The sequence below is a fragment of the Amblyomma maculatum genome, chromosome 1 (assembly GCF_055883805.1).
Source record: "Amblyomma maculatum isolate TAMU_Amacu chromosome 1, ASM5588380v1, whole genome shotgun sequence".
NCBI classification, from domain to species: Eukaryota; Metazoa; Arthropoda; class Arachnida; order Ixodida; family Ixodidae; genus Amblyomma; species Amblyomma maculatum.
In genome coordinates, this window is record NC_139344.1 from 126,834,227 (window position 1) to 127,086,726 (window position 252,500).

The 252,500-nt window shown below is 47.0% G+C and overlaps 2 protein-coding genes and 1 long non-coding RNA gene across 3 annotated transcripts; 2 read left to right on the forward strand and 1 right to left on the reverse strand.

Moving 5' to 3' along the window:
• Nucleotides 1-82,252: 82,252 nt before the first annotated feature.
• On the forward strand, nt 82,253-100,868 carry LOC146203883 (uncharacterized). Its single transcript, XM_084588956.1, has 2 exons — nt 82,253-82,729; nt 95,687-100,868. Exons 1-2 carry the CDS (start codon nt 82,688-82,690, stop codon nt 97,535-97,537), a joined length of 1,893 nt encoding a protein of 630 aa, XP_084445082.1. The 5' UTR covers nt 82,253-82,687; the 3' UTR covers nt 97,538-100,868.
• Nucleotides 100,869-109,931: 9,063 nt separating this feature from the next.
• tkv (serine/threonine receptor kinase thickveins) lies at nt 109,932-221,442 on the reverse strand. Its single transcript, XM_084588957.1, has 11 exons — nt 221,315-221,442; nt 213,372-213,556; nt 210,091-210,202; nt 207,217-207,331; nt 202,083-202,227; nt 199,347-199,539; nt 187,925-188,116; nt 178,930-179,035; nt 170,886-171,061; nt 164,517-164,647; nt 109,932-112,019 (listed from the first exon to the last, which is right to left on the reverse strand). Exons 1-11 carry the CDS (start codon nt 221,418-221,420, stop codon nt 111,870-111,872), a joined length of 1,611 nt encoding a protein of 536 aa, XP_084445083.1. The 5' UTR covers nt 221,421-221,442; the 3' UTR covers nt 109,932-111,869.
• On the forward strand, nt 125,103-155,457 carry LOC146203885 (uncharacterized). The gene is made up of 3 exons (XR_014703925.1): nt 125,103-125,612; nt 154,295-154,393; nt 155,202-155,457. It is a non-coding gene; the product is annotated as an uncharacterized LOC146203885 (long non-coding RNA).
• Nucleotides 221,443-252,500: the final 31,058 nt, after the last annotated feature.

The following is a 252,500-nucleotide window of genomic DNA, read 5'->3' on the forward strand; positions in this document are numbered from 1 at the left end:
GCGACTCGGACTATGAAGGACGCCGTAGTGGAGGGCTGCGGAAATGTCGACCAACTAGGGTTCTTTAAAGTGCAACTGACATCGCACAGCACACGGGCGCCATTTCTCTGCCGCCGAAAAGCGGCCGCCGCAGTCGGGATTCGATCCCGCTTTTTCGGGCACAGCGGTCGAGCGCCCTAACCATTGCGCCACCCCGGCATCCACTTGGCATCCACTTGCATGAAATAGAAATTTGTGAAAACGCTGAAGCGATCCCTGAGTGGGGATTGCTAGCTTTGACGACTGATGAAATTCTTCGCGATTCTCAACATTCACGTCAGGCGGACCGAGTGAGAACTATATGCAATATTAGCGCTTAACCTCCGGTCACCAGTCATACATCGAGCGAAATCGCTTATCTGGAGCACGAAAACATGGATGCAAATAAAAAAAAAAAGGCATATTTGCACCTACTTTATTAGGAGGAAATTCCGCTTGTCCATAATTTTCGGTCGTATACGTACCTTCTCAAACTGTATCGCAGTCATCTATATGTAGATACACGCTGTACCATCTATGTCTCAAGGAACCAGACAACTGGGTTTGTATCTCAGCCGTAATAGTGGAGTCTTTACGGCACCCAAAAACCAAAAGGTCTCGAAAGGTAAGGACTAAGGTTCTATTCCTGTTACACGGATTTAGAGCCCGAGCGCCATAAGTGCTCCGCTCTGCGGCTCAGGAATGTATAAACTCCGTTGTTTGGTTACTTTCGGTAAAGATGCACACGCACAACATTGTCAAGACCAACAGCCGGCTTTTCCAAAGAGGAGGTACAAATCTTCATCCCGCGAGGAAGGCCTAACGATGAGACAAATTAATGGGAACCTCGGCGTCATTGCACTGAATGAATTAAGCGCCTTCCTTGATCGGTTGCGCTGCCTCGTTGCAGACCTCGAGCCAACTTGTGGCGGAGATAAGGACCCTCTAAACATGCCCTAGTAAAACTGGTCCTTTAAGTTGCGTCCTGTGCAGACGCATCACGGAACGCGGAACCAGTAGCGTATTCATAAAAAGAAAATAATAAATGAATACCAGACTGGATATTTCATTCTTCGTCTCTTTTTCTTTTATTACACTCACACCTTCTGGCGGCGGCCTCATTTAAAGGCTGCGCGACTGCATGCGGCAAGAATCCGACTTCGTAAGGTAAAGAACTTGGTGACTTTCTGCGCGCCGGGTTCGTTCACTTATCTTCTTAAGGGGGTGTATTAACCAGTATAGATTTATAGTGGTCAGCATAGTGCGGCATGCATCAAAGCAAAACTGTAACATAAGAAGACTGCAAGACTTTTTAAATGTATCAGTCGTGAGTATATTGCCCCGTGGTGATAAGAGACAAAAGAGAATGGAGTGGCGTGACGTTGAAATTAGCTCTTTAATGAACCCAGCTTACCCCCCATGCCGCCGCCGGGGTGGCGCAGTGTTTAGGGCGTTCGCCTATTGTACCTAAGGATGCGGGATCGAATTGAGTTGAGTTGAGTTGTTGTATGCTACAGGTGGGATTAGCCTTGCTTATTCTGCCGGCGATTGCTCCACCGTAGCGTCACTTATGTGTTAAGAAAAAGTCCTAATATCTGTGAAATCTGCCCCACTATGCGCACAGTCACTTATAACAGCACATATTCCACTCCAGCAGTCACCATCTATGCACATATTTACTCACAGTATAACATAGTCCCCTCCAGAAGTCCCCATCTATGCACACATTCACTTACAGTAAAACACAGTCCATTCCAGCTGCCACCATCTACATACACACTCACTCACAGTATAACATAGTCCACTCTAGAAGTCACCGTTTACGCACACATTCTCACAGTAGAACATAGTCCATCCCAGCTGTCATCATCTAGAGTCAAGATCGGTGTCCTGCAGAAATTGTAAAAGAAGGCATGAAGCCTCCCTTCTGTATGTCTGGTTTCCACTCTGGTAGACAATGGCCTGAAGTGCACTGTGAAGGGCTCCTATCTTCTTGAAGGAAGCGAGCATCATACACCTTTCCGCGTTGTACTCTGGACAGCACATACAATTTATTTATTTATTTATTTATTTATTTATTTATTTATTTATTTATTTATTTATTTATTTATTTATTTATTTATTTATTTATTTATTTATTTATTTATTTATTTATTTATTTATTTATTTATTTATTTATTTATTTATTTATTTATTTATTTATTTATTTATTTATTTATTTATTTATTTATTTATTTATTTATTTATTAAATACTGCCAACTGCCTCTTGGCAGTCAGAGCAGGAGTGGTTACAATTTTCTTGAAACCGTGCCGAGTTGCATTTTAACGGCAGAAAAACAGAGCATACGGTTGACATGCAAAATGCACAGAAAGGAAACACAAAGTTCGAAAGGCGAGGAAAAATTAAGCATCGTTACAAGGAAATACTTGCTATCACAAATAAGGTGTTACGGCCTTTACAAAAGATTCAACGGATGACGCATCAATAGCTTCGCAAGGTAAGGCGTTTCACTCGGCAATAGTTCTGGGAAAGAAAGAAAAGCGGTAAGTATTGTTCTTCACTTGCGGCATTACAATTGTCTTACTGTGATTTCCCCTCGTTTTTCTGTATTCATTAAATTGCATGTAAGTGTAAAAAAAAAATTGTTGTGGCTCAACTTGGTTCAGCCCGGGGAATTGCGAAAGCAAATGGTCCTGCTTATACATAGGCCAACCAGTTAAGCTAAACATTCAAGCTACGCCTAGTTGAGACAAGCGTAGCCAAGCGGTATTGCTTTCGCAATTCCCCAGGCTTAACCAAGTTGCGCCAAAGCAAACTTGGTCCAATGTACGCGCTCCTTCTCGAGACGTTTCTCTCGTTCTTCTGAAGTTTCTTGAGCGCGTCGCAACCGCTTAGTTTCAATCCAACGTTCAGCACTAGAAAGACTTGAGTCCTCACTAGCGTTAAGTGCACTCATTAAACTGATTTCAGACACCGTAGAGTTAGAGCGCGTTCGACGAGCTGCATCTTGTGCCTGGCGTTTAGAAAGCCATTGTTCCCGTTCTTGAGCAGTTTCCGCAGCCCTTCGTCTCTTCCTGGCCTCGCATTGGAGAGCAGTGTTCTCCTTCTGGTCGATGGCATGGCCAAGCGCGGAGCGCGTCCACCGCCGTGTTCTCCGACGAGCCGAGCTGGGGCCCCTTTTCTCTGCAGCTGGTATGACGTCACTTCGCTTAAGGTCAAACGTGTCCACCGTCGTGTTATGCGAAGGGCTTGAAAATGCGCGTATTGCTTTCGCAACAAAATTGATTCTAACATGTTTGTTGATAATATTGTACATCATTTGTAGACGGTGTAATTTACGGCGCATTTCTAGCGTTGGGAGCCCAGCTCGTATTCTAAGGTCCGTGACAGGTACAACTCTATTGTAAGCGTTGTAGATGAATCTTGGTCCTTTCTTTTGCACCCCTTCAATTTGACTTATGTTTTTCTTGGTGTGAGGTAGTCGAGTAATGGCCTGGCCAGCGTTGTGAAGACTGAAAGTTTTGTTACACTGGTGCAAGGCTTCATACGGTGCTCTAGTAGCCAAAGCTTTTTCAGTGACGCCAAAACAACATAATCAACATGTGCGTTGCACGTTAACTTTGAGTCAATTATAACGACTAGGTATTTAAAACTGTCAACCTGCCTACATCCACATTATTAATTTTGTAGATATGTAATAACGGTTTTTCTTTCTTGTTGCCATCATATGAGCACATTTTGAGGCATTCAGGTTCATGCGCCATGAGTTGCACCAGTGGCTAAGTGCCGAAAGATAATCATACAGGGCAGCCTAATCGTGCACTGATTCAATGTTCTGGTACACAATGCATTCATCAACAAAGAACCGACATTGTACAGAGGAATTCAAAGACAGATCATTTATATAAATTAAAAAAAGAAGAGGGCCAAGGACAGATCCTTCCGGTACTCCGGATATTACAGGGGCAGGTGAAGAATTCGAGTTTCCTCATAGACATACTGGTTTTGGTCTGATAAATCCAGAAAAAGTATATTGATTTGGCTACCCCCGTCCAAAGCAGCAATAAGATCATTGGTTGTGTGTAGCAGTTGTGTAACCGTGGACAGGCCACGCCGAAAGCCGTACTGTTCCTCAGAAAAGAAATTATTATTCGCCAGAAAGCTACTTATGTGCTTAAAAATTACTTGTTTCGTCACCTTGCTAGCAGTGCATAGGAGCGAAATAGGCCTTGTTACGACCAAGCATCCGCATTTGCGCGCTCTATTGTTCGCCTGTGGGCATGGATAAGTGCTGTGAATATGTGGTGATGGTCCAATGGCTCTAAGTGAGCCTGTTTCCAGGAATCCTGTTTTGTAAGCCTGTTTTGCTTTGTGGACACTCTGCAAATGCCAAATTGACCCTGCCAAGAGAACGTCTGGAAAAACACAAAGAAACGTCCCCCTGCGGGAAATGCAGGAAGTGCTTTCTTTCTTTTGTTCACCCTTCCAGTCGATAAGCCCTATCGTCCAGTGAGGAATGCCTACTTTCCAAAGGAGACGACAGAGTGACATGTCCGCTGACGTGCAGGACAAGAAAGGAGCATGAGGCATACAGCCATTAAGTGATTTCCCAGGAATGCAGGAAAGATTTGCAATTGTCGAAAACGGACAATGCTGGGAGCGGATGCGGCGCCACGTGCACTCGGGTTTCTGAGAAGTAAAACCACTTGTCAGAACCAGCCTGTGGTTTCTTTGCTGAAGAATAGAAATGTACCTCCTCTCCTCGCCGTTCCCAAGCTTTTCCCGCCAACAAGTGATCACGCCCAACGAATGAATGCCGGACCAGTCAGTGCTTCAGACCATCAGTGCAGTGATGTGTTCGATTGGATGCCGATACCTGAGGGGCGTGCCCTGGATTTGGTTGGTCAGCATCTTCAGAGAGGGGCTGGACATAGGGGGTTTTAAGGACGCTGCAGAGCACGAAATGCGCTCTGGGCCCTGGGTAAACGGCTCATCCAGTCGCTTCTCGCTATGAACTCTTAACGCTTGCCATTTTGCTGATGTACCCTTCTTTTTCGTGTAAATAATCTTGTAAATAAGTTTCTCAAAGTGCCATTAAACCTGCTTGTACATATTTCACCAACTTCGAAGATTCAATCCTACTTCAACCCCGAGTCTCTGCACGCTACCAAGTGAAGGCCGGGACGACGTAGCCCCAGCGTCACAACAACTGGTGACCAGCGTTGGGATCTGAATCTACAAGCCACAACATCTGATGACTGGAGGTGGGATCTGGATCTACAAGCTACAACATCTGGTGATTCGAGGTGGATCAGAATCTACAAGCCACATCTTGTGATCGGAGGTGGCATCTCAAGCAACAAGCAGGCGCAACAATCGGCCAACAAGAGAGCAGCTCGGAACATCGATCGCATGTGTGGGTGAGTGCTTGGCTTTTCTTCTGATGTGGACCAGGTTCTAGAACAGGGTTAGATTTTAGAACTGGTAAAAAGTGTTGAAACGCCTTTAGGTTTGGTAGTTTGCACTGTTGTTTTGGAAGTAGCCGACACTCGGAGCGATCATGGACCTACAAAAGCTGCAGAAACCGGAACTGTTGCAATTGTGTGAGGAATTGGGAATTGATACAAGAGGTTTGGCACGAAAACCTTTGATTATAAAGGCAATCACAGATTTGGGAGCCGATGATGAGGAGCTCAGTGAAGCATGGAACCTCATCGCCCAAAAAAAGGAGGAGCAGCTCAGACAGCAGAAAGAGCGGGAAAAAGAGGAAAAGAGGCGTGAGCGTGAACTTGAGAGGGAAAAAGAGGAAAGGGAGCGCGAACGTCAGAGGGAAAAAGAGGAAAGGGAGCGCGAACGTCAGAGGGAAAAAGAGGAAAGGGAGCGTGAACTTGAGAGGGAAAAAGAGGAAAGGGAGCACGAACGTGAGAAGCTTGAAAGAGAAGCAAAAAAGCTGGACCAAGAAATTGAGCTCCGGAAATTAGAACTAGAGTTGAGCAAGAGGTCGGGCGATTGTCCCCAGCTAGCGGTACCTCTTCTCAACAAGGAGGCAGATTTCAAGATGTCAAAGTACATGCAGCCATATGTGATATCAGGGGATATCGGTCTGTATCTGGCTAACTTTGAGCGAACTTGCGAAAAACTGTCCTTCCAGCGAGACACTTGGTCTCAGAGATTATTGACGGTTCTGCCCTGCGAGGCAGCGGAGGTTGTCGCGCGGCTAAGCAAGGAGGACGCGGACAACTACGAGAAGGTCAAAGCTTGCCTTCTGAGAAAGTATAGGCTTAGCGCCGAGGCGTTCAGACAACGTTTTCGGAACGCTACTAAGTCCAGGGACGAGAGTTACCCTGAATTCCTGTACAATTTAAGAGTTAATTTGGGCGAGTGGCTAAAGAGCACTGATTCCTACAGTGAGAGGGATGCTGTAGTCGAGCGAATTCTTTTGGAGCAGTTTTATAACTGCCTCCCAGAAAAAGAAAGAAATTGGTTACAGGACCGAGGCGACATTAAGTCGGCAACTGAAGCTGCCGAACTCATTGAGGACTATGCTTCGCGCCGACAATTCAGCAACCCAGTAGTGGTTCGGCCCCGCAATTCCAAGTCGAGTGTAAATAACCGTCAGAAAAGGCACTTAGCTAGATTTGCAAACGAAGAAAGGAAGGCTTCTTCAGGCAAACGCCCTAGAAAGGACGGTAGTGAGAAAGGTGGGGAAGTGACCAACGCGCAGAACACAAAGAATAAGCTTGAGGCTAGGAAGCCGCTCACATGCTTTAGGTGTAATGAGCAGGGTCACATTGCCGTCAACTGCCGGAAAGAAAAGATTGCTTTCTCGTATGTCAGTGACTGCGATGAAAATATGCAGCTTTTAGAACCCTACCTGCATGACCTAGTAGTCAACGGGAAGCCTTGCAAGGTACTGCGCGATTCGGCCGCAACGATGGATGTTGTCCATCCGGCGTATGTGTCGCCTTCCGACTATACAGGACAGTGTGCGTGGATCCGCCAGGTAGTGGAGGAACAGAGTGTGTGCTTGCCAATCGCGAACGTGGTCATCGAGGGCCCTTTCGGCGAGTTAACAACCGAGGCTGCCGTTTCAGAAAAGCTGCCTAAGTGCTATCCGTATTTGTTTTCCAACAAATCGGACATGCTACTGCGAAAGAGGGGCATCCTTTTCGGAGACAGTGTTGTGCAAGCATTAACACGTTCAAAGGCGCGAGAACTAGCTACACTGCTCATACCAGAAAATTCCACAGCGGAGGAAACGGCAGTTAAAACAGTGGTCTATGTGGAAGATAGCGGGTCAGAAAACTTTGAGAGCGAGGCATCTCAAATAAGTCAACTTGAAAGTGAATTTGATGAGACGCGGAATGAGGACGTTCTTGAGAATAACCTCTTGCCGCCAGTGTCTAGTAATCTCACGAGACTTTTAAGTGGAACCCGAGAGGACTTAACTATGGAGCAAGCCAATGATCCCAAGAATAAGCTCGAAGTACAGTGGGAAGGACCTGCTGAAGTCGTTGCAAAGCTTTCTGACACTAACTACGCAGTGAAAATCCCCGATAGGCGTAAAGCAGTGCGCATTTATCATTGCAATCTTATGAAGCCCTATGAGCAGAGGGAAACCATGGTAAATCTAACGTTAAACCTTCCTGAGGAGATTGGGGATAACTTGAGTTGCCTCAGCGGAAAAGGAAGCAACGCTCAGGAGCTTCACAAAAAGACGGAGCAGAGAGGAGAACTAAAGAAATCCCAGCTGTCCGATCTGGGCGAAATAATAACAGAGTTTGAGGCCTGCTTCGTGGACAGGCCAGGCAGGACTGATTTGACTGAGCACGATATTGAGCTGACTTCAGACGTGCCAGTGCGATCAAGGTGCTATCGATTCTCTCCAAGGCAAAGAGAAATTCTGGATAGGGAAGTAATTCGCATGCTGGAATTGGGAGTAATAAAACCCTCAGAAAGCGATTATGCTTCGCCTATGATCTTGGTAGAAGCTCCAGGTAAAGACCCTAGGCCTGTGGTAGACTACCGAAAGCTAAATTCTCTCACCAGGGATCAAGTGTATCCTATTCCGAATATTGAGGAGAGAGTAGAACAGGTCAGTAGAGCGGCATATGTGACTACGCTGGACCTTACTCGAGGATACTGGCAAGTACCGCTCACTGAACGCGCCAGCAGATACGCGGCTTTCGTCACTCCGACGGGCAGCTACCAGCCAACAATGATGAGTTTCGGGCTCAAAAATGCTCCATTTTGTTTTTCCCGACTCATGGATAGGGTTTTAAAGGGGTGTGAAACATTCGCAGTGCCTTACTTAGATGACATTGCGGTTTTTTCCGACTCATGGGCGGACCATATGGTACATCTAAGAGCTGTACTGAGCCTTTTGCGTCAAGCTGGACTAACCGTAAAGGCCGAGAAATGTTGCCTGGCAAGGGCGACCGTGGACTACTTGGGTCACAATGTAGGTCAAGGTTTCAGGAAACCCAGCGAGATTAAGATTTCTGCGGTAGCAGACTACCCGCGGCCGAGCACGAAGACGGAAATTCGAGCATTCCTGGGTCTGACTGGGTACTACAATCACTACATCCCTAACTATTCAGCTTTGGCTAGCCCTCTGACCGACGCTCTCCGCAAGACAGAACCGACAAATGTAGTCTGGGACGAACAAAAGGAAGCCTCCTTCGTAAACCTGAAGGCTGTGCTGATTAGCCGTCCGGTATTGCGAGCTCCAGACTATGGCCGAGAATTCACGGTCCAGTGTGATGCCAGTGATCGAAGGTTAGGTGCTGTTCTCTGCCAGAGAGATGACGACGGTAATGAGCACCCCGTGCTCTACTTGAGCAGAAAACTGAGTACTAGAGAGAGGGCTTATTGCGCGTCAGAGAAAGAATGCGCTTGCATTGTATGGGCCATTCAAAGATTGCAGTGCTATCTTGGAGGGGCCAAATTCACCGTAGAGACGGACCATTGTCCCCTGGCTTGGCTGCAAACTGCGACATCGAAGAACAGTCGCCTTCTTAGGTGGAGCTTGATTTTACAGCAGTACAATTTTGAAATAAGATACAAAAAGGGGAAGTTAAATGGGAATGCGGACGCGCTTAGCCGCTCTTTCTAAGCGGTCCGAGATGTTCCTCACCATGTATCCAAATTGATAATCAGGTTTTTTTTTTTTTTCGTGCGCTTGTATATGTGTGGCTATGTAAAGCAGCACGTTTGGTTTTCTAGGAATACGTGGGTCCTGAACGTCTTGAGAGTGGGCTTTTCTCGAACAACAATGGCAGTTTTCTTTTAACCTGGTCTCTTCAGACGGGAGCCGAGTGCTTGCTTCGACATGTGGTTGAGTTTCAGACAGCTCGAGCAATTTGGCCTACAACAATCAAGACAACGCGACAAGCAACAGCGAGCTTCAAGCGTTCACGTGCAGGCCATTAAGTCGTCTCTTCATGCAGCAGCTGGGACTGCTGCCCTCCGAGACTCTTCTGGCGGGGGAGGAGGCTGTTACGACCAAGCATCCGCATTTGCGCGCTCTATTGTTCGCCTGTGGGCATGGATAAGTGCTGTGAATATGTGGTGATGGTCCAATGGCTCTAAGTGAGCCTGTTTCCAGGAATCCTGTTTTGTAAGCCTGTTTTGCTTTGTGGACACTCTGCAAATGCCAAATTGACCCTGCCAAGAGAACGTCTGGAAAAACACAAAGAAACGTCCCCCTGCGGGAAATGCAGGAAGTGCTTTCTTTCTTTTGTTCACCCTTCCAGTCGATAAGCCCTATCGTCCAGTGAGGAATGCCTACTTTCCAAAGGAGACGACAGAGTGACATGTCCGCTGACGTGCAGGACAAGAAAGGAGCATGACGCATACAGCCATTAAGTGATTTCCCAGGAATGCAGGAAAGATTTGCAATTGTCGAAAACGGACAATGCTGGGAGCGGATGCGGCGCCACGTGCACTCGGGTTTCTGAGAAGTAAAACCACTTGTCAGAACCAGCCTGTGGTTTCTTTGCTGAAGAATAGAAATGTACCTCCTCTCCTCGCCGTTCCCAAGCTTTTCCCGCCAACAAGTGATCACGCCCAACGAATGAATGCCGGACCAGTCAGTGCTTCAGACCATCAGTGCAGTGATGTGTTCGATTGGATGCCGATACCTGAGGGGCGTGCCCTGGATTTGGTTGGTCAGCATCTTCAGAGAGGGGCTGGACATAGGGGGTTTTAAGGACGCTGCAGAGCACGAAATGCGCTCTGGGCCCTGGGTAAACGGCTCATCCAGTCGCTTCTCGCTATGAACTCTTAACGCTTGCCATTTTGCTGATGTACCCTTCTTTTTCGTGTAAATAATCTTGTAAATAAGTTTCTCAAAGTGCCATTAAACCTGCTTGTACATATTTCACCAACTTCGAAGATTCAATCCTACTTCAACCCCGAGTCTCTGCACGCTACCAAGTGAAGGCCGGGACGACGTAGCCCCAGCGTCACAACAGCCTGTAGTTGTTTACATTAGTCTCATCTCCGGACTTGCGAATGGGGATGGCTCTAGCCGTTTTCCAGTCGTTGGGAATGGTAGCTCGTTCCAGACTTTCATTAAATATTATGAAGAGATACTTAGAGCAGCATTCCGCGTACCTAAATAGGAAGTTGTTAGGAATGTTGCCTGGACCAGCAGAATTTCTTGTGTCTAAGTTTAACAGCAACGAAATATACTAAGTCACCGGACCTTTTTTGTTTGTTAGCTGCATCCAAAACTTTCATGGTGCATTTGTAAGAAAACTGTGCATCTTGAAGTAGTGGTATTTAGACTATTTAATTTTATCTTTCAGTTCAGTGCGCGTTGACTGTAGCATTGAACTGCTGGTGTATGAATTGGAGCGTGAGTTGCGTTTGATACGACGTTTTAAGTGTAGTATATATCCCGAGTAATCCATTACTGTGGCTAGGTATGTACCTTCTTGTACTTTATGGAAATGCATTTTCGAATACATTCTTGTACTGCATTCTTAAAATGCATCCATAAATCTTTGACGCTGAATGTGCCCTGCTAATGTTTCTCAATAAAAGTATCAAAATCCTGCTCTAAGTAGTCAATTACGCTTTTGTCGGCGGCTTTTCTGAAGTCCGGCAAGAATGTCTCGGAGGTGGTTCGCACCACTTTCGGGTTAGATTGCTTTTATAAAGAAATTATTCATGATCAGATATACCTGGCGAAACTTCGACAGTAAACCCTAAGTCACTTATTGCTTCAGAGATAAATACAAGATCGAGAACTGACTCGGAAGTTGTAGTGATACGTGTTGGTGTTTCAACTATCTGCTTAAGGTTGAAAGCAAAAGAAATATCGACATGTAGTTCAAAGTGCGGACATGAAGGCCGTGAGCAAAGTTCGTCCCAGTTTATCGTCGGTAGAATAAAGTCGCCGCATAAGATAAGAAATGGGTAGCGTTTACTTTGCTCACGAAGAAAGTCGTAAAGCGATTCCAAAAAAGAAATGTCAGCGTTCGGTGCCCTGTACATTACCCCGATAAGAATATTCCATTCGCTTAATTGCATGTGAGTCCAAACCATATCGGCAGATGTGTTATGCGGAATTAGTGAGTAGGTTATGCTTTTCCTAATTATGGCCGCCACACCGCTGCCATTTGACCCACGGTCTTGTTGAACTATGTCGTATGTCCTAGGGATAATGTCAGCATCAGGGATACTTTCGTGAAGCCATGTTTTTGTGGGCGGCGTTACGTTGGGGCCATTACCAAGGAGAAGGCTTTCAAGTTCATCAGTTTTGTGTAAGGCGCTCCTAGCGTTGACATTTAGAACAGATAGCGGCGTTCTGTCAGGGTACCATTTTGTCGACTCAAAGGCGCTGTTGCCATTCTTTTCTCCAGAGTTACGCGAGGTGTGTCATTTCAATTCCAAAGGAACTGCCCTGTTAAGTCCTTCGTTTCATCAGTAAACCTTGCCGTTTACTTTAACCTTATCGAAAGATGACACTACTTTGTCGCCTTTATCTCTGTTTACTTTTGTATAGGCTCAGAGTTTTCTTTCTTATCGCTTGCACTCGAGGAGAGTAGTCCTCTGAAACGCTGTATCCGGAGCCTTTAAAGGAGCTGCACCTTTTCAGTATTCTCGACTTATCCCTGTTCTATATCCCTGCACACACCACACATAGAACATAGCGGAGACGCTTTCATTCCCGTCTTATGCATCCAGGCAGAAGTACGAGCAGAGCCCGTGTGAATTCGATGTAGTAGAGTAGCCTGATGTCTTGTCCGTCCCTTGGTGAAGCATGGATTGTGTGTCGCACTCCACAGGATGCTCAAATCGTTGAGTTCTGTTTCTCTGAAGAGTCCTTTTTTTTATCTTGAGGGACTTTTTTTTTAGGAAGTACCTATCAGTGCTTTATGGACGAGACTGTCTGCCACCTCGTTGCCTCTGACACCTGTGTGAGGGCACCCATTAAAACTGTAAAGTAAAGCCTCTGATGTGCAGATTCTGCACCAAGCGTAGAGAGCTTATAGACAAGGCATCGGAAAAGAACTCGCGCTCTAACCTTTGAAGGGCAGATTTTGAATGTGTTGGGATGACAACGGGTTGAGTCGGACAAGACGCTAGCTTCCGTAAAGCCACCTCAACAGCAACACTTTCGGCCGTTGTGGAGGATACGACTTCAGTAAAGCGTGCAGACCACGTATAATTCATAGAAGGAATGTAAAAAGACGCTGAGCTAGATTTTCTGACCTTGTCCGCAGAAACATCAGAAAAATGCGAAGATGGCGGGCATACTCTCTTTCCAAATGTTCAAGTAGTAGGCGAACGCGTTGCCGTTAGAGGATAACTGCGCTTTGCGTTCACATGGGGAATCGTGAACATACAGTCGAGAGTCGGAAATCACCTGGGTGGTTTCAACGGTTTCCTTTGCCTTCGAACATTAATACCTAAAGAAGTAAGAGTACTAAGTGTCAAGTAGGCTCTCGACTCCGATCTCTTGCGAATCAGCTGTAGAAGGGATTGCCCAGCTACTGTCTCTCCGAGGCGGCCACGTTGCATTAGTAGTCTCTGCGAAGCGACAAGGCTAAGAGGTTTCGATAGCGACTCATGAAGAACTGTATTGTTTACTGCCGCCTGAGGAACTCCAATCGCTCTTCTTAGGCCCGTTCTATGGACAACTTCGAGACGTTCAAGCTGTGATGCCGAGGGGAAAATTATAGGTAATTGGTACATTATGCGACTGATCCCGAGCTCTTCATGAAGTTTAACTATTGAAAAAGGGTGGTTTCCCCATTACTCACTTGCAATTCTACGGATCACATTAAGACGCGAAGGTAGAGACGAGACAATCGCGTCAACAGCTTTTTGCCACTGTAGACGGGAGTCAATAATGACACTCAGACAACGCATGTGATTGAATTGGCGAATGGAAGAGTGGCCAAGGTCTATATTTAATCGCGCACGACGTCTTTCTACACCTGGAAACAGAACAAAGGCGGATTTTTCCACTGATAGAGACAATCCCCCTCCTTGAAAGTAAGCTTGTACCGAAAGTAGAGCCTGCCGAGCTATCAGGGCTAGTCGCTTGTGTAGGTAGCCAGTAATCTAAATACAGAGGTCGTCAGCATATATTGACATACGCTCTTGCCTGCAATGTATCGCAATGAATCGGGAAGGCCAGTCATTACTACGTTAAAAAGCGTGAAAGAAAGAACACTTCCTTGAGGCACACCTCGTGATACAGCCCTTTTGGTACTTATGGTACTCCTTAACCCTACTCAAACCGTACGACCCCTGACAAAACAGTAAATGGACCTTAGCATATGGCCTTGTATGCCCACGCCTTGCAATCTGTTCAAAATGGAGCTCTGAAGCACTCTGTCATAAGCTTTTTCAACGTCAAGAAAAATGGCTAAGGTGGAAATGCCGAAAGCTCTCTGGTGTTCAGTGTGACTCATCAAATCTAAGACGCTATCTTGGGCCCGTAGACCTCGCCGGAATCCTGTCATACATGTTGGCAATGTCTTGGTGTCTTCAAGCCACCACCTTAAGAGTTCATTTGCCAGCTTCTCTATCAGCTTAGCCACACAGGAGGTCAGTGGTACAGGGCGGTACATATGCCACCTTCCATGACGGAGGAATGTCGCCAGTCTCCCAAACTCGATTGATGAAGTTTATGAGCTCCTTCCTGAGTTCCAGATGTAGGTTCTGCAGCATTTGGTTGGTGATAACGTCGTGTCCTGGTGCACACCGGCGCCGCAGACCACTGACCGCAGTCTGAAGCTCCAAGCGTGAACGATAGACGTAGATGAAGCAGGTGGTGTATGTAGGTAATTCCCAGTATTTGCAGATACAATCGCATTTGAAAACTCCTCTGCCAAGCACGCAATGGGTTTTCCCTTGCGCATTGCAAGAGCTTCAGGAGGCTCCAAAGGGCGAGGTCTTCATCCCGGCCGCGGCGGCCGCTTTTCCTTGGCGGCAAAAAGCCAGGCACCTGTGTGCTGTGTGATGCCAGTGCCCGTTAAAGAACCCTAGGTTTTCGAAATCTCTGCAGCCCTCCACTACGGCGTCTCTCATAACCTGAGTCTCTTTGGGACGTTAAACGATATAAACCATAAACCAAACCTTACCCCCCATAAGAAATGAACAACACTGCGGCAGCGGCTGCGGCAACAAGGATTCCCGGCGATCGCTGCAGAACACCATCTATGCCGTCCTCGACCGCGCTAGTTTTAAATTTGACAAAGAATCTTCGAGATAAGGCACCAAAAGCTTGAAAAATGTAGAATCAGTTGTGTGCTTCTATATATGATTGTTCCAGACAAACGTGGTCGCATCTCGCTTCAGAAACAAAGCGACAAACCTGCAACCTGGCCGCCCTGATGAGCATAGGCAACCTTCAAAATCGAACGGCTGATTTCCATATGAGCAAAAACACGATGGTCCGGCCGCGGTGGTGCAGTCGACTGCTGTGCTCGTTAGGACGCGGGATCGAACCGAGCCTCGGCAGCCGCTTTTCGATACCGGCGAAAAGGAAGGCGTCCGTGTGCTGTGCGATGCCAATGCACGTTAAAGAACCCCAGGCGGTAGAAATTTTCTGAGCTGTTTTGGGACGTTGAAGGAGTATTTTTGGGTTCGTGTTTTATCTTCTGTAATGATGCGTAAGAGATTACTGCACACGGATCACCTCGTTAATATTCTCCTACGGCCGCTAAATAATTTGCAATCAGATTTCTTTTCTCACCTGTTTCGATTTCAACAGCCGAGCGATGGCTGTGACGTCACAGTCAAGTCTTGTTCACATGAGGGATGAATAAAACAGTGATATAATTGTTCCTCTGTCGTTTAATTCACCAGAACGCTAAATCTACCCTGCCTCAAGGACACGAATTACAAAATGTGAAGAGTCAGCGATTATAACGCTGTTATTTCCTGCCGCCACGTGTTACCTAGACTTGATTGTGACATCACAGTCACCTCTCGGCTGCTGAAACCGAAACCGAAACTGGCAAGGAAAGTTTAATTAAGAATGATTTAGCGGTCGTGAGCAAAAACCTCGTGGTGCTCCATTTACAGGAATGTCTTACACATCATTAACAAGAAGACAAAAGCCACCAAAATTTGATGTCTCTCCTCCTGTAAACCCCACAAACCAAACCAAACCACATCTGAGTTGATGTCCCGCTGTAGTAACATTACTGCGAAAGGCATGGTTTGTCAAATGCGCGACAAATAATAGTTAAGCCCTTTTCTCTCTCTTTCTCTCTCTCTCTCTATATATATATATACATATACATATATATATATATATATATATATATATATATATATATATATATATATATATATATATATATATATAGCTTCGTTTTCCTACAATACGCGTCATAGATATCGCCGTGTAGCTGCGACACTGCTGAACCTACTCAGCAGTATGAAGAAGAGTAGCGTGCGCGGAAGCAATGACGGAATACATGATAAGCCTGTGCAATGCGGGGAAACATCCAGCGAATAGAGCACCTGGAAGGCATGGGTATGTTCGGCTTCGCACCATACATTTATCGTGGTGTTTTAAAATGATAAATTTGAAATGACAACTCATATATTGCCGCATACCTCTCCAAAGCACTCGCGAACTGTTATCGAATAGTCGTCTCCATGGGTACTTTGTAAAGCGAGGAAAGTATTTGGGAAAATTTCGCTCGCATGTATTTCTATCAGAAACACATGGATATGGTCGTTCGGTAATAGTTCAAAAATACCTTGAAGAAGAGAGTGACAAAGTATGATTTGCCATTTCTAATCTATGAACCGTGTTTCCATGTCGTACACCTATAGCGAGGGCGCGTCTCCCACGTGTAAGTAATCATGATGCTTTAAAAGTACCCCGCCTTCGAAATAGCGTTTGCAGAAACCAATCAGAAACGCAACTATTAGTTTGAACACCTTCCTTTAATATACTGCCCATCCTTCCTCCTCTCTTGTTCAGTATCCTTTACTCCCTCTTCCTGTCCAACATTCGGCCACGACATGCAAATCTCAAAAGTCAAAAACACTACCTAGGCTAGCACCATGTTTTCAGTTTTCCTGGATGACTGTTTTCTTCAAACAGCGCAATCACTTCTCCTTCGTTTGTCGGAAGCCGCGTGCCTCAAGCGACGCAGTGCACACCTGCCACGTACTATCTCGAAAGCGCGCGGTGATGATGTACACGGTCTTTCGAATTTCGCGGCCAGTTTTCGCCCCCGGCCGCCTGGAGGCATGGCACACCCAGACTTCATCATCAACTCTGTAGCAAGGTGCTGGACGACGTCGGCGGTCGAAGTTACGCTTCTGCACCTCTTGCGAGCAAGACGCTATCTTCCGTGCTTCTGACCTGATCTTCTGATCTTCTGGCGACCGGTCGGAACGCAGGGGTTCCAACGTCAATGGGGCTTTCCAAACTGCGCGCTGCTGTAAGTTGAGGCTGCTGACTGTAGAGAACTTCATAAGGTGTTGTTCCAGTTGAACTTTACAGTGAAGTGTTAACATCGTAGGCTGCCGGTCGGAGGTGCTCGTCCCAGTTCGCCTCACCTTGCTTGTTATTTGTGCGATATGGATCCATTTGGGACTGTACTATTTGGAATAGCAGCTTGGGCATGTTGGTTATGCATCTTGAGGTAACAGCGCGGAACGTGGACGGGAGCACAAGATTAGAAGACGACACAACGAGCGCTGCGTTGTGTCGTCATCTAATCTTGTGCTCCCGTCCACGTTCCTCGCTGTTACCTCAAGATGTACTATTTGGTTCGTCCGTTTCGTGAGGATTTGTTTGCGGACGATGCGCCGATGCAAAGTGATGCTCAATTTTCGCCCGGCACAAATATGCGAGAATTCGCGACTCAGGGAAGTGGTTGAACGATCCGAGATTAGTTTTCGCAGTAGCCGGTCCCTCAATTCGAACAGATCTCGCAAAAAGTCAATGACGTACTTGGTGGCGAGATTGGGTACTGCAGCAACCTCTATAAATTTCGCGAGATAGACAATCAACAGTCAGTAATATAGCGGTTGTCCGCTATCATTGTTGGCAATGGCCCAATAGGTCAATTCCTACGGTAAGAAATCTACTTTTGGGAAGGGCAATGGCGTAAGAAGTCCAGCCTGGCATCCCGGAATACGCTTGTGCTGCCACCAGTCTTCGCAGCTTGCGACGTACGTCCGGACGCGTCGCCCGCTGTTGCTCGACATACGCCGTTGAAGAAATCAATCACAAGCGCAACCGTTCGTTCGAACGCCGTCCTTTAATCAGCGGTCCTTTATTCCTTTTCTCTTGCTCCACGTTTTTCACTTTGTCGTCTTCGCAACTGCTTCATATTTTACACTTTCACAATTTCTACTAGGATGTACTTGCTTATTATTCACAAAGGAACGGCCTCATAGGCGCACACTAAAATCACAAACTGTTTAAGTAACTTTTGTTTACATGCATTTGTATCGACACCAACCACACTTTTCATCCCCAGTTGGTCCAGCTTGGCAACAGCAGCGCCACCGCTTCTTATTTGGTTTGTCTCTGTTTATGAGGCTTAACGTCCCAAAGTGACTCGGGCTATGAAAGACGCCGTAGTGGAGAGCTCCTCTCACAGATTGGTGTTGGTGTCTCAAAACCGGAGACATGTTGTTTCTTACGAAGAGAGTAGGCCTAAACTGTTCTGGATGGCTAGTGCCGCAAGCGAATACATCACGTGCAAATGCAGTAGGCACATGCAGGATACGCGTTACCACTGTAGAATCAGGGCTTATAAAACCGGTTAAAATTTTGTGTTCGCTAGAGTTTCTCACCACAAAGCACGTAGCGTTTTAAATTTTGGCGCCTGGAGCTGACAGTGCGGGGAGAAGACGCCTTGGGGGCGAACGTGACACGCGGAACGAAGGGACCTGTCTGAATACTAAAGTGATGCGACGTGTCCTGTGCACCTTCCTGTAAGCTGTAGGAAGGAGGTGTGGCAACATGTAGAAGTTATTTGCACATACTTGGTTGGCTCGACTCGGGGCTGCTTAAGCACTAATTCTCATTTCTCATAGGCAGTTTACAGACCTCCGAGATAACGGCACCAGTGCCGTAGTTAATCATATCTGACAACTTTTGCGTTCAAAGTTACTGAGTCAAGAATCTATTAACACAACTGAGCGCGACTTTTCCCTTTCCCACCATTTTGAGACGTAGCCAATGCAAACTTCATATGTTCAGCCTAACTAGGTCAGTGACACGGCGGATGTCAGAAATAATAACGCTATTTTAAGAAGCAACAGCCTCGCAGTGTAATGCCAGCCTATAATCCTGAAAGATCGCACAATGTCCTAAACCAGTCCCCCACCCCCCAAGTACGTCTTCCTGTTCGAAGAAAGCGCGCGTCGCCGGTGCTCCCGCGCCGAAGTCCAGCTGTGAGCACACGCGCCACCAGCTGTTTCGCAACACGACCGTTCGTGAAATAACAAAAGAAAAGGCTGTTCTCGAAGACCGCGGACGCATGCTTATCTATTTGCCAGCGCCAATCCGTCTCCATTCGGGCTTGCTAACGCGCCACACTGGCGGCTGGAGGTGAGAAACACGATCGCGAAACAAAGTTTCGCGCGCCCAAATACGCGCGCAGGGCAACCGTGGCGAAGAAAAGACAAATGAAGTGCCAAGTCCGGAATCTGGGAGTAAGCCTGCAGCGGCAGCCGAGCAGTCAGCTGATGAGACGTGCTGCCGATCGAACGGCAGGCGCCCCAAGAGTCATGGCCATCGGCGGCTCTCCAAAGTGGGCCCATCCATCGACCCCGCTCCAGCATGCTGCCTGCTCGCTTTTGCACGGCGCCCCACGGCGTTGTTGCGCCACGCGGGAGCGGCGCGCAGGAGTTGCAGCCGGCCAAGACGCGGCTCCCTCAATTGCGTGTATACATACATGCGCAGCAACGAGCGTGCCCTTTTTAAAGGCACGCCGCATACGCGCCCCGAAGATGGCTGTAGATCGCCGAGTCCGTCATTCTCTCTCGGCGGGGCCTCTCCAGCAGCGTTGCGGGCGCGGGCATCTACGTGCCATGAATGCTAATCGCTGATGATAAGCGAACAAAGGGTGGCAACAAAAGCAACTAGCGGCGAGAGCGGCGCACTTTAAATGGGCTGTCGCGGAGTGCCGGCAGCAGAAGCGGCTGAGCAGTAGAAGCGGTTGTGTTTACGCGCCCCGGCGTACCCACCCAACGCACGCTGCATGCAAGAGGTCGGCGCATATGCGAGCCCGCGGGACGCACTTTATTTCTCAGGGAAATCGAGTCTCGAACCAAGTAGGCATTTCCTCCGAGTTTAGAAGAGTAGCCATGGATCGAGGACTTCCCGCGCCTTGCACTGCGTCAAAGCCGCAAAGTGTCTCGCGGCTTACGGTCTTGACGGCGTTCACAACGCGCGTTCCTTCGACGCCCGCGAACGAGTGTCGCCGCGCTCGACATTTACGCGCCAAGTGAGCGGAGGCCCACTCCTTCCGCTTGCGCCAAGCGCCGCCAAGCACGCGCAGACGGCATCGAAGAAACAAAAACCAAGCGTTCAGAGACTCCTACTCTGAGAGTGAGAGACGACCCTTCGGCGAATAGTGGGGGTCGCACCTCTTTCACCCGTCTTGCTCTGAAAGAAAGCAGCTGCACAAGAAGCGCAAGCTTTTCGCGAGCGTGCTCGTACCTCCGCCGTGTAACGCTTCCCCGAGTGTCACTCATCTCAACGCTTTCCCGCCGATGCCGAGAGGGCTGCGGCCATTTCCTCCGTGCCCAGCACGCGCGAGCACGCGGTACGGTACAGAGGTACGAAGGGACGAGAATGCAGGGGGAAGGGGGGGGGGGGTGACTCTCTCGGCAGCGCAGGAGCGACGACGTCGGCGCTTCCGCAGTCGCCGGGCGACGCGAAACTCGCGCACCGCCACCGCGTATGCGAGATGAGAGTCGCGCGAAGCGCGACCGCGCGACGACCACCACTCGCGCCCGTCACGCCAGAGTGCGTGCAGAAAAGAAACTCGACTAGGGCACGACGCGCGGAAGCGTCTCAGCGGGATCCCCGTGTTACGTGCGCGCACGGCGCGCATGCCCGCCGCGACATCGGATCGCGACGGGGGCAAGCGCATGCAGTCGGGCATGTTTGGTCGGCCGGGCTCTATTACGCCGCTTCGTGACGCGAGATATCCTTTCCGGCAACGCCGCGAGCATTATTAATTCGCCGCCGCCGTTGCAAAAGCGAAGCGCACTCACGGCGCCGAGGCCAAGCTATCCGGCCAGAGCAGTGCGCATTCAGCGGAAGTTGCCTCCCGGCTCGAAGCGGCCACAATACTCGCAGGGAGATGCACTGCCCTGCACTGCATTGTGAAGCACTCCACGCACGGGAGCTGCGCTCGATTACGCGAAATAAAAAAGGAAGGCATAAGAAAGCATGAAACAAGTATCAAGGAACGCCGCTCTGGTATGCAGGCGAGCGCTGCGCGAAGGGGAAAAGGCATCGACGCCGCCCTCAGCTTCAAACAAAATTACCCCCGAGGAAGTTTCCTATTCACGCAAAGTAAACAATCCGTCGCGTTTAGCAGCGCCGCTCGTGAGTGGTGAGCGTGCCCGTCTAAGCGTATAGCGGGATTTTTATTCCAGACACGTACGCGCCACCTTTTGCTCTCCGTGAATATTAAACCGAGTGAAACGCCGATGAGAAAGAACGCGCACTGGGGGTAGGGTCGGCGCGCTAAGTATGCGTTTCAAACCCGGACGAACCTCGCCCTGCATCACTCAAAAGACTCGTCCTTCGTGTAGCAGCAAACTGTCGAGTTGCGCACTAAGCCCCGGCCGACTTCACTGGCCGCACAAAGCGCGTCTCGTGCTGCAGTGTATACAGAGCGCTTCACAATAGTCGCATATCTGGAAGGATGCGAGCTGAAGCCATCAAGAGAGAGCGCCGAAATCAACGCGAACGTGAGACGTCAGCGCAAACAGACAAGGACACACGCACACATGCTGGCGGCCATGCACGGCCGAGCGTGCGTGCGCCGCGTGCGATGTCGCCGTGCGCACCGCCCGTCATCGAAGGCGGAAGGACTGTCGCCGCAGCTCTCGAAAGCGCTGGCGGGCTTTCTTGCGTATGCGCTATTAGGCTGCTGCCGGTCCGAGATCGTGCGCCGCCGGCGAACTTGGGCTTCCGGTCAGCAGGGCTCGCGACACGGCGCACATTCGAGGCAGCCGAGGGCACTGGGCTCCCTAAAGACGCCTCCGGATGCCGCCCTTCAGTGGGACGAGACCATGACTCTGCTTCCGCGCGAGGCAACTGACCCTTGTAGGCCGTGCTGCTTACGTTCTTTCATGACGTAGCGGTCATGGCTCCTGTTAGGAGACACCGAAGATACCTATACATACTTCGATGACTGGGAAGTACGGTCAGCTGCCAGACCAGGTGCGAAAGCTGCAGCCAGACTGTCACAAATCCCCGCCTTTACGGTCAAGAGGCGCGGGATCCCCTTTACGGCTACCCATCGTCACTCTATAAGGCTTGAGAACACATTTTAAAGGCCGGTCAACCCGTGAAGCACATGTGTTGATGTGTGATTGAGGAATAAGTTCAAATAGGTCATTTTCTTTTAGAAACAACTGAATGTTTATAAATAGTAGTCCAAATTACACTGCATAATAATAGAGCACAATAAAAAAAAAACACTGCGACACGATATTGATAAAGACGAAGAATTAAATGACAAGAGAAAAAAAAAACCGACAATAAACGAAACACTGTGATAAAAAGAAGACTATAAAGATAACAAAGCAAGTATTCTCGGTATAATGAGTATGGGCAAAAGTTACATAGGAAACACAGCGTAAAATATGAGTCAGGCAAAGGTTAGCAAAAAAAGCGAAAAATATTGTTCGATTGAACAACAGTCTGTGGCGAATGCAATTCTCACGGCTTTCTTGTTTGTTGAGGCGTCGAAGGCTGGGCTGCTCGGTAGCGGCGGTCGTACAGGTGCAGAGAACGATGCGTCGATCGCGGGCCCGAAGAAACACAATACGCCTTCCCGGAGCGCCGCGAGAGTGGCCGAAAATCTGAATCTCCCCAGGCACACTCGGCTTGTGCGCAGCGTCCGCGTCAAGGACAGGCGGTCGCTGCCCCTGCCGGCAGGCTGAATCTTGCCCAGAGATGCGGCGGGGTCCCGTGAATTTCGCTCTATGTCTGAGGCAGAAGTTCCCGCACCTTCCGCTGTATAATAGGTGAGGCAGCTTGTGACACTCCCCCCACTGAAAAATATTGCCTCGGAATATTCTAGAATTCCACAAGCGCCGAGAACGACGTAATACGCCCCGATAGAGGGATGCAGTAGATTGGGTCCGTTCGATGCATTAAAGATCGTTCGTCACTCACTATGGTTCATGACGCGCACCATATACGCACTGATCAGAACCCGCACAGTACCACAGCACTGTAGTTCGTCAGTCATGTCTTGAGCACATGTCACAAGTCACGGATCACTGATAACAATCAAGTGAGCACAAATATACAGGCACATCGTGCACGATTTTTATTACACAATCAACACAATGCAGCTAGGTAGTAGTTCAAGCTGAATAACTATTCCAACCAGCTCATGTAATATGCTCCCACGTTCTCGCTGCCTTTAATATACTCGACACGGAAGTTGTATTCCTGAAGCTTAATACTCCTGCGAAGAACGCGGCTATTCGCAGATTTTGTTTCTTTTATGAACTTCAAAGGCATGGTGATCCCTCTGAACAAGAAACCTTCTCCCGTAAAGGAATTGAAATTTCTCAATTCCCCAAACGAGCGCTAAAGCCTCTTTCTCAGTGATTGAATAGGCTACCCCTCGAGGAAACAACTTGCGGTTCACATAAGCACCTGGGTGCAGGATTTCGTCATGCGATTGAAGAAGAACGGCTCCAACACCTCTATCAGAAGCATCCGCTCGCAGTACGAATTCCTTGTCGAAATCTGGAAGTTTCATAATTGGCGCCTTAGCTAGTTTTTCCCGTAAGTTCTTGAAAGCCCGTTCTTGCTCGGGGCCCCAGCTCACGACTGAAGGTTGACCCTTCCGTGTTAGATCTGACAGAGGACAGGTCAAGTCAGCATAGTTCGGAATGAAATCACGGTAGTAACCCGTGAGTCCTAAGAAGGATCGGACCCGCTTCTTTGTTGTCGGACGTGAAGCTTCTTGTATCTTCTGTGGGGTCTTGGTGAGGGGCGACAACTCTCCGGGTGCAATTTGGTGGCCCAGGAATGCGACGGTTTCCATTCCGATCTCGCATTTGAGCGGTTTGATCACATCGTCGAAGTAGTACGCCACGTCAGGAATATCGGCCAAGATGCTCCGCATCAGCTTCGTAAGAATGGCTGGCGCCGTCTTAATACCGAAGGGCATATATCGGAATTGAAAGCGCCCCGTGCCAACCGTGAATACAAATACAAATACAAATAATTTTATTTAGCATCAACACTGATTATACAGTACTCGTGATGCTGCAGGGTGCTAGCAAAAAGCCTGCGATGGCTTGACAAAGGCTAGCACCCCGCTTACAGTGCAATACAGCAGCGGACAAAACGCAACAAAACAAGAAAAAGCCATTATAAACATAACGACGGCTTTATATATTACAAAGTACATTTAGAGGATAGGACTAATATTGGGTGGTACAGAACTGCATGTGTTAACAATATTTTGATTTGAGGACATATATTGTTGTATAGATTAGCTGGACTTGTTAACAGAGGAATTAAGAGCTTGTGGTAGCATGTACATCAACATTTGGCGGCCATAGTTAGTACGGGTATGGGGAATCTTCCAAACCTCACTGCTTCGTGTGCCATACGTTTTTTCAACTGGAGTCAGCGTTGCAAGTGTTTCAAGGAAAGCGTCACTATTTATGCGATAAGTATGATAACGTTTTAGCAGAACTGCGTTGAAAAGGTTCGGTAATGGTTCTAATCTAAGGTCATGAAATATAGGTTCTGTGTGTGCGTCATAAGGTTCATTAGAAATTATTCTTACAGCTTTTTTCTGTAGTCGATAGATTTTGGACAGGTTTGTGTAGGTCATTGTTCCCCATACCAAATAACCATACGATAGCGTGGACATGAAAAGGGAATTGTATAAGAGCAATTTAATGTGCTTTGGCAAAAAATAACGAAAGCGTGCAAGAATACCTACTGTTCGCGAAAGTTTGGAGTGAGTCATTGCCCTCGAATCGGGTGACAACGGCACTTGCCAATGTCCCTTGGATAAGTCCAGCTTGGAAAATAATTTCTTGCGCCCTACTGAGGCGATAAGGTCGTCCGCACGTGGTAAGGACTCGGCGTCGCCTGCGATGACCTCGTTTAGCTTCCGAAAGTCAATGCATAGCCGATGCGTCCCATCAGGCTTGCGTATGGTGATCACAGGGGAGTTGTAGGGCGACTCCGATGGCTCAATGATGACTAATCGGAGCAAGTCGTCCACTTCCGATGCAATTGCCTGTCTCAAAGCGTACGGTAGCGGATATTGTTTTACATTTATCGGCCTTTCGCTCTGTAACTTTAGTTGGCACTCGATCAGCGTGGTCTTTTCCGGAAGGTCCGAAATTATACCTTCGTACTGTTGCAGAAGTTTCTTGGCTTCATTCTGCTCTACTTTGGTCAATCACGGAAATGTGTACATCCCCGATAGACTGCGACCGGGAGGGTTTAGGAAGCTCTATCTCTCCAGCATCTGTGTCTTCTTCTGCCGTTATTACTGCACCTACAGCTGCCACGATGGTGTCTTCTTTTCTTTGCTGGTATCTCTTGAGCATGTTGATATGGAATATTTTTGTGACATGGCCCAAATTCATTTCATAGTCGACATCACCCCTGCGGCTGATGACCGAAAAAGGACCCTTCCATTGCATGAGCAGCTTATTGTGCTCTGTGGGAAGAAGAATAAGAACCTTCTCTCCCGGTTTGAGTCAGCGTTTGCGGCTCTTGATGTTGTAGTAATGGCTATAACGCTCTCCTGCGCGCTCTAGATCTTCGTGGGCAAGTTTACAGGTATTCTCCAGTCTGTCCCGTAGAGCAAGCACGTACTCGTACGTAGTTCGCAATTCGTCAGGGATGATTGCATTCGTCCAAAGCTCTCTAAGTACAGCTAGAGGTCCACGCTCATTTCGCTCATATAAGAGTTCGAATGGGGAAAAGCCGAGGGTTTCTTGAGGTACTTCCCTGTATGCGAACAGGAGTGGAGCCAGGTAGCGATCCCAATTGGTTGGTCTCTCCTGGCACATGCGCTTGAGCATTTGTTTAGGCGTGCCGTTAAACCGTTCGACTAGTCTGTTTGCTATAGGGTGGTAGGGAGAGGTATGCGGCTGTTTTACTAACAACAGACGGCTAACCTCTTTCCTTACTTCGGACGTAAAATTAGTGCCCCTGTCACTGAGGACCTCTCTGGGCACTTCAGCACGGGAAAACATTTCGACAAGTGCTTCGGCTACCCTTCCGGTCTCAATGCTAGGAAGCGCGACTACATCAGGGTACCGAGTGGCATAGTCCACACGGATGTACCGATTACCTTTCATTTCATTTCATTTCATTTATTTTCCTTAAAGGCCCTGTGAGGGGCATTACATAAGGGGTGGGTACATCATTGTAGGCGGCAAGTGTTAACACGATGAAAAATGAGCATGAAGATTGTCAGCGAAGGTCGCGGAGCACATGATGGCTGCAATGTCTCTGGGAAGGTCGTTCCAGTCAACAATGGTACGGGGAAAAAATGAGGCTGCAAAAGTAACCGTGCGGACACGAGGACGAGAAACCTGGGAAGGATGACAAGTGCGATGAGATATGCGGGTTGGCGGGACGATGTAGGGCGCGCAGGAAAGTGAACTGTGATAAAATTTGTAGAATAAGCAAAGGCTGGCGATACGACGACGAACTGAGAGGAGTGATAACCCTGATTTATCTTTCAACCCTGACACACTGATGTAGGAATATGAAGAATGAATGAACCTGGCTGCTCTGTTTTGTACTGCTTCAAGTGCGTTGATAAGGTAAGCATGATGCGGGCTCCAAATAGGTGAGGCATATTCTAATTTTGATCTGACAAGTGTTTTGTATGCTAGCAGTTTTACGTGATCGGGGGCATGGCGGAGATGACGTCGTAAGAAACCTAGTGTTCTATTAGCAGTTGAGATAATATTAGTGATGTGTGCACTCCAGGATAAGTCGTTACACAAGGTGACACCTAAATACTTATATGATAGACAAGACTGGACAGGGATGTTACTAATTACGTATGGGAAATGAAGTGGATTATCGCGGCGGTGAAAAGACATGCGTTTACATTTATGTGGGTTAAGTTCCATTAACCAAACTTCGCACCATTCCTGAATGCGGTTAAGGTCGTCCTGGAGAGAAGTTTGGTCAATAATAGTAGTAACAGAGCGGTAAATGACGCAGTCATCTGCAAACATGCGAATTTTAGAATTGATGTTGTCTGGTAAGTCATTAATATAAATTAAAAAGAGAAGGGGGCCGAGTACATGAGCCTTGAGGGACACCAGATGTTACAGGAATGGGGTTATGATTGTGATCGTTAATAGTGACAAACTGCGTGCGATTAATGAGGAATTCTTCTTTCCATTTTAAAATATCGGTAGGCAAGTTCAAGTATGACAGTTTTAGTAGTAATCGTTTGTGTGGTACCTTGTCGAACGCTTTTGCATAATCTAGGAAGATAGCATCGGTCTGCAGGTTAGTGTCAAGATTACCACGCAAATCATGTAGAAAAATGGCAAGCTGTGTTTCACATGAGTGGCCTTTTCTAAAACCGTGTTGTGACGGGTGAAAAAAGTTGTTAGAGTCGAGGAAGCTCATGATGTTTGTGTAAATGACGTGTTCCATGAGTTTGCAGGGTACGCTTGTAAGAGAAATGGGTCGGTAATTTAGCGGTGAATGTTTTTTGCCTGATTTGAAGACTGGAACGACCTTACCACTTTTTCAGTCGTCTGGTATGCCAGCTTGTGCCAGCGGACTTCGGGTTGAGTGGGCCAACAATGTCGATCGCCACCCTCTGAAACGGGGTCTCAATTACGGGCACTCGAACCAAAGGCGCTCGTGTGGTGTGACGGTTCGGAGTTGTGCGTTGGTACAGATCGCAAGAGGCAACAAACCGCTTAGCGTCAGCCTGCATTGCGGGCCAGAAGAATTCTGTCTGAAGCTTCAGTAGGGTTTTCTTCGCGCCTTGTTGGCCTCCCATCAATACATCATTTGCCAGCTTGAGAATAGCTTTTGGAGCACAACAACTTGAGTGTACTCCCCGCCGGACTCGGCGACCTATTTCCTTTGAAGGACGCCGTTAGCAATGAAAAACTGGTGGGTATACCTTTTCCCTTCTTCGCTTGTGACGGGCCTACGCGATCGAAGCACGAGCGTACGGTCGCGTCATTCTCTTGCTCTTGAACCAACTCTTCCCGGCATACACTAAGGAGGCCTTACAGGACTTTTCACTTTTTCAGCGTTTTATCCTTGCGCGCCTGCGCTCTAGTCACTACCGGACAAGCTTCAGTGGCGTCCGAAATGGGTGCGGTGCTCTCGGCGTCAGGCGCTAGTTCTTCGACTTTTACTTCAGTGGACTTCGTAGTCTCGCTTCCTGTTGTCTTGTGCCAGTTTAGATCGGGATCGTCTGCTGGCCTTGCACCTTCCACATTTCCCAGCACCAAATCATATAGGCGATTCTGCATGTACTTAGCATTCCGTACTAAGTCCTTCCTTACCACCACCGTGTTGCAGCCTGTGTCTCTCAGGACTCGGACTGTCTGGCCCCAATCATGCCGGCTACGACAGGTAAGCATTCCCTGACTGCGCATTCTTTACTGGTGAAACCAGCTTTGATGACGGGAATCTTCCCTCCGTCCTTAAGTTGTAAGTATCCGTTCTCAACGCTTGCTGCAGCGGACTCCCGATTTTCTTCTCTCTGTTTTGGTGCCCCATTTGCCCAGCATCTCCAGCTTGGATGACCTGGCTTTCCGCATTTGTGGCATTTCTTGGGCGGTACCGATCCGTCGGAGGGGGCGGCCCGACAATTTTCGGGGCGGTGTCCCGTGCGTGAACAAATAAAACATTTCTTTCTATCGCTGCTCTTCGCATCCGATGATTGAAACAAATTTCCCTTTCTCTCGGTAGTCTTGGAGGCGGCGTTTTCTGCCTTATTCTCCAGGGTGTTTGGCTTTCCGAAGTTCGACCAACCATGGGCCTCCACATACTTTTCTGCCCTTGCTACTCTTTCCGAGAAGGATGTGTCCTTCTTGTTTTTTTTTTTTGTTTTTTTTTTTTTTTCAAAAACATTTGTAGCGGAGCGGCGCAGTTAGAAAGGAGCTGTTCCTTAAGAATCAGGTCAAAGAGACCTGCGTACTCTTTCTTCGTGTCCGACAGCTCTATCCATCTGTTTAGGAAGTTCTGTAGACGCGTCACGAATTGTGAACACGTTTCCTTGTTCCGGGGACTAGCAGACCTGAATTTTTCTCTGAACCCTTCCTCTGTCATACGGAAGCGAATCATAAGTGCCTGCCGGAGCTTGTTGTAGTCCAAGCACTCGGACGCAGACGTGCGACTAAAAACGCTGAGCACTTCGCCGCTTAAACACATACTAAGGGCTGTAGCCCACTGGTCGCGAGGCCAATTCTGACTCTCCGCGACGCGCTCGAAACGCATGAGGTAAGCGTCAAGGTCGTCCCTGCCCTCATTAAAAACTGACATCAGCTTGTGCGGGCTTATGCGTTCGGGCCGAGCTACTTGACCCTCCCCTGTTTCTGACCTTGTCTCTCCGGTGCTATTAGCGTCAGTTGCCGGATTATTAGGTAGGTCTCGTCGGAGCATCAGTAACTCCTTTTCTTTCTCCATCTCCGCCATCCGGAGTTTAGACTGTTCGTGGGCTATCGCAGCCTTCTGCGACTCTAGCTCCTTTTCTTTCTCCATCTCCACCATCCGAAGTTTAGATTCTAGTTCTGCCTCCTCTTTCTGCCGCGCACGTTCCTCATTGCGTTCCTCTCTGCGACGAGCTCGCTCCTGATCTACTCATTTGAGCAGCTCTTGACCCTCAAAGTCAAAACTTCGGCCATACTCAACAAGTCGTTCTAACTGTGCTTCAGCCATCTTAGGTGGGAAGCGTTATACAGTGTTAGGACACAGCACTAAAAAAAAAAAAAAAAATACATCTACTCCTCTCTTTCTCACCGACACTTGGTTGACCAGTCCTGTTCGCGGACACCAATTATGTCACAAACCCCCGCCTTTACGGTCAGAAGAGGCACGGGAAACCCTTTAGGGTTACCCCCCGTCACTCTAAGAGGTTTGAGAACACATTTAAAAGTTAGGCCGGTCAACCCTTGAAGCACGTGTGTCGGTGTGTGATTGAGGAATAAGTTCAAATACGTCACTTTCTTTTACAAACAATTGAATGTTTATAAATAGTAGTCCAAATTACACTACATAATAATAGAGCACAATAAAAAAATTAAAACGCTACGACAAGATATTGATAAAAGACGAAGAATTAAATGACACGAGAAAAAAAAACCGACAAAGAACAAAGCACTGTGATTAAAAGAAGACTATAAAGATAACAAAGCAAGTATTCTAGGTGTAATGAGTATGGGCAAAAGTTACATAGGAAACAGCGTAAAATATTACTGAATCAGGTAAAGGTTAGCAAAAAAAGCGAAAAATATTGTTCGATTGAACAACAGTTTGTGGCGAATGCAATTCTCATGGCTTTCTTGTTTGTTGAGGCGTTGAAGGCTGGGTTGCTCGGTAGCGGCGGTCGTACAGGTGCAGAGAACGATGCGTCGATCGCGGGCCCGAACAAACTCAATACGCTTTCCCGGAGCGTCGCGAGAGTGGCCGGAAATCTGAATCTCCCCAGGCACACTCGGCTTGTGCGCAGCGTCCGCGTCAAGGACAGGCGGTCGCTGCCCCTGCAGGCAGGCTGAATCTTGCCCAGAGGAGCGGCGGGGTCCCGTGAATTTTCCTCTATATCTGAGGCAGAAGCACCCGCAACTTCCGCTGTTAGCCCGTTATACTAAGTGGCACGGGCCGAGGCTCTTTATTTTTCTTTCCTTTTCTGCCTCAACATAACATATGTATAATAGGTGAGGCAGCTTGTGACACAGTCGTTCGGGCAACGTACCACCATGCCGACAGATGGTCGCATCGAGGATATTTCCCGTAACGCGCTACGTGCTATGGATTGCGGAATCCCATCAATTGAACGCAACAACCATTAGTGACAATGGATGACTGCCAGGACGTTGCTCTTTTTGAAATTTCCAATCTAAACAAATTAGCACATTGCCCGAGAGATTTAACTAACAAGACATCAATTTTTAATGAAGTCATTTCACTCACGGAACAATGTTTTCATTATCATAACTCACATCGATAGAGTTCACCTCATTTGCCAGCTGCAGCATTCTTTTAAAAACGAGAAAACACTCATCACGTAATGGGGCGATATTGAGGGGTCTGTGAGATGCATATGGTTGTAAAGCTACTTCCACGATATTGGGAGACGCTTTCAGTTGCTCACAATGACATCGCGGCGACGGGCTACCACACCGCCGACAATGTGACATTGAGGACAATGGCCGCCCTTGCATGAATGACCTGGTGGGATGTAGCGCCACCAGCAAGCACACTTTCTGCTGGAACCAGCCCCGCGGCTGCTACCTCCGTGTCAGCCAAGAAGGAATGGAGAACACAAATCGCCATACGGGAGTTGCAAGCGTCGAGCGTTCGCAACTCGGCGCCTGTATGCCCCATCAGTGAGATAGCTGGGCTGCAGAGACCTGGGGTGCAGAAAGGGTTTACAGCAGTGGACAGCGCGTATACTGCGGCGGGGCACTTGGTCTGCGAGAGGGCAGCCTAAGAGCGTGTAATTGCCAGACAAAGGGAGGGCTGCCGTACGTCCGGCTGCGCCAGTCGTCCGGCAGGAAAGTGGGTCAGCGGGCGCCCGGACCACCCGGCGCGGGAATGCGTGCGCGAGGTGCCAAGCAAGGGGCCGCTCAGCACGCGGTATACACCGGTGCGCAGTTAAAGAATCCCTCCGAGGACGCATCAGCGACCGCGCCGTGGGGCTGAAGCCCGCGAGGCGCGAACACTTGTCGACAGTCCTCACAGCGAGTCCCCTCGGTTCTCCACATTGATGGCGCGAAGTTAATTGACCGCAACTTGAGACGACGATGCGAATACTATTACGAATATCCAACAGGGCTAGGATTCGATTTCAAAAGACAAGAGTGCAGACTACAAGAGACATACGAGTCATGCTGCCGGATTGTGCTCCTCGCTAATAGCACCACAGAGAGTGCGGAGAACTGAATAAAAGTTAAACGGGCTCACATGAAGACCTTAGGAGGCACCCCTTTTCTTTTTGTTATTGCTTTCGCAGCGACAAACGCGAGTAGCTTAAGTAGAACTTTCTTGTGTATACCAACTCAGGGTGATAATGAAAAGTACGATTGTGAGCGTACGACAGGATCGAGACGCTGGCTGGCAGTAATAGGTTCAAATGCGACAAGTGGTTAAAAGCTGAGGAAATAGAGCGTTTGAAGAGGAAGCTGAGGGATATGGTTCCACTTATGTGTGACATAAGAGCTACGGAATTATGACAGAAAACAAAACCATCTCCTCGTTTTTGTTATCACGCAGACAGTACTCAGAAAAAAGAATGATGGACTTACGATTTATTGTTCGCCCTTAGTTTTAAACATGGTATTTCAATACACCTTATCGAAAGACTATGATTTAGTTTCTACAGTTAACCACGTGGAGCTCGCTGCTTATGCATTTATAAGTAGGCTGTACTAACCAGTGTAGTTAATATTTGCGCAGAAGTCACGTAGATGCTCATATATGTCATGCCACGCACACATCGGTGGTAGAATCAAAGTCTTCGGGAACTGAATGCGGGGACAATTAGTCAAGCATCGATCTCGCACAAGCTGTAACACAAGGCTGCGACACCGCCGTCAAAGCGGTTAGGTTTTTGGGATAGCAAAACTCTGACTCTAGTAGTACTTGTGCACGTGCTTAACTCGTTCAGTTTTTGCAGAGCGAGTTATTAGCGGGGCGCGTGGTAGTTTCGTGTGGTTCAAAGCCGAGTTCTATAATGACGTCGGCATCTGCAGACATGGATAATGATAACTCATTTGGTCGCTACTGCGGAAGAGATATGATGCGTCGGCCATGATCCCTAACTGAAAGCCGCCAAAGAGAGCTGCACCCCCGTGAAGCGGAGCGTAAGCGTCCGCGGTGAGAGGATCCTGACGCGCGAGCTCGGGATGGTGAGAAAAGGGTGCTAGGATCGAAACCAGCATGCCCCGAAACCGAAAGCGCCGGGCGCAACCGACACGCGAACCGCGCGATGGTGCCGCTGGGGCTTTTGAATATCAGTTCAAAGCTTAACCCGTTGGGCTCTGCGTCTGCAACAAACTCGCCAAAGACGCGGCGAATTTCAGTTGTAGCTGCACGTTTACTACCGCCTCATTCATCGGTAAGGGGCCACATGAGGTGCGGTTAAACGACCAGCTAACGTTGATGTTCGCCGCACCGCTGATAGCCGGCTGACATTATTTTTCTCCATGTCTAAGACAGGCAGAAGTTACTGAAAATAGTGAATGGCGAAGCGAAATCGCCCAATGGGCGATTAGCAAAAATGAAGGTAATAGCGCGAGTTTATCCCCCCCCCCCCCCCTCTCTTAGCGCCTTGCACATCGCGATAATAACAAAAGTCGTCGTACATACCGCATTATAAGTGCCCTTTTAACTGATCGCGCAAGCCCCCACATCCTCTGCCTAACCGTAACCTCGCTAATGCCAATAAAAAAGTTCCCACTTCTCCGCTTCCTATTCTTTACTTTCTGTTCACCCGCCGTCGCTTCGTTCAGCAGCTGCGCCCAAACGCGGCACGAGCAGCATGCTTTCAGCAGCGGCGAAAACGAGGAAGAAACATCCCTAAAGCTACAAATAGCCATTCGTGGAGTACCTTCGCGGCAGCCAGCGCTTACCGACGGCTATCGGCGGCGCAGAGGTCAACAATGCTATCGGAGCCGGCGGCCTTCAATTGTGAGGCCGCGCGTCGCGTGCCGCGATCCGGCCGCCGCGGCGGCGGAAGCCGGCGAACACCAAGAGCGGCGGCCGCACGCCAGGGAAGCGTCACGCAGCGCGAGCGGCATAATAAGAGAGCCGCGCCGACGGAGTAGCACCGCTAGACGGCGAAGATGGAAGGGGTGGCGAGATGAGATGAGTGGAAACGCGCAACCGTCTCACCTCGTCAATGCGCCGCCTAGGTGGCACTTAGACCCCTGTCAGCGTCTCACAATGCGCGGTGGTCGCGGGGCAATCAGATGAAGACCGCTCCGCGAGATGCGGACAAAGCTGCGCTCGACGAGCATCAGCTGCCCTCTCTTTCTCCGCACAGCAGTGGAGATCGGCCGACAATGGCTGTTCAGAAAGCGGCTTTGGTGCGCGGGCCGTGGGCCTGTAGACGTCGCGGTAGCTTCCAGGGAGCTACTGTGCGCTTATTGCTAACTGCCGAAGAGACGGAGGGCGGCTGTTTGATGCGCTCTTCCTCTGAATCATTTCTTAATATGACTCGCTACTTTCTTCATTTTTATGCCGCGTAAATCCATACGGTATATATGCAGGCTAAACGAGAAAGGCGATCTGTGGATACGGTGACAGAAAATAGTGCTGACAGAGAGACAAGAAACACTTTTTTTTTTTTTTTTTTACTTTTAAACTCCTCTTACTGCTCAAACTGCGTCTGTCGTGAAGAACTTGCTTGTTAAAGCTGACAATCGAGATAGTATGGCAAGTACCGAAGGAAGTGGCACAAAAAAGCGAAGGAAGGCAACGTTGTCTGCCGACAGTTTCTGTGGTCAGCAAAGCTCGAAGAAAGATACCAGGACGTGACAGGCACGGCTAGTATATGGTCGTGATATACTTCCAGATTTATTACCTTTGTGTGTGTGTGTGGGGGGGGGGGGGGGGGGGGGGGGGGATCGGCTCAGTGTACTGTAGAGTTCACTCCAAAGACATCAAAATGAAAGAGAGAGAACGAATTGAACGAATTCATTTCGGCGTTTTTGTCATCATCATCATCATCAGCCGCCTCACTATACCCACTATATATTGGGCAAAGCCTCTCCCATATTTCTCCACTTAACCCGGTTCTGTGCTAGCTGCATCTACTTGACCCCTGCGAACTTCTTAACCTCATCTGCCCACCTAACTTTCTGCCTCCCCCTGCTACGCTTTCCTTCCCTTGGAATCCAGTTTGTTACCCTCAGCGACCATCGGCTATCCTCTTCGCACTACATGTCCTGCCCATGCCCATTTCTTCTTCTTACTTTCCACTAGAATGTCGGTAACTTGAGTTATTTCTCTGACCCACTCTGCACGCTTCCTATCTCTTAATGTTACCCCTACCATTTTTTGTTCCATAGCCCTCTGAGTTGTCCTCAACTTAAGTAGAACTCTCTTGGTTGGCCTCCACGTTTCAGCCCCATATGTGAGTACTGGTAAGATGCAACTGTTGTATACTTTCCTCTTGAGCGATACCGGTAAGCTGCCAGTAATAATCTGCGAGTGCTTGCCAAATGCGCTCCATACCAATCTTATTCTTCTTGTTATTTCCTTTTCATGGTCCGGATCTGCGGTTACTACCTGTCCAAAGTGGACATATTCATCTACTACTTCTAAAGCTTCACTACCTAACGTAAACTGCTGTTCCTTCCCGAGGCTGTTGAACATTACCTTAGTCTTCTGCATATTGATTTTCAAGCCTACCTTTCCACTTTTCCTGTCTAGGTTATCAACCATTATTTGCAGTTCATCCCCTGAGTTACTTAACAAGGCAATGTCATCAGCAAATCGCAGATTACTGAGGTATTCTCCATCTACCCTTATCCCTAACTGCTCCCATTCCAAGTCCCTGAATACTTCCTCTAAGCAAGCTGTGAATAGTACTGGGGGGATTGTGTCTCCTTGCCTTTCTTTATGGGAATTTTGTTACTTTCTTTATGCAGAACTATGGTTGCTGTGCAGCCACTGTATATATCTTCCAGCACTTTCACGTACGGCTCGTCTACGCCCTGATTTCGCAATAGCTGCATCACCGCCGAGGTTTCAACTGAGTCAAATACTTTTTCGTAATCAATGAATGCTACGTATAAGGGCTGGTTATATTCCGAGCATTTTTCTATCACCTGGGTGATGGTATGGATATGATCGATAGCAGAGTACCGTTTCCGAAAACCTGCTTGATCCTTTGCTTGATTGCAGTCTAAGGTTGTCCTGATTCTATTAGCGTTTTTGTGGTGAAAGCGAAACAATGTGCGCAAAGGCCCGGCGAAAAATTCCGTGTCCCTGGAAGCTTTCGGAAGGAAGTGTCACTGGAAATGGAAGCCCTTCACTACGTACAGTGATGGACAAAAGTTTACGGAATGCGCATTGGCGGAAAAGAAATTATATCTGCCTTAGCTCAGTAGTCAGTGACATAATGTTCAGCCCGGAGAACAGAGCACACGTATCTCCTGATGTGGCTATGCTTTTCATTGACATACTTTGCCAAGCCGCGAAGAAATATTATCAAGAATCGGCATCCTGCAAACTCATTTCTATGACTGCATTTTCGTCAGGAGGATTGCTTTGCAAATGGATACGTGCGCCCATATGAATTTGGCTTCAGTGGCACCCAGTAATACAACATTAAAGCCAATGAAATAATAGTGGATCTATCTTTGGCAGACAGGCAACACGAAAGCAACCTTAGAAAAAAAAAAAAAAAAAAAAACTCAACCCGTTACCGTCATCGTGAGTCAAAGGATCTTTCCGCGCGGAACAATTTTTCTATTGCCGCGCATTGTTCATGATCGAAGTGCCGGCACGGGACAGCGGACGGTCGGTTTAGGCGGCTGCACCGACCTCCTGCTCAGGTGCCAACAGCGCATGATGCATCACGTAGGCACCTCCTGGCTGCCATCGTTGCCTACGAGGCATGTCCCGATTAACAGGAGTGGAATTCCTGCGGAATCCTTCCGCTCTATCCACCGCACGGCCCGGCACCAAGCAAGAACGAGCGCTGAGGGGAAGCCAACGTGCAGGAGCGTCCCGGACTCGCGATGCGAGGAGGCCAGCGGCAACAGGAGCGGCGGCGGCGGGAGCCGTTCTTTACCTTGACCTTCACAGGAATGCAAACATTTAATAGGGAGAGGAGGCCGGCCGTAAGAGAAGGATGAATGGCCGCGCGGTCGGTTGCTCGGTCTGTCGGTCGGTCTACCGGTTGCGGCTCAATGGCTTTCCGCTGTATCAGAGCCAAAAAATAACTGGAACGGGAGAGGACCAGCGGAAAGGAGGGTAGCCGAAAAATGGGAGAGGAGGGAGACTGGCTGAGCCCGCTCCTACCGACTCCGAAAAGTGGACACACGAGGCAGTGCCGCTGAGCGCGCCGGCTGCCAAAGACGAGCGCGTCCCGTCCTGGACAGCAACTGCCCCCCCAGCCTCCCTGCTCCGAGGCTGCACCACGTGTCTGCGCACTCCATCCAGTGAACACCAGGAGCAACGACGACGAGCTGACTCGGAACTGGCTTTCTGGCCTTGGCGCCGCTTCGGGTTTTCGGTGGACGTGAAATCCATGTGATCCGACTCTTCTGTCTTCCCTCTATTCCTTCGCGGCGAGGATTTTTCAAGTGGAATCCTCTGCAGGAGCCGACGCGTCATCCGCAATTGCGACAGCTTGACGCGGGCTCGCCGGACGAAGAAAGAGCGGGGAAAGATTCGGTGCGGCAAAAGGAATAAGCCGGAGCGGTGAGTAGACTGCTGAAAAGATGTTTCAAATGCTTCATTGTTGTGCGTTGTCAGTATGCTGCATGTTACGTGCGCAGAAAGTGCTTGCTGCAGTTTTTAGGGCATTTGTCAACGTATACGACACTTCTGCTTCTTCAGAGCGGTAGTAATGGTTGCTACATGTTCTTGTAGTAACTGTTACCACCTGTAAGTCAGAACCGCGTTTTCATGGGACTGCCTTGTACTGGTACTCACATGACTTTGTGATCATTAGTACGTAGCGGTTAATGTGCCTTAAGAAGTCCACCATGTAGTTTCCCTGTTTCATGACGTCAGCGGCAGAGAGAGCCTCTGTCCTCGAGAGCCCGATTCAGTTTCGTGGGGTGCTTCTGAGTTAGAGGTGGAAATGCGTGTACGTTTAATTTGTCTTGTTCAGGTGTTACTCAAAATAGTTATTCACCCGGTTCGCCTTTTTCATAAGCCCAACAGAGGTTATTAGTCCAATTAATTTAGTACGGCGTACAAAAATGTGCTCATCCGTAATAACGTCAGGAAGTAGAGTGCTGACTATTTCAGATTATTCAAAACACTGAATATGGAATGAGACCGGCTCTCGCAGACGCATTTTCGATGCTTCATAACACTCAACACATTATCGAGCTCCGCAAACACCGTCAAAGAACAAACGAGGACATTACTCTGCGATACGAGTGAATTACGATTAAAGGGTGACTACTGGTTTGTGGGCACAAATGACTTACATACAACACGCGAAACGTTTCTATAAGCATTTCCTGCATTTCGTAAGTTGTATGTGGCCGGCAAAAGGGATAAGTTTCCACGTTGCAGTCAGTTATCGGCATCTACAGGGTCGTAAGTGTTGAGAGAGCGTTGTTGCAGACAATCTCCTTCTCTACCTCTTAATTGCACTGGAAACTATAAAAGCGAATGAACGTAGTAAAAATGTAGTAACGACTGCCCTCTGGTTGCTACCTTTTTACTACTCATCCCGACAGTTGTGAAACCTTTGGCTAATGCTCCCTGCGACAGTCACAAGAAGCGATGTTGTGTACCTCAGATCACCGCGGCAACTCTTCGATGGGTCAATATTAAAAGAAAAGAATGTTACCTGCCTTATGAAACTCGCAGCGTGAATTGACAACCGGCACTCTCCGTTGCCGACGACGGTAGTGTCAGCGGGTATACACGCACAACGCGATAAATTGTCATTCGCATTTTACTTGAATCCCTTGCATTCTGTGATTGAGTTGCTTTTATTGTGAAAAGGTTGGGGAACTGGAAGAAATATCAGCGACCGCCACGCGCCCATAGTCTCGCTGCTATTCTAGGTTTTCCGGACGCTTTTCACACCTTTAGATTTTTCAAACTGTGAGGAGCTGCATGCGTTTTTGTCGTCGCGAATGAACAGCAACAGCTAACTGAGCACGGCTGTTGGCGTCAGAATGTTGCCGTAAGAGAATAATCATAAAAACCTTTCTCGGGTGTCTTCGCATTCCCATAGGAGTGAAGCAAGTCCTGCATACCTCAGTGTTGCCTTTGAAAAAAAAAAGAAAAACAAATGCCCCGATTAGGAGAGAGTACAAAAGAGACAAACAGCTTTACTCAAACTTTCACGTCTTTATACCATATTCTGATACCCAAAGATATACGTGCTAGGAACAGTATTAAACTTTCGGTATGGTGCCCAGCTGTGCTTCTGCGGGTTTTTCTTTATAAGGCAAACGACACATGAGCGCAAGAGTTGGAGCTGATATAGCTTCGCATTCTTCGAGAGCATGACCTCGTTATTCAGAAGTGGTCCTGCGCTTCCTCTCGGAACATCTAGACAAACAAGGTGTCCGTTATTCTCGTTTATTTTCGGGGAGTGGCACCCTGTGGCAAAGTGAAGGCGTTGGGAAGACACAGGTACCGAAAGACTGCGCAGAATACTGCGAATTGTACTCGCCCTCGTTAAGATCGGTGGCTCCTTCGCCGTAAGTGATTACTCCGTAATAAGACCACGCGACGCGTCTGAATTAACCATAGCGGCCGTCGAGGCAAATCTGTCGTCGCGGTGGTCCCGGCGTTTCGAGGCATTAGACAGTAGGAAGGAACTGTGCCCGTGACTCCCTACGACTCTTCCGAGACCTCCAAGATAGCAAGACCGTTACATCGCGAACTGGGCACACTACGTGCCTCCTCGTGAATAAGCCGTCGCTCTATACTTCAGCACATAGGCGGTTATTTACGGCAGCGGAGGTGGTGTCAGCTTATTCATATCGGTCAACTGTCCGCACTTCTATTCTTGCAGTGACACGTGCGTTTCGTGATTATTGAGGGCTGCAAGAAACGGTGCTTATTGGCATTCCTAGTTCGCTACCACCAATTCCGCTTTAGTAGCCGAGTTGGTGAAAGCTCGCACTTACGTTACAACGCATGACCACCGCTCATTGTATGCAAGCAAAACATTCTTTGATCGCTATCTCCACGAAAATCTGGCTAGTGTTATATGTTGCAAAATAATTTTGTTTTACTCGGTTTTGGTGAAATGCACTTGCTGTCCGACCATTAATAGCAAGCAGGCTTTCCTCCTTGTCACACTCGACCAAACCAAGGTCACAAACTTCTCACTAGAAAGGTGCATGGTGAAGGCTCAAACGGCGCGTGCACAGTGTCTGCGAAGAAGTATAAACACATACCTGAAATGACGAAGCAAAAATCCGCTCGCTGTCACGCTGGCATCGCTCGAACACGGGGTCGGCCATTTTGTTTACGAAAATGAACACTTGTAGAAAAGCCTACTTTCAAATTTTTTTCATAAGGTCCATTCAAATGCAAGGACAAATGCTAGTCGTATTTATTGGGTATTCTTAAATTGACGCAGGTTAGCGCCATAAAAAATCCCGATGTCAAGGCGATGACTTCAGCTTAAAGGTGTTATGCAAGGAGACACGATCTCCTCAGTACTATTCACAGCTTGCTTAGATGAAGTATTCAGAGACTTTGAATGGGAGCAGTTAGGGATAAGGATAGATGAAGAATACCTCAGCAATCTGAAATTCGCTGATGACACTGCCTTGCTAAGTAACTCAGGCAATGAACTGCAAAGAATGATATATGACCTATACAGGAAAAGCAGAACGGTACCTTGAAAATTATTATGCCGAAGACTAAGGTGATGTTCAACAGCCTCGGCAAAGAACAGCAGTTTTCGTAAGGTAGCGAAGCACTGGAAGTGGTAGGCTAATATGTCTACTTAGGACAGGTAGTAACCGCAGATCCGGACCATGAAAATGAAGTAACAAGAAGAATAAGATTGGGATGGAGCGCATTTGGCAAGTATTCGCAGATTATGACTAGCAGCACAAGAGGAAAGTATACAACAGTTAAGAGATAGGAAGCGTGCAGAGTAGGTCAGAGAAATGTCTCGAGTTAATGACATTCCAGTGGAAATCAAGAAGAAGAAATGGGCCATGGGCAGGACATATGTAGTGCGAAGAGAGGATAAACGACGGTCGAAATGGTAACAAATTGAATACCAAGGGAAGGAAAACGTAGCAGATGGCGAAAAAAAGTCAGGCAAACGGATGAGATTAAGATGTTCGCATGGGTGAAGTGGATGCAGCTAGCACAGAAGCAGGTTAATTGGAGGAATATGGGAGAGGTCTTCGCCCGGCTGTTGCTGGCGATGATACCTTCCCCGGCGCGTTCCGAGAAACTTGTCGCTTGAGAACGCGGGATAACCGAATTATCGCTGCACACTGCAATTGGTACGACACAGAGCTTCGGAATTTTTGTTATGCCGTGTCCAAAAGTATATGCAAGCGTAACTTTTTAGTGTGCCAACCTGGTCATATTCTTCAATTTAATACGAATTCCTCTGCAGCTGTGCCGCTGCTATCACTGATTCCGCCTTCCTGTTCATTTACTCATCAAGCTCCTCCATTTCACAATAGACAATCTTCGATTAGGGTCAACTCTATCAGTGCACACTAGTTATTTACTGCTGTTGGCTACCAATCTGCTTTAAAAAGTATTTTGGACAGTCCGTAGAAAATCCACCGACACTACAGTCTCTTGGCAATCCCCAGAAAGCATATGGACTGTCCATTAACAGTTTAAGAGAATAAACACAGACTTCCATGGAGTTGTCAGTTAATACAACCAGCTGCTTCACTTGGCTACAGTATTACCTGGATTCTCCGCAGATTAACTCATTCAAAATCCGAAAGAGTTACAAGTTACCTTCAGCCTTATTTTGTCCGGTGACAAATATTTGGATCCGTGCGACTACGTTTAGTCACTGCGCTGATTCGCGACGATGCGGGACATGGAAATATGTCACCAGTTTAACAAGGGCTTGTGTGCGGTCATATTATTCACGGGAACTAGTGCAAATACAGGATTTATTATACTTTCTTTTTCACGAAAACCACAGCGCCGATGCAGCGCTTGCTTACGCCTTCTACATCGTCATCGTCCACTGGAAACTCTTGAAGCGGTACGAATCGTGTGTACATACACTTTTACGTAATGCTCGACGCCTTCCGTCAATCGCCACCGTGTGCTCGTAGCTCGCGTGCCCAGCGGCGGAAAGGAGAGCGCTGTCAGCTGTTCAACGCCAGCCGCCGTTATCTCGCGGAAGATGCACCCAGACGTTCCAGGGAAAACGTGAAGTGCAGGCCACGCGACCGGGAGCACGCGTGAATACGTCCGTACATAAAGGAAGGGCACGCGAGCCCTTTCATCGCGGCTGGAGGCCAGCCCTCTATTTTATTTATTAGCTTTTTATTACGTAAAGCCAGCGCACGACCAGCTAGTTTTCGCTCGCAACACGCGGAAGACTAAAGCGTGCATCTCAGAGAAGGGGACATCTTGAATTGGCAGCGCACGCACCTCGTGACCTGGGCTCACGCGCTGGCGACGCCTGAGTTGATGCGTTTTGATGCGCGCCATTGCAGAGCTTTGCGCCAAATACGCCCGAGTTGTTGACGTGTGATGGGGCTTACGAGAGCCGCTGCGTGGGCGCGCTTGTTACGCACGCGTCCTTGAGAGTTGCGCGCGCAAAGCGCGTCGGAAAAGAACGGGAAGTGAGGTGAAAACTCGCGAAAGAAAAGATGCGCCCAGGATCATCTCATGTCGTGCTGTGAAGGTGGAGGCTCCTTGCTCCATTTTGTTCTCGTTGGTGCTCTACGCCGCGCGGAAAAAGTGGCGGCAAAACCGGCGGCTCACGCGTCTGAAGCTCGCAGGTTTTGTACCGCGTCCCGTTAAAACGACCGGGAGCGTGGCGTAAACTGCGTTCGGAGACGAAGGACGCGACGAAGCCGCTGCGCTCAGCACTTTCTTCGTTCTCGCCGTTTTTGCCTGCCGAGCGCAGTTTACTCCTCCTAGGCGTTAAAGCACCAACTGTTAGTAGACAAAGTGCACCTTGACCAAGTATATATGATGAGCGAGGAAACGAATGTCAGCGTCACTTGACGAAGCAGCCGTGTGAGCAGAAGCATGCATTGTGGAGGATTATTCGGAACTGCAGATCACTCGACAAACAGAACGAGCTAGTGCGGAATAGCCGCGGTGTAGCGTGTAGCAATCCCGTTATGGAACATTGAAAAGAAAATCATGTCCGTACGAACACCACGCGTCATGTGCACGGACGTGTGAACTGCAGAGGCATTCGCAAGAAAACCTTTGCAGCGCTTTTTGAATCAGATAGCCCCCAGGTCGTTTTGTTAGTCATTAGATGTGCGCAGGACCCTAAAGACACCATACAGTCAGGCGCCTGAATCAACTTTTTGCCGTTCGTCGTACGTCCCTGTGTCCCGAGCCAATAAATAAAAAAAAAACTGATAGATGTCGCCCGAACTGTATATGGGTGAGGTGAAAACAAAAAGAAGACCTCTTATTTTTTTTTTTTTTAGTTGCGCCTCCTCAACGTGAACAAGAAACTTTAGATCTCGTCTATCAAAGTGAATTGTTGAGGAAGCCGCACATAGCATATGAGACCAGTGATTCCAAGTTGAGAAACGACGATCGGGACCGAAGACACCACATAGCGTAATTCGCACTGTCTTGCCTCCAATTCTAACCCTAGGGAACGTCAAAACTCTTTTAGTGCGCCGCAGTAATGTCAGTGCGCAGACTTATCGGATTCCAAACATACTTATGCAATCTCAAAATCATCTCTTGAAACCGGGCGCGAGCGTTCTAAGATATCCTGTTCCACATTGCGCGCACGGAACGTGAGGCGAGGCTGCCAGTTAGGACGGTGCGGTGCGGCTCTGTGTCATGCGCTGTCAGTGATACCGCAAGGCAACAGGGGCAGCACGAGGCACGCAAACCCGGGCGGATGACACCAACTGGTCAAGGTCACGCGACCGGCGGCATCAACCTCCTGCCGCAGACCGAGTGCCCGACCAAGAGAGACAAAAAAAGAAAACGATAGAGGCTATATAAAAAAAAATATAGCCAGACTGGCGGCTTCCGCCAACGATTCCTCCGACGTGACGAGAATCGGGCTACGGTGAAACGAGGCGGCGATAAAGCACAGACCGGATCCCTCTCCGGCGATCCCCAGTGACCCAGAAGTCGCGCTCGCCGACGGCGCGACACTGCCGCCTTGTCTCGAGGCGCTTCCTCAATTCGAGAGTCGTTTCTGATTTTCTTCTTGCGGTTGATCTTGATCGTTTTCTTCAAAAAAGGCAAACGTGACACCCACGAAGCCGATTTCCGGAAGTGTACCTAGAGGAAATGCGGAAAGCACGAAACGTTTCGGAGTTGTGAGCTGAATGGCAAGTACTATATGTGATTAGCACTTTTCGAAACCCTCAGTTCCTTCCTGTAAGGGGCAAAAGGTGACCGCGCAGGACCATTTCTATATTTCCGCACCGTTATCACGTATACTGAGGCAGTGTACGCGTCCCTGCGGCTAAGTTCACAGTACGTAGTATTTAACGGCCCGAGCGTGCCCGTGGGTTGCGAGGGGCTCCGTAGTGAAGAGCTAGGGGTCAATTTCGCTGTTCTCTAGCCTGCACTGGTATCGCACAGTACATCGGCGCTTTTGCATTTCACCTCTATTGAGATGCGGCCGCCGAATTTGATGCCGGGTTCAATGCGAATAGCGGAAATAACAAAGCGAGAGGAAAAAGAAAGCGGATGTACGAAGCGCTGTTCGTTGATTTTGCTGCTCTGGCCACAAAATAAGGCTGCAGACCGACTGACCGCGTTGAGCATGTGCAGTATTCTTAATGTGCGCAGACAATTACCTTGACAGTACACCTGAGTGATAATACAAAAAGACGGGAAAACACTTTCCAATAATTCATATCACTAACTGTTCGGCAGACTGCAACATCGCAGTCTACGATTGCCATAATGCGCATAACCACCCCGTTCTTACTTTTATTTTTTTACCTGTGAGCGTGTGATGTGAGCAAATCCGACGCAGGCGCAGATTGAGTTTCTGCTGGTGAGAGGCCAATGTTTTGAAGGAAGCACAACCAGGATGGGGTTTTAACAACACAAGCGCGTCCGTTATAATAGCCTGGTTCCTCTCCACAAAGGACATTGTAAGACTGCGCCAACAGTTTTCCAAAGAGAATGCAGACGCTCCCCCACCCCACCCCTCCTCTAACAAACATATGTACACACAGCAGTGTTTTTAGCATTTTCAAGTTAGCTCGATATGCAGTGAACCGCTTCACCAACAATTGCTGTTGGCCTTTAACATAGGTATCCACAGCTATAAATTCTGGAGTCCGACAATGTCACGACGCTTTTGAATACCATATCATGTTAAAACAAAAAAAGAAACTGAGTACAGCTTAAAACCCTATAGCTGCTGATACTTTTGCACAAAGACGCTCACGATATTTAAAGCAGGCTATAGGCCATTTCCTGTCCATCAGACAAACTCCAGCCTGTAATGCATTCGAAAACCCAAACGAAAAAAAAAAATTGCAGCGTCTAGTTTTATTACTGCTAAAACAAGCGCATAATTCGGCATTATACATAGTGTACAAACATGTACGCTCAGTGCTGCCTGATCTAGGACGTTTCTACAATCTGGATTTGTTATGATTATCTTTCCGCTGCGGCCCTGGTGTTAATTTTTCTTTCGATTCCGCGTCGCGATAAGACGAACAGCCAAGGCCGCCCAAGGCTAATTAACTGACGCCCCGCCCACACTGCTCGCGGATCGCGCGCAGCTGACGGCGCCCGGCGAGACCGCGTGCACGTGCTCTCTCAGGAAGAAGCGGGCGCCCGCGGCAAGACGGGGCGCCGGCTCCCTTTGATCCCGAAAGTGCTCCAGCTCCGTCCGCGCGGTGCCAGCCTCGCGCGGCGCTGTCACGTCGCAGCTGCGCTACGCGAGGCACGCGGCCGGACGCCAAGATGAGCGAGAACCAGTTAGCTCCCGGCACTGGTAGGCGCCGCTGCTAGTGGTGTCCTGTTTTGTTTTTATGCCTTTCGGCAGAAACCGGTTGAAGCTGGTTGACACGGCTTCTGCGCACGGCGACACGATTACGTATGGAGGTGACCGTCGCAAACGGCGAGCCAACAGCTTGTTGAAAAGCAAAGAAAAAAGAAAAGTAGAGGAGAAAGAGGAGTGCTTCAGGCGGGACTGTAACAGGAGCAGTGTTAAGTTGTTTGCTCGCATTTTTCCTCATTGGAGTGCCGCTGTCTAGCTCTTGGTGAGATGATGAGGGTCTCTACTGGGCAACCAGGGGAAGACGAGGAAGGGCGGTTGGGTACGGAGCCACCTTACGCGGCGCCCCTTCAGGCACATCCGTCGGGAAGTCGTCGCTCAAAGCATCAACACCGTACTTCCTTGCTCTTGTAGTATATCTATATACGAGATATATACTTATCCACCATTAAAAGAAGAAGAAAAATTCATCGTGTGTATTTTCTGATTACGTCCTCCTATTCTACAGTCCTTATAGCGGCTAATGATAACAAAATTTATCGATGAAAATGCGACAGGTAACGCAGTAGCCGAAGTTTATCTTTACATAAGAATGGCCTGAGCGCATTCTCGACGATGCAATGTCTCGTAGAGTCACCGTGACTTTCGCGCAATAATGTTAGGGACATGCGAAATACTGCGATTCAGGTGCACCTCAGGATCAGCGGCAGTCTTTTCTCAAGTGTCACTGCACGACCACTGCTGCGAGTGCGCTTGCCAGTTTGCAGAGTAAAAGCGAATGCTCAATGTGTTTCCCGTGAGCTGCCAAAATCGTAGTGGACCGCTTGCGCAGGATTGCGGGAACGATCTCATAACTGCCAAAAAAGAAAGAAAGAGCGAGAGGGAGAAAAGGATATAGTAGTTAAAAAAAAAACAGCGCATGCTGGGATATTTTTACCAAGGAAGCGTCGGCGTCGTGAAGCTACGCGATGTCCTGCCAAACAGGTCACTTTGGATAGCGGATAACCAGCGCCAAAGTGTCATTGGTCGAAAACAAAGAAAGAGGAAGTTCAAGATGGAACCGGTGTTCGTCCTCTCGCTGTTTGCGCTTCCGCACACACTTGCATCCAACCACACGGCTGAGAGACGCAGCCACTGATGCCATGTCGCAGTCCCGTCGGCTTTTCCCGGACACGAGAGACTAGCGCGCACCTCCGCGGAAATAACGCCTATCTAAAAAAGAGAAGACACGCATGACGCCGTTTCCCAATGTCATTTGCATGCGTGCAAGCGGCGTGCGCGCGTTCTCGTAGCTCACTCTCTGGCGTGCCCTAGGACTACGCCACGCCGCGCTCGCAGCGCCGAGAACTGCGCCTGGGCGCGCGGAATCGGCGGCGGCAAAGTGTTGCCACGCCGTCTGCCGCCGCCTCGAGACACCGCTCTTCTTCTTTCCTTCTTTTTTTTTTCTTTCTTTTTTTTTTCTTTCTCCTTTGGTTCGACTATACGTTTTCCGCCGGGCAAGGTCAGGATACACGGAAACGACGCTGTTTGTGAGTGCGTAATAGCTATGACCTGGCGCCTCGCAGCGAGTCAGAAAAACGTACGTGCACGGGCAGGATAGGAAGAAGCAGCATCAAAAGAGAGACAGGCAGAGAGCGAAGCACAGTTAGGCGGTAGGCCGAAGGTCATGAACCGTTGGAAATGAGGCAGCGCGGTACACGCGCATGAAACCGACTGTGCGCTGTGTTTTAACTAAATCCGTGCACGATGGGCAATTTCTCACTGAACATGAAGAAAAGTAGGATAGGGATGTGGAAAGAAAAGTTTCGCAAAAAGTGGAAGTCTGTCGAGATACACTTTAGCCATTCAGTCAGGAGTGATAAGCACCGGTCCAGGATGCGAACGGCCGTTTAAAGCGTTGCGTCAGACATAACAAAAAGTGATTAAACAGCGAAGATAAAACGTGAGCAGTGAATCCGAAGGAGATGTTTCCGCTAGGTAGTCTGTTTCTGGTTTGTGGAGTGTTTAATGTCCCAAAGCGATTCAGGTCAGGACAGCCTGTAGTGGAGGGCTCCGGAAATTAAGACCTCCTGGGGTTCTTTAACGTATGCTGTCATCGCACAGCACACGGACACCTTACTTTTCACCCCCACCGAAAAGCGGCCGCCCTGGCTGAGATTCGATCCCGCATTCTTGGGCACAGTATTCGAACGCCCTAAGCACTGCACCACCGTGGCGGGGCAGCCTGTTTCTGTCTTCCTCTCAACTGCCGCTGAGGAACAGTTTTACAACGTGGGGAAAACAACGTCATTGTTAGAGCCATGACAGCCCTCCTGCGTCACAAAGGTCACGACCACACATCCGGAGCTGTTGCAGCAGTCGTTCATACCATTGGCTTCTCGCGCCAAGTGCTTGAGTACGCTTCGTCCTGAGATATGTGTACAGTGTCGGATAATGGACTAGTAGCTGTTTTTATTTAGTTTCACCGGTCGCAACCGTGCCACACACCCCACGAATGCAAACAAAGAAATTAATGCTCAGCCGTGTCTCGTGCAGTCTATAAGACTGCAAAGGTCGATGCCACACTATCTCCGTGCGATCACGCTTAAACGTATCGGAAAGGCCCGCAGGGCAGAATTCCGGCTCATAAAATGACGGAAATGTAGCTCGCCGCGTACACAGCCACTGAAGACAGCACCCCGGGAGCGGTTCGGTTTCCTTCAATGCGCTGGCGTTTTCGAGATGCCATGGGCGGCACCCTGCGGCCCATATTTCGTTAGCAGGCAGCACGCGCGTCAGGCAAGCTCCCACGCCGCTCCGCAGGGGGGTGACAGGACAGGATACCTTGCAAGCGCGCTACATCATCGCTGGAACCGGTCCCCCGGAATCCCTTGTAGAGGCCGCGCGGTAAGGATTCGGTTGAGAAGAGGGAACCGCGGCCCATGGGTCGCGTGTATGGGCCGCGGTACAAGCCGACGTGCACGCTTGTACCCCGTCGACCGCTGTGTTCTACCGAAGATTACCTACGAGCAAGGCATACGGCAAGCCCATGCACGCATCAGCCAAGCGGGTACGCAGCACGAGGACAGTGGGTTCTTAAGCTGTACGCTCTTCCATCGCTACGGAGCGCCGCGGTATAGTTTCGCGACAGCACGGGGCTGTGACAAAGGGGTCGTACTGGCTGTCACCTCGATATGGACTGTTCACACAGTCCGGTAGTGTTAGACCGTCGTCTTGTCATCCTAGGAGGCTCTCGTGTTTCCATTCGCATTGAGGTGCGTACTTTTTAGGATTCACACCAAAGAGCGTATCCCTGGCTGCGACTCCAAACTGCTCTATATATAACCGAAAAGCTTTCGTTACTGATTACTTTTCATGTCGCCAGAGTCCCTCTTGCGTTATATGCACAATCGAGCATTGAGCTGCACGCGGCCGAAGAAGCCGGGCCTTACGTCCTCAAGTAGACAGCAAGACAACGGACCGTATGCACGGACCCTTAAGTACAGTCCGGCAAAATCTCTTCAACATGAATATCCAACTCTCATCCCCCCCCCCTTCCCTCTCAGCTATATATTCTTTCCAAAAACTTTGATGCTATGATTTCTGGTTAGTGGTATCTACTGTATTGTACTCCAGCGAATACCACGAAAGTGGGCATTTTCAATGGACGTCTGTAAACATCTTCGGAAGAAATTCAGGGAAAAGAGACGGCGAAAGTGGACGCTTCCGTAATGGCAAACAAGCACGCGCGCGCACACACACACACACACACACACACACACACACACACACACACACACACACACACACACACACACACACACACACACACACACACACACACACACACACACACACACACACACACACACACACACACACACACACACACACACACACACACACACACACACACACACACACACACACACACACACACACACACACACACACACACACACACACACACACACACACACACACACACACACACACACACACACACACACACACACACACACACACACACACACACACACACACACACACACACACACACACACACACACACACACACACACACACACACACACACACACACACACACACACACACACACACACACACACACACACACACACACACACACACACACACACACACACACACACACACACACACACACACACACACACACAAAAAAATATTAGAGGCATCTCTCTGGCTGTACCCCAAAAATAAACCGAACAATATTAAATGGTACTTAATATGTGAATCTGAATTAGTTGTCGAAGCCTTAAATGGTTTCTTTATGACCATATTTTCTCCGAAACGAGGCCAACCTTCAGTGAAAGATGCAGGCAGGCATCATGGTGATTGTGCCGTCATGTCAAGAGAACGTTTAAATTCATTTCTCCAAAGGGGGGGGGGGGGGGGCTGGATGACGTACAATCACGCGGTCCTAATGACAAACTTAAACTTTTGAAGTGATACTACAGATGGTCTTCCTGCATTTTAGAGAAGATATTGCTATCATCGTTATGTGACAGCACAGCGCCGAGTGGGAGTTGCACCTGCGTTTAAATTCCGCGAAAAATTTGATGTCTCAAATTACGATTCCATATCTATCACATGTTCGGAATATAAAATTTTCCAGCACATCACGTCAAAATATTTTTAGAGTACGTTGAAAATAATCACCTTTAAAAGTAAGTATGCGTGGCTTCAGTAGTCGTCTCTCGACAAAAACAACTTTTTGAAATTGCTGATGCTTTTGCTGCAGACGTAAGCCTAAAAGAACATTGATGTCATTGCGGTAAAGGGTGCGTCACATCAAACTATTAAACAAATTGCAAGAGTTCGGTATCGATGTACAAATTATCAATGGATTATGGCTTGCCTGATTAACAGCGGCTTGTAGTGATAAAGAACGCTCATCTTCGACTTCATTCGTATCTCTTTGGGTTCAGCAAGGGTACATTCTGCGCCATATATTGTTCTTGTTATAAATTAGGGATACTGTGAAGGGCATACACATTGTGTTCGAAGCGCGATTCTTTGCTGATAAGACTGTGTTATTTTGGCACGTAAAACACAGTTGCAAGACCTAATCCTTCTGAATGATTTTGTGAAACTTGTATATGATTGGTGTGTCAAGTGGTACATGTAAGTGGAAGACAACAATAATATTCTTGTAAGCATATAGTCTGCACAGAAATAAAACGTTCCAGTAAATGAAATTATTTAGGCATTGCGATTTCCAGGGACCTCAGCTGGAGTGGCCCTGTACAAAACCCATGAGAGGTGGCCTAAAGAAAACTCAGTTTTCTAAGACGAAAGCAGTCGGACGTTAAGTTCAGCCTAAAACATAGAAAACTGAGGGGATACTTAAACTCCACCTTTAAAGGGCAACTCCGGAGGTTTTTTGAGATTCGAATATTCTAATAAAAATTTTACTGTAGATTCTCCTCTCCGTCCTGACGCATTCTAGAAAATTTGGGCGCCTTACGACTTTAAAATATGCTGTTTTCATGGCTTAAGTTGAGACTATTTCTGCCGGCAACACTGAGTTTCTGACGTCACAAACAGTATACCGGCGTTACTGTCCACTTCCCGCATGATTATGAAATTGTGAGGCTTATATTGAACTACCTCAGACATTTTATGCAATGCTTCATGATTTCCATGCTTTATTTTCACCATCCAACGCACGTACGAGTGTTTCTCTAATACTGAGTGTGACGTCACCATTTCGTCACCTGGGACGTCATTTCTGGCCGTGAAAGTAGTTTCGGTTTCGATTTGCTGTTTTTTCTTTTTAAAAATACTTCTAATTGGAATTTCGAAAAACGGTTTTTTGTGTTCGAGTCAGGACATGCCGAGGATTGTAATTTAACCAAAAACACAAAATGATGGAAAAACCACCGGAGTTGACCTTTAAGAGTACGTATGATGCGACAGCGTTACTGGCTACAGTCAGCGGCAGCCCTTGGAGATTTGTGTACATGCACTTTGCAAATCCCTAATCCCTTAATTTGTGCCGCTGCTACCTCTCACGTACTCATTAACGTACTACAGTCTTCAGATATCATTTATGTGACAGACCACCGACGGAGATACAATGCCCTTGCTTTAACCGAGCCATAGGAACGTACTGTCTTGGTCAAAAGTCCTAAAGCCAAAGGATTTTCGTGTCAGCCGCAAAATGAAGCAGTTATGGCCGCATTAAAGACCAAATGGCCATGAAATTATGCTATTAGACAGTTTCTTTCTACGGTAAGAAATCCTTTCGTAGCATTTTAAATGCCCTTTAACTTTTAATGACGTAATGACGGCACACACACACACACACACACACACACACACACACACACACACACACACACACACACACACACACACACACACACACACACACACACACACACACACACACACACACACGCACGCACACACACACACACACACACACACACACACACACACACACACACACACACGCACACACACACACACACACACACACACACGTACGCACGAAGAAAAAAAAAGAAGAATCTGTTCTGGAGTTTATTAGTTTACTGTGTTTGTATTAGGGCTGGCTATATTTGATCAATATTCCGCATCTGCTTCATTGCATGTTAAAAAGCACTCTGTCACTGACTTGTTGCCGCATTTGGTGATAGTTATTCGTGGCGCTTAAAAGTGAAGAGAGTAATTCCACTTGAGCAGCCGCAGGTCGACAGAGACGATGCATTATATGTTATTGGAGTAACAGAGTATATATGTAGACGCGGAAGCCTGCTATCTAGTTAAATTAGAGACACTTGCTAAACACCACTGACACTGGAAAGCATACAGTGCATTTGGTATTACCCTTTGAAGGAACGAAAAAGTTTGAACTTTGTTTTGATTCCTACATGGCAGAGCTAGGTCTCTCTGAGAAGCTTTAGACTCTGTTTAATGACACAGAATAGCTCACGAGCAAGTTTTGCGGGTCGCGAATTATTTACTTTTTTTAACACTTTTCACCGTTCTCTGTTTCCTATACCCTCCTCTTCCTATGTCTTCCTGGTCCACCCTTTCGCGTGCGCGAGCAGCATATGTGAGCGGCTTTAAACACACGGATGAAAATTTCTGTTTACCGGTAAATGCCCTTGTCTCTATGTACTATTGTCCCTAGAAAATTTTCAGTTTTCTTCCCCTAGCAGCGCCTACTTGTCTTCTGTGTGTTCGCTTCATTTGAATACGCATTTCCCGCTCTTTACCTTGAGGAAATGTTTTTACTGGGTTTCCCTCGCCGTTCGAAAAGCTTTCGCTTTTATGCGAGTGTATGCCCTCTGGGAATATTTTTGACATTTTAAGAAAGCATTCCGCTCACCAAGTAGCGCTTAAAGCGACTGCCTACCATTCAGAACTGCGCTGTTGCACTAATGCGGCGTCGTTACGGGCCAATTGGCCCTGGCAATCCCTTCACGACTCAAATAACGTGACTTGACGGAAAAACAAGGTTTTATTCGTTTATATTAGCCGCATCAACGAGCCGGAATAGTTGGGGTAAACGTTATGAAATGAAGTTGTTTTAGCTCTCAATGACCCCTGAATACTTATCAATCACTTTTTGTTTTTCGTTGCACACGCAACTTCGGGATTAAGCTGTCTCAAACATATTGACAAAACGCCTTTGTTAAAACAGTCTCACCACCCCCCATTCACACACACAATGAAAAACCGTCTCCAACGTCGGGATTTTATATGCTCACATCATGATATACTAGTAAAAAAATGACCAAACGCATATGAAACTTTAGCTGTGGTCTGTGAGCTCGTCCAATGGCGCAAATTACTGATTTACACTTTCAATTTGACTTTGCTTTTCAGGAATAGGCGTTTTACCTGAATTACCTGCCACATTAGTTGTGTCGCTATAAGAATAAACACATCCACGGTGCAGAAAGGCACGTTCACAGTGTTTCTTTGTGGCCGCCCTATACGGAGCTTTTACGGTGCGTACTGCTGGAGGCAGGCTTCTTTCGCACCGCACGAGAAAGCGGAAGCATCCGTGTACTTGGGCAAGGGCGCGCGTGGCGCAACCGCCTATACCTACAGTGTTGCGCCACAACGTACGTGGCCACTGCCCAAGTGTCCGCCATAATTTCGTCACCGAGCCGCCCGTTACGTGGCGTCAGAATTAGTCCCCCAAAGAACGTGCTCTCGCAAAAACGAGCGCATGCCGGGTATCCCCCTACAGCATCCTTCTCATGCCTCAGCATATGGGCGGAGCAAGAGAGCACATGGAGAATTACATTCCGCGTTCCCATCGGTGCCCCCCCCCCCCCCCCCCCCACCTCCTTCTTCCCATCCCTTCGTGGGTTCTTCGTTCACGTGTATACGACCCTCGAGCTGCGCTCCGTGCAAGGTGTGTCCGGCGCTACCCGGGGCCGCGTGCGCGGAAGAAGACAGGTGCCGGAGGAGGGGGGTGCAGCCCCGGAGAAGGAGCGTTTCGGCATAAACGGGAAGCACGCCGTGACCCAGAGCCTCGGGCAACAACGGTCGGGCCGTCGCCGGACCGAGCGCCGTCGCACTCGAACCGAAGCGGCGGCTTCTTCGCGCAATCAGGAAGTCTCGGGGCGAGAGGAACGCGCAGCTCGCGGCCGACCCCGTAGTTACCGGCAATATCTCTGCGGATGAACAGGAAAATACAGAGAGCCGCCTGGAGAGAGGGGAAGAAAAAATTACGAAGCGAGAGGGGCCAGCCGAACGGGCCGCTCAAAACGAGAAAGAGGACCTGTCTGATCGCTTCCCTGGAAATGGCCAGTTTTATTACGCCAACAGCGCGAGGCACAGAACGCCTCGAGGCAGGGCACAAGTGCGGAGTGTGTATTCGTACAACGCGCGCCATTTATGCCATGGTGTGCCGCCTGAAACTAGCTCGATGAAAAGCTCGTCCTACATACGCGCCACTACTACACACGGGCTCGCGGTTTTCTTCTTCTATCCCCCCAGCTAGTTATCCATAGACGGCACGGATAACTGGCCAGGAAGATTTTGGTGCGATGACGCGAAGATTGGGTAATCAGAGATAAGTACGATTTTCAGGTCGCCTCGCGGTTGCTTTTGGTACACAAGGTCGTGGAGGTCCTGCTCAAAGCGCACTAGGCCGAACGATCGTGACAGTTCACGTAGTATGCGTTTAAAAGGTAGTAGCTTATTCAATCATTCACAATTGTTAAACGCCCTTTTTAGCAATCCTTCGGCAACGAATAAGCATAAATGCTACCAATATACTGCTAGGATTTCTATCTCTTCATAGAAAAAAAAAAAAAGATTTTGAGATTGGGGTTGTTGATTAAACAGAAGAGCTGAGCAGATGACTATTTTGGGACTCCTATTTCTGAAGCCTACATATCCATGTGTTCACGCGTCTGCTTAAGACGTCGCGATGCGAGCACGTAATTGTGCTGTACCGCTGTCACTGGCACTGATTAGGGATCTCTGAACAGACCACTGGAATCAGAAATAGCCACTTTTATTGCGCACACTGTGCGAAGCACAAAACGCTGCTCGCCTCGAATATGCGAGACTCGCTGGCTCGAGTGGACTGCTGGGTACCTGAACCGCTAGGCACCAGCGAAGGGAGAGGCTAGGACACCAGGCTGCAGATGAAGAAAATGGTGAGGAGGCAGAAGACCGCATCCAAGCTCCTCCAAGCACAGAACCGCTGAATTACACGAAGCTAGTGTTACAAAACACAATGAAGAACCCTTCTTGGTCCACCCGTCAAAACCATCCTTTCTTATCAACCTTCATTCTCCTACAGGGAGGCTATTCTGTCCGGCTCGGACCCGGGAGACCAGCAATCGGTGAACAAACGACCATGTTGGATCCTCTGGGTGTCCTGGACTAAGGACTCCAAACAACGTGGACGGCTGTAACTGTAATAGACGGCTATAGTTCGTCGTTTTCTCTTCAATCCCATGAAAACAGTCGGCCCAGCAACTGGCTCCAGCACTCCCGAATAGGCACTGTGTTTCGTGGAGTCGTGAAAAGCGAACGGAGACGCGCATCACACAAAATATACGAGGAGGTCAGTACGCCGGCTCTTAGCCAAGAGAGAGCCATCGCGGCATCGACTGCACAGAAAAATTACTGTACAGATAAGTCTACTCAAGCTGCAATTTGAGTGCGAGATCTCCCTGAGTGCGAGATCTCCCATTGAGTGCCGGGCTGTAGCGGCCACAAATTCCGATAACAGCGAAACGCGAATACGGTCGTACACCGAGGACTTTTCTGCACGAAGGTCAAACCAGATCGGCGCGTTTGCTCTGCAGTGCCGCTCAAGGCTCGCGGAGTGACTTATAAAATGACCTTTCACCACGGAGTGACCTCTAAAACGACATTTCGCCAAAGCCCTTCGGTTGTCTTTGGTCTTGCATAAAACTCCTGAAATGCTTGAGAAGTTGTAAGATATTCTTTTTTAAAAAAAAAAAGCGCTTAGGCAGTGCGTCGAGCTCATCCATTCGGCAGAGCCGCTTTGTCAGATGCGCTGATTTTGCTCGCGCGGGGGAGAGTGGGCAAGCGCGCACTGCATAATGGCGCCCATTTTGGCCAACGAACGTACCTGACACCGCGCGCTGCGTGGCCCGGCTCTTATCTCCGGGACCCCGACAGAGGGGCAACCTTTCCACGACCCCTGACGCCTGAACCCCCTCAAGCAGGGCGAGGGAGAGCAACGGCTCCGAAAACCGAATCACGATACGCCACCGGCAGCTGCAGACCACGCCGGTTTCCGCTTCGGCCGCAGCGTGACGCGCCGCTCGGCGAGGGGTCGACAGCGTTGGCAATTAAGTTAGCGTGACTGCGCATCTTATCGCGGCCGGCCGGCTGGGTGCGCATACCGCCGCCTCTGAATTCATTTGCAAGGCGGCCTGCTCGCTCCACTCTTCTCCGCCCCTGGGCTGTACCCGCGAGGCGATAGCAATCTGCTGGGGACCAGTTCTGGAACCGCAGAAACAAAGCGACGCCCGCGGCGCTGTACATCACACTCATCCAATAAAGATGCGGCAACTAACGATTTGACGCGGGCAATGGGTGTTTCGGTTGAGCCCCAGGCCTGAAATCCGCGCAGCGGAGAGATGGCATGGAGAGAGATGGTGTCACGCGGTGGAATGTTGTGCATAAGTACTGACCTTGAGAAGGAACAACTTCACCGTATGTCATATCTTGTTAAGAACTCTAACAGGTAACTCTTACAGCTCGTCAAACTACGACATCTCAGAGCGAAAGCGAGGTGGAATAACGGAAGGCTTTCTGGCTTGTGATGGTGGGAAAGAAACATTTATTGCGACATCATAGAGCAAAAGTTGTCGAAGACAGGTGGGGTCCTAAGTCCAGGGCTCCCGTGGTCAGGGCGGCTGCCTTACTTTGTTTCACTACGTGGTAAGGGGGGTCGCCCAGTCGGCCCAATTGCGATCGTGTCAGCACAGTTTTCCAGGTATCCGGTCATAGGAAGGTGATAGGTGGAAGGTTTGGGTGATGCTGGTAGCCTCAAGTTACGTGCTTTTTCTTTTTCGTCCTGTTTATTCCCTCCTTCCATTTTTCAGCAAGAACGAAGATGTAAGCCAAATATTTAACCTCACTAGCTTCGCAAGGCGTCCATAGCGGAAAAACGAAATTATGCGCAAGCAGCTTCTAGGTCGTATTCATCAGCAACGCATCAATGTCTTTAGTGCGAACCACACTTCTCAACAAATGCCCTTTCGTACCGCGAAACTATGATCCATTAGCATTGTGACAGATCTCCCTACCTCTTAAGAACCCTGTATACTTTCTACCTACTTGCCGTCTGCTAGTGAGCCCATGACGAGGCTTACATGGTCTTCACTGCGTGTGATTCGACCGAATGCGCCAATCACTTTTATCCCAATTCTAGACGGACGGCTTTTTAAAAAGCAGAACCAGCCTTTCTCGCCTACCAGAGCGCCTAGTACCCGTGCACGCTGGACATTTTTAGGAGGACCTTCTAGTCTCCCCAACTCTGGAAAGATTTTCAGCTGCTGCACATCGAAGTCGATCTCCTCTGATCATTTTTAATTACATAAAGAAAGAAAAAGCAAAGAATGCCACCTACGCCCCCAATGGTTCTTTTTTTAACCGATAACCTATGAAGGCAAAGTTATTAACTATTTACTAAAATGACTACAGCCTTTTTTTTTTTTTTTAAGATCAACATCATTTTAAATTTAGTTTCTGTTGCATTTTAAATAAGCACCCCCTTTTCACACGAGCAAATTCTCGTAAGAACATCTGAGTGGGCTTCGTGCACGGCTCTAGGAAAAATAAGGTCATGTGAGCACACCGTTTCTGTAATCTGGCTACTTTTTTTTTTTCTTTTTTTTTTTTATGTAGAGTGGCTATTGCAAGTTCAATAACAGATTTGTAGTTGTATATTTTTCGCTTGCTATTTTGCAGCTCATAATTATGAGCGCACCACGTTCAGAAATCAACGCTACTGCCGCTCGAAAGCCTTGTAAACTTGATTAGACCGAATCGATAGTTGTTTCAGATGCCAGTACAGCGGTACTTATACGACCCCCCGTCCATGGATTGTCCACGAGTTCAAAAAGCTATGAAATACCTGCGTAGACCTGGTATTAAAAGGCGAAGGTGACCAGCCATAACTCTGTGACCGGCCGTAGAGCTAACAAGCGGGTTCATTAAAAAAAAAAAATTCCTTGTCGGTGTACAAGCATTTGCTGCGTTGCCTACGGGGCCTCCTATGCTGAGGCGCAATGCGCGAGTGCTTTTCAAGAAGCCTGCTTTACAGGAAAGCTGGAGTAAACTGGTTGAGATTACGGCTTGGTGCGGTATGTAGGGTAGGATGGCGTAGCGGAGGGGTCCCGAGTAATTTCCACCTCCTCTGTCTTCTTAATGTGCGTTGCCATCGCACATCACACCGGCGTATTACGTATCTTGCATGTCGCCAGGCTGGAGCTGGTTGAAGGGGGATTTTATCTTAGTCGCAGCACAGATTACATAATGAGACTGCCAAAAAAGGGAAAAAGATAAAACGCTGAGACGGTAAGCAGCAAATCCACGCCGCTGAATGCAGTCAAACTCAGCGAACTAATACGACCACATTAACAGGGACGGGGGACAAACAACCGCCAAGAGCACTGTGGAATCTGCACTGCAGAAATGCGAAAACCTAAGCGTGTTGCTGGTGCACACGATGCATCACGTTTGCTCTTATTATCATTATTAACTAAACAGCAGCGTCACTGTCATCACTACAATCATCCTCACGGTAGACGAGGAGAATTATGATGTGCGTTTCACACCCTATACTATAAAATGTTTGCCTACAATGGAAGCTTCTGTGGTTCCATGTGATCTTTTTGTGCTCATGGGACTGTTTAGACTATGGAAGAGCCGCATGACAGATCGCCACGCGGAGCCACCAGCGTTCATCGAAGTCTCTGGTCAGAGAACAGTGGGCTATGGTACAGGGGGTATATGCTCCGCAGGATCGACTCCCCGCCTGATTACCTTTACTCGATGCATGTATATGTCTCCCGGAATTTTGATGTGTGGGCAAAACGAGAGCTAGATGCTGGTGTGGCTGTGTATGACAGGTTGCGGGATGCGACCTGGTTAAATCGGGCTAGAAGTACTTCCTTGCAATAAAGAAATAAAATCCTGGGCGTGGGCGCCGTTGGTTAAAGCGCTTGGCTGGAGATCCAAGGGATGGCAGTTCGATTCCCGGTGAAGACAGGATTTATTTATTTTTAACTATCATCACGGTAAACAAGGAGAATTATGATTTGCGTTTCACGATCCCGGGCGTGGCGCAATTGGTTAAAGCGCTCGGCTGGGTATCCAAGGCATGGAGGCTCGATCCCCGGTGGGGACAGGATTTCTATTTTTCTGATGACGTCATTTTATTGGCAGCTATAGTGTGACCGAACGAACGGACGCCGACAGTATGAGCAATTAAAGGCTTTCGCCTTAAAATGCAGGAAATTTAAGGGAGCGAAAGAGAGCAGCCAGGTAGGGACAGGCCCAGGAAAAACCGTCTGGCTATGGTCAAGAAGGGCTGCAAGCAATCCGAAGACAAACAAATGCCAATTAAAGCTGTGGTACGAGACTCCAGCGGCAGCTGTGCAGCTGTGGGAACTCCTGGAAACCCGATCCTTTAGCTGCTAAGGAGCCTTCTTTGAAAGACAAAAATAAAGGCGTAACATTTGCCAACGCAACAGACAAGCCAAAGCTCTTTCCTTCTCTCCAGTCGAGACCCAGAGGAATCCCGAGAGGCGAAGCAAAACAGTGAGTAATCACTGCTTGTCTGTCATAAAGCCATTGGCAGTTTTTTTTTTTTTTTTTTCCAGAGTATCTTGTTCCTTTTCTCCACACTGTTGTATGCAGAAGAGATGGAACTGCCGCCAGCTAATATTCACTTGGGTAGCAAGCACATTGACACACTACTTTATCTCTGTCGCATGCCACTATCACATAAACTGCTTAAACAGGCACAGAACGGTACAATTTTTCTTGGCTTTGACAACAGGCAGACGTCTAAGAACAATTCGCCGAGCAGCCACTAAACTGGCCCAAACATATTTGCACACAAAGTTATCCGTCGTATAAGGCAATCCATTTTTTTTCTCGCGCAAAAAAAAAAAAAAAAAAACGATAATGTACCCAGCCGGGTCAAACTAACCATATCTGGTTGTACCTATAGACCTTTAACCAAAAAAATATTTAGTAGCACTCTGTTTGCTAAAATTGCATCTAAGGGCCAATGTTAATAAAGCAAGCTGCGATAAACAAAACAAAAAAAATTGCGCCCTATTGCTGCAATATTCCTCTGAATTCCTCTTAATCTCCTCTGTCACCAATAACTTGATAGATAAATAAAACCTTGCGTTAAAATTTCACTCACAACCTTCAACCACGTCTTAAATTGCGGTTCGTGGTATTCTGAGAACAATATGTCCTCTATATTTACCTTCCATCTGTGCTGTTAAGACACATGTGCAGTAGAATCAAAAGGGCGTCACTGTGACCATGACGAAACAGAAATGCGAATGTGCGAGCGCGTGCGTTTCACGGTTTAACTGCACCGGGAGGACCAAGTTTGTGCGCAGTATAGCGGCACAGCCTATACAGTACTTTTTTTTTTTCTTTTTTTTTTTTGTCTAGGCTGTCGACGTTTGACGCTGCTTCGTGCGCCGCAATTTGCATCCCTGAGAATGGTGCATGCAACTGTGGAAGTTTTTCTGATGGACGCCCACTTCAAGGGGTGGCGATAATTCGCAATTCTGAAAATGCAGCTCAACCAGAGTTTCGGAGCAGTACCGCTTAAGTTTTAATCAAGTGCTGCAATTGACAGGGAATCGATGGCGTGTACAGAAACACGGTTGATCGTACAACGCGAACAACAGAAAGCATGGCGCAATAAGCGGCTTAATATTTCACCATATCGTCCATATCACTGATATGGCAAAAGTAAGCTGCAAAAATCGCACATTACGGGCTGTTCGCGTGGTGAAAGAAAAAAAAAAAACCTAATAGAAAACAGTTCAAAGAACTGTTTTTTATTAGGTGGGCTGTATCGTATACAGAACAACAGTATTCCAGCTAAACAGAACATTTTTCATATTACAATGCGCCTGTAGCTGTTTCTTAATGCATTAATTTGCAGCACAAGCATTTGCAAGTTTTTCGTGTAAAACTTCAGCGCGAAAGGCAGCAATGGACGGTGTCAGAGGATCGTCGAATACTTTTCTCACTAGCTGCAGCGACGCACGGCATTCGCAACCAAAGATTGGCCTACGTGACTAAAAAAAAAAATAAAAAAGAAAGTCAGTTTTCCCCCAGAAGACTTATCCGCTGCGTAAAAGACGGCGCATACCGACAGGCTGAAACAAGAGTGCCAGCTTCGCCCGAGTGTCTTCCCGCCTATGCGCAGAGACGAGCGGCGCGATACGCAAGCGTTGGGCAGTGCCGCAGTGTCTTGCAAAGACTGGAAGGACGACAACGTCCGAGAGGACAAGCAAGAAGAACGGTACCACGGCCATCTCTCGCCAACAAATGGCAACAAAACAAAGAAAAGAAAGGAATGGGAGAATGCAGGGAGACGAAAACAGTTTATCCAGCCCACTGGGCACGCAACGCGCGACAACACACACACGCACGCGCGCAGCGAGAGAGGGAGGAAAAACTGAAAAATAAGAAGAGAGAGAACGAGAAGAACGCCAGCCTTATATACACGTGAGAGGGACCAGCGCAGCGGCATTCGTTAGGCTTGGTCGATGGATCGCCCGTGTCGCGTCTCCGTCCTTTGGCGCCGCTTCATCCGCCTCGGAGAAGAAACAATGAGGCCTCGGTGTTGTTCCTCCGTCTGCGAGACAAAAGACGAGCGTGCGTGGATGGCGCGACAAAGGCCACTCATGGGAAATGGCACGCAGCACTGCTTCGCCTGCAGCGCCAGCGGCGACGACCCTGCCTCCTCGGTGCCCAGGCCGTGGAGTATGGAGGGAACGCCTAGGAACACACTCCGGCGCTCCTTGTCAGAGCACAGGGCAGTCCCGGCGGCTGCTCAATTCCTCTCTCTCTCTCTCTCTCTCTCTCTCTCTCTCTCTCTCTCTCTCTCTCTCTCTCTTCTCTCTCTCTCTCTCTCTCTCTTCTTTCTCTCTCTTTTTTGCTCTCGGTTCAGGATCACGAAACCGTGACCTAGGAGTGCAGGCGCATCCAGTCTAATGTATATGTGCGTGTGTGCGCGGGTCCTTCTCCTCCTTATTTCCTCCCCTACTTTAGGCGAACCCGCATTGGTTTCATTCCAAACGTGGCAGGCCCTATTTGAACCGTTTTTAAACGGCAAAGTCACGTTCGTTGACCGCGCACAAAAAAAAAATAATAATAAAAAAAAAAAAACAATTGACGCAATTGGCGCCAACATTCGATTCTTGGCGCACCAGATTGGTTATTTTTAAGTCATGCTTAAAGCCGTGGTGCCAACCCTCATATCATTTTCTTGACGAGCAGAGAATGCATGCGTGTGTGCCTAATGGGGTTATATGCTGCACTTCCTGAGCACAACGCATGACGAATGCGTTCCCTGGTGTGTGCATATTGTACACACGTAGCTGCTGCCATTAGCGACGACGTTATCATTTGCTACAAAGTCGGCCCGATAAGCTATGCTTAGTTACATGGCGCCCACGAAGCAGATATTGATACCGAACTACCCTCCTCGGACTATGCGGCACTCACTTCGCGCGTTGCCCGAATATGCGACGTGCCGCGCGCGGCTCGGAGTTTCCGGATTATGACGAAGGCGGCAATGTTCGATGAAAACTGAAGAAACACTCAAACACGCAAATGGTTCTGGCAGGCTGATTCTGATATCACCCTCCCATGTGAAAGGAGCGACCAAAGTTGGCAGCTCCTCCCGTGGCATAGGGGTAATGTGAATTAAAATATCATGACAGGATGATTTTTTTTATGAGGGAACCGTAGCTACGCCTCTTCCCGGCGTAGCTGCAGCCACCCAAGGTCTCACTTTGGCTGTCGTAGTATTGCTTTCGCAATAAAAATAACAAGCATTACAGTGTCCGTTGCAACTGATAGTTGCAACGGCACTGTAATGCTTGTTATTTTCAGTGTGCAAGTGAGAAAAGAATTTACGAAGTCAAAACATCTTTCTTTCCCCTTCCCCCGCCTCCTTATGCACGCACGCACGCACGCACGCACGCACGCACGCACGCACGCACGCACACACACACACACACACACACACACACACACACACACACACACACACACACACACACACACACACACACACACACACACACACACACACCACACACACAGCACACACACACACACACACACACACACACACACACACACACACACACACACACACACACACACACACACACACACACACACACACACACACACACACACACACACTAAAATATTGGAGGTATCTCTCTGGCTGTACACCAAAAATAAACAGAGCAATATTAAATGGTACTATATATGTGAATCTAAATTAGTTGTCGAAGCCTTCAATGGTTTCTTTATGCCCATATTTTCTCCGAAACAAGGCCAACCTTCAGTGAAAGATGCAGGCAGGCATCATGGTGATTGTGCCGTCATGTCAAGCGAACGTTTAATTTCATTTCTCTAAAAAGAAGGGGGGGGGGGGGGGGGGGGCTGGATGCCGTACAATCACGCGGTCCTAATGACACACCTAAAGTGTTTTTGAAGTGATACTGCGAATGGGCTTCCTGCATTTTAGAGAAAATATTCCTATCATCGTTATGTGACAGCACAGCGCCGAGTGAGAGTTGCGCCTGCGTTTAAATTCCGCGAAAAATTTGATGTCTCAAATTACGATTCCATATCTATCACATGTTCGGAATATAAATCCCCCCCCCCCCCCCCCCCCCCCCCCTCAGCACATCACGTCAAAATATTTTGTAGAGTACGTTGAAGATAATCACCTTTAAAAGTAAGTATGCGTGGCTTCAGTAATCGTCTCTCGACAAAAACAACTTTTTGAAATTGCTGATGCTTTTGCTGCAGACGTAAGCCTAAAAGAACGTTGATGTCATTGCGGTAAAGGGTGCGTCACATCAAACTATTAAACAAATTGCAAGAGTTCGGTATCGATGTACAAATTATCGAAGGATTCAGGCTTGCCTGATTAACAGCAGCTTGTAGTGATAGATAAAGAACGCTCATCTTCGACTTCATTCGTATCTCTTTGGGTTCAGCAAGGGTACATTCTGCGCCATATATTGTTCTTGTTATAAATTAGGGATACTGTGAAGGGCATACACATTGTGTTCGAAGCGCGATTCTTTGCTGATAAGACTGTGTTATTTTGGCACGTAAAACACAGTTGCAAGACCTAATCCTTCTGAATGATTTTGTGAAACTTGTATACGATTGGTGTGTCAAGTGGTACATGTAAGTGGAAGACAACACTAATATTCTTGTAAGCGTATAGTCTGCACAGAAATAAAACGTTCCAGTAAATGAAATTATTTAGGCATTGCGATTTCCAGGGACCTCAGCTGGAGTGGCCCTGTACAAAACCCATGAGAGGTGGCCTAAAGAATACTCAGTTTTCTAAGACGAAAGCAGTCGGACGTTAAGTTCAGCCTAAAGCGCTAACCGCATGAGACGACAATTCGCGGCGACATGCCGCGCGACGCCGTCGCGCGATGGGCTGAGGGCCTCCAAAGCATTGCCGCTCGTCGCTGTCGCTCAGTTTCTGGGTTTTTAGAAAACTTCGCGTGTCGCCCGGAAGTGGCTCGCGAGAAAGCCAATCGCAGAAGGCTTTGCGGTGCTCAACTTCCGTCCTGGCTTTTTGTTTTGCTTTTGCGTGAGAAGTTTGTTTTCCTAGTCCGGTTTGGGCGAAGAACCTGGTGCCTGCACGCTCTCATTTCATCTGATCCGTGTATATATAAGTGCATCGAGACAATTCAGTAAAAGCTTGGAATGGTAGTAAAAAAGAAAAAAGAAGCTAGTGTGGCTAGATATTCATTTTCGAAAGGAGCAGGAGAAAGTCACTGCTTGCAATTCAAGTCGGCATTGCAGTGTAGTAACGCACCGCTGCGCTGTGATCCTTTAAAATGCGTCAGTGTTTTATTATACTTCATGCTGTTTAGTGTTAGAAACGGGATATAGCGTGATTGCACTCCCCTTGACCGAATGACGAGGCGGTGGTAACAGAGCAACGCTGAAAACGTGCCTCTCTGTCGCTGAGCCCCGTCGCTCCGTGCGGCATGCACCAGCGACAACGACAGGCGTTGGCGGCGGCGTCGCGCGGCGGATCGCTAGGGCCTGTCGCCTCATGTGGTTACCGCTTAAAACAAAATTAAACCCCGCCGGGGTGGCGCAGTGGTTACGGCGCTCGACTACTGTTCCCAAGGACGCGGGATCGAATCCCGGCCTCGGCGGCAGCTTTTCGATGGAGGCGAAAAGCAAGGCGCCCGTGTGCTGTGCGATGTCAGTGCACGTTAAAGAACCCCAGGTGGTCGAAATTTCCGGAGTCCTCCCCTACGGCGTCTCTCATAGCCTGAGTCGCTTTGGTATGTTAAACCCCACAAACCAAACCAAACCAAACCATAAAATTCAGGGGATACATAAACTCCACCTTTAAGAGTATGTATGATGCGACAGCGTTACTGGCTACAGTCAGCGGCACCCCTTGGATATTCGTGGATATGCACTTTGCAAATCCCTAATTCCTTAATTTGTGCCCCTGCTACATCTCACGTACTCGTTAACGTACTACAGTCTTCAGATATCATTTATGTGGCAGACCACCGACGGAGATACAATGCCCTTGCTTTAACCGAGCCATAGGAACGTACTGTCTTGGTCAAAAGTCCTAAAGCCAAAGGATTTTCGTGTCAGCCGCAAAATGAAGCAGTTATGGCCGCATTAAAGACCAAATGGCCATGAAATTATGCTATTAGACAGTTTCTTGCTGCGGTAAGAAATCCTTTCGTAGCATTTTAAACGCTCTTTAACTTTTAATAACGTTGTTGCGTTGCTTCTGCTCCTTTAGCGGACCAACGGGTAGCGAAAAGCCGTGTCAGACGTCGGGCTGCAGGCACTTCAACATTGGGCGGTGGTCACCCAAACAGAGACTGGCCGAGAGTTAGAGAGAACTTAACGAAGGTTTATTTACATGGTGAACATCTGAGAAGGTACACCAGAGAGCACTCGGGCTCTCGTTTTTAACAACTTTCATGTCCCCAAGTAACTAGTTAGGGAATTTTTCTGTTTTGTCAAAGTCCAATCACATTCGAGTTCCTGATATGCACACATTCGGGAACCGCCCACTAGAAACGTCCTCCCAGCGCACTCTTTGGTGACTCCGCTGGGGGAAGACAGGCATGGGGGTCCCAAGGAGGCTTGCTGGCTGTCCAAGGTCGGAGCCGCGCGCCACCCACGCGGACCCCTCGCACGGGAGCACTCCGCGGGAAAGGAATGCGGTGACCACTCCTCTCCACGGGAAGGGGGGGGGGGGGGGGGGATGGCCCGCTCTCTCTACTCGGTGCTAACACGCAGGCGCCGCGGCGCTGTTTTCAAACACAGGCGCGCCCGCTCTTCGGCGAATTCGTTAGCGCCTCTGTGCACAGTCCTCCGGACACAAACTGGGGCAACTGCTGCCGTCGCTGTCGACATGCGACACCGCGTTGCTGCGTCCTGGGTGGTTCTGGTCCGCGAACTCCGAGGTGGTCACGTGCAGTCTTCTTAGAAAAACGGACGCTCATTTCGACACGTGCATCGTCTCGTTACTCGGGATGTTCTAAACGTAACAACGTCATGACGGCTTCATTTGACGGCTGCAGACCTGGATCAGGATCCAAGGGTTCCAGAGGGTGCGATTCCCCATCTCATCCTCTCCTCTCAAACTAGCAACCCTGCGTGCCATTTCGGCCATATCACATGGTTTTACTTGTCACGCCGACCAATCCATGCCAGACTATGTCACCAACCATGCACTGTGAGCAAAATCGCGCCCTTAAAGGTGCATTTCCGTGTCTATAACTCCTCTTTTAATGCAGTCTTTTAATAAGCACACCCTATTACTCATGCACCCTTTTTATGGGTGCAGTGCTGCTTGCTTAAAAGGGTGCGTCAATCTCTCAATTGACCACCCTTTCTGGAGGTGTGAGTTATGGACACGGAAAGGGTGCGATTTAGTTACAGTGTGCACTTTGCAACTACCACCTTCCAGAGGTATTCTCGTGGTTTTTCGCTCATAACGCCGACGCCGCATCTTCTGGAGAACGAGGCCTCTAAATTACTGGTGTAATAAATAACCAACGCGATCCACAATTCCATCCGAATGTAGCGCCTACGAAACGAGCATTCATGGTCCGCTGCGAACGACCATTTCATCCGCGGCAAAGCAGCTCGCGGCAGTCAGCCACTTCGCAATGCTGACACAGCCCGGCTTGTAAAGGGCGTATGTATACCGATTGCAGAGCGCCGCCTTTTCGATGTCGTATAAAATCAACGATGCGCGTCAACACAGCACACATACGGAATGGGAGCTGGCGGTGAGAAAACGAGAGTTCCTTCATTCCTGCTTTTTTTATTTTTCTTACCGTTAGAAGCGTGCAAGTGAATTGGCGTTGTGAGTGGTGCCTTCCCAGGCCTTTTACGACGCGAGTACCCAAGTTGGTCAAAAATTCTCAGGTCACAGGATTTTACTTTTGATCAGAGTGGGGTTCCTTTGGGCCCTCTGCCATTCCAAAGGCCTGAATCGTCGAGGAAAATAATTCTTCCACTCTTCTAGAACTTCGAGAGCTGCGGATGCAATTTTAGCCTGAATACAAGGCTCAGCGGAAATTACCGTATTTATTCGATTTCAACGCACGCCTTTGTTCCATAAAAAAAAAAAAATCACCTAAGGATGACATGCGCGTTAGAATAGCCTACGAAAAATGCAACTAACCCAGCCACGCACTTTTCTTTTCCTGTCCTTCGAGAAACGGGTGTGCGTAACAAATTAGGGCGCGTTAAAATCTACTAAGACGGTATGCTGTCCTGATAACTTTTTCATCAACAAGACTACGTGCTGCGAGTGTTTCAGACGAAAATGGTGATGGTGGAATACCCTTTGTACCGGATGGGTCATGAGGCATGCTGCACGACCAAGTCGAAAATAAAAGTTGAATAGAGAGAGAGATAGAAGTGGTGATGGCGTCACTTTGGAGTCGAGTGCAATCCCATTCTGTTTGAAGACCCGCTCTGAACACTCGCAGTGCGCAGTTCTGCGGCTCGTGCGGCGTCAGCTGCGAGAGTCCCAACCAGACACAGCATTCATTTTCAAAGCTTTCAATGCAGGAATGCATTTAACGGCTACACTTTCTCCTCCCCTTGTATATACGTCCGCACCACGAGAAAATGACTGCCTCCAACTGGGCCACTGTCACTGTTACTTGCAGGAAGACAGTCAAAATAAAATATCTAAATAATGCGCGCGTAGCAGCAACCACGTCCCCCAAAGCGATGGCTGCAGCAAAGATACCCCAACACTCCTTGCCATTTGGATGCAGGTCAGATAAGTGTTTGCATAGGACACTTCCTCATGTTTTCTAATAGTTAATTAGCTCGCAATCAGTGCGACCATAACAACAGCGTTGCTAAAAATTTCGCATAATTTTGTTCACTGAGAAGCACACGAAGAGAAGCAAGATTTATGTGAATGGCAGTGCGCGAGGGATAAATTTTATCCGCCTATGAATGCATATCATCCTTAAGAGATGCTCTTAGACGCAGATGCTCTTGCGTGCGTTTGTATACTTACTGACTTCCGTGTTTCCCCCCTCTGATATCTCACTGCCCTGAATTGGAACGACCTTCCCGACCACATCGCCTCACTAACCGACATTCATCATTTCAAGACTGCCATCGAAAGACATTTTTTATTGTAACCGCCGTACTCCAAGCTCACCACTCATGCAATACCCCTTAAATGGGGCCTTTGAGCATTCAATAAATAAATAAATTGAGTGTGATAGCTTCTGCACGTTCGTTTGACTCGTCACGCGCATAATGTGTCTATAGCGCCTTCTATCCTTGCATCCGCGAGACCGACATCACCAGGAACGCGTGACACGTTTCTAAATCAAACGAAATTAAAAGCAAATGGTTGCTCCGAGACACCGTCAACAAGCGATTATTCTAAGCAGACATGTCCTACACGCTACGTTATCTCCAGCTGCCTGCAAGTGACGTAACCAAGTGAGCGCATAAAGATTTCTTTAGTGACAACTTTCCTTTGTTGTTCCTTGTGTACGCATGAGATCAAATCATTGAACAGCACGAGTGTATTCGTACAGTGGGCTAGTTCAGGCGTATTACAGGTTAAACGCTCCAGCTTTCGTCCCGTAGTTTTTTTTTTTAAATCATTCATCTTGTTATAGAATTATACTTCACATTCTTTTTGTGATTCCTCGCCATACCGAATGTATGACCATTATTGTAAGAATGCGACAGTTCTGATGATAAACGCGTAGAATGCGAACGTGAACTTCTGATGAATCAGTTTTCGTATCGCTGACGGCTATTAGGATCTTGGTGTACAGAGTGCAAGCCTTTTCTTGCTTTGGATTCAAACTAACGAAAAAGAAAGCACAAAATGGCTGCCGCGGAATCCCAAACTCCGTCTTCGCATCAAAGCAAGGTGGCTTTACTTAACCCTAAGAAAATGCCTATAGCCTGGTATGCGACCGCGCAAAGAGTCCGCTGGGATCGCTTCGAACGCCAGCTGCAATGCGCCACGGAAGTTTACAACGACAACGTGCCAAAGAAGCTCCGGACGGTAACGGATATTACGTCACAGCCGCTTTTAGGTCATCACAAGTAATATTACGACACGTTTTTCACAACTACAAGTACGTCTCATGCTTAGTCGCGTGCCTCACCATACCCCATAAACTCACCGCTGCGCGGTACATGACCCCATGACATCCATACACACCAAATGCCACAAATAGTTTACTTATGCTTAGTCACAACATCACGTGATAATAAACTATCATGTATCATACACCACATCATGCATCATACACCACAGTATCATATTCACAGCTTGCTTAGAGGAAGTATTCAGAGACTTGAAATGGGAGCAGTTAAGGATAAGGGTAGATGGAGAATACCTCAGTAATCTGCGATTTGCTGATGACATTTGCCTTGCTAAGTAACTCGGGGGATGTACTGCAATAATGATTGATGACCTAGACAGGAAAAGTAGAAAGGTAGGCTTAAAAATCAATATGCAGAAGACTAAGGTAATGTTCAACAGCCTCGGGAAGGAACAGCAGTTTACGTTAGGTAGCGAAGCACTGGAAGTAGTAGGCGAATATGTCTACTTAGGACAGGTAGTAACCGCAGATCCGGACCATGAAAATGAATTAACAAGAAGAATAAGATTGGGATGGAGCGCATTTGGCAAGCACTCGCAGATTATGACTAGCAGCTGACCGGTATCGCTCTAGGGGAAAGTATACAACAGTTGCATCTTACGGTACTCACCTATTGGGCTGAAACGTGGAGGCTAACCAAGAGAGTTCTACTTAAGTTGAGGACAACGCAGAGGGCTGTGGAACGAAAAATGGTAGGGGTAACATTAAGAGATAGGAAGCGTGCAGATTGGGTCAGAGAAATAACCCGAGTTACTGAGATTCTAGTGGAAATCAAGAAGAAGAAATGGACATGAGGACATGTAGTGCGAAGAGAGGATAACCGATGGTCGCTTAGGGTAACAAACTGTATTCTAATGGAAGGAAAGCGTAGCAGGGGGTGGCAGAAAGTTAGGTGGGCGGATGAGGTCAAGAAGTTCGCAGGGGTCAAGTGGATGCAGCTAGCACAGAACCGGGTTAATTGGGAAAATATGGGAGAGACCTTCACCCTGCAGTGGGTATAGTCAGGCTGATGATGATGATGATTATGATGATCATACACCATGCGCCATGCGTAACTATGCTTCTTAATGTAATCCCGCACCGTGATTGCTACCGCAGACCCAAAACACACCAAGTGCCATCTGCGACACGGCACAGCGCCGGCGGAAAGCCTCAACGGGCTTCTTATGCCCGTCTAGGCATACGAAAAAAAAAAAAGAAAAAAAGTTGAGCACGAGCCGCTTTAGGTTTGGAGCCAGTATACATGAACACGCTGATGTTTTACGATGCGCGAATGCTTTGCCGCCACGTGATTGCGTTCCATCAATACTTGGGCGATCGCTACCCGTAAAGCTAAACGCATACTCTACGCAACCAAGTCTCCGAATGCCCACACCATCGCTGGAGGTAACGGCCACCTCGACTGCCCATCACGTGGACCCCTCGCAATACTTCCTGTGTGAGTGTCCGGCGTTTCAAAACGAAATAGACACCACGACCGCGGGCTATCGGTTCCTGAGGCTCACATTACGCTACCTTTGAATCCATCCTCTTTCCTGGCAGCCGTCAGTCCTTCAGAGCCTTCGGATACCTACTGCAGTTTCTTGAGCAGACCAGACTCTCTGAGGAACTGCGAGATAACTGCGCAGTGGACGAGGGACCACTCCTGGACGTCTCCTCTTCTCCCCAAAAGTTCTCAGGTGAACGTCCGGACTGCAGGCGATACCTCATCCCTTTCTCTATACTCTCTTCTTCAACCCCTTCCTCTATCTGCAAGCCAGCAGAGATAATGACGGGTGCCCGTGTTTAGTTTCATTATTTTGTTAGACCCCGCGTCCTTCGTCTCAGTCCTGCGCCGCACTTGTATGTATGTCGTGGGTGTCTTTCGCATAGTGATCGTGATTGCGAAAGAGGGAACAGTGTCTGCGTGACCAATAGGAGCCATTACCGCTGCCGCGTCCCGCTCTTAAAGGCGGAGCTTAAGTGTCCCCTAATTTTTTTCGCTGTGTGTTCACTACGCGGGGCAAAGAGCTCTGTTCGCCGCAACGTAGATCGTCAAGCAATGTATCGAGAGCATAAATGTAAATGAAGTAGATATAGATAAGGAAATGAAGAGAAACATCTCCGCCAGACCTACGAAGGTGCATATTCTCTGGGAGAGGCTTTCTGCGGAAACCCCACAGCACGCTGCCCTGTGTAGGCGTGGACCTTGCTACAGCAATAGGGACGTCTGGTTCTTTCTCGCGTCCAGTCGAATTTAATAAAATATATATCGTAATTTTAGATTTCTTTTTTTGTAGTTTCCTTGCCCCCGTCATACATCACTGGGGCGGGAGAGGTCTTCTCCTTAGGCGTCACTCTATATTGACGCATATAGAAGACGACGCAAAAGATGACATCTGAGACGACAAGCGCGAGCCTGGAAGTGAAAGAAGCTTGAACGCAAGACTTGTTCTGGTCTACCATTCAAACCATCTATCGCTAGGTCCTCCTTGGTGTTCTACCGAGACGTGACACTGGTGGAGGTGCTGGGTATGTGCCATGGCTTGGGAGGTCTGAGGAACTTGGGCGTTTGAGGAGTCGTTCGGTAGGTGACTGTACTCCGGCGCTAGGCCTAGAAGGCGGCGTCTAGCACGATGGACAGGCGTGTCGACGTTTGGGATCCGCTGTGGACTGCCGGAAGGAGTCTTATGCATACCCCAGCGCGCTCCATATGACCAAGGCTCTGCCAAGGGGTACCGCCGCTGAAGCAGCTCGGTTCTTTGTTGAGAACATTGTCCTGAGGCATGGCGCCCCGGCACTCATTATAACAGACCGAGGAACTGCATTTACGGCCGAACTTTTGGAGGCCGTTCTCCGCCTCAGTGGCACCAGTCATCGTAAAACTACAGCCTATCACCCCCAAACCAATGGGTTGACGGAACGTCTCAATAAGACCATCGCAGACATGCTTTGCATGTACGTCGACGTGAACCACAAAAATTGGGACGAAATTCTTCCCTACGTCACGTTCGCCTACAATACGGCACGCCAAGACACCACTCGTATGACACCATTCAGCCTCCTTCACGGGCGACCAGTAACAACTATGCTGGATGCAATGTTGCTCCCAAATGCTGACACCGATGATCTCGATCAGGACGCCGAGGAATTCGCTCAACGTGCAGAGGAAGCTCGACAACTAGCGCGTGTGCGAATCAAAAATCAGCAAGAGCATGATGCACGACGCTACAATCAGAGACACCGACATGTCATGTACGAACCTGGCGACAAAGTGTGGGTCTGGACTCCTATTCGCCGCCGTGGACTCTCCGAAAAATTATTGCGGCGATACTTCGGGCCCTATGTTGTCCAGCGACGTTTAACCGACGTCACTTATGAGGTGGTGCCAGACAAGGTGTCGACATCAAAGCGACGCCAGCAACAAGCAGACGTCGTCCACGTTGTGCGTATGAAGCCGTACAACTCGGACTGACCTCATCGAGACGATGCTTCCTGAGGAGGGGGGCAAATGACGCATATAGAAGACGACGCAAAAGATGACATCTGAGACGACAAGCGCGAGCCTGGAAGTGAAAGAAGCTTGAACGCAAGACTTGTTCTGGTCTACCATTCAAACCATCTATCGCTAGGTCCTCCTTGGTGTTCTACCGAGACGTGAAAATATTCTCTAGTTCTCTTGCTACAAGGAGCAGCGCAAGAATATAGGACAGTATGTCGTTGCTGCAAGTTCATAACGCAAAACACACACACACACACACACACACACACACACACACACACACACACACACACACACACACACACACACACACACACACACACACACACACACACACACACACACACACACACACACACACACACACACACACACACACACACACACACACACACACACACACACACACACACACACGCGCGCGCGCGCGCGCGCGCGCGCGTACGGAAAAGAAATATTACGTGATGACATCAAATTTTCTGGTGTGTGGTAGCTTCCTTCACTTTTTTAATAATGGGGTCATGCCACGACCATGTTATACATTACAGTTTTGTAGTCTGGCAGATAATCTGGACATTATTATTTTATTTCCGAAGCTAGAGCTCCCTAGGCGCATCCGTTATCTCGAAATAAGCGACTGAAGTTGTGACCGCGAAGATGGTACACCACCGGCAGAGATCGCCATGTTGAAATGCCTGGTGACGTCACAGACCGACATTGGCCCGCAACCTCCCTATACAGTACGCTGCTGCTTCGCCGTCGGTTGATACTCGAAGGATGTACAAAAGCGCCGTCGGATTGCGCTCCATACATTGCGTGTTTTGTTGCTTTTCAGGCGTGTTTCAGTGTACAATGTATATGCTGTTGAAGCGTGCCAGCTCATGCGCTTTCGTACTCGGGAGCGCCGACATGCACCTGAATTTCATCCACAGACGCCGCTATGTCCTAGGTTAAAAGCACTAACAGAGATCGAACAGCTCAGTTCGCGGAGTCGCTCCGATGTGGCAGTGATCAGTTCCGTCATCGGACAACAATAAGTCCGCCTTGTGCGGCAAAAGCCCATTATGTGGCCCTTTTTTTTTTTCTGTCAACCCGACCTTTGCAGGTCATTAGTTTGTTCGAAACTTTAAGCCCTCGAAGGAGCACAGCAGGGTTAGCAGAGACTCTTCCAAACGCACACCCCTGAGAGAGCCGGGTGCCGGGCCGAGGGACGCTTGTACCCATTTTACCGGTGGGTGTCCGGCGGCGGGTTTCGAACTGGCCACCTCCCGCAGCCGAGACGGGCGCCCAAACCACCCGGCCACGACAGCGGTTAGTGGCATGACCGCGGTTTGGTCCGCCACATCGGCTTACCGCGGCCAACGCTGATCGTTCCACAAGTCAAAGTGTTAAATCCTCCTAGCCGTGAACGCACACGTTTGGTTGCTTACTCACTTTAGCTTGCTGTTTCCGTTTTTCGTTCTCAAAGGCATTGCTAGAGTCGTCGCGAAATTATTTCTAAAATGAGGAGCCGCCGAACATAAGCCTTTGCTTGGGGAGAGCAAGGACATCAAACGCGAACGAGGATCCGGTCGCCTGAAAGCGCCCACGCAGAGTTAATCGCGGAGCTGGGAGCGGCCGACAACATGCCAAGACAACTTCTAGGTTGCATGCATTGGCTGAGCGCAGTGGAAACTTAACCGACTGCGGATAACCTTTCGCAAGCTACCCCCAAAGCTGTCCGGTGAAACCGCTAAGGAAACGAATTCGTAATTTAACAAAGTAACTAAAGCGCTGCGGACAGACATAGAAGGTTGCGGCTAGCATGACTCGATGCGCGCGCGCGCATCGAGGCACCCTAGTTGCGGCGGCGACAGTGCCATGGGGCGGCAGAAAACCAGGTTGCCCAATTTTCGCGGCGTTAGTTCGAAGCAAGGCGTGATGCGCCGAGATTTTTTTTTTTTTTTTTTTTTTCTGGTGGGTACCACGTGGGCGGCCGGTTTCGACGTCAGCCTACTAGCGATTTCAGGCCAATGTTCGAGTGAGTTTGCTGGAATGCTAAGCTAAGATGGACATTATTTATTTAAGATACTAAGCCTTGCAGCATCTGCTGAAGTCGATTGATCGAAGGCAGTCGTTGCTTGAGCTCCGGCCCAACACTCCAGCATTAAAATCTTAATTTCAGCGCATTTAATTTTGTGATGGTGATGGCGAACTCCGCCCGAAGATTCCTTCTTGATTCGAGGGACATATTTAGGCACATTGCGGTGTGAAATCGAAGTTCCTCGCTGCCAGCACGTTGTGACGGTAGTAAACGAGAGCTTCCGCTATAGCAGCTAGGCAGTATTATATTACAGGGATACCTTCTTACTTAGTGCGATAGCTCACTGTCTATGACGTGTGCTTGTAGGCACGAATCACAGGGTCGACTCCGATAATAGAGCATTTATTCCGTCGGGGAGCAACGCAGAAACGCCAGTGGGCTCTGCGACGTCAGTGCAGTTAAATAATCCCAAACGGTCGAAGGTAATCCGGAGCACTCCATAGTAGAACCTGTCATAGACCATACCATACCATACCATACCATACCATAACACCGCACCTACTATACAATACAATGTAATGACGTGGCACACCGAGACATGCCGTGACCATACAAGCACATTGGAAACAAGTTTCCGTGCGCTATTTTGTTCTTAAGCAAATTATAACAATCCTCAGTCGACTGAATCGCACTTGGAACTCTTGGCGGATAAACAAGCATATATACAAGCGCGTGTGATACATAAAAAACTCCTGCGGTTGGAAAAGGGAACCTTCCCAACCTCAGCAACAGAGAAAGAGATGCGGGGTGTTTCCTCCTCCTCCTTACCCCTGCTGTTTTCATTTTACTTTTTTCTTTTTTTTTTTTTTCTGAACGCGCATCTGTGCCTCTGTACGAGCAAATCTGGCTGTAGTGGCGGCCACTTGCGTCTTTCTCTCCCTCTTCTTTTTCTTTCTTCTCTATTTTTTCTTCTGTCTGCACGAGGCAGCGAAGGTGGCCCATCTACAGAGCCAGTAGCAGGCCCGTGCATTTTCTTTTCTTTCTTCCTACAGCCACAACAGCAACAACAACAGAACAAGCCATGAGGATCCGCGTGACGCTGCTTGGCGTGACTCCGACGCTGTGACTTAACCGATCGTTAGGCGCGCGAATCAACTTCGTCTAAGGTCGAGTAGTTTGAAGAAATGCAGAAAGAAATGCTCACTCCGTCAGCGCATCGGTGGGCTTCGTTTTGACGCACGAAGGACGACCCTTAATGCACTTGCAGCCGCCGAAGACTGGGTGGAACAATAAGCACTTAAGACAGCGCAGGCCCATCTGTCGCGAAGAGGTTCGAAACGCGGGCATTGCGTGACATATTTACCATAATCCGGCACCGCTAATTAGGGCATACATTACTCCTCAGTCCATTACTGTGAATAATGTTTGTGGTGTGCATCGGTATACTTACCGTCAGCATTTATTGTGCTCACACGCATAACATACAACCGCGTGCTCGAAACGAAAATGGTTAAAACACAATTGCAGTAGGCCTCTGGCGAAGTAGGCGATACGACTTTATGACATCATCGCGGCGCTGTGCTGAAGCTATGCTGAGGCTAACTGTACAGTATACGCTCGAGGCGGGTTTAAGGAGTAGCATCAGTCACTGAGCTTTCTTCTGAAGAACATTTTGCTAATAAATCTCAAACGAAGCCTTGCGCGTATTGTCTTCACCATACCGGTCTACACTATCGAACGCAAACATTTTAGTTGTGGCTTACAAAGTTAGTTACTCCTGCTTGCATTTCCATTTTCCGATCAATTAAATGCTCTCAATGAAAGCTATGTACCTTGTCTATGTATATCTTAGCTTCTTCTATGCATGTCTTAAGTGCTTATTGTTCCACCGAGCCCACTAGCAAGTACTGCGAAACGTCCATCTGTAGCGAAATACAAGCTAAAGTTAAAAGAGCAGATGATCATTGACGGGAGGGGGTTGTGCTTCTGGTCTGCAATATATACCGTGTAGAACAAGATTAATCATGGCCACGTTTCTCACATATATGGTATGGTTGATTTATACTGGTGTCCCAGCTAACTTGGACCAAGATTTTTAAAAATACGACGAGCCCCAGCCCAGTGAAACCAATTCAGAGCTGTTCAGATTGGCCTATGGTAATCTACAGTATTTTTTTTTTCGTTCACCAAAATTAATTAATTAGTAATGACTAATTATCTATTTTTAATTATTGCCTTGAGAGAAAAAGTGTCACCTCCTCGAAAAACGGCTACGTTGTTTCCATCACGCTATGACTTACGCCGCCCTATTTATAGGCCTTCAAAAAAAAAAATGCTGTCACGTGACCAGCTGTTATTTTAAATTATTCAGTAAGTGTGTACAACCAGCTTCATCGTAGAGAGCACGGCCCAGAAAAGCGGATTTTGTTATCTCGGACGCGTCTCGAGGCTTTAAAGTAACGCCGCAGTCACGAGGAAGGTTCTTTTATTGCGCCAGGCGTCGTTTTCGGCTGGCAAAAATATCACTTTGCGTAAACGCTGGTTTGATGGAAACAACGTCTAGCCGTTTTTCGAAAAGATCTACCCCTTCTGCATTGACACTTTTTCTTTCAAGCCAATCATTAAAAATAGGTAATTAGTATTTACTGGTTAATCAATTTTAGTGAACGAATACTGCAAATTAGCCTATACGACTCCGAACATAATTGAATTTGTTTCAGTGTGCTATAGGGCTAACCATATTCAGGCGAAAGCCTTTAATGGCTCATACTGTCGTCGACAGTATGTATCTCTTCGACATACTGTCGAAGAAAAGGGCATGGGCAGGACATGTAGTGCGAAGAGAGGATAGCCGATGGTCGCTTAGCGTAACCAACCGGATTCCAAGGGAAGGAAAGCGTAGCAGGGGGCAGCAGAAAGTTAGGTGGGCGGATGAGGTTAAGAAGTTCGCAGGGGTCAAGTGGATGCAGCTAGCACAGAACCGGGTTAATTGGAGAAATATGGAAGAAGCCTTCGCCCTGCAGTGGGTATAGTCAGACTGATGATGATGATGATGACTGTCGTCGACAAAAGCTGTCCGCGCGAGCGGTGCACCTGATTGGTCGACAAAAAAGTGACGTCAGCAGCCGCCATAATCGAAGCGACCAACCAGAAGTCTCATCTTGTCTAGCGTTCCTGCCATCTGCAATCCCACACTTGAACGCGCGCCAAGGAACGCCACGCGAAAGGAGCGATCGTGTACCGCCCAAACGCACACTTGTCGGAGAAAGTGTTACAGATACTGGGCCTTTTCTTTCCTGTAAACCAATTATAATTATATGTTGCACTTCAACGAACACCGATAAAAGGCAAACAATGAGAGCCAAATGATAGGAGAGGAAGGGTAAGCTTTCGTCACTCTTCTCTTAAGAGACATCTAAGAGACCCTCAATTTATTTTATTTTTTTTTTTTAAGTTTTGTTCAAGTTGGGCTGGGACGCCTGGTGTATGCTTTTACGCCTCAAAGCGATTCAGGCTGTGAGGGACGCCATAATGGGAGGTCCGGATATTTCATTTCAACCCTCTGGAACGTGCACTGATATCGCAGCGCACACGGGTGCTTTGCTTTTTTGCCTCCATCGAAAAGCGCTTGCCGCGGCCGGGATCGAGCTCGCGTTTTCCGGATCAACAGTCGAGCTCCCTAACCACTGAGTCACTGCGGCGGGGCATGCCTATTGTACGCTTAGGGGGAGACTCTAGGGGTGCGCTAAATAATCGAAAGATCAGGGAAGCCCTGCTGGGTGGCGCATTATAACGGAGACTCTAGGGGTGCGCTAAATAATCGAAAGATCAGGCCCTGCTGGGTGGCGCATTATAACGGAGACTCTAGGGGTGCGCTAAATAATCGAAAGATCAGGGAAGCCCTGCTGGGTGGCGCATTATAACGGCAGTCCACGTGACGCTACGGGATGCCAAACATATATTTTCTGACCCCGTGGACTGAAAGGGAGGCGATTGTCGATTGGGTGTGATGAAGAGAGTTGACTTCGGCAACTTATTGAGTCTGATCCGCGTCCGTTTTTTGCCCCACTCCATTCTAACTGGGAGGCACCGTAAACTCGCCGCACTAATGAAGGCACGTCTCCTCTGAGCATGTTTCAACGCGTGCGCATGAACCTTACTACGCGCCGGAAATGCGAAACAGCACGCCATGATGTAATTCCGGAATATCCTTCGTAGAATCGGCTAGGGAGCCTACGTGTAGCGGTACATCTAGGCTACTTAGTTCCGACGGCCTTCTAGGCGGCTTCGCAGCCATGCTCCCGGCCTTCCCGCGAGGAATGGAGAGAGAAGGCGGCGGCGGCGTCTTCTGCCGCCGCCTGCCGTGGCCGAGACGGGGTCCGAGAGGCACGCGCCGCTTTCCGCATGAAGAGGGACGAAGATGCGAGCGCCGGTCATGTCGGCGTTCGGGCTGTCATTAGCTGCGCTGGCCTCCCGGATCTCGCGCGAGGCGGCCGTCGAGCCAGACGGTACCACCCCCCCCCCCCCCTCCCCATCTCAAGATAAAAAAAAAGAGATAAAAACAAGATCGGAGGGGTGGGCGAAACGATATGAAAGAAAGATGCGGGCGATGAAACTATATTTGCGCAAACCTAAGCTACAACTGGACGCGCGGGCCTCGGCCTGGGAAAAACTGGGTCAAGTTTTCGACGCAGGATGTGCAATGGCCCCTCCCCCGTCTCTTCCGTCTCGCTTCGTTTTCTTACCCCAAGTTGAGCGTGCGAGCGACGATCAACTGCGTGCGGCCGAGGGCCTCTAAAGCAGTGGCTGCCCTGGAGGAAGGGAACCGAGATAAATACAGGAAGCAAAACAAAAATAGTAGAAAGGAGGCAGGAAAGTAGACTGCACGCATCCACCCACCCAGGTGGCGACGTCGCACACGTTATGAAGCAGTGCGTACGCGGTACGAGCATAAAGAAAAACGCGGGAAAACAGGAGTACTAGTCTCTCACGCACTGAGGCGCGTCGTTCACGCGAGAAAAATGCGTACCAATAACACAGTTCGCTTTGTATTCTTACGTGCAGCGCTCGTCCAGTCAGCCTCCTGTCTCCGACCAGGAGTGACGTGAAGTGCTGAGACCGCACAGGCGCCTCACTCGCGCGTAGAAGAACGGCTCAGGCGGAAAGAAACGAGCAAAATGCACTCGAGTATGCGGCCGCTTGTCTAACCCTCCTCCAAGCGTGCGAGCGAGCACCTGTGGGCACTTAGGAGAGAAAGCATGCAGTTATGCAAAACAGAGGATTGGGGGGAGGCTTTGTAGCTTGAGGCACAGCGTTACTACGCGCCCACATTCGAGAGCGGGCGTACGCGTCTCCTCTTGCTCGCCCGCCTTACGCAAAGGTTTCAACGCCTTGTCAAAGGGTATTATTTTCTTTTCAAACGAGACTGGCTTTGTCGGTCGAAAGGACCAGCATGTATATTCTTATCCTTCTTCACGGCGAAACAGGGCAAAAAGACAGCCAAGCTATTTAGCAGTACTCCGACATTTTTACGCCAGCAGTTATTCCGTAATAGTCACACGACATAAGGTCGCATAGCAGTGATCCACAGTTACATAATCGTAGATTCCCAGAGAACAGAGCCTGAAACGCAGCAGCTTTGCTATCCTGGCGGGCGTTCAGTCTCCTTTTAAAATTAGAACTGTTTTCGTCATATATGCAAGAACCATAACCAATTTTGGTAAATAAATACCCTTATGCAGTTCTTCATGTAATTTAATTTCAAGCTAGCTACCCTCGTTAGGCTATCTCTGGGTTACCACATAATTATGGAGATAGTTCGCAAATATTCAATATAAGTTTGTTGAGAAACTCCTGCTCCATGAAATGACTCTATTAATTCTTAGTTTAGGTGCCGTATTTAATACTCGTAAAAATAAATTGTAAACTTCGTTACACACATCTGTACAAAAAACATACCTCAGAAAAGTAACCGCAGCGACGGTATAATGGTTTAAACTTCTACATCGCACGCGGGAGGTGCGACGTTCGATCCCCACTGCCGTCAGGCACCCAACGCCCAAAGAAACACTGCTGTGTTTCGGCAGTAAATTACGAGACTACACCGAGCGTACCATGCCAATGCAGCAAAAAAAAAAAAAAAAAAAAAAAAAAAATAGCTAAATCATATAGTACGTGTCATCCTGATGGTCCGTATTGCCTTACGCGTATAGTGCTTAGAGCTTGTGAGCAGAGTATAGGTGGAGCGACAACTGAGGTTGGCAGCCGTTACTACCTTCGCCGCATTAAACCACCAGGTGCGACTAGACAGCGCCTAATGAGGGATGTCATGTGTTCATTTCTTATAATTTAGAACGTGGGCCTTTTTTTTTTTTCGTTTTTTTTTCTTTTTTTCTTTTCCCGAGCGAGAGCTCTCTTGCTTGAAGTGCGAATGTTTCGGTATAAGGTCACTTTGCACGCGTAACTCCATATTCGGCCCCTCGAATCACAATGCCGATACATAAATTTGAAAACTAGGTTGGCCAGAACGTTGGAGGCCTCCAATTTCGTAAAACAATGCTTTGTCAGAAGGAAATTAAAGAGAAAATTAAAAACAATATATCCATGGTATTTGAATTACCTACTACCATGGACATGCCCGCCATGCGGTAGGGTGCACATGCACAAACAACGCTGCTGTGTCTTTCACGGGTTTTTAAACAAGCCTGTACAGATAAACAAAAAGCGAAGACTAGCAGGTGCCGTATACGTTTCCCGTGGACTCCAAATGGCATGGACACAGGCTCTCTCGAAGCACTTGAGTGCGTTCGGAGCTCAGCTATGCAGTGCTGTTAGTACGCATCTCGTTCATAGGTGTTATTTGTCTTGTTTTTCAGCGCAAGCGGCGGTGGCAGCAACACCTACAAGCGACGACGCCGTTCCGAGCAGCAACGACGTTTCCATCCGCAACGCGGTCGGCTAGCGCCAGCGTGCGGACGGCCATGATCTTCCTTCGGCTGGGATGTTTGCTGCTCCTGATTGGCGTGAGTGCACATCCAAGCGCGCTCGCATGGGACGGTAAAGGGCTTCGCCAGCATTCAGTGAACACAGGCGAACAGTTCCCCTCTACAATGAAGAACGACTCAGGCTGAACGCCTACAGTGAATTCTAATTCACTATATAGCGCAAGAGGGCTCACTCCGATGTTGTTTTCCTGTCACCTGCGAAGTTGGTTTGAAAACTCTTGAAAAACACCGAGCGCTTTCGATCGATCCCGCCTTGAAGGGGTACAATGAGCGGAAATATTAAGACGAGGACAGATATATGTTGATCCATAACTACAGCGCAAACGACAGGACAGAGATGAAGGAGGGACACCCCACAGCGCTGTGTGGTGTCCCTCCTTCATCTCTGTCCTGTCGTTTGCGCTGTAGTTATGGATCATCAAAAACACCAACTCGCCCAACAAATGCTTTTGGAGATATATGTTACCGTAGGGGTATTTGGTGAAGGTCGGAGAAGAGCGCAGCGCAGAGCGAGTGCATCAAGAAAATATGTTCGGCAGCTAGCCGGAGAAAAAAATAGCCTTTTCGTTTTTTGTTACAGACAAACCTATTATGCAGAGCCTGCCGCGGTTGATGTTACCAGCTTAAGCGCACACTTGCGATCACTGCGGTAGCTCAGACAAGCAAAATACAGCAGCACGGCAACAGTTTACGCCGAGTTTAGCGCGTTGAAGCGGAAAGCAACGCCGGTATTTATTTATTTATTTATTTATTTATTTATTTATTTATTTATTTATTTATTTATTTATTTATTTATTTATTTATTTATTTATTTATTTATTTATTTATTTATTTATTTATTTATTTGCTTTAGTTTTTCACGCTCACGCCTCGCTCGCTCGATGGTGCTGAGCTCCGGGTCGCAGAATCGAATGCCGGACGCTGTAGCCACGCTTCGAAGGAGATGAAACTTAAAAACAGCCACGGTTGAAATTAATCTGAAATCATCCACTTTGGCGTCTCTCATGGCTCACGTGCAGGTTCGAAGCCTTAAGTGCCGTACACGTTTTACTGCGCAACTGTTACTGGCGCATCTGTGGGCTGAGCAGCTTCGATGCGGCCATGACCGGTCACGTGGCCACCAACTGCACGTGCCACGCGGTACCTTTGGCGTCTCCGAGAGACGTGCTCGATAACTCCTGATCACATGACCATGCTAGCCCTACCGCGCGATCGGCTGACCAGTCCCTGCCTCGCACATCGCACAACCTTCGATGTCATAGCCCGCGATCGTACGATGCCGGCAAACACTTTGAAATGTCCCTTGGAGACTGCATGTCTCTGCAAGGATTCCAAGAATTCAGAAAAGTCACGGTGACAACCGCACAGCAAAAAAAAAAAAAAAATGCACCGGGAGAAAATGTGCAAGAAAAGGGCGCGAGGGCGTGATTACGATAGTCAGTAATGCGTTACTACTGCCCAGCTGTAAAAAAAAAAAAAAAAATAGTGACAATGGTTTGGCCGTATGCTAAGCGCAAGTTTTACACGCGAAAGCAAGGGGTACTTTCACACTCTTGTGCTAATACAAGCAGTCACACGCTAGAATCCACTCACAAATCTCGTTCGTTTGCGCGTAACACTCGGGTCACATATTGAGAGATGTCTCGAACTGGACTTCAGTGGTTGCTGTCGCGTTGCCGGAGGAATCAAGACTTACTCTAAGAACTCACACCTTTCTTCAAAAAATGTCGACCCGACGTTGCGGCTGTAAGGGACGCGCGCGTGGAAGAAGCGCCACAGCCTGCAGAGAACGTGTGAAAGACGCTCGCCCGCAGACCAAGCCGATGTGGATGATCCGCTCTCCATGTATGTACTGACGAGTAAGTGCGAGGAGTAACGCACAAGCCGCACAAGCACACGCAGAGGGTAACGTTGGCAAGCTGGGTGGTGTTGCCTTGGCGCGAGCGCCGGAGGATGATGCATGCTTCAAAGGGCCGCATCTCCGCCTTTCCACATGCGCCTGTTTTCTTCCTACTGCTGCCGACGAACAGCTGGGTATTGGTAGCTTGAAGTGGCAACCCTCCGATAGCTCTTTCTATCAGTCGGGCTGGTAAAACTCTCGCTTTACAATCGAAGCCAGTGCATTTCTCTGAATTTTTTACACAATGAGGGCTTTGTGCGACACCTTCCTCCACCCGGCTGTAGTATACGCGTCGGTCTGTTTCGCTATTACATCACCACGTGCACGTTCCTCGCGTTATCTTCGTCCTCTTCGGGTGGAGCGCGCTCTCGCCAGGGGGCGCTGCGCCGCTCTGTGCGTCAGCGCCCTCCATGGAGACCCCGTCAAAACCTCCGCGCAACGCGGCCGCGTCGTCTGCCCTCCGCCGCATCGAAAAGCAAGCTGCCGTCTGCTCCGCGCTGCTTTCCAGCACGTGTTTGCGCGCGCGCGCCCGGTTGTTTCTCTCCTCCTCCGGCCGCAATCTGGCCGCCGTCGCGCTCCAACAAAAAAAGGGGGGGGGGGGGGGGGGGGGGGGGGGAACTGGGATGAAAAAGTGACGGCGCGCTTTTTCGCAAAACTTGTGTGGAAACGGTAACGGAATGGTTGTCGGCTTTTTGTTTTTTAGGTATCTCGTACCGCTCGTATCTCGCACCTCTGTTCGTAACTGGCGGTGCCGCAGCAGCCAAAGTCGACCTCAAGAAACAGATATACGTCATTAATGCCATCACTTGGCGCTTATAAAGGAAAAACACATACGTCAATCGTTCGATCTATCCTCATACGCGATCCTGCTTCGGGAGCTCAAAACTGCGCATTCGCTAGAGGAGATAACTGAACTAGGAATTGCACAGCGTAGCTGTGGAATTAAAAATACAAAGGTTTCCGTGGAGAGATGTCCCCGCCTGCATGGAAAGTCGTCAGGCATTTCCTCGCTCTTCGTCCCGTGGAGAGAGGAAACAGCCGCAAAAATGGCATGCCTCGGCTTCTCGTCAGTGACCGAGGTCGTTAACAAACTCCTTATCGTTAAAGGTAGATAGGTCATTGACTTCGGATGTCAGTGCCGCAGCAGCGAACTCCCCCTGACCGCTGTCAGCAGGAACCAAAGGGTAAGGCGGCATGCTTTGTGCCTTTGTAGGGAACGCGTCCTAAACGCGCCGAAAGCAGGCACCACGGCACCGGTAGCATCGCCTAAACCGGGTCTCCAAAGAGTTGAATAGGCCCCTTTCAAGTGAGCAGTCACAAATGGAAAGGAAGCTCCCCAACCAGCGCCCGGAGCACTCGTCACTGTGTACACGCGTATCAATTCTCAATGAGATGGCTGGACCCTTCATTCTGTGAACAACATGGACAGAGACCTCAAGAGGTGCCGCCTCAAGTCCTTCAAAATAGCTCTCGCTTGCCTCTGCCTTCGAGCAGCGAATTCGCGTTCATGTTTTTTTTTTTTTAATGTCTGATCCTGCCAACAAGCGCTCTTCGAAAACAATGTCCGCGACGATCAAATAATCATAATTTCTCGCTTTTGAAGGCACCGATAAAAATATGGTTCCAGCCAGCCTCTATGTCAGCCGGCACACAGAAAAAAAGCAAAAATAAGAAACCCCACTGGCAAAGAGCGCCGGCTTTGCGCGCGCAGACGCACGACCATCCCCCCTCGTCCTCACTCTCCTTCTCCCGCTCCGCGTGCACGTGCGGCTGCCTGTAGCACGCGCTCCCGAGCGAGCGGGCTGCGCAGACTCCGCAGACAGCCGCGCGCAGCGCGGGTGCGGATGCGCGTAGGTTTTGTAGTTCCTCTCCGCTCCGCTGGAAACCGAGCGCTGGCGTCGCGGAGCAAACTCCAGCCACGGCCGGTTTCGGGGGAGAGCGCGCAAGCGCTCTCTCCCTCGAGACCGGCTTGGGTTCACCGGGTGGGTCACATGACTCAGCTGTCGCCGAGTTCCGCGATTTAGGCAACACGCGCAAGTATTTAAACTTTTTCGCTTGGGAGGTAAAAAGGGCAGCACCCCCATTCAATCAGATTCGTCTGCATGTTATATTGCCCTGTCACAATTCAGTCACCTTACTTTCCACACTCTTCTCCCTCAACGTGGTGGGCTTCGTTAGTCTCTGCCCAGCTGAAAGACCAGTTGGCCTTGGTGCACCCTGGCCCAGGACATTCTCGGGGCCTAATACTGCCTTGCATTAAAGCATTATTTGTTTTGATGCGTGTTTAGTATTTATATTTGTATAGCTAAATGTCGGGGGGGGGGGGGGGGGGGCGTGGTAAGAATATGGCAGATGTGTTCGCTTCTTGCAGCGGCAGCAGCGAAGAAGAGTTCTGACCGCTCTTTTTCGCAAGCCGCTGTTTGATTCAAGGACCAGTGCAGGCATTCATAAGGACTTTTTCCTAGAGAAAATTTTGACATCGCTTAGTGAGAAGAGGTTTTGGTCAAACTGTAGGATTTTTTTTTTTTTTGTGAAGCCAGCACTGTTTTTTCGGCGGTCTTACCAGAGCAGATCTTACCAGAGGCGAAGTAGATACGAATTTGTGGGAAAGAGCGTATTAGGTAGCGTATTTACGTTACGCGATACGTGCACTCTAAGCCGGGTCTATGGGTCCATGGCACAGGGCACCTGCCGCGGTACAGCCTCTTTTTGTGACTTGCACTTTGTAAGCTACCGTGTTGCCAGGGACAGAAAACGCGAAATAAAGCAATTATTTATTTTAATTTATAATTGAATGTAATCTTCGTTTTGGTTTCACCGGCCGAACGGCGGTAGCTACAGCGAACAAGGGGAGTCGAGGTCACATGAGACACAGAAAAACTGCCCCCGCTTCTTCGTCGAAGTTGAATCCTGCTGCGCAAGCCTACCCCCAAAACTGCAGGGATGAAAAGTTCGATCGGTTGCTTTGTATGGTTTACAGCGTCTTAAAGCGAATCAGGCTAAGAGAGACGCCATAGTGGAGGGCTCCGGAAATTTCGACCACCTGGGGTTCTTTAACGTGCACTGACATTGCACAGCATACGGGCGCCTTGCTTTCCGCCTCCATGGAAAAACGGCAGCCGCGGCCGGGATTCGATCCCGCATCCTTGGGCACAGTATATAGTCAAGCGCCCTAACCCCTGCACCACCACGGCGCAACAGGACAAACAGTGAACCATATAGTACGTGCATTCATCCAGTAAAGCGTGGCCAGCGTTAGGCTGCTCAAGCCGAAGCTGGTCACATACACACAATGAATTCTTCAATGAAAGACTAAGACCTCGATCGTGAACTGGAATCCATTTATTCCGACGCTCACGCAACTGGATGAAAAGGGGTTGTGGTATGGCTGAAAATAAGGCTTTTAGTAACGAAGTAGATTAAGACAGCGGTTGGCAGCGTACTCTCGCGCAGGCCAAGACGTTCTACCTGAAGCTCCATGTTGCTACCGTAAGGCGATATCATGATTCGCGGAACCCTCCGGTGGACATTGATCGCTAGACTGTCGAATGCGCAGAATGAGTTTCTGCCTGGCTGCATTATTCAGCTTTTCACTGTGAGCCTTGACTTCAGCAACATATTTTTTATTTAGTTAGTTGAGCACACCAGTTAATATTCCTAAATTATTACCTACACACGCTGCACGCTTTATTTATTTCATGATTTAAGACTTATGCTTAGATTGATATTAAAATGTTTTTTACTAATCTATACAGCTATTAATATCGTTAATCAATGTATGGTAATTTTTTTTCGCTTGGAATCAAATATCTACAAAAATCTAGAATTTCACTTCGAAATCTAAACTTTTTTTTTTTTTTTTAATCGGAACTTGGTAAGACTGAACACTGCGAAAACGTTCTTCGAGAGCGATAGTAAAAAGCAACAGCCCTTCCTCACTCCTTCTCACGTGCACACGCAAGTGAAAAAGTGAGTGGGGCCTGGACGACATAAATAGTGAGGGTATGCACGACTTGGGGGGGGGGGGGGGGGGGGACCGACACCAACGTAACTAGAACGACACGTCATCGGCGGTAAAACGGTCGAAGCTATCCAACGATGCGCCGCTCCGCCAAAAATGTACGATTTAGCAAGTCGGCAAGCAAGAATAACTAACTGCCGCGCTGTCGTCCTTGCTAGTCACAATACGCTCAACGGGTACGACACAATTCAGCTTGGCCTGTCTCAAAAGGTCAGGAATAGAAATAAACAAATTAGCGTCATTTTGCACGCGTGGTCATCAGTATGATGAGCACTATGGTGGGATAAAATTCAAGAAAAAAGCGGCAGATATAGGAGTTACACTTTAAGTTGACGACGCCATGAGAATTGGTCGGTGCCTTGGGCTCTAGAGGCAAACGCCGCTTTTTCTTGAGTTGCATCCAACTATGGCTATGGAGACCCAGTTATGTGATAATACAACGGATTCATCGCCAATACCATTCATGCAGGCTGCTCTCGCTATACCTTCGGTTTCTCGTCATAGGTGTAGCTGCATTATGGCGGCTCTTTTTAGGCAGAACTGGCAGAACGCTGGTGTCGAACCGCGTGCGGTTCCCTGACGAGAAATTGGGAGTTCATGGCGTTACATCGCCAAGAGTACGGGGAGATCTCTATGACTTTTGCTACCTGCTGTTCGCCATTTCTTGCCGCATTCATCGCCTTTCGAAGCACCGTTTCTACATACGGTTTTTTTTTTTTTTTTTTTTTTTTTTCTTAACAACACGGGCGCGGCGGCGGAGATGTGCAGCTGGGCCACTGCTTTCGAATTTCGCCTGCCGACACTCAGCTTCCAACTATAAAAACTACTACTCCTTTTCCGGTATTCTTCGCTCAAAGAGAGCGAAAAAACAAGAGTAGGAGGAAGCTTTTGATAAAAGGAACACTGAAAATATATTATGGTAATATTCAAATTAAGGGTGTACGAATAGTACTTTTTCATAACTGAATCGAATAGGAAAAGTCTATAGCTTCACTACCGAATCGAATAATAATAGCATAGCTTCGTTACCAAACCGAATAATGAAAGCACTTCTTGTTCTTGGCTCATTAGTGGGGTCACCAGAGCGCGTCGGCAAATATGCGCGGGCAGAGCATGTCATAAGAACGTGTCCACACGAACTGTCAGTAATTCACTGCATGCGTAATTAATATAATAGTACCGAATTTGGTATCCAATCTAATTACAGTATGACCAACTCGATGGCCACCTTCAAATTTGGATGGGCCACCATCAAAATTTGTCACCCTGGACCCCCAAAATTTGAATTCGTTAGAATTGGACCAAAATTGATTTCTATTCTAATTCGAGTATGGCCAATTCAGTGGTCACATCCGAAATTGGATTGACCCCAGCCCCCAAAATTTGACCTCGTCAGAATTTGACCAAAATCGATGTCTAACCTCATTCGAGTATAGCCAATTCAGTGATGACCTGCAAACTTAGGTGGGCCACCCTCAACGTTTGGCCTCGCTGGAAGTCCAAAATTGGACTTCGTCCGAATTTGGCCAAACTTGGTATCTAACCTTATTTGAGTATGGCCAAATCAGTGGTTACTCGCAAAATTAGGTAGGCCACTTCCAAATTTTTCTCCCCTGGTGTCACGAAATCGAAGCATATTTTCGTTAAGTCAGCGCGGCGCGAAGGAAGCGCGCGCGTGGCGTCGCGTAGAGGTTTCCATAACATGGGAGAAATCTCTCCTTTTCCGCACGAGGAGAGCACGTAGCCTTGCGCGCATCCCTCCTCCTCATCCCTCAGCGGCGGCGATGACTCACCCGCCCAGCGGAGAAGCAGCTGGTCGTCTCCAGAAAGTTCCGCCGAAGCTGACGAGGAGAGAGGGGGGAGGAGGAGAGGACGTTTGTATAGTGCAAGTTAGTGTATGTGCGCGCCTGCCTTGGCGCGGCGTGACACCTGGATCCCCGAAATTTGACTTCGCCCGAACTTGACCAAAACTGGCGTCTAGCCCTAATTTAGTACGTCCAACTCAAGCATGACTTCCAAATTTGGGTGGGTCACATCGAAAATTTGGTACCTTGACCCCCGAAATTTTACTTTGTTCGAATTGGACCAACATAACTGAGCAACGAAGCGCAGAACTGATAAAGGAATTATGCATGGAACTTTCACTGCTTTCTCATTTCCGCACGTAAGCAGTAATGTTTGTACCGATTTTCACTGCTTTTGCGAACAATCGCACAATACAAGCAAAAGGGCGAAACAATAAAGTGCGAATGAAGTTGCGTTTAGGCACTCTAAACTACGGAGTCAAAGCTAAAAGGCACAAAACAGATCTCTACTAACGAACCGTAACACGAATTTAAACTCTACGAGCATCAAGTTATATGAGTAGGAAAAGTGCCTTTCCCCACTGATGAAGTAAGGGAATCTAGATCCCACTTCAGGATATGAGACGGACGCCAGCTAAATATGAAGAGGAAAAAAAAAACAAAGAGCAGTTCGACGCTATGGATATCGAGCGTTAACTCAGGGTACATTACCGCTGATGGCGCGACTGTGCACCTCTGTATTTAACCGAGGTTGCATGTGCGGTGTATCCGAAAAAATCACGTGGTAAGCACACATCTTCGTTATAACCGATGTCACGTATTCGTTATATCCGAGGTTAAGGGTCGATACAGGAATAACGCGAAACTCGCAAATAAACGCAGTAGAGCTAAAGCTCTAAATAACTTTTTGGGAAGGGAGATCACTTTTGATCGTCGATATTTTCGGTTTTAGTGCAGCTAGTTTGCGGAGACGAATGAATGAATACCATTTGTTCGTGCGCATTTTCGCTTTAGTAAATAGCTTTTATTGGCCCCTTAAATACACATGCATATGGAGCTACGAGAACCGCAATAAGCACAAGCAAAAAACGACAAGCTACCGCATCATGAGGAAGGCCGGTCTGGACGAGTCTTCAGTTGGAGTGAAGATTGCTGGGAAACGTATCAACAACCTCAGATATGCGGATGATACCACTTTAATGGCAGAAAGTGAAGTGGAACTCAAGCGACTTTTGATGCGCGTACAAGAACAGAGTGAGAAGTTTGGGCTTAAACTGAACATTAAAAAGACAAAGATCATGGCGTCTTGCCCTATCAAGTCCTGGAGCATCAAGGGACAAGAAGTGGAAGCTGTGACAGATTTTCTCTTCTTGGGCTCCAAGATTACCCCGGAAGGAGACTGCAGCCATGAAATTAGGAGGCGCCTGCTTCTGGGAAAGAGAGCCATGGCTAGCCTTGACCGCCTAGTAATGAGCAGAGGCATTAGTCTGCCGACCAAGATCCGTATAACTCGTGCTATGGTCTTTCCAGTTGTGATGTATCGACGCGAGAGTTGGACTGTGAAGAAGGCTAACCGCCGAAGAATTGACGCGTTTGAATTTTGGTGCTGGCGGAGAATCTTGAGAGTTCCTTAGACGGCCAGAAGGTCAAATCGGTCGATATTGTCGACCATAACCCCTGATTGCTCATTGGAGGGTCAAATTCTAAAGTTAAAGCTCAGCTACTTTGGTCATCTGATGAGAAGAGAGGAGTCGCTGTAGAAAGATTTGATGTTTGGAAAGGTTGAGGGTCACCGGAGAAGGGGTAGGCAGCGAACACGATGGTTAGATGGCATCCTCGAGGCGCTGCAGATGAAGTTATATGATGTTAGGAAGATAGTGAGAGACCGGAAAGCGTGGCGTGATATGGTCCATAGGGTCACGAAGAGTCGGACACGACTAAACGACTGAACTGAACTGAACCGCGCTGCCAACTGAGATTTGTTGCCCGCTGCGTCGGTTCGAAGATGGGTACATCGCGCGCGCAAACGAAATAGTGCTGTAAGGGACGCACGCAAGAAACGGATTCAAGGGTTCTTCACACAGGCGTGTCTAGTTGACGCGTATCCACGTCACTAGCATATGAATCACTAAAACTCTTCAGCTGGTACACGCGCTCTGTCGTTTTTTTTTTTTTTTAATTTTTTGAATACGTAAAGGGCAGCCCTCGTTGCCACAAAGAAAGCCACCATGAAATTATGGCCCTGGGCAAGGGCACCGAGTATTCTATACAATGCCTATTTGCTGGTAAAACATGCATTTCTGTACGCCACATAATAAAATGGTCAACTACAGCTCCTTCGTTACTTTCACTGTGAATGAGAGCCAAATTGAAAGGCTGCAAATTGAAAGGCTGCAGGTATTTGCTGCATTTGCTGTCGTGTTAGTTCCTTTTTTATTTTTTCTTAAAGCCAAGGGAAGACATTAATCGAGAACTTGAGAACACAGCCGCAGTAATCCAGTTACTGGCCCAAAATAACGGTACGCTGCATCATTTGCATAACTTGCTCACCGAAACATTCTAGTCGGGAGCCGCTTGCTGGGAAGGATAACAGGGCAAATATAGTGGAGTTCAAGCGCGCTCTCTCACAGCCAATTATTTCTGTAAACCGAAGTCCATAGTTCGTTGCAGACGTCGCAAAGATTCAGCACATTTAATATGGCGCGGTGAGCCCCAAAGCAGGGCAGCAACGCGACTTAGTCTAGTTGTAGTAGTAATAGTGGTGGGTAATTAAAAAAAAACAACAACAAAAAACGGACATAACAGATGCTGGCGGCCGCGGCATATGCTATCGAGCATCAGGTAGTGTCGTTCTGAATCGAAGGATAAGATGGAATATCGCGTTAACGAATGTGGTTACTCGCATCCTCCCCCCTTCTGCCCCACAGGAATGCGCAACCTCGATTTATGAAGGACAAGCAAATGGGGTACTAGAAATTGCCCTCCTTACTACCCCTCCATTTCCCACTTCATTCCCCCCTCCTCATGCTTGCCCTTTACAGGTGATATTTCGTGTGACATGATCTACGTTCTCATTCAACCGATTAGCAGCAACCCTCCCTCCTCCTCCTCTATCGTCTCAAATTAAAACTATTCCGGATTTCCAAGTAAATAATACGACCACGAATATAACTCGAGGGGAGAGTTTGAGACACCATGAAAAAGAAGGTATTGCGGTTATAACGTAATTACAGGTTGTTCAAGCCGACTATCCCATCAGGGCACCGAGGGCTTGAAAAAACAAACAAACAAACAAACAAACAAAAAACAGCTCGCAAAATGTCGAAGCAAATGATGTCTCGATATTATATGCGATGCAATACTTAGAAACGCGCACGACGCCGTCGAACCCAGCCAATGCCTCTCCGGCAGTCTCTCACGCACCGGCGGTCGCCGTCATCGCTGCATCACCGCTGCTACATTTTGCACTATGTTAGCGCCTACATTTCCCCAACTGTGTACTCCGGCTTCTTTCCACGTTCATAGCCGCCCGCTGCCTTACAGCTGCGTGTTGCATCACCTCAAGGTAACCCAGAAGTTGGTTTCTCCTAAGCTTCGCAAGCCTAGTGGTGAACGCCACTGTAGGTACCGTGAGGAGCAGCGAGGAATAGTTGCGCTACACATAGATACCTTTGTTCCGGATATAATGCGAGATGCATTGTGGAACCGATGAAGTTACGAAAAATACTGCGTTATATTGATAAATCCGGTACTTAAAAGCGTGAACACTGAAGGCGCCCCTTTTTCGTTGACTGCAGTGCAGGGTGGCATGAGTCGCGACAAGCTTTGTAAGTGTATATGCCAAAAAGAATCTGAGGAAAAACCTGACAACTTGGTGATCAAAATGCCAGCAGAAGAAACAAAGGAATAAAGAAAGAAGGGAGGAAAGAAAGAAAGAAAGAAAGAAAGAAAGAAAGAAAGAAAGAAAGAAAGAAAGAAAGAAAGAAAGAAAGTAGGGCTTTCAAATATTGCGTAAATTAAAGGCAAAAAAAAAAAAAAAAAGAACAGCAAAGCGTCGCCGCCTTCACCAGGAAAGACGAAGGCGGAATTTCGCGCTCTGCGGGGTGCTTCGCTGCGTGTATATAGTAGCCCGCGGCTGCGGCAGCACTGGGTCAAGAGCTCCTCCTCCGGCCGCTGTATTGATGGGCGGCCCCACGACAGCACTCTTTGCGTCGGCCGGGTCGGGCCCCGCGGCCATCGCGACTTGCGCAAACGCCTTGCCGACGTGGATGCGCTCCAGAGAAGCAGGCAGTGGCCGCTGTCCAGCCAGCCTCAAGTCAATTTGCTAGAGAAGCGAGCGGTCCCTTTGCATGCGTACAACTTGGTATGCGCCGGAGAGCGCACGTTGCCGCTGCGTTCGCCTAGTGGTCGCACAGTTGACAAAAAAGAAAAGTTCAGCCGTCTTCCGACATCTGGCGACAGACGGTTGCGCGGCGCAAACCACTACGTATAGCCCCCCTTCCCAAAGGAATGGTACGAACAGTGCCGATATAGGACAAATTTCGCACAGCTCACTTAAGATGAGCGCAATTAGAAATCACCACGCTTATTGCTTCTTTAACTGATTATGTCTGACCAGAGCGCATGGATACCGATTTCTCTCAGAACGCATCTTATACAAATAGTTCTGTCGATTCGGATCTTAAAGAGGAAATAACGCGTGCAACAGGCAGCGCACGTGTAAGAGCAGAGGAGTCTTTAATATTCCCTGACCGATGTACGGAAATTTCAACTGCGCAGGGAAAGTAACACGACTTATCACAAGTTATTTTTCCTGAAGAGCATACACTAATCGGGGAACTATACGATTCCCCCGCCGCGGTGGTGCAGTAGTTAGGGCGCTCGACTGTTCTGCCCAAGGATGCGGAATCGAATCTCGGCCGCGACGGCCGCTTTACGACGGAGGCGAAAAGCAGCCCGTGTGCTGTCCGATGTCAGAGCGCGATAAAGAACCTAAGGTGGCTGAAATTTCCGGAGCCCTCCACTATGGCATCTTTCATACATAGCTGAGTCGCTCTGGGACGTTAAACCCCATGAACCAACCAAACAATCCAGAAAGGTATAGTCTGTTAATTCAGCTGTTTAATTAACTTATAAGCAAGTGCTTGAGGATGCTCCAACGGTTTCGGGACGTACAGTAGGGCTGAGAATATAGTGTAGCACGAGCAGAGTTTATATCATGTAACATCCCTTCTTTGTTTTTCTTGCAGGCTGTGCTGGCAGGTGACGCCGAACAGGGCGCGGCCGACCAGCAGCAACAGCAGGGCGGTGGGCAAGAAGAGCTTAGCGAGCAATCTTCTGACATGGAGACCAAGGACAATGGCGGTGGAGAGAACAAGGTGTTTCCCTCACAGCACTATCATGCACAGCAGCAGGGGTATCCGCTTGATGCCATTCCGATACCAGTGCACCAGATCCCGATACAGAGCGGCCACATTCTCCTACCGCAGCTTTTCAACAACGGTCTGCAGCAAGGAGCCATACATTTGCCGCAGTGGGAGTCAAATAAGCTGCAAAAGCCTCCTCAGCCAGTTTTTGACCACCAGCATCAGTCAGCGCAGCAGCAGCATGAACAGCAGTACCAACAGCAACAGCAGCAGCATGAACCGCAGTACCAGCATCAGCAGCAGCAGCAGCAACAGCAGCAGCAGCAGCAGGCGCAGCAGGGCCACCATCATCACCATGCTTACCCCGACGTGCACAATCAACCAACGCAAGTTGTTCACCATAGCGGCGGCGGGGCATCTGAAGAGCAGCACCACCAATATATTGAGAACCATAACGTGCACCCACAGCAGTCAACGGACTTGGCCACGCAAGCTCAAGGCCAGGAGCCATGGCCCCTGCCTCAGCCAGAGATGCCAAAAATAGTTCATCTGGACGTCAAGTGCGAGAAGAACCTCATGAAGGTGGTGGTGGAGTTCGACAAGCCTTTCCACGGCATTATTTTCAGCAAGGGTCACTACAGTTACGGCAGCTGCGTCCACTTGCCAGCGGGCTCTGGCCGCAAGAGCGTCTACTTCGATGTTTCTATCAACAGCTGTGGCACCATTGGGAACACGCAGAATGGACTCTACGGTTACGACGGCGGTAACTCGGGCACCGGCAGTTTTTTTGAGAACACCATCATCGTCCAGTACGATCCACAGGTGCAAGAAGTGTGGGACCAAGCGCGCAAGCTGCGATGCACCTGGCACAACAACTACGAGAAGGCAGTCACTTTTCGTCCGTTCCCTGTTGACATGCTGGACGTCGTGCGTGCCGACTTCGCTGGTGACAACGTTGGCTGCTGGATGCAGATACAGGCTGGCAAAGGACCTTGGGCCAGTGAGGTGGCTGGAATTGTCAAAATTGGCCAAACTATGACCATGGTACTGGCCATTAAAGACGACGAAAACAAATTTGACATGCTAGTGCGAAACTGCATTGCGCACGACGGCCAGCGTGCACCCATAGAACTCGTTGACAGCCAAGGGTGTGTTGTTCGGCCCAAGCTTATGAGCCGCTTCACGAAGATCAGGAACTTTGGTTCCAGTGCAACAGTGCTGTCTTATGCGCACTTTCAAGCATTCAAGTTTCCAGACACGATGGAAGTCCACTTCCAGTGCACCATCCAAATCTGTCGGTACCAATGCCCCGACCAGTGTTCTGCACAGGCATCCGTCGACTCGTCATCGGACAAGCAGGCGTTGTATTCGAACCATGTGTCCCAGTCAGCCGGTCGGCCCAGGGAGGAGCGAGACGTCTCCTACCACGAGGAAGAGGAAGAAATGGCCGAGATTGGCGTGAACAGAGTGATTCGCGTTGTCTCAGCTGGCGACCTCGCATTCAGCCTAGGTTCCAACGAGACCCACCCGGCTCCGTTAGTGAAAGAGGAGCACGAAAGCTCCATAATCTGCATGTCTGCACCTGGGTTCGCGTCCGTGCTCGTCGTGCTTCTGTCTCTCCTTGTTATTGCTTGCCTGCTGTCTGCCTTTTTGTGGATCAAACAGAAGACTGCAGCACGCCTTCCCAAGAGTCTTCCCTATGATCTTCCTGTGCTCAAAAAGGGAAAGCTTTAATCGGCTGTCGTTGATAGGCTCAACTAATGGCAAGAAAATACACCACGAGCACTCGTCCGTAACGAGAAAAATTTGATCATTCGGTCTTTTCATTCGAGAAGGTGGAATCGGGCATCGAGAGTTGCAGTGCAGACTTCCGCAGCACGATTTCTGTCTCCATTGCCAAGAGGCTGACTGGTTAAATTTTTGCAGGCGGCCATTTTTGACACGCTGACACTGCATATTCAACTCTTCATTTATCTTATCGCGTAGTACTCCTGCTGGTCTAGGTGACATTAGCGAATTTGCTTTGTCAGCGTGTCTGATAACCTGGCCAACTGTTTCCTTCCATAAGCCATAAATGTTAACCTACATTGAGCATTCAGGGATCACTCATCATCATGTAGCTGCACTCACCACTTGCCAACCGCGATGTGCCCGCCTTACAGAATTGAACTATGCAGCTGCATATCTCGATGAAAACTTCGCTGGTGCTTGCTATATTGCAAACACTGAGGCCGCCAGACAACAGCCTAAGTTCCCTGCTGCTTGTACTATGCACAGCTCTGCACATTCAGGTATGGTTCCTCTTGCTCCATGCAAGAGATGCTTAGGTGGTACACACACTCATGTGATCAGTCACATAGCGTGAGAAAGACGACATGCACACATCTGTCCCTGCTAAAACCAGTGGCAGCGAGGCAGCATAGATATGGCTTGATAAAGGCTTATCAAAGCTGCTTTCGGCCACTCACTGCACAGTGCCAAAGGGAGAGTGCAGATATAGGCCATATGCATTGCTTACAATAAAAAAAGTCATAACTTTGATATCAAAGAAGCCGGTGGCAGTGACTGCTTTGCTGTCCTTGACTTTTATGCCTGAATGTAGATGAAAACAAATACATAGGACAGAATGTTAAGGTCCAGCCGCTCTGTTTATGCCAATGTATTGATAATAAACAGGCCGGACACTTCTGAATGCATGGAAAGGGATAGCGAGTGAGCACGTTTGCACAAGTTGAGGCCCCATGATTAAGGCTAGTTCTCAGCGAAATGCGATGCTGTGAACGAAACGCAGTTTTGAGCATTTTTTTCGTGGAACTGTGAACCAGTATTTTTTTTTTTTCTGCTGCTGCAGACCTCAGTAGGAACAACACAATTATGAGAATGTTTTAATCAAACTGCCGAATCATGAAGTCTAAAATCTCCTATCGAATGAAGTTCTTTTGATGCTGTAACATACTGTCACTCCTGTCAGCTCGAGCAAGCAAGCACGTCAAGCGCAGAGAACCCAGTGATATGTTTGCACCTTTCTATGGGAAGAGTCAAGAAGTACAGGTGCATTTCAAAAGCCACTTAACAGCGACTACAAAAAAAATTAGTTGTGGTTTAGCTCTGGTCAACGCTAGTTGAATTGCGAAAGCAACGGCAGAAGCTTCTTTTGCCTGCTACATTATTCCTCTATCACGCCCTATCAGTGTAAGGTGCCACATTATTGGGGACACTTAAGCTCATCCTTAAAGGGTATGACGCGAGAGCATAAGCTACCAACACACCTATAAATTCACGCTTCAACCAAGCCGTATGGATGTGCCTGCGCGTCGTAGGGGTAACGAGAATGCAAAGTTGCAAACGGTTCTGACAGGCTGATTCTGATATCCTCCCATATAAAAGGAGCGACCCGAGTTGGTCGCTCCTGCCCGTAGCATAGGGGTAACTGAATTCAAATTTCATGGCAGGCTGATTTTTTTTATGAGGAGACCGTAGCTAGGCTTCTTCACGGCGTAGCTGCGGCCACCTGAGGTCTCGCTTTGGCTGTCATAGTATTGCTTTCGCAATAAAAATGTTTCTAGCTTTAAGTGATGGCTAGCATCCATCCCAAGGCTTCGTCTCCTTGTGGCATCAGGCAGCCGAGGAACGAAAGCGAGTAGCTGGCAGGTATCAAACTTTTGTAGGGTTGCATCCTACTTGCGAGTCCGGTTAAAATGGCAGGTCAGAGTTTTGCGTATAGGTGCTTAATTGGAGACTATTTCAGTTGCTTTCACACTGTGACACACAAACAGCATCCTTCAAATGCAAAAAACACTCAAGAAATCCTTGACAAATTGCAACAGGCACTTTTGATTTTATGGAGTGCACACTTTGGAGTATGCAAGACATTTCAAAAGAGTTATTTTGTGTTTTTATTGCAGGATATTGTGCATTCTTCTTTCCGAATAAACAGAATTCAAAATTTTGCATACGGGGGTCCCTTAAAATTGTCGTCGACTCATTGCGGCACAACGAAAATTGGATGACAAAGTAAGCAAGGAGGGGATAAGCACCCGTCTCAATTCATCTCCTTTTTCTGTTGCACTGCCTTGAAGCAATAATTGATGGAAGCAGCAAGCTGGTGTGGCAACATTCCCAAGCACACCCTTTTATATGAATACAAGAATCAACTCCCCACTCAGAAACATTATGTTTTCAGGCAACATTAGGTGCTAATGTGGTAGACAACGCAGAACAAATTTGTGTTCTTGGCATGCCCAATGAATGACAAGTACAGTGCATGGCTTCACATTATTCTCTAACATCATGCTTATTCACCAGCCTACTCCTTCCATCTTTTTCTTCCTCCACAACGTCTTCACATTATTCCCTAACATCATGCTTATTCACCACCCTACTCCTTCCATCTTTTTCTTCCTCCACAACTAAGTATATAGGAGGGTATAGCTGAAAGCAAAGCAGTCACCACTATATGTTTTGGAAACCAAGCACTCATTATAAAGCCAGCCACATACACAGCACTTTTCACCCATTGCAGAGCGACAATGTTTACTGTCCTCTTTGACAGAACCCTGTGTACAAGGGCTACTTTACTAACAAAAGCATAAACAGGTAGCTGCCGTTTCAGCTTTTCCAGTCAATGCATGCAGGATTGAAATTGAAGAACCATCTATCGGCAATAAACCTAACCTGCTATGATGCCGTTATGTCCCTGGCATACAATAATAGGCAAGCTCTGAAGTTCTGCCACAGAGACTGTACTGCTATGTTGAAACGCAACAAAGGCCCCATGCATGTCTCCCCAGAATACTGAAAGCAGTACCACAAGTCATATGTACTGGATGTGTCACTTTTACCCTCCCCCTCTTCCCTTCCCCCTCATGCACTAGTATGCATTATTCCCCATCAAGCAGGAAAGTTGAAATGGTTTCCATACAAGGTTCAACTGTTTGTTAATATGGTTGGGAATGAAAATTTGTGACGTGCTTTTTTTACGCCTTGCCAACCAGCGAACTGCAGTCATGTGGCTCGTGGTTACTCCGTGAGTACTGAATCTGCTTCATTTCGTTGGGCTGGTTTATTTTGTAAATAGGTCTCAGATGTCTGCTGTAAATAGAGTGTTCCAATGTTTGAAATGTGTTGCACTAACTAGTATACTATTGTTGTCGAAAGCCAATAAAGCAAATTCTTGCTGTCCATTTTTGCGCTTGAATAATGAGTGGCTCACACAGTATACATGGCCATAAATGTGATTTACTGATCTTACATGTTGTACATACAAGTTGCACAGACACATGACTCAGAGTATATTTCCACACCCTCAGTGGTACAGGAAGAGAAATTTTCCAGTCGTGCAGTGCAATCGTTTTGCCACAGGTTGTATCAGAAGCATTAGATCGCTAAGCGCACATCCCCTCCAGTAAGATGAGAAGCAATTGAAATTTCAGTTGCAATCAGTAGAAAAGATAAAATGCACCATAAACATTGGCTGGACAGTGAGCATGTAGCACGGCTCCACAGCAGCAATCCATTGAGCCATGCCACAAAACGGTAATTATCTTTTCGCTATGGTGCACCAGAACTTTGCGAAAATCACAAGACAGTGTTGTGGACACAAAGGAATTTCAGGTTCCTTACCACTGAGGAGAAGAAATCGTATAACTCAGCACCACAAACAAATCATATTAAATAGAAACTAAAGCACTGGAAAACACCCCATGAAACATATATCGCAGCCTCAAAAAACCAAGCATGAGCAAAAAGGACACTTTGTACGACACCATCCTTCAATGGGGATTTAGTCTTGCCCTCGAAAAGCAAGACAAAATCAGATACGGCTCCTACCTTTCGCAAATTAGTGCAAGAAAAACTGAGGGCTGCAAAAATGCATCACGTAAGCTGCTGAATAAAATACTAAATGGCACACAAGAAAACAACTAAAGAAATATATCATTATACCATTATGACAAATCAAACAATATCCTGCTCTCCCAACTGGCAATTCAATAAAAAACTTGACTGCTTCAGCACAAGGTAGGCAGCAGCTGAGGACAAGTTGCTAGGTGTGTTGACATGGCTTTAGTTTCCTGGCTAGATGTGTATAATCAAGGCAGCCTAGGCTGAGGATTGATCCTGCAATCCTCCAATGCGCCTGCATATAAAAAGCAGCATAACAAGGCACAAGAAGCATACTCCAATCATCTACGAACAAGATTGTCGGCTTTCCACTGACCCGAAAAAGAGCAATGCAGAGTTATGTTAAAGAAGGTAGCAGCAGTGAAATGCACCAGACAACAATTGCGCGCTGTCATAGGCACTAAAGCATACCATGCCAACAGTTCTGAGGCACCTATAAAACACTGTGCATGCTGAAAAAACATGAAATTCACTCGCTACAATATTGAAAAAATTCTAATAACAGAAACACAGTATAGATAGCTTCAGCACTGATTTCTCTGTCATGCAACTGAAGCCTACAAACAACCAGGCCCACAAGAAGTGCCAGTGCACAAAACTTCCTTCTAACAAAAATAACGGAGGGAGAAATCCTGCCCCGTGGCACAGAATTCTGTGAAGCAAATAGCATTCAGATTCCCTATGACACAGAAACAATAAATGCAGCCACTGTACTGCAATCAGAATGCAACACATACACATATATGACACTCAGTGAATAACTAAAGTTACATAAAATAGAACCTTAATGCAGTTCAGATCGACATGAATAACAAGTGTGCATCAGATACATGCAGACACAGCTACTTGGAATTTATACAGTTCTTACTTGAACAAGAAAAACAAAAAACAAAGATAACGCTTCCCAGAAGCTTTACCAAGCATGTAAGGAATATGACAATAACACTTGTCTACAAGGAAAAAACACAAACATGAATCAGAATGGCACTGATTAAACACTTCTAAATTACCAGAAAGCGCACCTTGGCTCCTATACTATGCTACTGAGAAGGAAAAGGTATCCGAGCGATCTTGTACAGGTACTGCTTAAACCACTGAAAGCTACCAGATCCAACTGCCAATCACCACGCAAACAGTATGTAAGTCGGTCGTTCCAAAAGAGGTCAACCATACGACACAGCATACTTTGTGAACTGCTTTTACCGCTTAGTGTGGGAGCATTCCACCTGAAAGCGGAGCCCTTCAATTATATATGCCAGATGAAAATTTATCCAACATCTCAGCTATTCAGGGTGCTTACACTGCCATGACCGAGTCGCCATGCAAGTATCTTGCACATGCACAACGCACTTCACCCACAGCGTCAGCAACAAAAGTGGGGCACACAAGTTCCACCCACGAGTAAAAAAATCTGCAAACAAAACGAAAAGCAGTACAATGTCCCCCTTTTCCTCAGTGTCTTTCCCACACTGGTGGTATGAACATTAGGCACAGGTAAGGTCTACTACTAGTGCTACAAGGCAAAGCATGGCAAAAAACAAGTCCGCTTCACAGCTCCCATAAAAGAAACCTGCCCCCCCCCCCCCCCCCCCCCCCCATTACAGATTAAAAAAAAAAGTAATAACAGCAGTGGAAACAAGCTAGCTATAGAAGCCATACCACAGCTGAGAACAAATCTCAAATGAATCATGTTCAGACAACTGTGGTTGTTTGTGAATGCCTGCATAACTATCAAGCTAGCAGGTAGAAGTTGTCTGTACACTGCCATTATAGAAACCTCAACTCCAACGACAGCATCTGCAGAAAGTAATCTTTTCTTTTCCCCCCTCTCCCCCATTTCTCTACACAGCATGTCACAGGATGCCACAACAGACTGCTGCAGTGTATCCTCAACTCAAATTTGTCCCAATACTCTGTAAAAAAAAACACAGCCTGCTGATTTAGTGATGCTGCCTATCAGTATTTCATAGCCTGCCTTTCTTGCTACCACCACAGCACTTAGCAAAAAAGCCGCTGAGAACTATCTTCAGCTCAATGCATATTATACATACTTATGTACATACATTTTGGCACGATACTCAGACAAGTGAATATATGTACAAGTACTGAAATGGCAACATTCCAGTTAATCAGCCAGGCGTCAACATATGAAATGTTACTCACAACTTTTTACATATTCACAAAAAAGGGTTGTACTCTGTAATAGTTCATATGGAGAAAATGTATGATGAAATGTTATGTGTTACAAAATATAAGAAACAAGACAGAAAGAACTGTTGCAAAGATTTCACCAAAAGGAAGAAAGAAAGCCATAGTGCCATGCAAAAACTTGCAATATTAAAAACCAGAGCCCATGGCAAAAAAAAATAAAAAAAAAATAACTGCACTGCTCTGGAAGTTGCCCATGCACTTGGAAAGCAAAAGGCAATACATTTTTGTTTCACACTTCCTGCTAAAATGCAGGTGGCTACAAAGTTACCAAGTACAAGAATTGCCAACAGTGTCAGGGAGTAAAAGGAAAGGAAGAAAATTAATTGTTAGGAATCATAATGACAAAAAGTTGAGGTGTAGTCTCCAACCAAATTGGAAACTACACAATTCAAGTGCATACGTACATCTTTATTGCACTCTTAGGAATGATTAAATAAGATATCCCAGTTTACCAGTTAGCCCTTCCACTACACCAGTGACTGCAGTTTTACATTTTGCAACTTTCGTCTTACCCACAATGTTGAACGCACCAAAATACTAGAACAACTGTTAAACTCTTGGGGAATTAGGTGTGGCATTTATCTAGAGTTGCAACGCAATGTGTTCAAAAAGAACTCAGCAACTAGAAACAGTACCACTGTGTGGCAGTCACAAATATAAATGAAGTGTGTGCTGCTGCTAAGAAGTAATTGTCCAAACGAGACATGGACAAAGAAGAGGCAAAAGACACACACAAACCCAGTGTGTGTGCCTCTTTTCTGTCCGCGTCTCATTTGTGCAATTCCTTTTTTTGCAATTATTATGTACCAACTAGCCTGACAGTGTCTATTGTGCTCCTGCCTTTCTGACGCTAGTAGAATCTCTTTACAGTAAAGTCACTGGGACCAGGAATAATCTTTACTATATACCAGGGTCAGTACTATATCAGCGGTTGGTGATAACATGGTCCTTTGCCATTTGGTAAGTTGCCATTTGGCAACTAAATGGCTACCTACTGAACACGTCTCATTATTTAATGAAAAGAAACACTCTCAAATGCCTTCCATCTTTCTCTTATCATCTCTTCGTCCCATTTTCTCAGTTATAAGATTTTTTGTTTACACCTTGTGGACGTACTTCTTAGGCATGAGGGCAACGTGGCTATGAGTTTGACTTCATATGAAAGCCAAAGCATTGCATGAACACAGCGTCATCTTCTGCTGTTTCTGTCAATAAGAAGGCAATAGATGAGACATGCACGTGGCAGTCGAGTGCTGCAAAACCGCACATGCTGCTCCTCCAGCTCTTGCCACTGCTACCTCGTGCTGCTTTGTGCTGTGAATGTTCGGTCGTTTCTTCCCTTCCTTATTTCTCACTGCACTCCTTTACTTTCTAAACGGATCACGCCACCTTCTTTCCATGCTTGTAGACAGCTTTAATTTTCTTTTGTTTCCTATGCACTGCATGCTTTCCCTCCCGGCTCCAAGGCCTTCGTAATGTTGGCTTCTCCTGAATGCTGCTAAGCCTGGTGGTAAAGCCATTTAAAAGGACACTCGGTGTTATTTTTGTTTTCAAATACAAAAAATTATTTTCCTCGCGATTTTAGGTAGTGCGTGGACGGCGATGTCATACTGTGGGAGTCGTCGCTGACCCAGGCGCACTTTACTATAACTGATTTTTACCAAAAATATACTTACTATAAAGGGAGGAAAATGTACAGCTATCTATGGAGGATGAACTGGGACCTCAGTTTCACTTTACTATATCCGAGTTTACTATAGTGGGGTTGTACGCTTGCATACACCAATTTGCCCTCAAATGCTCTTAAGCTGACACAATGAGTACACATAATAAGGACTTAACACTTCACCGTCTATGCATCTATTTATCACGGTGTAGTGAAATATTAAGACTGTCTTGAATTTAAGATTTTGGAGGCTGTAAGCAGTTTCTTCTGCCTCTGTTTTTTCCAATCTAAAAAGCTACTTAACTACTTTGGCTGTGCAGCTGGATGATGCCTTCGAATCCCAAATAATGGTGAAGGAGGAATAGAAAAAGGCTTTGTTTCACTAAAGAGATCTCATAGCACAAGACCATAAAAAGCAGGTAATTAAATAGTGCAAAAAAAAAACAATTCCTAGGCAATGAAAGAGTGTTTGAACTTGCATTTGTAAGTAACACGTTCCAGGGCATCAAGCAAGTGAACCACTAGAGATCTGAGAAAATTTCTGATTCTTTTAGACTCAAGTCCCCCCTACCTTAAGTGCCCACCTTACTTCCTCTCGAGACAGACCACACAGCGCCAACAGTTACTTTTCGAGCGAATGAGCTGTATATGCCACCATGAAATATATGAAATACACAGATGTAACTTAAAATGTATACAAACAACACACTGTGCAACATAGTACCTAGAGAGCTATAATGCACACACCTGTTGCTGCATTATGTTTGGTAGACAAACACGTTGCTAAGGGGATCCATAACCGCCTATTAACTGCAGAAGCAAGCTTGCCTTGGCCACAGCTCATTACAGACCTATTACTGGCACCGCTACATTTACTTTATGCATTCTTTTAATGTTTCACAAGGGCTAAAGAAATGTGATGCAAATCTTTCACTTTAAAGACAAAGTCCGAGAAAAACCTGGCGTTCGGAATTCACACAAATGGTGGTGCGTTAAAAAATCTTGTCAGAAATGCAAAGCAGCAGTGACTGGAATGAAGGGACTTTGAACAAATAATAGGTGTTCACTCCTATTTGTAGGTAACACAAATATTTCTCAGCTACAATAAGACCCCCATTATTCAATTTCAGTTAATTTGAAATTCTAGATATGTTTTATGTCACATGCTCCAGGTGTTTTATTTAAGGCATGGTCGAACTGGAGGCAGCCAGTACATGTGCTCCTCATTCTTAACCCAGCTCTGGTGCACAGCACAGGTGCTCAGCCCAAGCAGCGTCACAGTGTGTTTTGAGACATGTTAACTGTGTGCAACGTCAGCCTGCGCAATTTCTTAGCGTGGTGTACCGTGGATGGTGGGTTTGAATAACTGGCATCTCCGCATTTAAAGAAAAAGTCAATTTGTGTCTGCACCTGTTCTGCTGAAGGAAGCCTGAATTGCATGCAGATTGCCCGGCTAGCTCGTGCTGGCAGCTGCCTGCTCGAACGAGTGGTCGGAAGCGTAACAGCATACTTAGGAATCCAAAACTATCGGAAAGTTCAGAGCTCGGTTTGTTGCTAGTGGGTCGAGTCACACGGAACCGTAGAAGGCAGGGCTCTCCATTGGCTTCCACCTACTGTCAGTGTAATTGCATCATTGTGTTTATTGCTTTACGCGTTCGCGATAGCACCCATGCCTTATGCAATTTGGATCCTGAAAACAACTCAAAACAAAGTGCGGCAGCAATGCTCAGCAAGAGCTATGAGATGGAGTGGTCTACTTTTATGTGGCAATATATTTCCTTGCTTCCAATTCCAAAGCTACTCAGGCTATGAGAGAAGCCATAGTGGAGAGCTCAGGAAATTTCTACCACCAGGGGTTCATTAACGCGCCCCAAGATCGTACAGCACATGGGCGCCTCACTTTTCGCCTCCATTGACAAGTAGTCGCCATGGCTGGGATTCGATCCCACATCCTTGGGCACAGCAGTCGAGCGCCCTGACCACAGTGCCCCTGCAGCGGGGCATGTGGCGATATATGGCAATCACAAAATATGTTTAATAACTAATAAAGGTAATGCACTCCAGCAATTCAGGTTTTTGTCAGGGTCCATTTTTTTTTCTGCACTTAGTTAATTCAAAAAAGCAGTCAATTTGAATATTTTTCGCAGTCCTGGTGGCTTCGAATTCAAGAGGTTTTGCTGTACATTTACACCTCTGGCTAAAGGCGACTGCTGCAATATTTCCTTGCCTGACACTAGCAAAAGTGCAAGGGTTGAAAAAGGGTTGAAGTTCACAAGTGCGAGGTGCCGGGCTAGGTGGTACTGCAACCTTAAAAACAGCACAAGGAACAACACGGAGACACACAGGAGAAAAGATGGACACAGGCACTGATTAACAACTGACTAACAGTTGTTAGTTAGCGCTTGTGTGCGCCTCTTCTCCTGTGTGTCTTCGTGTTGTTCCTTGTGCTGTTTTTAAGAATTGAACAGAGGCTCAGTAGATGCAGCCACAAACCAGCACTGCAGTGCTACTAGACCCACAATGAGTGAAATTGGCTACTAGCAACTTAACATTTTGTTTAAAGGGTTCAAATTGCAAGGCAAGTGCACATGAATACACTTCTGATAAAGACTGACATGGGCCCAAGGAAGTGCTTTCAATAGTAGTATGAAGACTTGAAAGGTGCCGAATGTCGAGTTAAACGGTTTCAATTCCAGCATGCTATGTATGCATTTAGCCCCATTCCTGCCCCACAAACATCTCAGAAAGAAGCAAATTATCTCACGGACTACACCTTCCACTATCCAAGGTGTTATAATATGCGAGTGAACTGTTCTGTAAGTAGATTCCGCATTTTGTGCCTCTTGGTGGTCAATAAAGGATACATACAGTGCATGTACTGACATCTGACAGACACACACTTCTGCACAGCATTTGTGCCGCCAATCTTGTCATATTTGTGCTTTTTCCCAGTCGAAGCAAAGATATAGGCTTGTATGTCCCTCCCTCCCTCCTTCCCCCCTCTCTCTCTCTCTCACACACACACACACACACACACACACACACACACACACACACACACACACACACACACACACACACACACACACACACACACACACACACACACACACACACACACACACACACACACACACACACACGCGCGCGCGCGCGCGCGCGCATGCACACACGCACACACACACACGCACACACACACACACGCATGCATGCACACACACGCATGCACACACACATGGGGCCTAGCCTTGAGACAGCCTCATTTTCACTTCCTGCTGTTATAGGAAGTGAAATTTTAAACCTACTTGCATTAAGCAAAAATTCCAACACATTTTACCTAACACTTGTGCACTGCTGAATGCCTGACCATGAACTATCTTGGCAGCTAGTGCACAGAAAATTAAACCAGGCCCACTCATGTTGAACCCCGCATTCAGCGTTATTCTCTATACTGACCTGCCACATTAACTGCATTCTGATGGCGGTGAAATACAAAAACGACCGTATGCTACACCACATCAGCATGTGTTGAAGAACCTCCCTATCAAATGGCAGAAGTTTTGCCATGAGAATATCAAGTGAGAGGATACGGGTGCGGTACACTAGTCTCAGGCTTCGCTTCTTGACCCAAGCACATTTGATTTGCTGGACGATGCGCAGGGCCTGCAACATCACTTCTGCTTTTCAGCACTGGGCCGGTATAATGTGACGATTCTATTCCAATTTCACCCCATTCTAGTTTTTCCTGCTTGACCAATGCCATGCCCCCTGTTCGAATAATGTAGTGAAAAATGAAAAATGATACACTTAGAATATAAATGTTATTGTATTAACCTGGCCTGGCAAGCATATACGTGGGTGCAGAAGCACTCCCAATGACCAGGTTAAATTAATGCTTGGGCTTAGCACTGAAACGAGTAATAAATGTTTGCTTTCAAAAAAGGGAGTTATTCACATGCCAAAAAATACACTGCCCTAAGAAGCTTTCTCTTCTGCATGCCCTGGTTTGTTCAGGAGTGATCAGCAGTAGCCAAGTCTCCTGTGCTGCACCCTTCGACACTTTTATGTAACTTGTGCCTGCTGCGGCAATGCTAAACAAAGACACGATTGATTTAAATGACACACAGTAGCTCCTTTTCACTGCCAACATACGCAACTTCTAACTGAAAGGGCTTTATGTACAAGAGACAGCCATAGAACAACATTAAAGCAGCTTTTTTGTGATTCCGGACTCCACTGATGTCAGCTTACTTGCTGTAAAATAGGTGCTTGGACATATTATGTGTACCTGACCCTTATCAGCTCTGAATGCATTGACCCCTGGTAGCATTTGTGGCACTGTTCTGCTGCTAAAAAAAAAAAAAAAAAGGCTAACAAACAAACACAAGAACATGCAATATATTTGTGCGTTAATAGAAAAAGAAAAGGAGAATGGCAGAAAATTATCCAAGCTCTAACAAAAAAAAGAGACATTCTGGCCCTGCTACAGCAGGGGGGAAATCATAGTGTGTGCTCTATGCTCAATGTGAAGTGGGCCGTCCAATCATCAGGCACCACCGTATCAATTTCATTTGGTTGCTTCCTCAGACTAGGCTCACACTATGAGAAGAACATTTCTTGCACCTGGTCGACTCTACGAATTTCCCCTACCATTCCAGGTTTTTCCCCTTATAACCCTATGCAACAACCCCTCAATGATTTTTCACAAGCACCAAACTAGCCATACATGCAGCAATCAGTTGTAAAGTGAACACAAAATGTTTTCCCCTTTATACAATACAGGGAGCTAGAAAATGGCTGATATTTGTTCAAATCTATTTCAAGAGTGAAAAAAGTAAACCAAACAATATACAACAACATATTATCCTGTTAAGTGCTGCTGCTATGTGCTTAGTTATGAATTCATTGATGAATGCTCTTAATCTATCGCTCTTCAGTATATGTAAAAAGAAAGCATCGATGATGTTCATAAAAATATGCAACCCTCTTTCAACATATTTTCTCCAGGCAAAAAATGCCCCTGGAAAAATGCGGTGCACCCATCTTGAAACGCTTACATCATTTAAAATAGAGACAAGGCAATTCTGAACATGTGCGCTAGACAAGCAAAGAGCTACACAGTGGGCTCCACATAAATGGAACAAGAAGAGAACACAAGCTGCAAGCCAATCGACACAACTGTTGTGACCTCAGTAAACCAGAAGACAAAAGAGTTCATTAAATGCAAGCACAAAAAAACAATGGCGATGGAAAAATAAAGAGATGAAATCTGAAAGATGAGTGCTACACTAAACAGTTCTAAGAAAAACAAACAAAAAAAAAAACAACAAAGCCACACAAAACCAGGGTAGACAATAACAACAACAAAAAAAGGCTGTATAAAATGGCACTATAAATGAGCAGAGCCCCAACAAGGTCTGCGTAAAAACAGGGTACATCTTCGTCATCAGTTCCTCGCAATTTGCACCTCTTGATAGCAACAAACAACTTAATAATTCAGTAGCAAATGCCACTCAAAGAGGACCCTCTAGCTAATGACGCTGATTGGTCATCACTGCTAATCTATTTAAATGTGGTAATCTATTACATCTCAAAGCTGTCATCCTGGCGTGTGCAAGGGGTTAAGCATTGTCATGAGAGTCTGTCAACACCACTGGTTAGAGAACCTCCTTTGAGGAGCATTTGCTGCTTCATTTTCGAGTTGCATGTGACTATAGTAAGGAATAGCTAGCATCTCGGCATACTCAAGAGAGATAAATATACCCACAGCTAGCTCTTTCTGCCCTACAGGCAGGCACAGAGGCATACACATGCAAACAAAAGCAACCACTGCTGTAACCAAACCAAAATACATGAAGAGACGATGCTAGGTGAAAGAAGTGTGGTCACAACCGCGGACCGGCAGCTGTTGCGCCATTATCTTCTGTCTTTGTAAGCCACTGTGTAGCTACAGAAACAATGAAGAGGGGGGCTAGGGGCTGCATTACTTCCCTAATGCAAGTACTGCAGATCACGTCCGACTGCTACTCAAAAGAACAGCCTTTTACGGGGTCCCTTCACGTTACGAAGGGAGACGACTGCAAACAGCAGCTACAGAGGCGCACTCCTCAGATGAACCAGTCTACAAAAATTGCACTATGCAAAGACTGGGGCGTAAAAGCTGAGCCCGCTCAACATCTGACAGCGGTAGCAGAAAGCAACGTGATCTGTAGCTTCGCCGTCACTTTGCGGTGCTCCTAGGTCTGCACTTTGGACTACCTCTGCCCTCCGAAAGGACTGACTGAAGTGTCACACCATCTTCCCTACCATCTTCCCCCCAATTGAGTTGTTTTCCACCAGCAGCCTAGCCAGTGACTTCTTAACACGCAGGGCTGTTAGTCTCACACCAGGCCTCTGGTGCCAGCATTCCTGCATGAGCTTTGACAGGCACTGTGTTACCTGCACAAAAGAAACACACCGTACCCACTATAGCTACTGAATTCGAAAAGCAAAACTGACCCCATTTTCTTACATATAAACTCCACCAAAATTGGAAAAAAAAAAAAATATATAGAAATGCTTAGAAAGTGTGTGTATGTGCGTGCATGCATGCGGGGGGTTGTGGTGAGCGGGGCCAGCTACACGGCAATGCGTGCGTGCAGCCTTCAATGCAGATTCCACCATCCCCGTTACCCACACGCGTTAAGCTGATGAGCCAACAAAGGGCACAGCTAAATCCACATCCATGAACTGCTTGTTTTACAACACCGCAGTGGTCACGCTTGCAGCATAGTTTCTTAAAGCGCGGTTTCAAAGTTATTTTGCACAGTTCTGTGAAGTGTTTTAATTGATGCAGTTTATCGGCAGTGTCGAAAACAGAACTGCTCCATAATGGCAAGTGTCTCTGCACCTGCTTTCAGTGAGCAGTGTGGTAGAGCTGGAGCTTCACATGTGGCGTCGCAGATGAAGTTTCACCGCACAAATAGCAAACGGCACGTGACGGGCACGAAGAGTTTTAGCATGCTAGAAGTAGTGCCATGTGGATGGATGCAAGGGAAGCATGCATTTGTACTGCTGTGGCATGACTGACGCCTTCTAAAAAAAAGACAAAGCAATTATCATTCTTAATGGCGTGGTGATCACTGCAGCCAATAACAGCTGTCACACAAGCTGGCAACAAAGCCCTGAAAATGAAACCCTGCGGCCGGGGACTCTGCCGGCCTGTCTATGCCTGCCTATGTGCCTACTGCCGCATGCATGGCAGTAAGGTGCAGGAAACAATGTTATATGCAATTCAAGCTTGTCAAAAAGGTTGTACCTCAATGTGATGCCACTTGCAAGCCTGGCCAAATTAACCAACAACGGCCGTAGGGCGCCCAAATAAATGCGTTTCAGACGTCACTGACAAATGGGTGCTTGGCGGGACTCTGGTGGCAGTCCGAATTATCAAATTAGCACTAGTCGAATCAACGAGGTTATACTGCCCTCTTGTGAGAGTGGCAGTGAAGCCTTGGAGGACAGCAGTGGCAGCATTGTGGCTGTTTTGAAACAAATTTGTTTTGTAAACAAAAATGTGATCACTGTGTGCACAGTTTTAACTGCCTTGTCATATTTCCTTCAAGTAAGTGTGCGGGCAATATACAAAGGATATTTTTTATTTATTTTTGGGGGTTCGAATTTGGGTGAGTGGGTTATGTGCGAGAAAATACAGTAACTAAGTCACAGTTATTCAGATTTCTGCAGTACCCTCAATTTCCCCATCATCTCAGAGACTTAACATTCACAGTTAAAATCTCATTCACAAAGCCCCTAATATAACATCTTTTCATCATTTAAGGTGTCTTATGTAAATTAAAAATTTCAGGTGCCTTATGCAAATTAAACTATGTCACCTACAAAAAAATTTTGATGAAAAAGAGTGTTTCCAATGGAATGCCCCAGAGCCCCAAGTAAATAAATTTATCAACAAAATGGCCTTTTAAGCTAACTGGCAACCCAAATTTTTCAACCCAGTGAAACTGAATTCAACCTTGTTAAAGCACTTGAGGAGAAAGTTGGAAGATAGCTGAAATGTTAAGGGCCACTGCAAGAAATAGCTGCATATGAAATTGGCAAACAAAACTACACTTCTAATGCCATGCTCTTATAAAGGCCAGTCACAAATTAAGCAGATATACTAAGTCGAACCTCGCTATAACGAACACGGATATAGCGAATTATTGGATAAAACTAACTAAAATAAAAGTCTGGTTGGTCTATGCTTTATTTCTATTGAAGTTTTTTTCTGTATAACGAAACGAAAAATTCAAAATTTAACGTTAGATTGGTTATAACGAAGCCGTTTGTTTTTCATTAAAACGGCAAAAAATGCGTAAAGGAGCTAGAAAAAACATCAAGAAACGCAATTTTTCAATCGATCGAATCGCCCGCCGAAGGAGTGTGTTTAAATCGCCCGCGCGTTTGCGTGCCGCGTCATCTAGCAGCAGCAACAAAAACTAACGCCAACGGTTTATGGCCTCCGAGATCACAATATCGAGCACGGTGATCTTGGAGGTCATGAACAGCCATGGCCGGACTGGAGCCAACACCCCCTAGACTAAGAGAAGTTTAGGTGGTGCTGTCCGAGCGCCGTCACCGTTCGAGTCTGGCCATGGGTTGACAGGCATATGACTGGCATGTCATCACCATTGCTTCGTCCTGCCGTCCCTCTGCCACTGCAGCCGACCCGTGCGCGCGCGCTGCGCTCCCCAAGTCCGTTGGCGCCGTTGCGAAAATTGTGCACGGAATCAACATCCATTCTTGAGATTAATTTTTGCTCTCCAACACCGAACGGAAGGCGAGATTTCATGTTTACACAGTCAAACTCGGATATATCGAACCCGGATAATTCGAATTTTGGTTATATTGAACTCGCGGAATATCCCCTTGAAAATCCAATGTAAAAGTACAGGAAAGCTGCGTCGTATATTGAACTCAATTTCACCGGTCGTGCGATATATAGAATTCCGCACAACGCACTGGTGCGCCTTTCGCAAAGACGACCGCATCACCTTCGGTTCGGGCGCTTGCCGCGTGACTTTTGCAAGCCGCGCGCGGAAGGAATGAGAGGGCACAGCTCGGCAACGGCTTGTCAGCGCCGCGCCCTTTCCCCGAAGACGCGCGCATCTATGGTGATCATTTGCCACGCGCCAGCACGCGACGTTTTAAGCCATGCGCGTGAAGGAAACGAGAGGTAATCAATGCAGCCGTGGTGTTCGGGAGAGGGGAAAAGCGTGATAGAGCGAAGCGCAAGGGTGTGCCCATTCTTCTGCCGAGCTTTATTTCCCCTTCCTCTATTTCGCGGTCTTCACTTGGTCTTCGTTTGCAGAAGCACGCACTACGCATGCGCGGACAAGCCAGCTCGGCCCGTGGCAGACGCTTTTAACGCGATAGCGTTAAGGGCCCCGTATCGCAGAAAAGTCGGTGTCGTCGGCGGCGGCCGCTGTCCCGCGTTGGCCGTGAGCGAAAAATCCCAGAAGCATTTATAAATAAAAACGAATAGAAAAATACCACCGACCTGAGGAATCGAACGTGGGCCTGCGGGGTCACGCTAACCACTCCTCCACGTCAGCTAGATGGTTTGAAATGGACATATTGATTGCGGTGTTGTCTCAGAAACGTCCCTTTAAAGGCCCGTTTACACTAGGCCGATCTACGTCGGTCGACCATCGCCAGTGGAGTTTTTTGCGTGGTCGTCGTGCTTGTCACACGGCGCCGATGGCCGACCGACGGAGATGTTGGTCGGCCGACGCCGAGAGCGAAGCGATCGGGCTGCCGTCGGCCGATTTCTTAGTCACACTACGACGACGCGATGCCTCACTGCCCGCGCCGACCAATAGCAGTCGCTGCCTTCACCTCGCCCCGCCCACAGCAGCGTCTCCCGTCTGCTGCAGACCCCGGCGCTACTGATTTCGATACCTGCTTCTCGCTTTTTACCACTTGTTCACCAAATAGTGCACGCATTCGCTAAATGAATACTTCATGATAATAGTAAACGCTTTGCCATTTCCCGTGTGGGCGAGAAATTTTACCGAGAATGTGCCGATGACGACGAGTGTCATCGCTGCTGCAGTTTACATCTGTGTGCATACACACACGCTGCTCGTTTTCATGGCAAAACAACCGCTTACCGGGCTCTACTTAACTCGGGTATGTTCTCTTCTCGCACTACGGCTACACATTACGCATTTACGCAAAGGGATCACTCCGCAAGAACCGTCGATGAGGCGATATACCGCATGAGAAATATTTGGGATTTGGTTGTTGACATCGCACGAGAGCGGCGCTTCCTGCTAATTGTATTTGTTTTATACGATGCCATCAATGCTCGATTGTGATTCCTTTTAACCGGAAATATGTTTGGCAACCATTTGCACGAATTAAAACGGTGTTATTTGTGTCCCACGAGTGCCGCCGACTACTACCAGCCGCCCTCAACATTGCTCGGCAGACCGGGTTACGCCGGCGCTTACCGCTTTCTGTACCGGCGTCCTGTGATAAAAGCAAACGTCGGTTTTTGGTCACTATAACCAAACCTACCCTCGGTGACCGTTTCCACTAGTTAAAACACGATAATTTACTCTACACGATTGTCGAAATCACACGATTCCTGCGGGCTCGCTAGGCCTACTCGCCTTCGACGGGGCCGGCGTCGACTCATGTTCAACGAAAAAAGCACTCCCGCGAGTGTCGAAGTGCGATAATATGAACCGCCATCCTCCCTTGCCTATATTTTAGCATGTATATGACGCAGGGAAGCGCAGCCATGCACAGTACGTTGTTTGTCGGACTTTCATTTTCGCTTGCTCGACGATCTGCCGAGGACTGATCGGGCGACCATCAGCCGATACGTTTCGTCGGCGTCGCTGGTCTGGGAACTTGTCACACTACGACGACAGGCGGTCGTTGGTCGTGCTGGCGTCGTTGTCGGCCTAGTGGGACTGACTGGTGCATCAACGACAGGATCGGCCGACCGACCCGCCGACCACCGACGTCGGCGTCGCGTCGGCCTAGTGTAAACGGGCCTTTAGAGAAGTGTATTGTGGCGTATAATAATTATGAGCATGTGAATTACAGAGTTACAGAACACGCAGTTAAGCGAGTGGCAAATTACTTTTCCGTTGTACTTCCTCTTCGCTTGGCGTGCACTTAGCGCCATCATGCGTGTGGCGCACGGAATAAGATATACAGGGCATGGCCTCCGAGATCTTTATTGCGCCGGTTCGAATCGGCAACTATGTTGCCGACGAACTACGACTGCAACTTGAGGCCCGTGCGTTTAGGCAAGGTGGCTGGTAGCGCTTCTACGTCCCGGAAGGATTAATAAATAAAAATGAGTAACTTTGGACAAGTTAACGAGTGTTGTATCATGTGAACTACGTCTTTGTGTCACTCAAAAGCGCAACAAGCAAATGAGTAGACGGTGCGAATGGGGCGCGATAACGCTATCGCATTCTATTCCTAAAGGCGAAGCTTAAACGTCCTCCAAATATTTCCAGTGTGTGTTGTGAACTAGGGAGCCTACATTGTGAACGCTCTGCGCGCGGCGGCTGACGCGGGATGCGCTTCTCGTGTCGTCATGCTGAACGTGCGCTGAGAACATGGAGGAAGGAAAAACTAGGGGGGAGCACGCGGCAATATCCGTGAAGCCTAGTCATAAAAAATAAAAGGGAGCGAGTCGGCCTCTACGTATTAGACCACGTTACGGTGACCACGTGATAGCGTGCGGTCATATCTACTACCACGCGCATGCGCGAATCGGCGCCGCGCGCGCAGCCATGGAGGAAGAAAAAACTAGGAGGGAGCGCCGCGGCGCAAAAGTGAAGCCTAGTCATAAAAATATAATGGAAATAATCATGAGAAATTAGCCGTCACGTGATATTAGAGTCCCTAGAAGTATTTGCTAGTCTGCCCTCCGAGCGGGGTTCCCTACGGAACCGGCTGGCCGCTTCCCGGATGAAAGCGCAGGGGGCGCTGCACGCATTTGGTGTGGTCGCGTGTACGTCGTGCTGTGGCGGTTGTGCCGTACACCACGTGCACTTCTTTTCGCCCGCGAGCCGTAATGCGCGCAAATTAGCTAGCATGTGTGCAAGTATGCCTTTTTTATGGATGTGTGATCGCGTCATGTCCAGAAAACGGGGTAAGCGTGATAGCACGTGTTTCTTGCCCGGGTGCAAGAGCGGGTAGCGCTCGTGCAAGATGAAATGCTCTCTCTTCAGGACACCGAAAGACGCAGGGAAGAGGCAAGAGTGGGATTGCAACATCAAGCGCGGCGACAAAGGCAATAACATTGTTTATTGCCTCAGCTAGGGCATAAAGGAATATGTAAAACGAAAATTAAAAGGCGTAATAAATGGAAGAAAATAGGTTGGCTGTGTTCTATAAAGTTCAAGAGAGAACGATGATAAGGCCCTGCCGATATTGTCGGTTTCAGTGCCGGGCAAACCCACAAGGGGTGAATATCTTTCTCATTATTTTGTGAGTTGCAGACAGGAAATCCTGGACGTTGATATAAATATCGGTATATATAAATATCGGAGGATCCGGATCGGGGTTGCCCTCAAATTAATGTGACACGAACAAGCTAGTATCGACGTTTGTGAGTGACACTTCAAACCCTGCTTTATTGGGCGAAGTTTTAAGACAGGTAAAGGTAATTGAGATTCCCCGGGATGTTACGCAACTCACGAAGAATGCCATCTCAACGCTGTTTTCTGACACTCCAAAATACTTGTTGAAACCCCTGCCTCTCAAGAGAAAGGAGCGCAACTTGTACGAGCAAAAACAGTCGGCAGGGAGACCTGCAGAGAAAGAAAAAGAGCGCACTGATTCTGAAGCATCAGTGGAGCCAGTTGAAGAATACAGCGGTGGTGGATCGTGTGAAGCGAGCCTGCTCCAGGAATGCAGAAAGCTGCATGCCACCGCCACAGGGGACAAATGTCGATCTTTCTGATGTTGAGCAATTAAAATTCGCATAGTGCCACTCAAGCGAGGACGAATCTCCGGACGTAATCTACGCAAATCGGCGAGTTCTGTTCCATCGCAGTGATACAGGTGAAGCTGCCATGAATGCTGCTGCGTGCATTCGAGGAAACAAAGTCAAGGAGATAGCTGTAAAGTCGACAGAAGAGGTAATTAATCTTCTTCAGAACATTGCGAAACTCAGCTTGTGTCCTGGCAGTGAATTGAAGCCTATTACCAAGACCTTTCCCTCCTACAATGGGCGTTACTTTGCGACGAACTGTACCATTATTTCTGATGCAGCATGCATATAGCCTGCAAATACTTGCGAAAGTGAACTCAGAACACTCTGTCAAGAAGAAGAAAAATTAAGAAACAGACTTCTAAGTCTCGAGCAGTTTGTCGTACGAAGGACAAGGTGGCAAAGCTGGTAAAAGCTCCAGGTAAAATGAAAATGAACACCTTTCAAGGACAGAGTTTGAAAGAAGTGTTAGTGCCCTTCCTCTCAACTAACAGCTGGCTGTTAAAAAATGTTTTAGAGGTGGCAAAACGCAAGTCAACAAAAGTGATGGCATACTCTGATGAGTGGCTACTAGGCTTCCTAAGCATCAAAGAATGCCTATCAGCAGTTTGCCTGAAGCGCGGTGCGATTTGAAGGGCTCGGGTTCCCATCTTGCGTGCTTTAATTGCGCATGCATCCGAAAGTTTCTAGTTCTACATACGTGTTATAACTTAGCTAAACGTCCGAAGAAGTTAAGATGAAACTATAGCGTGAATGAAAACGCCGGCGACAGCGCTCTGTTGCTTGCACACATGGTCCTTGGAGCCTAGAATGTGCATCTAGTATAGTCCTCCATGCAAGCGCAATAATTTACACAAAATCCTCAGAAGTGTTCATTACAATACGGCACCGCGGTAGCTTCAGCAGGATAATAGGGTATAAAAAGCAGCTTCGTTTCTACATCGGCTCAGGAGCATGCGCGCAAAACTTCGCTCACGGAAAAAAAAAACAAAGAAAAAAAAAACTCGTATCCTTGGTTATGCCAACAACTCGGCTGTGAATTCAATATTACGACTAAACTGAAATCAAAGACTAAAGAGCAGCATCGCATGTAAAAGGCACCTGAGCATGCAGCGAATGCATTTCGAAGCGCACGGGCGCGCGCGTCGTCTGCTCCGTCGGCAGTGGCACTCCGCTTCACCGCAGCGCCACCGCAGCGATCATTCAGCGGCCGCCTCCGTCGCGGCCGGCGGACGAGAGACTAGCAACATTTCTAGGGACCCTAGTTACAGTGAACTAGAAAGCGTACTCGCTAGAATATTAGGGAGTTTTAGAATAGGGGGACCCAAGGCTTGGGGCCCCCAAGGAAATAGCGTGCGGCGGCGCAATGTGCTAGCCGAGCGGCGAGTTTTAGAATAGGGGTTTTCCCGACGCAGCGGAGCCGGGCTTGCGTTCGTCGATTGCAGCGCCACAACGGTAAACCAAGAAAAAGCATTTAAATATATAAGAGCCAACAACGCTATTTTGTTAATCAAAAAGTGCCACTATTGCACAAAACTATATTAAAACTACTAGTTATACAAACTGTTTTTGTCATACAAGACGAAATCGGCCAATTGTCAATCCAGGCCGAGGCCGGGAAAACTCATTTGAACCTTCCGCGCTTTCCGCCGTCTGGTCCCCATGGCAACCGAACGAGGCGAACTCGCTAGGCCTAGCAGCTCGGTAAATCCGGAAGCAATCAGAAAATATAGGGCGTTTTATTGCTAAACTTTGGTGGTGCGGGCATCATGAGACATAGCATAATCTTTGTTGGCCTTTCGTTTGCCATGAACGCGTGACACCATGGAGCGGTGACGACGAATGTGTGCCGAGGCGAGCGGCCGCCGCTTGGCCGGTCGCCGCCATGTTGCCGTAACCCAAGCGATGCGGCGAACGCTATTTCCGAAAAATAGGGGCCGCCCCTAGCGTTAACCCAAGACCCCAAGCGCGCCTTACGTTCTGCGCATGCGCATTTCGACGCCCCAAGCTCCTTGGGGGCCCCAAAGCTTGGGGCCCCCTATTCTAAAACTCTCTAATAGGGAGTTTTAGAATAGGGGGACCCAAGGCTTGGGGCCCCCAAGGAAATAGCGTGCGGCAGCGCAACGTGCTAGCCGAGCGGCGAGTTTTAGAATAGGGGTTTTCCCGACGCAGCGGAGCCGGGCTTGCGTTCGTCGATTGCAGCGCCACAACGGTAAACCAAGAAAAAGCATTTAAATGTATAAGAGCCAACAACGCTATTTTGTATATAAAAAAGTGCTACTATTGCACAAAACTATATTAAAACTACCGGTTATACAAACTGTCTTTGTCATACAAGACGAAATCGGCCAGTTGTCAATCCAGGCCGAGGCCGGGAAAACTCATTTCAACCTTCCGCGCTTTCCGCCGTCTGGTCCCCATGGCAACCGAACGAGGCGAACTCGCTAGGCCTAGCAGCTCGGTAAATCCGGAAGCAATCAGAAAATATAGGGCGTTTTATTGCTAAAATTTGGTGGTGCGGGCATCATGAGACATAGCATAAGCTTCGTTGGCCTTTCGTTTGCCATGAACGCGTGACACCATGGAGCGGTGACGACGAATGTGTGCCGAGGCGAGCGGCCGCCGCTTGGCCGGTCGCCGCCATGTTGCCGTAACCCAAGCGACCCAACGGCGGCTTGGGGCGAACGCTATTTCCGAAAAATAGGGGCCGCCCCTAGCGTTAACCCAAGACCCCAAGCGCGCCTTACGTTCTGTGCATGCGCATTTCGACGCCCCAAGCTTATTCTAAAACTCTCTATTTTCCAGTGAAGCGAGCGGAGGGGGCAGCGCCTTGCTACGCGCGTCATCGAGTATGTTTCCTGAAGCGGCGGCGCTGTTGTCGACCTCTCTTGAAGGCGGCCGGGGGCGACGGGTCAGAGCACGCCCGACGGCGCTTCAGTTGTGCGCTGGCTTTTCGTTCAGTGTGGCTACGTTGCACGAGTGTTTTGATGTGAGTGTATTAACAATGAGTGCAAAGCAACGGCTAAACCACTGCTATGCCCCAGGGTGCAGCACAGGATACGCAAGAAAAAAAAAAAAAAAAACGCGCGAAAGTTGTCGCTATTCAAGGTGCCTGCTGATCCTGAGCGCAGATCCACGTGGGAGAGGAACCTACATCGAGGCGACAAGCCGCTAACCGCAGACTGCGCGGTATGTGAGCTACATTTTGAGCCACGCTTCATCGTTAGGGATTATGTGCACCGCATAAATGGCGAGGAAGTGCGAATTCCACGCGGGACACCTATGCTTACCGCAGATACAGTCTCCACAATTTTACCCAATCTGCCAGCTTACTTGTGCAAGCTTCCCACTCCCAAGAGGAATGAGAGAAAAAGGAGTGGTGAGGACGATGTCACACCGCGACACGAAGGCAGGTTACAGAGGTGATCGAAGATGAACCTGTCGAACCTGCGGCCAGCAACGAGGTATGCGCGGCCGCCACTGTCCCCGCGGTGAGGAGAATGGAAGTCCCAGGGAAGCGACGGACGCAGCATGAGCTTCAAGACGCAGATGGAATATGTTTTACATTATGTGCTCTCGACTCGCTGTCAGGTGAGGTGACCGTGGAAAAGGCCGTGTTCTGAAGTGCATGACTGAAGTGCATTCTCGTATCAGCATGGAATCATTAGTTTTACACACCTAATATTCTGTGAATTTGTGTCTTGGTTGATAATGAAAACGGTATATATATATATATATATATATATATATATATATATATATATATATATATATATATATATATATATATATATATATATATATATATATATATCTTAACCCAAAAACCCAAATGAACTGAAATCTGTGTTCCTGTAATGTAGCGTCTTGTCATTTTTTGCCACCTTTGTATGTTATGAATATTCTTTACTCATACGCAAGCTGTACCTAATTCACTTTTCATGAATACATACTTTTGTGAATGCCTTCTTAAAATGAACTGTCAACCAAAACCAAAGTTTATGTCGCTGTATATGTGCTCCTTTTTATTACAACATTGTCCTTTGCAGTGCATTTGCAGCGTTCAATGCTTCCTTGTTAAAGTTAAATTGGTTCACAGGAAGGGAAAGGCGCAGTAACTGTCACACTTGCTCTGTGGACACCCGAACCGCGCCGTAGGGGAAGGGAGGAAGGTGGGAATGAAAGTGGAAAGAGAGAAAGAGGAGCCGTAGTGGAGGGCTACGGAGTAATTTCGACCACCTGGGGATCTTTAACGTGCGCTGACATCGCACAGCACACGACGCCTCTTCGTTTCGCCTCCATCGAAACGCAGCCGCCGCGGTCGGGTTCGAATCCGGGAACTCCGGCACAGTAGTCGGGCGTCTTACCACTGCACCACCCCGGCGGGGCATGCTTCCTTGTCTGTTATTAGTACCCAATCTTCCTCTGACTTCGACCCTTGTATTTACTTTTTTTTTTGAAGGAAATGCTTTCAGTGTACACATCTCTGTTATCAATTTATAAGCGTATAATTTGTTGTGTACAAGCCGTACATTTGTTTTGGAAAGCGAGGGAAATGCTTTCAGTGTACATACCTTTTATCTAAGTAATATGTGCCGGGTTTTCGGCGTGTACTGTTGCTGCTTTGTAGGGGACGAGGACTTGTCAAGCTGCTATCGCAGCTTTTTGCCTCGCCTCCCCCATCTTTGATGGAAATAAATAAATAAATAAATGAATAAATATATATATATATATATATATATATATATATATATATATATATATATATATATATATATATATATATATATATATATATATATATATTCATTTTAATCGCGTATATCCCGTGAGAAATGGTCCCACGAATTAACTCTTACTTTGCGATATTTAGTGTCCCGAAATATGTCGGAACTGCGACAGTTTGTAATACTTAAATAAAAAAAAAAAACGTTTACAGTGCGCTCAATAGCCTTCGTCTGTTATTGCTTGCTATGGCGGGATCGACATTGTACACTCAATTCAGTAAACATCCGCGCATGTCAAATATCTTCAAATATTAAAGATAAATAGCAAGCGCGAAACAGAACTACGTTAAGAGCGCGGCTACATAACGAAGCGCGCTTTCCAGTCTCGTGTGCTGGCGTCGCACGCTGCGAAGGCGAGCCGAGCGTTCAAGAGTGCCGCCGCTGCAGGGGACACGGCATGCGTCAGGCTGAGAGGCGCGGTCGCGCCACTGGAAAATATTCTAGTTCACTGTACCCTAGTGATATGGCAAACGGTAGCCGGGAGCTGGTTGCGGCTGCGGTTTCACACGCTTCGCTCTGAAGGAATGCCTTCGCATGGCCTTCGCTACGCGACGCCTGCGCTAGAAACCTGAGGCGCGCGCTGCGAGCAGGCGATGGACAGAACTTTGGACTTGTAGACGGGCCGGTCCCGTAAGGGCTGCCGCCGCCGCGCAGTGCACCCGTGTATTTCGCGAAATATGGCTGGGTCCCCACAGCTGCGCCATATGAAATGCTTGTGGGGCTCTCCGCACGAAGACGAAGCACGCGAGAACGAGAAGGACGAAGGGACGAAGCGCTGATCATCGCTTCGTCCTGTCGTCCGTTGTGTTCTTGTGCTCTGTCTTTGTGCGCTGAGTCCCGCAAGCATGGAATCAAACCAACTAGCCCAACAACAAGTACTGCCATGCGAAATGCTGCGTGCCGGGATGCTAGAACTACACGGATATACCTCTCGGGGCTGTCGCTCCAACGGTGAGTATCCTTGTAATGCGCATTCCTCGAGAAACGAAACGTTTGTTTGTCAGGGCATGTGCACGTATAGCTCGAGATGAAAATCGTTTGATTCATTTAGGAAATGCAGACCTTAAATACACATTGTTATGCTGAAGCCAGTTTCCTAGGCATGCAAGGTTATGTCGAATTCGTAATGTCGAAATTTGGGCTTGTTGGTTCATACTTCCAAGCTGTAGCGCACATGTTATGCTGAAGCCAGTTTCCTAGGCATGCAACGCTATGTCGAATTCGTAATGTCGAAATTTGGGCTTGTTGGTTCATACTTCCAAGCTGTAGCGCACACAAGACGAGGGACTGAGAACGTCCGTTAAGAAGCAGCAATTTTTTCTTCCTTTCTCTCTTGCAAGAGGCGTCCTTGTGCTGAACGTGCGAAGCAGCGTAAGCTATGGCGGTTGCGGACGTTAAGAAGCGTTTTTTTTTTTTTTTTTTTTTTTTTTTTTTTTTGCGAGAGTCGTCCATTCTTGCATTTATGAATCAACGAAAGCACGCGGTCAGCTGCGTTCATGACACCGGCTTTTAGCACTGTTCGCTTAAAACGGCATTTGCATGCTATCACGCTTTCCAATTATTTTGTGGCCCCAAGCGCAGCGCGATAAACTGAACCAGGCTCGTGCAATCAAGCCAATGGCTCATGCACACTTTTGTCAAGTTCGCTCTCTGCAACCGCAGGATCTATCAAAAGTACACTGTAAAATATTTTCGTCATTTCAACGGCCCTCCTGCTCTCAATTTTGATGGAGCAGCCCGGACCCGAAGATCCAACTACGGGCCATCGAGCGGGCTAATGGGGATGCCGCCAGCCATGGACTAGCGGCCATCTAGTACGTCTCTCCTACCCTGCTTGAGCGACGAAATAAATGTTTTGCAATCCAAAATCGACGCCAACAGAATACACGGCGCCTCGGTTTTAAGTAGCGAGAGAATGAGAACCGACCAGAAGTCCTAAAAACAAACAAAATGAGCGCAGCGATATCGTGTGTTCATTCGCTTCTATTTGGTTACGTCACACAACCCGTGATCCGCACTTCACCTATCGTGTTATAGTTGCGTTTTGCACAGCGTTGGTCGAGACCGGCATGCTGCGTACGAAGTCAGCGGTGGCAGCTAGAGCCTTCTTGACGTCAGCTTCCCGGGTTCGTTTGCGTTTGTGTGTGTCGCGTTATTGTGTTGCGCTCTGCACAAGGACGGCGAGGTTCAGAATCGGCCCACGCACAAGAAGCTGCAGTCTCCGACCAAGTCCGCATGATTGCGGTAAGTGTACTGCGCATTTTCTATTTACTTGAGGAAGACATTGTGGAGCTTTGGTGCCGGATACAAGCGCGTGTGCCGAGCTTAAGCGAAGTATGCATCTGAAGGCGGTCGGCGTGCGCTCGTATCGTGCTACATGACAGGTTGTCCGCTAGCATTCGCTAAGGGAAAGTTGTAGGCGCGAGGTATTTGTATAGAGAACGTGCATTTTTCACGCTTGTTTGTGCAAAGTTTGTCTGGTTTTGTCCCCATCGAAGTGTGGAGCGTCCGTTGCTGCTGCGCCTGTGGCATCGAGTGCGTTGCGCTATTAATACTCGGAGCGTAGAGCCGGAGTACTCGCAAATTCGAGCCCGGCCGCGCCGGCTGTGTTGCGATTTGAAGAGGTGATTAGGAAGGAGTTGCTGTGGAGATAGGGTTGCTGAATAATTGTGCGAATGGCATGGTTCACGGTCACGGTGCTCACGGCGCATTGTGCAAGTAATGTTTCAAGCGCGCATGGGACCTACAGCCGCCCAGAGACTTAACACGAGTGATGGAACGCGTGGCCTAAAGCGATAGTCATCGGTGTGAGATAACACTCTCGGTATGTTTACGATAGCTGATGGTGGGTGGTGGTCAAAAAGTTTATTGTCTTTTTAGCCTCTTTGTCTGTATTGATGGGTCGGCTCGATATCGCGTGGGGTGGCCGGGAGCTTGTGACTCTCAGCGACTCTTAGAGCCCAGCCCACCAGCTCCTTTTGTTCAGCTGGGTCCGAGCTGGACACCCCTATCTCCCATCGCTCTATGTCTGTTGGTTGCCAACTGCGGGATGGCTGGAGCTCAGAGCACATGCAGAGGATGTGATGAAAGTCTGCGTGTCCCGCAGAGGGTGCATACAGGGGAGAAAAGGCCGGGGTGCATATGGGCAAGGTGTGCTGGAGATAGGAAGGTACGGTCCTGGAGCTGGCGCCAGGTCACCTGCTGAAGTTTGCCTTCTAGACCGCACTCCATCATCAGACGTCCTTTTTCTCATAGGAGACTGGAATGCTAAGGTGGGGAGTGAAGAAATATCCGGAATTACAGGCAAGTTCGGTCTTTGTGAGCCAAATGAAGCTGGGCAGCGGCTAGTAGAATTTTGTCAAGAAAACAACCTGACCATAGCTAATACTCATTTTCAACAGCACAAGAAGCGCCTGTACACATGGACTTGACCGGACGGTCTGTACAGAAATCAGATCGATTATATTATTTGCCGGCAGAGATGGAGAAGTGCTATACAAGCAGTAAAAACAAGGCCTGGGGCCGACTGTGACACCAATCATCAGCTTCTTGTTGCCAAATTTAAGCTTCGATTGAGGAAAACGCAGAAAACTAGAAGGCCTTTCAGGTATGATCTGGATCAAATTCTATCGGAATATGCTGTGGAAGTGAGGAATCGATTTCAAGAATTAAATCTAGAAGACAGAAAGCCTGAAGAGATGTGGACTGATGTTCGTGATATAATACAGGAAGTTGCTACTAAGGTAGTTCCAAAGCAAAAGAAATGCAAGAAAGCAAATTGGTTATCTGAAGAGGCTTTGCAAATAGCTGAAGAAAGGAGGATGGAAAAAGTTATGGGGGAAAGAGAAAGATACAAGGTCCTCAATGCGGATTTTCAGAAAATAGCAAGAAGATATAAGAATGCCTTCCTGAACATACAGTGCCAAGCAGTTGAGGACAACAGCCAATTGAGGAACACAAGAGCTCTGTATAAGACACTCAAAAATATCAAAGGAAGCTTCTGTGTTAAGCTGGGCGTGATAAAGGACAAACAAGGCAGGGACCTCACTGCAGCCTCAGAGATAAAGAAGAGGTGGCAGGAATACACAGAAGAACTGTACAAGAAGGACCCGGATGTGCAAACCCAACATAAAACGGTTGTGATTACTGATCTCGAGCCGGGCATCCTGAGGAGTGAGGTTGAATGGGCCTTAGCCAGCCTTGCTAAGAACAAAGCTAGCGGAATTGATGGCATGCTTCGAAACCTCAACCATGACAACGCTGTTAACGTTCTGTATACATTATGTCAGCAAATTTGGACACCCTGTTAACGTTCTGTATACATTATGTCAGCAAATTTGGACAACCCTGCAGTGGCCACAGGATTGGAGGAGGTCAGTTTACATCCCCATTCCGAAGAAAGGCAGTGCCAAAGATTGTTCCAACTACCGCACGATCGCGCTTATTTCGCATGCTAGCAAGGTGATGTTGAAAATTCTTCAAGGTAGGCTGCAGCAGTATGTGGATCGCGAGCTTCCGGACGTGCAAGCTGGGTTTCCCAAGGGCAGAGGAACTAGAGACCAGATTGCCAACCTTCACTGGATCATGGAAAAAGCAAGAGAGTTCCAGAAACCCATCTACTTCTGCTTTATTGATTATGCGAAAGCGTTTGACTGCATAGATCACAGCAGATTGTGGCAAGCTCTCCAAGAGATGGGAGTTCCAATTCACCTCATCTGTCTCCTAAGGAACCTGTATGAAGAGCAAGAGGCCACAGTCAGAACTGGGCATGGTCTTACTGATTAGTTTCCGATTGAGAAAGGAGTGAGACAAGGCTGCATACTGTCGCCCTGCCTATTTAACCTATATGCCGAGTGCATCATGAGGAAGGCCGGTCTGGACAAGTCTTTAGCTAGAGTGAAGATTGCTGGGAAATGTATCAACAACCTTAGATATGTGGATGATACCACTTTAATGGCAGAAAGTGAAGTGGAACTCAAGAGACTTGTGATGCGCGTACAAGAAGAGAGTGAGAAGTTTGGGCTTAAACTGAACATTAAAAAGACAAAGATCATGGCGTCTTGCCCTATCAAGTCCTGGAGCATCAAGGGACAAGAAGTGGAAGCTGTGACAGATTTTCTCTTCTTGGGCTCCAAGATTACCCCGGAAGGAGACTGCAGCCATGAAATTAGGAGACGCCTGCTTCTGGGAAAGAGAGCCATGGCTAGCCTTGACCGCCTAGTAAAGAGCAGAGACATTAGTCTGCCAACCAAGATCCGTATAACTCGTGCTATGGTCTTTCCAGTTGTGATGTATGGATGCAAAATTTGGACTGTGAAGAAGGCTGACCGCCGAAGAATTGACGCGTTTGAATTGTGGTGCTGGCGGAGACTCTTGAGAGTTCCTTGGACGGCCAGAAGATCAAATCAGTCGATATTGTCGACCATAAACCCTGACTGCTCATTGGAGGGTCAAATTCTAAAGTTAAAGCTCAGCTGCTTTGGTCATCTGATGAGAAGAGAGGAATCGCTGGAGAAAGATTTGATGTTGGGAAAGGTTGAGGGTCACCGGAGAAGGGGTAGGCAGTGAATGCGATGGTTAGATGGCATCCTCGAGGCGCTGCAGATGAAGCTATGTGATGTTAGGAAGAGAGTGAGAGACCGGAAAGCGTGGCGTGATATGGTCTATAGGGTCATGAAGAGTCGGACACGACTGAACTAAGCTGTGAGGGTGGATACTGTAGTCGTTGCTCCCTGTAGGGGAGAGTAATTTCGTTATAGGTAACCAGGCGTTCGCGTGCACTGCCTGGGTCTGTAGCTGGCCCTGCTCGGTTGACGTGCGCTCAAGCTGTGTTGTGGGCAGCTTCATTCGCAGGGTTGCCCGCATGAGGAGTTCAACTGATCATAGGAGTTCAACTGATCTGGTCAGTGGTTGAATAGAATTGAGAATTTTGAAAGCAGGCGCGTGAATCCTGCTTCGTGCGAAATTGCGGATTGCTGTTTTTGAGTCACTAAAGATTAGTGTGGCGGTGGTTGAGGAGATTGCCAAGGCAATTTCAGCTTCTTCTGCCTCTAAAGAGGATGCAGCTTTAATTGCGCAGCTCGGTTTGACTACATTTTTTTCCTTCTTCCTGATTGCAGCGCGGACAGCGTGGCTCATCACGGGGGCATTTCTGCGCTTTTTGCCGCCTCCATGGTCCCGGCAACATTCTTTGCAGTTTTCTTATCGCAGGAACCAAAATTGCACGCAAAGCTGCCACAACTCACGGCCCTTGCGAGTTTGATTCAAACGCTGCCGATGTAAAAATGTTTTCGGCCCTGTGATGTGCTTCCAGGTAAAGCCCTTATATGCCAAAAATAAGAACAGTAATAATGAGAGATCTTATACACAAAACATTTTTACGTTTCTATATTTTATAATTATGTTTCTTAAGATCGTGTTTTTGAGTGTTTCTCTAACATATTTACACTTTTGCACACGCTGCTCTCTCTCTGAAACAAAATAGTCCGGCTTCTCAGCATGGGGGAAGGAAAACAGTAGGAACTTTTGTCCCTGGCTAGATGAAGAAAAAAAAAGCGAAAAGTACCTCATAAAGCTAAATCTAGAAGCAAGTGACTTCACCACGAGCACTCTTCACTGTCTCCATGCGTTCCGGCAGTCATTGATAAAGCGCATCCACCACCTCTATGTCTGCCTGCAGAAGTTGCCACTCCTCTTGAATAGCAACCCAGAGCAGGTTCGCAGTGGTGGAACTGCAGCCTAAATGCCTGGAGAGCCTTGCTTTCATCTTGCCCCAAACATTTTCGAGGATGTTGAGGCCTGGGGTGCTGCTTAGCCGCTGAACATGTATTATGACATTGTTGTCCAGGAAGGCTTGTGCCCCTCGAGCTTTGTGCGAAAAAGCCTTCCAGAAACGGCCCATCCAAAACATAGGGCATCAAAACATTCTCCAGCATGTATGCCTTCCCTGTCATCCTGCCTTGAATCCTCTGCATGGGTCCTAAGCCCTGGTAATTCACGGCACCGCATACGTTCACTACTGTGCGCCACTCTCGACCGCACGTCAAGATACACCATTCTTTGTAACTGCAAAAAAAAGAAAAACGATGGAGAGCATTTGTTTTTCAACCAACTGGCATAAAAAGACGCTTCAAAAGCATACTGGTAGTTTTCAGGACGCCAAACTCTGGTGTTGCTCGCATCGTGTGCCGAGTGTTGATTCATCACTGAACATGTAGCACCTCTGCGAACTCCAGCCACTGATGGCAATGCAGCGGGTCAATTAAGTGGCGGCTTCGTCGCAGCTTCCTGGTTTTGAATTCCAGCATCATGTAGCCTTCTGCGTATGATTTCTTCACTGACATGTAGGCTGAGCTCGGCTGAGATCGTCATAGATTTCTTGCACCATGAGGAATGTGATATCAGCTGAATCCGCCACAATCAGAAGTTCTTCTTGAGGTGTTGTTGCTCGCTCCGGAGCTCCACGCGGAATGTCTTTCAATCTCCCTCTGTCCCTAAACGCCATAATAATGCGGTTGACTGTAAAAACAGGCCGGCCCCATTCTTGCAGCTTTTTAACTTTGGCTTATCTCTCTGAGCCATATCCATTATGGCAGCACGCTGGTCTGTGGGCACTCTTTGAAGCATTTTCTGAAAATTACCGTGAAACACATGGTTTCGGTAATATTGCTCACACTGCCATGCGGTTTTTTTTGTTAGCTGTTTGAAAGAGCGCAAAAGATCTCATACTTTGCCATCGCTTCACTTCCTGCTGTCAGTATCAAAGTTGTTTAATGTTCCTAGGTTGCTGCGGACCTCAACCACCCTCTTCTCCCGCGACAAAGTTCATACGCATGCAGCGTCGTAACAAGACGTTTTTCCTTTTCGCCCGTGCGCTGAGAGATTGCAGCCCTCCCGTAAGAACCCTGGGCAGCTCTGATCAATCAAGACCTCTGTACTACGACGCCACTAATTGCGTGTGTCACTATGAGACTTTACAGCCCATATACCATTCATAAAGATCCATGCATAAAGGATATGCACACGTCATTTTCTGAACAGGACCTAGAGATTGCATGTGAACAACGGTGCGGCGGCAGTAAAAACCTAAGCAGAATATTCCAAACTGCAATAGTCGCTAGGATAGGGCAGCAGACACCTTTGGAATGTCCCCATTGAAACTGTACTGATAGCAAACGTGTTCCTAGTTAACTTAGACAGCATGTTTATATTTATTCAGTCTCAAGTTAGCGCTTGTCTCTATTACGATATTGCATTACTATTTGAAATAATTTCATCCGTATGTTTTCATGCTCAGGAAATGTGCAACTTTTTTTGGTACGCCTCGCGTAACGTACAATCTCCAGAGCGGAATAGAAAAAACAGTAGGAAAGAGTGAGGAAATGTTAGAAATTTCATGCGGTAGATTTATTTTTTCCCCAACCTTACTGGCTGAGGTAGCTATTTTTGTCTTTCTGTTTGTTTTTGACATCCTTGGTATGACAGAATACCTTTAACCATATGTTAAAATAATTTGGAAGTGCATCGCACTCTCACAACATAAATGTTACCTCCACAGCATTCGCACCAAACCCGCAAGATGCGCGAACCGCGGCAACTTAGCGCATAATTTCTGATTCTCGTGACAACAAAACTGCAAAGAGCGTTGCCTGGCATGAGAGGACGCATCAGCGAGCAAAAAGCGTGGAAACTCCCCCGTGATGAGTACGCTATGCATGCGGCGATCAGGTGCAAGCGAAACAGCAGTCAAAGCAATCTGCGCACCATCTATAGTCAGCCGTAGTAAACCTGCCGATAGCATTATCTTGCACCCGATGACTATCGCTTCGTGACGCTGACGGCAGTCCCGGCCACGCGTTCCATGATTCATGTTAAGCCTATGGGCGACTGTACGCTAGGGCGATGCAGGCGCATAAGTTAAATGGTTGTTCTTGGTGATTGAAGAGCAGCAGTCACAGACAGTCACAGATTGCTCTCGCGTGTTCAAAAGCACAAAACCCAGCAGCAGGCTGAAATATTGTGGTGTTGAGTGGAGGTAATGTCACGCGGCTCATATTTTCAATGTGTGCATTCGCCTACTAAAGCGCAGGACAATGCTGGCTGTTCTTTTACTGCTGGTGACTGCAGACATTAAAAGGATTAACATCCGATGGCTGGCGAGCTGCCGTCTGTTTGAAGATCGTTTTATCCCTCTCTGACGCCTCCGCCAGGGCCAGGGTATGTGGCGCATGCAGAACATTTGGTTAGAAGACCGCGTCTCGCTGACGCTCATAGGGTCGAATTGCTCAAGAGGTGGGGCCTTAGCTCCTACATCACTCATGTCTCCGCTGCTCGACACCGTAGTCATGATACAGGCCGTAGTTTGCCAGGAACTTGCCAACATCGCCTCTCCTCCAGCCCCATACCGCCCATGCCACCACCGCACCCTGTTCCTCTAGTGGCTGCTGCTACCGCCAGCCAGGCTTCCCCACGTCGCTGCCTTAGTCGCAATCCTGCAAAGCGGCGCACCTCAGATGACAGGCCAATTTGCTTCAATTGCTGTCAAGCCGGCCACACTTCGCTTTACTGCCGTAGCCGTACCTTCCTCACCCCTCGCTTCCTACTACAACGCCGACCATCGATACCACTATGGACCTTGACGCTTCACTGCCCCACCCCGCCTATGATGGACCAGGACACTTTATTCCTCAGCCAGATGAGCCTCGCAACGAAACCGTCCCCCCTGCCCGTCGCTCCAGCCGATCTCCATCCCCACAGGCTCGCCGATCCCATTCACCTGTACCTCGTCGCAGCTTCTCCCCATCATACGCCGGTACCTACTCTGGAAATTAGCGAGTGCAGCGCCCGGGAGTGATGCTGCATTACCGACCCGGACTGCCAACTCGGTATTGACGCCCGCACCCAGACGTAACCTGATTGATGTTCCTGTGGACGGAGTCTCAGTTTCTGCCCTTATTGACACTGGTGCCCACATTTCTGTTCTCAGCTCCTCACTCTGCCGACGCCTCAGGTAAGTCCTCACACCCGCTACCTCATCTACCATTCGTGTTGCTGATGGCAACACACCTACTGTGTTTGGTATGTGTACTGCAAGAATTGCCATTGCAGACTGCCACATCCCTGTGTTATTAACAGTCCTCAACAGTTACCCTTAAGATGTTATATTAGGACTTGACTTTTTAACTGCGCACCCCGTTCTTATTGACTGTTCTTCTGGACTGCTTCATCTAGACCTGCCGCTATGTCCCAACAAACAAGCTCCTCCAACTTCAATGCTTCATCTCCGCTCCACTACATTTACTTGCCTGCCACCAGAAACCGCAGTGTATGTGCTCATGTCGCTTTTTCCCTACGTTCCAAATGGCGACTACGTTGTCTGCCCAATAACCGACGCGACTTTTCAGCGTAGCATCGCTCTCTCCCACACTATAGTGCACGTAGCTAACAACAACACTTATATTCCAGTCCTGAACTTCAGCTCTTTTGTGCAAGTTCTTCCCGAGGGCATTTTTCTCGCCAAACTGACCCCATTGTCCGAGTTTAATGTGGCTGCTCTTTTACCTGACACTACTGCTGGAGTGTCGACACAACCTGCACAGTCCCCACCTCCGGAGGTCTGCATATCAGGAATGGTTGCTAAAGCACTTACGAGCCTTTTGACTTCGTACAGTGATATTTTTTATTTTGGTGGCCAACCCTTAGGTCAAACGTCCCTCGTTACTCATCGCATCGATACCGGAGACGCCAGCCCAATTCACAGACGACCTTACCGAGTCGCCATTTCTGAGCGTTGTGTCATACAAGATGAAGTAGACAAGATGTTGACAAGAAACATTATAGCTTTCGAGCAGCCCCTGGGCATCACCTGTCATGCTTATTAAAAAGATGGACAATACCTGGAGGTTCTGCATTGATTACCGATACCTCAACAAAATTACAAAGAAGGACGTTTACCCACTGCCCAGGATAGATGATGCCCTTAACTGCTTGCACGGTGCCAGCTATTTTTATTCATTTAATTTTCGTTCCTGTTATTGGCCGATCGCTGTCGACAAACGGACTGAGAAAAAACCGCCTTGGTCACTCTCGATGGCCTGTGTCAATTCAAGGAGATGCCTTTTGTCCTGTGTAATGTGCCTACAACATTCGAGCGCATGATGGACTCTCTTTTATGTGGTTTCAAATGGACGACCTGCTTATGTTATCGCGATGTCGTATTTTCTTCGACCTTCAAGAGCCATCTCCATCGCCTTGATGTCATTTTTGGAGTGTTCCGAAGAACTGGCCTTCAGCTGAACTCTAAGAAGTGTAGCTTCGGCCGACGTGAACTCAAGGTGCTCGGTCACGTGGTCGACGCCCGTGGCGTTCAACCCGACCCAGACAAAATACGTGCTCTAAGTGCATTCCCGACACCCCACTGTACCAGTGACATGCATAGTTTTCTTGGCCTTTGCTCCTATTTTCGACGGTCTGTCCCCAACTTTGCGGAAATGGCTCGTCCACTCGCCAATCTTCTGAAGAACAACGTTCCATTTTGCTGGGACCAAGAACAATCTCAAGCCTTTTCTGCGCTCATTGCAGCCTTCCCCAACCCGCCCGTCCTGGCACACTTCAATCCTTCGGCACCAACAGAGGTACGTGCCGACGGCAGTGGTCACGGTATAGGTGCCATTCTCGCTCAACAGCAGATGGGTCGCACTCGCGTCATTGCTTATGCCAGTCGCCTCCTTTCTGCGGCTGAGCGAAATTACTCGATCACAGAACGCGAGTGCTTAGCCTTCGTGTGGGCCATTACAAAGTTTCGCCCTTACTTGTTTGGCCACCACTTGTCCGTCATCACAGACCACCACGCCTTATGTTGGCTTTCTACACTGAAGGACCCTACTGGTCGACTGGGGCGCTGGGCCCAGCGTCTTCAGGAATACACTTTTTCTGTCGTCCACAAGTCCGGCTGGCTACATGCTGACGCCAATTGTCTGTTCCGCAACCCGGTAGATCCACCATCTGCGAGCCAGTGTGATCATGACATGTGTGTTGGCCATCTCTGACCAATTAAACATTCGCCATGAGCAGCACTTTGACCCCAAGCTTTGCAGGATTATCAATCGCCTCAGCACTGATCACCTTGATGCTACCCTTGCTTTGTTTGTGCTCCACAACGGCACTTTATATAGGCAGAATATGCGACCAGATGGCACCGCGCCTCTGCTCGTTGTCCCCGAACACCTGCGTACCACCGTTCTTAAGCAGCTGCACGACGCGCCAACTGCGCGCCATCTTGGTCTATCTCGTACGTACGACAACGTCCACTGCCACTTCTTTTTGCCAGGCCTCTACTGCTTTGTTCATCGTTACGTGGCTTCTTGTGACCGATGTCAGCGATGGAAGAAGCCCTCGGTTGTGCCTGCTGGATCCCTGCAGCCGATCGACATCCCAGTAAACCCGTTTGCCCAAGTTGGCCTTGATCTCCTCGGGCCTTTTCCACTCTCTGCATCAGGGAATAAATGGATTGCGGTGGCCCTGGCTTGTACTGTACGCTACGCTGTCACACGAGCGATATCCACCAGCTGTGCAACTGACGTGACTGCGTTCCTTCTCCGCGACGTCATCCTGCTCCATGGTGCTCCACGCCAGCTGCTCACTGACCGTGGCCATTGCTTTCTTGTTCGAGTAGTAGACGAAATTCTCTGGTACTGCTCCATTAAGCACTATTTCTCCACCACTTAGCATCCATAAACGAACGGCCTCACCGAATGCCTCAACCGCACGCTCACGGACATGTTAATGTATGTATCGGATGATCACAGTGACTGGGATATTACTTTGCCATTTAAACGTTCCCATACAATTCCTCCCGTCACGATACAATGGGCTACTCACCCTTCTATCTTCTATTCGGCTGCGATCCTCCCTTTCCGTTTGACAGCGTACTGCCTCCCACCGTTAATGCCAGTTCCTATGTTCGTGACGCCATATCTCGATCTGTGTTATTGCTCGCCGCTGACTGTCTTCCTCCCAAAATGCTCAAAAACGCCGACGTGATTCTCGTCATCAGGATGTCTACTACTCTCCAGGCTCTCCTGCGTGCTCTGGACACCCGCCCATACAGTTGGGCTCTTTGAGAAGCTCTTGCCACGTTACGCAGCACTCTACCGTGTTTTACGGCCAGTCACTTCCATGAAATACGAGATCACCACTGTGCATCCGCCACAACAGTCCGCTATGGCACGCACCGAGATCGTTCATGTCGCCCGAATGAAGCCGTAGTACACCTGCAGTAGTTCATTGACCTAGTGTGCACCGAGACTGTGCTTTTCGTGAGGGGGTAATGTTATATATATGCCCTGTGTCACTGAACGTTGAAGAAGACAATGATCAACAACAGTGAGACAGAAGGAAGACGAAGCTGTGGCAACAGTAGTTGGTGCTAAGAGAAGGTTGGCACTTGCCAGAACATTCACACAACTCATCAGCCGTTGTGTACTGTTTCTTGCCACGCATCAATATATTATTATATTTTCTTGTGAATAGATAGCCTCATTTTGTGGAAGCAGTGCTCTTGCTAGAAAAACTTGTTCGAAATCAAGAAATGCAGGTTGCACCATGCTGAAAGCTTTTGCTCATCTTACAGCTTACACTCTATAATCTATGATTGTATGCAGCATTCGTAGACTGGACTGTTTATATTAATATATAAACAATAATCCTGCATGTTATGATTTCACAGCAACAAAAGTAACTAGCATAATGTTCCACCAGATTCGTTTCATATTTGTCAGCGTACTTATGCAAAGTATGTTGCAACTCGTAATTGTTTTATGCACCCGTAATGATGTTTTATGTGAAGTAATTTGGTTTTTGCATACAGGCTCAGACATGGGGGACATCCATAGAGTTGTGCTGGCAGCAGATGGAGAAGAGTGCATTAGCACTGCAAGCATGGAGAAAGCAATGGCACTGCTACTTAGAGTGTTCTTTGTGTTGTATATTTCCTATCCATCTAGCGTCCTCTTACTACAGTGTTTTCGCAGCGGTAAATGAGTTTCAGATGATGGAAAAATCTCAACATAAGGGTTGTAATTTCTGTACAGGTTACATATTTAAGACATAAGCATTACCCCCTCACGAAAAGATTGCAGCGGTGGCGTAGCGGTAGAACATCCGCCTCGCATGCAAGAGGACCGGGGCTCAAATCCCGGTGCCATGCAGTTCTCCACCGGATAAAAAAAAAAAATCCGCGACGGCAGGGTCGTAACAGGGTTTGAGGTGCTGGACATGAACAATCTCGCGCCGGCATAGATCATGAGACGGCGTAAGAGCTTCCACCACATAATTAACCGGAGAGGTGCGCTCCAGAACACGGCATGGGCCATGGTCGTTAGCAAAAAATTTCGAAGAGAGTCCAGGAGCATTGGAAGGTATCCACAGCCACATAAGAGTGCCAGACGGGAAGTCTGGTGTCGAATGTTTGTAGTCATAGTTGAATTTATGACGGCACTGGGTGTTAACCGTGAATGCGCGGGCAATTTGTCGACAGTCTTCCGCATGCTGGGCGGCTTCAGACGCAGGAGTATACTCGGATATGTCTGGCTGATACGGGTGTATGGCGTCGATTATAGCAAAGGGGTGATGGCCGTAGAGGAAAAAAAAAAGGAGAGAAGCCAGTAGTAGACTGCGTTGCAGTATTGTAAGCGTAAGTGACATATGGAAGGATGAGGTCCCAATTTGAGTAGTTGGAGGCGACGTACATAGAGAGCACGTCACCAAGGGTATGATTAAAATGCTCAGTGAGGCCATTAGTCTGGGGATGATAGGCGGAGGTGGTTCTATGAATATTGTTGCACTTGGCGAGTAAGGCTTTCACATTGTCACTCAAGAAAATACGCCCTCTGTCGCTGAGCAGCTCTTGAGGTGCGCCGCGGCGAAGGACAAATCGCTGCAAAATGAAGGAAACTACTTCTGACGCTGTGGCAGATGGAAGGGCGGCGGTTTCTGCCTACCTCGTCGGATGATCAACGGCTATGATAGCCCAGCGGTTGCCAGCTGCAGTGTAGGGAAGCGGACCGTACAAATCAATGCCGACAAAGTAGAAAGGGCGTGGTGGGCAGGATAACGGCAGCAACTCTTCAGCAGAATGTTCAGGAGATGGCTTGCGACGTTGACAGGTGAGGCATGAGCGAACATACTTGAGTATGAAGGTGTACAGGTGCCCCAAAAGTAATACGGAGTACGCGAGCTGTGGCCGAACTGGAAAAAACTGCATGCCAACATACTCTATCAGCAGATGCGCGGCAAAGAGCAAAGGTACGCCGGCACATCCGGCTGACCCATCTCGATAACGATGCTCGCGTTATCGCCGCCACGAGCGAAGCTGCGCTGCTACCATCAGTGCTTGCCAGGGGCACACTCAATACATCGTGCAAGGGTTTGCTGCTTGTCCGCGCCGTGTAGAAAGTTGGCGTTCGGCAGCTCGCGCTTTTTGCTTTTTCAGGAATGCCACCCTGTTTAAGCCTGTGTGACCGCCGTGGTTCGCTCTTCGCTTCGCTACGAGTTGGTACAATAAAACCGAGCAAAATTCAAGAATGACGCAGAAAGGGAAAATGAGACACAGGCGTTGATCCAACAACGGATCATCGTCCTCTGGTTGTCTTCCCCGTCCATCGTGGAGTTTGCGCTATTTTTATTTTGATGAACAACCACCTAGCTCATGATGTGTTCTGCGAGTTTGTGCACAATATATAGAATACAAACGCTCATCTATCGCTTTGGCAAGTGTGGTCAACTTTTTCTTGGCTCAAAGACGCGCATGAAAAAAAAAAAAACCGCATGCCAGTGTCGCATTCGTTGTCTTCATTTAAAGATAGGGGCTCAACAGTATAGGCACAAATTTGCTTTCTTACATTGGAGGAAAAAAGACAAACAGAAACGAAGTTGCCTCTCATTTAGTCGTCTGCGATCAGCTACATTTTGCAAACATGCAAGGAGAATAGGGCAACAGGGTGGGGATGATTAAAAAAACTTCTAAAGGCACTTTTTATGCAAACTCAAAGTTTAATAACAGGTGATGCTCCCGCTCACGTTATTGACATCAGTCATACGCCGAGGAAGGGACTCGTATAAAGAGTCGACGTATCCGGGTTACGTTCGCCTCTCAGAAGTCACCTGGACTCATGCTGTGATTGATACGAGACAGGTTACTTTTCAAGTTCCCCAAACGTTCTCAATGGTGTACATATCGGCACCTTTTAGTGTCCACTCCAATAGCTGCACAGCCTATTCTTCAAGCAAAGCTTTCACAACTCCCTCAGTGTGGATGGGGCTATAGTCTTGCTGCAGGAGGATTACTCCACCTTTAAATGGCCTGTCCAGCTATTACGGGACGAGATAGTGGTCGAGGACATCGCAGTAGCTGGCTCCGTTAAACTGATGGCAGTCTAATAAGAGGGCAGAGATCTTCTGCCCTGACAGCTCTCTAGACGTTCATGGCACAACGACCACTGCTGATTATTTACGTCGCAAAGTCGGGCAGGTATCTATGTGTTAAATAATAATGCATTCATCAGCTCTTGCGTAATTCGTGATTAAAAAAAATTCATTTTTCTCAAAACCATGATTATCAAGCTACAGAGAAAGAGAAAAAAACGTTTTGGCTTATAGAACATAAGTAATTGCTGCAAGAGGACTAGCAAATAAAAACAGTTCCATTTCTATACTTTTACTTGCCCATGCCTTACTGTTCTTTAGAACGCTGTGCTCTTTACATCACAAAAATCAATCTTATTCGGACATGCCTGCAATTACACGGACGCCAAACACGCCGCTGCTGATCCCATCTTAAGAAGAAGTTGGTTCATCTGTAAATATGACTTGTTGCAAGTCTTCCACAGTCCACTGCTCGTGGGCGCGAGCAAATGCTAGGCCCTGTGTCTTCTGTCTTGCTGTCAAATACGGCTTCTGCGCTGCCACACATCCACTTAACCCGGCTTGCTAGTGACGGTTCCGAATGGGCCCAGACTGTTGTCTAGGCCGAGGACAACTAGAATTTCGTTTGCGCTCTTAAAAGGATCCGCACGGCAGCAGCGACGACCAGTTGGTCAGCCTCAGCCAAAGTGCACCACTCGTGACCTGGACGTGGAACATCGCCAAGGCGGCCGCCTTCATCCCTGTAAGCTTGCATTATCCGATTCACTGTAGTCACAGACTTTCCAGTCCTGCAGCATATTTCTCGTTGCGATACACCCTGAGCACATAGAACAATTTCGCGTCTAATATCCAGTGGAACTCTGGGCGTCATTTTTCGTCGAATGGGAATTTTCACAACGTTCGTTGATAAATATGTGCGTGTGGGCGTGTTTTGCAAAAGGTGTCAAGCCTTCTCATCGATTATCAAGGTGACATCATGTATAAAGCCAGCTACTGCGAGGCGCTCGGCCGCTATCTCATCCCATACGACTTGGATGACCCTTTTAACGATGATCTATTCTTCAAGCAGTAGCACTGTGGTCCCGTCCACATTGCGCGAGTCATAAAAGTTTTGCTGGAAGAATGGGCTGTGCTGTTTTTGGAGTGAACGCCAAAGAACGCCGATATGAACATAAGTGAGGTCGTTTGGTGAACGTTGGAAAGCAATCTACCTCGTATCAGCCGTAGAACTAGTCCATATGACCTCTGGGTGGGAGGCTGTCAAGAGGATGTGGGACAACCTCTGAAAGCTGCGTCGACTTCTTGTACGAATCTCTTTTTCGGCTCTTCGTTTATGTCGTAAACCCACTGGGAGCTTTACCAGTTATTAAACTTGAGTTTGCATAAAAAGGCACATTTCGATGCTATTACTTATAACTGTTTCCTTTCTGCCACTCATTTCTACCTTTATATGTTTTAACTTTTTGTTCTCCACTGTAACAAAATGAATTTGTGTTGAAGAAATTGGTCTTGAATTATTAGCCCACTTGCTATGCCGTTGAGCACCTATTTGTATTAAATACTGCAAATGCATGCTATTGTGGTTTGTTTTTCATGCGTTGCCTAAAGCGAAACAAAATTTCACTGCACTTTCCTAAGTGTTGCACGAGCGTTTATACTTGTCAGCGCACAAATTCGCCGCCAAGTGAGGCGCAAAGTCCGGCTGTTACGTAGACAAAGATAAGGCAGTTCCCGACAAAGCATAAAGCGCACAGAGCCGATGGCAAACATTTCTGCACGGCCCGGACAAACAACAAACCATAAGGTATTGAAAGCGCCTCTGGTGGGCAGGGATGGTAGCAGCGCAGCTTCACACTTTGAGGCGATAACCAGAGCATCAAGTTATCGAGATAGGTCAGCCGGATGTGCCGGCGTACCCCCCCCCTTTGCCGCGCATTTGCTGATAAAGCGCGCTGGTATGCAGTTTTTTCCATTTCGGCCACCGCTCGCGTGCTCCGTATTACTTTTGGGGCACCTGTACAGGCCCCCCCCAGTAGTAACACAGCCGGAGATGAGTGTATGTCTTGAAGATGCCCGCGTGACCGGACTGTAGGTTAGCGTTGAAATAGTCACAGATTTGTGAACGTAGCTGCCAGGGAATAACTAGCAGCCACTTGCGGCCATCTGCACAGTAATTGCGGTGGTAGAGGAGGCTATCAAGGATGGCGAAGTGGGAAGCATGGCAGCGGAGAACACGCGATGGAGAAGCAGCCGTAGGATTGGAGATAAAATCGAGGAGAGAATTTATCCAAGGATCTTGCCGCTGTTCTGACCGCATGTCATGGATGTGAAGCAATGGCGGGGAATCGTCGGAAGAAGAAAGGCCTGCGACCTCAGCTGTAAGGGAGCAGCGAGAAAGTGCATCGGCGTTGTAATGCTTGCGGTCGGAGCGGTAAACAACGCGGATGTCATATTCCTGAAAACGAAGAGCCCATCTTGCCAGTCTGCTGGATGGGTCTTTCAGTGAGGAAAGCCAGCAAAGTGCATGGTGGTCTGTCACTACCTCAAAAGGGCGGCCATAGAGGTAAGGGCGGAATTTAGTAAGAGTCCAAATAATCTCTAAGCACTCTTTTTCAGTAACAGAGTAATTGCAGAGTAATTGGATTCAGCCTTCGTGAGTGTACGGCTAGCGTAGGCGACCACATATTCAGTATAGCCTGATTTGCGCTGAGCGCCCACAGTGCTAAGACCAACACCACTGGCGTCCGTGTGGAACTCCATAGGCGCTGTGGGGTCGAAGTGACGTAGGACAGGCGGGGCCGTGAAGATGCGACGTAAAGCATTGAAGGCATCTTCGCACATTGGCGACCACTGCGAAAGGTCGGAATTGCCGGACAGACGTTCTGTCAAGCGAGCAGCAAGGGAAGTAAAATTTCTAATAAAGTGGCCAAAGTAAAAGCACAGCCCAAGGAAGCTACGTAGATCTTTTATGGAAGTCTGTTTGGGAAAGGCTGCTACGGCACGAAGTTTGGAAGGGTGTGGAGATACACCTTCTTTGGAGACGTGGCCGAGAATGGTGAGCTGGCGGGCGGCAAAACGACAATTTTTCAAATTCAGCTGCAGCCCGGCATCAGATAGGCAGGTCAAGACGTGCTTCAGACGGTAGAGGTGTGTGTCAAAGTCAGGAGAAAAGACAATGTCGTCGAGGTAGCACAGACATGTCTTCCACTTTAGGCCACGCAAAATGAAGTCTATCATCTGCTCAAATGTTGCCGGCGCATTTCAATGGCATAACTAAATTTGTACAAGCCGTTGGGAGTTAAAAGGCAGTTTTGGGGCAGTCAGTCGCTTCTAGGGGAACTTGCCAGTACCCGGAATGTAAATCTAGAGAAGAAAAGAGCTCGGCGCCTTGCAAACAATCGAGAGCGTCGTCGATGCGCAGGAAAGGGTAAGGCGATAATCGACACAGAAGCAGATAGAGCAATCTTTTCTTTTTTACAAGGACAACAGGTGACGCCCAAGGGGGTGCTTGAGGGCTGAATCACGCCGTTCTGGAGCTTAGGTCGACTTGCTCTTCATTAGCCTGGCGTTCGGTTGCAGACAGGGCGCTGTAGCAGTGGTGCGTGGGTGCCGGTGTCAATGCGATGAGCGACTGTAGAAGTTTGACCCAAAGAACTTTGATGAGAGTCGAAGGAGGAGCGAAAAGATGTAGTAGGTTAAAAAGCTGAGTGTGCTGCGCTGGAGGAAGATCGGCTTTGATGGAACGCAGGAACAAGTCTGTAGAGGGGGGAGCGGGCGCAGGTGAAGGGGGGCTGAGCGCAGTCACGGCAGAGCGCGACACATTGTCAGGTTCCTCAAAGATTAAAAGAGATGCTATTAGCTGGATACTCCCGAGGCATTCACCACAGCGCAATGCAGTAGGGGAGTTAAATGGGTTAGAGACCCATAACATGGAAAGGCCAGCGGGAATAGCGAGCACAGCGTAGGGCAACGGAAGGCACTTGCGGCGCAGGAAAGTATGGGCTGGTGTGAAGAGAACAGTGCCATCGCTAACAGAGGCACAAGCGACATGAACAAGCACAGAAAAGCAGGGAAGAAGGTCGATTCGAGCACGGGAATTCGATGGATCAGCATCTGGTAAGGCATCGGGCAAAGTCCAGAACCCCACTTCAGCGCTAGCACAATCGATAGTAGCAGGGTGACGCGACAGGAAATCCCAGCCTAAAATTACAGCGTGTGAGCAACTTGGAAGCACGACGAACTCAACTGTATAAAGGCAATTCTGGAGTACTACTCGAGCGGTGCGCGCTGCTAAAGACTTAATATGCTGAGCGCTGGCCGTTCGCAATGAAAGTCCCGCAATTGGCGTCTTCACTTTCTTTAAAGAGCTACATAGTTTTGCGTCCATTACCGAAACCGCAGCACCAGTGTCAATTAGAGCCATGACAGCAACACGCTCCACGAAAACTTCAATAAGGTTGGCTGGTGACAGATCAGGACTTGGGAAGTTCGAAGGGGTCGCAGTTCTCGCCTCAGGAACTTCAGTTTTCCTCACGTGAAGCGTTCTGTTGACATCGCATCGAAGAGATAGAGCAGCATCGCGGCGACAATGAACAGTGGTCGGACATGGCTGAGCGGTCTGCGGAGAAATGATGGCTGGCTGGAGGCTCAGTAGGCGCGGAATACTGAGCCGTCGAAGACCAGTACCCAGAACCATGAGTTGGTGGTGCTGACACTGGGAGACGGTTTCGGCAATAACGGGAAGTATGTCCAGCCAGTCCGAAACTGTAACAAATGGGCCGGTTATCTGTCGTGCGCCAGGGATTGCGTGATCTTGGAGCCGGTCGAATAAACTGCACAGGTTCTCGAGCAGGACCAAGAGGCGGCTGAATGTAGGCAGGTTGTGGCGGAGAATATGTAGGTGGTGGTCGGGCAGCAACAGCCGCATATGTCAACGGGGCTGCGACAGGCATAGATTAAGGGGCTGGAGGAAGAGATTCAGCTACCTGTTCATGAATAATCTGGCGCAAACTGGGAACTAGGTGTGATGAAGGCTCTTCAAGGCAGAACATACATAAGGGAGAGCTGTCGTGCAACTTCTCCCAAATGAAGCTCTTTATTTGTGGCAGGAGCGCAGAATGTTCACCTGCATCTGTCAGGACAGCAAGAGACTCAATGTGCATGGTGTTCGCGAGAGTTATGGCCCTTTGTTTGCGCAGTTCGTCAAAACTTTGACACAGCGTGACAACTTCCGCAACGGTGCGGATATCTCGAGCTGTCAGCATCTGAAAGGCGTCATCATCGATGCCTTACAGAATGCGCTTGATCTTGTCAGCCTCTGACATCTGTGCATTCACGCGCTTGCACAAGTCGACGACATCCTCAATGTAACTCGTAAAATTCTCGCCAACCTGCTGAGACCACACACGCAAGCGCACACGAGACCGCACACGCAAGTTTTCTCACAGCAGGACGGCCGCAAATTTCAGAGAAGCTGGCTTTGAACACGGACCATGATGGAATGACCGCTTCATGGTTCCGAAACCATAGATTAGCTACGCCGGTGAGATAGAAAATCACGTTGCTTAGCTTAGTTTCCTCATCCTATTTGTTGTAAGCGCTCACCCGCTCATAGGATGTGAGCCAGTCCTCGATGTCATGGTCGTCAGTGCTGCTGAAGATGGCGGGGTCTCGCTGGCGGAGGGAGCCGGGACCGATGATGGGCGAGCCAACTTATACGGCTTGGTGGGTGCTGTCTTCAGGCATCGCAGGAGGTGGTAACGTGCGGCTGCGGAGTTCCAAGGTGAGAGGATAGATCTTAACCGGCACTTCCACCAAATGTAAGACGAGGGTTTATTGAGGTACTCAGACTGCCCAGATCAGCAACAGCGAACACAGTCAGGTCCGACACGCGCAGTGATCACGATGCCACTGACTGGAACGTTCCCCTTGCACTTCTTCCTCTTCACAGCCTAATGATCGCACCCCTGAATTTAGGGGTCAAAATTCTATTTTTAATATTCCCCACATAATGATTGCACCCCGAACTTGCCTCCTCTGCCATTTTTGTTTTCATGCCCTACATTGTTATAGCGGCAGCCGCCTGTTGGTTCATCTGCAGTCATCCAGCAGAGAATGCATTCCGATGAGTTCTCATGATTCCGTGATTAAAATGCACTTTGCGGCGTTCGCCATTTTGCAGTCTGCCTTTTGTGCGAGTTGTCTGCGCATGCGCGAAGTCATAGCGGCGACCGATGGAAACACATTGGACAGCGTCGATGGCGTTTCTCGGCGCCACCAGTGCACGGGGGCTGGCGACACTAGGCGGCACGGTGACCGTCATAGGCTTGGCAAAGCGGTGCCAACCACATCTGCCGCGTACGGTTGCCACTCTCTAGGCGTGCGGCGATGCAAGACGCAATTTTTCAGGTTTCCTTCGGCGAGCCGCGACCAACAACGGCGTGAAGCTTGAATTAGGGTCACCAAGCATCAAGATGTGAATGGCCGACCTTAGCAACCGACTGCATGCTTTCGACTGTGCAAAAACCACTTCGTTACAGGTATGTATGCATCTAAAGGAAATGCGCATGATGAAAAGTATCTACTGGAGTTTGCACCAAGCCTGTAACCCATCAGTGATAGCCTCAAGAGTATTTGTTCGGCGCGTTTGCTTTATGTGCGACGGAGCCTGATGGCGATGTATTTTGTAGTTTGTTTTCTTTATGTGTGAATGGGCCGGGTAGCACAGATATCACAATTGACTGTGTGCGCTAGACCGTAATATTTAGCATGCTTTATCGCGACTGCCGTCTAACTAAAACGGAAGAAAAAATTGGCCGTTTGTTGTGATGCACCGCTGTTCGCGAGTCGAGTGGTTGAGCTGGTCATGAGGCTCGCGAACGGCAGTGCATTACAACAAACGCCGTATTTTTTTCTTGTTAGTCAGGTGGCAGTCACGATAAAACATGCTAAATATTACGGCCTAGCGCACACAGCCGCCTGTGATATCTGAGCTACCTAGCCCTTTCACACATAAAGAAACTAAAAATACACTGCCATCAGGGCCCGGCGCAACTAAAGCAAACACGCATCGAAGAAATCCTTATTGCAGCTATCACTGGTGTGTTACAGGCTGGGTGCAAACTCCAGTAGGTACTTTTCATCATGCATACTTCGTTTAGATGCATACATACCTGTAGTATCCGTGTTTTTGCCGCTCGGAGCATATGACGCACTTGACACTCTTGCACGGCGCACAGTATGTTTTTTTACCTTACAGGCTCGCCTTCGTGCTCGCCAAAGCATTCGGACTTTGTTCATTCGGTGTATAATCAGATGCACTTCGTTAGCAAGCTTGATAATCGTCGTCTTAGTCCAACCGTTTGCAACGGCAAGGAAACCGCCCGGCACAAACGAGTCTCCTGGAGGGTTCATGCTCGTTCACTAGCAAAGTGGATCATTCTGGACGTAGAACAGCATTGGTTCCTGACTGAGATGCGCATCCGATATGTAGGAGATGCGCATGTGTCACCAAGTCATTGATTCCACAGAAATTGCAGCGGAGGCAGAAAGGTTGTGGATCCTTTCACAACAGAATGACCATTCTCTGTGCACCGAGAACCTCTTCACAACTGCGACCACATCCGTTCTGAGGACAGAAACCGACTACAGCGCTGAATCATCCATTGCCAGAAAAATGCCGCGCGTTTCCTGCAGGTGTGCATTCCGGCCGGGACAATGCCCTTTTCAGTGGGTGTGTATAAGTGCCTCTCTGCCAAGCTTTGTAGATGAAATCCTATAGCTGCACGCATTTAGATAACACACTGAGGAAGCGACGCCCATTGCACCATGCTGGCGCAGCGGTGACCGCATTGTGCTCGGTAACTCAAGACACCCCGCACGTATGCGCCACTCGGAAGTCACAGGAGACGATTCAACCTAGCTCTGCAGCATCAACAAACCCCTGGCTGCTTTGCCTTTGAGATCCCCCCCTCTCTCTCTCTGCCACCGCACTCTCCTGTCTGTCGTGAACCTCTGCACGCATTTAGATGACACGCTGAGGAAGCGACGCCTATTGCACCATGCTGGCGCAGCGGTGACCGCATTGTGCTCGGTAACTGAAGACACCCCGCGCGTATGCGCCACTCGGAAGTCACAGGAGACGATTCCACCTAGCTCTGTAGCATCAACAAACCCCTGGCTGCTTTGCCCTTTGAGGTCCCCCCCTCTCTCTCTGCCTGCGCGCTCTCCTGTCTGTCGTGAACCTGCACGCTGAGAGCGTCTCGTTCTGTCACGTCGAACACGGCCCGCGCCACACGCTCTTACAATACGAAGACAGTGTATGCATGCGTTATGAGTGCATTGTGAAAACGCTGTAATATTTCCCCATACTGTGTGAACATGATATACTGCAATCACTGTCACTACTTTCCGCCCCGAGGGCGAAAAAGGGGGGAGCTTTCGCTTTCTACCTGCGTTGGCGCAGCCATTTCGTATGGTGTGCTTTTGCGTCTGCTACACTGCCGTCCAATGTGTTTCTCGCCCGCTCCCGCATGATGGCACCACATCCTCTTGCAAAAGGCGGATTCGGCAGCGTGCTTTGTGGTTTTGTGTGAGTTTACGCCATTTCATCATGGGGTGGTATGCCAGTTGCACCGCCGCGTTCAAGCTCAAGGCTGTTGATTATGCACTGCAGCATGGCAACCGCGCTGCTGGCAGGCATTTCGGCGTCGACGAAATCCGGATACCATACTGCTACAGTATGCTTCAGTGTAGAGCTGGTGTGCTACACTGAAATTGTAGGAGCATTTCCACGAAGGTGGGCGAGCTCAAGCCCCGACTACGAATTAACAAGCTCCGGGTATGGGCTATGTTACTACAGGAAACAAACGCCTTACCAACAATTCCGGGCTTCAGTGGCTACGTGTCTCCGATGACCGACCGTCACGTGTAGACTCCTGCTCCACCGGGAAAGGCGGCGGTATATGTTGATACGCGGTTTCCTCATGTACGCCTTTCTCTTGAAACCTGGTGCACTTCATATCAAGAGGTTGTAGCAGTTGCTGTGAAATTTTCGAAAGGAACCGTTGCGATTGTACGTTAGACCAGCCGGGGGCTCCCCTTCTCGTATTAATCTTGGCTGGTTATTAAGTGTCCGTTGGCAATACCCCAGGTGTCCGATTTTAGTCGGAGGCGACTTAACGCCCCTCATCTGGATTGGGGGTATCCCACTGCAAGCCCTCGTGGTAGGCGTGTGTGGGACGCCTTCACTGATACCCTGTTTGTACTGCTCAATCACCCTGGGACAGCATTGCGACCTGTGCGCCAGATACGTAATGCTGCCTATGCTCTGGACTTGACGTGGTGGTCGGGCGCAGGAACTCCCTCGTGGCACATGGAGCCAGACTGCTGGGGAAGTGATCACCACCCTATCATCATCGGTCTCCATCCCTCACGTCTCCGCCCTTTGCCCCGCAAATGTTCTGTGATCAACTGGGACAACTTTCACTCACGTCTCGATAGTCTGTCTACAGATTCGTCGTCACTGCTTGTTGAGCGCATACAGAGTGCACTAAATAGCGCTACGACTACGACCTAGATTGATGCTGGTCGACCGGCACCAGATCTCGGCCGGCTTAACTTGTGGCCTGCCCGCCGTCAAGCCGAACTGGTTGTAAGGCGAGACCCTACTTCGACACAGGCACGTACACGACTGCATTATCTTACTGCTAAGGCTCTGAAATATAAACGCGATCTCTCGCGACGCCAGTGGCATGCATGGTACGAACAATTTTCCACTAAATCCTCGAATGCCTCACTCTGGCGAACGTTTCGTGCAATGGAACATGGTCGCCATTCTACTGACACAGCAGCAACAGCATGCTTTGCAGCTAATTTGTCGCCGGATGATTTAGTCAGAGAAGCAGCACGAAAATTTTTCCCAAAGTATGATACATTGCCCCCTTCAGCTGCTAATTTTAATTTTGCAAGTATCTCTGCAGATGCATACACAAAATACCATCTGCTGCTGACACAGATGGAATTGCAAGTCCCTTTTCTATGCCTCAGCTACTGGTTGCAATTGATGAGGCGAAACGAAAAACAGCGCCCAGCCCGGACAAAATTCAGTATGAGGTTTACAAGAACCTGAGTGCCGTTGCACTCCCTCAACTACTAGACACTATAAACAATGTATGGCTGCATGGTGTCGTAGCTGGGAGCTGGAAATCTGCTGTGGTGATCCCTATTCCCAAACCAGGAAAGCCCCCAACAGACCTCGCTAACTTGCGCCCAATCTCATTAACATCAACGCTGTGCAAGCTTGCAGAGAAAATGCTGGCTACACGACTTCCTTGGTGGCTGGAACAGCATGGTTTTTATCATCCCACTCAAATTGGATATCGTCCATACATAAGTACAGAGGACGGGTTAGCGCTCTTGGCATCAGCAGTACTGTCATCTACCCGCAGCTGCAATGTGCGTACCATATTGGCAATAAACGTTGAAAAGGCATACGACAACATCAGTCATGCTGCAATCCTGAACGCCATTGACTTGCTCCACCTCTCTTTGAGAGTACGCAGTTTTGTCGCATCATTTTTGGACGGGAGAACATTTGCAATACGCCTCAGTGGTGACGCAGTTGGTTCATTCATTTCGCTACGTGGCGTGCCCCAGGGATCAGTATTGTCACCGACATTGTTCAATTTTGCTTTCATCCCACTGGCATGGCGCTTACATGACATCCCTGAAATCAAGTTTTTGCAATACGCTGATGACATCACGGTATGGAGCACTGACCAAGACTTGCTCACTCAGGAGGCTGCTCTTCAATCAGCCTTAGATATTACCTCTGATTACGCTTCTTCCATTGGCCTTCAGCTTTCCGTCTGTAAAACTACATACACGTGTGTTGCTAACCGCTAGGGACGCCGTAAACTTACTGCAAATCCAATTCGTCTCTGTCTGTCAGGCACCCCACTACAGGAAAGTCAGTGTAAAAATTCTGGGGTTAACGATTCACCAATCAGGATCAGCGACTGCTTGGCTTTCTCAGGCAAAAAAGCAAGCTATTCAGACTATGGGTTTGATTAGAAGAATTTCTCCTAAAACAGGTGGCGCTGGCTCATCTGTTGCACGCCAGTTGGTGAGGGCGGTGCTGCAGCCACGTATTGTTTATCAAGCCCAGTTCCAGCATCTTACAAGAGCACAATGGGATCACCTTGAAGCCGTGAACCGAGAAGCAATGAGGACCATTACATGCCTTCCATGAATCACTCCAGTCGTAGCATTACAGGAGAATGCGCAGCTCAACACCATCGATGAGCTGGTGCAGCAGCGCTGCGAGGCGCGCAGACTTAAAGCCTCCTTATCACATTCCATGCAAGCACTGAGGGCGTATGCAACTTCATATATATTATTCAGCAGGCACCTGCACCTGTTCTCCCTCCCTGCAAGTTTGTACAGTTAGGCGACAATAGGCCAACAGATAACCGCAGACCAACGTCTGGCAACTCAGCATCATCCCTTCGCCAGAGATTTCAAGAGCAAGATGCTCACCTGCCTCAAGGATCCATTGTAATGTACGTGGATGCAAGAATACAAGGCTGTGAAGCAAAAACAGCAATCTACTGTCCGTTGAGATCTACGTTTAAACTTTCAGAACAACCTACATCTTTCTGCGCTGAGCTCGTGGCAGTTCAGGAGACGCTCTGCTCCGTGGCCACCATTACTATGCTCCCTACGGCCCAAGTTGTCATCCGCACCGATGCACTTCAAGCGGTACGTTTACTCTGACGTGTCAGCCGTTGCCCAAAAATATGTCGACATTCACCAGCTTGCGGCACGCATCCCGCAGTCAGTACGTATTGAGTGGGTCCCACGGGACCTTCTGCCTTCACAAAGTCAAGCTGATTAAGCGACGCACCTCGTGACCCAAGATTCATCATTACCACGGCTCCTTGATGTGGACGACGCTACCCTCCTTTTCTCAAGAAAGGAACACCTCCGGCGCCGCACACGTGCTCTTATCCCTCCGTGTGCAGTATTCCTCTCCCGCGATCTCACCCGTGCAGAGGAGGTTGCGCTTAGGAGGATCCGGGTAGGGGTTGCCCTCACGCCAGCTGTCACTCGGACGTGGTCTCATTTTCGATACTTGTATCCCCGCCAAGGGTGTCCGATATGTAAAGACGGAAATGTTGAAGCCGACATTCACCATTTGCTGTGGGTCTGCCCAGCTTTGAAACCAACACGAAACCAACACGTATCCGGCACTTGACGATAGCTGGCCTGAAAGACCAGCAGGATTGTTGGCCTTTCAGGCCAACAATCCTGCCTCGTATCTCGCTTGGACTCAGGGACCACATCATCATTCACTCTTGGACTTCATAAAATCAGCCAACCTTTTTCCATTCATTTAATCATTAGCTCATTATTCATCTCATACCTTACTGATGCCCTGAGGCAATAAATATTGTTACAAAAAAAAAAAATCCGGATACGCTATTGGAAGAAGCAGCGCGAGAAGCTGAAGGCTACAAACAAGATTCGCTGGGCTTTCCGTGGACCCAAAACAGGCAAGTTCCCACATGTTGAGAAGGTGGTCCTAGAATATGTGAGGGACCTGCACAAAGATGGTTGTGCAGTATCATTAGATATGATACAGACACAGCTTCCAGGGAGCTGGGAATCACCGCAAAGGATTTCCGCGCTAGCTACAGTTGGACGACTCTATGTGATGGAATAGACTTTCGCTGTGGTGGCGAACGTCGCTGTGCCAGCGGCTCCCATCCGCGTATGAAAGCAAAGTGATACTTTCATCACTTCATCACTAGGCTTCGCGAAAAAAGTAGTTACCTCATGTCACAAATTAGAAACGCTGGTAACTCCATTCACATTCGACATGCCCCGAAACACAACTGTGAACGAGAAGGGTGCTCAGGGCGTCATCATGAAGTCTGGCGCAGAAAAGCAGCGATGCAGTCATGCTCTCTGTGACGGCCGACAGGCAGAAGCTGCCACCATACAATCATCCTCAAATGGAAGACTGTTCTGAAGGGAAACTTTTTCCCCGTGGCATCCATATACATGCACAAATGAAAGGATGGATACTGCAGACCTGATGGTCGACTGAATTAAGACTGTTTGGGAACGAAGACCAGGAGCACTTCTGCTTTCGGACAGTTTCAGGGGTCACCTTGTGGACAGCGTGCATTCTAAGCTTAGAGCTGTGCACGGACATTGCAGTGATTCCTGGGGGTCTGACTTCGCTGCTGCAGCTTCTCGATGTGTTGCTGAACAAACCATTCAAGGACAATGTTCAAAGACTTTATGCAGAGTGGATGGCGATGGGCCAGCACGATTTGAGGCCAAGCGGAAAGATCAGAAGGCCATCCGTGGAGATGCTTTGCTCGTGGATCACGGAAGCGTTGAGCAGTATCCCCGACGAGGTAGTAGCCAAGAGCTTCAAGAAGACAGGCGTATCGAACGCGTTGGATGGAACAGAAGACTACTTTCTGTGGGACTGTGAAGATTCTCCCAGCGACGACACTGCCGTTTCCCGATGAGTCGTGCAGCAATGCAAGTGAGGATGGCGAGGATTCAGACTCGGATTAGAGAACTGAACGAGAAAAAATAAATGGGCATTGTGCAGTTCATGTGATGCTTATACAATGTGCGCGTTTATTGCGAAGGTAAGCCTTACTCATCTTTTATTTTTGGTTGTAATCAAGATATCTGTTCTAAGACTTCTGACCTGCAACATAAATGGGCATTGTGCAGTTCATGCGATGCTTATACAATGTGTGCGTTTATTGCGAAGGTAAGCCTTACTCAACTTTTATTTTTGGTTGTAATCAAGATATCTGTTCTAAGACGTCTGACCTGCAACTTGTTTGCATTTTCGGTGCTCAAAATTTTTTGTGAAAATTTTACCCCTCGTAATGATTGCACCCCGAAATTTACGTCAGTTTAAAAAAAAAAAAAAGTGCGATTATGCGAGTAAATACGATACATATATTCAAGGCATTCCAGACAACTGATGCCAGAATATATGAGTATGTCGAGAATTATTTCCCTTGCCTCCTTCTTTCTAATAACTCTTGCTTTGCTAGTGTTGCACAAACGAAATTATTGTTAAACCTAGCTTGCCATTATTTTGCAGTTACTCCTCATGGACACATCTTCATATTGTTATAAACTGTGCTAAATTTTCATAATATTTTTCCACCTTTCCCACGCCTTTTTAGTGCCTGTATCTGTGACGTAACCAAACTTTAAACACTATGCTGCTCAACAAAAATATTTTGATTAACTTATACCATGCATTAGTTTTGATTAGGATAGCCTGTTACCTCCAACATATTCATCACTGGCCTTGTCATTTTTAGACAAATTATTGAGTATATGCTGTAACTACCTCATGCATATTTTTACTTTCTTGCTTCCCTCACCCCCTGCTTTCTAATGCACCACTGTTAGCAGCGTCGCTCACCAAATCAATTTATTGTACTATTAATATTTTACAGGTACTTTGGACACACAAATCCTTTCAAGGGCCGAGGAAAAAGTTCAGCCAGCGGCATTTCACCGAGGTTGTTGAGCTTGCTTCGGGTGCTTTAACACTGGTGAGTTGACCTTTGAATTGATCACAGTCACTGTTATGTGGCTTAAGCTACTATGATAGCTTATAGCAGTGGCTAAAGTTAATGTACATCTACACAGTGAAGATTTCCTCCACTCCTCTTGAATTCAACGAATCTCATTGCTACATGAAAGGCTGTTTAAAAAAAGTGTTGTTCAGTGTGCTTTGATTGATGCTGCATCATTAGACATGAAAGGCTAAGTTGAAAATTGTGTAGTGCGTTAAGGAATACTAAATCATTTGTATTACAAATTCGTCAGAGAATAAGACAAGAAAATATTTGCCGGCAGCTGGCAGTTGCTGTGGTAGTCAAAGTACATCGCAAAAAACCCTTTACTATATTTCTTAGAGCTCCAAAAATTTCAATATCTGTAGCTGCCGAGACTTGAAGCAGGCAATGTGCAAAACGACCAACTATGCAGCAGGCCCCCCAGGAATTCTTATTGTTAGGATATGAAGATGGCTTTAAGCATTTGTGTTCTTTAACTGAAAGAACCAGGCAAAAGAAGAAAACTCACCAATATAAAGTACAACAAATATGTTGCCTTCACATGGAAAACAAAAGTAACTGCATGAATATAATCTGAATGGTGAAATGGTAATGTAGTGAGGAAATGATGCCATTTCTTCGGACAGTGTAAAGGTTTTAAGTTTGACTGTCATTTCAACTTTTGTGGTTCATCTCTGTTCAAATTGTTTATTTTCTAATGCTTTGGGAGATAACAGCTTGGAAAAGTGGACTTTGAAACAGTAACATCAGGCTAGCTTGACAAAATCCCTTTCTCTCGCAGAGCCATGGAAGAGGCTGGACAGAATGCAGTGGTGGAACTGGCAACTGGCATCTTGTAGCAGCTTTTTCAGAAGAAGAAATTGCAGATTCTAGCAGAAATTTCAAGTTTTGTAACGAGAAAACTGGCATTTTGTAGCAAATATTTGAGATTTTGTAGTAGAAAAAAAAAATGTTTTGTAGCATAATTTCAAATCTGAAGACGCTTAAATAAAGAAGGCTTGTTTTATTTCTGGAACCCAATTGCTCAGATGGCTATAACGACCAAAGCCATGCAAAAACAAGCTTCAAGCTCAAATGCAATCTGAAGTGCTGTTCTTTCCTTAAAATGTCCCAAATTAAGCAAACAGTAGATTTTGCTAAAAACAAAGCAGTTTTTATTCAGAGGGAAGGCATAATGGGGGGGGGGGGGGGGGGGGGAGATATGCAACAACCCTATAAACACTGCAGCCTTGGAAAGAAGGTAGCCAGCTGTCTTAATATAAAAACTCCCTGTAAAAATTCAGAACTGCCGCTCCTTAAAACTGCAACTTTAAGGCACTATTTCTTTTCTTGCCTTGATGACTCCAGCTTGGACAGTGCCGATGCAAGCCTTTCCTGTCCATTCTTCAAAAGGGCTTGTCCACTATTAACATCTCCGAAAGTTTTAGACTTGACGCCTTTTGTGAAAGCAGCTCAGCATTAGTGCTCATATTCCTGGCCAGCCTGATCACTTCCTGTACCATTTCTTGATTCTGACCTCTTTTCTGGGTGTCTTTGTCCTGTACATAACGTCGATGCGCCTTTCTCCTTCAAGAGCCGTGCTGATGAGAGGGAAAGGGGGAAGAATATTTTTGCAGATCCTGGGTGGAAATTTTTTTTTTCCCTTGAGAGAGGTGCGCTGCTGGTGCTGCTCAATCAAAAAGCGTGTTGAGCGGGGATGTAGAGTGAGTGCCGATTCCGTGCGTTCACAGCCTTTGCTTTCGTTTTTTTTCTTCCGGTGGTTTGGCGGGATGGAAGGGGAGATGCGGGTGAAAAACCGTGATTTTTTTCGAAAAAGTCGATTTTGTGTTTTCTCGCGTTTTGTATTCCTCAAAGCCTCTTCTTTTATGTATAAAAAAGTCAAAGCCGAGGATCAACGGGAAGTTATTAAAAAATGCAATTAAAGCACTCGCGGTGGCTCGTGAAAGTGCAGATTTGACCGCATTTCAGGTACGCGGCATTTTGCACTACGGCGTCGCCCGCTTTTGAATTTTCGCGGGGGAGTAGGCCCAACCTTCTTCTCCCAGAAGTTGCATCGGCAGCGGCGCACTCCTGATCAAAATAATAAAAAAAAAAGGTTCTTTCCCGCCGAAGTCGACCGCTGCGACTGGCCCTTTAAATCACGTGGTATGATTGGAGCGCCGCCATTGGCCACGAGCATTCCACCGCGCTGGCGAACGCAGACGCTCTTTCTTTGTTCTGCTGTCACCGAGACGCGCACCAACGCTACTGTCAGAGTTTTTATTCTTTCTACGCCATGGATACAAGCGAGAAACGTGATTTTCGCTCACGCAAGTTCCTGACGAGGCATCAGTACAAAGGAAGACGCCCCAAGCGCAAGCGGAGAGCTCCGGGGACGGAAGGTACGTCTGCCGCTAGGCCTAACTGCGGCAACGGGGCCACACCCGATTTAGATGCCGCAAGCTTTATCCGGAGCGTCGATGACTTTGTCAGTGCATCTGAGAAGAAGATAAAGATGTTTGACGACGATAACAAGTGCGCAGACGAGCGCGGAAGCGCAGTTGTGTGCGAGATCGACATGATAAGCGACCTCGTCAGCGGCGCGGCGTGCCCGGCCTGCGGACGATGCGATCTCTCGGTCAGAGAATCGGCCGGGAAAAGAAAAGGACTGGCATCATTTTTGGAGCTCTACTGCAGAAATGACGCATGTGCAACAACCGTCGTTTCTTCGGCTTATACTTCAAGCCGCGCATCTCGATCGTGCAACAGTGATGACAAGTGCGCCCGCGGCAGTGCAAGGGATACCTTCGCCGTGAACGTAAAGTCGGTGGTCGCAGCGCGCGCGATCGGCGTTGGACATGAACAGCTTTTGCGGTTTTGCACGATTATGGGCATTGCAAAGCCAATGCATCATAAGGCTTTTAATGCTGGTGCCTTGTAACTTTGTATATATCTTTGAGACACTCTACCTGACATTCTGTGTAAATTTCATCAGTATATACTGACTATTGTTTTAGTAAACATGTTTTTTAACTTTAAAATTCGTTTTTCTCTGTTCCTCATTTTGTCCCATTTTTGGAGTTTGTGCACTAAAATTTGACCACTTTACATTGTCCAATCACAATGAAACTTGGCATGCTTATGCTTTAGAATGTGCTGAATTCAAAGAAACAACTTTCAGACCTTTTATCAAACTTATTCAATGAGATAATTTTAAAAGTTTATTTGTTGGGAGTGGTAAAAGTGATACTTCAGATTTGAATTTTTTTCTAGAAAAAAAACAGTAATGGAACACTAAATTTATATGCTTTATTGAATTCTACTATTCATTTGGAGCAATGTGAGCTATTTTTCGGTGTTCTGTTGGGCTCCCTGTTGTCACCCAAGTGTGCACAAACATGCATTGTTTTTACAGTTGTGTGGTATGTAAACAAAGAACCAAATGAGCTATCAAAAAACTAAAAGCAGATTTGAAAAGAGGAGCTCGAACTCTTTAAATGATGAAAGTTTCATTCAGCTGTGACAAAAATTAAAGAAAATGTTTTTCCGAGTAGCATCTCCCCTTAATCAAAGCGACGCAGGGACTCTGAGCCGTAAGTCTGCTTCTTTGCAGCGCACTGCAAGGATTGTGCGTATGCATTCCTCAATGTAATGAAAACGTCCAAGAGTACTCAATGACCGTATGCGGGGCTGCAAATATATTGAGTACCTGCGCATGAGCTATTTGCACACGCGCGCGCCCACACACATGCAGTTTTGTAGTGGCGGAAAAGAAATAACTGTCAAGGTTGAGATAATCACCTAAAGGGTGCGTAAACGTTGACGTTTGAAATTAAGCTGCGAAATTATACAAGATGTTCCACATAAGGGGTTGGACTTAAAGTACAAAAGCGGTCAACAGAGTCCAGTGCGCACGCACAGAAGCAGTCAAATCCTTAGCACTCCCTCCGCTGCTACTCAGGCCATCGCAGCCCATACCTCACTGGTATACAAAAAAATAATAAAATGAAGCAAGCGTGTATACAGCTCCAGCTGTGCTTTGCCGAGGCCAGTTCTAAACAGTCACTCGTTTGAAACCGCGCCATCTGCGTTAGCCAGGCTGCTCGCACATCCTTTGCAAACACACACGCATGCGCACGCGGTGCACACAAAATAAGCAAGCCGCCCAGGGCAGCTCGAAGCCGTCACATGTTTGAACGTGCTTGGACCCTTTGACGGCCAGCCTCACAGCCCCTTTCACCCTTCACGCGCATTGGACTTGAGCTTGAGAGATATCTTGCAGCCCCTTTTCACTCTCTCCCAGTAGATTGAAAAAAAAAAAAAAAAAAAAAAAAAAAAAAAAAATAGAAACCGTGTAGACAAACTTCAATTTTGTGCCACATGATTGTCCGCCCAGGACCTGCAAAAATATTCTTCCTCGTTTCACAGTGTTGCTAACAGATCTCAGTTTTGGTTTCGCGACAGTTCAGGTTCGCTGTCAGCAGTTGTTCAGCGACTTTTGGCATAGGCGTGGCGCAGAAGTAAGTAAAAAAATCTATTTTGTAGCAGCATGTAGCAGGATTTCAGATTTGGCGCAGCAGTTCCACCATCGCAGAAAAACACAAAGTTCATAAATACGGGTTAGAGAGATGTCTGTTGTCACATTTTAAAGAAATTAATATTTCAATTTTATTTCTTGGTATGTAATGATGGCAACAAAATTTGCTCACGTTTGAGTATTTGTATTTTTTTACATATGGAAGTTAGCTTCAGCCTATGTTGGAGGCTTTCCTTACGGTCCCATATTTTTCTGTGTTTAAGTACCCTTAATATGATCTCTAATATGAGTATACATCACATTCCATTTTCTAATTACACCATGCGCGCTTTTGGAAACAATTCGCAAGCAGCAATTTCAAAGTGTATTTTTCATTACATTTTAGAGCATTCATAACAATAAAGGTTTTTAAAAAAAAATTTTGGGGACTTCTTTAAAGATATTCTGCGAGCCAGACTGCGGCTTAACAAGAGCAGCAATGCAAGTCCTCCATCAGAAATAAAAAGAGCAGACCCGAATGACAAAGAGAAGCAGTTGAACTTTGCTCTTGAGGCTCGATTTCAGAGCAGCACAACTTAAATTCAGCTTTGCTCAGCATCTTACAACCGAGGCTGTAGGGAATTCTAAATAAATGTGTTTCACATTCACATTGCTTAAATGATATTGAAGGGTTCGTATAGCATAATATTAATGGCCTAAATATACTTTAAGTTGAATGATAAAGAATGGTTAACTGATGCAGTACTGTACAAAAATGTGCTTAAGGGGAGATGCTCCCCGAAAACACTTTTTCTTTAATATTGAACCTAAGGTTATGAAACATTGGCCATTTATAGAGTTTTTAATGCTGATTCCAAATATGTTTTTACTTTCTACATATCTTTATTAGTTTTTGTGTAGAAGTGTCTGCAAAAGCACAATATAGGGCTTTTTGTGCACACTTTTTTGATAATGAAATGCATGTTTAGACCAGCTTGCAATAGCTCATTCTGTTGCTTTGGTAATATAGTATGTCGAAAGCTACTTCAAATTTATTTATTTTATCCTATAATTGTAAAAAAAATTCAGGAACACCAATGTGTATATTTTGGGCACCATGTGTCAACATTTCAAGAGACTTTTTATAACCAGGTGAATAACAACATTCTACACACTTTGAAGAGGCTGTGCGCAAAATTTCATCCAAATCTGACTACTGAAAGTACTCAAAATTTGTTGCACAGAATGTAAAAAATGCTGAAAACTACGAATGAAGAAAATTGCATTTGAAAGTTTCAAACATCTGTATTTTTTCATAAACACAACAAAAGCACATGAAACTTCTTGCCACTGCTTTCATGGCCGTACCATGAACTTTCTTGCCGATCGCAGCAAAGTTCTTGTGGTGTAATGGGTTCGGCAGGTCAAGAATTGCACAAAATCGCGACAGCTGTTCGTGTCCGATGCCAATTGCGCGCGCAGCCACCACCACCTTCGCGTTGACGGCGAAGCTGTCACGAGAGCTTCCACTCCGATAGTCCCGATTTCCACTGGCGCTATCTGCAAGTCCACCGCACAGCAGAAAGCACTGATGCTGTGCACTCGCTACTTTCACAGTGCAGCTCAAGAAAAGCCGAAAGCCCTTTTCGCTATTCCACCGGTTTGCGTACCGCAAGGGTACAGGTGCGGCACGTAGGGCAAGCAGCACCGCTTACCAGCACCGTAAGCGTGCTAATCTCTCATATCGCAGCACTCGTAGAATATCGATGACCGCATGCTCCCCTATCTTCCTTGAAGAGTGCAATCTTCACCTCCGAGGCGCTCACAAAGTTCACCGCGGCATCGATCTCGTCCGAGTGCACGTTGGCCTGGTTAGGACTAGCTTGCATCTCCCGCTGCAGTTTTCCGGTGAGGTCCGCGACGGCGTCCTCGGTACGGGTTCTTCGACCGAGACTTTCGAGCTCGGAAGTTGCGCTTTTGCGTGTCGTTCATCGCAAACTCAACAAATGCTAAAAGGCCGCTGAAAAGAACTAGCAGAGCACGATGTAGCGCGATCCAGACGCTGCACAAAACGAAAGCAGGAGGTAGGCTTCGCCACAGCGTCGTATCAGTCCAGGCCAATGGCGGCCTCTCTAGAGCACCACGCGATTTAAAAGGTCCAGTAGGGACGCTCGAAGCGTGCGCGGAAAACGTTTTTTTTTATTATTTGCAGCCGAGATACGAAACTGCGAGAGATGCTATCTACAAGAGAAAGGCTTACTCAACCTCTCCCAGCAAACGGCAATGGCGGGCGATGCGGCGTTCTCGAGGTATAGGCGCACGAAAATTGACTATTTGCGCGGAAAATACCACTTTCTCGAGACACCGTGGTTGAATAAAATGGACTTTTTACTAACTTCACGATCGAATTTTGCCTTGATCTATTAGAAAGTTGTAGCTAAATGTTCAAAGATAATTTTACAGGCAAAAACTCAAAACTGAAAAATTACTCGGGAAAACTCGCTTTTTCGACGCGCATCTCCCCTTAAATGCCATTGGACCATGCAGTGAAAACATGTCAAGTTGTCATATTTATGCTTTAAATGTATTTCAAACTGACACAACAACAGTCAGTATGACGGCACATTATACAAATGGCATACTGATGAATTCGTTGCATTCCTGGCTCATAAACAGTATGTCAAAATGATAACGCCATCATGTGAATATGACGGCCTAAGCGTATTATACGAAATAATGCCATGAACCACCATTTGAGAATGACAATCAACTGTCATACTGACAACTTATCAAAATAATCAAATGCACCATTTGGAAATGATGGTCGACTGTCATATTGACTGCTTAAGCGGAGATGAGATCGGAGCAAACCTTTTTATTTTTTGACTTAGAGGCATGAAATTTGGCAGGCTGGTTTGAAATAGCATCAAAAAGAAAGCCATAACGTTTCAAAATGATAGCTTCAGTAGTTTTTATTTTATCATTGTCTACATTGTTTATATGTTGGTCACATGTTGCTTGCTCGTGGAAAGCCTGGCATGACAGCAAAATGGGCTATGGGTCTGCAAATGTTCTCAATATTTACTAAGAATGGTCTAAATCAAGATTTTCCATACTTCTTTTCAAACTTTTCTTTTTTCCTAACTGACTTAGTATGCATCTTCTCTTTATGTTTAGCAGGTATCATGCTCTAGTTACTGTGTAATAAAAAATGGTGAGCATATATGGCAAATCTGAGACTGTCTTGATGTAAAGCACATTTCAGCAATTACAAACGGGATAAAAATCCATGCACCTATTGCGATGCTATGCTTTCCACAAGCAAGGTGATAAGCTCAAAATGAAGTTTCTAGAAACAAGCGTGAAAGTTCCAAACTGACACACACTGTCTAAATGCTCTCACTGCAATATTTGGTGTCTCTGGCAGCAGGCGATTTCTTAGCCCTTTGTCTTTTCAAGAGATGGGCTTTGTGCACCTTCTTAATGATTCGCTGGGAGAGGAGCAGAAATGGTATCTTCCTGCGAGTCAGTCAGCGCGAACTTGCGCTCTATTGCTGCAACAGCGCGAAGCGATTCGCAAGCGCTCGATGCTTGCACTTTTGCCGTTTCTGCGGGCACAAATTGTGTTTTGGGGTGAGCTTTAATAGTGTGATGTTCACTGGGTGAATATTCGGCACTGCAATGATCGGTCGCTGGTGAGTCCGAAGAGGCGAGTGTGCACCCGCGAGCACCGTAACTCGTCGATGGCTCAGCCGCCGGCACGTCCGCGCAAGCGAGTGCACGCCCACGAGCGCCATAACTCGCCGATGACATAGAATCTGCCTTCACTCGCGGTTGTCGGCACACCTCGGAATTGAAAGATACACTATGGAAACGTGTCTGCTGCTCAGCAGTTGGGCGGCGATGACTGTTACAAGACCACTTCTCCATTGAACGAACTTGCGACAGGACGCTCGTGTACGGCAACACTCACTAACGTGTCGATCCTCACTGACGAAGTAACATTGCACCCGCGGCTCGACGGCGAGAGATCATGGCCTGTCTCGCATTCGCTGGCTGGTGCGCGACTTGACAAAATTGCACTAGCACATCCGCATGCGGCGAAACGCTCGAGCGCGGCGACGCTCACTGGCATGTTGATCGTCGCTGCGCCTGTGCCGCGACAGCGAACGATCTTCGTTCTTCTCACAATTGCTAGCTGGTGTCCGACTCGGCATGAGATCACACAGCACATTGGGAGCGAGATCGCACAGCATGTTGGGCGCGTACTCCGTCGATTCTGAACGGACACTCAGTTCGGCAGAACCACCTGCTGATAATCGCCGCTTCTTCCTTGCTGTGATAGGCTTGCTTTTTAGCTCGCCGTAAGCATGCTTTGTCCAGAACTTCTTTTCTAACGTGCAATGATTCATTGCGCGTGGTCAAAGCCTCGAAACATAAAAAAAAAAAGAATTGCTTTCCTGCAGCAGACAAAGCAGACACTCCCTGCGCTGGCTGCCATTACGCTGCGGCATCAGCCAATGACTTGCAACGAGCCGGGGCACGGCATTCATTGGCTGCTTCGTGCTGCCGTCCTGCGAATTTTCTTTTTTTTTATGCACTTGTTAGCTGATGGAGAAGAAAGGGAATGGCTGGGACAAAGAGTCGGTTCGAACAATACCAAAATGGCGGCGCTCCATGGCGGGAAAGCCAAGCAGTCACGCCGTGAACTTGGCAGCTTTTTCGCGGTTTGGGTAGATATCTCGATGTCAGTACCGAAATATATTTATTTAGAGTAGTTGGAGTTTGTTTTTTGGTGAAATATTTTAGGACAGCATAGAAATAATGTTGTAGATTACGAAAAGCATACTTTTCAATGATCGTTTTTTTCCTACGATTTTTGCGATCTAATCCACGCTTCCCCTCTTAAATGTATTCCGGGCTGACAAGTAAACATTAAAATGACTAAAAGCACCATCAAATTGCAATGACGGATAATGCTTGGAAATAAAACTGCCAGGATGTTTCCTTGATTTTGACCTTTTTTTTTTACAGTGTATAGTCAAAAGATAAACACGCCATGACGTTATTGCTGCGCAACATCTTGGTGCGCTGGCAATAAATGAACTGTAGATGCGACGGCTGAAACGGAGTGATGCGGCACCGAAGACTTTTTTTTTTTTTCAAATTCTTGGGGGCAAAAGTAGAGGGTGGGTTCATTATCAGACAGATACAGTATCATTTTTCACGATCGCAAGTGGTGTCTTAAGCAATTTCTGTATATCGAATTATTGATATATCAACTATTACGCCATCCCCTTTGAGTTCGATATATCAGGGTTCGACTATTTTTAAATGCTTTTAATGAGAAAATTGTGCATTTTCACACTTTTGCGTTGTCTACACTAGTGCACATTTTGTCTCGTTTTATTTGTAGACTTATTTACAGGAATTTGGGTGCGCACTTTGATAACGAATATCAGATATAACGAACAAATTTTTACCCTCCATACTACTTCGTTATAAAGAGGTTCGACTGTACTAAAAAACAATTCACTCTAACATTGTTCACTCCGCGCAATTTGGTTACAGAGAGAACAGCAGAGAAAAAGAAAATCAAACCTGGGAAGAACTCCAGCGCTTAGGCAACTGCGGTCTTGCATTGTCAACACACACCACTTTGCGCATATCCTCAAAGCTGGGGTCTGATGGAACCACATCGTGGTATGGAATACGGTACTCTTCCACTGCACCTGCAGGCATGGAAAAAGTGGAGAAAACACAAAAAGCCTTCAAAAAGCACTGAAATTAAACTAGCGCTTCCAGTTTGAACAAGCCTGCACTTGCAACTGCACTTACGTTTTACCAGCTGAACATACCCAAAACATGCAAAACATGTTTAACACACTGCAACACTTTTTAAGGCAAAAGCCTTACTTCACCTATGAGATGCGGAACCCGGATGCGTTGAGTGCAAAGGATGGTACTAAAATGTCAGATTGATTCAAAAAGAAAAAAGAAATTCAAGAGGTTAAGGGTGAATAAAGTTGAATTGTGTTAGATTAGGGGTATTATTACATTAAGACAAATTAAGTAGAATTATAGTAGATTGAACGGAGCAATACCATATTTACTCGCACAATGCTCGCACTTTTTTTCACGAAAAATTGATGCTAAGTTGGGGGGTGGGATAATTATGCAGGGAAAATTTTCGAGCAAATGTTTCGGAGCGCTAAAAGCACATTTAAATAGGTGCAAATCGGGATTTTTAGGTCAGCTATTGTAGATATAACCAAAACATTACTTTCAAGCAGAGCTTACCCTTGTTATAAAAGTACAGGGTCACCAAAAGCATTAATTGCTAAAGCACTTTATTTACCGCACGCAGCCTCATCATCACTCCCCGCGTTCCGTGGTATAATGCTCACAGCAGACTATACAGTTCTATTCTTGATCAGAGACTTGATCAGAGTCCGTATCGGCACTTCAATCGCTGTCTCCAGTAGCGCACTACGCAAAACTCGTTGACGTCTAAGTGCCTGCTGGCAGCGCGGTTGCTATGCTGTAGCCCGTACTCGAAAGCTTTCAGCTTAAAAGCAGCTCAGTTTTCCTCTTTTCAATTTTCACCCCCGTGTTGTAATTGCGGAATCCTTCTCATATTAATTCGGGTGATATTTTACTCTATACACGTTCGTAGGGGAGAACAACGACAGTGCAACCGAGTTGACATATAACTTGCGTACCGCCCCACCGCGATGTGGCACCAAGAACACGGTAGACGGTGGAACAAAGCAAGTAACACGGACGGAACGAAGGAACAATGACAACGAGATGCGGAGACACCTCGCAAAATCACAAACACTACGAGCATCATGGAAAAAAAAAAAAGAAAAAGAAAAAGAAGAGCATAACCATCTACTCGAGCACGCTATCGCTGCCTGGTAACGTATACACACAACGAGGCCAGCTAGGTTCAGTAGCGCTCCAAAGATGGTGCTTGTTACTACTAGTAGACGACTCTCGCGGTGGTAAATTGGTGCTGCGATGATTATGCGAGGAAAAAAATTTAGATTTTTGACGCCAAATGTTGGGGGTGCGAGCATTATGCGAGTAAATACGGTACACTGCATCAAGGGGGAGGCTACTTTGAATACCAACTTTTTTGTTTCTTGAGATAACTGAAAGAAATTTTCACGGTAGACTCATGGCACAGCCATTTGAATAATTGCAAAGTTTCATGGAGCTGCGCGCATTGGTACTCAAGTTACAGAAGTATATCAGAATGGTTCACATGAGTTCCTTGTACCATGCCCGAAGAACTTGCAAAATGTGTTGGCGCTATGAAATTCATTATGAAGGTTCCAGGGCAAAACAGAGTCCTTTTTCCAAATTTCATCCCTGAAAAATTTTCACAGCATTGAGGCTCGTGCCACTAATTGGACTTGCATTAGCTAATTTTGATTGTTTATTATAAATACCAGACTCAATATATTGAAAAAATGAGCTTGTCTTGCCCTCAAAAATTTATTCAAGAAAAAAAAAAAACCAGAACAGGTGGGAATCCAATTAGCGGTTCCAGAAATACTGCGGGAATAAGCAACCACATCAAGAAAAAAATTAATTCTGAGAAAATTGCCCTTGAAGTTTAAAACGACATTTTCAAGTCTAAAGTTTGTTTTTCACAGCAGCACGTTGTGCCTCCACCTCCTCAATTCGCTCGGAAAGTGCATTTCCATGCGAACAGTGGACTATGCTGACGACGCATTATCGCTTGCGATGACTGACGCGATACGGGAAACTGAGATCGCCGAGGTTGATATGGTCGGTACAGCAGGCACGCTTCAAATGTGGTCTCCTTACGCTGACACGAAAGACACACAATTGGAAGTGGCAGCGCAGTTGGTCTAGTAGTGGTGTAGCAGAGGCAGCACTGCTAGAAGTGTCTCTGCGACCATTGGCAACGCGCTTTGCTAACTTCGCGATTCGGAAAGCATTCACAGAACGACGACGTATGCAGTGTTTTGAACTTCTTAGCGCGCATTGTGACCGACCGTGTGACGATCCACAAGGTGCACAAACCGTTCAAAACACGCCACCAGAATTCGTAACGAGCGATGATGACGGCGATCTCAAAAATGGTAAAACGTGAAGCGATTCATTCAGCGAGCGCACAAAGAACGCCAGCTCAGTAGGCAGCCGGAGCAGACGATGCGCCGGAGAGGGAACACTGCATCAGCGCACGCAGCAGCCAATAGCAGTTGCGCGATCCCCCGCATTCTCACGGAGCACTTCGTCTAATCACAGCCCGAATTCGAGACGCGGGAAGCTCAACAATGCCTGCGAGGTCCCCAATCACAAGCGAGCCATGCCTCTGCTACGCCATGGATGCCGCCGGTGAAGGCAACATGGCAAGCATTTACAATTAAAACAAGACCAAGATGGCGGCGCTCATTTCAGCGGCAGATAAATGGCGCGCACGCCAAGTTTGGGTATGTTTGCCGTTCGCTCGAGACTTTGGGGCTGTCGCACCCAGTTGTATATTTAATTTAACAAAGTTCCAAGATGAATTAGGCATTTATAATTATAGAAAAGGTAGTTTATAATATATAGAGCTGAGATATGTAGTTTTTGAAAAGCTTCGCGACTATGGCGACGACGAGGGACAGGTCACCAGTCACGCGACAATGTGATAACAAACAAATGCACACACGCTGCACGCAGACATGCGCTGCGCAGAAAATGGGCATAAATTTGGTAGGGAGCCCGCATGCTGCGCTGCGGCGCCTAAACTGGGCCAATGCTCGTGCCGCCTAGTGGAGTTGCTTAACACCATGTTCGTGTCTCCCGCGTAGTACATCAGATAGCGCAGCGTATGACACGTCGTATCATCATCGTCGTCACATTTTTAAGCGTGCTCGGCTCTAATGCGCCGCCGCGTTAGGGTCGACCCACCTTGGCCGCACTGCGCTTATTTTCAGGCTGCGTGTGCTTTGATGGGCGCTGCTCTCAACCACTCAGGATCGTGGTACACCTTTGTTCAGGCATTGAGTCTTCAACTAAATTTCGTTACACTGAAAGTTCGACGAAATTTACTTCGTTATAGGGGGGCTAAAAATATGTGTTCTATGCACCCAAAGTTACCGAAACTGAACTACTTCATTACATCGGGGATTTTGTTAAATTGAAGTTCGTTACATCGAGGTTGTACTGTAGTTCAGATTAGGTTGTAGTATAGATTAGAAAAGATCATGGCATATTGTAGCAGATTGCAGCAAATTAAGAGTAGATTATGTCCATATAAGAAAATAAGAGTTGATTACGTCGAATGAAGTTTATGAATAAAGCGCCCGCCCAGCCGCACATGAGCAAGCCATTGGCCAGCATTCCTGTCAAGGGTGCTCATTGACTTAGCACTCTTGCCATATAAGTCACCTTCCTTCACCCCTCACCCCAGGTAACCATGCCATGATGGTATCGCTGCACAGCATCTTTCAGCGGTGCCAAGGAACACACTGTAGACGACGACGATGAGGGCGTGAAACTGAGGGCCGCACTAACGACCAATGCCTTTTTTAAAGTACCATAAAATCCTGCATATAATACGACGTTTTCCCCCAGATTCTATCATGTCAGATTTCCGCCTCATATTTATGATTAATAAATTTGCAGTTCCAGCCTCATTATTATTAAGCACTATTAGCATCAGGCTTCTGGAGACAGCAGAAGCCTGACTGTTCCAATGGTTTTGGTTTCAACATGCTGACCCCACGACCCTCGCGACATGGTGCCCGCCGTGAAACTGAGGGCCGCACTAACGACCAATGCCTTTTTTAAAGTACCATAAAATCCTGCATATAATACGACGTTTTCCCCCAGATTCTATCATGTCAGATTTCCGCCTCATATTTATGATTAATAAATTCGCAGTTCCAGCCTCATTATTATTAAGCACTATTAGCATCAGGCTTCTGGAGACAGCAGAAGCCTGACTGTTCCAATGGTTTTGGTTTCAACATGCTGACCCCACCACCCTCGCGACATGGTGCCCGCAGCGCGCATGCGACCAGAAGCCTGTTGAGCACACCTCATAAAAGTCTCTCACAGGTCTCTCCGACCATACTAACCATACCCTACGCACAGCCAAATCACGGACGCTTGATCAGTTTTCCCAAGGAGCGCATCAGTCACGTTTTCGAGAATTGCGGGATACTGAATGCGTTTAGAGGTACCGAAAAAGATTTTATACAAAAGGTGTCTCTGGCAAGGTAATCTCGGCAGACGATACTCGCACCAGAAGATGACTGCAAAAACCCTGAATCCAAGAATGCTTCCTTTTTCGCACATGCCACGTACCCGCACTGTGCTAGATGCGAGCAGGCACGAGCACGACACATGATGGCCGGCAGCCAGTGCGCTGCCGTCCCGTGTCCGGGCTGGAAGCGGCCTACTGGTTTTAGAACAGTCGGAGGACCATGTGGCTTCACCAATTGCTGGTGCGAGAGCGAGGTGTGCATGAAATTCTCCAATCAAGTGTGTCAGCGCAAGAAGGGGAGTGAAACAGCAATGGTACAGGTATGTTCGTTGGCACTATACGACACCTGGTGAGGGGTTGTGTTGGACAAGAAAGCGCAGAGTGCATATGATTTGCTGGACAAATGCGAAATGTAAAGGAAATAAGTGCTTTTACCAATTATACGCGGATGAGAACTCTTTTTCCATTTTTCCCATCCCGAAATTACACCTCATATTAATGCGGGTTATGATAAATTCTCAATGAGAAAAGTGGGGACATTATGAGAGTGGGTTTATTACGGAAGTAAATATGGTCAAATGGGCATATTTTGATGCATTTTTGCCAGCTGCTGCATCCACACAGTGTGGTTACAGTAGAACCCCTTTATAGTAAAGTCACTGGGACCAGAAAAAGTATTTACTATATCAGTGTTGGTGATGAAATGGTCCTGAAGATGCTGTCTGGTAGATAAATGGGTACTTACTGAACGCATCTTTTTGCTTAATGTAAAAAATGCCCTGAAATACCTTCCATTTCTCGCTTATCTCTTCGTGCAACTTATAAAATTTTTTTTACATCTAGTGGAGGTACCTCTTAAGCATGAGGACAACGTAGCTACGAACACAAGCAAGTTCGATTCCATGTGAAAACCAAAGCCTTGCATGAATGTGGTGTCACTTTTTGCTGTTTCTGTCTTTTAAAGATGAGAAATGCATGTGCCAGTCAAGTACTGCAAGACCACACACGCTGCACCTCCACTTTTTGCCCCGCTGCATCACGCTTCGTGCTGCACAGAGCTGTGAATGTTCACCTGCTTCTTTCCCTTGCCTATTTCTTGCTGCACTTTTACTATCCTTTACTTTCTGCGCGGACTTGCTGCCGCCTCGTTTTCATGTTTGTATAGCTTTACTTTTTTTCTTTTTTTTTTACCTACACACTCACGGCTTCAAGGCCTCCGTAAGTAGGCTTCTCCTGAACGCTGCTGAGGTTAGTGGTAAAGCCACTTAAAAGAACACTCTGGGTTATTTTTCTGTTTTCAAATACAAAAAAATCTTTGCCTCGCAATTCTGGATAGTGCACGGGTGGCAATGCCATATTGTGGGAGTCGTCACCATGGCCAGTCGCACTCTACTATTACCGATTTTTACCAAAAATGTCTTTACTATAAAGGGGGAAAAATGTACAGCTGTCTATGGAAGATGAATTGGGACTTCTGTTTCACTTCACTATATCCCAGTTTTTACTATATCAGAGTATACTATCATGGGGCTCTATTGTACTTCTAGGCTATGCAGGCATGTCCATGGTCTTTCACATAATGTGGTAGGTGATGACTGCATGCATGATTACGACTGTATGTGCGACCTGAAACTGAAAGGGAAACCGCTGATGCACCTATTTTGCATTTGGCCTATTGACGCTAAATAGACCACCAATTTTTTCTGCCCCCCCCCCCCCCCCTTTTCTAGTACACTCACCGTCCACAATGCACCGCAGTGTGATCTCCCAGAGTACCAGGCCAAATGAGTACATGTCAGCCATGCGGTACGAGTCAAAGTGGCTGGGGACAAGCGTCTCATCCAGCACTTCAGGGGCCATGTAGCGCTTGGTGCCCACGCGAGGGTTCACAGCAATGTCGAGTTCGTTGGCTTCACTGCATAAAAGACGGCCAGCAAAATAACAACAAAATCAATACTTTCCGCTAGACAGACGTTGAAAACAGGACATCAAAACTAAAGAATAGTGGTTGTTCAAGCCACAATATCTGTCCATCATTTGACTTGAACAGTAAAGCACCGCACTACGTCATGCAAAGGTACGGTCCCTATTGGTAATAAACCAATCACTTTTTCATCACATTTCAACTTACCTGCTCTCTGTACAAAGAAAGGAAAAAGTCTGCTTGAGCCACCTGAGTGATGTCCTTTTTTTACAGATTCACTGAAGCAGCCTCTAGTTCCATACATTCTTGTCAGCCCAAGGTCCAGCAACGGGGCATACTAATGCAGTGAAAGCTCGTTAATTCGAACTACACTACTTGGTCCGGCCAAGTTCCAGAGAGGTCTGTGTATAAAACAGCTGTTAATTAGAACAAGAGTCTGTTCTACTACGGATAATTCAAACTAGTGGTGCCTCATCAGGCCAGCCTGGAGCCTAGCACATGGCCACAGAAACGCCCCCACAATAGGGCGGCATAGTTACACGGCTGCGCCCATCCAAAACAGGAACAAAGAAAAACAAAACAGATAAAACCATGGAAGAGTAGGTAGAGCCTAACCGTTACATGACCGGTGTGGCGGCCAGCGGCACCGGAGGGTAGGGGGGTGGGGGGTGACCGTGATTGCTTGCTGTCTGTTCTGAGTGACCTCAGAGACTTACAACTCAATGCTGGTACATTCAACCCCCTTAATTTGAAAATACATAAAAATATTTGTTGCTGCGGTCCTAGCCGATGTCCATGTAAAGCTGTGGAATCGGACGGACGGCGCAAAGTGACAATGGCGAAGAAGATCGCCGTGATCCATCAAGTGCAGAATGGCCACCTGCAGAGCGAAGTTGCCCGGGAGTTTGGCATCTCGAAGCAGACTGTGTCGGACTATACAAAAAACAAAATGAACATTTTGAACGAATCATTAAAGTCTTCTTCGGTGCTGGAAAAAAAATTTCAGAGAGGGCAGCCACCCGAAGCTCGAAGAAGCGCTCCACATGTGGCTGTGTGCGACAGTTGCAAAGAGGATCCCAGTGTCGGGCGATCTTCTGAAACAAAAGGCGGAGGCCCTCGCACTGCGAATGGACATCGAAGGCTTTAAGTTTAGCGATGGCTGGCTCCGTAATTTTAATACATAGTTGAGTGTGTTTCTGTTTGTGGGGTTTAACGTCCCAAAGCGACTCGGGCTATGAGAGACGCCGTAATGGAGGACTCTGAAAATTTCGACCACCTGGGGATCGTTAATGTGCACTGACATCGCACAGCACACGGGCGCCTTGCTTTTCGCCTCCACCGAAAAGCGGCCGCCGAGGCCAGGATTCGATCCCGCATCCTTGAGAACAGTAGTCGAGCGCCGTAACCGCTGCACCACCTCGGCGGGATGGTTACATAGTTGAATACAAGACAATATGTTCTATACTTTCAATACAATACCAACTCAAGCACATATAAATGGACAAAATAACAGAGACTGTGGTTAATTAAGAAGAGGTACGACCTCACTTTCAAGAAGATGTGCGGCGAGAGTGGTGCCGTGGGCCAGACTCTTGTAACAAATTACGGCTCCAACAAACTGGAGTCGCTGCTGGACAGGTTTTCGCCTGATGATGTCTTCAGTTGTGATGAAACAGGCCTTTTTTATAAGAGATTACCCGAGAAGACACTGTCAGTGTCTGGCGACCCCTGCCACGGCGGAAGGTATAGCAAAGACCGGGTCACAGTGATGGTTGGCAGCAACATGTGGGGAAACGAAAAGCTCCCGATTCTTGCGATTGGGAAATCAAAGAGCCCGAGGTGCTTCAAGAGGGTAAAAACATTGCCCATGTGGTATGAAGCCAATTCGAAAGCTTGGATTACGCAGCATCTTTTCGCTGCCTATGTACGCAAGCTGGACCGGAAATTCAAGGCCCAAAATCGCAAGATGTTACTCTTTGTGGACAATTGCGGTGCACATGGCCACATTGATGACCTGGAATCCATTCAGTTGAAATTCCTGCCATCAAACACAACGAGCGTCCTTCAAACCATGGACCAGGGTGTGATTAAAAATTTGAAGGTGCTATACAGAGCACGCTTGCTGAGCCGCATGGTTCTGTGCATTGACGCCGGCAAGCAGTATGATGTAACTCTGCTGTCTGAGATCAGCATGCTTGCTGACGCTTGGAAGGTAGTGACTGCAGCCACACTCCGAAACTGCTTTTGGCATGCTGGATTTGTTGGAGTTGGTGAAGCGGATGCCGCGGCCCAGGATCTCCCGTCCGACATGCTTCCCACAGATGGCCTGGACAATGACGAGATAATTCGTCAGGTGTCTGCTGTCCCACCTGACGACGAATCTGAGTCAGAGGACGATGCTCCACCTGTTCCGCTGCCGTCGCACGCGGACCTTGTGAATGCGGTGACAATGCTTGCAGCTGCCTACAGTGACAGCACGGCACTTTCCGAGATTCAAGCAGACCTGATTGCTCGCAAATGGAGGAGCGTCCAGCAGCGTATTCACAATTTTTTCCAGCCAATTACAGGGCCTGAATAAGTGCATAGAGCATGCCAGTGCATAGAAATATATATTTTTTTTTCCGATTTTGTTTTTTCGGACTCCTGTTTATTCGGATTTTTCGGCGGTCCCCATGAGGTCCGAATAATCGGTCGGCGACTGTATATAGTTTTGGGGCAGAACACAGTGATCATTAATAATACTTCAATTAAGGCCTACCTCAGTTTTAATGCACTCGGTAAAAAAACACAATCGCTTCACTATATGCACTTTTTCATTATACATAACCACATTATGGAAATACTGATGACACTGAATCAGAATATCTACAGTAAACCCTCGTTAACTTGAAGTTGTAAAATCCGGGAAAAATTTCGAGATAAGCAGAGTTTCAAGTTAAGCAAAATGACAAAAAGTTTTGGCGACAATCCGTGGCGATCAGTCGCACCACGCCACCGCCGCCAATGCCTGTCATTGCCGCTGATGCACACCGCACGGAGTGACGGAACTCTGCGACAGGGGCGCGTTTTCAGCGTTGCTTTGTTACCGCCGCCTCGTCGTTTTGTCAGGGGGAGTACAATTACTCTATATCCCGTTTCTAACACTAAACAGCATGACGTACGGTAAAACAGTGATGAATTCTTTTTGTAACACATTGCGTGTAAAAAAAAAGAAAAGTGACAGCTCAGCAGTGTGCTACTACACTGCGATGCAAGCAGCGACTTACTCTTGCTCCTTTCGAATATTAACAATATCTAGCCACACTAGCCTTTTTATTTTTTTTTACTACCCTACCAAGCTTTTACTGAATTGTCCCGATGCGCTCATATATGTATGGATCAGACGAAGTGAGTATATGCAGGCTCTTCGCTCAAACCATACTAAGAAAACAAACTTCGCTCGCAAAAAGAAAAAAAAAAGCGAGGACGGAAATTGAGTAGCCCAAAGCCTTCTGCGATTGGCTGCCTAGAGAGCTGCTTCTAGGTGATACGCTAAATTTTCTACACACCCAGACCCTGAAAGCAACAGCGAAAAGCGAAAATGCTTTGACGGCCCTCGGCCCGTCGCGTCCGTCAACGCTCCACTGGAGGGAGCTTTTTATGTAATAAATGGAAAAGAATTCTCAGGAAAAGCTCAACTTTAATTTTTGAAGGAAGAACTGGGTAATGCTTGCCCGCTTCGTGCTGGTATTCAGCCCGACAAAAGCGTCCTCGAGCTGCTAAACGCGTCGCATAAGCTGTTGGTCGCTGCAGCTGCATTCAACTTTGTTGCGGAGCAAGCGTCGTGGTCACCACATACACAACAAGAATCAGTCAACGCTTTGTGCACATAGCACAATGAAACAGAACCACACAATCACTAAATCGCTCTTGCCGGTATGACCCATCAGCCCCCACGCGATCGGCGCTCACGTGACTGCTCCGAAGGCGAAAAACGGCTGCGTCCGCGGGAATTTTGTATTCGCTCTTCGAATGTGATCGCGTTCGGCACTTACCGTAAAATTCCGAACAAGCGCCCCCCCTAATTTCACTGTCAATTTCAAATTTCCGCGCCGTTCCGGGAAAGCGCCCCCTCCCACCCACCGCCCTTGTCACGCATCGCGCCCAAGCAACACTGGTCTACCACATCCCATCCAACAATCCAATCCAATCCTGCTTTTCAATCCACCCGCATGCATGCCCGCATATGCTCGTTCGCACGCGCCATTTGTCGACTTGTGTTTGCTTAGAGAAGTTCGCGATGCCGATGCATTCGTACACAGTGGCGAAGAAAGTTGAGGTTGTGCAATGGCATCGGGAAAACGGAAGAAACGTGCACCAAACGTCTTGGCATTTCAAGCTCGACCGCAAACGGGTACGAGAATGGGACAAAGATTTCGAGAAGTTGCTTCAACAAAACTATGGGAGAGCAAAACTCCGAAGAAAGTTGAGTAACGGCACGTCAGTTTTCAGCGAGTACGTGGACGATGCGCTCTTCGAGTTCTTCGAGGGGGAAAGAGCAGCAGGACGTGCTGTTATAACCGGCTTCTTTCTTAAGAGGCTGTCAGAATAGCCAAAAACATGCAGTTGGAAAACTTCGTTGCTTCCAGCCATTACGTAAGTCGATGGAAGCAGCGGTTCGGCGTATCAATGCGCCGTTCTACGAACGAAAGTCAGAAGACGCCCAAAGAGTTTGCGGAGGCAGCTAGTGCCTTTCGATCTGCCGCAAACTCCCTGCGACGACGCAACGACTACACATTGTACAACATAGCCAATATGAACCAGACGATGGTCCGAATAGATAACCCAGCGAACAGGACGAACGTGGTCGGCGAAAGCACCATACGGATAGCAAACACTGGATGTGCCCGATACGGCTTCACGGTTTGCCTAGCCGCATGCGCCACCGGCCACAAGCTCCCAGCCTTCGTTATTTTCAAGGAGCCAACCGGGAAAATTCCAGCCAGGGCCTTCGCGAGCCTTCGCATACCAGGTGAGAATGATTTTTTTTCTTCAGTGGGGCGAGGAATCACGATGTCGTAAAGTTCGTTCTATCAAAGCGCTGACTTTTTTTTTTTCTTTTCTTCTTTCACTCGCAGGAAATGTTCGTCTCACCGCCACAAAAAATGGCTGGATGACATCTGAAAAGCTGCAGGAGTGGCTATCAAGAATCTGGGGCCCAAACGTCGATGACGTGCGGCGTTTGCTGGTACTAGACCAGGCGCCCATCCACAAAACGCAAGCTGCGAAGAATGCTTTTGAGGAGCGCGATACCGACGTGCTCTATGTGCCTGCGGGGTGCATGAGCATCCTGCAGCCAGCTGACGTGTATTGGAACAAGCTGTTCAAATCCACCCTACGGCGTTTGTGGGAAGAATATATGCGCGAAGAAGAGAGGACGCCCAAAGGAAACCTGAAGAAGCTGTCGCGCCAGCATGTGCTTGATTTTGTTGCCCAGGCATGGGCTGCTGTATCCGAGGAGACTGTGGCACGCTCCTTCAAAGGATGCGGCATCACTAATGCACTCGATGGCTCGGAGGACGGCGACCTGCATGGCGGACTGGCAGATGTTGGAGTCGTGGTGCCAGAAGACCGGGGTGGGCTTCAAGCCGAGTGCTGTGAACTTCTCTTTGCGACTGACTCGGAGGAGTCTTTTGATGGTTTTCAGAGTGATTGATATAGTTATCATAAATCTTTCACTCAGTATCAATGTAGTTCACATTCCTAAAGGTAAATAAAATTTTCAATCCATGTGCACTGCGCTTTCTTTTTCTGGCGGGGAAATGTCGCCGCCATCTTGAATTTCGGCGCCGTTCCGGGATAGCGCCCCCCCCCCCCCCCCCCCCTACTTTGCCAGTGATTCGACTTGCTAGAGGGGGGGGGGGGGGGGCGCTTGCTCGGAATTTTACGCGTAGTAATAAGAACAAAGTGTTCGCTCGGAGCCCTTATCACCTTTCCGTAGTGACTTTCGTCTTCGGTCCTTCCTGTTAAAATTTCGAGATATCCGCATTACGCCCGAAAAATGTTTCGAGATAAATGAGAGCTAATGCATAGCACCTATGGGAGGTGAAAGCGCGGCGTGGAAAATTTTCAACTTGACTGATTTTTCGAGATATGCGAGTTCGTGTTAACGGGGATTTACTGTATTTTCAAAGCAGAAATTTAGCATTTCCCGTATGTATTCTTTTAGTTCGCTTCAGAACATGGGGCTTAACGCTGTACCACTACTGAACTTCTCCACGAAATTACTCAAGTACAATGGTCAACAAATGAAGGGCTACAGCAAAACCTTGCCGAAGCAATTATGGTTGTTACGAATTCCGGGATGATGCAAATATGTAAAGTCCCTAGCAAGAGAGCATCGTGTACAGTGTGCAGTATTCCGAATGTTTTGAACACTGTCCCACAACACTGCAGATGATACAAACGTGCTTGCGGCAACCACCACCTCGACCACTAAGCACTGCCGGCATATCGCCGACACTGTGATTGCCAGTCACACGGTGGTACACACGGTGTTCTTATTTTTTAACTGTTTACAAGCCATTATTTCAAGTCCTGTGAGAGATACTGCAGTACAATTTGTGCAGGTGGATTGTACAGCAAGGCGGACGTTATGTATGTGATACAGCTCAGTGATTAAAAGCAATTAATTAAAACTAACTTATGAACTTTTTTACTTTTGATTTTAGGGGTCAACATTATATTAAGAAAATGAAGGCCATCAACCCAAAAACCTGAAACCAGTTTTTAAATTTCCTTTATCGGCAATGCCATTAGAAATATTTCATGTCAAAGTATGCATTTTTAAACATGAAGCACTTTTAAAAATGTGCAGCTTTGCGAGCTAAAGATGAGTAAAAATACGCATTTGCAAACATGACGGTGTTTTAAAAATGTGCATTGCGGGAAGCCAGTTTTATGATCTTAAACTGCGGATTTTTGACAAATATTTCAAAATGAGTTGCTGATAACGAAAATTTAAGAACTAGACTCAACTTTCCTGTTCACGGCCTTCATTTTCTTAATCAATGCTGGCCCCTAAAATAAAAAATAAAAAATATTTTAAAATAACTACTGAACAACTGAGCTCCGTCACGTACATAATGCCTGCCTTGCTGTACAATCCACCTGCACAGGCCACACTGAGGCATCTCGCAAAGAGTTTAAATAAGTACCTGTAAATAGTTAAAAAAAAAAACGTATAAATGTTGTTCCAGCCTACATTTATCTGCAGCACTCCACTCATAACCTGACTACTTTGGAAACTAAACTGCACATAATGCACTTCCTATGCCTCTGCACATTAATTTTGTTTTGTTTTGGATAGTCGAAAATTTCAGATGGGACGAGAATTTCTTCGCAATCCCATGAGATTAATATTGTCGAAGATCTAATGCCTAACGCAAGTGCGTAGCTTTCAGCAAGCAGCAACTGAGGAGTGAATGCTTTCTCCGTTTTGTCTTGTATTACTGTATTGTATTGTATCATGTTATCATGCGGTTTTACAGCGTTAGCATTGTCAGCAAGTGCCCAAGTATGCTCAGCCGATCCCGCTCCAAGCGTGCAAAGTTATGCAAAGCGTGCAATGCATAACTTGTAAAAATACTTGTAAAAATGTTGTAGACTGAGGTCATTTGCTGCCACATGAAAAGTCAAGACCAGTAGATGCTGAAGGCATGTTAAAATGCAGCATGATAAAATATGGGTACAATGTGCATTCAAGTGTGCGTGTATGCACTCTCATAAGTCTATAGAAAATAAGACTATCATGCGCTCCTAGTACATGCATTACAACAAATGATAAGAGCCAAAAGAAATATTTTTTTTTTCTCACAGACCTGCTGAAGCGCACAGCCAAGCCAAAGTCTGCAATGGCACAAGTGCCATCCTTTTTGACCAGGATGTTCTTGCTTTTGATGTCCCGGTGAGCAATTGCAGGCTTCCCTGCAAAGGATGGAGCAAAGCGCTATTTCACTTCTTACAGAACAGAAGTTACACATACAAAAATGCCTCCTTAACAAACAAACCAATCGTGTTCTCTGCTCCTGTAAAAAACTGCCAAAGTGGTAATTTTTTTTTTTTTTTCTAAGATTACTAACTGAATTTTTGTAACGTTGTGCCTTCATCCCACACCTCTCTTCTGTACTACAGTGCAGTCCACTTATAACGATAGTGAGAAAACCTGAAAATCCAATCGTTATAACAGATTATTGTTATGCCTGGACCGGCAAAAAAAAAAAAAGAAAGAAAAAAAAAAGTACACCCACGGATTTTACCATGCATGTAGGCTTGCCTACTTATGATGAGTAAATCGGGTTGAACAACGCTAATCATCGTAAAGAGCACTAAACACTTTATTACAGTATACATCAATAGCCATGAAATAATTTAAGCATACTTAAAGAAGTTGGAAATTCGCGCTCGCTTGAGCAGCAGCTGAATCCTGACAATCGCTGTGAGCATCGCTTCCAGTAGCGTGTATGCTGGCAGCAGTCCTTTTTGCGTTCACGAAACCAATTAGCGACTGGATGAACTGAAGGATATCTCCAGCCTTGATGATCGTTAAAATCGTAGAGTGCGGATGTCCGTATTTTTTCACGAGGCTTCCAACCTTGAAACCCTGCCAAGAATCCCGATGAATCTGCCGTTTCACCTCATGAGCTATCGCGCCGACCGTCAATGTGGTCGCCGCCAGCTTCCCCAAACGCTGAATCGGCGATGGCGATGACGATCCGACCGCAGCAGCGCCCTTTGCGCAGCTGCGATTGCGATAATGATAGTGCTCATTTCCTTCCGTTTTCGCCGCATATGTCGAGTTTTCACGTCATTGCCTTCTTAATATTTTATCTTTTACTGAATATTCAATCAAATTTTCGTGGTAAACACCTACCGGGCGGCGATAAATTTTTCGTTGTATCCATGTACCGCCGATAATCGATTGTTATATCTGGTTTATTTTTACATAGGGGCAATGGAAAAAATGATGTCAAGAATTTGATCGTTATAAGCGATATATTGCTATAGTTAAATCTCATTACAAGAGACACTCGGTTATAAGAGATATTTGAAAATAATTTGGTTGGTTTTCCTATGTCTGCCATGTTAACAACATTGCATACAAGAGGCATGGTTACAAGAGACACTCGGTTACTAAGGACAACTTTTTCAGGTCCCTGGAGTAAATTCTTCACTATTTACAAGAGACACAACCCAGGTGTGCTCATGCAATGCACCTGGAACGTACCAACTCGTACATGATACACTTCAGATTCCCTTAGCTAAATTCTGTTTCATATCAGTGTCCTTTTTATTGTGTATGTCAGGAACTGAGGAGTGCTTCCCCATGATTGGAAAGTCAAAATGGCATCGCATTACTGTTACCTACAAAGCAAATCAAAATGCATGAATGACATCAGCATTTTTAACTCCTCACTGTTAAAATTTGATCACAGGATGAAAGCTTAGAATCCTGATGTCTTTCTTTTTGTGAATCACCTGAGGGTGACGAGCCTGTAAGCATCTGAGGGTGACGAGCATGTAAGAGTGCCTCAAAGGTATTAGAGCAACAGGAAGGCTTGCTAAGTAAGGCTTGCTTGCTAAGGCTTGCCTTCAGAATTTGGGAAGGAATACATTCTGCACTCACAAAAATACATACTAGTAAGAATAACTTCTTTAAGCTTTCCTGAACAATTTCCTGTTAATGCATGCGAATGCATTTATATACTGATGTGCAGTAAACTGATCAACACAGTGATTTTAGAATTTTTGGTTACAAGAGACCTTGCTTACAAGAGACATGTTTTTCGAGTCCCTTGAGTGTCTCTTGTAACGAGGTTTTACTGGTATCGTTATAAGTAGACTGCACTGTAGTTGTGCTTCCCCCTTGTGACAATATACTGGCAAGAACAATGTGTCGGATATAACAATGTACACCTGTGAAACCACCAGTTCTTACCATGCGTATACGATAAAATTGACTACTTATGACAATGCTGTCATAGCACATTACTGGTTTTAACAACCAGATTGTTAAAGCCTTGCTGAATCAGATTGTCACTGGGAGCCAGCCATACACACAAAAAAACAAACAAACATCAAAAATGCTGCAACCCCAACCAGCTAGACCTTGCTTACAATGCAAAAGCGCACATGTCTGATGAATAAAGCTGATGCAGTGAAGGCGGAACGGGGACATGGAGGCAAAGAAGGCATTGTGGGCTTGCCGGAGATTCTCGCATGCCGCACTGCTGCAGGAATGACGAGTCTCTCCATCGGCAGAACACTCCAATATTAACATTACTAAGGATGTACCACTTGTAGCAAACTGCACTGGTGCAGGTCTATTTTTTTTTTTTTTTATACTGTGTTCTGCACTACAGCAGGCAGAAAATACACTGACAAAGAAGTAGTGACAAATAAGATCACACCGACAATCGACCATTGCAGTTGTCACCAAAGTGGACAACGACGAACAGGAAACTGCGCCAGCTGTGTAGTGTAAAGAGGCCTTTTGAATGATCAAGATCCTTTGGCACTTCATTTTTGCTAAAGGTCTTACACTCGGCTATGTGCAGCAAGTTTGATGCCTTGCAGAGAGATGTGAACAAAATTACTGTAAAGTAGTCAAAGCTGACCCATTATGAATTTTTTCCTGCAGAAAAATGAACTATCGTTAACCCTTTCGCTGTTGGGCGTTTCTGGCCGTGACACACCCCCACTGTCGGCTTGGTTTTAGGGAATGAGCATAGCGATTTATTTTTTATTTTGATTGCTATACAAATATCATAGTCATCGGAATATGTGCATTTAAGTGTTCTGCAGGTATTGTTAATTATCATCATCATCATCAGCCTGATTATAAATTAGACAAATGAGGATAGCATACAAAAAACTTCTCGATACTTCTCGATAGAGTCGGATTTCGAGTTCGGCTCATATTTAGTCCGCAGTCGAAGGTCTCGCGCAGACAGACACCCGAAAGTAACCGCGCGCACGGAGGGCGCACATCCGTTAGCCCGCACCACGGAGAAAAATTGCACGTTGTGAAATCGAGATGATGGAGAGAGGTGGAAAGAGGCTAAAACAACTTTTTTGCAAGGCCGCAGCAAGAGAGAGCGAAAGCAGCATTGAGTCAAGTGTCGACCTATTGGAGAGGCAACGGCACGAGCCCCTGAACGTGACGCGTCGTAGCAGACACGCCAATAGAATAAAAATAAAAACCTGCAAACCTGTGGCAGATGACAGAACAAACCTTAAACCCTTAAAACGCGCGCCGCATGATCGGTTAATGCGATAATAGCACGCACGAGTAGCAACCGCGTCCCCCAGCAAAGATGGTGGCGGGGGTGGACGCAGTCGCTCCATACTCTTTAGTATATATGCACCAACGCAATGCGGAGCGAAAATACGAACTTGTAGAAAGATATTACAGATGGCGCAGCCTGTCCAAGTGTGCCAGCTTCGTGCTCAGGTGTGAAGTTTTGAACGCACGATAGAGAATGTACTGGTATGTCGTTGACACTGTGGATGGAAAGCGCAAAAATGTACCGGTACGTTCATGCCAGCGAAAGGGTTAAATCCACTTCAACGCTAGTAGTCTTATTTCTTCCCTTTTCTTCTTCTTATTTTTTTTTTAATAACCCGATTATAGCAATATTTAATTTGCACTTCAGTATTGTTATAAGCCTAGAGGCAATGGACGATATCTTCAGCGAAATCATTCCTGAACATTTGATTAAAAAAATGCCAAAGCATGAAAGCCTCCAACCCAACAGACGGATACTGGCAGAGCTATCAAAGCTAATCAGTAGGCGAAAAGTGTCCAACATAAGGAAGTGTAAGATGAATATTGAGCATGCTCTAAAAAACAGTCGTAGCCTGAAAGCGGTAAAGAGGAAATTAGGCATAGGCAAAAATCAGATATATATGGAAAAGATAGTCAAAGTAGCCGAGGAGTTCTATACAGATCTCTACAGAAGCCAAAATAGTCAGGACCGTAATGAGATTGGCGGTAGGGAAAAACAGTCAAACGTTCCACCAGTGACGAAGAACGAGATTAAGAAAGCTTTAGAAACTATGAAAAGGGGGAAAGCAGCTGGGGAGGATCAGGCAACTGCAGATTAGGGAAGGGGCAGATTGTGCTGGAAAAACTGGCCACCCTGTATTCGCAATTCCTGATGACATCGACGGTACCGGAATCATGGAAGAGCCAGCATAGTAACAGACTTTCTGCACTATCTAGTTTGTACTTCAGAGTCTATATTTTTGTTTTCGGCGTTTGTATTTTTTTCCACATGGTGACTATTTTTCAAACGCCTTTGAAGTTCAGGTTGTGGCGTGAAATGCTCCCAACGTGGCATCGACAATGGGAGCAGTGCTCGCTCGCAAAAAAACTGTTTAAGATAAATTTGCTGTCGCTGGAGCAGAGTTGTTAGATGCTATCGACAGCAGCAGCTCAGAAGACGATGTTGCACTCTCAGATTTTGATTACAATATTGAAACTCTGCAACAACAGCGCGGAACGTTGGTGGCTGCGCGCGCTTACATTTGTTTCTGCCTCTCATCTGTTTGTTCTTCCTTAGAGCTCGTTCATTCAATGGAAATATTCTATTGTTAATATTTTTCTCATTTGTAAAGCATCAGCAACAATGGGAAGACATCCGTCCTTCCGTGATCGCAAAAAAAAAAATTTCTTTTGGCCGAATATAACTCCGGGAGTCGACCTTAGATTGATACACCCTACCAGGCATTCCGGTTACTCTGGAGCGTCAGTATAAGGTCTGCTAAAGCAGCGGACTTCTTCAAACTATTTTAATCGCGGTAGTTCTAATTGTCATATGCCTGAAAAAGTACGCATTCACAGTCAGCGACCAAAATTTCAGATTCCTTATTTTTCGGATATTCTCGATTTGTTAACCTTTCTCGCGGCACCACAATATGCTCCACAGAGCTAAGGTATATGAGCACCTGAGATTTCGTATACATTGCGACTGATTGCTCGATTTTTCGGACTTCATTCACATTTGCAGTGGCCCGACTGCCAATAGCTAACCTTCCATATAACATGTAGTATTGTGGACCATTATCAATCCAGGCTTCAGGGCAGTGGAAAATGTGATTATATAATGCAAATTTTAAACTAGAAGCACGAGGCCTTTCACGCAGTGCGATACAGTACAGTCAAACCCGGTTATAACGAACTGCGTAATTCAATGCGATTTGTTCGCTATATAAAGTATTTCGCTATAACCGAACCCGTTTATAACGAACTTCAGTACCAAATTCGTTATACATGATGTCCAGAACAGCGCAGCGAAAACGCACTAACTAAAGAAAAACCGTGCCGCTCACCACGAATCTACTAAAGAAATTTATTGCAGATAAATGCTCACTTATTTGCAGTAGGCAGTGATCTTCGCCTGAACACTGCGTTTAACTCCATCAGCGAGAATCGCACTTTCCACATGCGACATCATTTCCACAAACTCCAGTCCGCTTCCCTGTATTCCGGAGCAGTATCGGCGCAGCAGATAGGTAGCATCGAGGGTTGCGTGCAACGTCGGGCGAGGGCGATCGTCTTCCGGCGGCGGCTCCGCGGTCTCCTCGTTCGCACCAGATGCCAGCATGTCGGCAACAATTTCAGAGTCCGGCGGGCTCGCTGTCACGGCTACGTTGTCGTCAACAGCGAGAAAATCCTCCAGGGCAACTTCTTCAGGCACAGCGCCCGGAACATCAGCGGGTTCTTCCCACAGCGTGGCAACATCGCTGTCATCTTGCACAGTGCGCGCTTCACTAGCAGCTTCTGCATCCTCTCGACATAGTCCAGCATGATGGAAGCAGTTGCGGATTGTGGATTGCGTCATGTCTTGCCACGCACGGTTAATCATTTCTATTGCGGCCAGCAAATTAATCTTGAGCTCATCGTTAACCCGCAATTTCACCAACAGCCGCTCAACAACGCGTTTCCTGTAGCCCAGCTTGAAAGCGCGGATGATCCCCTGATCGAAGGGCTGCAAAACCGCTGTTGCGTTCGGTGGCAGGAAACAAAGCTCAATGTTCTTGAGCATGACGCCGCAATGGTGTGCAGAACAGTTATCGAGGAGGAGGCAAATCTTGCGCCCGCTCGTTGAGAGTTCCTCGTCCCAGCCACGCAGCCACGCTTCAAACAACGTTCTGGTCATCCAGGCCTTAGAATTTGAATTGTATGTGACTGGGAGTGAAGTGCATCCTCGCAGGCACATAGGTGACTTGAACTTGCCTATGACAAGCGGCCGCAGCATTGATGAACCGTCCATGTTTGTCGTGAGAAGAACGGTGACTCGGGCCTTATTCAATTTACCGCCATGGCACTTCTCATTTTTTACCGCCAAGGTTCTGCTCGGCAGCAGTTGCGAAAACAAGGCAGTCTCGTCGGTGTTAAAAATATTGCACGGTTCGTATCTCTCCGTGACAGCACGCCACACGTCTTGCACCCACTTCTCAGCACTCTCAGCGTCCACTGCTTGGCTTTCACCTGCAACCACCTTTCCGGTGATGAAGTAGCGGTCTTTAAATCGTTGGAGCCAACCACTGCCTGCCGTAAACCCCTCGACGTCCAGGACGAAGGCAAAATCGTTTGCCTTCTGTTGTAGCATGGGGTCAGAGACAGGCAGATTTCGCGCGCGAACGTCCAAGAACCATTGGTACAGCGCTTTCTCTACTTGGTCGTAAGCCGGCTTGCGGTGGCAAAAGCCGTCACCATTTGGTCGTTCCTGTGCATTGCCTCTGATGGCCGACTGGTTTTTCAAAATGGTGCTTAACGTGCTCTGCAGAATTTTGAAATGCGCAGCAACGTCAGACTTTTTTTCGCCACGGCCAACGCGGCGAATTATCTCCAGCTTGTCGGAAAGTGGTAGGGCACGCCGTTGCTTCGTCGTCATCTTGCAGGATGCAGCGCCGGAATGCAAGTCAGCAGCAACGTAGGCACGTCCGGAATCGTGAAGATAGCAGCAGCAAGACTTGCAAACGCGAACAAAGAAAGCTCCGAGGATGCGGGAAAGTGCGCCACTGACGCGTTCGTTGTTCGGAGGCTGCCTTCCCTTCGAAGATTCTCCCCTTCCCTTCGCCCAAACTTGAAACCAGTTCTGGCCGGTGTTTCTTCTTTCTCGAAGCGCAATAGGTCCGGAGCTACTCGCACGTCTTTGATCACATGGTAGGCAGCTGCCGAATAGAAGCGCTGCAAAGAGAGGCTGGCCGATGGCGCGGATTTTAAAAGCTACTCACTGTACTCCGGGCGACGGCCGCGCATGCGTACAGGAGGGTCCCTTGTGGAAGCTGCTGTAGAGAGCCCCTCCTGCGTTTTACGGAAGCGTGGCACAGGCCGAGGCCGCCTGGAGACAACGCAGAATTGGCGCAGAAGCACCCTAGAGGGCGCGTGACGACGTATGCGCTGTGCGAGACCTTGGGGAACAGAGCCGTCGCCAATCCCCCTCCCTTCTGACAACGGCATGCGCTAGAAGTATTGCGGCCCGGCAGCGGGGGCTGCCCGAAGAGTACTCGGAGCCGGCACAAAAGCCCGCCTGTTGGCGGGCGTTTGGCGACCGATCGCGCGCGCTGAGTTCGCTATGTCCGATGTGTAGTTCGTTATAAAAAATACATTTTATATGCATAATGCTAGCGGAAATTCGAGTGTTCGATATAAAACATAATTCACTCTATCCGAGTTCGTTATATTCAGGTTTGACTGTAATATGTACCCGCCACATTTCAATGATGCTTCACTGCACAGCAGATGAGGACTATGCACTCAAGCATCCTCAAGTTCAGTGAACTCGCAGTGGCAGGTTTGTTCCGCATATAGACTTCATCTAAGCCAGCATGTTCGTCCGCAAGGTGCTGACGGCAGTACAGCCATCCAATGCCGGTTGCCGCTCCTTGTCTGTGTAAACACTGCACAGCGAGATCGTCAAGCACCAGACTGGGCTACTGACCCCTTCCTCCACCATAGTGGCAATCAGAAGTTTATTATGTAAAGAGATTTTTTTCTGCAAAATTTGATTTTCCTGACTGCCCAGATTTTCAAACATTTTCGCAGTCCCTAGAGAGTCCGAAAAATTGGTCACCGATCATTATCCTTTAGCATGTACGCATTACAGAGGGGAGTGCTACATCATATACAGTGAGGATTGACAGAACACAAAATTAACAAAAGCACAGTAAAGGCAAAGCAAAACAAGGCACTGAAAAACACCAAATACAAGCACAAAATAAAGACAGTGATACAAGTAGAATACACTGAAAATGAATGGTGAGAAAGCAATATTATACAGCAACCTGGACAACAATCATAAGCAGAAACATACATATAGAACACCAGGAACTGAAGATATAAAAATGGCTAGAAGAAAAAACAAGAGGCGTCAAGGATTAGCTTAAAAATATTGAACAAGCGATAAGCGAATTAAGTCATGATCTGGTATTAATGCGACAGTGGGCGGAAGGCGCTTCAATTGGCAATGATGATAAATTTTGTGAAAAAGGCTCAGTAATATTTCCTTTCGGAGCTCAAGAGATGGCAGTGTTAGTTTCGTTTAAGCGGGGTTGTTTTTGGAAACACTGAAATGCACAAAATTACTCTAAATCATCTCCAGCGAGGATGTTAAGTTCATAAAAATGGGATCCCCAATCTGCAGAGGAATATTTTAGTTTGAAACTGCAGTTTGTCACAAGTAAATCATGCACCTTGGAAAGAATGGTTCTATAGAAATGAGGTGGCTCTCAACATTGGTGTGAAAACAAGACTGAAAGCTTCCAACTATCTCTGCTTACAAGAAGAACACTCATTAGTCTGCCTACCTTGCTTGCCAATGATTTCAATGTGCAGGTGGGAGAGGCCACATGCTGCCGAATGGGCCAGCCGGACAGCATCATCTGCATCCAACGCATGTGTGGACAGGTAGTCATGGAGAGAGCCATGCTCGTGGTAGTTTGTAATGAGCAGCATCTGGGTCCACGAGCCTGTTCCTCGGATGTCCGAAGCAACAAAGCCTGCACAAAGGTCTTCACATGTAACAGACAGCATGACAATGGGACTGAAGTTCAGCCCTGAAGTGCATGTGGCGAGACTCTTATGGGTAATGTTAGGTCTTTCAGAGATCCAACCACAATGAAGATTTATGACCAATACCATGTATTTACTAGAAACTTCTACCAGAGAACTTCTACCCTCTGTCACGGTCATTTCTGCCGTGGTGCACAGTTGTGAGGAATTCCGATAGCCGACGCTGTTTGTAATGCCACAAGCATTATTTCTGCACAAAGCCACTCGTCGTTTGTTAAATATGACATGTCATGCTTGTATCCAGTGTGTTCTGAAATCTTACAAATGACATCACTGCCTTGTGGTTGGTATTTAAGCCAACCAAGTTTACTTCACAAGTTTTGCTAGCAATGTTTGTGACATCACTGCTGCGCCATGAGCTCCAACAAAGCACAGCTTCTGGCTTTGAAGCTGAGTTTTAGTTAGCTGCTTTTTGGTGTTATCGTACTTATTTGCATAATGCTCGCACTTTTTATTGTGGGAAATTGATACGAAGTTAGGGGGTGCAATAATTATGCGGGGAAATTTTTCAAGCCATTGTTTTGGAGTGCTAAAAGCAAATTTAAATAGGTGTGAATCGTGATTCTTAAGGCCAGCTATAGTAAATATAAACCAAAACAATACTTTCAAGCAGAACTTGCCTTTGTTATAAACATATAGGGTCGCCCAAAGCACGAATTGCTAAAGCACCTTATTTGCCGCACACAGCCTCACCATCACTCCCTTCATTTCGTGGTACAATGTTCATGGCAGATCATGCAATTCTACTCTCGATCAGTCTTGATCCAAGTCCGTGTTGACACTGCAACCGCTGCCTCCAGTAACGCATGCAGAACTCAACGCCAAAGTGCCTGTTGGCAGCGCGATTACCGTGTTCTAGTGCGTACTCGGGAGCTTTCAGCTTAAAAGCAGCTGTGCAGCTTGCGGGGCAATGTGGCACCAAGAACACGGTAGACGGAACAAAACAAGTAACACGGATGGAACGAAGGAACAATGACGAGACATTGAGACACCTCCCAAATTGGCGGAACGTACACAGCGGCTCAACGAGCATAACCTATGATGATGATGAAATACCCAAGCACGCTATCGCCACCTGGTAGCGCGCGCAAGCAACTAGGCCAGTTAATTTCAGTAGCACTTCAAAGATGGCATTTGCTACTACTAGCAGACGACTCCCACAGTGGTAATTTTGGTGGTGCAATGATTATGAGAGGAAATTTTGACAGCCAATGTAGGGCGTGCGAGCATTATACGAGTAAATACGTATTGCGCAGGTAGCGCCATTATGAAGGAATGCATTACCTGTACCCAACCAATGATTACAATACTAGTATGAATGAAAACTGCCCATTTACCTTTATTTGAAAAAGCCTTCCCCTGGACAGATAATTATGACTGTGCAGAGCAGAAGAAACAGCAACATAGAGGCTACTGTGCTGATGGACTGCTCCTTTTGGATAATAGCACTACCAGTAAATTTTGCTTCTTTCTACTTAAACTGCTTCGCTTGGTATGTCGAGAGATGATTCACTGTAGTGAAGAATGGGAACTGAAATTGTAATTCTGCTATTAACTTAAAATGTAAGACAGAGCAGCCCTTTAACTGACAAAAGCATCTCTAATACACGGCACTTCTCTAAGGTCTCTATTGCAAAGGAGCTGAACTGACAAAAGCATCTCTAATACACGGCACTTCTCTAAGGTCTCTATTGCAAAGGAGCTGTATTGCATTAAAGAAGCAAAACTAAAAAGGAGAAGCAGCGCAGCTACACGGCAAGTGTAAAGAAGATAGATGACGCTCACGGAGAATACCTGAATTATCATCATCATCGCCATCTGTCGAGCGGCAATCACAACGGCTGTCAACCGCTGCGCTTGAAATGGCACTAGTAGCAGCTATCAAAATTTAAGTACACAATATCTTTCACCTTAAATTATAAGTGAACACGACTGGCCTTGTTTATGTTAGGAAAAGTAACCGACTCATTAATATAGAAAGATTCTGAAGATTTAATGAAGGTTTGAAGCAGATGTTTAGTAACAAGTTTTTCTTTCTTCCTTTCCATTCTGACAATGGTAGACACGCACTCGTCGTTCCGCCTGGTTCCGCGTATGAAGCATACTTTACTTGTGCGAATGTCGAATAAATTTTAATAGGGTGTGTTCGATCAACGTAATCGACTTGAGTGTTACAACCATGAGCGACGAGACCCAGGACGTGAAAGCAAAGTGCGAAATCACAAGGAGACATCGTATGTCGATATGCGGCGGCTGAAACGTTCTAACTCTTCTATCAACACTCGGAGGTTTTTAAAGTTCATTGAAATGCAAAATTAACGCCTAAAGGGCCATCCCATGAAGCGAACTTTCTCTGCAAGCTTCATGCTGTGCGGCGGAACGCCAACGCACCGTCGTCGTGCCGTACATGCAGCGAAAAACTGGCGGCATCGGCACCTGAGTGAGAAAACGCACAAGCTGATACGCTTCAACAACGCACTTTTCACACTAAATGACATTTCAAGAGCAACATATAAAATAGGCAGCATCCAAAATGGCGCCCGACAGCGCTTGCATACAGCCTTCGAGTACGCTCAACGCCGCAACAACAGCGAACTGCAGGCGCGTCGCTTTGCAGCAGAATTTGAGCGAGTTGTTGAGCGGAACGTCGAAAAATGTCCCGCTTCGACTCCATCATCGAAGTAGGCAAAATGCAACGCTTACAGTACCTTATGACGCGACCTTACCAAAGCAGTGCAGGCCGCTGGCACAGCGGACAACAGTGCTCTGGCCGTGCGCTGCTCCCTAGTCGTCGCTAGGCCTGTTTTGTTTCGCATCGATGGCACATGAAACAGCACTATTCCTTCGTGCTATAGTAAATGGTCTACTCATAGAACTGCCAACTCTCAGTCCCATTTTCTAGTAATAAAAGCAAATTATGATTAATTTTGGCTTCAATTTTTAATGGAGCTGGTGCGCAAGCGGGCCGCAGCAACCACACCGCAACGCCGGCTGTGAGCAGAAACTTGCTTGCAAGTTGTCACTTCCACACCAGCGGCCTGGTACGGCTCAGCGATCCTCAAGGACTCAATTTTGACATTCGACTTATTACTTGCGGCAACAACAAAATTTAGCACACTTTTTCCGAGTTTTTTTCATATCGCCGACGTGCACAACTCCAAGCAGTAGCCGGCTTGGTCAGCGGCCGGCTGTTCACAAGGTCTGCCGCGGGAAAATCGCTCCATGTGGGTCAACCTTAAGTAGCGTCAATTAGGCTTAAATATAATGTTAAAAATTATATTTCTGTCAACTTTTTTCTTTCTCTGTTTTTTTTTTTTAGTCTGCTCTATGGCGTTCATGTTCAGGCTGCTCCTTTACGAAGCTGAAGGCCGCTAACGACCGCCTTTCCCGCAACGGGCCTGTATCGCAAAGGGCCACGACTTTGCAGTGTAACTGCGCATCAACCGCCTTTGGAGCAAAAACCTTAATTCTCAAGGCCTTACAAGCGCCTGTGTGACAGGGGCATAACTCTCTTCCCTAGTTTAAGTTGCTGCCATGCTCGAGATAAAAAGCTCCAAACTCCTGTAAACTTCATGCCAAATATGCACCAGCCAGAACATAACATGAATGCTTGATGGGCCACTGCAATGCCCAAAATAATTCCTTCTGAAGCATAAAATTCCCGATCCTTTCGCAGAAAGGAATGGCCAACTTCAAAACTACCGTTGGCATGACAAAAACAGAAGTCCCTCAACTACCCAACATATTAGGAAAAATTAGCCCGTCTCGTTCAAATCTGACATTGAGAAGGTAGACGACTACATTTCTAGCACCTTCCTTTTCCCCAAAGCACCTGTTTCCACTTTCAAGTTTCAGCTCTCAAATGTACTTTAAAGTTGATAGCCACTGCCTAACAATGTAGTGAGCTGGGCTGTCAATTCCAGTGCAATCCATTTATAATGATACCAGATATAACAATATATTGCTTATAACAATCAAATTCTTTGAATTTATCAGCTTTTCCATTGCCCCTACATAAAAACAAACCATATACAGTCGAACCTGGATATAACGAAGTCCTACTTGCAGCCGAAATTTTCGTTAAATTGCGAATTTCGTTATGTCGATGTTCCCATGTTCTTGCTGCCCAAGTAAAGTAACAGGTTAGAGGAACACTGCTAGTAGATGGGAGTGTGTAAATTACGAATTCAGGAAATAAGCAAGAAATTCTAGCAATAACAGCGCTAACAAGGGTACCGGACCCTGTTTTGTATATCAGGAGGACAATGGGTGATATAGCAAACGGACGCGAACACCTAATTTTTCTTCATATGTGAGCAATGAACAAGTACATCGTCCACGCCAGCGAGGCTACCTTTGTGCGGCAATCTTTTGTTCAGGCCTCACTTAAGCGTACCGTATTTACACGCACATATGAACTTGCCTTCTACTTTTGCTGCCGACAACTGAAAAAAAAAAAAAAAACGAAAAAAAAAAAAACTAGTTGTTAGCGCGCCCCTGCATTAGGCTCCGTCGCAATCCAGTGTATTTCTTGCTAGGGTGCCAAGATTCGGCGCAGAGGAACTTTACAGTGTGTGTGTGTTAACTCCAGTGGTGGGTGCCTCTCTCGAGGCACCATTTTTCAACGTGTTCCAAAGACGTGGTAGCACCTAAGCTGAAAACAAGAATGGCCTGCTCGAAAACCTTGCAAATCTTGTGGCTTCGCCTAGTCTGTGGTTGATTTTATAAACAATCCGGGCAGCAGTGAGTCTGAACATGCTGACTTTACCATAAGAATTCAGTTCAGACAGCGACGATGACAGAAGGCAGGCTGGAAAGCCTGGCACAGTAACAAAACATGGTAGGGAGCCACGAATACTTTCCATACTTGCCCAAATGTCTAATCAACAGCAAGATAGCGTTAGATCCTTTTTTTTTTTTCTGGTGCTAATAAATTTTTACTAAGCATGACATGCACATGACTGTGCATCACTGCATAGAGCCATGCACTTATGTGAAATAATAAAAAAATAGAAAGATAAAGAAACATTTCAAGACTGTCTTTAAGTGCAGCATAAACTGGATCAAAATCGGTTCATGCATGTGCTATGCTTTCGACGAGCGAGGTGATCGACAAAAAAAGCACAACTCATAAAACAGCCAGGAAACTTTTGCAAGCACTGCAGATTTATTAGAAAGCACCAGGGCTGTAATATTTCACATAACTGCTGTCAGGCATCTTCTTACACCCCTGCCTCTTTGTTTGGTGCGCTTTGGATGCTCTTCTCAAACGTTCTTGAACCTTTTCTTGAGCCCTCTAGACAAAGGGTATAAGGTAGCACACATTTCTGAGTAGGCTCTTTGGCTCCCTGAATTGTACCTCATGACTGCTTGGGCACAAAGTTTTAACAAGCTAAGAGTTCACTTCACAAGGAGGCAAAATTTGCTCTTCACCTTGCTGGTCCATCAAACTCAACTTCCACTCTTTTGCGGACACTGCGTGAAGGGAGTCGAAAACGCCGCTGCCATCATCATCAATACAAAACATGGCTCGTGGCACGCCTGACTGGTGTGACAGTCGGCCGACGATTCGCCCAGTGAATTTTCAGTCATCACACTGTAGCTCGTCAACAGCTGGGGCTCATTCGCAAGCTGCGTGGTCATGTCGCATGATGCGTCTCTGCCGGTGATGGTGACCTTCGACCCGCGTCGCCTGCATCGACGCAATCTTGGCTACTGATTTGCACGGCCGTATGCTGAGGTGCGAGAGCCTCTGCTGGTGCGTCTTTCGTCGACTGGGTTATCGGCGTTGATGGCACAGGGCGATTGTCGGCTGTCGTGTTAGCCCAGGCAGGAGGGGGGGCGCCGTTGCACCCGCGCCGGAATGCTGCCAGAGAAAGCAGTCCAGACACCGCGCTCCCAAGCGACGAAATGAACCCCCGTTTATTCTCGCACTCCGCTTTTATACACTTGCGCCACACTTGCGCCACAGATACTTGCGCCACTATCGCAGTCGCAGCTGCCAGCCAAGCCAAGCCAAACCAAAACAGGTGATAACAGCACATCCCCCTTTTCAAGCACTATTAACTTTACATGCATACACTTCAAAATAACATTGGAACACACCCAAGAAAACACGACAGAACACAGTCACTCCAAGCATCAGTCGTCCACGCCCAGCCTTATGGGTTTGCAAACAACTCTTCCAAATCTGGTCGTAGTTACAATTCTAGCTTGAGAATTGCCACCGTCAGTCTCCGTCTGAGTTAGAGGCACCAAAGCTTCCGGAGCTTCGTCAAATTGATTGTCTACTCCAGTTACCAATCCGGCCCTGCTGGGCTGTTCCTGACTATCCGGAAATTCGTAGTTCCCGCTATCTACCCGGTCTTTTGGGAGACGGTTAAGCATTCTCCTGTTTCGACGGACTTCAACCCCGTTTTCTGTTTGAACACGGTATGAACGCGGCTGTGGTGCTGCTCCGAGCACTGTACCTTTGGTACGGAGATCAGTCACCCACACCACATCACCTGCTTCCAGCTTTGGGAGATTTTTAGACCGGAGACGTCGGTCGAAGTGGCGGCTTTGCTCCTTTCTGACTTTACGGTCCTTGGCTGCCGCTTCTTGCAGACAGCATTGTCCCGGATTGCGGTGCGAAGGCAGCATTGGGACTCTCGTCCTAAGCCTTCTACCCATCAGTATCTCCGCTGGGCTGACGTTCAAAACACCAGGTGTGGCCCTATAAGCCAGCAAGGCTAAGTAAGGGTCGTCCGATTTTAGAATGAGATTCTTAACCGTCTTTACCATACGTTCGACTTCCCCGTTTCCCTGGGGGTGCCTCGGACTCGAGGTGACATGACGGAAGCCATACAGTTTTGCAAATTTCTCGAACTCGGCACTGACAAATTGGGGACCATTGTCGGTCACCACACACTCGGGAATGCCATGTCTCGCAAAAATGCTTTTCATTCGGCTTATCACGGTAGCAGACTTTGTTGACGGAAGAATGGCAATCTCTGGGTATCGCGAAAGATAGTCTACTACGACAAGATATTGCCGTCCCTGAATTTGAAACAGATCGACCCCTACTCTCTCCCAAGGAAAAGAGAGCGTTGGCGATGCAATCATCGGTTCGATCTGTTCTGGCGCATGCATCGCGCAAACGCTGCACTGTTTCACGAATGACGCTATCTCAGTGCTAAGTCCCGGCCACCAGACAGAACCTTTAGCCACACTGCGGCATCGCGAGATGCCTTGGTGACCGTCATGCAGTTTGCTTAGCGCTTCCTTGCGAAGGGTCTGAGGAATGATAAGCCTCATACCTTTGAGCACAAACCCGTTCACCAATGTAATGCATGCACGTTCCTGCCAGTATGGCAGAAGATAACAGGGAACATTTTGTTTCCTGGGCCACCCTTTTTTGCACACTGTGCGCAAGCTTCGACACACTTCGTCTTTTGCTTGACCTTCTTTTACTCTTTTCAAGAAATCGTCGCCTGTTTCTAAACCCAGTAAACAAGCTTTCGAGTAAGCGGTTACCTCTGAGACAGTTAAACAGCTTTCCACTTTCGTACGAGCTAACGGCGAACGTGAAAGAGTATCAGCAGTGGTTAGCAGAAAAACTGTATCGCATCAGGCGCAGACGAAAACGTTGAATTCTTGGCGGCATAGCATCGATTGCCATGTGACCCAACAGCGACACCAAGGGCTTGTGGTCAGTTTCAAAAACAACTTCCAGACCACGTATATACTCATCAAACCTTTCCGCTGCCCACGTCAACGCCAGCGCCTCCTTTTCGATCTGGGAGTACCGTTGCTCGGTTTTGGTGAGCGAACGAGAAGCGAATGCAACTGGTCTACGTTGCCCGTCTTTTTGCTTTTGAAACAAAACTGCTCCCAGACCGAAAGACGATGCGTCAGCTGAAAGAGTGGTTTGTAGCGAAGCGTCGTACAAAGCCATGCATTGCGCTGAACAAATGAGCTCTTTGAGTTCTTGAAACGCTTTTTCCTGATTGCTGTCCCAGACCCAGTCCCTATCCTTGTGCAAAAGAACACGCATGGGAGCAGTCACTTGGGCTAAATGTGGCAGGAAGCGGCCCAAATGATTCGCCATGCCCAAAATGCTTCTAAGCTCAGTAACGTTTCTGGGTGCTCTCAAATCTTTTATAGCACTGACCTTCGCTGGATCAGGATGAATACCTTCCTCATTCAGAATATGACCCAAAAAATGCACTTGCCTCACCCCGAATAAGCAGTTGTCTTTGTTTAATGTCACATTTGCCCTTGCTAGGCGTGTGATCACATTACTTAAACGCTCATCGTGTTGAGCTTTGCTTTCGCCAAACACTAGGACATCGTCCATGAGATTAACGACCCCCGGCAGGCCACCTAGTATCTCAGACATTCTCTTTTGGAAGTACTCCGGAGCGGAGGTAATTCCAAAGGGTACTCGCGTGAAACAGTATCTGCCAAAGGGTGTTAAGAACGTGGTTAGCTCTTCAGAGTCTTTACTGAGTCGCACCTGGTGGAAGCCTGAGTTGGCATCGAGCTTTGAAAACCATTTCGCTCCCGACAGTGACCCTAGAGCTTGATCCACAGTTGGTAACGTAAATCGCTCTCGAACTATGCATTTGTTCAATTTAGTGAGGTCTACGCAAACTCTCAGGTTGCCTGAGGGCTTCACTACCGGAACTATTCCGGCGCACCATTCGGTGGGCCCATCCACTTTCCTGATTATGCCTAAACGCTCCATTTTATCTATTTCGCGCTTCAGGGACTCCCTCAGGGGAATTGGTACCCTGCGTGGAGCGCTTATGGCATGCGGGATAGCGCCAGCTTGTAGCCTGATGGTGTACTGCCCTGGCATCGTACCTAGACCGCGGAACATTTCTGGAAAACGCGTCTCGTACTGCAGGTTTCCCGACTCGACCGTGTCTGCAAATTGCACGATACTTAAGACCTCAAGTGCAGGTAATCCTAGAAGGACGTCGCGTAACGGACTGACAACGTAGCATGTTTGATACACTGTTTTCTCTTTCCATGCGATCTCTGCTACGAATTTGCCTAGTACGTTAAGCTTACTGCCTCCTGCACCTTGCAAGATTTCATCGTTTTTTACCAGTCGGGACGGTAATCCTGGAAACGTTGATGGTAATACTGACACTTCAGCACCTGAGTCAACCTTTGCAAAAATGGGCACAGAATTAATGCGCACCTGAACAAATCGCGCTTTTCTGCATGCATCTATTGATCCCACGAAAGTCTCTCCAGTTTCCTGGTTGACCGCTGAGAGGCGTAGCTCTCTAGTTTCCTGGTTGACCGCTGAGACGCGTACCTTTTGTTGAGCGGAAGCCGTTGCTTTCTTCAAGCAGGCCTTTGCGAAATGTCCCTTCTTGCCACAGTGAAGACACTTGGCAGCTTTGGCTGGGCACATTGTCCTGGGGTGGGTGTCGCCACTGCAGAAAGGACAGCGCACCTCCGGCGTTCGTTGCCCATGCTGCCGCACCTCCGGCGTTCGTTGCCCATGCAGACGTCCCTTGTGCCTCTGTTGAACCACCGCGTCCACATCGGGGTCCTGGTCACGAATTTCCGATGACTGATGGCTGTGTTGTCTTCGTAGAGTACTTTGCTGCTGTTGGACGCTTTCCTTTAAGCGAGCCTTCGACAGCGCCGAAGCCAGCGTGAGCTGAGAATCCATTTGCAAAGCTTCCGAGAGCTTTGCGTCGCGGAGCCAGACAACCAGTCTGTCTCGGATCATCCGGTCTTTTAGTTCACCGTAGTCGCAACGTTCCGCCAAGCAGTGTAGCGCAGTGACGAACTGGTCTACCGACTCTCCTGGCATTTGTACACGTCTGTGAAAACAGGCGCTTTCGTACACGATGTTCCTCTCTTTTACAAAGTGCCCGTCGAACTTTTTCTTTACGGTTTCATAGTTCTTGGCGTCTTCGTCAGATAGTGAAAACGTCTTGAATATGTCACGAGCTTGCCTCCCCATTGTGTACAACAGCGTTCGTACCTGAGCCTCCCCGGAGCATTCGTTGAGTCTTGTTGCATATCGGAAGTCATCGAAATGTTCGATCCACGCCAGCCACTCTGACGTGCGGTCAAAGTCCAGCGGTGGCGGTTACTGCAGTCCATGCAGCCGTATTGAAGGAGTCTTCGACATCGTGGATGGAAGGTGCCTGGCTCAGTGGGAAGATTCTTGACCATCTGACATGTCGTAGACGGCCACTTCTGACACCATGTCGTGTTAGCCCAGGCAGGGGGGGGGGGGCGCCGTTGCACCCGCGCTGGAGCGCTGCCAGAGAAAGCAGTCCAGACACCGCGCTCCCAAGCGACGAAATGAACCCCCGTTTATTCTCGCACTCCGCTTTTATACACTTGCACACTTGCGCCACTATCGCAGTCGCAGCTGCCAGCCAAGCCAAGCCAAACCAAAACAGATGATAATAGCACTGTCGCTGTTGCTGTCACATGGTGCAAATAGCACGGTTGTCTGCATGCTCAGTCGGGTGCTCCGCTTCTAGTACTCACCGCAATCTTTTTCTCGCCGTAGGAGGCCTGCGCTTCCGTTTTCCGGAGGCATGCTTCGTCGAAGATGTCTTTTCAAACAAGCGGCAATCCATCCGTATCGTGGAAGCAGCAAGAAATCGGAATTTGAGTGCCAAATAAAAAAGCCGGCATGGTTTGTGAAGCAGACAACAGCGTGACAGCATTCATCTGCGGTTACCAACCTGCCCGCTGCCACAGTAGCAGCCAATGGGGAGACGCCTTTCAACACGGCAACCAATTGGAGGCGCGCTTTCATCGTAGGGCCCGTGTGACCACCTCTGGCAGACCCGCGCTTCTTTAGTGTTTGTGCAATTGTTATAAGATGGCGACTACTGAGAATTCAGAGACGGAACGGCAAGGCGTTGAGCTTTCGAACAATACCAAGATGGCGGCGCTCGGTGGCGGGAAAGACGAGATATGGCTCTGCAAACTGCGGTCATTTTGCATGATTTATAGCTGTTTTCTTGCCCTGTGTACTGACAAATTATTTTTTTTCGGACACTTTTAGTGTGTTTTCACCCAAACCATTTTGATACAACATAGATTGGGTGTTGCAGATAACGAAACCCGCGTCCCCTTTTAAGTGGGGCCGTTATAAGTGGGCTCGACTTTAGAAGCAGAAATGCTTACCCAGGATATTGTCGTGACGAAGAAGCATGGTCTGATAAATATCGGTTTCTCTCAACCAGCTTGCTTCATCCGTGGTAAAGAAAACCTTGACGGCAACATATTCTCCACGCCAGTGAGCTTTCCAGACTTCTCCATACCGCCCTTTTCCAATGCTTTCAATCATCTGTATCTGCCTGGCAATGGTACGCTGAACCTGCATTACCACAGCAAAAGAGAAAAATTTCCTTAGAACACAGCACACTGAAGTAGAGCTGTAGCATATAAAGCCTTGAGAATACTGAAGTTTAAATTAAATTTAATAGCCATTCAAATATTTTTAAAAAACTGTGCAGAAATACCTTAACATAAAACAAGAAACGATATACACAGCGCAGCACATTGTGCCACTACAAAGCCTTCTGCATTTTTTTTAGCAATGTATCTTGCTGTATCAGCAAACAAGATAGGAATATACAGTCGAACCCGGATATATCGAACTCGAAGGGGATCGCGAAATAGTTCGATATATCGATAATTCGATATACAGAAATTGGCGTGTGACGGCACTTACGATGCGAAAAAACGATACCGCTTTTGTCGCGTAATCAACCCACTCGCATAATATACCCACCCTCCACTTTTGCACCCGAGAATTTGAAAAAAAAAAAAAAAAAAGCGTTAAGGCCAGCTCGCTCACATGCGAGCGATTGAGCGATCTCAGCGACATGCGGCAGCGACAGAGCGAAAATTTTCAAACTTGGGACTGCGTCCCTCTCGCCGCTCGAGCCACCGCGGCAGCTCAAAACAAGGTTTCTGTGTCGCCACGGCAGAAATCGGAAATCGCGAGCGTTTTCGCTTGCATGTCGATGGTGCGTCACTCCGTTTGGGTCCTCTCATCCACAGCTCATTTCTTGGCAGCGTGCCAAGATGCTGCGCAGCGATAACGTCAGGGCGCATTTATCTTTTGATAGCTCCTGCGGTGACGGGGAGCGAACTTGGCAAAGTGCCCGTGACGGCTTGATTGCACAAGCCTGGTTAGATTTATCACGCCGCGCTTGGAGCCGCCATTACGATCGCAGCAGCTGACCGTGTGCTTTCGTTGATTCATACATGCAAGGATAAACGACTCCCACCAAAAAAAAAAAAAGAAAGCCCAGCCGCTTTTTAACGTTCGCGGCCGCCATATCTTACGCTATGCCGCGCATACCGCACACCGATAAAAATGAATGACTCTCGCAAAAAAAAAAAAAAAAGAGAGAGAGAGAGAGAGAGAGCCACGTCAGCCGCCGCACGCAGGGGGTTCACAACACACGCTAAAGCGTCCGACGTCTGTCTGAAAACGGGCTGAGCTGGCTTGGCGCATGCGTAGCGCGTGCTGAAGGAAAGAGATAGCTCGGCAAAAGAATGGGCACACGCACATGGCTTGCAAACGTCATGTGCTGGCGCGCGCCTTTGGGGAATGGGCGCGGCGCTGCCCAGAGCAGCCGCCGCCGAACTGTCCCATCATTCCTTCCGCGCGTGGCTTGAAAACGTCATTCGGCAAGCGGCCAAGGGTGATGCGATCGTCTTTGGGGAAGGCCCACTTTCCAGTGCGTGGTGCGGAGTTCGATATATCGAAGGACCGGTGAAATTGAGATCGATATATGACGCGGCTTTCCTATACTTTTACATGGGATTTTCAAGGAGATATTCCTCGAGTTCGATATAACCAAAATTCGATATATCCGGGTTCGATATAACCGGGTTCAATTGTATTGGATCTGGCTTGGTCTAGCTTTTATTGGCTGTTTAAGCAATGATAAGTTAAAGTGTGCATTGACAGTTATGGTGACAGTTACGATGCACTGCAGATTCCGTGGCCTGTGTTTCAAAAAAGCTATTGTGCCCATATAATCTGAAAGTTTAGTCAAATATCTAGGAGTCTCCCAAGTGTTTGGGAGTTGGCAGGCAGGTATGATACGACAGCCACCACCACCAACCTGTTGCCCAAGTTGACCCTGGACAACAGGTAGCTGCTGCCTTATGCTATTCTGCTAATTTCGCTGCTTGAGGTATAAGAGCCAGCTGTTGGCACAAAAGCATGTTGTGTGACTTTCTTTGTATGCCTATACCAAAGCTGTTATCTCAGGAGCCCGACTACTGTGATGTTGCCTTCCCATGGTGTGTTGATGGGACGAAATAAAAAAAAGAACGAGTGGGCGAGCAAAAACAGCAGTGCGTACCATCAACAAATATATTTATTAAAAGTTATTGCAAATGTTCGATATGCTGCAACTGCAAAAAAAGAAAAAAAAAAAAAGCCGACAGTGCAGTGGTTGTCTTGCAGCACTGCACACCCCCAACAGTGATGATTTTTCACAGTTTCATCGAGCACTGTACTTTGCACACACTCTCAGGAATGTCAATGAATTGCTCTAAAATCACAAGTTCCTCCGCGGCCCTTTTTGCAGTGTGATGCAGTAGCAGTGGTGCTTCGTAAATGGCCCCGTAATGTTTTGATGGTGCTCCACCGCACAGTAAATGTGGTGAAGTATCCTCAAAATGCAATTGTTGAGAGTATTCAAACAGCCTAGTTCAAACTATCTGAATTAACAAAATTTTACTGTAACTGAAAGCTCTAGAGAAATATTTTCATATGTTTATCTGTGAGGTTTCATTCTAGAAATATGCCGAAATTTTTCAAAATTAAACCATGCAAACGCCAGTGACTATGACGTGCAGCATCATGGAGCTACTATCCGCTTGCAATGCACTCACCAGTTGAGGCAGGCCTGATCCGCTGCCAGAAGTGATGGAGTGCTCAATAAGATCTTTGAGACACGGTCCTCCCTCTTCAATGGGGAGGAATGGCTCATTGCACCCAGATGCAAAAAAGCTGCGGCTCTCCAGTGCCTTCTTGTGCCTGTAGGAAGAAAGCAATGTCAAAAAGGCTGTCAACAATATTTGCAAAAGAAGTCATGCTAAGCACAATAGTACAGTCCTTTTGATTACACCCCTGGCACTCCTTCAAGAGTATTTGTTAAGGGGGGACACGGCTCCTTGCGGCCGAAAATCGGTCTAAAAAAGCGGATTTTAGATTTCTTCATTTTCGCGGTCCTGAGACGTTTCTGCAGCTATATGCAAATTTTGGTTGAAAACTGCCACCTATTTCGCATGTTACAGTGTTGCAAAGTTGTGAAGCTGAATGCTTGGCCCTTTAAATTGAGCTCAAATTGCACCAAGTTTTGATCGGCTGCAGACAGAGAAATACGCGCTCCACCGGCGTCATTTTAGTCTCGTTAGAAAGATAGTGATTCAGGCTATTCCCATGTCATGATTGGCATCCATTAACGAACACCCGAACCGGAAAACAAAGGGACAAAATTGTGCGACACACGCACTGCTATTGGGCTCCGAAGGCATGTGACCCAAATGACCACTTTGGGTTTGGCTGCCAGCATTGACTGCTTGCGGCCTGGTGCCATTTTGAAAAGGCCGCGTAGTTAGGCTGGTTGGGCCTAGCTCGTTTAGCGACTCTCCGTCGAGAACGTAAAACACGAAAAATTTAGGCTCGATTGTTATACTGGCCTAAAAAGCAAAGAAAGGTTGAGATAAGAGGTGCGCTAGCGACGCGGCATTGTGTTATCTGCAATCAGTGATCAAGCGCCGACGCTCGATCATCGTCACTGGCGTTGACAGATAGAAGAGCGAATGACTTACTCCAAGCTATTCCTACAGCGTACGAGCATCATAATCATGACAATGCAGATGAAAAAGTGATACCTAAGCAGTTTTCATGGGCGCGAGAGATCCAGCTCTCGGAAAAGTTGGTGGTGCGGCGATCGCACACGGCGTCAAGTGGAATCGCAAACCTTGTCGAAATAAAATTTCCGAGTTGCAGGGGCAATTATCTCGGCGGGAAATGATTTCACACCAAAAACCAGGCATAACTCATTTTATTGACTTGGTAATTCAAAAATGTGCCAAAAACATAATTTCGCCGATTTCTCAAAATTAAATTTTGGACACAGTCACCATTTTACAGCAGCGATATCTCGGCTTCTTTCTGCCAAAACATCCTAAAGCCTCATTTATGCATTATTGCAGTCCGTTGATGATTCTAGACCATTTAAATATCAAAATCTCCTCAAGATCGAATGCTTACTAACCATGCTTTCTCCAAACAAAAGACCAGTTTTCCTTATTATATATAAAACTACTTGCATTAGGTAAAACAGTTTGCAGTTTTGGAATGAGCATGAGAAAATGCACAAATTGTGCAAATCTGGTGCAAATCTGCCCATATTCTTTTTTTCTCATTTTCTCAAAACACCCATTCTTGACTTCTTGCTCATTTGCAGAAGTGATACCTCCGCCTTTAATGGAGGTAGAACCATAATTTTTGTTGTGGCATGTAGCTAGAAGTGCAAAGCACACAATGTTAGAAACAGATTTTGCAATTTACGTTTCAAAAGATTTTCAATTTTGCTCTACATCTGACAGTAGGGCACCTACATTAGGAGCAGTTAACTTTGAACTGCTATAACATCGCTAAAATTTGTTATATCAAAAAAGTGCTCCTAACAGTGTATTCCTTATGCTTTCTAGTACCTAGCAAAGTATCCATGTGAATTTTTTGTAGTGCAGTTATTTTTTCATTGTTTCTGCAAATTGATTTCATTTATCCTTTGAAATAATTGACCAATTAGAAAAATAGTTACATATTTGAAATCAACGCAAGAAATTGAATCATAATACCAACTTTTGTTAAGTTTGGTCAAAAGTTAAAAATAGCTTCAAGAGCCATGTCCCCCCTTAATCAGTACAAAGAGTTTAATGGTTCTGCTAAACTAGGCTTAGATCCATGGACACCTCAACAAGAAGCCCAAATGTGCAGCTTTTCACAAAATTCGCTCACTACAAAGTAGTTCACCTTGGTTTATTTTTTCCTTGATTTTTCATGTGGCCTAACAAGATCCAGGCATAGTTGCCAATTAAAAACTGTAGAACGCTATCCTATGAACATACTTCATCATTTGGACTTCACAGGACTGCCACATAGTCCATAGGATCACCGTATAACAGCAACAGTGATGACAGGCGTTTCATAGATTTTCTACCAGTAGGACTGCCATTCTGCAGCACATGGTCCAAATTTTGCGGCAGAAAGAAACTGCTTTCTGTCAAAAATGTCTGTCAGGTGCAGCGTGCGTGCACGCACACACATGCAAACACACATACACAAAGAATTTGTGGCAAAACTGGATTCTAAAGCCAGCCAGTCCAGATTTTCACTTTAATCACAGTAAAACAAGAACTCAAACCCAGTGTCCACATAAAAAAAAAAAAAGATGTAGAAAATGCAAGGACGTCTTTTAAACTACAGTTCCAGGAAGTATTTCTTAATCATTTTCCTATAATGGTTCTTAAGGGACTCAAAGTGCTTCACCGTTGGCCAAACCCTACAAGACAGCTCGGAGGAGGGGGGGAACGAAAAATGAAATGAGGGTTCAGGCAACAATGCAAGTGGCACCATTTCTTCCAGCTCACAATAGCTGGTTAACAGTGAATGTAGAAGATTTTGCCAGAATGCTTTTTCAGTAAGATGTAGTGTTCTTAGTGCTCGCTTATCAATCCCACTGTAGGCAGCCCTGCAATCGGCTCATAAATTTTGCCACATTTCAGCAATAATCAGTTTAGTCGTTTTGACAGCTATATTGTATCTGCACGATTCTAATGCGCACCCTTTTTTCCTAAAATATGCGTTTAAATATGCATGCACCATTACAATCACTCAAAGCTGAAAAACCTCAAAACCGAAACCAGTCTCCAAACCCAAAACAAAGCAGCTCAATAAACTATGGCCATCGGTATCGGTATCAGAAAGCCAGGGATTTTTCAGTGCCTCTGTTTTTTGGGCGAGTGTTTGTCCAGCCACTCGATGTGCGCCATGGTAGCAGGACATAAATTAGTCCGTAAAGGATTGCGCGAGTGCAAAGTCTTTCACACGGTCTCAAGAGAGCGATGCTTGGGGACATTGCGAGATGGATCCACGGCATGTGGAAGGCCTTCCCACTAGCAATGGTCATGTGTGCATTTAAAAATGTGCAATTTCCAATCCTTTCGATGGCACTGAAAACGACCTTTTGTGGTTGGTGGACAGCGAGAAAGAGCTGTCTTCCAACTCTGACAGTGAATAGCCTATCATCTCTGCGTCTCGTGGTTGTGTTTATAAGTGCAGACTTTGTTCTATAAATGTTTCAAGCAATTTTCAGATGCTTCTTCACTGCATTACTTCTTGTGTGCGGTAAAATCAGCGCAAAGCTATTTTCATGGTTTCCAGGCGTTAAATATTAGTGCGTATTACAGTCAGGAGCGCATACTCTCTCAGAACATCAGCAACACCCACCTGATCTGAGCCTCCTTATTTAGCATTTAGTTAAGATTCCACACGACAATCACACACCAATTACAGTGATGCCTTAATTCATAATAAAGGCGGTAATAATCCAAAGGTGTTTGAAGTGTGCGTTAAAAAGAAAGCTGGAAAACTCCTGTTTTGGAAACCTTTAAAAAATTTCTCAAATGAAGCTCCTAGACTACAATTGCACCATTCGTGCTGATGCCGTTTCATTGCTACAGTAACATGAGTGTTCATGACCGAATGAGCAAAAAAGAAACTATACCACGAGCGACGGAGACAAAACCGGGCTGTACTCTACTGTAAACACCCCCATGGTATCGCACTGAGGCTTTTATTTTAGACTTCCACTTTTAATTTTTGCTCACTAAGCCTAAAGCGCCATTCTAATAAAAGACAACTGTCCAATGTGGAACTAGGACACTATGAATATGCCACTAGAGTGGTCATGGACTACAGATACGCTTGTGCACCATGCATCGTGGACATCGAAAAGGGCAGCAGCACTGAATCCTTTTTACATTCACAGCTGACTGTTGGCTGCATCACGGCGCAATGCAATAATGCCCTATTGCACCTCCGTTTTGTGATCCATGACAGATGAGCGTCGCAGCAGCTTCAGAAAAGGCCATCAATGAATTTCATGCAAGGCATAGCATTACTACACGTGCGCTTTTGCTGCATGTTAGCGATTGGCCATACGAGGATAGTGCAGATTTAGTTTAATTGTGCGTGTCATGTTAGTGAGAATGGTTTAGAAATGTGGCCATATTTTTTACCGGCAAGTTGGCAAAATGACGGCAACTGCCATCATTTTCAAATGTCGGTTCAGGGTACAACTCAAATCCATATTTCGATTATTTCTATGCCCCTAAATTAAATGACAGCCGTGAAAGGAGCGTGTGCAGCCAACATGTGAAAGCATCGGCTTCAGTTTCGGCCTCGTTCGCTACAAAAATTTTCAATTACTTTTTGGTGGAGGTGTAGCACAAAAGTGAGAAAAAAACTTCGTTTTTGTAGCAGCATCTAGCAGGATTTGCCTTTCGGCACAGTTTGTCGCAACTGGCAGCCCACAGACAGTCCCACAAATTAAATTAGCTAGTAAGTACAATGAGTGAAGTTGAGGTGCTTTTCAGAGCAAACTTCACTCTTCGATTATAATGAAGCTAAAGGTTTGTGAAAGCAAAGCACCGGCAAATAAATCAGTGTTCTTAAAATGCAACAGGCCAGTTTCAGAACTCGAGCAAGCTTTCTCCTATGCACAAAAGTAAATGAATGGAAGAAAACATGTTCGAAAACTGTCTTCAGTTCCAGCAAAATTACAGCAGCTCATGCTAAATGGTTTACCAAAAACATTTCAACCTGCTAGTCAGTAGACACCCTCCTTCTCCCACCAAAAATATTGAAGTAAACTGAATCATTGAAAAAAATGCACAGAAGAAACTGACACAGCATTTACAAATCCACTTCCTGTCACAACCTGCACCATACCTTGTGTAGAATAAGTAGCCAGTCAACGCAAGGCACAGAACCACACCCAGCACAACAATGAAGATCACAATCTGCAGATAGGGATCCTTGTAGAGGTACACTGTCGGTCCATATTCTGCAGAAAGACAACATTGAAAGATGCACAGCCCTGAGAACAGAAGTATGATACTCGGGACAGTTAATGTGGTAGAATAAAGTTTGGCCCCGCCACAGTGTGGCTGAGTGGTTAGGGCGCACAACTGCTGCAACCCAAGGACGCAGGATCAAATCTTGGCAGTGGTTGCTGCTTTTTGATGGAGGCAAAAAGCAAAGTGCCCATGTACTGTGAGCTACCAGTGCATGTTAAAAAACCTAGGTCATCGAAATTTCTGGAGTCCTCCACTAGAGTCCTTCACAGCCTGAGTTGCTTTGGGATGTTGAACCTTATAAACATACAGTTCTTCTGGCAAATGACTAAGCTGCTCTCAAGTGCAATGGCTACGCCATGAAGGGATGACAAAGCCAAGAATAGCACCATTAATGTACTGCTCACATTATTTTTTTATCGTTTTAGGGCAGCCCCAAACTAAATGCTATAATATGGAAGAATGCAGCCATGTTCTCTGCACAGAAGGAGGAAAGGTCAAGCAGTCTCAAGTTACATTTTCTAAATGGCATTGCATTTCTCAGTTGTTCCAATAATTAATCATGACCCATCAGAGCCAATTTCGATTTACATTATCGAAAGCACAGAGTATGAAACATCAACAACGGATACCCAGAAACCATACTCAACAACTAAACACGATGCAGGCTTCCAAAGTGCTACAGATGCACTAGCAATTAGGGAAAACAGTCGGGAGTAGGCAAATTCCCAACATCCACACACCCCAGAATGACACAAGCTCGCAAACACCACACTGCCCATCAAGTAAACTACTGATACCACTCGTATCTATGCTGAGAGCTTCTGCACTTCTAAGCCAGTGCCTAGCACACTTACTAAAACTATGTCAGAATATTTCATAGGTTGTGTTCATTGTCAATAACTTGTGGAGGGTGTCTATATGCTGCTAGATAAAACTGAGTCATACACATATTTTGATTAACAAAGCATGGTTTAAATACTCAGATAAAATAGTAGAAAGAATTAATGGCTGCAATAGCCTAAGGGTTCAACTGACCAGTACTGCTTCAGTTGCAAAATTATTGACGCAATTATGACTCAATACAGTGAAATCTCATTGCTGTAATCCTGTTAAATATGTTTTTTTTTTTCAGTGTAATATGCTTTCTATATATATTCTGGGCCAACCCGCTACGGAAGTGGTGTGTATTCTTGGAGCCAACAGACTATACTATGTGGCTTTGGATAACACAATGAGGAAAACAAACGAAAAACTAGTGTGGTCTCAAATTTTGTTCCAAAAGGCAGTGAAAAAGGTCTAGCGGGAGGAGATAGTAGGCACAGTAAAGGTAATCTACTGCAACATTCGCAATAAATTTACCGCAGGGCGTAATGAACTCACCCCTCACTTATGTTATAGAGAATTTACTTTCTGTTTTATTCTAGTAGCTAGCCCTTCATTTTTGCACCGCCACTGTTGCAGAGCTGACCTTGACAGCCTGCAAAGATATTACACCGATATGTTAATATCTCTGCATGCTTATCTTTTGATGAAATCTCCAGTGGGGGTGCAGTTGCAGAGTGCAAAGTTTTAGATGCTCTTCGTAGCTTTGTAGCAGGTGCAGAGCTAAGCAACGAAACTGCAACTGCTTTTATGAAGTTTCAGAAAAGATTGCGTCTAAACATTGATATACAAAAAGTCCAGCGTGACAAATTATTCTAATGCACAGTAAAAAAAAGCACTTTCCATGACAGGCATGTTTCATTCGTGACCATTTGGAGCCTGTTTTAGATTATATGATCTTTGGATAATACATTTAAATTTTTAATGGCAGTAAGAATCGTTGTAGAGATTCCGCTGTACATAACAAGCGATGGTTGCTGTTAATTTACACGCCTTTCCGATAAGTGGTCACTGGAAGTCGCCATATTGTTTGCTCCTCCTCTCTGGACTGTTGAAAACCCGGTTCTGCTGCGGCTTCCACCGTGTTAGCGCCAAGAGCAAAAAGCAGTCAGGCGAACGATATGGCGACGCCCAGTGTCTACTTATTGGAAAGGTGCATAGGCTAGTTATTACGACTGTTTCGTAGTCGGAGAAGTGCATGTAAATGTCCATAATGGTGCTTGCACTGCATCACTGAGTGAAAAGGCTTATACATGTTTCACAGGATGCGGCTGCTGGTGTGGTGCCAGCTTCCAAGAAACAACCCCGACATCAGCAATAACCTGCTTATACGTCATGGCATGCATCCATGCTAAAGTTGCCAACAAGTACAGCTAATGCAGAGTAGCTGTCCCACCCACAATGATATCATGTTGACAGACAGTTCTATACCCACCATTCTGAATCCCTATATATGAAACAGTGGCAAGCTACTACAGCTGACAGGCGTGGGTAAAGCCAGTACCAGATTGAAGGCACAGATGCAGCCCGTGCATGATGCCACGGGATGTGCATTGCACCCCAGCTAATGTGAGTGAGTGCCACCTTTCAGTATCAGCTGTACGTGTAATACCACCTCTTACGTCCTGCCGCATATGTGCTGTGCAAGAGCTGCCGTGTGCTCTCCTGCTTGTTACCTTTCACCTACAGATTATACACTCCCGCTGACAGCACCAACCATTATGCGGATATGGGGGAACTAAAACAGCGCAGTATTGCTGCAAGAAGGTAGCACCAATGCATGCAAGCATCTATAGAACTAGATGTCAGCTCCGAAGGTGACTGGTGTGCAGAATAGACAAAAAGTTGTAGGGAATGTACTGACCGTCATCAGTCCTTTTATGGTACATGGGTTTCAGGTACTTGTTGCATAGGTCACTCTCTCTGCAGCACGCAATGGATTTAGGCAGCTTGTGAGGCACAAGATGAGCCTTGCACTTAAAGGTAGAGAAGCAATGACTGGATCAGCACTTGAAAACAACTGGCTCGAAAGTGTTGCTTGCACTTCTACAAACTCTCAATAAATTCAGTACAAGCAGAAAGAATGAGTAAAAAGACGGTCACAATGACAAGCTTTCTATGAGACTCCCATGAAAAAGAAAATAAAAGAGAATTTTTCCTCGACCAACACACAATCTTTTGCCACTAATGCTGTCCAGATAAAGTTCACCTCAAGTTAAGTCAATTAAACGTTGTTGCCCTTTTCTGTCATGTTGCTAACAAGGAAATCTTTTACATGCCAGAGCCAAAAAGCAAGGCCCACAAATTAGTGAATAACCATGGATTAATTTAGAGCACCTCACATTCGTCAATAGATCACCAAAATCTCAGTAAACAGGTGCTTTAACACCTCACCTGCAATAACATGAGGCCCCCACAATTGGGATGAACTCACAACCTAGATACTCCGTAACAAAACACCAAAGCTACAGAGTCACCGAAACAGGTGTCATGCTGGTGTTAAGCTCAATTCAGCACTGCACAGAGCAATCCTTTCAAAACATGAAGGTTGGGTATAACAAATATATAACACCTGACAGCCTTTCTATAATCCAAATTCTTTTTAAAAAATCTAGTACAAACAAGCATTAAAGCACTCATTTCACGGATACTTTTTGAGTAACTAACAGCAATAAAAACAAGCTTGTTAAAGAGAACAAAGCAAGGAGAGTCTAAAGAGCCTCGCCTCGTAAAGCTATCTTTTTTACAGGCGTTAGAACTAGGCATAAGGCTATAAACAACAAAAATAACCGAAGTAATGAATGCCGCAATGAACTGTTGGAAAACAAAGGGGAAAACAGCAGAAAAAATGTCCCATGAATCGCAAGCTGTGTCCTGGATAAGATTGCAAGAAGTAATCTACAAATGGCTTGGCAGCAACAGGCAACTTCCCCGCATTTATTAGTCGCATTGCTTGCGTCATGAGAAGCGGTAGCAAAATCATCGCTTGCGACATTGGCTAGGCTTTGAGGAAGGGAAAAAAATGCTTTGTAGCTTCAACACGGCACCAGTGACACTGAAAACCAGATGGACACTTTAGCCCTGAACACCGCGAAAAATGAAAAATGCTGGAGTCAGTCATCGAGGTCGGAAGCAGACGGCTGCGGAGCTCCAGAGAAGGAAAATGGGATATAAACCAGCGACCTCCACCAAGTGTTAGGTGGGAGTTCAGCCACTATACTCGGGGACACTTTTTCTTGGCAATGGAGGCAAAGCTACAGAGTCAAAACGCCCCATCTTCCTGCGCAGCTGAACACAGCCCCTAGTTACACGAGTAGTTTCTGTAAAAACAAATTGAAATCATAGCGTTAGTTATTTACGGTATATTTTTTATCACAGAACTGATTTTCCGAAATGAAGCTGTTATGCCTAAAACACTTGTCTTGGTTCCACCAGGTTTTCTTCCGTTATGTCTGTCGCGGGTTTTAGAGATGCCCCGACTTTGCAGACAAGATGGCGACTGCCGCCTGTTCGGGTTGTTCCGGTTCTGGTTTGTTCACTCCGCAACGACTTGAAGCGTTTTCAAAACCAGACAAGATTCGAGTCAACTTCAAGAGACGCTGGCTGTCAAAGCAAACGAAAGAAATGATCTGCAACGTCTATGCAGGCCGAAAGCCGCGCGGTCGGACTACATGGCAGAGCGACACGTTTAAAGGCCCTGCCTCCCTACCTTCGCGCCCATTGCCAAGAAAAAGTGTCCCTGAGTATAGTAGCCATGAGGACGGAGCGGTGGTGAGCTAGTTCGTAGTCTGCTGGTCCGCAAAGCACTCATTCTTTCTCTCTCTCAGTCACCGCTTTGCATACTTCTTCACTATAGTACTTATTTCTGATTAAGTATGCATAAAGCCATCTCTAAATGATGAATTCCACTGGTAGACCCAGAGCAGTCGTGCTCCACAGTGGCAAACGCCTATTCCACTGGTCAATCTGGTTCAGGCTCATGAGTTCCATCTGTTCAAAGCAATTCGCTCTGCAGCTGAGAGCTTGTTCTCGATCATTTGTGAAGAGCAAATTTAGCTGGAGTTCTAATGGTACAATGCTGTCACTTCCTGAATAGCCAGGCTGCATTTTTCTGCTTTTAGCGTGGTCACAGGTATATACGCTTATCAAGAAGTTCATCTAGACTAAGTCAAAAAATGGTTGAAGGAGCTCAGAGAACAGCACTAGTGACAACAGCAAATGTTCGCCCCCTTCAAAGTGTCTATTGAATGATTGTTTCCTGAATCACCCCCCAAATGATGCAAAAGCCACTGGCTACATCAGTGCCACAGAGTAATTATTCAGAAAAAGCGGTCTGAACACATATGCAAGACTAATGCCCTAGTTGTCGTTGACCACTGGGCACAGCCTATGAGGAATGCCACATTTTGGAAAGCGCATAAAACTGATCTGTGCAATCATTGCTGTTCATTGTTAAGCGGAAATATGCAGATAACTTTTGGAACCGGTTTCACATTACAGCTTCTAACAGGCTCTATGCTGTGTCTGTACTTCACTAGTTAACCACGAATGATTTGCTTCTGGCACAGATACAGCACCCCCCAATGCAAATAGACTAGCAGAAATTGCCATTAGTTTCAACAAAGGCAGAGAAGGAGATTCGTCAGACCAATGTTTAGACTGAAAAATCATCATGAGGTTACACTGTGCCAACTGGCTGAACTGCATACTGCTCCCACAAGCATGTGTTCAAACAATTAAATTGCCACTTTCTCATGCACTGTAAATGTTCTCAAACTGAAGCTGTTCACAAGAGCATTGACCTTATTGCTGCAACAGCTAGTCCAATGAATGCTAAACAGCACTTTAACGCTACTACTGATGGCAAAATCTGAAGTCTGTGTGCCAAGTTTCCCAAGCCAGCTTTGCTGCCTATGATGGAATGGTAACACAAAGTGGTGACGTCAGTGGATGAACAGAAGACCAGCAGGCAGCACACAGTGATTATTGTGCAATGCCAAAGTACTACACAGTGACAGTTGCAGTACGCAGCTTAAGTGCAACATAGTCAAACCGAACTGTGTACTTTGATTTTCTTTTTTTCTCTGGCATAAAAACGTTATGGTGCACCAGGCACCTTCTTGGCTCAAGTCCCAAGCCACGTACCCACATAATGCTGCCTTCTTCGGACGGTAAGCAGCCATAAGTTCGTTCCGGCTCTAGCTGCCCAGTTTCTGGATTGAGTACCTCCTCAACAGCACTGAAGCAGTCACTGTCTGGTGGAGCAGAACATGTACCATTGAAGGAGCCATCGGGACAGTTTCCAAGACAGTAGCATTCCAGAGCACTCCCTGCAATGAATCCACAGAAGCAAATTTTCAACTAACAAAGGGCACAATCAAACAGCCTCACATAGCCCAGACCACAGAAAACTACTTCCCAAGTTGTATCGGCAATAAAGTGAACTTGACATCAGATATGTCACACAAGCTATCAAGAGTTGCTTCCCCGTGTTGCCCTAGTGATAAGCTTGCAGTGACCCTTGGAGGTCATGCAATTTTGAATACAGTTGAAACTCGACATAACGAAGTTGGGGGAGCCATGAATTATTTCGTTAAATCGAGTGAGGCATTTTCAATCCTATTATTTGGTGCTTTCATTCATGAGGTGCAGCGGTATCCAAAAAGCTACCACGGCATCATATTTGCGAATCCTTAGTGCTCCCAAAAATGCAGCCAGCAAAAATGACCGGCGTCAGTAGCAAATAAGAAACAAAAATTGTTACTGATCAAGAAGAGCCCTAAAAGACTACAAATTTATTTTCCACAAAAGAAGTCGGTGACCTTTGCCTGCATGCGCTATGTGAGCAATGACCGCACCGATTTCTCGTAGGTCTGAAGAGCTACGTAGCACTGTAGGCCTAACAAGCTAAGCTTGTGAGAAACATGCACTCAAAGGCACGGGAAAATATCCTCAGAAGCACAATGGCGAACAACCCCACCCGAAGCACGCCCCAAAAAAAGCACCGAAGTACAACACCGCCCCTTGGAATGCGACATGACTTTTTTTACCGCTGATACCATCTAGTGTATTTAATCGAACAGTAACTCTCATTTTGTGGCGCGTAGATTGAAAAAAAAAAAAGAAAGAACGAGACGAAGGTGCCCCACACTGCTACTATGGGCTCGTAATCAATAAATTTTGGGGTGCTCTCTACAGAATAGACCAAAAATAGCCCCTTTCCACCTTCATTTTTTGATAAAAGGTTCGTTAAATCGAGATAAATCATGGAATTGATACCATTATTTTGAGTCAGTCAAAGCATTGGATCCTATGGGAGTCTGAGGGGGAATTACGATATCTTTGTTAAATCGGGAATTTTGCTAAATCGAGTTTTGACTGTATTGCAGTAAGCCGCAAAATACACAATGTCACCCAATGCGTCATTCTTGCGCTCTTTTGCTCATCCAGAATGTCTCACTGCCACGTTCCCCTGACACAAATGAAAAAAAAGTTAGCTGTGGTTTAGCTTGTGGTTAAACCTGGAGTTACGCTAGAGCAAACTGCATGGCTATGCTTAGGTTCGGCTTGAAAGCAAAGACATGGCTTTTGCACACAGTAATTTACTCTATGGTTTAAGCTTTATTTATGTCACAGGGGAATCACTTCACGTATGAGCAGCCCTTGCCTCTCGTCGCTGACATTCTAATTCAGGTGTAGAAGATTTCTAGTGGCATGACATCATCTCTACGTCCAATTTCGGGGCACACCGCCGTCACGACATTTGAACGAACCATCTGCCCTAGCAACTTGCTATTGCCATTCGCTTCTACCAACTACTGAGTTATCTGTCTTCTTTCTTCACTCTTCGGACAAGCATGGACAGGCACGGCTAAATGGCGAGATTGTGGCCAATGTAGCTCTCGCTACAAAATGAAGTTAGGAGCATGAGCATTTGAAAAAACTCCCAGTGGCACTTACCACAACGTTGTGCTTCATCAAGAAATTAATATTTCAAGAAAGATTTCTTGAAGGGAAATGGTGGTGGCTTATAAAGAATGTACCATGACCTATGTTATAGTTTCAAGGCTATTCATTACACCTGCGGCCAAAGTTGAGAAATAACACTACCATCACAAACATAGACATAAACCTTGTCCTTCAGACAGACCCATGTCACGAGAGCATGGAGTCTAGTCATGATCTAAATGCTTGCAATACTGGCCTCACTCACTGCATGCACTAATGGAAGAAGACCACAATATGGACATGACAGGAGCATTACTGCAATGGTGGAAAAGCACAAGTTGGCAGAATGTTTGCATTGAAGTAACACTTATGACAAAAGTGTACAACTGAACAGCAGAGATCATTTACACTCACTGATCTGTGCCTATGCATAGCTGCCTTTGCTTATTTAAACACCTTGTACTCTTACACTCCCCAGGCAGGCAATTTCATCGGCCTATTTAAAATCATGATAATGAAAGTGCTTGTTTGCATTCAAATGTGAGGTGCATTAAAAGTTCAATACACTATTTAACATGAAGTGAAATCCCTTTGGCAAAATGCCACACCTGCAAGCCCATTGCTTAGCAAGGTGCGTGTGAGAGACACAAAGAAGTAGCTAGAAAGAAGTGTGGCGCAGCCTGGACGGCATACCATTGTCCTAGTTCCAATGGTGGTTACCCACTGTCCTCGATCTCAACCCGATAGCAATGCACTGAGAATGTACCGCCAGAGCTCAAGGAGATGCATAAGCACTGCTTCATGGACCCCATATGAACTTGAAGCGCATGGCTTCATGAGAAATGCATGAAAAATAGCTTTTGATGCATTCTTAACAATGGCAATATCAAGTAATCCATGAATGTCAAAATGTTCAGTCACTTACAGCAAAAGTGCCCCTGACAGCTGAGTTGCACTCTGAGGCAGGCAGTGACAACCAATTTGGACACAAGCATCAGAGAAATTCATGACAAGTACACAATACTACATGACTTCTTGGCTTAAAGATATGTCCAGTCAGTCTCAGCCAAAAGTCTGTTTCAACAAATTTTGCACACCAAAAAGGTTTTCATTACGGTTGAGTCACATTTGATTTTTATCTGAGAAAGCACTAGGAAATAAAACTTTGAAAAGAAAAAAGAAGGTATCACAATGAAACCTTGAACATGGTCTAAACCAGTGCAGTATATTGACAATTTTAACGATGCATTAACATTTCAGTGCTAACTGCATGTGAAGATAATTTGTGGCGACACATCATCATGTAATGGCATTACGTGATGAGGGCCATAGAACCCTTCTGGGTATGCAAAAAATTTCACCCATCACTTGAGAGCAACTTAGGAGACTAGATATTGCAAAAGGTGTTGCAGGAACATACATGACTTTCTATCTTCATTTTTTCTAACATGCATAGCGTGGTTTCAGTGAAGAAACTGCCGCCACGCATTTCATCAAACCATTGCACAGAAATAATGTAGTGAAAGCCTGGTCTGGTTTGTGGAGCGGGAAATAAGCTGTTCAAAGTCTTATAAATCAGGTGCCAATGAATTGTTTATTACCTGGCAATGTGGGGTGGCTGACCAATGAAGCGGCCCCAAACAGCTAGCACTGCTGAAATGCACCGCTTTTCCACCAAGTCTTGTCACTTGGTGAGAGTGTACCACCAACAGTGGCTGTCACCACTGTATGACGCGTTGCAAAGAACCCCCCCTTCATGTAGTTACTGCTCTCTTGTCTTGCATGCTTCAGCTTCTCAGGACAAGCATTTTACAGACATGAGCGTCCTGAACAAAGGTAGAGAAAAAGTAAAACTGCACGAAAAAGACTGAACATAAGAATTCTCATGTCCAGTCTTTTTCGCGCAGTTTTACTTGTTCACTTAGTATGAACCAACTAGCCCTTCGTAGTGTATTGCTACAAAGGTAGACCAAGAATTTTATCGGCAGCATGGTTTCAAGAGCTACCTCCATTCATGACACCTTCTCCAATTGTCCAATGACACTCAAAGCAGTGGCGGAAGACTTTTCACAGTAAGCTAGTTTGTACCCAAGCCATGTAGCATGGCTCAGTGCTATCAGTGTCCTCCCTCGTCTGGAATATCGTGTCTCCATATGGAATTCTTATTAAGGAAATCTCATAGAGTGACTCGAAAGCATAAAAAGAGCCATGATCACATTGTGCACTCAGCTTGACTAGCGGCGCAATCTCCAGCCAAACAACGCATCTAGGCTAAAACAACTAGGGTGGCGGACCCTCGAGCACAGCGCCATGTGGTGCCTTGAGATCCTCAGCTCAGCCGTTGACGGCTCGCTCAATGGAAGTTACTTTCATTCCGCCATCAGGCACAACAAGTGTACTTGGCAGCCCGAGCCCATTCACGCCAAAACTTTCCACCAAACATTCTGTTCTCCTAGCTGCAATAGCTGACTTTCTGTCTATCCCAACGACCCAGCAGACGCCACTCCCAGTTGAGCGTGCCGAGTCACGTGACTTGCGTAGTGCCCTGGCCAGATATTTGTGTGTGTGTGTGCTTGTGTGTGACCCGTTCGCCCCTTCTTCCCTCCCTTTCCGCATGAGCAATCCACCTTTACAGGAGGATGTGACGCCGTCATGCGGGAGCGGCGAGAAACCCATTGGACGGCAGTGTAGCAGATCACACAAAAGCGCAACATGCGAAATGACCACGCCAACGCAGGTAGAAACCGAAAGCTCCCCACTTTTTTTGCCTTCGGGAAGGAAAGTAGTGACAGGGATTGCAGCATCATGTTCACGCAGTATGGGAGAATTTTTCAGAGTTCTCACAATCCACTCATAACGCACGCAGATATTGTCTCTGCACTGTAGGAGCGTGCAGCGCGAGGAATGGTGCGGGCTGTGTTCGACGTGACAGAATGAAATGTGGCCACAGCGTGCAGACTCACGACATACTGTTAAATTTGTTGTCAAAAAAGAATTCGAAAGGAGAGCGCGCAGGCAAAGAGTGAGAGAGGGATCCCAAAGGGCAAAGCAACCAGGGATTTGTTGATGCTGCAGAGCTAGATGGAATCATCTCCTGTGACTTACAAGCGGCGCATGCACGCAGGGCTTCTTGAGTTACCGAGCACAATGCGGTCACCGCAGCGCCGGCATGGTGCAATGGGCGTCGCTTCCTCCTTGCATCATCTACAAATGTGCAGCATTAGGATTTCATCTTCGAAGCTTGGCAGAGAGGTACTTATCCACACCCCATGAACAGGGCATTGTCCCGTCGGGATGTACAATAAAAGCGCACAGGAAACGCGCAGAATTTTTCTGGCAATGGATGATGCAGCACTGTAGCCGGTTTCTCCCCCAGAACAGATGTGGTCGCAGTGGTGAAAAAGTTCTCGATGCATAGAGAATGGTCATTCTGTTGTGAAAGGATCCACAACATTTCTGCCTCCGCAGCGGTTTCTGTGGAATCAACAACCTGGCGTCACATGTGCATCTCCTACATATCGGATGCGCATGTCGGTCAGAAACCAACGCTGCTCTACATTCAGAGCGCTCCACTCCACACGTGAACGAGCATGAACCCCCCAGGAGACTCATCTGTGCCTGGCGGTTTCCTTGCCGTTGCAGACGGTTGGACGAAGATGACGATTATCAAGCTTTCTAACGAAGTGCATCTGATTGCGTACACCGAAGGAACAAAGTCCAAATGCTTTGGCGAGCACGAAGGCGAGCCTGTAAGGCAAAAAAAAACATACTGTGCGTCGTGCAAGAGTGTCAAGTGCGTCATATGATCCGAGTGGCAAAAACACAGATACTACAGGTATGTATGAATCGAAAGGGAATGTGCATGATGAAAAGTACCTACTGGAGTTTGAACCAAGCCTGTAACCCACCAGTGGTAGCCACAATGAGGATTTGTTCAGTGGTATTTGCTTTATATGCGAAGGGGCTGGGTAGTGCAGGTATCACAGGCAGCTATGTGATACCTGCACCCGTTACAGTCTGGTGGAGGTTCGCGGCGGGTGGCAAAGGATCGGATCTGAGAGCCTGGAATCAGTGGCCATGTCGAGGTGGCTCGAGAGTTGCGGCTGCGTGATCCTCGTAGGGGTGGAAAGGGGCCCAACCTCAGGCGACTGTCCGCGGAGGCGGCGACTGAGTCGCTGGTCCGTCGTGAAGTGTGTAAACGTGGGAAACCGTGCCCAGCACCTCCACCAGACTGTAACGGGTATTGCGCCAAATGTCCAGGCAACGCCCTGAGCCTAGAAGACTGCCGAAGTCCGTGAGTGGTCCAAGCAGCGGTCTGAGCGCGGTTCCAGGCAACCAACTTCGTCGTCTACGCCAACCAGCAACCACTTCATCGTCTACGCCAACTAGCCACTGATTGTCTCGCTTCGTCGTTGGGCCGTTGCTGTAACTGGGCCGTTGCTGTAACTAAGAGCAATGGCATTTCACGCGAGCCTGCAGTACGCGAGCCTGCAGTTTTACACCTAAATTAACTATTAAAGCAAAACTCAAGAAATATGATTTTCAACGTTTGTCTGTGTGCAGAATATTTTTTTTTGGTTCGTGATCAAATGTGAATGAGTTTTCCAAACTCGTTCGATAGCAAATGTCATTCAATCCTAATGAAATCAGATGTTCTCACTCGTGTCGCAGGCAAATAATGACATTAGATGCTAATGGCATTCAATATGAATGACATTAAATTTGTTAGTGTGACAGGGGTATAAGATGGCACTTTTGTTCAATTCGCCAACCAAGAGTAAAGATATTCTAGAAAAGAAAAGGCCATGATGAAAAAAGTACTGCTACAGCATTTAGAAGAGGTTAATCTCGTAATCACAGGCAAGGGTTTTTAGCTCCAGTGTCTAGTTATTTGAAACTGGCATTCTAAAAGGGCTCCCACATAAGCATTGCAAAAAAAAAAAAATTACCAGTGGTCACCACCAGCATGGGATCTCCCATTTGAAATGTGCATGATTTGAAAAAACCTTGCTTGTTGCCATGGGCACTAAAAAAGATGTCTGCTTTTTGGAAACTGGCAATGAGAGGACTCTTTTTATTGCTGCTTTAAGCAAGGGCCTAGCTATTTCAGTTTTTGCACCTTAAGAACTGCTTAAAAGAAAAACATGATTAAACAATCTTCATAAAATCAACTGATCATGTGCAAATTAGCAATTTTTCAGTTACGTGCAATAAGTGCTTGAACTTCTTACCTCAGCACTGAATAGGGGTCGATATGCACAAAAATGTTCAATATCGTCTTGGTTTGAATGACGCTGTAGCGACCGCTGTGTTTCGCAAGGCCGGCAAAAGCAAATACTTTACCACGTTAATAACAGAAGCTGGTTACAGCAACGTATGCATTACTGCAATCGCACTGAGTAGTAACTCTATCTGTGACGCTTTCAGAAATAGAGTTACCAGCACAGTCCACAGTATTGAAACAATACCGCGCATATCGTGCATATTAAAATTACTGGTCACGGGCATGTCATACAGCTGTTCAGCAAGATTTGCAGTGAGCGCGATCACGGACAAGTTCACAGTATTTATGTCGTTTCTTGTGATGCTTGAAAGAAAAACAGTGAAAGCAGCGTTTTGTCAACATTCTTTAACAACCTTGGAGCAGGAAACACGGTTCCACACCCAGTTTAATATAATTAATGAGCTCCATAACGGCGATATACAAATTGTTTCGCACAGATCCGTGGCGGTATTTGAGACACAGTTCTGAAGCACAACAGTTTGAGAGATGTTTCCGCATTTGACGAGGCCGCTGATGTGCCTCAGCGTTGACCAAAACGGTTTTCTAGACAAGGAGGCATCCCCTCTTTCACCGCAGCTATCAGGCCAAAGCGAGTATCCTATCGTGTGAAATTAACTACTCGGGCGAAGATCAAACCACCCAGAAAATTAACAGTAATGCCACACAGAAACACTCAACCCATTTAGAAACATAAACACGGACGCGACGCGAAGCAAACAGCAGTCGGGCAGAGAAGAAAAAAAGAAAAACAAATACTGCTGCTCAAAACAGTCAAACCTTAGCCTCGATATGCCCCAAACCAAAGAAAATACAATAAATAAGAAGGTCCATAATACATATGAACACCTTCACTTACCTTGTGTAACTAGAAGAGCAAATGAAACGCAAGGCAGCAGCCATAACACCACCTTCAATCTCGTTCTCATCTTTGAACAACAATGACGACGACCGACAGTCGCCATTTTATCTCGGGGAGCAGCAATGATCACGTGACAGAAAGGCACGCCGTATACATGGAGTAATACACATACCTTGTTTATTGATTTGCTAAGTAGTCAGCGCTATCTATGCCGCCACCTTGCGCTGAGAATTTTTAAATGACTTCACATTACGTTTTGGACTCGGGTCGTGGCTGCATTTCGATGGAAATGAGAGCCAGAAAGCGAGGCCAGATGCTTCGCAATGTCATCAAACTTTTAAGGCCGAAGTACGTCTATAACCCTTTACTACGGCGATTCTCTCTTTCCATTTACCTCCTCACCACTCTCAGTGCCTCTCCTTCGACCCCAAACCCCAAACTGCCCAAACTGCCCAAACCATGCCCCAAACTACCCAAACGCCCAAACCGACTAAACCCCGAGTGGAACATAATAATAATAATAATAATAATAATAATAATAATAATAATAATAATAATAATAATAATAATAATAATAATAATAATAATAATAATAAAGAGAAGTATTAGCGTATTAGCTCTATAGAGAGGAGCAGCAGCAGTGGTGCTACGCTACTGTTCAAAAGTTTTTTTTTCCCTTTCTCCTCACCGACATATAATGGTTTCAGTTTCAACGGACTAAAAGGTTCCGTGAACGCAGATACAAAGGCTCCGAATCCTGCAAATGATCTTTCCTTGAGTGTCTTTGCATGTTCTTTACTATTTTTTTTTTTTTAAGCTGCTCTCGCTCCTCTTTTCAACATGAACTGGTGCCGACGATCCTCTGGTTCACGTGAGCATGCGTTGTTATCCAACTGTCAATGACAGATCACCTCATCAGGTGTTCTTGATTGCAAATGTAGTTCTTCATTATTGTCGCGGAAGGCTGACCTTCAGCGATCGTAATAATTAAATGAATTGCATTTGCAATGAAGGATGATTCTTTTATTAAACGAGTAAGGCGCCTCTCCTTTTTATTTATAGCCGTGGATGGCATGCGTTTTTCTGTCGCGGTTTCTGCCTTTCGAAGGTGTAGGGACAAAATTTCATATGGAGCAGGTGCTCCCCAAATAGATGCCTAGTTAACGGCCAAAATGAGCCATTAATTACTTGGGACATTGATTAATTAAAACTTTATTTTCCACCGATTTAGGATACCCCCTACTCCCCGCTCCTGGCATGCAGGCCTGAGGAACGGAGGCTGGAACCTCAGCGACTATGGACTGGCGAATATGCATTGTTGTTGTTGTTTGTTTGTTTGTTTTTGTTTTTATTCGTGGCCTCAGCCGCCAGGCGGACGGCTCTAGAAGCCAGTGCTGCGGGAAAGCAGCGTACGCGCGCCTGCACTTCTTTCTTATTATTTTTTTTTTTTTTGCGTCTCAGCAGGTGAAAAATATGAAACAAATCTAGATTTAATAAATCTGCTTTCTAGCGTAAGCGCGCTTCCGTTCTTCTGCATCTGAGAGAGAAATTGATATAAATGAGAAATACATATATAGAGTTGCTTTAACTATTCGGTGCCATGAGACAGCTAACGATTTCTCTTAGTGCTCATTGTTATCTACCGATGAGAATGCCACGTGGATAACTAAGCCTACATGCTGCACGCTGTAGAGTTTGCTCTAATTTGCTTTCTATTGAAATCAGAGAATTAGCCCATATGGCCTTGCAGCTATTCAGCATCGTTAATAGCTAATTAGTTCGTTCATGTACGTTAATCACTCATCAACTGTTTTTGGCGCTATTTGAGCAGCTGCCCTCCAGCCATAAAAAAAAGCACATCGTCATCTAATTAATAATTGCAAAAATAATTGCAGACGAATGCTTTATATTTAGCCAATTGCTAAGCCATTCCTTCCTGAAGATTAATCGATATAAGAAGGTAAAATGTTCGGGGCAGCCTGCAGAGTTGTGTGACACGGACGCTGCGAACCATCGTTTATAAATATACGAACTACTGGACGGCGTACCCAGTGTCAGTTTATGGTAGGATAAATTGCAATACATATATATATATATATATATGTGTGTGTGTGTGTGTGTGTGTGTGTGTGTGTGTGTGTGTGTGTGTGTGTGCGTGTGCGTGTGCGTGTGCGTGTGTGTGTGTGTGTGTGTGTGTGTGTGTGTGTGTGTGTGTGTGTGTGTGTGTGTGTGTGTGTGTGTGTGTGTGTGTGTGTGTGTGTGTGTAACGTACATGGGAAAGCGCTCTCGAGCAGACCGCGCGTGCCATGCCGCGCCAGTCAATGCTGCAGTGGCGCCGTTTGCTCTGACCTCTACCTTGTTCTACGCCGTGCTTCAGGACGTTTCGCCCTTTCCACCCAGGTGTCCGTGCGCGGACAACACTGGCACGGAGCGGCGCCTGCTGCTCGGGGATCAGTAGCGCCCCGCGGGGAATTCACTCTCCGGATCGCAGCAGACTCCCGACTCCTGTTACTCAGCTGAAAATAGGTAGATCAGCTTACTCCGAACAATTGTCCCTTGCGTCCTCTCAGACGTGAAGGACGAAACCGAGGCCTGTAGGTGGGCGGCAATGTGGGCAGAGAGAGAGAGAGAGCACCGCGAATGCTGCTTGAAAGACCGGCGTGAAAACACGCATGTGTGTTCAGCGTTGGGTTACACATATCTGAACGTCGCCCTTGATGCACGTACGTGTGAGTCAATCGAATTCCGACTGCATCAGACACAAACACACTCTGGTATTTGAATTCATAGCCGTGCGTGCGTATAAGTCCTAATTACCCACAGGTTGGCGCCCAGTCGATAATTTAGTGCACGCGTTTGAATCAGCCACAGTCAATCCCATGTATACGCAACGTTTATCCTGTCGTCTCGTCTGTTCTTCTGTGCAGTATGTGCTAATATACGTATACATAGAGTGTAGATTTTGCGGTTCGGGACCAGAATTTCGACGAAAACCTGCTTATATTTTTCTTTTATTGCGTAAGCAATACTGCTTGACTTTGAGCCGCAGCTGCGTCGACACCGGAACCGCGCCGTAAGGGAAGGGAGTAGAACGAAAGCTGACGCACCGCTCTCTCCTGTCCTCTCGCACTTCGCACTCCTGGCGTTCCCCGGATCGCTCACCGCATGCGATACAAGCAAGGTCCGATGTTGCATGCGCGCGTCGAAATCCATGCACGTGCGCCAAAGCGATGGTCGGGACGCACCACTCAGGGTCCAAGGGGCGGACGGCCGCCGCCCAAGGTATGGAATTGCGCAGTAATAAAAAGACGATCGCTAACAGGAGTGAAAGTGGAAAGAGATCGGGGTAAATCAGTTGCTACGCAGTCTTACAAGGAGAAGCATCGTCGATGCTACACATCATGCCGAATCTTAAGCGCAATATTGCAGTATTGTTTGCGCAACTTACCTGGTTTAACCAGAACTACTGCCAATTTTTTTTTCCCCTAATCCGTTTGTGAGGCAGGGCCGGAGACTTAAGGAGAGGCAAAAATGAAAGGCTAGCTGCTTGATTAACGTGTATTGCAGGGGCCAAGCACACGGCCCGCGGAGATGTTTAGTGCCGACCGCCGCCTACAAAAATTTTAGCCTTTGCAATTGCCAGCTTCCCTAGTCAGCTAAAGGGCCTTGTCCCCTGACGGTACACGTTGTTTGTGGAAACAAAGAGGCGCCAGACACCATCCCTCCCCTCTTACCATCACTCAAGTATGCATTTTTTTTTAAACGTGATTGTAGTATTAACCATTGTACCCTTTAGCAGCCCTATTTGTTTCATTGTTATTGTTTTATTGTTATGATTGTTTTTTTTTTTTTAATTTCTGCCTCCTGGCCCGCGAGGGAGAGAAATTTTCCCAGGGCAACCAGCTTTGAAATGCGAGTTTGAGATTGAGACTCCTGGCGTAGCGTATGCGCATCTGGTAGGTATTAGGTAACGCACAAAAGACGGAGGGAGCAAGGCTGTTAGTGGTCCTCGCTCGAGGCGGAGAGCGGGTCGACTGTGAATTCAACAGCCTGAAACACATACAAAACAAGGGCGATGTGGCAGCGTCTGTTTCCGACGGGGATTGCACCCCCATCCAGAGGCGCGCGGTCGTCCGATGAGTATCGGCTGTCGCGGTCGCGTCGTCGCGTTCCCACGGTGCGCGCACTGGTGCACTGGCCGACGGTAACACAGCGGCATAATAGCATACATGGTGGACGTTTAGACAGCCGTGTTGTACAGTTGTACTAACGCTCCCTCAAGTTTCGAGGTGTGACAGCACCGCCAGAGCGGCACGAGGCGAAATTGCCGGGAGTCAGCCGGCAGCGGAGTCGCGGAGTGCAACAGGCGGAGCAACACGTTGAGCAGCATCGCTCGAAATATTATTCAACTGGTCGCAATGACATATCTGTCCCCTCATCTTCGCGGAAAGCAAGAAGGTATTACTGTTGTGTTGTGCACTGCCACAACAATCTGCGCAACGCCAGTGGCGTCGCTAGGGTCACCAGCACCCCCCCCCCCCCCCCCCCCCCCGCTTTTTGTGCACGTTGGAGCCAATAGCACACACAAAGAGAAGAGGATGAGGAAGGCACATGTAGGAAGAAAAATCCGAGGACACTTCGGCGCCTAAAGTGATGAAAGGCTAAAGCCTGAGTGCACGCGTTCTGCTACGCGACTGTTGCGCATGTAGCGATGAATGCTGCTACGAAAAAGCGATCAATTACTCTCATATTCTGCGAATGCATTTATTCAGTGAATTCTGCTTGGCAGCGAGCGGCGAGATCGCGCTCCTTGTTAATTCGCAGTAGTGATACGTTTAGTGTTGTGTGGTTGATTTTACCTGGTGCGCGGCATTAATTAGTGATTAATTAATTACGGAACTGTCACAAAGCAATAAGTATTAATTGATGCGTCATTAATTAGCAACTAGTAATTGGTTAGTCATTAACTATAAATAATTTATTAGTTATCAAATAGTAATTAATCATTAATTGATATGTGGCCATAGATAAAGCACGCATTCGCGCATACTGTCGGGGTGCTTTGTGATTGATCGAGACCTCATGACGTCATCCCGTCTCGACCAATCAGAGTCGCCGCAAAAGCGTGACACTTTTGATGACGACAACGATGAGGCAATAAAGGCAATAAAGCAGCGTGGCTCGAGGTATCAACTAACTGTCGACGACGCGGCACTCAGTCAAAAAACCAGACCAGACGCACCGCGGACTGATGGCGGGCGACAAGCGTTGCTTTCCCACGCCTCGTATCACGTACTCGCTAGCACCGCGCGTACTTGTTTTCGTCCGCAGCAGGGGCTTTCTATCATTTTTTACAAAGCCTGTAATACACCTTCACGTGTGTGTTCAGTCGCAGCTCGAAAAAGAACCCATCTGCTCCTGTTCAGGGCGTCGTTTGGGGCCAGTCAACTCTCGCAAACACGGACCTTACTGCCACTGCAACAATCCTTTGATCAGCCACTGCAACAATCCTTTGATCAGCGCTGCAGCTGTTCCAGGCACGTTCCAAAAATGAAGGCGCCTCTGAAATGTTGCAACCGGAAGTCTTCGTCATGTTGTAATTGTCTTCGGGTGTTCGGCTGCATTGGTTAGTACCAAGAGGGCGGTGGTTGTCAGCGAGGTAGCATAATGGGAGTTCACATGCAGAAATACACTTCCAGCTCACTCTGTAACCGAGCCCGTTCCTAAAAACATTCAATGCCACGAGTTGTAGTTAGATTACAAGCAGAGCCTTTCACGGGCCACATGCATAGGTGAAAGCCTTTTACTAAGCATTGTCTACATTCAACTTTTCTCCTCTGTTTTTCTCCAAAAGATGAAAGTTGGCTTCCGCATCAAAACTGCAAAGTTACCAAGCTGCCTTTTGGAGCTGGGAGACAGTGGGCATCTCCAAGCTCTTTTTTTTTTTTAACGCTTTCAGTTGCCTTTTTCATTTTAACGATGCCTTTGCCTTTTTCAGAGAAAAAAAAGGTAAGAACCCTATGAGCACTCTTCCACTTTTCAAGTACCTGGTCTTGCTGAAGTTGCCATCCTTCTCATTAGTTTTTTTTTTTTTTTTCTAGTTTCTAGTCAGCACATGGTGATCAGACTTGCCATTCCACAGAGCAAGAGCCATTGCGTGCCTTTCGGTGTTTTGAAAGTGTGAGGGGATGTGTGACTGATCCGTGGAGCGAGAAGGGCGCAGGAGATAAACGAACAAGACAAAAGAGGCGGTCCGCACTTTATAGGAAATGGAGAGTGAACTACACATACAGAAAAAGAGGGGATGCGGCGCAGGGGTTCCCGTGGGTTTCGAGTTAATGCTGGTGTTTCCAGGGTGCACGCACGTACACAGACCCGGTCCAACGTTAAAATAGCGAGGAGCCTGGCGTAAACTAAGGCATGTGTTTTCAAGCATTCCTCACAACAGAATAATTCCTTCTGCGAGAAGATCACACTTGCCACTCAGTGACACCGATGTACGCCTTTTCGCGTCTTTACACAATCATTCATTTCCCCCCCCTTCTTCCTCCCTCCCACTGACCAGCTGCACCCCCCAGAACGCTGCACCCGGTGCTGACCGCACCCCTGTGAAGTTCGGTGAACTCTCGCGCCATTCGGTTTCGCGCACAGAGCGTACGAACCGAGATAAATACTTTGAGATGTGCACCTGTCCTCGGTCATGGCGACTCCCAATTTGGTAGAACCACGGACGCACAACCGAAGCGCGGTGGCAGCGCAATTGTTGCCGGCGTAGAGCCCTCCTTCCCTTTGTGCAGTGTTCAGTGTTGAATGTCATATCAGGGACCAGTGGAGGTTTTATTTTGTATGCATTCTCGTATTGCTACGTGCGCGTCTTTCCCTCTGCTCATGTGCACACAGCCTTTGGGGGGTAGCAGGTGTGCGGTGGTTGACCAGTGCACAATGAGGCGCAATGGGTCATTGAGCCACAGGGAATCACAAGAAGCGCTTGCTCAATTGGGAGTTTACATGTGGCGTTTGGCCCCTCAGTGACAGCTTTGTGTTTTTTTTTTTTTTTATAAAGAACTTCAGCTGTTGTTCACGCGTCCGGCATGCACGTGTGGGAAAGAAAACGAGGGAAAGCAGAGGTTCGGAATGTGGTGACGTCAGTGCCGTTGGTATGTTTGGTTGGGACCTCTCCTTTCCCAAGTGTTTGTGTAGTTAATATCCTTTCCGCAGTCTTTGATTGGTGAGAAAAGTTGCCTTATTGGTTATTGGTTGCTGTCCCCGCCAAGGGCGAAGACAGATGGTTTAAAAGTAAACGCTCTGTATTAAACCAAGGCTGATTTCGTCCGACCAACGCGTCAGGCATGTAAATAGTTTTCTCTTTGCTTGTGTCTTGTTTTATTTATATGTAAATAAATAGTTAATCTTTCTGTCGTGCCATCAAGTAACGTGATTGTTGCGAGTCTGAATCTTAAATTTATTAACAACATCGATATCATCAAGTGTTTCCTCACCTGGTCACCTGAAGGGGAAACTCAACTACCCCCCCCCCCCCTCCCCCCCCTCGCGACGCCAGCGCACACAAAGAACCGCGATCCACCGATGAGACCGCTTTCCCGACAAGTGGTATGAGTAGCAGAGGCGCGAAGCGTGGATAGCTGCGGTCCAAAGAATCCAGGAAATGTCTCTTTTTGCTGTAGGGTCCGTTTAATTCGTATCTCGTGGCAATGTTATAATCTCAGTTGTGCCTCAAACTCATTCGAAGGATGGCTTTCTTGAACGAAAGCTTGCAAGCCCTACTTAAAAACCGACTCGCTCACTGCTTTTCACGCGTTAGAAGGCAGCGCAGTTTGCCAGCAATGTTAAATGAATTGAGCAGTGCCGCATGCAATCGGCAGGGTAGTTTTAGCTGTTTTGAGCCATTCCCAATTTGCAGCAGAAGAACGCGAAACAGATTGACAAGCGGCATGCTTCCGGCGCCTGTGTGCATCGCTTCTCGTGTTTTTCGCTGTGCTTTCCAACTCGCAGATTTCGGCTGTAGTTAGAGGGCGTAAAATCACAGAATTGCTGGCTTTGCCTGATAAGTTCCCATGCAAAACGACCGTTCTTACGCAAACAATTGCAACGTTTCCAGCTGCGAGGATTCGGAAATTTACAATTTGCTATTAAGTGCAGTTATTCTACATTTCACAGTTTAAAAGTAAATTGCACTGAACGTACGTCTAGACAAGCGCGCAAGTGTACTCGCGCGGACAAAAATATAGACCCCAGTTTTTACGCCTGTGCAGCGTGTTCGTGCGTAATATTTATTAGGAAGCCTCTTCGGGGACAATATCTGTTATGTTGCAGCACGTGCACACATGAACGCGTGAGCTCGCGGCGTGCTGAACCGCGCTTGTATGCTCGCGACTCAAATGTAAGCGAATGTAATGAAGTCCGAAACCACGTGCGCGAGAAAAGGACTTTCACGTGTGACGCACACTTTGCTTCCATGCAAATATTGCTGCCTTGTATGACGTGTTCCACACTGTCGTAGATGCGGGTTGGTCACCGAAGAAAACTCCGGTAAGACATAGAGTGCAATCCCCAATGCGCCCCGCCAGCGGTTACGACTCTCGACTACTGTGCCCAAGGATGCGGGATCGAATCCCGGCCTCGACGGCTGCGTTTCGATGGAGGTGAAATGGAGTGGCGTCCATGTGCTGTGCGATGTCAGTGCACGTTAAAGAACCCCAGGTGGTCGGAATTTCCGGAGTCCTCCACTACGGCGTCTCTCATAGTCTGAGTCGCTTTGGGACGTTAAACCCCACAAACCAAACCAAACCAATCCCCAATGCTTTCTTTGGCCTCGCCGGCTGTTGGCTAACATCGAAACCAGTCAGTCAAAGGTAAAAGAGGGAACAAATAGTAAAAGAAAAAAATACAGTAAAAAAGAAGAAAAACAACCAAAAGAGGAAAAAGTAGAAGGACTTGAAAAAAAAAAAAGAGAATCAAAAGAGGAAAAAAAAGCGCCAAATGAGTGCAAAGTGTCCCAGGAGAGGCGCTCGCCTTACAGCACGTTAGAAAGATATAAGTTCCCCCAAGGAACTTTCTTCGTTAGCATGGCAAAAAAAAAAAAAAAAAGAAGGGGTAGGTTTATTAATTTTCAGTTCAATATAAGTTTCTCGCTCAGCGATAAGGGCAGCCGTATTCCTCGCCCGCTCCTCTAAATGTTAATTTTCTTTATGTAGGAGGCTGATTTGTTTTCACCACTGATTTTGAGCTTTTAGATATCTATTTTCCCAAAATATTACGTTGTCGAGTTCGTCTGCTCGTACTTCTTGTAATAGCTGTACGTATTATTTTTTGACAATAATAATCTATGGTGGTGAAAAAAGGCCTGGGGCACTGAAGGATTTGTTATTCCGCTGTGCTGTTGAGATGAGTAGTGCGAACAACGCTTTATCTTTTATAGCTCCTTGTGATGTTTGTTCCTGAGCGAGGAGGCTGTCATTTCGGTGCGAACGCTGCTGACAATGTCAGGGGAAATTTTATGTTCAGGCTCCCCATTAGAGGTGCATATAGTTACGAATTTCAAAGAAGTGCCTTTCCTTACTAAAAAAAAAAAAAAGAATAACGAGGCTAAGGCACGGAAAAAAATTATTTAATTAGAGCTCGAAAAGAGTCCTTGGAAAATACGCATTAATACTCAAACCGACTAACTGCTTCACTAAGCCCACTTATTCCAGGATAAACACTGGGACAAAAACCAAAAGGGAGGTTACAGTTATTGATTTTTGGCTCGCCTATCAAGTCTAGTTCACAATTACATAAAAAAGACAGGTATAGGTATCTTTAAAAATAGATCATGTATAATATTATATAATCTTATAGCACCACTTTATTGTGAACAAAGCTCCTGGGAAGCTGCCCAGATGCCAATGTTTTCCACCATATTTTATATACCATATTTATTCGATTCTAAGCAACCTTTTCTCTTCCCTATGCAAGGTAGTCAAGGTCACCGTGTGCTTCCGATGACCTTCAAACGGCTTTGAGGTCAAGTTGGAGCTTAAGCCACAACTACTTCGGGCAGCCATGTTCCCACCAAAGGTCAAGGTCAAAGGTCAACTGACGTGGGAAGTAGCCTAAAGCCGCGTGGCTAGACACATTACCGCTGATGTAAATCTCGAGTATATATGGACCCTTTGCAAAACACTGGAAGTCAGCGTATATGCACAACAAAACTCCTTCACTATTTGGCGGCCAAGCCTATTTTGGGGGCAGAAGTTGGGTGCAGGCCAGAATGCTTCTCTATCAAGCCTGATGTCATGCTCAAACCTGGCAAGCAGAATTCCTTCGCTATTGAAAACCAGGAGGAGGTAGGGGCGGGGGAGGCGGTATGATTGACACTTGTGAGGCACGGACTTTGCGGTGGGGCTTTTAACTCCATAATTGCGGCACCAGGCAGAGTGGTGCAAGAAATCGGCGTGGCCGTTATTGTCACAATGGACGTCTCCTGCACTGCACTCAATTTCTATCCCCCCCCCCCCCCAAACATGTTTTGCGCGCGCGATCTGTTTGCGATAGGATCATATGTGCGCGCGGCTATGTATATACGTACACGCTTGTGACCATATAATAAGCAATTGCAGTGGCCTCTCACGCGCAGTCATTTGTGGACAGTGCTCGTACACCTGCGCGTGAGCGACGGGGACTCGTTTGTCCTGTTTTTTTGTATTTTGTAAATAATGTATAAAGCTCCCTATGTCCTTCCTTGCTATCGCTTCCCTCTGTACTTCCACTCGCTATCCTCTCCCTATCCTCTTTTCTTTTCCGCCGAGCGAAGCTCGGCTGCTTCAGATTTTAGATGGTAGCTGTAACGGCCGGTAACACTCTTTTTCTTCCTTTTTGATTATTCAATAAACCACCACCACCATCGCCATGGTGAAGGGGTTTCTGCTGCGCAGAGGAGCAGGCCGGCTCACCGCGCGCCTCGGCCGGATGTATCGCTCCACACTAGGTTTAAACGAAGCTAAATCACAGCCAAATATTTTGTTCACGCTTGCAATGCACAAAGTGAGAGGGGGAGAGGGAGGGGGGTAGGTTCTTAGATTAGAAAAATCTCAAATACCCCCTCCCCCCCCCCCACACACACACACTTTTTCGCGTCGATATCTTGACGAGACAGGCGCGATAAATAAAATTTTATTTGGCAAACAAACGTGACAAGTATGTCCCGCAAACTCGATTGCAGTGCGTTTCGTGTTCAAGCTGTAACAGCTCTCTTCACACTCATTCCGACTTCCCTTATGGATGCTACACAGTTGATACCAAACATAGCAACGCGGGACCGCGATGCCTGCGAAAGCTGCCGAGGTCCTCCGAACGCCCGCCGATTCAGGACCACGTGACGACTCGCTGATAGAGCAATCTAAGTCGCTTTGGGCCGGCTTTTGCCTTCCTGCGCCGCCAGCTGCCGTGTAGTGTCGGAACGAAGAGATACAAGAAGGGGAGTTCGTGCAGCGTACACCGCACCACCAGCTTAAACGAGTGAGCAAGCACGCTACCTCCCTCGCAAAAAGGGGCTGCTTAGATTCGCATTCAAACGTTTTTCCCAGATTTTTTTTTACGAAGTTATGGCGGGGCGGGGGAGGTGTGGGGGGGGGGGGGGGTTACTTATAATCACGAATATACGATATATATGAACCTCAACTTGTTCTTGGTTACGTGGTTACTCCCTACCAGATAAATCTTTAAGGCAGAAACCTTAGATCTCTATTTTTAAAGGTCGCGTTTAGAGGTGAAGAAAAACGGAGCGCCCTGGGAAAAGTAAAAAATTCTAGAAGGCACTTTGGACCCCTAAAGTGCAATGAGGCGAAAGTCATTATAGCGCGGTGGATCGTAGCCTTCCACTCCGGCACCTCTATCTCCCTCTCTTCTTTCACTCCCACCTTCCTCCCTTCCTTTACGGCATGGTACATGTGTCCGCGGAGAATTGTGACTGATACTGCACCTTATCTATCCTGTAAATCAATTTGAAACGCCGCTGATGCCTGCTGTACTAACGCATCCTAGACACCGGGGTCTGCTTCTGTTTGCTGTGTGGTGCGGCGTTCAAGGAAGCGCCAAATGAAAGACGCCGCACGGACTTCTGGATCGGACGCCCGGCGGGGTCGGCTTCGTATATGCATGAATCGCCTAGTGACGTCATGACCAGTCGTGACGGTACATAGCGCGCCCCTTGTCGAACACAACCAACATTTCATTGAACGCATCAAAATTTACCGGCGTTCTATAATTCGTTTACAGGAAACGAAAAACGCAGTATCTGTCACTCGCGGAATCCCGCTGTCATCCTCACGGTAGACAACGGGAATTATGAAAAGCGTTTCACGATCCAGTTGGTAAAGCGCTGGGCTGGAGAACCAAGGGATGGAAGTTCGATTCCCGGTGGAGACAAGGTTAATTAATTTATTTTCAACTCGCGCGCTCGAAAGCGTGACACCTCTGCTGACAATCTTTTGTCCACATTGATGAGGCATTAAAGGCTTTCGCCTTAAAGTTGCTCCCGAGAACGGTTCTGGGATAAGGCGATGGAGTTTAGGGAAATGTCAGCGCAACACCCCCTGTAGGGTGGCTCCCCCTGGCAGCGGCGACGACGGAGGGCGCTGAGAGAAAGGACACCAGCGCTAGGGAGGAGTAGAGGAATCTCGGTGGTGGCGTGGGAATGGCGGCGCCCTAGCGCGCTTGTATACGTCACAGCGTGGGCTCATAGGTAAATTCCATGGAAATAAAGACGCCACCGTGGAAGAGGCTACAGTAACTCGAAATGCTCCTCATCCAAACCACTATAGGGAAGCAGCGGCTATGGATGAAGCTGCAGCAGCGGCCTGATGAGGGCAACATGCGGCCCTAACGCGACGGAGTCTTTCTGGGAATGTAGAAATGATTTTGAGAGGGGCTGCTGTCGTATGTGCAAGATAAGTCTCCTAACAGCTAATCAGCAGGAACAGCAGCAGTTCAGCAGCAGAGCAACACAACAGAAAGTTCAAATAGGTTTCCGCCTTCCCATTCTCAGAAAGTTGTAAACATACTCAACATGTTTTTTTTTTTTTTTTGCAATTTTGAAAGGGAACATTCTCTCCCTGTTTCTCATCTGTTCACTCCCCGTCGGTAAAGGGCTAACATTTAAGTTTATCTAGATTACTCGGTCGAAATCCTCGTCGCCAGTGTCGAGGAGAGGAGCTGAATGGCCTACTCCGGCGCTGTTCACGACGGTGCTGACGGGCAGCGTCTGCGCGTCCGTTACGTATAGGCGAAAAGTTTATCCACAGATTGTGAGTCGCCGACATCCACGAATTTTCTCCTATGGGTTGCAGAACTTGCGACGAACGCATTTCATTCCCTTTGTGTTATCGGTAATATGCAAAGAAAATGATTATGCCCTTACGCGCTTAGCGTAAATGTGGCGCTGTATGACCTACCAATGATGGTATGAAATTATGTGAAAGTTGCCTTCCTTCTGTACTGCCGCTGTCTCAAGGAGTCAGGACCCTTAGTCAAGCTGTCACCACAGCTTTTAGTCTCGACTCCTCCTTTGTAAGAAAGAAAATAAACTTGAACTTGAACTTGCTTTAGAGTCACATTTCATCGTACCACCCGCCAACTAGCAGGCAGCGTACATTTCATTTAAAAATGTTTGTATGTCAATTCCGCCAAGCCATACCTTTTGGTCCCTTGAAGCCCTACAGAGCATGCCCGTACTGCTTCATAATCAATCCAGTTAAATATGCATTTTTTTATAAGTTTCAACTCATCTGAATTTCCTGACACAGTCTCAACTTTGAATCATCTTTCCAGTCTCCATTATAGGTAACGAAGTCTTTTGTGGCTGCTTGTACACACGTCCATTATCTGTATAATGCAACATTCTTGCTCTTTATAGTTCCATTGAGTTCCCACAATTTGTACGTTTTTGCTGCCCAATTCTTTTTACTGAATGCGTAAGGTATTCAAAATAAATAAACAAATAAATTCAGTCACCTTGAGTGGCCACTTTCACTGAAATACGCAATGACAATCAAAGAGAGAATACGTAATAGCATTAAACATATCCGTAAAGTCTACGAGTACATTAAAGAATAAACAAAAATGGACTGAGTCCCCTCAGTACAGGAAAACACTTAGTAGCTCGATATCTACAACCAGAAGTATTTGCTAACCAGAAAAATAAAAATCACCATATATGATAATTACGTGTTGGAATCAGTACAGATGATAACCAAACAAAGGCAGAGAAAATAATGTGCTTCGTTGTGAGATACACAAGAAGGGAGCCAACAGCCACTGACACAAATGAAAGCTAGGGGATTTTTCAAGTGGTGATGAAAGTGATGCAATAATTCGTGAAGATAGCTGACCAGAAATCAGAAGAAAAAACAACCACATGTCGCCGGTGGGATACGAATCCACGGCCTTCGACCTTCGCATTGAGTGCTATACCACTGGACTACAGCTATAATTGTTCAAGGTTCCACTTTCTTAGGTATTTATATTCCATATAACCTTTCATTCAGATTGCCTGCCAACACCACCCGCGTTTATAGCGGCACACATGGAATGTACTGTGATACTGCGAGTGTCGAGTAGAATGTGATCTCACGTGGAGGGCGGGAGCTGTGTGATAACCCTCTTACGCTACATATGACATTAAGGCTGCCAGATGTGAAGCCCCTCATTTTCCTTGCATTTGTTTGGTGAGTAGCTTAACAAGGGCTTCGAATCTGGGTAAAAAGTTCAGAAGTTGTGGGTTCGGATGCCACTGGCAACATGTGCTTGTTCTTTATTCCAATTTCTGGCCATTTATCTCCACGACTAATTATTACATCACATTTATCACCACCGAGAAATCCCTTACGCTTTCCTTTTAGCACAAAGGAAAGCATAAGGGATTTCTTGGTGGTGATGAATGTGTCTGTTGGCTCCTTTCTTATGAATCAGTACAGATCGTCATTTATAGCCAATAGATTATATACTATATAACGAAGTTTTTTTCATATGCAGCAGAAGAATGACTGCTGAAAAGCACAAGTTCAGCCAATTCAATTATTATTGCCATTACTGAAGAACACCAGCTAATGGCTTCAAAATCATTAAACCAAGCATTGGCTCGAAGGAAGTGCTTGAGAAGTCTCCAAAATATCAGTGCCACATGCAACATGACAGCGGCAGCTTTATAACTTTTCACAAATAACAAGCGACCAATATATGCAGGTAACAGCACAAATCATTCATGCATCCTTAAATAGTGACTACAATAATTAACGGACATACACATAGCACACAAGGTAGCAGCAGGCCTGTGGTGATTGCACCTATCCACAAAGGGATTGGTCATAAGCCCACAAAGCTGTGACTGAACTTAGCATTTTGACTGCCACAACAGCAACTAACATCAGACATTTGATTTTAGTAGCTCTTCTGTACAAAGAAACATGAATGCTATTAAAAGTAGGGTGGAATTGAAAGAAGGGTGGAATCAGTAGAAAAAAGTGAATAACAACGCCACATGTGTTCTTTTATAAAGTTTTTTTTTTTAATTTTAAGCAAAAAATAATGTGCCGGGGTTGTCGACAATCAACTGGGGATGGCCATTCTAATTGTTAGCTGCAAGTGGGAAGGAGGCTGAAAAAGTAACAGTTCCTTTCTTATATACCTGTGGATGAAAAACATGAATCTGTTACGGTGAGAGATGTATAATACTGACATGATGTAAAGGCCCGATTAAGCGATGAGTAATAGAACTTGAGATGTAGTTGTAGAGTGGCAATGTGACGAACACAAAGAGGCAATACCTCCGATCCAGTTTTTAAAGCTGAAACACTGACGTCATACGAACACTGAAGTGGCTAAAGCTACAATGGGCAAAATGATACTTGCCTGCCAAAATAAAGACTGGATCGAATCTCGTCACTACATCAACAGCCAAACAACCAAAGAAGACTTACAGATTGTTGCCTGTGTTAGTGACGACCTGTTCATAACTGCATGTGAGATAAAGGCTGTCGTCAGCCTTAATGTGTCTGTTGAACTACTAATTAGGAAAATGTGTAGGGTGGCAGGCATGAGAAATAGGAGAAATAAAAAGAAGCCCGTACTTACCGCATTGCCAGAGCAAAAAGGCTCACCTTCACTTAAGAACGCTTTCAAAGGACAGTCGATGATTGCTGAAACGTTGTATTTACTGATGAATGTAACATATGCCCTCAGTGGGGCCAGAACCAAAACGTATACTGGCCAGTCGCTAAAAGGTAAATAACTATATTTTTCTCTTTTGACCCATGCCTTCATTTTTTATATACCAGATTGGTATTTGCTTTCCTACTGACAGTCATTAATTTAAAATATCTACTATGTTTTCAAAGCATGATCCTCATTACATCCATGTCATGGTGGCCAGAAAACCCTGTAAACGTGTAGGCGATCATCACAAAAAACAGCCTCGGGCCTTTTCACAGCACTTATGGTCGGCTGTGCTCTGAAACATATTTTGCAATCATTTATTACCCGTTCTTTCCTCACATGGTAGAGGACCTCACCAGGACTGACATTTTGGTGCAGCATGATTTTTCCCCTATCCACATAGCGGTTGAAGTGACCACGCACCCTTAGAGGACGCCAATATGAATGCCATTAAAAATGTCTGGGGCATCTTCATCATCATCAGCCTGACTATATCCACTGCAGGGCGAAGGCCTCTCCCATATTTCTCCAATTAACCCGGTTATGTGATAGCTGCATCCACGTGACCCCTGCGAACTTGTTAACCTCATCCGCCCACCCTCATCCCCCCTTCTTAACCTCATCCGCCATATCCTTCAACAAATTTATAGATATCTGGTCTTCTCCAGCTGCTTTTCCCCTTTTCATAGTTTCTATTGCTTCCTTAGCCTCGTCCTTCGTCACTGGTGGAACGTCTGTCTGTTCTTCCCTACCGCCAATCTCATTACGGTCCTGGCTAATTTGGCTACTGTAGAGATCAGTATAGAACTCCTCAGCTACTTTGACTATCTTGTCCATATTCGTGATGACGTTTCCCTCCTTGTCCCTTACCGCATACAAGGCCCCGCCGGGGTGGCGCAGTGGTTACGGCGCTCGACCACTGTTCCCCAGGACGCGGGATCGAATCCTGGCCTCGGCGGCCGCCTTTCGACGGAGGAGAAAAGCAAAGCGCCCGTGTGCTGTGCGATGTCAGTGCAAATTAAAGGAACCCCAGGTGGTCGAAATTTCCGGAGTCTTCCACTACGGCGTCTCTCATAGCCTGAGTCGCTTTGGGACGTTAAACCTCACAAACCCTTACCGCATACATCTGATTTTTGCTATTTTTGCCTATGCCCGATTTCTTCACCTCTTTAACGCTTCCCCCGCTCTTTACATCATGCTCAATTTTCTCCATGTTATACTTACTTATATCGGCCACTTTGCGCTTATTGATTAGCTTTGATCTTGGTCTGGGGCATATTGAAAGTCAATTTGTCAAAAATGGGTCTGCATGCACCAACGTTTGATGAGTTGTGTGAGTCCGTCAAAAGTCAATGGCAAGAGCAGAAAGCCAACACTAACCTCGTCTCCGACTCCCTGCCATGCTACATCTGTCGTCAAGCCTGGTGGTGACCATCTACCAAACTGCCCGGGTGAACTCGACATTGCTCCACATCTGCATTTTTTTTTTTTTTACAATTCAGCAAGCATGCAGCGCATCACTCAAATGCTTCAGGAAAACTTTTTTGCTGTTTCACTTAGAATACAGGCAAAGCTTGGTATGTAGGGGTGTGTTTATTCAGGCGAACCCGATGGATCCAGCTGCTCAGGAAGAAGTTGCAGCATAGCGTCAGGCGTAGCGAACCACGAAGACAGCGACCTTCTTCGTCCTCGGGCGCGCCAGCATGCGATGCATGCTAGTGGCTATAACGACGAAGGTTGGCACACTACAGTTTGCTCCCGGGTAGAGAAGGAGTCTTGCTGGCGACTTATGGAGCCGATCGAAAGCACAGAAGGATCGTAGTAGGGCTTGAGTCTGTTCACATGGACTGTTTCACGGCCACGGCGGCGCAAGTCCGCAGAGGGCGTAATGGGCTCAATTAGTTTTTTTTTTATAACGTTGTTTATTGCCTCAGGGCATAATGGAGTATGTTAAAAAAGTTTAAAGGGTATTAAATGAAAGAAAAAAGGTTGGCTGTTCTAATAAAGTTCAAGCGAGAGCGATGATAAGGACCTTGCGTCCAAGCGATTTACGAAGATAAGTTGTTCGGCGAAAGGCCCACTGCCGCCAGGTGGCAAATTCTCGTCGGCTTCAGTGCTGGGCAAACCCAAAACAAGTGGTGAATATCTGCCTCATGATCTTGTGACTAGCAGACAGGGCATCCTGGACGCTGATATAAATATTGATATTGAGGCCATGTTTGTGTTACAGCAGGTGTAAGGGCAACCCCGACCCGGATCCTCCGTAGCGCAACCTCCTCTGCGCGGGTAAGACCGCTGGGGAGGACTACCGCACACGGTGGGGCAAGAGCACGTGTGCGGCGCCGGAGCCCGGCGGTGCTCCTTTCTTGTGAGAAGCAAAGTGGCATCATCCATAGTGAGGAAGCGTGTCATTGACGAAGGTAGAGTCTCCTGTCGGGTTGCAGAATCTGCAGAGGTTTGCGAACTGAGTAGGTCGCGTGGGACCCACTATCAACTAACTGAATGGAGATGTTTGTTGAAGGACACGGTAGGGACCGTGATACCGAGCAAGCAGCTTCTTTGAAAGGCCGGGTGTTGTGGCAGGAACCCAGATGTACAGCAACAAAGCAACAACGAACATTCTTTACGACACTGACATTAGCATTAACATTAGCGATGCAATACGGCTTCATATAAGAACCTCATGCATACTAGTGTACTGGGTGTCCAAGCTAAATTTACCCAAGGTTTGAAAATAACCCATTTGAGGTAGGGCAGGAAAACCAGCTGTCTGGCGCACCCCAAGCAATTTTTAAGGCGAAATTCTTTTTAGGGTCATGAGTGTCCGTCCAGACGAGTGTTACACTTCTTCGTGAGATTCCGAGAGATCATGACGTCAAGTGAGGACTTCATCGGCCCCGACCGGATGTGACGTCACATCCGGCCATGACATCACCAGGCGATTCATGCATATACAAAGCTTACCCCCCCCCCCCCCCCCCCCGCATCCGTGTTGCGCCTTTCATTTTGCGATTCCTCGAATGCAGCACCCCACAGTACACAGACGCAGACGCAATGAAGCTGGAATCAGCGGCGCTTCAAAAAAAGGCTTTTGCCTCATCACACTTTCGTGGTCCAAAGTGCCTTGAAAACATTTTTTCTTTTGCAGTTAACTAATGACTAATTAAAATATTTTTCTTATTTGCTAACTATTGCTTTTGGAGAATAAATGTCATTTTCATGCAAATTGAAGAGCACTTTTTGAAACACCTATTCCATTCATTGCCGATAATGTAAGCCTCACGTGTATCTTCTTTCCAAGCTCCAAAGAAAGCCTGTGAAATACAAAAATTTATGTGACTAGGGCATTCATGCACCATAATTGTGGTGCTCCTAACCATGGTTTGAGAGAATAAAATTAGCTGGAGCGATGACTCAGTCCCAGTTCCAGCGGCACTCTGTTATGTTGGCGATGGCGAGCTCGCTGCAACTTGCACCATAACATGCGGCGACTGGCATGGTGCGGGCGAAGAAACCAACGCACATGTCGGCCCGTCGTTGCAATGGGGCCATGGAGCCGAGGCCGCAGTTGACTTTGTTGGCTCAAACCACGGTTGAGAACGGCACAATCATGGCACGCAATATACGCCAGTCACATGGCTTTTTTTATATTTCGCGGGCATTCTTTGCAGATCAGAAAAAAAGATATACGTAAGGCTTTATTTCTCGCAGATAAATGAAATACATGTTTCTGAAGGTGTTCTCCAAGTTTGCAAGTCACATTTACTGTCTAAAGTTAATATTTAGTAATTTAGAAAAAAATCTTAGGCTAATTAATTGCATAACAAAAAAAAAATGCCTCTGATATCCTGGCATCTCAATGTAACTTGTTTCCCTGGCTTACCTGAAATGTTTGCTTAGACATCCTGTATATCTCGACACGTCCTTCCGAAATCTAGTAGCATATAACGTTTCTTAATTGGTGCTTTTGCAAACAAAATTTTTTCAGCAGTATGCACTGAATAAAACCTGGCTTAAAACCATTAGACATTACAGTACGGCATTAGAGTACGCGAGCGTCGTGTGGGACCCGTTCAAAAAGAACCACATAGAGAGAATGGAAAGAGTTCAGAGAAGAGCAGCGAGGTTCATCTTATCCAAATATCGTTCAACCGGTTCAGTAACTAAAATGCTCGAGAAACTTAATCTATCACCACTCTCACAACGCAGGAAAATAGCTAGGTTAAAATTTTTCTATCTCATTCGCCACAACTCATTCAATTTGGACACACAACAGTACATAAAGCAGCGCATGTCTCGAACAGTCAGAAGCAGCCACCAAGACCAAATCCAACCCATGTCAGCACAAATAGATACATATAAGTACTCGTTTTTTCCGAGAACAATAGAGGAGTGCAACTCACTACCCCATGAAATACTAGCACCACATACTATAAGTAAATCTGAATCCAGTCTGAATGATCTTTTTTCAGCGGCTCGAAATACGCAGCTAACAATTCATTGTTGATGTGTTTATTTTCGATATATACATTTATGTATCTGTTTTAATTTGCAGCTGTAGAGAGATGACATCCTGATGAATTTCTCGTTTTTCTTGCTTTGTAGTATACTATAAATAAATAAAAATAAATAAAGGAATAAATAAAAAAAATAATAAAAATAAAACATCGTCGTCCATGGTGTGTGTGCATGAATATAAATATGTGTAGGAACATAAGTGCATCTGGAATCTGTCTTCATCCCTATCTGTGCTTTACTTTCATGTCGTAGTCGCCCAAGCACCGATCGAGCCTGTGTAATACGCTGTGTCTAAAGAAACGATTTAAAACTTTCTGAAAGTAGAATGCTCGAAAAGATTAGAGACACCTAGGACCGCCTACGTGTGTAAATGCAAAAGCATTTTTGCTCTTTGGGGATGCAATGTATCTGCATATTTCTTGTGCACTCGACCGGCGAGAGCCAGGTGCCCTCACTGCAATCGCTTTGACAGCAGCTAGCACTGCTCTCTTCTGACATCTGGCTGCATTCTTAGTGTTTGCTTCTCTATGCCATCATTGGGCGTCTTCGGAGTTGAAGCATTTGTGAGGCTAGCCCGGTGAAGCCTTGCTTGTAGACGGTTCACTGTCGATCGCGCACAAGCAACTATCCACGCTTTCCTTCGCTTGGAATTCAATAGACCTTTACCTATTTGCAAAGGATGTGACGTCAGCGAAGCGCGTGAAGAAGGGGTAGCGCGGAAGGAAAACCGGCTTGGTGGGTGAAAGCGTCCTTTCTAGCCAGTGCTCCCTGCTGTAAAGAGCTTCGGGAAGCTTCTCATTGTCGTGTAGTTTTTGCCTTAAATTGTGCGTTAGCCATAATCAGATTCCGCACAACTATGCAGCACTCCTCAGTACACGTACCCATTAAGCAATTCTCACTTTAAAAAATGATCGCACAGTCTCGGAAAGCGTGCATTTATTCTTCGGTTCGAAGAACAGCCATTGCCCGTTGCGTAAGACCTGAAATCCTACCAAATGCTTGAAACCTATAGACCATAGGCAAGCTAGAAAGCAGTTCAATGCAGTCCTATTACAGACATTTTTTCGGGATGTCCTTCACAAAAGCAACTGCTGAGCTCCACAAAGCGTCGGCAGTAGTGAGTGAAACAGCAGCTTACGGGCGAACTCTGTGCTTGGCTGGGTGACTTCCCTCCCAAGTACAGACATTTTAGTTCGTGTTATGTTCGGAAAGACAAAAAAAAATGTCTTATCGGAAAAAAGTATTTCCGCCTAGCCGTCTAATCCAGTCGTCTATACCATGTTACGAGGAAGCATGAATTTTTCTCGCTGGTAGAAATGTCACGCGAACGGGTCCCCAAGCAGAGCTACAACAAACTTATATTTGGTAACACACCTGTCGTAAACTTTTGCTCGTGTTAGAACGTATACCACATCAAGGGTAAGTGCAGTGCAGAACAGCGAGTGCAATATGTATGCCAGTGCAACCAGCGGTATTGAAAGTGACAAATAGAGTCTTGTACCCCCATAATATTACATAAATGCACAAATATACATAAATACACTTAAAGGGACACTGCAGCGGTTTTCAAATGTAGCAATACTATAGGCTTTTGAAGTAGATTATTTGTTGATCATGCCTGTGAAGTTATTTTTTTGATTATACATAAAACACCTGCGCAATTGCCGACTAAAAGCGCGCAATTCAAATTTCCCACGCCTCGCGCTACTGCTACAGAGGAGGAAAGCGGAGGGAGGAACCTCGCTTCTCCGTCCATCGTGACGTCACCGTTAGGAGCCGGAGGCATTCAGAGCCAACGGAGGGGGTTTTCGGCGTGCGCTGTTCCTCGTTTTGCGTACGTTGCGGACAGTGTTGTGCACCTGATACAACACAGCTCTGCATGTGCACGGATGCACGAACAGCTGTGGACGGGACGATGTGATCTTACATTGTATCAAAAGCTCGCGGCGCAATGTGGTGTTGCTGAGAAGAGAGATAAATTCAAGCCGACCAAAGGAAATTCTACTCGAAGCATTTTCGTAACTGTGACAAAAAGGCATGGCTGAACCATGACACGGTTCCTTCTGTTTCCTCGTATAAAACAGTCGGGACAGTCATCTGCGATCCGTTCATGGACTGTTATCTCATGGTGGGACGATCAGACAGCATCGGCGCATGGTTGTATTCGCGTCTCTCTTTTTTTTTTTTTTTTTTTTTTTTTGCGCAAAAGCTTCGCGCAACGGCTTCTGTGCTAAACATGGACAACGCATCAGTAGCACGCGCTGATGATTTTTGCGAACTGGATTTTTGCGAAGAAGAGTCCACTGCTGCGTCGAGCTAGGTTGTGAAGACTGCGAGATCTTTTCCAGCCCGGCACGTGCCTGATATGTTCGTGGAACCCTTACGGGACCATTATTAGAAGATAAGGAGTGTACCGCTCAGCTGGGTAGAGGCGCATTCAGGTAAGGAGCGCAAAGAGCGAGGTTTCCTTCGGTGCGTCCAAGCAATCGATAATCAAAGTTGTTCACTACATGGCCTTGCGATTTTGCACCCGTAGCTGCCTCGTCATTGTACATAGCCCTGTCTTGTTTGGAGATGCACATTAAGTTGGAAATGAAAACGACGAAGCTCTTGTAAGAAAACGCATTTCGGAACACGGCTTTCTCATGAAGGTATGGTTGCGGAGGAGCTGCAGCTTGGCTTTCAACATACGTCAGCCGTCAATTCACTAAACGTGTATTGTGACAGTACGATAAAAAGGAAAGGCTTTCAAAGTCTGCTAAATGTCGTATGACTGAAGCAGCATTCTGCGCGCATTTGACTTGGTCTCCAGCACAATGGTCCCGTCAAGGCCTCGTATGCATTGCAGAGCGCCGCAACCGCGCTTCGCTTATTGTTCATTTGTCTGGTGGAAGCTGTGTACTGCTTCACCCCTTCTATAACATTCTCCGTCTTCCCAAGGTACCACGACTGGCATTTAAAGCAGGATTTGGTACACCAAGCTTTGGCTTCATTTTTCACAACAATGACCTTTCGGGCGGGGCGAGAGGCCTGAGGTAGCCGGCTAGGGCATTGTTCGCTGCCCTTCCTTCCCAGGAAAATGCGGGCCGAGGTTTCGCTGAGGGCCATGTAGTTTCTGCTAATAATGACACACACTATTTTTCAAAATGCCTGTAACTAAAGCAAGTTTTCGTGCCAAATCTACGCTCCCCACAGCGGAAGTGCTGCATCGTTTGTGGGCGTATCCGGTACGGATACATGCGGTAAAAATCCCGATGGTCATTCGTGTGGAAATGGCATGCCATAATGACATTCACAAAGCCGCAGAGAGCTGCGATCAACCCAGCGCAGCGAAGGAGCTGCATCGGCAGCTTCCCCGCTCCTCAGCATGTCGTCACGCGACGACTTGGCCAATCACGGGCGGCGGCGCGACCCGCGGTGAGCCCCGTAGCGCGGGCTGCGTATCTTTGCTGAAAAAAGGCTATTTCTGCTTTCTTCTGCCTAATTTTAATCTGATATTTGAGCTCGCAGCATGAAAAACTATGGCTTTCTGCTGAAAGCCCAGCTTTTGCAAAACGTGCTGCAGTGTCCCTTTTAAATGATGCATGTAAAACCACTTTTAGAATGGGCTACAACAACCAGGTTCTTTGTCAGCGCAATCGGTCAGCATTCAAGCACGATTCGTTCAGAAAGGCAACAAAGAAAATAAGGGCGTGTTCATTCTCCCGAAAATAGGTGAATGCACGAGTATACCCTGTAAAAAAAATTGCTTACGGTCAAGTACAATGACAAAACCTGACAGTGCCTGATGTCTGTCCCTCCGCTCTTTGCACACCTCAAAAACACATTTTACGCCGCTTCTGGGGAGGAAGAAACCCATGCCATTAGTCATCTTCGATCGATTACGGCATTCCACTACGTGAGAACTTGAAGGCATTGAAAAAAACCCAGTGAACTGTCACCATTTTATTCGTCCCCTCGAACTGAAAAAAAAAAACGAAAAAAAAAAAGGGAGATGAAGCCCGGACCAACAAAAGCTTTTCCAGGCTTAAAACCAATCAAAAATAAAAAAGGGAGCAGAAGCTCGAGATAAAACAATAATTTTAAGCGAAAAAAAAAAAAGGTATTAAAAAAAAACAAAAAAAAAAAACGAGGTCCTTGTTGCAAGGTGGTCCACGATGGTTGAAGAAGAATAAAAATAAAAACCAGAAGGTAGCATCCAGACCTGCAAATGAAACAAAAGCAGGAACCAGAAAAGAAGGGAACAACAGCAAAACAACAGTCATACAAAATGACAAATAAAGTACAGAGAGGGAGGCTGACGTACAAAACCCAAAACATAAGAAAAAGGGAGACTGAGGTAGAATAGTAAACAGGACCGTCCCCAAGCATGAAATAAAAATCGGGTAAACAATAGAGAATTGCAGTCGCCTACAGCATTTTATTCGTGGGTTTACAAATTCACAAAGAGAGAAAAAATACTAAATTAAAGAGCAGAAGAATCAAACAAAAAAATTGAGAAGATGCCGACACCACAGACAAGAGGGAGGGGATGAGAAAGAATTGTAAAACGTAGACAAGACATTAAGAGAAAAAGGCTATTAAATCTAGTCTGATGCGAAAAGATGTCCGTCACTAAACCAGCATCACAATGGATCCTTTATTCAAAGATGGCACTGGCTTACCGCAACTTTTATGATGGTGCTTCCTTATACTTTGGGTTTCGATGGCGTACCAATATCTGGAAGGTTAGCTCTGAGACGCCGGTTCTGAAGACGTTCTCCTGGCGATCGGCCATCCTCCAAGGGTGTACAGCGATAGGCCAGGAGCACTAGCCAGAAGTCATCCCCTGCGTATTTACTTTTTTTCATGATTCGCTTCACAACCTGTACGCACTTCTCTACAAGTCCATTGGATTGCGGATAGTGGGGACTTGATGTAACATGAGCGAAGTCATATTTTCTGGCGAATACAGCGAACTCATGGCTTGTTAATTGTGGCCCGTTGTCGGTGCATGCCTCAAGCGGTACGCCGTACCGTGCGAACATGGCGCTGAGTGCCGCAGTTGCACTCCTTGCCGGAATATCCCGAAGCTTTCCCACTTCTGGGAAGTTCGAAAGTGCATAATATGCCACAATGTATGAAGTTCCACCAAAAGAAAAAAATATCCACAACTCGATACCTGCACACTCAGGGACAGGGCGCATGAGCAACGGGTCTTGCGGTTAACTCTGGATCAGTACAGGGATGAACTGCTCAGACCAGGCCAAAAACCAGGCGGCGTGCCCTTTATTTGCATTTCTGCGGTCTCATATGCCCCGCATGAATTCTTGGTAGAATTTCGCGGCGCACGGTGTTTTGTTCAACCACTTTTGTGTCTTTCAGCAGTACACCATTCACCACGAAAAGCTCAGATGAAAAGGGCTTTAGTCCCCCTTGCAGCCTCTCACCGGTTGCCAACCTGTTGATGACTTCGCGGTGGTACGCGTCCCGTGCAGTTTCATCTGCTAGCTTTTGGAGTGTGGTCGTCCGTGACCTCTACCGTACCCAAAACTTCAGTCGTGCGGTCCGTGCCCAAGATTTCTACGTGTACCTCCACGTCATCCGAGGCACTAGAATGGTCGCCTTGCTGAAGTGGAGATGATCGTGACAGCATGTGTGCCAAGATTAGATGCTTGCGAGGAACGTACTGCAATACGAAGTCGTACCTGAGCAGTTTTTAAAAAGTCTTTGGAGTCGAGGCAGCATGTCAGAAATTCTTTTTGCGGCTATGAACAGCAGATGTTTATGATTCGTCTCGATGAAAATGTTCTGTCCATGGAACGAACTGCTGAAATTTATCACAGCCAAATGAAATGCTTCGTGCCTCCTTTTCAATCTGCGCATACCGTTCAGCTCGAGTCAGCACACGGGATTTATATGCCACCAGTCGCAATAGACCGTTGTGGCAATGCAAAAGTGCTGCATCCACTCCGTCTTTTGATGCATCGTAGGTTATCTTAGATTGTTCCCAAGCATCAAATATTGCTAGCACAGGTGTCGTGCTTAGAATCTGTATTACACTTTTCTACTCTCGTATGTGGTTTTCAGTCCAGTCGAATTTTGAGCGAGATTTGATAAGCGCTTTCAGTGATGCCATTCTTTCAAACAGGCGCGGCACATATTTGCCAAAATAGTTCAGCACATCGAGCATACGCTGGACTTCTTGCTTGCTTTCCGGCACAGACATTTCAAGCTAACGTTTGACGAGCTTTGGGTTAGGCGAGATGCCTTTGTTGGAAATGATGTCACCTATAGGAACTTCACTTCAGTAATGCCAAGTTGCATTTTTCTGCGTTGAATGTTATAACTGCTTTTTAGCCGCTTTCATCACTGCCACTAGTCTTTCATCATGTTCTTTTCTGGTTACCTTCCCCACCAAAATATCGTCAATGTATACGTATACACCGGGAAGGCCCTGGAAGACTTCCCTCATTTGCTTCCGAAAAACTTCGGGTGCTGATGAGATGCCGAATGGCATGCGGAGATAGTGGTGCCTTCCAAACGGGGTAGAAAAGGTGCCAGTTGTGGATGTCTTCTCGTCTAAGGGTATCTGGTGACAACCAGAATTAGCATTCAAACAGCTGAAGTAGGTAGCCCCAGCCAGTTCCCCTTCCATGTCCTTTTGCTTTGGCAGCCGGTAATGCTGTTTTTTTTTTATGCGCTCGTTTATCTTCCTTGGGTCCATGCAAACCCTAAGTTTATCATCTTTCTTCTTAACCAAACCAAGGGGCTTACCCAATCTGAGGGACCGTCCTACTTCACGATGATGCTCGCACGCTCCATTCTTCGGAGCTCCTCTCACAGGGACAGGGGAACCCGCCGTGCTGGCTGGATGACGGGCCTTGCATCTTGTTGCATAACTATGCTGTAAGGTTGCCTAAGGCAGCCTAACCTCTGGGAGACATGCCTGAAATTCTTAATTGCATCGTACTGCGAAGAGCTTTCACTGGACACGGTGCGCTGGAGAAGTTCCAGGGCTTCGCTCGCATCCAGTCCTAGTATGGCTTGGCGGCCATTTTTTACAACAAAAATGTGATGGTGTGGAAGCGTTACCAAGTCACCTCCCGTGTCGTCGTTCCGAAATGGGCTATGATCACTTCCGTTGTACTCTCGCTGCACCTAGTAGGCGTCAACATGTGTGCCTGCAGCGTCTTGCGGCAAACCGAGAATGGAAGTAGGCTGGCCTGAGACCCGGTGTCTACCTTGCAAAAATATTTTTAGTGCGAAAGCTACATTGGCCACAGTCTTGCCATTTCACCGTGCCTGTCTGAAGAGTACGTGGCTGTCCGAAGAAAAAGAAGAAGGCAGATAACTCCGCAATTGGTAGAGGCGAACAACAGCGAGTTGCTAGGACAGAAAGTTCGTTCGAACGTTGTGACGGTGGTGTGCCCCGGAGTTCGATGTAGATACGATGTCATACCACTAGAAGTCTTCTACACCCGAATGAGAATGGCCAACGACGAGAGGAAAAGGGTGTTCATACGTGAAGTGATTCCTCTGTGACATAAATAAAGCTGACACCATAGAGTAAAGTACTATGTGCAAAAGCCACGTCTTTACTTTTAAGCCGAACCTAGCGTAGCCATGCAGGTTGCTCTCGCGTAACTCCAGATTTAACCACAAGCTAAACGACCGCTAATTTTTTCCAGCAACTTTAGCTTCCACTGTCCAGTCCTTGCTTCTTCCTCTACACTTATTGACAAGAAAACCTTCTTCTAGTTCTCGCCTCTCCGGTAAACCTCGATAACACAGTACATACTCGTCCTTGAGTACAGTATATGCCTCATTCAATCTCCTATCCTAACTAAGCCCTATGGCATCCCATTTCATACCATCTAGTTCCTCTAAGAGCACTGCTAAACTAGCTTCACTAGCTAGGGTTCTAACGTTAAACGTTGCCAGGGTCAGTTTCCCATGGCGGCCTGTCCAGCGGAGCCAGAAATTCTTAGCACCCCACGCTGCGTCACAGGTTTGACCGCCGCCGTGGTCAGTTGCTCCGCAGGTGCTGGTGACTGAGGGCTGGGGTTTTATAGGACTAATCGGGATAGGTTGCGGCCAATTACTGCACCAGGGTGGCCAACTCCTGTTCTGGTGAGGGAGTGCGTTGCCGGAGGTGTTTACCGGCATCAGGTCGCACCCAAACCTGTTTATGCAATTCCATCGACACGTGGATTTCTTTTTTGATCCGGTGGAGAATTGCGCAGCACCGGGATCCGAACCACGGTCCACTTGCATGCGAGCCGTATGTTCTACCTCTACGCCACCGCTGCGCCTTCCGTGTATCAAGTGCTCTAAAAAAGACTGAAAGCTGAACTCGAACAAATGGAACAGAATGGCATAATTAAGTGTGGGATAGAACCAACAAACTGGGTGCATCCGATTGTCATAACCACAAAGAAAGATGGAAGTGTGCGAACCTGTCTAGACCCAAGAAACTTAACTGCAGCAGTGATGCAACGTCACTTTCGTATTCTGGTTCCAGAAGAACTGTTTGCATGACTAAGTAGGTGTACAGTGCTCTCAGTTTTGGATGTTAAGAGTGTATTTTGACAGCTAGCACTTGACGAAAGCAGCTCGCATTTATGCACATTTTTCCCATCTTGGGGATGCTAAAGGTTCCCCCGGGTACCATTTGGCCTCAATACAGCCCCTGAACTTTTTCAGCAAGCAATTGGCAGTATCTTTGAATGTCAAGGCTTTGTAACGCTATACTTCGACGACATCTTAATCGCATCAAGAACATTTAATGAGCACTTAGCTAATTTGCGTATAGTACTCGACATAGCACGAGCTAACAACCACAAACTGAATTACGACAAACTCAAACTGGGCTTGCCCTAGGTTACCTATCTAGGACATCGACTGACAAAGCAAGGATAACCATTATCCCAGCAAGGTCAAGGCCATCAACGCTATACCGGCTCCAACCAGCAAAGCTTAGCTTCTTTGCTTTCTGGGAATGGCAACATACCTCATTACGTTTGTCCCAAACTTCTCAACAAAGACCGTACCCTCTTTCCGTACCGTCTCTTCGAGAACAACTTAAGTCTGATATTTCGTGGCACTGAACTCCCACGATGGCAGATGCTTTTAACGAGATCAAGAACAAGCTGATAACAGCACCAATGTTGCACTACTTCGAACCGGCACAGCCCATTATCATATCCACAGATGCAAGTTCCTATGGAATCGGCAGCGTCTTTCTTCAGAATAGACACCCAGTAGCAGAGGTGGGCATTTGACCTCAAAAACCTCGACCTCACCTCAAACTCAAAAAATATTTGGCGACCTCACTCAACCGCAACCTCATCAATTGAGGTTGAGGTCCCCCAGGCGACCTCACCTCACTTTTCAGGTGACCATTGGCGACCTCACTCAACCTCACCTCAAACTCAAAATGTGAGGTTGAGGTCAGGCGCTCGACCTCAAAAAAAAAAGAATCATTAAATTAAACCGTAACTTAAAGCAAATATACATTTCTCGGTAATCCTCGGGTATATATAGGCTAGCCAGAATTTTGTCGTATGAAGGCTGTATTTTAGTCCTAATTTTATACTACAAATAATATCCTGGATAAAAGCAGAGAAACTCTGGACACTACATGTCCAACTCTGTACTAAAGTGGCAATCCTCTCCCCCTCCTCGCCTACCCTTTTGTGGTCGGTTTCAATCTAAGGCCTACATGGGTACCACGTTACTACGCATAGGCCCATAATGCAATACAAAGAGTTTATCCCATCTGACCCACGTGAATAAGATTCGTATTAGAAATAGAACAAGCCAGTTCTTACTATAAACTGAAAAGACAAATGCTGTTGACCCTAGTGACGACGACAACAATGACGATATGCTCTTTTTCTTTTCTTGCCACATAGCGCTAAACAGACAAGGACACAGCGAGACACACGGGACGGGCACTTTTTTTATCGCCCATCCCGTATGTCTGGCTGTGTCCCTGTCTGTTTAGCGCTATGAGGCAAGAAAACCGACACCAACGCGCCCAAGCTTTCATCCTTGCTCTTTTTCTTAATTCGAAAAAAAAAAAAAATTGATGATTGTCGAGCTTCTTTTTAATACACTGTACATTGTTTTGCGACAGAATACATTAAATTAAGAAAAAATAGGAATACAGTCGTGCCTCGTTAGTATGAACGCTTTGGTTTCCGGCCAAAACTGTCCATAAAGCGAGACATCCATAATAACGAGTCATGAATAAAAACGAAAAGTATATAATTGAGAAAAAATTTATAATTAATGGCTGCTGTTTTAATTAATTTGGGTATATAAACACCGCCGAGATGTCGATGCTACCCTCTTCTCCAAAAATCCGTCGACGCGAAACGTCATGTCTGTTTAAACCTTGTCAGCCATCCTCTTGAGTAGCTGAAGTCAGTAACGCCTAGACAGAGCGTAGAATAATATTTCTCAGTAAATA

Coding starts and splice junctions, on each gene's coding strand:
- tkv (XM_084588957.1), bottom strand. CDS start 221,420: ATGGCGACTGTCGGTCGTCGTCATTGTTGTTCAAAGATGAGAACGAGA. Junction 179,036..187,924: donor TGAAATCATTGGCAAGCAAG/GTAGGCAGACTA, acceptor CATCCTTTGCAG/GGAAGCCTGCAATTGCTCAC. Junction 112,020..164,516: donor AGCGCTGGAGTTCTTCCCAG/GTTTGATTTTCT, acceptor TCTTTTGTGCAG/GTAACACAGTGCCTGTCAAA.
- LOC146203883 (XM_084588956.1), top strand. CDS start 82,688: ATGATCTTCCTTCGGCTGGGATGTTTGCTGCTCCTGATTGGC. Junction 82,730..95,686: donor GTTTGCTGCTCCTGATTGGC/GTGAGTGCACAT, acceptor TTTTTCTTGCAG/GCTGTGCTGGCAGGTGACGC.